Source organism: Battus philenor, unplaced genomic scaffold (genome assembly GCF_028537555.1).
Source record: "Battus philenor isolate CCGP_79_NKW_IND1 unplaced genomic scaffold, ilBatPhil1.0.hap1 SCAF_7, whole genome shotgun sequence".
Lineage (NCBI taxonomy): Eukaryota > Metazoa > Arthropoda > Insecta > Lepidoptera > Papilionidae > Battus > Battus philenor.
The window spans coordinates 4,014,633-4,302,990 of record NW_027181737.1 but is presented as its reverse complement, the minus strand read 5'-3'; the positions used below and the strand labels follow the sequence as shown (position 1 = coordinate 4,302,990).

Here is a 288,358-nt window from a genome sequence, read left to right as displayed (position 1 = left end):
AACATCGTGCGACCATCGGTGCTTAGAGAATAAACGCCGTAAATCTTAGATCATTAGCTAATGTCTACGTTTCGTATTCTGAGATTATTAATAAACAATAAATAAGAAACCTGTTTTTGTCGAAATAATAAAAGTAAATGTCGTTAATTTTTAGTACGTTAACTTAGAACCGTTTTTCTATATTACTTCGTAAACAATTAAAAATGGATAATAAATATATTTAATCTAAGAATATATTAATTACTATCGGATTGTATTTGGATAAATATAAAATATATTTAAGTGCAAATACTGTAAAAAGAAAAAGATAGGGTGACCTACGACGTGTCCTCGCCATAATATGGAGATATTTCTGTATTCGTGCTGAAACCTAGATACTCAGACCTTGTATAAGGCAAAGGATAGAGGCATTCGAGATGTAGTGTTTGCAAACTATCCATAGTTTGCTTAATAAAATCCTCAAATATATCGGTATCTATGCACGGCGGAGCACAGGAAATCTGGAGAGGTTTATTGTTGTGGACAATGTGAAAGTTAAAAGGCCTGGACTGACGCAGTTACAAAAGCGTTCAGAAAACAGAAAAGACTTTAAAATTTAAGAGCGCAAAAATATTAAATCCTAAATATATTAAATCGAATTAATAATTTTATAAATTGATAATATTATTTTCTGGTAATAATTTTAAGTTAAGCTAACCTTATATTCGGCTTAACGTTTACACCATCTTTCTTTTACTATTTAAAAAAAAAACGAAGTAATGACGTAAGTTATTTTTTTTAATTTATTGTTTTTATCACAAAAACACTGCAGTTGTACTGGTAGATTAAATAATCACCTCTGATCTGTTTACTGTGTAAATTTACACGTCAGCGTGGTTATGATGAAATATCTTCGTATCATTGAGTTATATATCGTATCATTATAAATATGATTGAATTGGGTTTATCGCAGATGTATCTCGTAGCGGAATAAATTCTATAACTTTCATTTAAATGTAACGATTTAGTTATCAAATGTTGCTTGTGATAAACATTGTAAGAGACAAAACATATGATAAATTATTACTTATATGATTATAAATGTACAGTCGAATGCGAAAGAAATGATTTTAAGTCGATTATTCGATATCGATTAATCGAACAGTGTACAATTCATATTCTTTGTTTTAATTATATGGGATTGCCATTGCTCACAAACAAGTGTCCAGCTGATGGGAAGCAGCTTTCTCTGCGTATCATAATATCACACTGCGATTGCCAACCCGCCTGCCAACCGTGGCGGTCATAGCCCCGCAGATATGTTTGGGGGAGGTCTATGCCTGGCAGTGAGCATCTATGGGCTGAAACGGCGACGTAGAAATCGATTTTTTGTATTGTATATACAATTATTAATACTCAATTTAAGTATACAACTTTCGGCACTGCGTTTTTGATAATGTATCAAAACAAGATAATTACATATTGATATTTGGAGGAAAGGTTTGTTTTCGTGCTCATTGACGGATATCTCAAATCACATTATATAATTTCTATAATGCAATATAGTAAAATGTTACATCTACTTATTATATTTTAATGTGTAAAAAAGTATATTTATAAAATATCTTCATTACTATAAGTGTAACCCTTAATCAGTAGTGAGTAGAATAAATAAATAAATAAAAATAATTGCTTTTAAGTTCTTTAATTATTACTCGCTGTCATAATATCGTCTTGTCATCTCATAGCTATAACAACGATTTTACTAATTGTATCACTCCGAAGCCAATTGGAGGAGAGCCAAAAAAAATAATATGATTTTTTTTTACATGATCTCTTTTGTAACAAGCCGATATATCATATATCACGGTATATAATAGTTGTGTAAAATAGCGACTAAACAATAATAAATTTCGTCTCAAAGTGGACGTGAGTAATAGATTTTAATGTAAGAATATTTACAACCTCATTAGTAATAAGCTATAGATGCGATTACACGTGGACAAAATATCAGTCTACATCGGTCGTGTTCTATTGTTCTTTTGTTGTTTGTTCCTTAATCTAGGCCTTGCAAGTTATTGAATTGTTTTCTTTTTAATTTTTTTAATTAAGATTATTTTATTTTATTACGTCGTCTTAGTCAATTTAATTGCATCAATTTGGCAGCAGAACATATGGAAACTATAATTCAAATGTTTACTAACTGTCTCTCAACGCTCTTTTAACCTCTTTTGCAGGTACAGTTTAATAAAATTCATTCTTAGCTGATCTTTACTGATCAAATGAAATATTTCTACCAAATTTCATGCCCCTAAGCCTTCAGGCTTCATAGATATCGCGATGAGTTAGCACATAAATATAGATTGTGTTAAGACGTCGGAAACTTTATCAGCTAAATAAGTTATAATTTTTTTTTTTCATCATTTATAAATGTTTTGTTAAAACTATTAAAATATGTGATTTTATTTCTGTTTCTCCTCCACAACCATAATATCTTGCGAAGAAAAGTAGAGTCAAAAATAAAACATTAAAAAATAAGTTGACGATCAGTAAGAGTTCTGTTAAAAGTTGTAATGTTGAATAAATGAATTTTATCTTGAATTAAAAAAATTATATGCAAGAATCCTTATGAATTATTTATACGTCTACACGATTGTACATGAAAGTTATCGTTTGCAAACAAACCGATGACCCTTTAAGGTGAACCATTACGCCCACAGTCACGTTTCATGCGAGATCTTGTATCGTCATCTATGATAGTTTATATACACCCACACATATAAATAATTATGATGCGTAATACATAGTAATGTATGTATGAATAAGCATGTGTGTAATGTATGCATGTGTTGCGTAAAACACTGAACAGTGTTTATTTTATTTACAAACCGTGACCTGCTTCCACCGGGCATGTTGCACTCGCGTCATTGTTCGTCATACGATACTGCTCATAGCTAAACAAACGCGAAGTTCAATATAAACTAGTCATAAAACTAGCTTTGATTTATTATCACGGGGTCAGGCGCAAAGGGACGGCCAATGCCGTACATTTAATAAAACTCACTACATTTAATGTTTCATTTTTATACCTTTAAATTTTATTATCACAGTGATAAAAAAACATAATAATAAAATATTTATGTATTTTTTGCATTAACTCCCTATGAATAAAAATACAGACTATTATTGTCCTTGTATTGTTTCCACGGCCAGGATTTCTTTTCTTATTCCTGTGGATGTCTAAGGACTTATTTAGTAAAATAAATGAACTAAATGTCGCGTCACAATATATTTATAAAAATAACTATTATATTTACAATACTATAGATAATTTCTAAAAACAAACAGCGACTGTTATTCTTTTAATATGACAAGTAAAACTAAGCTTGTAATATAAACTTTAAAAGAGTAACTTATGGTTTCTTTCTTTCTTCTTCTCAATAGGAAAAACATTTTAAAAGTTTATTATAATAAATCTTGCCTTTTCGAAGATGCTTTTCTTATCAGCCGATCGATTCCTAACCGATGATCAAAGATGTCGCTCAGTGATGACGACCGTTCGTAAATTGCTGGCATTCCTCGACTTCCCACGACTTTAACTATGTCATTTGTTCACCCAGAGTGGGTTCTACCCACGCCGCGATTATCGGCTCATGGTCCCTACTAACCTTAGGGCCCTAACAGCCTTCGGTTGCATAGGTAATGTGGCCTACTGCCATTTCAGACGAACAATCCATCAACATTGATTCTTCTATGCAGCTATACCATTCCTTAGTTACAAAGTAATTACTTAATCCGGTAATGATAATATAATGTAACACCTTAACTCTAAGGCCTAACCTAAGCTATAAAAGTATAACGAGGCGTAGGCTATCCGCCTTCAAGCCCGCGGAATCTGTAAAGGCACGAGTGACATTCCTTACAAAAGAAATAAATACATATTTCTTTAGTACTCGAACTAAATTAGAAATATTTGTTTGTATAGAAAATATTTGCTTTAATTCTCACTCGGACAACGTGTATTTGATAAGTATATGTACAAAATAATATAAAAATAGCAATGTATAAGGCTAGCTTGGAACAAAAGCAGGCTTGTTATACCTTTCTCTAGGTTTGATGAAATTTGTGACACATATAGGTAGACGTGTACGGTTTTGTAATAAACTCCATTGTAATGATTCTCATAAAATAAAAAAACAATTTATCAAACAAAAGCTCGTTAAAAAACTATTACAATGTAAAAAATATCTAAGTGGTAATATAGCTTGGGAATGGTAAAAACTAGTCTGTGTTTGTTGGAGGTTATTTTCAAATCAGGACGCGTTTGCAAGCATCGTGGTTTTATTTTAAATGCAAGAATGAATTCCATTAAAACACAATCTGATTTTAAATCACATACAATTATATTATAAAGGACGCAAAATGGAAAATAACATGATTAAATTAATAAAAACTCAATGCAGTTTCCGTGAATCGAGTGATCGTAAATGATTCGGTACTTTCGTATGGCCGATCTCTGTAATTCTTGCTAAAATGTACACAGATTACGTGTTGCATAACATTTGGTATTTCGATGCCATATGCAGCGAATGTAGTAATCTAGGAAATAAACTATAGAACAACTTTTTTGTAAGTTGTCTATGTCAGTTACACCACGCCTCCAATTACAGTCACTAAGTAAAATGGTGCACGTATATACCTTCTTATATTGCGGGTTAGACCAAGTTACTGATATTAAATTCGATAAGAAATATTCCATCTTATATAATAAAATTCCTAATATACTTATAAACCAAATTTAATTTGATCAGACATTTTAATTGCGATTCTGTAATCATTTATCATTAAGATTTTATTTTATTTATCATAATCATTAGATATATAACACCAACTACACCATAGAAGATCATAGAAGTCTTTATCAATGTCATCTTTTGACTTTTTCAGTGGACATACTACGCTTCGCTGGCTGGTCTGCGGTCCCCACTCTCAGAGCCTGGAGATCCTGGCGACTGACTCTTCTACATGCTATGTGGCTTGTCGTTCGTCATCAGATCTCCTCATCTGGATTAGGTTCCGTAGAGAAATCCCGAACATAGCCCTCTCCACATATAAAACAAAAATTAATAATTCGCAAATTATACACAGACAAAAAAAAATTATTATTGCCTTATAATGACGGACTTGACTTTTAAGACAAATATGCAGTTTTATAGGCTATGTTGGCGCTGAAGACATATCAGCTCAGGCCGCCAAGTTCTTAGGTAGTTTAAGAGGACATTTCAAACTTAGGGTTTCATAGCTTAGGTACCGTAGGTTTCTCAGAGGGTGTCAAGGGGTCTAAGAGAAAACCTTTGATTTGGTTCTTTTAGCTAATAGGAAGTTGCCGGAGCGAGTCTTATTATATACAAAATAATAGATATTTAAAGATAACTGACCTTATTCCGTACCACAGACAACACACGACAGTTCATGTTCCTTTCGTATAATAATATTAAAAACCAAAATCGATACGTTTAGTGATTCCTTAGCAACGTTAAAAAAATGTTTATTTTATACATCGTTAATTTTGTCATTAAACCGTTACCGTTATTATATTTTGACATTATTATTATATAAATCCATTCATAAATCTTTTTCGTGCGGGAGTTACAGAACTACAAATATTAAAATATTTAGATAAATATACCTATATACATTAATGCAAGTGTTCGTGTTCACATAGAGCAGGTTGCTCACTTTATTTGTACATCTCTATCTTTTTAAGTGCTACAGGTAAATTGTAAATATAAATTAAAAATTAAAAAACAAAGAGACATCTTCTTACTTAAGAATATTTTGTCGCATCTACAAACATATACATCGTGTCTTAAATGTAATAAACATAACAACGCTCATAACGAAACAAATCTTTAGAGTTTATTTATAACGGAATTCAGAATAAAAGAAGGAGTAATACTTCTACCATTATTTACACATTAGAAAAGGTTATTACGACAATAGTTCAATTCTCTTATTAATAGGGCAACATCACGCTTGACTGGTTATTATTTTTAAAAAGACTGATACGTAACGCGTATATTTATCTATATTATTGTAAAAGTTTTCAATAACTTTTAATTAATAATTGGTAGCCTGTTTTATTTCTCACAAGGTTAGGTTAATTAGACAAACGCTCCATAAAAAAATTAAACGTTGCCTGACAACTCTGAACACAGCACTATTTTAAGCTGTAAGCGCACTTTAAATTGTAAACAACACGCAAGTTGAATTTAAATATGGCTTCGTTTTATTCCTGCCATGATGTCATGGCTGCCAGTAATAAGCAACGCCATTCAGTTAAGCGAAATACAAATGAACCGTGTTTACTCGGCCCAAGGGGTATCGGGTTATATAACTACCGGTCCCGAAACGTGCTGTTATGTTCACGTTTCGAACGCTTAGATCGAATATTAATAAACATCCTAATGTTTAATGGAGATTGATAGCATAATACTTAATATTTAATTTTCAGCATCGAGGATTAGATAACAGAAGAGAGGTCCGGCAAAAAATCAATACATTATGCAAAAAAAAACTGAATAAATTTGACAGTTGTTTTGTTTTAAGCGGGAAAACCGCCATTTTACCATTACAAGGCGTAAGCTTGATCATTATTTTTTTTATTGAAAAGTGCAGTGTTAACTTTGTACCAGCTTGTATTATAATATTTTTTTTAAAAAAAAACTAAAAAGCGCTAAACAATTATTAAGTAATCCTTGAAATCCTTTAATGTTTGGCCTACTAAAATACATTTGACGTTTTCCGTTTCGCAAAGCAAATAGTAACAAAGATAAAAAAGAAATATAAGCCGAGCGACGATGGTGACCTTCAAAGAAGTTCGCAAATGTTATAATGATAACGTTGAATGAAAAACAACGTTATTTAATACATCGGTAACGTTAAAACACGAGGCAAATAAACGAAAACGTGGCCGGAATAATGATAATTTAATTGCTTTCATTATTTATTTCGAATTTATTGTACGATTGAGTATTGAATTTGTCGTAACTCAGTAGTGTTCGGTAGACAATAAAATCATTTATATTAATTTTAGTGTTAGTTTATCACGTTCATAGTTAAGTCACATTGTGAAAGGTTAAGTATAAGAGAAATAGCGGTCGATAGATTAAAGAAATAATAAAAAAAAACTGAAGCAAAGTTATAGTCGCCCAAATATTTTCGATTTCTCTTTGAGATCGAAACAGAGAATCGTAGAAGACTGAATGTAACCGCCATGGTGCAGCTGATAGGCAAGTTGAAGTAGCAGTTCGCAGGCCACATAGCGTGCAGAAGAGATGGCTTCTGGATCTGCTCAACATGGAGGAAAAACAAGCTTGTTAAGGTTTTTATAAGACATTGGATGCTGGTCGTTTCCAACCTGTCCTATTGGAAATCATTGGTCAATCACCTGTTGGAAATATCGGAGTTTTATGCACGGGATATTCTATGGCTGAAACGGTGCTGATAGATGATACAGAATTATCCAGTTGATCCAGTTTTAAGCAAAAAAATTAACCCAAGGAAAAAATCAAGTTGTCTACCGATATATTTATCGCAATATATGATAATATACACGTCATATCTGTAATTTTTATATGTATATTGTTTAATAAAAGCATATGGAGATGTTGATTTAGATAACTATATCACGGCAATTGTTGGGACAAGTATAAGATAACATATATTTATAATACCGATTGATAATAACGTGAAACCAACGTCATCGGTGTAGTGCAAAAGAATTGTTCATATGAAGTGGCAGTAGATGGAGCATATTGCTTGTATAACTGAATAGTATCCATGGGACGACGACATGATTAAGGTTTTGGGTCACTGAATGCGGGGAGCGCTGTACTGGTCATCGTAACGATTTTTAGGGGAGGCTAATGTCTTGCAATGTGCGTCTATTGGCTCTTATGATGACGACATGAAACACATATTTTGTAAGCACCACGCTGTTAAAAAGTAATTATTAAATATGGACGAATATTAGCGTTGGATAGCATAAATATGTTGATATTTATGACGACGACAAGAAAGGATTTGTGGCTTGAACTGCCGAAGGACATCGGAAAACGTTGTTACGCTGTTTTAAAATATAACGATCGAAATAATGACAGTAATATTAGAGTTAGGCTATTTCTATATGACAAATATAATCACTATGTCTAATTAGAAGGTTACGTTAAAAAAAACAATTGGTAATATTAAATTCAGTAAAAAAAATGTGTGTAAACATTATATGTATGTAACGCCCACCATGTACGATGTATTCAATACCTAGACAAAGTATTTAGCGTTAAAGATAATTATTGTACGAGTCATGAACGAAGCTCGCAAGGACGGTCAAAGAAGACACGTCTACCGGTGACTCATGCCCAACAAACTATACAAAAATATTATTGAAGTCATAAACATTTCACAAAATTACCGGCTGAATGTCACTAGTTTATAAAAGTTTTGACTCGTGAAACGCGATCGAAATGAATATCAAAATTATACATGAATAAAATTATCATTTGACGGTGAATAATTTTTTTTAATATACAGGATGATTGGTTATAGATGAAAAAGCTTTGAAAGGGTGAATGTGATGAATGAAAGCTATTAAAATATTTGCTGCCAATTAATGTATGGTATACCTTATATAAATAGCAAAGGTTTCAGAAATAATAAATAACGTTACGATAAAATAGTAAAAAAACCGTTAACAAAATTCAGATAGCTACATAATAAATTTAATTATGTTACTATCTGTTCCTGCACGCTTATTGCTGTTGCATTATAATAAAAATACATATGACAGGTTTCGGAGTGAACACTTTACACAGGGTGGTTGGAAATGGGTTTAAGTAAAAGCTTTACATGTGAGCTGTACATTCAATCCTTTTAAAGCTTTTCACCAATAATTCATCACCACGTAAAGTTTTTAACTAAAACGATAATTCCATCTAAATAAGTATATTTTATCGCTTTCGTAAGCAAATGGGGGTCAGAGGAGATTGGTGGGCGTAAACAATTGTAAATTTATAAATACGTCTACATGAGGTTACTGATGGATTTCTTTTATCATCGTCAATACTCGCCTGATGAAAAATGTTATCTTTATCTGTTTGCTGTTTGTTTTTCCGTGTATTTGCTGTTTTTGTCCGAGAAACGCATCAAGTCACAGATAAAACATGAATCAATGCAAGAATACGGAAATCATTCCAAAACATGCGTGATCGGAGTTAACTGTAACAATGTGTATAACTGCAAACGATCCCTTTGGCACCGTGGAAAAAATCGCGGGCGATAAAGACGACCAAATCTCTGTGATTGCATTACATAAAGTAGGTATGGTGCCCAACACAATTTTTGGTCGGTCTGAAAGCAAAAGAGATGCTCTGGGTTATTTCTTAACTGATAATTTAAAAAAGAACAGAGTGGTAGGTTCAAAAGAACTATTTAATTGGTACGCAAGGGAAGGCCACAGAAAAAAATTGTTTACGGATCAGAAAATTACAACTGAACAATGTTTAAGCAAACAAAATAACTGTATTTATGCTGAAAGTTCTAAAGAAGCATCGCAATTAGTTTACAGAGTACAACGTGGGCATTATCCGAATTCAGTGATGGTTTAATGAGGTGTTAGCTGTGATGGAGTGACTGAACTGTATTTTTGTAAATAAAATGTCAATATTAATGTATTAAATTTATACACTGTAATAGTCATAAATGTTACGTACAATGAAAAGGTTGTTTTTCTTTGAACTAAAATTTAAGGCAAATGTAAGTAAAAGTGTTAGAGTAATAATCTTTTTGTTTAAATTATGATATGTTGTTTAAAGTAAATATAACAAGTATGTTTAAATATAACAACCGCTTTACATACATTGAGAAAACAATAGACAGATGAAATCAAAACAGTCAGTTCAACCACGAAAATAAAAGCAGAGGTTATTGACCAGGGCTTATCATTTTTTGCTATTTATTATTGAAATCAATAATAATGCTTATTGTCATCTTAATACCTACATAATAATTTATTATACCGAACAGGATACATATTTTTGTTATTTACCGGTATTCTTTACATAAGGGGTGTCAAACTGAGATGAATAACAATTAATATCCAATCAATAATATTTTTCCCGAAATCATCAGATCAGAGGAGAGATGTGTTTGTTACCGAATAAAAATATTTATTCGTAGGAACATTGTTTTTTTTCTATCACACTTTAGATAGGTATTGTTTATTTGCTGCAAGTTAGGTTAGGTTAGACTCGGAAGACGATGGTGATGATGATAATTGAACTCTGTTTTACTGCCCTGAAGAGAATAGAAGACATAATAGCATGGAAATAGACCCTCTTTGATTATGTCAAGGAGTTTCAATAAGCACACGACCTTGTTGAAGAAAACTATCAAAAAGAGATCTGTCTCCAATAAACTTATGAGGTTCAACCGTTACTTTATCGTCTCATTTATAAATGTTGATGTTCCACTGCACTACTGTATTATTATTCCAATGTACTACTATTTACAATTTAAAGCTCATTGGAATATGACCGCTTGCTGTAACTCTTAATTATTACTGTCTGTTCTGCAGAATGCGCTGGATTATTGATTCCTGTTTAGTAATATTTTTGTTTTGTTTTATTATTGTTTGCTTTTGATTTCTTAAATGTTCTTAGTGAGATAGTGTTAAGATAACAATTGTAACTAATTTTACATTACTAAGTTTGTAATTTCTTATTGTTTTGTGACTGTTTATCGTCAATAAAGTAAAATAAAAATACTGGAATGTTTCTTTCGGACATTTGGTTTACCTTAAGTTTTAGGGCGTCGTGTGCATTTAGTGGTAACATCTCTTCTATGAAAATTGAAATATACTTAAATAGCAAAAAGTTCATTACTTTTTCTACTTTTTATTTTACAGTAAAAACTAAGAGTACGGATTAATTTCGTTTTAAATAATTTACTCGTTTCCGTAATCGATCTAAATAAACCAATGGTAATTTACCTTGAATTGTAAACGCATTGGTATTTCAACTTACATAAGTAAATTATTCATCGACCTGCGTGGGTGTAGAAGGAATTCTTTCTAGTTCTTAATGCGCGATGATGCGGTTAATTTGTGCCAACAATGTTTTGCTACACAGGACAATTGTTTATAAATGTTAAAGCTTTTAAGGGTTTATATATAGCTCATTTTAGCAAAAGATTTCGAAACTTTTTTTACACCTATTTCTAATCACCCGCTTTAAAGTGGTAACACTAAAATTGCATTTTTTTTCTATTGAAATCCGATGAGCTAATGCTTCTGGCTGTTAAAAGTCTTCAGAGATAGATAATAGACAATCATTAATTTTGATATGTAGTAGTAATACGTCATGTTAAAACGCTTTTTCTTACTATTTCACTAGGTTATTTACAATCTTTTTAATTATTGATTTTTGGATAGGATGTACATTAATTGACAGCAAACGAACTATAGATTCTTCTCTTTAAAACTTGCATTGCTATAACCAGTCACCTTTATATATTCACAAAGGGTTACCATTAATTCTTCTTACAACGAGATAGAAGTACGTTTTTACCTAAACTATTAAAGGAATTACATCTTTATTACCATTGTTGTCATTTTTATAGAGACAGGCGACTTGGTGTCTGGAGATAAAGATATATTCAAGTATCGAACGAGTAAGTTCTGCCGTAAAAGAACAAACAGCCTATCGCTTTATCCCTTTTATTTATTTGTATGTGAAAAGGAAAGAACATCTAGTAATTGGTTACACGACGTGTTTACGTATAGAGGAAATAAGTGATTGTCATCGATCCTATGCTATTTGGAATTAAATTGTTCACATATAAAAACATGTACATGAAACTTAGTATTTTTGTATAAGGAGAGGAGATATGGAGAACATCGGAGCTCATCATGCCCTCTACTAAACATGGTAGCATTGCCTAAGGGAGGCAGTAAGACGTATGTTAAGAACTGGCGATGGTGCGCGAGGAAAGTTTACACTAATTTTATCGTAGGTGACTTAGATCCTATTTTAATATGTTTTTCAACCCCCCTAGGCCCGTCACCCAAAGGCTATTTTTATTTTTCTTACCTCTACCATACGTCAACAATCATTAAGACATAAAGTTAGCAACCTTTACACTAGCCACCGAGTAAATCTAGGTTCGGCTCTTTCTGTTGCTCTTTAGTTGGAATGCTAAACAGGTGACTCTTCCTAGTTCCTCTCGAAGGGTCCCTCGGGCGTAGTCACCCCAGCGTCCGACTACGCAATCTAAGAGCTTGGTGGCCTCCTAATTCGATGAAATAGTATTATAACAGCTCTAGGCGAGACTCCCATGGGAACTTGCGAGTTTCGCTACCTTAAAAGAGGCTTTAGGCTAAGCGCCCTGCCCTCTCGAACTTGCGGAATCTGCAAATGTCGCACATGTAACAATATCAGAGTTATGTAAATTCGCCGATTTTGCTATCCAAGCCACGATTTGATCATTTCACCTCAAAAATAAAAAGAAAATAAATCGAGTTTTGTATTGTTAAAAGATTAATCGGACGACGTATACTATTAATATATTGATATTTTAAAACTGTAAATAACATTTAAATTATAACTGTCGATTAAATGTATCTGATCACACGAATTAAAAAAATAGCGTGCGTTTCAGTAGCCGCTAAATGAAGACAGAGAGGTTTTATCCGGTAGGAGACAGACAATCAGCAACGGAAGATTATTCCATGAACGATTTCCACTTGAAAATAAAAATAAAGGAAATCGCATTAGTGGATACGTATGTACAAAAGATTATTTGCACGAGTGTTAAACAGACGCGGTTACAAGTGGCGAATATCAAAACAGTCTTGTTCCGCATGAGATAAGGTAAACATGATATCGCAACGCCGCGCCGGCTCGCTGTTTGGGAACCGTGGCGTGTGATAACGGAGGGAAACGGGTGACCGTAGCGACAAGTTTACTTTTAATATCGTATACCAGCTTACTTATCGCATAACACATGAACTTATGGTAAACATTCGCGGTGTTAGTGAATTTCTTTGAGATTGATTCCGATAATCAGAGATTTACTGAGAAAGATAAATATTGACATTCTTCAGGCGTTCCAGTAATATGATTTGATTTTTTATGAATAAAGTTAAACTAATATACTGGGAGTTATATTCATAGACTTTATACAACTGGAAGCATTTTATCTGTATTATGTGTATCTATGCGATTAAAAAAAATTAATAGCACAATATTATAATAGGTTCATATGCTAGGCACAGTCAACTAAACTTCTATTTCTAGGTAAATAACTCCGTAAATCCGAGACGGCTTCAATGAATTGATTTATCTAGTACAATTAACAAGACTGTTTTAGGATCTCTTATCTGCGCGTAAGCAAGTATAGTTAGTCGTCTCTCACAAATAGGTATAGTTATTCGATTGAATTTGCATCTTTTTTATAATGTCACCTGTTTTGAGAGGCCTGTCATTCCCCCGGCCTTGTGTGGGGAAGGGACGTTACAAATTCGAGTAAAATGAGTTTTTAATAAAAGAGTTTTTATTCTACATTTTTTTTCTTCCATCGCGAGAGTTGAACTTATTCTAATTCCTTTTAAATTGGGCACTTCTAGGAGAGTAGATTCTTCTCACGGCGTACATAAATGGTCACAGTAAATGATCCTTTAATGAATGATACACCTGATAACTAATGAATAAATGAATTAAAAATTCGTACAATCAGGTCTTCCTCAAAATATTGATATTTATTTTGTTTGGAACACAAATGTCAGTCTCGATGGTACGTCGTTTTAAATAAGGAACAATTGTTAAAATAGAATAAAATGTGTATTCTATATTACGCAGGAATTCAAATTTATTAGTGCATTAATCTATGAAAATTCGTGTACGGATATGTCTAGAATATTCGATAACATTATTATCATTAGACTGGGTATACACTTTTGAACTAGACTACAATTATTGCAGATAATGTTTAATAAATATTTTAAAATTTACGGTGGGCACATATGCGTACTTTAGTTATTAATTGTTATAATAAAAAGTTATATTTAAAAGTAAAATTATTATTCAGAACAATATTTTTTTTAAAATTTATTGAAAAAGAAATCTAAGGGTGATTAGATCTTTATACAACAAAGTGTGAGTAGTAGCAAAGTTATGTGTAAACACTGGTTTATTACAGTTATAAGTAGAAAAATGTCATTTAACATAGCCAATATTACATTGTATAGGTAATGTTAGTAATCTTTTCTTAGCTTATTACAAATAGCGCCGTAATCGTTAAATAGCGTTATTATTTATTTTTAGCTATTAAAAGCTTGTTATAACGCTATGAACACCATTTAACGAACAATTATTACTTGAAATATACAAGTAACAAAGAGTTATTTTCTAGATCTTCGAGTAATAAACACATAATTGTATAACAATATAAATGATAATAAATTAATTTTCATTGTGTCATACATTTATAAATATTTTTAATCATTCACATGTACATGTTATTCCATTTTTAGTCTGTATTATGTGATACATACAACTAAAATATAAAATAAATCAATAAAAGTAATAAACGTTATTAATTTCTTTTACAAAAAAGGCAGGCATTATTAACACATATTTGCTGTAGTGTTTTCTCATACTCGCATGTTTTTAACGACGCCATACAAACCGGTTCAATATCACAAGCACAACAATGTGTATACAACTAAATATTTTTATTAGTTTTGTGTCGTGACCGCAGTCATTGTTTTGCGTTAAAAATAATTCTCAAGATTTGCCTGTTCGTTTTAATAAATTTGGTCTGTTAATCAAACTTATCTTGTTAATGTTTTTGTGTCACCTAGATATTTGCACTGCTATATTCGTAAAAATTTACATCTTTGAAAAACAAAATCTTTATCTAGAATGCTATAAATACTTATTACGGGTGTTCATATTATATCAGATTATATATTGTGATGCCAAAACTGTTAATAGAGAGAGATAAGAAATTTTAATTAGAATGTAATTGATATTTAATGGAATCAGGCGTTACCTCGCGGAAGTCCATCCTAAGTAAGAAAAGTGGTCCTTTTGTGGGCGGTGCATTTCATTGCACGACTACCACTGCATGTGCGGAAGTGGCTAAATATTGGTCTTTTTCTTACTTGTAATTGATCTGTTTATTATATACAATTTCTAAGATGTACAGAAAATAACATTAGTTACAAAATCAACTCCTTACAGATTATATAATGAATATGCTGTTTGAACTATTTGTTACTTGTTTTGACAGTTTATTTAAGACACATTAGTTTAAAGATAGCATACATATGAAATGCGTAGTAGTGCTGACATGCGAGTTCATTTTTAGTGACGCGCATCTTTAAAATTAAAAAAAAATTCAAATATTTGGTTTGACCTGAGTTTGTTTTCAATAATATTACCACCTTTAAAACATTTAGTAATTTAATATGTAGCTATATTAAATTACTAATTTAATATGGCTATCCTAAAAGATCTTTTATCCACGTATTTTTAAGATATTGCCCTTTATATTAAATAAGATAAAAACAAACAAAAGGAAGAATTAGTTAACAGATGAAATTAGTGAGTTTGTTTGGGCTTCAAGTGCAAATAGTATAAACACGAAATAGAAGAGTCAAATTGAGACTAATTTTAGCACCAAAACGGTAAATAAATCTATCTATTATATATCTATCTAATAAGTTTTAAATCTCTCTAATTTTATATGTTTGTCTTGTATATGTTTTTTTTGGTTTTATATATGGTTTTGTTTGTATTATATATGGTTTTTATTTCTAACTAGCTTTGCCCGACCGACGACATCATCCGTGTAGAGTTTAACAAAAAAATATTTAGCATATTTAGTTACTTTTTATTCAAATTTTTTGTTTAAATGAAAGTAGCCTAAGTGCTCTTTATTACATTAGCTAGCATTAGCTACCTACCTACCAGTATAAGTCTCGTCAAAATCGGTCCAGAGATTTCAGACATTAGCACAAAGACAAAAACTAAAAAAAAAAAAATCGTATATGTAGCGTATATATTTTAGCGGTTATTTTAATATTACAAGTGTGTACTCCAATTCATATGTTTTTCATTTTCTATGTTAAGTGTAAATGAAAAAGGTAAAATACAGTAGGTCACTAAATTAAATGAGGTACTAAGCTAGGCGCCATCTCAGCGCTACCGCCTAACCTAAAAATATTTTCAAATGTCACTTAGACACTTAGACAGCAGTGAAAATACAGCCTTAGAAATATTTTTTTTCATAATTATAGTTACCGTATTTGTAAATATATTTTTTTTAGTTTTTACTTATGATTACAACAACACTGCTTTTTGTGTCATACAGACACCACAAATATTATGTTACTATTATTCAAAATGTTGACAGCCCGAGTTTAAAAGGTTCACTATCACCGTTGTTGCCCGTAACACCGACATAACACGACTTTTTACCGTTCCTACGGTATAATAGGTTCGATGAAGTACACAGAATATTTTAATTCTTATTAACTAATTTTTTAAGGACTACAGATAAAATTAACAATTTTACTAATAAATAAAAAGTAATTAAAAAAATACAGGGCTAATTGCAATTTCAACGAATGACTATAACCGTAAACGAAAAGATACTATAACTATAAATGACTCAGATAAAAAATATTTACCGCGAAGTTATTGGCACATATATTGATATATTTATTCACAGTATGGAGGTAATAGTGATATATTAATTATGAAATATTAACGAGCAACGTGGACGTGTAGTAGCTAATGAGTGGAATATTCGAGCGGCGATGCATTTGTGTGTAAAGTGGGTCAAAAGGCCTATCGCCGTGCGCAACAGCTGATGCGCGCGAGGTCAACGGCCCCGTGGTAACGAGGGCAACGACCTCATCCGCACCCCACTCTTACGAATGGAGTATAAGGGTTGTACTTTATTTATTTATGCGTGAATCGCACGTGTACACCGACTTGAATCTCAAGATTTAGGATTAGTATTGATTAACCATTTCAAAAAAATATTTCTTATTTCAATTTTGATATACATTTGATTTTTTATGGTATTACATGATACTAATTATTAATTTTCGTACCTATACATCAGTGATAAGAATCATTGAGAATATTGCACAGGATTTTTTAACGAAGTCGAATCAGACAAGAGGACATCTGTAGCCGTACGAAAGTAACCAAAATAGTCCAGCGGTTTGTTAATAGAAGTGACAATGTATAGCCCCTATAGCGTATAGACCGAATTGTCGCCAGGGCCACAAGATTCTGGAGACCATGGACCGGCAAGAGCAGCTAAGGACGACCTGCTTCAATGTGGACAGACGACCTGTTTAATGTCATGGAAAGGCGCTTGATGCAGGCAGCTTATAACCGGTCTTAACACTCTATGGTGGCCTTTGTTCAGTGTGGACGTAATACTGTTTAAATTATGACGATGACATGTCATTAATCATATACGAATAAGACGTGCCTGGATTATTTCACAGCTACAAGAGTACACAGCTAGTCAGGGTCGCGGTATCAACAAAAGCTTTTATTTGAAGCATTGAACGTCGGCGTTTTTTCTAAAAGCTACTACACGTTATTACCAGAATGATTTACACTTACGACTTCGTATGCGGCTGCGGAACAACGAAAAAACTATAAGTTTTATGGCAATATTTCGCATGTAATGTATCACTCTTCTTAATTAAATATTAGAGAGATGTCGTACAATATCTTGTCAAAGTGAATTCTGACAGAACAGATATGGGGTGTCTAGAATATGCCAATACTGTCAAAAAATTGTCTCTAATTCTCTAATTCGAGCTCAATTGCAGTAGTAAGACAAGGACTAATATGTAGCTACTTCCGCTATGTAGCAGTAGTCGTGCAATGTAGTGTACCGCCCGCTAGCCCGCTGATAATTGCGGTAAACAATGCGAATTACTCAACTACGACCGTCAATTCACTCAACTCGTGTTTCACTCCTCCACGGGGCATCCTCACGAGTAATGTTACACTGATCAGTGCCAAACTCCGAGTGTTTTGAGTCACTCGGTGTTTGGCTGGTGACTTTATTGCACGACTACTGCTACATAGCGGAAGTAGCTATATGTTAGTCCTTTATCTTACTAAGGATGGACTTCCGCAAAGTAACGCCTGAATCTATTAGATATCTGTTGCAGAAGTTGAAGAGTCTAGTCGTCTAAATTCTGTAGATAACGATGCTTTGTCGAACAATACTCACTGGATAACGATCGCTCAAACATGTCATGACAATCAAATCTATAAAACTGCTTCCTAGTATAGTTCATGGACCCTTCCGCTCTGTGAACTTATGACCGATGAAGCTGTAAAAGCCTTAGGGTTAGCAGAATAAACATTTTCGAAACAGCACTAGTAGTACTTCTACTTCCAAAATATTTTAACTGTTACCGAAATACTCATACTTTATACAAAGTCACAATCAGTCCTACCAGTTATGGGTGCAAGCTTTCAAAGTGTATAGCAGATACAAACAGATACTCTACAAATACAAATATCCAGTACACAAAATAATTTTTAATCAACGCCAGAACAAAAACAAACTAGAGTACCAAAAACACGGACACAAAAAGCACAAAACGAAAATGTTTTTATTTGGTTCCAAAAGAGGTTAAATAAACATTTAATAGTTATTAACTGAGCACTGATAGGCCAGCGATAGAGGACTGAGACTTGAGATCATAGGTAGCGAACAGTCTTATATAATTCTCATTGTGTGTTAATCATATACCGTTGCCACTGCTCACAAACAAGTTTCCAGAGGATTGGCAGCAACGTCCTCTGCGTACCACAATGCGATCGCGAGCCCGCCTGCTAAGCGTGGCGATTATGGTATATCTCACATAGATATCTTTGTGGTAGGCCTATAGCTAGTCAGTGGGCGTCTATGTGCTGAAACGATGACGACGAAATATTTACTAAAGAACTTTCTTTTGTTGAAATAGGCTTCTTATAGCTTATATTTTCTTTTTAAATCTGAGGTTCAAAAGTGTCTTGTAAATATTTTAAAGTAATTTTCGCTTTTGTAAAATGTTTATGCGTTTTAAGTTCCAAGTATAATCTATTTTCTTCAAGTTTCCTTTGATTTTGATTAGTTTCATTAACCAAAATTGCAATATACTTAGTTACTGCCGTTAAGCTTAGACCATAACATAGATGATGACGTCTACAGTTCCAATCAACGAATGTTGCGATCACATTTCTTTTCGAAAACCTACATAAGTTTTGTTTCTCAGTTTTTCATTACCACAGCGGTTTCACGGAAAAGCAAACCTACTTGCTAAGTAAATCAATTAATAAATTAAAGTACAAAGTAATAAAAAAAATTGAAAATGATCTATAATAATGTATGAACATTGTAGCTGCGTGTCATTTAGGTAAACCATTGTGGAACAGATTTTCACATATGAACAACAGTAAAGTTGCAAGAGTTACCTTTGTCACCTCTTCCAGAGTTATCGCTTTGTGATGCAGTAGTTAGCTTATACGTGCTGCCGATAATCTGCTGGGAGCCTTGCTTTCAATCTCTCCTTAAAACTATACGAGGTAAGACGTTGATGGTTCTTTTCTCCGATGAAGGATACAAACCCCAAGCTGATTCTCCGGAAACCTTTGTGCTTCATTGCCCAAAGTCTAAAAGCTATAGTGCTCTAGTGTTAATGTACTTAAAGTTCGGGGAAATAGTAAATGGCACGGGGAAAACAACATTTATCCATGATAAAAAAGTGTGTCCGTTATAACAACTGCCAAGCATTAACGTGTTCCTGTTGGCGACGCGATCTATTGTATATTTAGCTGAACTAATAAAACGAATGATATGATTTATTAATTATGTTTAATAAGGTCTTGTATGTCGCAGCACTTACAATCAAGTGCAATGCTCATTTCACTTGCTGGCATAAAAATCTAAAAGGGATCGAGTTCACCTTGACTGATTTAGAAGTACGTTAAAACACCGATGTTCGGTCAAGGTGACCAGAGATATTTGGATCAAGGCAAATATCGTTGAATTTTCAGGGGAACCACTGTTTTGCTAACCAGAACACTGACTATTCGTTCAGAGGTGAACATAAAGTATTAAGATGATTATAAATAAAAAATGTAGTCTATGTTTACCTTATCAAACAGTTTGAACTATTGTAGCGAATGATTTAATATATCTAGTCCTATCCAGTTTCCGATTTAAAAATACGTTTTGTTATAGCCACATACGATCATTTTTAATGACCACTTATATACGCCACGACAAGAATTATAGATGTGCCCATTTACATAGAAAATAGAAACAGATTGAGCTCCCCTATAATTGTCATTTCAGTCCGTAGATATCCACCGCAAGCTCTTTTGCCTTTCTCAAAGATATCTATGGGGGGTTACACAATAATCGCCACGCTTGACAGGCGGGTTGGCGATCGCAGTGTGTTATTATGGTATGCAGAAGACGCTGCTGCTCATCCTCTGAAAACTAGATTGTGAGCAATTATTATACAAAGTGTGAATGAAACCCGTGACCTCAGTCTCAAGTCTCAGACTACGTTCTTGTTGAGGCCGTCGAAGGACGCAGGATGGAAGGCCCTTAAAACCAGTCCTATTGGAAATCTATGGAGGAGGCCCGTGTCTAGCAATGGGCGTTCTACGGCCGAAATTATAGTAATCATTTACGATAAAAAGGTGTTTGATTTTATTTCAAAATATATGTAGCCTACAAAGCGGTAACAGATTGGGTATATACTTACGTCTATAAAAAAATCTAATGAACTCTATAAAAGCATTCTGATGTCACAATCTTGTGGGTTATCCAGCGGAGTTCACTGAATTAAAAATATGTTGTAACAGTAATGAAACATCTGCTGTTTACATCAATGTTTTTGGTAGCACCCTGCTACATATTATTTTTGTAACACAAATGGATCCACGAAACTAAAAAAGTCACGATGTTTTGGAAAAATTACAAAACAGATGAGATTTAAAAATTATATTATTTCGATCAATAAGGTACAATAGAACGCAAGCAAACATATTACGTAAATAATTAGCACCACTACGTTGACTTGATTTCTTTTTATTACATTTTCTTTATATTTTCTTTTTAGTCGTTGCAATCAAGTCTACTAGTCTAAGGTAGTGATTTTTTCTTTAACTCAAAGAAAGCTACATTGATATGACAAAGAAATTACAAGCAAACCACTAAGTATCGGACTTTACGTAGAAAAGATTTTGATATTAACTGGGAATCAAACTGAGGGAAGATAAAAATCAGAATCACTTTTAAATATTCATTGTGATGTTAATAAAATAAATTTAAAACAAAAGAAAGGTTTTAATAAATGTCTACGTGAGCCTCGAACTTTCGAGAAATAAAAGCAATCAAGCTCCACCTAGTTTTGTTATCAGAGAAGACACAAATTACAAAAGCAATTACTTAAGTAGGTTGTATTTAACTAGGGTTCGCCTTCGTTTCATTTTTAGATTTAATTTTTAGCTGTGATTTGTAGGTTTGCATTGTTCTTTAAAGAAGCAAATGATTACAATAGGTTTTGTTATAATATCGAATCGATTGACTAAATTTGAAAATCACGATACTTCGCTTCGAATTACAATCAAACTAATCATTAATTTATTGGCACTCGGGAATACATATTTCAATCAATAAGTCTCCAGTTTGATATAGTATATATTTACAACATTGACTGACCAGAGATGGTCCTCTTTTTTGAGTCATATCCTTCACTACCGGGGATCGTGACACTTTTTATGATATTTGTCGTGCGCTATCTATGGGGTCTTCGGCGGTGTATATTGCTTCAGCTACTGTTCTATCGAGCGTGTTTCGGACCTGATCGGAACAGTAAATGAAACTGCGCCTCGTGGCCGCCGTCAATCTACATTTCACGGGAATACGTCAGAGTAGTATTAACCCATAAAAAGTACATTACAAAGTTTCATAAATGTTCATCTGCCCGTTAGTTTATAAGTTATAGTTATTACAGGGACCACAGTTTTCTAATTTCGAAGACATGGCCCTCTGTTTTAATAAAGGGACCACGAAAGATACAGGAGCATTCAAATGAATTTACACTAGAATTATTGATAGAAATAAAGAAGAATTTCAAAAGGACGTTTCTTTATGGGTATGCTATGTGTTTTATATAGACCTGTTTACATTAAATAAGTAATTTTAATAAGAAATAATTGTATAATAACATTGTTAATAACGAAATTGTAATTTTTCTGTTACTTCCAGATCCTGGCGGTAAACATGGCCACGTTGTCGAGAGCACGTAGGCAAGGGTTGGCCTTGAATGAAGGCGATACGCTAAGGTCTCCGACACAACGACGTTTGGGCGCAACGAGCCGAAATACTTCCGTCCATTGCATTACGCGCTTAATGAGCCTGTGGAATGCTTTTTAAATTATTTATGTGCTTGTTTTTGCTCAATGTACGCTGTTCATTGATTTATCGTCGCGGAAGAAAGGTTGATTGAAGTTTATTATAAAAGGAAATATTTTTTATACAAGGTGCTCATCAGCACGTTGTTTACAGCAAGATCACATTTACACCATCCACATTGGGATATATTTTAGTGTTTTATTATCCAAGCTTTTATTAGCTAGAGAGCCCTTAAAAACGTTAATCCAAGAGCTGTTTGACAGCAGAAATAGTGGCCGTTGTATTTATCTGCCTTGCAAAGGTAAAACCAGTATAAAGAGTACTTATCTAAATGTTAGTAACAGAGGTAAGGATGCGTTTACATTAGAGGAAAACCTTTTGCTACTTTTTTTCACCTTATGTCCTCCTTATGAATACTTCTCTTTAGTATATGCCGCAGTGTAGAATGTTTACTTAGTTTACTGAAATGTAATTGTGTTAATAAAATAGTGACTCGTTATTGTCACTTGTCTAGGCCACTCCCATTAATTTATTAGTTCATAGTAAATTTTAAAGACGTTTTCACATTAATCACTTGAAGTAAGAGTTTCAGAAAATATGGATCACATCTTTAATAAATATTACTATAAAATACCTTCGCCTTCACCTATTGATTGGACATTTCACAGACTGACGCAGCTTGAAACCATTGCCAAAATTGAGGTTGATTATTTACGTTAACAAATTCATTGATTGTTTCTCTATTATGCTTTGGCAAATTTAAAAGTAAACAGTATAGTCCAGCGGATTTGCAAGTTCAAGTGGAAGGGGGCAAGTTCCCATAGCTCGTAAAACTGATTGCCGTTGGGACTTCGAGATCAAGGAGTCCGCCCACAAGGAAGACAGACAACCTTGTGACGGTTTTCGGCTGACTTTGGATTCAGATCTGTAACCGATCCTGTTGGAAATCTATAAGAAGCCTGTGTTCAACAATGGATGAAATATGGCTGAAATGGTGATAATATTCCAAAAATAAAACAATCTATACATATACACCTTATATCAAAACAAAAATTAAATCGGAAAAAAAACTTAAAGCCTATTTCGTGTATAAACACCCTAAACAGCATGATATCACAAGCCCTACAAGGAAAATCTGTAAATGATTTATTTACTGCGTTATTCTGTGGCGTATAGATCATTTAATTGTTTTATTACCGAGCAAATGAAGCATTTAAAAATAGAACATTTGCGTTACTTGAAAAAGTTTCCATTGTGCAATAATTTTTTGTTATTTAACTTACAAATACATTATTAATTGATATTGACCGAAACTACGTGTTATTTATAGATTAATAAACACGGTACAAGAAAAATTAAAAAAAATCAGTATTATAATTTTCGTATTCCTTTATTTATAAGCATTTGAATACTCGTAGTCTGTGGCTATGGTAGTATGACAACCAAGGGTAAACTTTTACTACGTTCAATATTTCAACGACAGTTTTTTGCAGTTCAAAAAACAAATTTAAACATATTTAAACAAACTCAAATGCACAAATTAAAAAATATTCATTGTAAACAAACGTTTAGGATCTCAGATAAAGTTGATCAAACACAATGAAAAAAGTTAACAAGACGGTATTTATTTTGGTACTATGTTGGTATATACAGGTTGTATTGGTTATTGGTGAAACAACTTGAATGGGTGAATGTATAACTTATTTGTCAGCAAAAAGTTTTAATGATTTAACATATGTTCCCAATCAACTTGTTATAAAAATTAATTACTCAATAATTCGTAGCATCACTTTATTGTTTTAATTAGAATGCGATTGCGACATTAACTTCTGGTAGTACAAATTCTGCAGGAACAGATAGTAGACGATAATTAATTTTAATATGTAGTAATACGAAATTTTAAAATGCTTTTTCCTATTATATTATCATTACGTTATTTATTGTTTTTGAAACTATTGATTTTTGGATAGGGTGCCTACTTCTTTTAGCCGGTAGACGTCGACTCTAGGCATAGGTCTCCTCCATCTTACGCTGCTCGTTGGTCAACCTAATAGCGGGCCTAGTCACGCCGCATTAAGCGGTGTACCAAACATAAATTCACAGCAACTATACAATTACCCCTTTAAAAATTTACACCTATAACCAATCACCCTGTATAAAGATCTTAACATCTTTGTTTAAGTATGTCTAAAAGATTTCAAATTAATAACAGAACCTAAACCAACAAAAAAAAATGAGTGCCAAACAAATGTTTGTAAAACGAACTCGGCAGCAAAACTACACATCGCATCGGGCAATAAAGACGTATTAAATCAACTTGTTATGGCAACACAAATATTTCGGGTCGTATCGGGTAACGTGCGTTCATGTGTTAATCGTTAATATAAACAGATATGTTTCCACCGCGATGTGCTAAACAAAATGTTTTTCTGTGCTTCAGTAGCATTCTTTGGTCAAAATAGAGCGTAATGCAAAATTCATAGTACACAATTTTTTTAATACTAATAATATAAATGGAAAGCTTATTTTCAGAGTGATTATAGACACACAACACAAAATTAAAACGTTACTTAGAGCAACTATTACGAACCGATTTAGTTGTATATTTAATACATAATTTACGATTATGATCGAGTATAAACCATAGAACTTTGCGAAAATGGTAGACTAACGATATAGTCAACTTCGCAGGGTGTCGCTAGATGGTGGCAGGGCATGACCGGTCATCGATTTTTGGAGAAGTCCTATGCCTTGCGTAGAGCGTCTATCGACTGATATGATAAAGATAGATTTTATACAATTTTAAAACATCTCTTTATAATATTTAAAATTTAAATATGCATTATTAAAACAAAGACGTATTCAAATTTTATTTAATTATACAAAATTGTTGTTTATTAAACGAATAAAGGTCACAAGAAGACTCGAGGAAAATGTGAAAGTTCATCGACAGATTGTAGTTTAGACCAAGATATACAAAGGTTTGTAAACCCATCGATAATAGATGAATACTTATAGCGATTGTTATTAGAACAAATAATAAAAATTTTCAAAAAAAAATACTAAAGGTCCTTTGAATGCAATAAGAAATGGAAAAGACCACTATGACGCTGCCTTTATGCGAACTTTATAAAATTATAGACACATGAAGATGTAGAAACAAACAGACCGATCGCAAATCCTTACAATTTTAAAAATATTTCTTTATTGTATTAAACGTAACCCGTGCCAAAAAATATTACAAGAAATATCTCTTTTTGTTGACAAAGTGATCGTCACATGAAATATAATATCGACTAATTTTGATGTAAGTACTCATGTCTCGGTAAATTTTTGCATGGTTTTTTGTTTACAACTTAATTTTGTTTAAAAAAATGGTGCCAATAAAGATATGTATTTGGCTTGCCTAAGATACACCCATTATATAAGATACACCCATTACAGTTAAAGTTTTAAAAATGATACCGTTAAATAATAATTAGTCAGTCCGCAAAGTAAAAAATTAAAGGATAAGATCGTTTAAAATAAAATATTACAATGTGGCCATATTATTTTAGTTGTTATTACTATATTGTGCTCAATCTAAATAACCCAAATAACGTCATAACTATTACTTTCTTTTATATTTATGTGATAATTCGCCATTTTATTTCAAATGTAGGATACAGTTGTGCTCACTGTTCTCATTATAAAGGTCGCGTTTACATAGCCACGACATTTTTTTTAAATAACCTAATTTGTTCATTATTACTCGTTTATTATATCAACTTCTTTAAAATTTTTATTCTTCTCATAGATACTAAGATTTTAATTTTTTTGGCTGTTTTTCATACTTTTAAAATAAAATTGACAGAATATATAATTGAATTCAGAAAGCATATTTTATCTGTGTTTATAGATATTAATGTCTATGCCCAGTTTTAGTTTTAACAATTTATTTTAACAGAAATTAAATGTAATTTGCGCAGTTTGAACGCAGCATATAATGACTTTTAATAAAATTAACTGAATTAACTAAATTAGATGTCTTTTTTTCTTACGGATCAAAAAACCGGGTAAATCTGCTCGATGTGGATTTCGTCGCGCTTTGAGTAATAAATTATTCATCGGATCCAGTGACAAGTCGTTTCGTTCCCTCCTAATGTCTTATTAAATATATTTTATTTCACTCCAAATATAAATAACGACAGTTATACCGTTTAATGTCGCGATATTTTTTTAACGAGCATTTACTGTGTTGTTATTTTTAAAACCGGGAAACAAATTTCGGCAACAATTTCAGTAAAAGATAAGAATGATAATTTTTTAAAAAAATTAAAAAGTTTATAAGGAACTAATTTTATTTAAAGTTAATAATAACAATGATGACTATGAATTTCTATTCGAATGCGACGACGAAATCTCAAGGCACTGATAGTAAACAATAATTATTTCTAATTATAAATAATATTACATTACTCAATTATATTTTTTATCTTACTATTTCACCGTTACGTTAATTTTTATTTCTGAGACCTTTGATTTTGAAATCGGGTGTACCTGTACATTTAATCCTACTTTGACAACCATTTCCAATTATTATGTATAATTTTTTTAATATAATGTGAACTAAGCTACTACTATATTTGTTTATCTTTCCTCATACATAATTGATCAATCGATTAAGTATAGCATTATAAACAACACTCAGTTCAAAGGATGCTCTTAGAATTCTTCATACATAAGGTTGTTTCAGAGGAACGTCACATTAAGATTAGATTGTATGATCTCATTATGCCCTGCTACGCCAGGCCGTACATTTTAATTTAATTACGTGATTTTAATGCAAACTTGTCACAGATAGGCTCGGTTAACTGACCGTGGTAATGTGACACAGATTACCATAATTGAAGGCCTTTGCGATGATATACAGGCGGTCCCATAAATCAACGTCAAACTTATAACGAGTGCTGAAGTTAATTAAAAAAAATTATGTTATGTATTTTTAAAATTATTGTCATTGAAAGAAGCAAATAAAATAAAAATGAATTTGAACACTATTTTTACTACAAATCTCTGCTATTAATATTCTTCACTCTCCAACGAGGTTGTCTGCTTTTAATGACTGTCAAACACAAAATAAATGAAGCAGCTTGCTTAAAATTTGACGGTGGTTGACGGCTGCAATGTTGCATGTTAGTTACTGCGAAGAAAATTTACAGAATCATCAAATAGCTATTTTATTATTGTATGAAACCGTTCTGTAAACGACATAGAATGGCTCGATTATTAAAAAAATAAATCACTTTGTCAAATAATATTCTCAAAATTATCACTCAATTTCGCATTGACGTTGATTTGTGGGACATCCTGTATAATTCTTATCAAATCACAAGTCGTTGACTTCTACAAAACGAATCGGAGAAGTTGAAACGGTCTTCTAAATTCGTAATATCGCATTTGTGCAAGTCAGCTTGACAAAGTTCCAAATGCCTTTCACGTCATTTCTTAGACGTTTTAAAATATGACTTCTTTAAATTATACATTTTGAGGACAAACATTTTACGCCAGCTCTGAATTTTTAATGTAGTAAACAAATGCATTGTATATAGCGTGACCAAATACGAAACGACAACAAGCAATCTAATTATAGATGAAGTCACTTATAGAAATAATTATAACCGACTTTCACAGATGTGTTGGCAGCGAGGACCGAAAACAACTTATAAAGCGCGCATAACTCATTCTATAAAATTAATGAGAATTTATAACGTCCAGATACTTTTGCGCCCCACACCGCAGCGCAACGTCAATCGCCTCATATTAGAATTGCTGTTAATAGTAGATTCTCTTATGTATCCAACGAATACACAATACGTCATACGTCCATATCTAATAATATTTTATTATAGGAATTCCTTAATATTTGGTTAGCGGCCATATATCACGTTTCCCAAAGATTTAATATTTATTCTGTAGAGTCCACATAACTACAAACGCATTAACTAATTGTATAAATCTATTTTCGTTTCTGTATTTCGTTTATGATGCTTTCCTGATTATAACAAAGCTTATAACATAACGTGTTATGAGTATTTGCACCGGAAGAAGAAACGATAAGCGACGACGACGTACCACAGGCTACGGCACCACACTGACGCGCTAGGAGTCGCAAAAATTAGTTTTAAGTAGTAGGAAAAAGAGTATTTCGCTCCTCGTACCTACGCCAGGACATTCGCCTCACATCGAGTCCCATAGGGCACCATGCACCAAACATACATTACATATATACTCAAGACACCGGAAGCCGCGTTCGCCTAGCCCGTGTTGAAACGAGGGCGGTCAGAAACCCGTGTCGATCCCGACCGCAGAGTAGTCCTCGCTTCGCAAAACTTACACTACACTTCATTCACTACACTATACAGCTACACAGGTCTTTCTTCATGCGTATGTGACCGCTGTACCTGGGATACAATCGCCCAGCGTAAATTTTTAGTCCGCGAACCTCCCGTTTCCACAGGCTCAATATCGATGAAACTGCACAAAGCCCAAATCGGCTATTTAATGGAATTAGGGGTTACCTCACGGAAGTCCATCCTAAGTAAAAAAAGGACCAATATCACAAAGTCAATCACTGTTCGATTAGTGTCAAACTCTGTGTTTGACACTAATCGGTGTAACATAACTCCTGAAGACGCCCCGTGGAGGGATGAAACACGTGTTGAGTAATTTGCCGGTGGCGGTTGTGTGATTCGCATTGTTTGCCGCATACGCATTTATCAGCGGGCTGGCGGGCGGTGCACTTTATTGCACGACTACCACTGCATCGGCTAGCAGCATAACAACATTCACACCAAATGCAATTGTATGCTCGCGAGCTTCTTTGTAGCTGTAATAGCTTTGCATGGCTACTAGTTAGTTTATTCCTGCTATTATCTATTTAGGATCATTTATAGTGACCGATTGTGTATATCATGCCTTAAGTAATATCTGAAAGACGTTTGTGAGTCCAAAAAATCAGATTGAATTCTGTACGTGCTCTTTTCTAGCAACTCTAGCAGCTTTATTTAAAGTTGATTTCATTACAGGACTTATTTTGTTCTAAGTGTCTATCAGGCTCTTCTGGTATGTTCCTCTTGACATGTACAACCTTAGAATTAGTTTACATAACCGATACGTATGATATTTGTGAAAATAATCTCAAAAGGCGAACAGAGTTCTTTTTTAATTTCCTTCTCAAATCAGGATAAGTTTTTCCCCTCGTAAGTTTATCGTTAATCGATGTTATAATTCCAGCCATAAGATGTCTACTGCTGGAAATAGATCTGGCCCATTGCCTTCTATTAGAGGCTAGCACCCTGTTGTATTAAAAAGGTCGTCTATTTACCTAGTGGGTGGACGTACCCCGCTGTACTTAATGGTGCGTGGTCTCCACTCCAGAACATTATAACACCAATGATCTTCTGTTCTGTTCAATATTATGCCTGTCTCTACTTGCCAATCCGCAGGAAACGTATGTCGGTTAGTGTCTGTGATTAAACTCTTTCGGGATTTTTTTTCACGTTATCAAGCGATCGCTGTAAATGATCCAAGGTGGAAAATATTATGAATAAATGAATACTTTGTTTTTATACCTGAACCATTTAATGCGGGATGTATAAACAGCGTAAATGCAGTACAATCTTTAACCTTGATCGGCACCCGATAGCTTGTTAATCCGATAGATTTTATCTATTTAAATTTCGAAGTGTAAACGTGCAAAAGCTAAATTAAATCACTTTTGCTTATGTTTCTTTCAAGACGAATATTTGTGATGAAACTTTGGCTCAAAACTGCGTATATATAGAAAACCACAAAATGTGTTAAACGTATCAAAACTAGGTCTGATGTAAACAATGCTTGTTACAGCTATGACCTGCATCTGTTTTCATTGTTCGCTATTTCACTAACAAGATGTATATAAACATGTTATTAATGACGTTGGTATAAAGCTGATTATGTTGTATCGGTTATTGGTAACAATACTTTTGGAAGGCAAATACATAAATACAATGCATTTGTAGTGGTGATATTTTCATTTATATACACTTTAAATATATGTAAAGAGTACGAGAAAAAAGCGACCAAATGTAAGTAAATGTTGTTATGTTTTCATTCAAACATTTTAAATTTAAAACTTTTTATAACAATTCAAAATGTTCTTATTATATTTAAATGATAATACCTGGCATCAAAATATCCGCATGGAAAAAAAATAATATGTAGTAATACGAATTTTTAAAACGCATTTTCTTACTATATTATCATTACCTTATTTCTATTATTTCTCAAACCATTGTTTTTTGTACAGACTATATCGTGTATTCACTGAGAATAAGCATATGACTATAACTAAATAATTTCTAAACATATATAAGAAGCATGTTGATCTGTTGGAGTGAAATGGCCACTTAGTGACCAAACGCCATTAAAATAAGAAAGATTTCAACCATAATACAGAAACAAAGACGTGATAGCAAAAAAATAGATATGATATATCGACAAATATTTTTTTTGATACATGATTTTATCAACGCCAGATTATGCTAAATAATCGGGCGGCTTTTGGAACGCATTGCGGACATACGGATCATGATAGCACAAAAAGATTTCTAAAAAACAAAAACTAATTTATATCGCTTTCCACATCTTATCACAGTATAATAAAATAGACAAAAATTGACACTATTCCACCCTTACATACAGCAACTTCACAAGTATTCCGGGTACAGAATAACGCAGCTGAGTAAACCAAGTCCGAATGAAGTCGCGCTATGTAAATTTGACATAATTACAAGCAATGCATTGTTAATACACATTGTATTGAAATAAATGACATTGTCGTGAGTCATATCACGATGTTAGGCCGCTTACTACTGTATAATACTATGTTATGTGTTTGTAGTGCTTCCTGCTTATACAACTTCATACTTGTAAAATTCAACCAAATAAATGAAAACTTCAAAAGATGTTGATTACTGAGTTTAATATCTAAATAAGATATCAAACGCTTTGACTAGACTATTCAAATATAAATTGCTCAATCAGGAATATTTTCTATCCAGTCATAATCATTGTCATTTCAGCCGATACACACATACACCAAGACAGAGGTCTCCCCCAAAGATTAACCGGTCTTGCGCTTCGTATCTAGTGTCTTCCCGCGACCTTTGACTATGTAAGAAAAGGACCAATATTTAGCCACTTCCGCACATGCGTATTTATTAGCGGGCTGGCGGGCGGTGCACTTTGTTGCACGACTACCACTGCATGTGCGGAAGTGGCTAAATATTGGTCCTTTTCTTACTTAGGATGGACTTCCGCAAAATAACGCCTGATTAAATTAAATTCTTTTGACTATATTCTTGCTACAACTTGTGACTCGTGGTCGCCATTCGAATACTTTTAGTACCCAGTATCAACGCACAATACTCGCATTATTAGTACGTCGGTAATTTAAAGTTATCGATTTAAATAGAGTAATATAAAATCAACAGAATAACTCTTCATTCTCGCATTGATACGTTCAGGGCATAGATAATTGAGATCACGTCGGGAATAAACTATAAACTACCATTCACAAACAGAATATAAAACAATTTCCTCTTTACGAATTTTCCTACACACGTCTTTATTTTAAATCATTTTCATTAATAATTAATTTATTTTTTCTATTGAAATGCAACAGGCCAATAACTTCTGACAGTACAAAGTCTGCAGGGACAGACAATAGACAATAATTAATTATTGTGTGTAGTAAACTGAATTTTAAAAAGATTTCTTCTCTCTATATCATAATCACTTTATTTATTATTTCTGAGACCTTTGATTTATGAATATGGTGTACCATATACATTAATTGACAGAAAATTAGCTATATATATGAATCTTTTAAAGCTTTTACATTTTAACCAATCACCCTATATAATACATGGTGATAAATATGTACACAATGTTTACATCATATAACTCAACTTTATGCCGGCTGTTAAGAATAAAATTATGGAAAGAAATGACATCTGCGCCTCTTGTCGAAGAAGCTTTTTATTAAAATTCGTTACGCTTGACAAAAAATGTAAAAAGTAATGCTTTATAACTTTTCATTTTGTATGTTGTTAATTTTTACGATAGTGTTTAAATAAAAACATAAAGCAGTTGCCAAGTTTCCTTTGCCCGATTTGTTACAATAAAGGAATATAATTTGCGACTCTTGCCAAGGCATTTTGTTTAATGTATGTGACAGCTTGTACGCGTAATGTATACATAAGGCAGCAACTAAAATAGGTATGACCGTGTTTAGTACTAAAAGTACTCTTTTTTACAATTTTTTTTGTTTGATGGAGAGATTTTTTAATTTATCTATCGTTCATTTGTCAGTAAAAATCTTTAAAACTTTCACACCTATTTCCAATCAAGCTGTATAAAGTCTGATTTTTTTTTATAATATGCGACAGCCAGAGACAGATAGTAAAAAACAATTACTTTTAATATGTAACAGTTCGAATTTTAAAAGCGCTATGTTATCATTGCGTTATAATTTTTTATACCATTGATTTTTGGATAGGGCGTGTCAAACATTAATTGATCGCAAATGGGCTGTGTATTAACCCTTTTAAAACTTAAAAATATAAATACATGCAATTAAATTTTTATAAGATTATTTTGTGTCAAAATATGCATTATTAAATTTTGGCAAAAATGCATCAAAACTGCGTGTGAGATACACACACATTTAAAAACATTTGTCCTGTTTCTTGTATTAAATTTATTAACCCTAATCGTCGTAAAAATAATTCATAACAATGTTATATACATAATTTATAGCGAATTTAAATAAGTATGTAAGAATATATTACATATTTTTACAAATAAATAGATTGGAAACAAAAGTTGAATGTTGAAAAGTTGAACAGAGAATGAAGCTTTAATAGTACCTTGGGCCCTTATATGGGTGCTTAAATATTAAGGTAAAATTTAAAACTTAAATATGGGACGTTCTAAAATAACAAATGGCGGGAAGAGATAGAAGCAAATGCCGATACACGGTCGAGCGGTGCAATGAACTTTACCTTAAAATACTAATACGTACATAGAACTGCACGGTATTGGAACCGGCATGGAAGCCGCTATCGACCCGTAACACTTGCCAACTAAATATTATTACAGATTACAAATAGGGATTGCGACATACTCTAGCCACGTGTGAGCTATCGGATGGACGGATTTTGAAAGAATAATGTCTCATCTTCACCATCATGTCAGTTGACATCTCCACACAGCATCCAGTGACCTTCACAACGCCTCATCTACCGGCGAATAATTATTAATAGCGTGTCTTTCAAACTATAAAATAAATATTTGGAAGAAGTATTTAGACTTTACTCTCTAATTATAGTGTTTTAATTATTGTTAACATAACTCTACCGGTATTATTACTCGTATCCTATTTTAGGACTGTATATTAATACTCTAATGTTACCTTTAGGACACTTATGTCCAACAGTGGGTGATGTATGAATGATGTAAGGAAAAGACAACTAACGCATCCAAAATTTGAAACAATTTTTCTACTTAAAACGTGCATCAATTAGCCCGATACAAAAACATTTAATAATCAATTAAACATTAGCGTTTCATTGTCTTGTGTGTATATTTTTACAATATTCAGCCAGTTTGTGCTACATTTGCCTGTCCAGCTTCCTAAACTCCTTTTATTGAAAGCCTACGGATTTAAGACCGATTGTAAAATTTACGAAATCAGCACCGAATACCACAGAATAAATTAAAAAAAATGATATCAACAACAAAATATATGTAGGTATAAGATCTTAAAAAAGGTAAACGTTTAGTTAATTTATCATCAATTAATATAAGGTACATCGTTTTCAAAAATCAAAGGCTACGAGAATAATAAAAACATAATAAGAAAGGGCATTTTCAAAATTCGAATTACTACATATTAAAATTAAGTACCGCCAGAATTAAAAGATCCTATATTGGTCATATCTATAACATATAATCTTACTGTATAAACATATAATCTTATATAACATATAATCTTGTATACCAATCTAATGTTTCAGAATACTAGATCAGATTCAACACAGCCCACCTGGTTATGCGAACAATTCGTCACTTTTATTTCACAACGTCTCTCAATTTCCTTTTAGCCTCAGTTTTCTTTTCACGAAACCTGACTCATCAGGACTTTAAAATGCAACTGATGTGAAACTTGAGCTTTCTGATCCCGTGTTACATATGCTCAATATATACTTATTGAGCACATATATGATTTCTTAGATACAAACAGAGTTAGTACTTATTGGTTCACAAATAACACGTAAATTGGCATGGACGTTACAAAGCTAGATTTCCGCGGTCGCCTACACTCTCCGATATGTCACAATATTTTCCGGGAATCACTCCCGTCTTCCTGGTGGATGTCATTATACGCTAATGACGCTTGTCGAAATCATTTGCGTCATTTGGACAGAAATCAAAAAATCTGTATTAAATTGATAACTACGCTAGAAAAAAATAAATGTGATTTTTTATTCGTTACGCATATGAAATACCAATCAAAAAGACCGGCGATAGATCAAAAGTCACCGACGTAGCTCGAAAAATTGCTTGTCTTAAGTGGCAATGGTCTGGGTATATAGCTCATGTAGCCAAAGACTGTTGGGGCCGAATGGTTCTCGTGAGGCGACCATAAACCGGTAAACACAGTGTGAATAGGCCGCCCACTAAGTGGACCGATGACATCCGACCAAAGTTGCAGGAAGTCGCTGAATGTGACAATGCAAGATCAGTCATTGTGACGATCTTTAAAAAAACCCTGTACCTTGCAGTGGGCGTGTATCAGCTGACATGAATTGATGCAAATTAGTTGAGAATAGATTATACAATGGTAAAAGTTGATATTTTAAAATTTAATGAAATTCTTTTGATTTTAAAAATAGGATTTATTATTGTTAAGATTCTCTCAGTAACGTCACTAACTACTTAGTTATCTTCAAATGCAACACGTAATATATCAGCAAATTACAATTTGGTGTAAACAATATTATTATCATATACTCGTATATCAAATCTTAGAATTTAATATTGTGCAAGGAAATTTCCTAGTGTTATAAATATATCCGTAACATTCCACATTTCCAACACGCTTTCATTTTCTCTGTTAAACTCGAAACACTAAAAACGCGTGTGTTTGTTGATTTAATAATATTACAATCTCTCCATACCTTAAAATACAACTAAAAATGAGAGAAATTTATTCAAGAAAATTGTCTAGAAAAGCAACGGTAAAAAAAATTATGACGGATATAGCCAACATATATTTGGTAAATCCATGAGTCGATACTTGTATGTTAAACTCACTCAACACTGTGCATGTGAATATTCATAAATAAAATAAAAATATCAATGTACATAAGGTTAGCACTAGAAATAAACATAAGCATGTTGTTGCTATCTCTAATCTTCGTAAAATTAGTAATTTTGGTGTGCAATTGGCATTACAGTGCTTTGTTATTTTATAACAAATTTAAAATGTTTATTAAACCAAAAGTTTTAAAAAATCATTGTATAGTGCGAAGAGTTTAATTGATAATAAAGATTTAAGAATATTGCGAAAGTGTGAACAGAAAAACCGTCTGAGTTATTGTGGCCTATTCTCAGATTGCATTTGGTACCTTTTACTGGAATGATGCCATTATAGTAAAGCTTATATTGATTCTAGTTTCTACCTTTTTAGCTTTCTTTTTATAACGGTTATATAGGTTAAAAAACAATAAATATATTAATAATTATATTTATATAGGTTAAAAAACAATAAATACTAGTTAGTCACGATGACACTGGAAAGATGGAAGCTTAATGACAATAAATAATTCATCTGGAATATTCGATGTTAAAATTCTCACATAAACGTATAAAGAACAGTAATGTACGAGATGGTAAGGCATGAATCATTTTGGCCGAGTTCCGCACAGCCAGAGCTCAGCAATTAAAAGGTCGTCGACCTTCATTAAAATATTAATGATAGTGTTTTACTATCCCAAGATTAAAGAATTCTTTCACTGTAAATAAAATTTATTTATTTTAAAATGTATGTTCAAGATTTACATTCTGATCCACGCACGCACGTATTAGCCTTGTAATATTTCCAATGCCGAGACTAACCTCTGAGGGTATGATTCGTAATCCACTGAACAAATCCATTGTGGATTGAAGAATATCACATATCTATCAGATGTTTTGGTTTAAAGATATACCAGATTCTATACGTTTCTAAAGTCAGCTGAGTCGATTGTATAAAATATTCATTTAAATGCTAATCTAGGTAAACTCATAGAGGAACGAAGCCATGTACTGTTATCGTATGCTCGTTACTATAATGCCTCCATCGCGATCACTTTGATTTCTCCGATTTAATTACTATAAAATCCATTATATTATATAAATAAACTTAAAGTAGGATTCGGATTCCAGGTTGTTTTAGTTGTAATTCAAACATTATCATTATTTCAGCTGAAGAATGTCCATTGCTCGACATGTTCGACCCCTACAGATTTCCATTAGGATCGGATGGTCCTTTTAAAAGGCTATTTAGTTAATAAGATAAACGCAAAAGAAACACCTATCAAGTCCACGCAATATTAATGCAGCCGTTAAATTTCAGGTTAGACTACATTATAATACACACAATAACTCTACAGAATGAAAATGTAATAAATAGTTTTATACAATCTATTCTAGCATCAAACCGTACTATTTTTTAACCTTTAACAGTTGCTTGCGTTAAGACTGAAACTAGTAACGCCCTCTACCAGTTTATTTTTATTTATTTAAAAATCCACCATCGCTACTAGAAGTAATTTTGTTAATAGTGGACTAAAACTAAATAAGCAAAAAATAAAATATTTTTTGCGAGGTACTGGGCCAAGAAAAATTCTTAATGAAATTACCAGAGTCCCTCACAACGCGCTCCCCAGAAGCCAGAGGTATTTAGAACATCCAGAAGATTTCGCCTCCGAACCAAAAGAATAAACGGTAGGTTAAAAACAAATGTTAATGAATTTTAAACAAAACGGTTTTAATCAAAAAGACTATTTATTATAAATATTTAATACAAAACTAGTTACATTTTCGCCCGGCTAACGAAAATTATATATATTAAAGGCAAGTATAATATATATTTATAAGAACTTGTTACGACTGTAGTAAAATTCGGAAAATTCATTTTTATCACACTTTTATTTTGTATTTGGATATTTTCTTTCCCCTTAAAATAACTACAAAAATAAAGTTTTTTTTTTAATACGTTATTAGTCATTAAATTAAATATGAAGATGTTCGTTGATTACAAACGAGTCTTGCAACGGAACACGTTTAAAATTTTAACTACACCAATTAACCAGTTGAATGTTTATTGCTTATGTTTATGTTGTAAAGGAAACATAATTAATTACATAGGAAGTTTAAACGTTGCGCCGGGTAGAGTTACGGAGTACGAAAAGCACTTCCCTTATAGCAATGTTAATACCAGCTTATCAACATTACACCAGCAATTTAAATTATATATATTACCACATACATATACACGCAAGGAAAACTAAGGTATTGTGGAGTAAATAACATAAAGTAAAAGTTAACGAATCTACTAACTAAACTACTTAAACATTTGTGGTATATTGAACACTGAAATAAATCGATTTCATTCGAGAAATATCAAAAAAGGAACATGACATAAATTAATCGATTCAACGTAATGCAGTCATAGTAATCAAGTGTTTTTTTTTTCTGTTGCGAATTTTACCTGATTTGAAATGGTAGAACATTGTAATACACGGACTTATCCGACACCTCTACACTATTAACCTCAAGGGCTTTCCTAAAAGACCAGGTTGGACCGGTATAGACAATAGATATCGGTTGACAACTGATATTTAGTGCGTGTCACTTCGCATGTGTAAAATTGTTTAGGAAGAACCATAAGGCGTGTCTTTAAGATAAGAGAATCTATATTGGAGCTCTTACGTATCATAAGATTATAAATAATACAATATCAATATTAAATTTACCTTGCATGAATAAAATTGTAGCTTTTTCACACCTGGTCACATATTAACTTAATGATTTCGTTAAAAAAAATAATTTGAAGGCAACTCGAATAATTAAAAATATATATTGACTATTAAAAGTTTTTGTCGCATTTGACAGCTTGTAATCAACTTAGCGTGTTTGACAGTTCGCTTTAAGCTTCATAGTAATTAGTCAAGATAAGTCAGGTTATCGTCCAATGAAAAAAATTAAGATTTATGAGATGATGAGATGAATGAGATGATAATGAGATTAATTTTCTTTTTCTAACAATCATCTGGATATGTCTTAAAAATCAAAAAATTGACGACATTTAAAATAAAAAACGAGTATTGGGATGTAATCAAAAGCATATATTCTTTACTTTCTTACGAATAGCTAGCGTACATAAATTACATAAAATTGACATTTGACAACCGCATGAAAAATTTACCAATGAACGCACAATGCGTTGTCATTATCTATTTAAAAAGAAAAAAAGCGTCACGTAAGTCGATTTGCGTTCGCGCACACTACAGTCGCTTATCAACAGACGTTGCTATTTTTCCCGAGCAACGTAACTGCGCAGTAGACTATTAGAGGTTAATAAATTAATGGCCGCTTGATAAATAATCAACGCCGGACGCTAGGGTACACTGTTTTATTGACATTTTTTATCGCACTACTTCGGCGTATACACTCTTTATTGCGTACGTTAGTTATGCTAATAATGCTTTATAATATTAACATTTTACTTTGTATTAACTGATGCATCTAGTTTGAGAAAATGGAGGGGCAGTGGGCCATATACCGCACACAACTAAAGAGAGCTGGAGCCTTTAAGATTCTGGAAGAGTGGAAAGATTAACAGCATATTGTTATATCAAAAAAGCGAATAATATTCAAAAGAAGTGAGTTATGGTCAAAACTCTCTCCTCCAATGAATACTTGTATTCCAATAGCAAAAACATATCTAAAATACAATTAAAAGACCGAAAATTTATATTTTCATGATTTCAGTTTCACATTCACACTTTTTTTTTAGTTTACGTACTTTATTATCTTATAAACAGGAGATTTAATCGTTAAGTCTATGCTTTTCATTATCAGTGAATTAGCAGTTTATTTACATTTATATATAACAGATCAATTAATAGAGATATGAATCCAATGATAATTGATAAATTGATTTCAAGTAATAAAAAATTGGTTACATAGAAACGAATAGAGTACCTTCAATGATTAATATTACTTGTGACTCCATATTAGCAACATCGTCATTTCGATTTTTTTTATAAATTATTCAAGATTCTTTATTCTTAATTTGAGCCACCGAGTCAAGTCTTACTAGAAATTATATGAAATCTTAAATTTTTAAAACAGTAACCCACTAAAGAATACAATTCAAAGACACAGTTTTCATTTAAAACAAGATATTTATTACGTATACCTCGATAGTGATAGCTTTTAATAGCCAATAAATTATTGGTATCACTTTGTATAAATCGACCAAGAAATTTTATATATTTTTTTTCAATAATAATTATGCGCAGTCCATTCGTGTACATTTCTAATAAATTATCTAAGATCAGTTCTTGGTCTATAGATATTTTGAAAATACAATAACATTTTAATCATGGCCTTTTAATATTTTATATCTAAATATATGTAATGAGTTTCAACATCATTTATTGATTCAGACTAAATTTAGAAGCAAAAATTGGTTGAAGCGGCAGCATTAAATTTAAATTTTAATTAGTTTCCCACACTATCGAAGTTACATAAACATTTTTATTAATTCAATTTATTTATACGCGATAAATTTATACGTAGTGTAAAAATATAAATAAGAAAACAGTTCTAAGCCTTTACAAATGACAAGAAGCTTATGGGCCTATTTATTGACACCCTAATAAAAATATTAATGTTTTTTTTTTATATCTCGGTCACTAACCAGTAGCAACATTGATGTAAAAAAACATGTTTCAGAATACGTGTTGCCAAAATAGTTTCTATGCTTCTAACATTTCGCGAGGAGTATTAATGCGGAAGTTAGTTCTAATTTTACCATGAACACTTGATTTTTTCTGAATTCTCACCATCTATTTTGAACACGATAACATTTCGTTGTATGGTTTATACTAAAAACTGTTAGATTCAAATATGTTGTAAAATATATGACAAATTAAGATAGTTACATACAATGAGAATTTAAAGAATTTGTAAAAATCAAGGTTGTTTAAATTATCATCATCACCATCACGTCAGCCAATAGATGCTCACTGCAAGGCATATTCTTCTCCTAATCATTTCCATGACAGCCAGTCTTGCGCTGCCCTCATTCAGTACTATCGGATCATTGCCATGTCGTTTTGAAATTGATTATATGCTTGCAGGTATTTTAGTTGTTTTCTTAACGGAATTATAATGATCGTCATTGTTTTTACAAAAGAAATAATTATATTTGTATCTATATGTTACTTGCCTTTGTTTTTCTTTGTGCTTATGTTAAAATTTATAAAGAGTACACACGGTATAATTATATTATCTGTTTAGGAAGCTGTATTAGATAGATTAATTTAGTTATTCTGTTATTGTTTTTCATATTAAATGACATTAGATAATCGAAATGTCGGATACATTAGTTTAAAAATAGTTTATATTTAGCCGTTGCCGCGGCGCATGAGCTGCGCAGTTTGCTGATTTGACGGGCAAATAGCTGACATGGCGGCGTGTCATACCGCGTGGCTACTTCACGCTCTTTTATAACATCACGTGTTACACGTATACAACGTTATATAATTTGATTTTAGTTAAGCAAAATACCAATCCTGACATGAATATATTTAGGCGATGATAAAGTTTATCTTTCGCGTCTATATTTTATGAGATATTTTCTATATTTTTTTATACTCGCATGACGTGTTCCTGCGCACCGTTCTAATTTTTCTAGTGATTCGTTCAGAACAAACGTAATATTCTGGAACTTTCTGGCCCCTCCAAAACATAAAATAATGTCTTATCTAAAAAGATGGTTCGGAAGCATTATTTACAAAGTGAAGTCATTTAACTAAAAGCCAAATATTTTATTTCATTTATGTATGATGGGATATTAATATAAATCTAATCTATAATGTATACATAAATATTTTTATCAACAACATACATAATTAATAATGTATGTATTTTTTTTAAATTTAAGCTCTTTTTGCTATGCAGTTGGCAAAAAGTTACTACAGTGTTAAGAATTATGTTTGTTTATCGATGACAAAAAATATAAATCAAACATACACAACATTACTATTATATATTCAATTGATAATATTTTTATAACAAACAACTTTTCAATAACAATGTAGTAATTTTACTTCTAAAATGCAATTGTACATAGAATAACAAAGATTACTACATATTTTCCTTCGAAATCTCTTTAATCTGCTGATAAATAAAAAGGCATAATAAACACAGGGAAAAGCAATACGCAGTAAATAAAAATAAATGAAGGATATCTTGGTGATAAAAATTATGTTATTCGGGTCAGATATGACTGTTTTGTAATTAATGTTAAATCATTTTCTTTATTTTTAGTTTCTACCTTGTAGTAAATAAGTGAATTATTAAATAAAATAGATAAATTATTTTTTAATAATATTACATTCCATCATGTTTATTGAATGATTTAAATTCTTTGGTCACGTTTTTAGGGCGCATTTCAGAGCTGCTCATGTAATTCGACACAGAAGTGTGACATGATGAAGTTAGGCACACGTGACATTTAAAATTAAATAATTTAAGGCATAAAATAATCATGTAAAATTTTGTTGTATTTTTTAAAAAGCACCTTTTGAAAGAGTAATGAAAATTTTTTTAAAAACAGTTTTTATTCAATGGTTCTCAGTCGTATCTTCATTTTTTACTGACGTGTCCGTTTTGAAATACTAACGAAATCAATGACAATCTCTTTCCATACTATCTTATCCTCTGCTTTCTTCGGGAAAGTAGTAATGGAGGGTTAAGTTATTTATTTAACTTGAGAAGACCTGCGGTTAGGTGATCGCTCAAGTAATATTTTAAAGTCTACCTTGTCTACAACCAGTAATTTGTCGAAACTATCAGATTGTAAAAAATAACTTGCGACTCATTAATATCATAATGGTTTGAGGCTGGTTTGAGATATACTTGATGATGATGGAGATATATTTGGATGAACGTTTTGCTGTTCATGGTTCGCGTAAAATTTTTCTGATACCGACAATCAATTATTAAGCTTTGATTTTTATGTTAAAAACAAAAATCGAAAGATTATACATATATTTTTTATAACATAAGAGTATTTGAATTTTTATACTTTCTAATTTTTATCTATCTATTAACAGATAATCTTTTTTTAATATTTAATCTTGATAAAAATAAGTAGTGAAAACTAAATTTAAGCACACAAAAACAAACGTCGTTGTTATCGCAAATGATTTTCAGCAATAACGTTTTGGTAACAAAGTATATTTTCCCATGCAATAACCACTCTATGCAGGAACGAATGAAGTGTATTATAAGGTGACTTTCATGACGAGACGCTATAAACGGATTGTTTACTATTTAATCCTATTATTGTGGTTGCGTGTGTATTAACTATTTATCAATGTAAAGAATATTATACACCAGTATCTAATTACAGTAATGTTGTTCGGGCTTGAAAAATGTTATACAGATTGCATTTTATTACATACCTGTAGTGGTAGCCTATCGTTAGAGGACTTGCGATGAAAGATCGCGGGTTCGATTCCCGGAATACAATCTTACACAATTCACACTTTGTGTATTAATTATAGGATTGCCGCTGCTCACAAACAAGTTTCTAGAAGATTGGCAGCACCATCCTCTGCGTACCTTAATATCACACTACCTACGCCAGCTCACCTGCCAAGACGGGTGATTATGGGTTATTCCCCCAACTATATATATATTAGGGGGAGGGTTATGCCTTTCAGTGGACGTCTATGAGCTGAAACGACATATTCAATACAATTTTTTTAATTTATGCCCCCCTTTTAATCTTACAAGAAAAATCGTTATGGACACATGAATACAAGAACTAAAAATAAACTAGTAATTACTCAATTACGTCATATTTTTATTTTTTTAAACCGTCGTTTAATGTACATTATATTGTCTATATTTAACAAATATTGCATGTTGTTGTCAATTTATGATGTATTTGTACGCATGATGCAAAAGTTAGTCATGTGGTTAACTATTATAACTTAAGATAGGTCGATGTATCTTTTTATGTATGATGTAAGTTAAGAATATTTTAGTAATAAAATCTGAAAAATTACTTAGTAGCAAAACTTTGATTAATACAAAACATTTGCATTTGGTCGATATGACGTGTTTGAAAAAAAGGCAGGAACATTAAAAGCAATCAATTTGAATAATTTAAATTAATTGTCCCCATTTATTACTCTGTTTTTAAAGCACTCACACTATCACTAAAAGTACAATATCTTTCGTATTTTATTTCGACATTGCTTGAATTGAAAGATAAATTATTTAAGGATTTATATTAAAAAAGAAAATTTTAAAAGCATCGATTCATCAGTTACTGTATAAAAAACAGAATGTAAAAACTTTAAGAAATTATCTGTGTGTCGTCATATGTACACATCGATGATTACTTTTCAACCGTTTTAAGAACATTTTATTGGAATCATGCCTGTCTTTAGATCGCTAATACCACTTAGATATGTTCAGGATTTGCGAAATCGTTGACCTAATACCTATAACGTTCATTACATGTGTGCACTTCGTGGCCAAACTCGAGAAACATTTCTATTTTTATTTCGAATTTTTTTAATTTTGTTAACCTTATTCAGTATATCTATATATAAATCTCGTTACTCGTAATTCGGATTAAACATACATAAACGTTTTATTATACAGGATGATTGATTATGGGTATTAAATCAGAGGAAAATGCAAAGCTTAGTAGTCAGTAAAAAGCTTTAAAACTTTTACCACGATTTCCAATAACCCTTCATGAATTATGAATATGTCAGATTAAATAATTTATTCTATGGAAATGCCAATAATCTCAGTATAAAATCTGTAGGAACTTTGGAAACGTATTTTCGTTTTATATTATCATTGCGTTATTAATTATTACTATATATTATTGATTTTTGCATAGAGAGTACCATACATTAATTTACAGCAAATGAGCTAAACATTCACCACTTTAAAGCCTTTATACACCTATAAATGTTTAGGGTGATTGCACCCTGTATGTTCCATCTCATCTCTTCCAGTTTAAAATATATCATTTCTAGCAGAATTTTAATCTTACAATGTTACCTCCTATTCGAAACGTTATCCTCATTGGAAGACTGTGATGCTCTGGGAGTTATACATATACTTTTTCTTAATTACGCTGCGCCACCTGTTCCTATTTTGGTATCGTGGAGCATAGTGTAAGCTTATTAGTCAAGAGTTGGGCGGATTTGTTCCAACCAACTGACAGACTACGACCTCTAAGACATTTGCCCTCGACTTGTCCAGTCGTACGAATTGTTTGTCTTTTAAAGCTGTCTGACCAAAAATCTCCAATAACTAGACTAGACTCATTGGTGTGGAATACAGTTCACGAAATGTTCTGCGACAAAAAATAAATAAATAAACGAATATATCATTTCTTAAACAATTTCAAAACGACCGCGCAATAACCCTCTCATGCTGTCCTAAATATCAAGTTATGAAATGAAAATGTTAATACACTTCCGTCCATTATCTTAATTTATGGTCACCACGAATCGACGCGGCATATTAATCAGATAATTGCGTAACTTCGGCACACGAATAGGTTACAACTTTACGTAGAAATCCGTTCGAGGGATCCTTCCTTTCACTTGAGCCTTTTACCTACATGCGACACAGAGATTTTGTACAATTTTTAATCATAAAATAATCATTCATCATATCAGACGCCGAATGTCCACAGCCTTCCCTTAGATTTATAAAAACACCTGTTGTTTATGACCTGCATCCAGCGTCTTCCGACGACTCTTACGAGGTTGTCTGTTCATCACATTCTACTCTGCGCTTGGTACCATGGTTTCCACTCCAGAGTGTTAAGGCCCCAGTGAGCTTTTGTTCTACACGCTACGTGCCTTGACCACTACCTCTTCAAACCACACGTTACACTAGTACTTTGACAACATACCTCGTAAGTAATTAAGTTAAATACCATGTATGTACTCGTATATACATGATTAGAATAGTTAAGAAAGTTATAATTTTTTTAGTAACATCTTATCTCTATCTATTCTATCACCAAGTTCTACAAGGAACAACAATTAAATAATAGTTTGTATAAAAATAAAAATGATTAAATATGTAATAGAACTATATCCCTGATTAAATACATAAATTATATCATAATTATAATGAATAATGAAAAAATTGAATTTCAATAAACTTATTGTTTCTTTGGCAAAACTAAGCGCCATCTTTTCACAACCTTATGTCATCGTCAATTATACCCAAAACAACGGCAATACAAAGTTTTTGTTAAAAACCGTGTACTAATCTCGACAACTTTTAAAGATTTAGCCCAACTGTTCTTCATAGCGGTGGAAATTGTACGCAGTTAGCTATATATTAGGTGAATTGCACGCTAATTTGTCACTTTTGTCATAAAGGAATATTTTACAGAGCGCAGGATGTAACCAATACAGCTATAAATATATGTTACGTGTTTGGGTGGCCACCGGTGCTGTCTGTGGTCGATATTATGTAAACTTAGAGGGGAAATGCTCCATTTCGATAACGGTACAATGACACTGCTATTAACATAGCTGGTTTGTACCAGCTATTTTAACACTTTTGTGCAAACTATCTCTGCTAGCCTAGAGGTTAAGTAATGTAACTTACGATCGCAACTGAAGTCTTTAGTACTTGCTCCGGCTCATTTTAAAGAGATATGTCCTTACAGTAATAACATTAAGACTCATAATAAACATAATATTTTTTTTTTCATTATATCAGAGTAACAATTAAACATCACAGCCTGTTTCGCAGATTTAATTACCTAAAAATAAAATCTTAGATCGGAAAGTTTCTTTCACCAACATTATGAATTCAGCCGATTTACACTGCTGGCGATGGCCCTCCTCAAGGATTTAATGTGGGGAAGGGCAACGGTTGCCGAACCGGGATCTCCATTCCAGAACCTTAAAGGTTTTGGTGATCTGCACTATGTACTATGTGGTCCTCCTTGCCACTTCAACTTAACAGTTCTAGGCTATGGAAGATAGTTCCGTTTGTCTACGAATCTTCTCAATTCTAGTTCGATCTCATAGAAAATTCCCGAGCATAGCCCTCTGATCGGCTTGTTAAGTAACAGTGAACTTGCGAACATCTCTTTGATATTGATTTTTTTTCTAACTATTATTATGTATCTATTTAATACTATTCGTCGCTGGAATGCCTTTATACTTCTTGATACCTTTGTAGGCATTAGGCATGGACTAAGAAATAACATTTTTTACAATTAACCTTTTTATAGTCTTTTCACGTCTCTGATCATAACTTTGTGCAAGGTGCAATGGGCACCTTTGAAACGTGCCCAACAAAATGGCGGTTAAGACACATGCTTTAAACCGTTGGGGAAGTAAACAACCAATTTTGCAACCCTATAGCTATTAAATTTGACTTTTAGAATGCAAATGTCAATGATATATATCGACGTTTATGACACTACTTTCGATTGATATTACAATTAAACTTGTTTCACCATAAAAATACCATATTTGCGAATCGACAGAATATATTAATATATATGATTATTAATTATGGGTATAAATACTTTAAATAGGTGAATGTATGTGTGCATTTGCTATAATTACTATAGGGAATAAAAGCTATACAAAAATCAAAGGTTTCAGTAAAAATAAATTACGTAATAATAATATAGTAAGAAAAAGCTTTTTCAAAATTTGCATATTAAAATTGTTTATTATTTACAAACTGTCAATGCAGATCTTATATTGTCAAATTATTGTCCCGTCGCATTTCAATAAAAAATCAATCAATGTAACAAATTTAAAAGTTATCAATTTATACAGGTTGATTAGAAATAGGTGTAGAACTTTAAATCTTTATCCGATAAATTGCTGCTCATTCATCCTGTATAATGTAAACAGAGTATATATCTGCATTTGAGAAAAAAATTGTTTGGAAGCCACCGCCAGATTTAAATTTTGTGGACATGAATAAATAAACAGTATTTCGTAGATTCACTAACAGTTTTCTTAAATAACAGTTCGTTTTGAAACCCAAGACCAGTGAAATTACAGATGTAATGTAACGAACGATCTTATAACAAGATGTTAGATAAAAATCGTAAAGATGTATAAATTTTGTGTTTTTAAATCCCGATTAATACGTTATTATTGTATATTACATCACAGGTATTATGAGTAAGGTACTGGTACGTTACTTTTAATACACGTGATATAATAAAACACAAGACTGATTTAGACTTTGAGAGATTATATCGAAAAATATAAAAAAAATTGAAGAGGTACGTGTAGTGGGCGCACATAACGACAGAGACTGGTAACAAGAAAAAAACTATATCCCTCATTTTTATTACATAAAACTAACAAACTCAGTTTGCATCTATGCTTTGACAATATGAAAAAAAAGAGTTTTTAATTTATGGACTCTAATTTATAAACATAGACAAGTAATCTAGACGGCGTGATCGCGTTGTAAAATTGTCGTTGACTTACAAATGTCTTGTTGGTAGTTATAAAATAACACACCGCGACAACAAAGAAAGGAATTGTCGCTTGAACCGCCAGAGCGTACGAATCTCTCACGACATACCTTGTTAGTCGAGTATAAAAAGATACTTCGAACCTGTGGTGTGTTGGAAGTATGTTGTAATAAAAAAAATATGTCAATAATGTCGGCAAAAGGCGGAGCACGTCGCTCCTGCAGCTGATGGTCGTTGGGGCCTCAAAATTCCCGAGTAGCGGCAGATAGACGCTGTATGAGAGGGTCCGCAAATAGGTACACCGAAGACATAGTTAAGGTCACGCGGGTAAAGGTACACAGGTCATTGTGGCGATCTTTGGGAAAGGCATATGCCTTGCAATGGGCGTCTATCGGCAGAATAGAAAAAGAAGATTGTCGGCCTCTGTGTCTCTAAAGAGAGTGATGTCTTAAGAAAACTCTATTGAGACTATTCTTCCAACATACATATATAAATTGTTATCTGTATATACAGCAATTCCACGAGTGTCGTTATTCAATTAAATCATTTTTTAAAATTGAAATAACTTATCTTTGCAATTTCTTTCCATTAATAATATCGTCCGGTTTATCATTGGATATTAAACAATGTTTTAACAATTGTTCAGACGTTTTCTTATTCCCTTAATTCTAATTTAATTCGCTAGGGTGTTTTGCTTAATGTGTTTTTTCCTGTTTACTGAGCGCAAACAGGAGGCAGGGGGATTGTCGCTATTTGATACGCATCATCTTTCTCTCTGATGCGAGTCACGCTTAAACTTTTTATTATATACAATTTTTTATGGGTAAATATAGTTAAAATTGAAATATACAAAAAAAATATTAAAGATTTTTATTAAATTCTACATTAATATCTTCATTATCCTACATTTTTTGAATTCGCATTTGAAATCGCTGCCCAAGCGCTACGGACCGTTAAATGTCTAGAGCAGGGCTTCTTAAACTTTTGTCATTCACTACCCCATTCATGATTGCGAGTTTCTTGACGACCCCATAGAAAATAAATTAATATTTTTTTTAAGTTTTAATTTATTAGGTAACAATATACATATGAAAATATATAGTTTAAAAATTCATTTTGAAACCTACAAAGATCTAAAATTAAAAATTACACAAAAAATTATAAAATTGTATTTATATTAGTTTGAAACCTTCAACAAATGCGCGTGTCTCGACACTGCAAGTCCACTGTATTCCGCCAACTCTAGTGATGTTATAAAATGGTATATATAAATATTTGACATTAAAATTTCTCAACCCCAGAATTTTTTTGCTACTTTTGCTACGCGACCCCATTTGCGGTCGCGTCCCATAGTTTAAGAAGCCCTGGTCTAGAGGATTAAAACAATGTGCCGGGCCAGCTCATCAAGACTCTGCAGTAGTTTCGTCATACTTATGTTTACATCGACTTACCGTAATCGGATCGTAATTTATAACGTAAAATATACAAGAGCATTGGATTTAACCTATAAGCATCTAGGCCAGCGAACTATAATAGTCTCTTCAACTAATATCGGATATAGAATTAAGAGCAGGGTTTTGTTTGACTGGTTATAAAAAAACACACGCACACGGTTCAAAAATATCCGTGAAGCCATGGTTCAATACGGGTTTTAGACGGGATACTTAAACATTGTGACGTGTCAGTGTTCTTGATGTATAGAAATTTTAAATAAATAAAATAAATAAACGTTGTTGACGTACCCAAAGAACTAAACGATTTGACAGCTAGTTTCTGCTGAGAGTCGCCAAGATTTGGAACGACCTACCTGGGTCTATTCTTCCCGATGAGATGAACTCTGCAGCCTTTAAAAGTAGAATGAACAGGTTTCTTTTGGAAACCGATGATTAACTGATGACCGAAGCTAGTTCTGTATATATATTACCTTATATGTGAGTTACATACGATGTATATTATATACTGTGCACTGTATGCTTTCTGGTAGCAGATTTTGACACTTAAATAAAAAATGTAATATTTGACACACACTTTTAATAAAAACATTGAACGATAGAAAAGAAATGCGGTAGCCGACCTGCGGCTCACCAGCCACATGCGGTTCTTTGAAAGATATTTGTGGCTCTCGATAAATGTACTCGAGTTTAGTTTTCATTTTTGTGTTATCATATTTACCCTGAAATGTAAACACCGATCAATAATAAATAACCAGCATCGGAAAGAATTACTGAGAAGTGCCTCCACTTTAGATCAAGAGAAGTAAATTTGTTTTATTTTTAATACGTATAACAATATACACATTTTAAAAGTTTTTTTACATGTCAATGTCATTTCTGTATTATACTTTTGCATATCTTATAAATTCGTATTCAATTATGACTCACGAAATATTACAAATTTTGAAAAATGGCTCGGACCCTGGAGTACGTCATCCACATGACTTCAGCCGAGTTGCACAAACTGTTCAAAATGGAGCCTTGTGTTTTGCATCACACGCGTCAGTTAACTTTCAATTTAGTTCATTTCTCGACAAACATTTTCTTTTATTCACAAGAGCTCGTGAATTATTGTTGTTAAAATCGTGATTTATTTCATTGAGAGTGTCATTGAGATTAATCTTTTAAAAAAATGTATAACTATAATAATTTTATTAATCAAACATATACTCCGCACACACACAACATACCCTCTATACACTTGTATAATACCACTCTATGTTTCGGCTTCTTTTATCTTTTAAGTCTACTTATATAATATGAAATGACAATCCAATATCCAATAAATTTTATATTCCGATATTTGTGAACACACATCATCCGTGAAAGACCTAGGAATAAATTATTATTGAAATTTAAGTAACCGACAATACAAAACATTTAACCCTTGGCCCCTATCTCTCAATAGGCATATGATAGACGGACATTAGGAGCTTTGACCGCACGCTAGCACGCATAGAAATAGCCGCCCCGTGGTACATTGGCACCGGCTACCGCTCCAGGAGACAAACTCCTAAATTCGATTCCTTATTATGTTTGTATTTAACTTCGTAAGCTCGACAAAATGATTTAGTACAAGAAGGTACTCATAAATTACTTCTTCACATCTTTTTTAAACGGAGTATACTTATATCTTGACTTCTTGGTTTTATGTAGTCTAAATCGAATAAATTTAAATTAAGAATAAAAGTCGAATAAATTACAAAGCCGAGATTACTCGAGAACTCTTAATGAAATACAATTATGCAATTAATGATTGATTGTAGTTGTAAAAGCTTCAAATGAAAGGATTAATATCACACTTGCTTTCGATTAATGTATGGTACAACCTAGCGAAAAATTAACGTTTCCAGAAATTATTAATATCGTAATTTTGATACAGTAAGAAAAAGCATTTTCAATATTCGAATTAGAACGTATAAACCTTAATTATTGTTTTCTATCTGTCCTTGCATACTGAACTTATTGTCCCATCACATTCTAAGAGAAAAAAAAAACATATTTTAGTGATCGCTTTATACAGGGTAATTGAAAATAGGTGTAAAAGCTAGTTTTGCAATGATAAGAGAACTATGCATTGCATATATTATACATTGTCTTCTTTCTTTTTTCTTGTCTCTTTCTATACATTTACCTCTTTTAAAGCCTTTGCACCTATAAATACATATAAGATTTCTTGAAAAAGCATCGAACTATCGTGAATTTATGAACAAGAGTTTAATAATTAGTTTATTTATGTACAACTAAACTAAAAAAATACTTAGATACTCGTATCTACGTTTTACATCTTGAATTATCATCTTATTACCGCATGACAATTTGTACACTCGCATACATAAAACTGTTACATAAACAATCTACACTGACGGCTCCCACTTGGAATATATTTTTAATTATTACAAATCCCCTGTTGAAAAAAACCCACAAAAGAGTGTTTTCAAATTGCTTTTAAGTATTCTATCCTAACAGATAAAGTTTCAGTCGGAATCATTAAAATAATTCTAGTGTTTTAAAGAATAGCACAGATTTAGAATTCGACTAGAACATTCCTAGCTAATGTAAGGGGAACCAAGAGGCCACCGCCTGTAATGCGACTAGTGATGTAACGAATCCATTTTGTTGATACAATTTTTTTTTAACATCAAGAATTCGTTGAAAACCTTACCTTCAATTTATTTCGTCAAATAATGTAAAACCTTAAATTATAGCCCTGGATCTTAAATATTAAGGCGCAGAAAAACAGTAAACACTAAATAATTTGCTTTGTTCAAAGTTGTAGGATACAATTCGCGGAATATTCCCTCGTCATAGAGAAGTACGTATATGTCCGTTAAATGGAAAATATACTCAAATTCAGTTCCTCTATATTCAGAGACTTCTTTAGAAAACAATAGTCTTTGTTGATAATTTTTTATTGTTCATCATGCTACATTTACTGAATACACTCATTGCTGTATATAGACCTTTTCGAAAACCTGCTGTATGTGGTCCTTTACACCATTTCACAACATCATCTGCTGCATCAGCTGGACATAGGCCTTCACCATAAATTAGCAAAAACATCGCTTGAAAGCGACCTGCATCTGTCTTCCGATGACTTTATCAAGGTCGTTTATCCATAATAAGGGTGGACGTCTTACGCAGCGCTTGCCGGTTCATGGTCTGTACTCCAGAACCATAACTTTATGGGCTGGATACTTAGCATCCTTAACCTGGATGCTATGTGGGTAGCCCACTGACATTTTAAATTAAATTATTATTATCGATTGATTAACGATAACAATAGTTAACGCTTACTTCGTCCCATCTCTAGCACTAGATACGTTTTTCCTGTTCGAACTGTCGGACTCACAGATTATTTTCAGCCGATGACATACAAATGCAACTAGTATAAGGTAATGCTACGTTACTAGTGCATCGCTTACAATTCCAGGAATAAATTGTAAATATGTTATCTGTTGTAATACACAGACTAAAATTTTATATAGGGTGTTCGGAAATAGGTGTAAAAGTATTAAAGAGGGGAATGTATAGCTTATTTGTTGTCAATTAAAATATGGTACATCCTATCCAAATAATAATTGTTTCTGAAATAATAAAAAAAAGGATTACAGCTTAAAAAATTAATGTGATATTTCAAGAAAAATAAATAGATTCATGTAACATATTCTGAAAACACTTTATACAGGGTAATTAAAATAAATAGTGGTGTAAAAGCTTTCAAGCTTTTTGTTGATAAAGAGGCTTAACGGTGACCCCTTTAACGCTTTTTACAGCTAAATCCAATGACTCTGTACAAACCGATTCGTTTGTTATTAATAAGTCAAGAATTAAACTATAATAAGAGAAAAACTTAAGACGGATTTAAATTCAGTCCATCACTATAAGCGCTTAAATATAAAAGTATAAAGAAATTAGACTACGTATAAATTTTGTCACAATTTTTGGTTAACTTCATAAACATTTTACGGATACAACCAAAAATCTGAAGGAAACACGTATGTGAAAGTCATTTTCCAATAGCACGAATGAGCAAATTAGCAAAGGAATGCAGTTTTACTGACAGGTGATTGGCATCTCATGGCTATAGTTGCAGCGTTCTAAATTGTATCCCTGACAGAATTCCGTCCTAATCCCTCCAATCACACCGGAATAAATAACCGTGACATCTTTGTTCCACGCATTTGTACTGTCCATTATTAATCTTATTTCTATTTTGTATTTGTACTGTGTACTTTTTGGACATATCTATGTTCAACTGTGGGCGTCTTACTCCTGAAATGGTGATGATAAAGATATTTGATTTTTTATTTACTTATAATTGGTTTTACAATTTATACAAAGTTAGTGTGTAAGCCTTATATTCTAGTTAATTGCAACAACTGTAAGTGAGACTTATTTTATAATTCAAAAATAAATTTAAGTTTTTAAACAAAAGAAACAAGTATTAATAATCATACATCTATATTTAATCTGTGACCTTCTTCACAAAAATAAGACGTTTTTATCTTCAAAAAGGAAAGCAAAGAGGTGTAAAAAATTTGGCAGATGAGGCATTAAATTTACCGTTTCAGACATACATGTCTGTGGAAACATTTTGTCTTTATTTTTACGTCGCAACGGGAGTCGAACGGTTTTGACGCAAATCCTAGACGCGATCGGGCAAACTTCCAAACGGATTAAAAATGGACTAACTCTCTCCCCGAGCATATGGTGCTAGTGTAAAATATTATATCCGTTTTATATATATAATATATAATGGATACGCTTCAGATTTATGTTTTTTATTATAAACAGACAATATATATAAAAACAAATTAATCGCGAAATATGTTGTTTACATTGAAACTCGAAAACGAAGACTTGCATGAAAAAGAGTCTCACGGAGGATAAAAAAAAGGAAAAATAAATAGCGTTTTAATTTACTCTGTGGTTAGTACAAAAAAAGTGTAGGTAATTACTTTTTTTGTACTAACCACAGAGTAAATTAAAACATCTGTCCATAGCTGTCAAATATTTGACGTAAAACATTAAATCAACAAATAAAGCAATGACCCTGAAATACGTATTTTTTTTGTTGTTCTGGAGTGCGCTGTTTAAAAAATGAACAAAATTGTTTTGAAACATATAACGATAAGGGAGTATTTGTACAGGATAATTCAATATAAATCATTCAAATCTAATATCTACATTGAAGTGGGTTTTTACACCCACTTTTGAATAATCAATTATTTTTAATAATATAAAAGGATCAATGAGGTGAGTCCATAAGTAAGCGACTACTGGCAGCCAACAAATAATTCCTAACATTTTGGTCAATTAAAAACTCTTGATATCTTTTAAAAATATTTAGCCATAAATGAAACTCTACGCATATAAATAAGAAAAAAATTATCTTTACCTTCATTGATTAAAAAATAAAAGTGCAAACTAGAGCAGAGTGCCATGCCCTCTGTAGTTTGAAGGGGCTGGCACTCTCCCAAACGTAATCAACACGTAAGATATTCTCTGTAGACGTGCGTGAAATAAACGTTCAATTTAATTATTAATCATTTTAATTGTTACTTTAAGATCATGTATTATTGTACAAGGGTAACATAAACAAACTCAGATCAGTGTAAGATACAGGTTGATATTTTATTATTGCTAATTTTCCTGTCATAACAACATTTAACTTCCATTATCATAACCCGTATGTGTTATTAGTAAGATAAGTTAGAGCTATTTTCTTATTTATCACTTAAAAACATTACGTTTATTGGGCTCTCGCTTGCAGCTTTTGCAGTTTTATCAAACATTCGTGTTCAGATCCAAAATCCGCAAGGTGGGTAGTAAACAATATGACCCGACCAGTAATTAATAAAATTGATTTCAAGACAACAAAATATTCGCAAATATTTTTATCTATACGTCATTAATTTTGAAGTTCTAAATATTTTATTTACACACAATTATATAAGTTTCGTGTTCCGCATTCAATTATAAGAAAAAAAAACTCGTATATTCGCTGGACGCTTAGTCTCTCTTTTTTCTCTTTCTACAATTCATTACCTAAAAAACTATTTTATGGAATCCTTTTTTGTGTTTCATTTAATTTTCATTTATAGACGTTTTTAACTTTTCAGAAGCAATTTTGTGAACATTATTCTTTGTTCAAAAATTATTATTTCTTAGAGTTGCTGGTGTTATAATAACTAACCTTATATCTTTTTTTAAATATAATATTAAAGTTATTTTATGTACTGACTCATTACGATATGTCTAGTACCATAAGACTACACTTGAAATTGGATAAGAATAATTCCTTCACCAAGTAGAAGTTAGCTAATTACAGATCACGTGAAATTTCACCCGCAAGGAAATTAAGGGCCAGACAGTTAGCTGTGGGCTCTTCTCACCTCAGACTGCTTATGGAACCCTCGTAACTTTAAGATAGAGGATTCCATTATGGGGGTTGTTGGCGAGCATATGGACTAAATACACGGATAAAATAAATTCAAATGATGGTGATAATTTAAACATAATTTCACAAAACTAGGTAACAATAAATTGACGCGTTGACGGAAACAAAAGCACATAAATGACGCTTAGCGATACAATCTGTCAAATATAAAAAGTATAAAAATGGCCCAGTAAGTCGCTAACAGGGGTGTTCAATCTGATTTTAGTTTCTATCAAACTGGACTTTTGGTCTGTCTGTTTGGACATTTGGTCACTGTAAATGATTCTGTGTTGTGATAATAATTCAAATAAATATGATAATTATGAAGTTATATAATTAATTTTAATATTAATCTATATGTTTCACGCCACGGGAAGCGAGCGGTTACAGCTACTAGTTTTTTCATGTACACGTGGTTAGAAGTTTCTAGAAGAAATATCGCAAATGGCGCGCGCTGATCGATGTATTTCGGGCCACGCACCGGCCGCGTACTATGCGTACATTTGTAAACATTGCAAAAATTGAGATGGAGCAGACTGCGCGCGCTCGTACACGTAGATAAAAATCGAAATAGATTTTGGCTAGGCGCCGTGTGCTCGGAACTGGGTCGCCCGACTGTTTACAGCGGCTGAATGCGGCCGAGCACGCCGCAAACAATGTTAGCTCTAACCTTTACATCTGAAACACAATACTACCGCTTTGTTCAAAACACGGTCATTCATTATTAGAGTTTTCATAAATTTCGCTTGATATTTAACCGTTTGCAAGCATAACCGGCGTAGACGTGCCCCCACTAGGTACCCACAGGCAGGCGCTGAATGCGAGCAACGCAAGATCGGTGATCGCACCGATCTTTGAGGGAGACCTATGCCTTGCAGTGGGCGTTTATTGGCTGATATGATGATGACGAAAGCTTAACATCGTTAATCAAAAATTTGTTTATATAACAGTTAGTTGCATGTTATCACACGTCATTATCATTTCTCCCGTAGAACAACCACCGCTGAATATAGGCCTCCCCCATTGATTTTCCAAGAGGACCGATTGGAAGCAGTATGATCCAGCATATTCCGACGGCTGTATTCGTCGTAGATGGACGAATGACCTACGCAGCGCTCACCGGACCAATGTCTCATTAAAGGTTGAGGTCGATCTGTTTTGTTATTAATAAAAACAATTAAATAATAAAAACGTACAAGTAATGTGTAATAATATGAAGTCAAAATATACGATTTTTTACTAGAACATAAACTTATATCTTAGTGTACAAAATAATACGGTTTGTAGCGCTTGGGCAGTGACTTAAATAAAATAATGTAGCAACTAATATGTAATTGAGTATTCTAAATTGTGTTGTTAATATTTATAAACTTTAGCTGTATTTACCCATAAGAGAAAATTGTGTAAGAAAAATTGTATAAAATTATAAAACGCTGTCGTGCCTCGCAGCTGGGAGAAGAAAGATCCGAATTAAATAGCGGCAACCCTCTCCCAACTGTCTGCGTTTAGTTTAAGCGAAAAATAAATATTGTTAAAAAAACACTAGCTTAACTAAAAAAAGAAGTGTAAAAAATATTGTATTTCTTAATTTAATCAACATTAGCAGCAATACGCAGTTACAGCAGAGCGGTATTAATAAGGAATGTATACTTTTTTTTGGTTAATCTACGTGACACATGACAATACAAAGAATTTATATTATTTATTTAGTAGTGTGACATTTAAAATAATTAATATTAAATGTCGACTCTTTATAGAGCAACGTTTAATTTGTTTTATTTCAATTATTGCCCACAAAATAAAAGAGAAAAATATATTTTTATTTATCGTAATGTAATCTCTGGATAAGGAAGGATCATATTAAATATTTAAATTGACATTTAACCATTTGATATTGAGTAATTAAATAAACCCTAAAGAATATTAAGTTTATGAAATCATATAGTTTTTTAGCAAAAAAAAAAAAGGAAGAAAAGCACATGGTTTAGAGAAAATATATAGTTTTCTTTTTCCGTATAATTGAATGCGGAAAAAGAATCTGTCCTCGACCACGGTTTCCTTATTGCAAAAACTGCGTTCAAAATGTTTACAATAATTTAAGCTGACAGACGTCGCCAATTTATTTCAGAAAAAATGCAAATAGGTTTTGGCGCCACTCTGGTAGTCTTGTGCCATAGACAATACTTATAAATCCAACTAGCGCTTGATGTTATTGTCTTTTAATCACCCTGAATTTTGTTACGGAAATACAAATTAACGATTGGTTAAATATGTTTGTGATTATATTTAAAAAACTATAAACATATATTATAAATCACATCAGAACCTTATACTCGCAATATCACGAAACGAATCTAAGGAACATTCATAAGCCGCCATTATAGGTAATATTGATAATAATAATAGAGAGGATAGGTAATACAGATAATAAAAATTTTTATTCATAGGTTATGTAGGAACTTTGTAACATCAGCTTGACTCACATACAACAAAAGGAAAAAATATGTAAACCTACGTATTTCTGTAAAAAAAGTCTGAGGTATTTCTGACATCCACGGTTCAGCTAATTTTTTTTTCAAAGTAGGCCTATGTCCTATCAGTGAAAACACCAGATTGCCATGTTCATTTACAATATCCTTAATAATTCAAAACTTAAGGTAAACATGGACAATTTTTTTTACAATTATACGAAATAATAACGAACATTTACCAAGAAGCAATTAAATCAATATGTCAATGACCTACTCCATCGGAAGGCGACGAATGCGTTCATTGCCAGTTCTGATTGCATACAATTTATCATTGACTAGTTATTTAAAACATTCTGCTTGCGTTACTACGGTCACGTAGTGCATTACATAATACAGTTTCGATTTCAGTAAATATAGATTAATTTCTGTAATATAGTAATTTTATTTAATTATGCATAATACGGTTGAGAAAATCTATCCTTTCAAGTTTATTCTCAAAACGAGATATTAAAGGTTTATTAGCAAGTAATAATTAATAGCCTATAATATTTTTTTGCTAAAACTTACCAGAGGATGAAAAACAATAACAGTTTTATTTATGTTCAAAAACAAATTCCAAAATATTTATTTATATAATTAAATTTACATAAATTTATTTGATTTACACATATTTTAAATTATATCAATGAATAAAGAAACTCTTATCATTTTTACAAATATAAACTATAAATAATAATAATAAACTTTTTTTTAAAATGTTACAAAAACTTGTGGCATCTTAAAAAAAAATTGTAAATTTTTTAAGGAATCCCTCGTATAAAGAAGAGGCCCGAAAGCGCACGCCGCTATTAAAATTCATGTGTAAACTCTGTTATTTATTTACTTCCTATCTCTTTTTATCTTATTGTTTAAACTACCGCACTAATTTTGAAAAAAAAATCAATAATAATTCCCATCAGAGACTAAACAATCTAAATTTAATCGAGAATATTCTTCAACATAACGCGATATTGCATCAGACGTACCGCGCATACGGTGGAAAACTATACAGTACGTAGTGTCGGAAAAAAATATTTCATGAGTCACACAATTTGATTCACATATTATGAAAACAACACATGACGTGGTGAATGAAAAAACTATTTCATCGGATCTTTACATTTTTCATCAGGCTAGTAGATAATTCGACTAAGGTACGAATTTCACAACACTGCAAGACCATTACATTTTATGAAAGCTGTGAAAACCATGCCCGGATATTTCATCATACAATAGCGTAACTACAAGAAAGCTATTAGGAGCAACGCTTTCGCATCCAGGCTTTTGGGAGCCCTTTAAAAATTGTTATATTTATTAAATAAGTATCGTTAAAATAAATTAAAGCATCAAATATATTAATAATTAAAAAGAAATTATAACCTAAAAACTAGAATTATAAATAATCATCCAAGCGTCCTCGTCTATTGGTTGAACAGAAACGTATTATGTGTTGTTATGATTTATTACGCTTTAAGAATATTTGTAGTCGTTTTCTTTTCAATATATTTTTATGTTGATGATAATATAAGATAAAAGAAAATGTAGTATAGGTCCCGTAATTATATATTAGGTTTTTTTGTTCATAGTTATCGTGTTTGTGAGCAGTGGCAATCCTATTAATGCATAAAGTATAAATTATATAAGATTGTTTCCAGATAATCAAACCCGCGATTGACTATCGCAAGCCTCAGCTCTTTACCGTTTAGCTGCTATACCGTTTCACTGCTATCTAATAATAAATTAATATTAATAGTAAATTAATAACAGTATGAATTTTTGAACTTTTTTTTTTGTCATACCTTCACGAATTTGTTGTTACTGGTATGTTACGTAGAAATTCATTTGTAATGAAATTATAACCCATTAATTTAAAAAAGAGGTGCATATTTTTAAACCGTGCGAGCGTCACGCTTTCCAACTCCTCTATGAAAAGAAAGAAGGAACTGACTGTTTGACCTCCAGTATATATTTGTTCAATCCGTGAGCAAAATCTGCAAATTCTGGTTTGATCGCGCTAAATCGATTTGGCCTTGTCTGCGACCGTTTTCACGGGTGTCCGGCGTTAAATGTGTCACGTGGAATATTTATACGATAGTACGTATATGTAATCGATTTTACTGTTAAAAAAATCACATGACGCAAAGATTAAATATATCAATACATCTAATAATTCGTTAATCGGAAACATTATATTATCTTAATATTTTCATTATTGCGTCTCTAAAATATTATAATTTAATTACATATGTAAATACTGAATTTAGGAACTAGATATTTATAGTAATAAACCTTTTACCAGGAGATGCCTTGTTGTTATTATTTAATAATGTATCATATGTATTCTAATACATCCGTATTCCAATTCACAGAAAAAAAATAACTGTGTACCGCCTGCTTCGCGTGGCGCACCCTGTCTTTTATAGATGTAATTTCATAAAATCACCTCTTTTTATTAACACGTAATAAAATATTTCAGCCTATTTTTATACTTATAAGAGCTGTTATATAATTATTATAGATAATAAAGGTGATTGGAAATAGGTGTAAAAGTTATAAAACATTTTGCTGATAAATTAACTTTCACACCTATTTCCAATCAATGCAATATTAGAGAAAGACACTATTTTCAACCTCTCCAATTTTTATAATAATAAGGTGCTAATGTTGTAGACGTCCGTTTTGGTGTTTTAAAATCCCTCGAAACACGACATAAATATATATAGGGCAGAGATATATATTTCATCATAATATAAATAAAAAATTAATTAACTGTTTGCCTTTGAAAGGTTTAAATAATTTTCCAACCAATTAATACTGGCAATCAAAGTAATCTTCGTAACAACAGTTAGCTTCGTATTTAAAAATAAATTTATTAACCCCGCTTTGACCATATTAATTAGACAAATTTACACAAATATGAGAACGAACTTGCTTTAATTTAATATTCCACAGCTTGCGTGTTTTTATTCTTATACACGTATACGAGTCATAAAGGAATATTCCTAATTAAAAATATAAAAATTTTGAAGCATAACGAATAATAACATGTTTACACGTTTCGAACGATCGAATCACATCGTTTAATATTTCATCTGTTTGGCTGCCTACATAATAATTACTAATTTGAAAAAGGCATCTTTCAACCAATGATGTGATATTTTATAATCATCATCACCCCCCATTTCAGATTACAGATTTCCAATAAAACTGGGTTGAAGTGGCTTAAATTCAACGTCTTCCAGCGACCTTAAAAAGATTGTCTGTACACGTGGGCAGACCTGCAACACTGCACTTATCGATACACGGTTGCCTCTACGGATCCTTAAAGCCCCAGAAACTATCTGCTCTGCGTGCTATGTGGACCTGACCATTAACATTTAATTTTAAATATTATAATAAATAATAATAATATAAAATAATAATAAATACTTAGCAGTCTCCAGTCAATTCTCTTGTTTAGTATAACTTTTAATCGATAATCGGTTACAATAATATTACATTCATTATTTCGATATTTAATTATTTTTCTTTTCAGCCGCCCACTGCAGAGAAAAGGCTACCTCTAATGATCGCACGATAATCTGTCTTGCGCTGCGCGTATCCAGCGTTTTTCCGCAACTTAAACTGTCGTCGGTCCAACTAGTAGGAGCTTCGAGTGCCGGTCTAGCGTAAAAATCAGGGAGGAAACAATAGCCTTCCTAGACGAAAAAACCAAAGAACAGTTCCTCATAATTTGCAAAAAAATAATAAGAAATGCAATAGAGAAAAAAAAAAACAATAAAATGTTAAAAACGAAAATCAAAAATTGCAATCAAATAAGACTGACAAAGAAAAGTAATAAAGTGATATAGAATAATAATACAATATAAGTAAAAAATGTGATATAGAATAATAATAGAACAAAAGTTAAAAATGTGATATAGTATATAAGAAAATGTAAAAGTAATGAGGAAAGAATGAAAGGCGATATAGAGCGAAAGGGAAAGACAGTGGATTTGTGGAAAGAAAGAAATGAACGAAAGATAATATGAAGTATGAAAGAAAAAAAAATGTATGTGAAAAAATTAAAAACATGTAAATAAAAAGTCCCTGTCCCACACCAGATAGGGGTACGAGAGGCTCCCAATAGCGGGGGCCATAAAAAAAACTAGTAGGAGCATAACGACTCGTCTGCCGACTTGTGGTTACCACCCATGAACCTGTCGGTCGCAACCGCCATCGTTTGCACGAGCGATGAGCCTCTCCTACTGTCAGCCAAATTCTTCTAACAACATTCGTGAATTATCTTTTTATACGAATCTCCATATTTTTGATTCTATTTCTGGAAACTCTGGCCTTGAGCTTTCTTATCTATTAGATATCCATAGATTTATAATTAAAGTAAAAGAAATATTTATTCAAATTCGTTATACAACTTTTTTTAGCTTTAACTATTTATTTATCTATAATTAGTAACATGAAATTATTTTAAGAAATAATTAAAATTCGCGGTGTGTAAACTTACCTTTACGTAAAGTCACTTCAATGGGCAGCCTGCGAACAGAGCGAGGCGTGCCGGAAGCTGCCCCACCCGCCTACATTAATTACACCAAACCGGCTCCGCGACGTAATTTATTTCTATGCTTATTTGTTAGAACCCGTTTGTGATTCCATATCTAATTTTTAATAATGTTATACGGAGTATTATTTTAAATTTTTAATCAAAACCACGCTCATATCCACTGTCGATCTCGTTTAACTTTCAAATTTTGAGGTCACTTAATGATCGCACCGTTTAGTTAAAGCAGTTAAAACGCTAACAGCTAAAAAAAACACTGGTTTTATTAGTCACAGTGCTTCTCAATCAGGTGGAATACACTTTTTTATTTCAATTTTAGTTATGAAGATTAAAGATCCTCGATCTAAATGATACCATAGCAAACTCAAATTATTCCGTGCATCATAGTGTCATCGGATATTTTTCTTGTTTTCAGTCGATAGGCGCCTACTGCGAGGCATATGTCTCCCCCAAAGATCACTACGACGACCAGTCTTACTCTGCCCGCATCTAGATCTAGCGACTTCCCCGCAACCGTAACTATGTCATCATATATAAATGAAGTAAAGTAAGTGAGGTAGATTCATAAGACGTTGAATGCAGTTCGATAATATTTACTAAATTTTATACTACTTAAATTATATTTAAATTAAGAATTACACCGAAAAATTTTACCTTAAATAACGATTACATTTACCTAAGATTACTTGTCTAGACCTGGTGTCATTCATTCTCATGTAAACAATCATAAATGAAATAGCTTTAATGTAAATACCATGTCTAGATTGTACAGCAGGTTTTGCCTTAACAATTATCATAATTGTATTATCCTAAGGTGTTTTTTTTTAATTTACCAACCAGTAATAGGTGACATTTAGCATACGTGACAATAGTTTAGAGAAATATAGATCACATGATACCAACGCACCTAGTATTACAGCTTCTATAAATACTATGTGAAACTATAATTCTTCATGCCAATACCTAGAGGTAGTAAAATGCAAAGAACTCTGTCGCGCGGTTAGCGGGTCAAGGAACAAGGCGAATTTAGAACGTAATGCTAATCTACCGAAATATTCTGGCTTCCCTTTCAAACTAGTAGAGTGGGACAATCTAGATAGATGCGCTGCATCTATTACTAACGCACGTGAACATTCCAATTCAAACGTAAATGAACCTTTTATATTTATGAATTCGCAGTTACTTCTATCATTTTCATACATGATTAAGTGATAGATATATGTAGATAGTATATAAATAAACTTGGCAAAGATGTTAAATCTTTAAAAGAAATGAAAGTATAGCTTATTTTCTAATAAATGTTTTTACTTAAACTATGTCATCCTTATCCAAAAATAACAAGAAATAGCAAAAGAAGTGTTTTCAAAATTTTGATCAATGTAACTACCAACTAAAATGAATTATTATTTACTACCTGTCCATGAATATTGTTGGCGACCACGATCGCTATACACGGCCCCGCTCAAGTAAACCTACGACATAAATGATAAAAATATAATGTAAGAACAAAATAAATAAATAAAAAAATAAAATAAATGTACCTAGCCACCTTAGAATAAGATGATGGAAGAAAGGCGAGGAAAGAAAGAAGGTATAAAAGAGCGAAACGAAAGATATTGTGAAGGACAAAAGTAAAGAATGGAAGATATTGTGAGGCGTGAAAGAGAGTGATAAGTAAAGAAAATACTGAAAAAATTATTGAATAATAAAGTCCCTGATCCCAATAAGTTAGAGGTACGAGAGGTCCCCAATAGCGGGGGCCATAAAAAAAATAACCTACGACATAATTAAAATTGCTGGAAGTCACCGGTTGCAGGCGGCGCAAGAACGAGCATCAGAGCGATCTTTCTGTGAAGCCTATACCTTGCAGTGGGCGTCTATTAGCTTATTTATTGATGATGATGGTCCATGCAAACGTTAAATCAGAAGTTATTGACCTGTCGCATTCCAATAGAAAATGAATGTAACATATTTCACAGTGATCACTTTATAGTGTTATTGTATATAGGTGTAAAAGTTTTAAAGCTTTTTGCTAATAAATGAACTACCTAATTACTTATTTAAAGCTTTCGCACCTTTAACTAATCACCTTGAATATTACGCAGTCAATTTAAAAATTAACCTTTAATTTTTTTATCCCTAATTCTAGTGAAGATAATAATTTATATGTTTCTAGAAGCTTTTATTTCTTGTGATAGATTATTAGGTCTAAATACCATATGAAATCTGATTTGACCGTAGTATACCACGTCAAACCAAAGACTATAATAATTTTAAATAACCTCGTTTTTATTTTTAAAATTGAATGAAATTCACACGCACTGTAATAGCAACTAAATTTAAAGCGAAACTGGAACATTAGCGTCACAATTTAACTCCACGTAGATTTAATAACGAGAACATACTTAACAACATAAGTTAATATTTACATTCAAAAACAAAATTATACTACTTGAGTTTTTCAAGTGTATAAAACTATATTTTAAATCCTCAAAGGATAAATTGCCTGAAACTATAAATACGTTATCATTGCGGACTTAGTATCATTATTAGGTTTGGTAAATATTGATTAAAACAAATGAAAAACAGACACTCCGATGACGTAAAAATAATGTATTTTTTCATGTAACCGTATCGGAACGCGAAGGTTATCTAAGCACCGGTGCATCGTACTCTAATCATCAATAACATTTTCAATTAAAGAAAACAAAAGTCATTAAAGAAAACAAAGCAATCCAACAAGTTTCTAGGTGACCAATAATCGTGCCGTAATTTCCACAATGTGGTTAAAAAGTTCGAATCCATCTGATAACAAGCAGTAATTGTAGCTAATATGCACTTTCAAAACCTGTCACCTTTTCGACATTAAATAAATTTTCGTAAACACTGAAGTTTCATATCATTTATGGCATTAAAAATATACACTGGTTCTTCAAGGCAATAGAAAGATTATATAACAGCTTAATGCATGTCCAAAACATCAAATGCTGACCAATATTAGCATTCTATATGTTCATCATCATCATCATCACCATTTCAGCTGTAAAGCGTCCACTGTTGGATATAGGCTACTCCCATAGATTTCCAATAGGGCATGTAGGAATCGGCCTGCATTCAGCATATTTCGACAACCTTTTCAAAGTTATTTCTCCACTATATGGGTGGACCGGTTGCCGGTCCATGATCTCTGTCTCATGATCTTAGGGCTCCAGCCTCTGTCTGTTCCTGTCCTCCATGACCCGTTGAGAGACAATGAGGCCCAAAGATTTACTCCCGTAAGTCTTCACCGGTGATCCACATTCTTTCAACTTTCGACTTAAAATACTGTGAAATTTTGAACCAGAATATGTTTCATAGTTTAAAGAATACTGCCCGCTGAATTGAACTCGACTATAGGTCTCTTTCTCAAAGTTTGATTTTCCTAGATTTACTGTTTGCCCCGGGATATATATACGTATCAGCAACTGCAAGAATCGAGCTTATTATTGACATTCTGCCTACATTATAGTTCTTTTATTATTTAAAATTGTTTGATTTTAACAGTTCCATGAAGATCAGGAGCTTTTACTTACTTTGACATAATCTATTGACATCTATATTTCAATATTTTCTTACGTTGAAAAAAAAATTAAATAATTTTGAAAATATGTATCAAATTTGTGAATGATACACGTACATTTATTTCCCAAGATGAATTTTATGAAAATTATGATTAATTGGATGGTAATTTAAAACCATTTGCAAACATAATCGATCTCATGAAGTGTCTGCGAAAAACGAGATTATGCGTAGGCAACTGAGACAATCTAACGGTGCCAAGGTACCGATAAATGTTAAATGAGGTACAAAGGCTGCGCTTTTAAACTCCTATTAATATTAAACATGTTTTTTATGCCATAAATACAAGAGACTTAGATAATTAACTTACAAATTTAAATTATTATTTGATTTTTCTAGAGTGTAAACTTTAAATCAGTTCCAAAAACTAAATAACAAAATGATTTGCCTTCTAGGTCACGTCGCCACAAGATAATATTACTTACCATTATTATGTTATAAATTGCAATTCCTTTCAATGCAATCATGTCCGAAATTCCGTGGGCTTAGGAATGTTGATTTGATATTGATACATAATCATGTTTTATAATAAATGGCTCTAACAGATATTTTATGACATTCTAGCCTAATATCTTTACATTATATCACATATAATAAAAGGTTTATCTATCTAAATATAAAAATTATGCATTGAAAGATAAAAGAACGACTTTATGAGTTTATTATATGTAAAATAAATTAAAAATGCATGCGGCTTGTCTACTTTGCGGTGTTGATATTAATTATTGCAAGCACCGTCATTGTTTATAGCATCAATCTTAATAATCCATGTTTTTAATATGGCCAATTGTATCTCATCTGTTCACTTGTTGAAATAACTTAAACACTATTTATTTACGCTGCAGAAAAAAGAGTATTCTGTATAAAAAGAACATTTCAAGAGACATTTATTAATATAATGACTTTTTAATTTATTAAGTTTCGAATCTAAAACACGACATCGCCTAGCAAGCCCGCTAGTATAATATATTTAATGTACTTAATAATGATTACGGTTGTCTATTGTATATTAGGTATTACTTACTCCTAAAATTTATTCTTTTCAAATAACCATGAAGTATAGTAATCGATTTTAAAAGCTACGACTTTTTTGGTTATAAACACAAAATCTAAGTTCAAGCTTCAGTTTAAAACGAAAAGTGCCAAAATCTGCAAAGGCGTGCCCTACCTAATATCTATTGTAATAACGTTTTGCAAATATAATACTTTAGCACAGTTTCTTCTCTGTCATAATTCTTTTACAGCATTGAAGGTCTGGCTAGCTTTGGTAAGCCGTAGCATCTTCCTGTAATAGCATATATACATAGTGAAACACCTAGTCCATTTAACCTTATCAGACTACTGGTAATGTAACATAAAGACACAGTCTAGAACATTAATTATACTTACACATATATTTAAGAAAAACAATCAAAGATTTATTTAAGAGTTTTTTATTGATGACGTTATTATCGTTATTATACCAGCTACTTCTAGGCATCCCTCAATTGTCGCCACCATGATCGGTCTCGCGTTGCCCGTCTCGAGCGACTTTACCTTTGCCAATCAAGAACCTTCTGGCCCTAATGGCAATCGGTTGAACGAGCGATAAGCCCCGCCCCCTGTCACTTCAAACGAGCAATTTTCCGAGCGACATCGGTGATTTTGTTCTTCTGCGAAACTCACCATTTCTGATTCGATCTCACAGCGTAAGTCCGAGCACAACTCGCATGTAGCGTAGTAGACATTTAAATGGAAGATTGTTTGTAAATATGAAACGGTTCCATTTTGGTTTTATCACGAATTAAACCTTTACCTATAGCCATAACAAGATAACGAACACACGTTAGCGAAGACTATCCTAGCGGCCTATTCTGACCTATGACGAATTGTGCAAATATCTGACGCAATCTTCTAGATCCTTGCAGCAGTCAATGACTCCGTGCAATTTATATCTAATGCATTGACCGAATGAAGTCGTAATTTTTCTATTAATAAACCTCGTTACTCTCTACAATTGTTTTATTATAAACTAGCAGCCCTGACAGACTTCGTACTGCCAACTTACGTGTCGAAGTACAATAGAAAAAAAAATTATAGTGATCACATTATTTATTAATTTAGTGTCGCAATAACAAACGCCGATTACTTTTAAAATAAATATTCTATTTTGTACACCGCAGAGCTTCAGTAATTGTGTTATTAACCAAAGAAAGGTTCTAAGCTGTCAAAACTTTTTTCAAGTCCAATGTTTGACAGTTAGGCGGAGATGTTTGATTTACTTCTTGTGTGTACATTGAAAAAAAAAGTATTATTTACTACTTATTCTAGCAGCTTAAGCTAGAATATTCCTCATGCCTTAACAAAAGAAAGGAATAAATATGTAATCTGGCCGTTACCTAGTTTTGCGCTTAGAAACATACTTGGCGACTCTATCATAGCCTAATATTCCTTTCATAGAAACATCTGCAGCTTTCTAATAATAGAAACTTTTTATTTTTCGTGTAATAAATATAATGGGATAAAACAATAACATTTTTACGAAAATGAGGCAGACATTATTAGACTCTTTTATTCCGTAGTTTTGTATAAAGAATTTATTTATTTTTATCCTATAATTACGTGATCCTTATATTATTATATTGATTCAAACATCCCGGAGTCCAGATATCGGAGTAGCTTGAGTACTGCACTGCCATATTTTTTAAGGTGTGTCGGTATTGTTTCCAATCCTTTAAGATGATTTAATACTACATTAAAAATATCAGTGTTTAATGTACTAAACTTTTACAAAAGTTTTTTTAACAAATGTCCCGTGTAACGTCTTATTATTAATATAAACATTGAACGTTAAAGGACCGTTGGTTGCATGAAGAAAATTTCCATGTTTACATGCCGCTGCGAGCTCTTTGAATTTCAAACGAAGGGAATAGGTTACTGCCCCAGTTTTAAAGGTCACCGAGTGCTCTAAGAAATGTAGAAACTAATAGCGCTGTAAATATTTGCCTCCTTTTCTATCGTGAAAAATGTCACTTACTAAATAGTTTGATTCAAAACAGAAAGGCAATGGTATTTTTGCCGATTTGAAATACGTCGATGTATCTGTTAACATTGTATTCTACACAAAATCAAGTTTAGGCTCGCGAGATTAAAATAGTGCAAACCTAAAGCGTAGTGTTTTTTAATTAAAACATGAAAATGTTGAGTTATGGAGACATCATTATTTATATACAAAACCCATCACAAGGGAATCGAAAAGAGTGTTAGTAAACAATTTCATAATTATAAATGAAATGCATATTAAAAGTATTTTAGTTTAATGTTATTTGACTTAAGTAAATAATGCAATAAAACACGAGTCTGTGACTTATAAATCGATTGAATTTAAAACGTTAAAACAAGAAAGACGTATTTGTGATATGATAATTGTTATTTACTGTAATACCCTTCTCATACTTTTCAAAAACAAAAGACATTAATATACGTTCCAAATTAGTTGAGAAAAAGGTCTCTAATAAGCAAATCTATTAAATATGAAGTTTACATACGTAATGGTAACTGACGTTACAACGATAGAAGCATGAAGACTTTAAAAAAAAAAACAATAGGTTACGTCTCATCTTCAACATGATCCGTGAAGTGTGTGTGAAGCATACCACGTTTATTGGTTTCGTCACAAAAATTGGCAGTTTTGTTTTACCTTGTTACCATTCCCTGTTCTGTTCTCTGCGATGACATCACAGTATACATATGACCCATGTTAAACCCTTTCTATTTTCCAATATAATCAGTCTTGTCAGAAACGCGATCTCTTACTTCGAGCCACATTGGCAAGGTCACAGCCGCTCAACAGACCATAAAAATGGCTATGCTCGAGATTTTTCTACGAAATCGAATCATATGAGGAATTCCGTAGATGAACGAAAGTGACTGACATAACCCAGCGGATTGGCAAGTTGCACTGACAGTTAGTAGAACACATAGCGGACAAAATAGATTTATAATTAATGTCCAGCTGTGGACGTGCTATGGCCAAAATGATGATGATGTTAATGAACCGAAATCTTGTGTTTTTTTCAACATAATACGCTAATTACCTCATACAACGTACGTGTCGAATTTATTTTAAATCTGACTGCAAATGGAAAAGCAAGGTTTGAATCTTTGAATACCCACTAAATTATAATTTCACTGTATTTGTTAACATTACAGGTTATATTAAGCTAAATGGAATGATTTTCAGTCGCGACGGTAATCCCTAACAAAGATCGCGCTTCCATAATGGCCTCGTCGGAACCGGTTCGAAGCGGTTACATATTGTTACGCCCACAACACAATCTATTTACCAAAATTAACAGGTGCTGAATGTGGTGTGAATTCAGGAATGTTTGCCTTAAAACGTGGCAGTCGTATTTACAGACAGACACACTGTTACATAACTCATATCAAATAATAATCGCTTCATTATTAATAAGTAGGTTATCGTTATCTGTCATTGATATTAAATTGAGATTATTTTATTTAAATACATTTAATATGATACAATGCGAGTCCATAACAGCCACTAACGTAGGTAAATATCCTGCGAGATATTGTTTCGTTGTTTTACAATTAATATTTAAATAAATTCAAGTTTTTTCTTTATTTAAATCGACTATAATTCTTAGCAAACATAATACAATATCTACATTATGTTAATAATAACTAATTTGAGATAACACGAACTGTCGTGTCAAAGTATATTATAGTCAATTCGAGAATATTCTAATCAAATTTAAATAAATTACATCAAGTAACATTTTATACGAAAAAACCGGTAATGCATAGTAATTAAGAAGTGACAAATTATATTTTTAGTATTACCTATCATTTTCAAACGTAGGTTAATTATAACTCGAATGTTCGACATAAACATGTGACGCAATATCACTTTTACATTCTAAGTGTATTTTAATTAACAGCAGTGAAATCATATGTACGTTCAACTGGTGTCTATAAATCTTCCCTAAAGGTGAGATTCTACTGTGGAATAATTTCGAAATCTTTTTAATCTGTACGGATTTACTCACGATGTTACTTACACAATCGATCGTATATCACTCACAATCGCAATTAAAAAAAATAATTAACGCAATTAAAATACGTCGTAAGTGTAACTCGGTGAATGGAAATTTCATATAGGTTATAAATCTACATCGTTGAATTGAATTCTTGCTTCGTAACTCCGCGTAATATATAATCTATATTTTGCCGGACAGGTTTGACTGGCAGAGATAATAAAATAAAAAATAACAGAAAAGATGTAACACCAATTATTCTTTAGAGTAATTATGTAAAGAATTACTATTACTAGAAGATACAGTTACCTATAAAGTTTTGAAATATTATTTCACAATGAATCTTCTGATTTCATATTTGACAAAATTTTTGAAACTATTGGGGATATTATAATACACCAACCTTCAAAGAGTTTGCTCTGTGAAGGTTGGTGTATTATATCAAAATGTTATACCAATCTGATATTTAGTTGAGCTTATACTCGTAATATTGCTGTCAGTTTTAAGTTGTACAATATAATATAAAAAAACAATTTCGTTGGTTTTTTTTTCTTTCGTTAGTTTAGCCATATAATGGTTTAACAAGCGCTATCTTCACCTTTACAATCAATTGTTTGGGCAGGAATGCTGAATTTAAACTCATTCATAGATTCGCTTAAAAACTAAACCAAATCATTGGTTGTATAAAATTACAAAAATCTTGAAGATATTGCAAAGTAATGATTTTATATTTCTACAGTCTAGCTTAAGAGTAATTTATTTATATGTTCAATGTTTAATATATTTAGTTATTAAATTTTGAATTTACAATTTTTATGTCAGCAAATAGTTTTTGAGGGTCTCGTATTCCAGGCTCCCTACTATGAACAAAGATTTTTACAAAAAATAAATATTTGTGTTAGAGTAAGAAAATTATTAAATATTATAATGATCACAAGTGCCATAAAAACAATGCAATTTAAATTAAAAGAATTAAAAAAAACAATTATTTATATTCATGCCCCTCATTCAGATGCCATCATATCTCGAGACGAGAATATATAATTCTTTAGCGTCTTTTTCTTAATTAGAGAAAAAATGTTTACAACATGAAATGGCTTCTATCTGTATGCGAGCACGAAGTTAATCTGGGCTAGTATCGCATAACCCACATCTCGAGATAAAGAGGGTTGAACCTCCCGTGCATTGAGCAATGTGTCATCGACTTACTTTTCCAAAATGTCCTGTGACCATAAACATATTATTTTGTAGGACATTTGGATTGTCCGAAGAAAATCTCATTTAATCTAATTAGTAATGGCAGTCTAAATATTTATGTTTGTAATTTCTAAGAGACAGTTAAAAGTTCTCAGATTGAGTTAACAAACGTTTAAGTTCGCGAATTCCGGATTCGGAGGCCTAAGTTCGAGGAAGCTTATGTTAAATATCAAATATGAATTTAAAAAAAGAATATACCGTCATTGTGCATATGCTAATCGAACTTCATTATTTATTTTCACATAAAATAAACGAACTAACAAAAAAGATATTACCAAGTTTATATTGAATTGTTTAAAATAAAATGGTGTATGTGTGAACAGAAACATATTTTAAAAAATCATAGAGGATCAAAATATTAGGGGTAAGAATACTTTTGTTGTTTTTAAACACAGTCTCATATTACTTTTCATCATATAAAGCATACTTTACGCCTTGAAATAAAATATAGGCAATCCTTTATATGTGATTTCTGATGATTTTTTTTATATTTTTTCTTTAATGGTCTCCTATTATTTTCCTTTATATATAGAATATGAAAAAAAATCAAATTCAAGAAGGTCGGTTCAGTAGACGCAGCCATGTCGAATGAAATGTTCAAAGCAAGAGATCAAAATACGTGTATGTTTAACAAAACATAAAAAACGCCACTGAGCATTCCGAAGTAAAGATATCGGAACAATTTTTTTTCAGAAAATTGTAAATGTGTCGGTAATTAAATTAAGATCGTGTTTATTTCTGTCTATATTTAACATGTAAAATTCATAAAAATATATAAATACACTATATTTCATTCAAATATAAATTAATTATATGAGCGAAGTAATGGTTGTATTTTTCAGTTTAGCTTTAAATTAAAATTTAAAATGGTTTTTATTTATTAACATATGCATACTTTTTAATTAATTTTGACATTTTTTTTATCTGTCATTACATAACAGATAACAAATATCAATGAGAATGTTCATTGATTTTTGACAGAATTTTGAATTGAGAACCTGAAAAAAAACAATACTTTGGAATGTTATATTTTTAAACACGTTAAGTATTGTTAATGAAACAATATTATGAATCACAAAATTTTAAATAGTTTCTTGGTTTACAGAGCAACAGTTTTTACATTTTTATTTGATTTTTAATTATATTTTTAATGTTTTAACACATAAAACAAAGTTAAAATTTAACGAACATTTGTAAAATTAAAAGTAGCGCCCACGAGATACAGCGGTTCACATTCCGCAAAGGTAGGCATACGCGTGTCGCCTCACAAAGAGGGACACAAGTATGTAAGCCACGAAGCAGTTACTTCGCGGAAGGGAAGCCCACTAGAATACATTCAGGCGCTTTAACTCATGTACCTGTTATACTTATTCCTATAAATTTTTTCTAAATTAAATTTTACACACTGTCATTTTATTTTACCTAATGAAAATTGTCAAAAAACTAGACCATGTTATATGGACTTGCAGTAATATGCCGGCACAACGAATATTAAATTTGTCAGTATTGACAGGCATAAATAACGACACACCGACGACACAGAAAGTTGTCGCTTGAACTAGTGTATGGATCTCTCAAGACGCTGTTACGCTGTTAATCAAATGTAGGGAAATTTCGCCGAAACTGAGTTGTACTTTAAGTATGTTATAATCAGCTATCAGCTCATCCTTTTCCCAATATAACTTGCCAGTGAAATAAGAAAAGTTTCTGGTATTAACTATACCCTGCAGTGGTTGTCCATCGGATGAAAAGAAAAAGAATAAATTTCATGTAATGTTCGTGCAATCTATGTTATGACAGCTAAACACTTCTTTAAATTTTGTGAAAATAAAATTATGACAATAAATAGTCAATATATGCACAATGTGATTGGTTATAAATGAACAAGTTTTAAAGAAATTAATGCACACAGAAAGTATAGCATATTTGTCATCAAAAATATTTATAACACCCTGTATAATCACTCTGAAATATGTTACAATAATTTATTTTTTCTATTGGATTGCGAGAAATAACTTCTGGCATTACAGTCTTCAGGGACAGAAGTTGAATAATTATTTTAATATGTAGTAATCTGCAATTTATATCGCTTTTTTGTACTATATTACGTTATTTATTATTGGTCATTGATATATCGATAAACCGCTTGAAACTTTCACACAGATTTACAATTACCCTCTATATAATGACTTTGTAAATGCCCATAAGTATATCAATAAACATAAGAAAGATAGCGATAGTATATCGACAGAAATAAAAACAATCTCCTTATACCTTTCTCTACGCACCATAAAATTGGTAAACCAAAAAAGGTAACTGTGTACGCTTTTACAATACACTCCCGTGAAAACTGCTCTTTTAAGGACATTTGTGAAAGTGATCCAAAAAAAAAACCCAAACTAGTATTTTGGCAATTCGATTTGTTTTTAGTTTCTATTATATTTGGCTCTATTTCATTTATAATCAAGAATATTATATTTATATTTAACACTATATTAGTCGCATGTATTTGTATTTCAATATTTTGCCCAGATCCTCACTCTATCACGTGACATACGTACTAACGTCATACTTGCAATAGATGCTTTATGTAAGACTGGCCAAGTTTGATAATACTACAAATAAAAAAGTAACTCGGAAGTATATCAATTCAAGATAAAAAAGAATATAGACACTATGATGACTAGAATAAACAAAGAGATTCTTAAATAAAATCTATCAAAGAATAAAATTTTATTAGATCATCATGACTATGGTATTTATTTACTTAAGATTATTTCTTTTGGGGCTCAAACCTGCGCCACGCTTCCCAGCTCGTGGTCGTCTTTCGAGATTCCTTTCGGCCACAAAGACCGTCCGTTGCAAGTGCGAGGTGGCCCACCTACTGCCACTTCAACCCCGCACTACGTGGACCGACGATATAGTCAAAGTCGAGGGAACTCGCTGGATGATGGCGCCCAAGATCAATCATCGTGGCGATCTTTGGAGCCTGGAATCTTTAGGCCTTGTAGTGGCTGTTAATCGGCTGACATAATAATGATTCTGTATATTCTGTATCAAATCTAATCCTTAATGAATAAAATTCCTTCCAAATTTATGGCTACATAATACCATTAATCTATAAAATAACACTGTTAACTTGAAATCGTAATCTCAATATTTTAAATGTATATATAACATTACGAAACAAGAAATTTTGTGATATTTACGACTATGTTTATTCGGATAAACGTATATAAAAATGTTAACCAACAAGATTACGGTTCGATTAGTAGATTAAATAAGTGTGTCGGCGTTTTTGATTATATTATTAATTAGAGCAAACACGGCACGGCCAAGAGTGGATCGGTCAACAAGGTTCAGGGCGCGGGCGGCTCACGGCTCGAGCCCACGGAGGCGAAAGGAGGGCACTGCACTCTACTGCCGGTCTCCCTAGCTCCATAGACAACCATACTTTTTCTAAGAATCTATTCGAAATTCAAATGAACCGTTTACATTAAACAACGATACATTTTAATATGTTTCGCTTAGGACACGGTATAAAATGATAATTTGTATTAGTCTTGGTGAAAACATTATTGTTACTAGTGCCTCTGTTCAAAATACATGTATACTATAAAATTATTGTTGTCTTTTTATTTCCTTAGAGACTAACATAAACAACTATGTTGAAATCGCTTACATGTTCAAACCATTATAATTTCCTCACTGTGACATTTAAAGTTTATATTAGGAATTTATTTCTAGCAAACATCCTGCCTATATAATCAATAATAAATTAAAAATATACTTGTAGTACGAAGGTTAAAAAAGTCTTAAGGCAATAAAACACGAAATTCCTGTTTTTATGAAATTAAAATTGCAAGTTTTTAGTATGTGGTTAACATGAACTTCGATACAAGAAAACAAAATGGCGACCATTTTATTTTGGCGGGAGAAAAAAAATAGGTTACGGTTGAGATTTACCTTGCAACACAAAAGTTCCGATACCGGACACCGGACATATTGCATGTTTTAAAGTATTTATTTTACAATGGATACAAAAAGTCAGCGATGGTCAGTTTACCTCTGTTTTAACCGTATAATCCTTCTACGTTTGCATCTTCGACTCGAGAGTACAAGATAATCAACTACGCAGATCTAGTACGGATTGCTAGAAGACACATATCTTTATATGTCAGTTTCAACATAATATTTTCCTTCTCTATTTGTAAGCTAGGGTATTGACTTTAATACACTTATATTTATCGTTTATGTACATCGTGAGAAAATTCGTAAAAAGCCCAATTTTAATCAAATTAAGCTCCACCGTAACGGCAACCGTAGACAAAGGAAAGTAATAGATACAGCCGAGTGGATTTGCATATTAATGTGATAGTGAACAGACCACATAGCGCGAAGAACATATATCCTAAAGTTTTTGGAGTGGAGACGATAGACCGACAAGTGCTGCGTAAAACGACACGCCACAACGTGTACAGATTATCTCGTTAATGTCGGTGGAAGACGCTGGGTGCAGTTGGCTTGCAATTGGTGTTGATTCCTATGAGGGAAGTCAGGATAGTGGTGACGAGTGTCTCCTAGAAATCGACGCTTACTATTGAAGTCCTGGATTAAATATCTATAACTAATATATATATAGATAGTTAGAAACAGTATCATTTCAGGTTAAATTCATAGAAATCAACGACTCACTCGGATACATAGTGGGTGCAAACATTGAAACGTACTTAATATTTAAATATTCCAAAACTTTCCGCATGTGCACCCAGCGTCCGGCGTGTGCGTCTAGCGCAGCTGCAGAAAGCCTACTCAACATTTTAAAAGATTTCAATAACTACACATTCCTCACCTATAGTTCGTTACTCAGGATCAATCGTCACGGGGTTTCGTCATTTCATAACATTATACTAACTTATTAATATTAAAAATTGAGACGTTTACGAATTCGTTTACGAATTCAATGTTAAATTTAACACGTAGCCTTTAAACTATGAAAATGACAAACGAAACTCTTTCATCAACTAATTGAAAGAAAAATCAACTATTAACACAAAAGTTTTACAATAGTTATTTTTAAATCATTTACACACATTTACCAAACAGACGGAGTAAAATAAAGAAGAAAAATTACCGGAAAAAGAATCTATAAAAAAAAACTTTAAAGAGAAATATTGTGAAATTCAAGGAGAATGAACTAGGTACGTCAACGCGAAATTTTGCGGTTCAAGGAAGTGAAACGCGTCTGCCAAAAATTATTTCTGTAGCTGACCTGTTATTGGTTGGTGGTTTCGGCCAGAACTCTCAGAAGAGATTCTAATAGACGAAGATCATCTGACGTAGTATACGGAAAAATATTAACAGAGTGCTTCAGGTGTCTATTTTGATTGATTAATGATTTAGGTAACGCTATATTAATGAACCGAATTGTTACACTTGTAAAATATTACATTGCTTGTATATGCCTCATCTATTATAGACATAAGATTATTATATATTTCTCTGAACTGATATATCTTTCAAATGGACTCGAAATCATTATTATCATGTCAACCGATAGATGCCCATAGCATAAACGTCCTTCAAAGATCGCTAAAATGACCGCACTGTCTTGCACTGTCTTGTCTGTCTGTCCATGCGGCTTCCCACGATCTTAATACATATATCATCGGTACACCAATTGGAGTGCCTGACCACGTCCAGCGGCTTTTTTTTATATTGGTCCCCGCTATTAGGGGCCTCTCGTCCACCCCTAACTGATTTATAGGTTAGAGCATGGTTGAACAGACTTATTAAGACTAGGGGCCACTCGGGCAAATCATGAATTGATGATGGGCCGGCCGCCAGAAATATAGGTAATTAAATTTTATTGGTCTTATTCTGGAATAGATTTCAATATTTTCCGAATGTACGAGAGTATTATTTTTGCTGTCGGCGGGCCACTAGTCCTCGACCGGCGGGCTGCGGTCTGTGCATCCATGGGTTAGGGACATTTATTTTCTTTTCATTACTTTCTTCACAAATTATTTTATTTTTGCGCTCTTCTTCCATGCATCACAAGATCATTCATAAAGAATGAATCCTTTCTTTCTACATTTCGTCTGTCTTACCCTTCCATTACATTTTACCTCTTTTCCAATACCTTTCATCCATCACCTCGTTCCTTCGTTTTATGAACATATTTTTATTTCTTACATATAACGTCCACCGGTTGTTACTCAAGAACCGAAGTCCGTAGACGAAACTACGGACTTCGGTTGCACGAGCGATGTGCCGTCCAGCCTGCTGCCTACTTTGAATGATAAAGAAATAAGTAAAAAACTGTAATTATTTTTTTAAAAAAGATAGCACTAATAATCAAACATAGATTGCCAGATATAATTTAAAATACGCTGCAAATTTAACCTTAAATAACTTAATTATAATAAAAAAACACTTCATTGTAACTTTAATTAATTCCTCATTCTGAATAACAAATTAATATTATATGTGTGATGATAATTAAATATCAAAAACAGTGACCTAGTTTAATTTGCACGATTAGCGATCATACCGTAAACAAAAGTGTATGTGTGTGTTTGTGTGCGTGTCAACCGCAGCTATAAATATAACCAATAGTTATAGTAAGCAATACCACAATAACATAAACAGGTTTAGGGTTACCATTTACAATTATGAAATAATGACTATTTTTTTAAAACAACTTGAAACGTCAGATTTCTTCTTTATATAAGTAATAGTATAATATATTTTCTAATAACGAGATGCAGCAAAACTTAAAACATAGTTTTTTTTTTAATTCAAATAGAATAAACTTAATTTCCTAGCAAATTTTTGCGTAGCCAAAAATCATAGGTTTACTTATTTTTTCAAGCAATTCATCTAATCAAATGATTCTTATCTTCTTATCTTCTTCTTGATATCTGTGATCAAATTTAATCATGGCCACAAATTTGATTAAGTCGCCATTAAGTCGACTTCAATACCGGTCGTTACCGCTCACCATAAGCGCAGCGAATATTTTACAATAAGTAGCTAAGTAAACAGAAGCCGTAAATAGTGTGGCAAATATCCAGGCTGTCTACATTCATTATTATACATTCTAGCGTGTACACGACTATATCAGATACTCTGAATTTTTATGCCTAAAACTAAGACAAAATTTATTTATGAGATTGTTAGTAAATATACATGTACGAATAAGAATAAAGTCTAAACATTCGTTCGCAATACGTGGGTGTTTACCCACGATTCAGAGCTTACACCAATGGACAAGTTAATTACGATTTATAACGCTTTCTTTCCATTTGTTCGTAAATAGAAAACTGGCCATTAAAAACTTCAATGTAAAACAAATGAATCATTAGTGCCGTCATATGTTAAGTTTTAATGGCAAATTCCTAGATCGTCGCCATCAATGCTTGAATTGCTTATTATAATGAAGAGTGTATAAACATTATGCTTTTAAATCTACGTAACTACGATATAACTTGGGTATATTTTGTACGGAAAATATCTTCTCTATTCATAATGACTTCCTAAAATATTTAGTCTCGTGAATTGGATAAGAGAGAATGCTTAATTCTAATATGTTACGTAGTACGCTACTTGACAATAATTTGTATACGTATGTATGTATATACACTGATAATACCAATTGCCGGCATAATTAATAAAGAACATTATAAACTGATAACTTTGTAAAGAATACAATTAATATAATGACAATGTGGCAATAAATGTCATTTCAAAGTGCGCATAATGGTTCTCGAGTTGTTTTCACTTCAAGTGCCTATCAACGCATGGTCACCCTCTCAGAGCTATCCACCGGCAGCCCCGGATCGTCAACCGGCCGTGACCGCGTTGTGAGTCGCCGCCCCGGCCTCCGAGCAGCCTGCACTTATGTAACTAGCCCTGCTTTATTCATCTGTTATTGTATTACAACCTATCGGGTTACCAATTATTAACCGGCGAGCGTTTATGAATTTTAATCTGCTATTAATTACAAAATTGCGGTAATATTTATAAACAGACGTATTTGTTCTGTTTACATATCTTTATTACTTTAGTTGAGTTTGTCTATGATTGACATAAGACATAGGTTAATAAGTGCTTTGACATATATTGACTAATACATAGAACGTAAACTAATAAAGTAGGAATGTAACATGGTGTTAAAATACGAATTTCACTTTAAATTAAATCGATTATAAACATTCGATTAAAAAGAAAAAAATACTATTGTTTATAATTATAGCTCATCATTACGTCTCACACGATGGCCGCTGTAAACAAAATCAGTGTCTATTTTCGGAGACAAACAATTCTTAAATGAATATTAATAAAGTTCATTCATTTAATACGTTATGTCTTAAAGATAACCTGGAATATAACCACATTGCTATGTACAGTATGAGATGATAGTACACAAAAAAGACAAATTTAATTTATTTAAAGTAAGAGTCGCCCATTTTATGACGCTCCTATAACAAATTATCGAAGGTATAAATATCTTTCATGTAACACATAATAAAAGTTTCAACTGATGGTCGTCGGACATCCGACTGCCAAATCAAATGTTACATATCTGCCCAACTTCAGTTCTTCGAGCGAAAACTAAATAACTCTAGGTCAATTATTATATTTCTACGCCTTCCCACCTCGCTAATAATAACTGCCGCTACGCTAGTATCCCAATTAAGAAAATTCTCTCGCACTTTTGGAGAACCGAGACACATTTTGTCAGGGGGGTTGGCAACAGTAACTCAGAACATTATTAATAATCATCACAGTCAGGATAAAAGCTTCATCGTCGGTGAGAACGGTCTACTGTATATAGGCCATACCGCCGAGAACTTAGCAGACTGTCTCTTATACTATCGGTAGCGTTACTAGAATTTTTTCTTCTTCTTCCCCTTACAACAACGCGCAACAAAAGAAGCCCAGCTTATTTACTACACAAAGGTTTAGGCTAAACATCCTCAGTGCTCCCCTGAGGTTCTGAGAACCCTTGCATCTGGTCACTCGATGGAACATCAGCTCAAGCTCCTAAGACCTTGTCGGCAATATCCGCAGCTTTCAAACGACCATCGCACTGAGTTACTATAAAGATTTTTAAACTAAATACTGATCGCCTGTAAGACCAACAGTGTGCTACCGCAATAAATCAAAAAATAAAACTAAAAACGTTGCATCTATCGACAGGGCAACGACCATAACTAAACTCAAATATATTCATTATCCCAACCCACGCATCTGCTACTGCGCACTTAATAAACGAAAACATGGTACGTTGCCATATGTGAGAAGTAATGTTAGCATACGCGTGATTCTAGAGAATACAATATTATAGGAATACATTAACAAATATTTTTATATCGATGTGTAACGTGTGTATAAGTAAAATTGTAACTAGTATTAAGTATTAAGAGCAAGTGTGATAATTAAAAGAACTGTTTTTTCTGTCAATTTACTTCTCAAACGTAAAATCATTCAAACATACAATCATGTAATACTGACTTCAAATCTTAAAATTTGAGGAAAAAAGCTTTTTCGTTTTGCGTTATATAAGCTTGTGTGTTATTAAAATTAGCTATTTAAAGACAAATGAGAAATAAAAAAGTTATTATACAAGTCGGGACGTTATTTGACAATGTAAATGAAAACAACAAGTTTAAAAACATTTTCTGAAGGAATAAAAATTATACTTGGAATAGGGGTCAACGACATTGACCTTATCGGGGAAGAAGACTGAATAAATAAGTCATTATGCAGTAAATAAGTAAACACATTATTCTTGAAGCTAAACGCTATTACAAAATATTGAAATTAATTTTCTATACAGTTTTATACAGACAAATAATACTGTGGACACTATTTAAAAAATATTAAAATTGTTCATTACAACGTAATAAATTCAGAGTTTTTCTTTTTTAGCCATTTGTGGCAAAAATTATGATATAAAATTTAAAAAGGGATCCATTTTGTTAATCAAAATTTAATAATACCATACGTGTTTTTACGTTAAATGCCATCTATTGGTATTATACAAAACTCACTAAGAAAATCTATCAGGTTTTGTTTAAAATGAAAAAAAAATAATTACATCTGATTATAATTATACAGTCCATAGTTATCACTTATTTAATATTATCTCAATAGTTTAATATTATTTATTATTAATTAAATAACATAGCTGGCTTTTAACCTGTTGGCTGTATAGACATTTGAGTTTTACCTTTCTCATTATAAAAACAACACTATTTATGATTCTGTCGTGTTCTGTATTATTTACTAATTTACAAAAACTGACAATATTATCGATATTTCATCAATTTATAATAAATTAGTTTAATCTAAATCTAATTATTTTAGTTTAAGTTATTAAAAATCAAACTGTTATTGAGGTTATATCAAGTACAGCTGTGAAAAGTAACATCTTAGTACACTCACAAACGTTTTAATGAATAATGAAAAGAGAAATTCACGGGGAAGAGGCCGGGGACGAGGTCGAGGAAGAGGTCGCGGCAGAGGTCGTGGCCGTGGCAAGAAAGTACCCAAAGTTATGTCATCTGATGAAGAGGAATGTTCTGTAGAAGAAACCACTCAAGATCAAGAAGAAGCAACACCGGAGGAGCCAAAAGAAACAGAAACTGAACCTTCTGAACCTCCGAAATGTGTGTAAATTTTAACTGCTTAATTGTAAAAAACATAGATATAATTATTACTTAAATATCATCATTGGTTACAATTTCTTTTGAATACTGTGTAAACTGCCCATTTTATTTAATCGTCTACTATTACCAAAGAAATAAAAAAATATTTAATATGAAATACTTAACACTGTTTTTTGGATCAAAATTTGTTTTTTTTATGTCACTTAAAAACAATTAAATGGCTTAAGTTTGATAATGGCATACAATCTGTAAAAATAGCTTTAAAATTGATTAAGACATAGTTTATTTTTGTACTGCTTGTACTAAGTTACAAGAACTTTCTATGATAGTATAAGAAAAGTATGAAATGACACATAGCAGTGATAGTTGATAAATATTTAAATTACTGGCTGTCACACTCCGCCCTCAACATGTAAATAAAAATCTGAACTTTTAAATATGCATAATAAATATTACAGTGGAAGTGCCGTCAGACATTTCTCAACTTGAAGCACCAGTTTTCACAACAATACAGCGTGGGCCACCTGAACCTATGCTTCGTTTGGACTGGAGCCACAGAGCCACCCTTATTGGCGAAAAAGTACTCAACCCCATGATTTACTGCTGTGATATTTGCTCAAAACCAATTCTCATTTATGGAAGAATGGTATGTATAAATTTGAATCACAAAATCATAGCATGCATTGACCTATGCCCTCTAAGTGATATTCAACACCAAAAACATGCTTTACAGCACATTATTTAACACATACTATTTTGCTACAGTCAACTTGAAATGTCAAAACAATAATGCTTATATATATCTTCTTCCAGTCAGAAATATATAGAAATACACACAGATACTACCAGTCTAGCTGACAAAGTATAACCAAAGAGCAAATTGAGCAAAAAACTTACAATTAATATTGTGTCACTGTTTTCTGTGATCACTATCAGTTTTTATTGTGATCACTTTATCAATGATCTATTTATTTATTGATTGAATTATAAATAACTAAATTAATTTAGTAATATATAAATTTTGAAACAATGTAGCGGTTAAATGTCAATCTAAATTTGTAGCATATGAACCTTTATATAAGTGAAGATTTGAACTTGAAAACTTAGCAAAACTTCAAATGCTTGATGTCTTTAGTCACCTATTAGAGGTGCAGTTTCAATACTCATTACATAGTTTAAAAATTTTCAGGTTATTGTAAGTTAATCTAAATCTTTTTTCATACAAATCTACATAGTATTATTAATATTACATAGTATTTGTAAACACAACTGTTACTAATTTTATAACACCATACATTAATTTAATTTTCAGATTCCATGCAAACATGTATTTTGCTTGTCCTGTGCTAGATCAGAGCATACTCACTGTCCTCGGTGCAGAGAGAAGGTAACTAAAAATAATATTATATGGAAGTATTTAAACTAGCCTATGCCCACATTTATCCTTAATTCAACTAATGTCAGCAATTTGGAAGAAAAGAAATGACAATTATTTATTTAGCAATATAATCAACATTAATATATTTTTAACATATTGGGATTTATCTACGTTATATAATATAAATGTTATTTTTGGAAGCATATATTGTTTAGGTTACATCTTCCTACATACCAGTTTTTTTTTATTGGAATTACTATTAAATGTATGCATCATTTACAATGATTAAGTAAAAATCAGAATAGATATATTTCATTTATTTATTTATACACTCATATCAAATACAGGGGTGAACTTAAACCCTAATTTCTTTAAGGTAACAGTACATAAATGTAGAATAATATTTATATATAAGTTTAAAAACTTGATTTGAATGTTGCTAAAATTGTTATAATTAAATTTGATTATGATAATAATTTCACAAACTATATTTATTTGTATTTTTTTATTTTATTTATTATTTTGACAATAATAAAATGCATGTTACACAGGTGTTACGTGTAGAACAGACGGGCCTAGGAACTGTTTTCATGTGTACACATTCTGGGACTAGATATGGAAATACTGGTTGCAGAAGGACCTACCTATCACAGGTAAACATTGTTAAAGCAATAGTTTGGTTTGATATTTGGATTGTCCATTGTAGAAGCAATACCAGAATTAAGTATATACATATATTGTTAGATTTCATTCTATGTTAACATTCAAAATAGACAAAAGTAAATACAAGTGCATATTCTATGACAAATTATAATCAAATTAATTATGTATTACTTTTTTAAATATGGAGCCTAATATTCTGTAATAATAATTATGTAAAATATGTTTAATTTTGGCTAACAAAATGCATGCCTTTCCCAGTTTAAGAAAAAAGCTACAATAAATCTGTACATATATCATAATACACACCATAGATTAAAAATTATACACAAATCCTTCTAACTCTTTTCTGCTATGCAAATGTTTTATGTAATAATGTTGGTAGTTTATTGATTATATTTAATTTACTTTTATTATTCATGTAGAATTAATAATAAGAAAATTTTCTTATTTCAGAGAGACCTCCAGGCTCATATAAATCACAGGCATGTGTCTGCTGGTGCAGGGGAGAGTAAACCAGAACCCGAACCAGCTACAACTGCGGTGGCTATTGTCAAACCTATGACAGTAAGAATAATAAATATTTTAATTGCAGAGTTTACGCCTAGCATATTAAGCATTACTGACTTAGTTTATGAAACTGGAGGCATATAAAATAATAGGAATGATTCACATTTAGTTATAACCTCACTTATTGATGATGTGGTGTGGTGAAGGGTATTTCTGGCATTCTTGTTAAGTTATAGACAGCTGATCACTATAAATCTTTGGCAATGGTACAACAATGCTAACAATTTTTTACTGTCACCTTGAAGAGATCACAGAAAATCAGTGTTGCACTGTAGTTTGCACTTAAGTTACAACATTACGCTGTATTAAGTGTCTGCATTGTATTGGATTAGGACTTTACTTATTTATTTATATTTCAACTGTAACTAATAATATTTTGTGAATACATTAAAACATGTTTGGTACGTGTAGATGCCGCCGACAGCGGGCGATCCCCGCTCCCACCAGCTGGGGCACGCCGCGCACGGAACACACGGCACGCACGCTGCACACGCGCCCCACGTCGCCGGCGAGCGCCGCCCTGCCAGGACAAACCTTATCACTGTGCCCATACAGGACCAGACCGAATCCCACAACTACTACAACTATTATCCAGTGAGATATAAACATTTTAACATTCATTTTAGAGACAGATCTCCTTTGGGAACCTGTTTAACTAGACCAACTTTGTGTAGCTTGATCTATACAAGGCTGGTCTGTTTTTGAATTTCAAATTCATAATATCTGTACTCAAATGGCAAATTTACACACACTTTAAATCAATTATTTTAACATCATACATAATAGGCTATCACTGGCATAGAATGCTTATTTGTTAAGAAGAGCCAGCCACAAACACTACAATTGCTCCTTTTTAGTAATATTTAACAATTTTTGATTTGTACATTATAATATCAACCATATAAATATGTCAACAAACCATGTTCCACACATTTCCAAAGATTAACCGAAAACTCCAGAATGTTATAATAAATTAATAATATACTTTTAATTTTACATTTAAAAGTAAGATGTAGAATGTGTTTGAAACTTTATGACATATGCATACTCTTAGGCCCATAAAGGATTTGTTAATATTTTCAAGACAAAATGTAGGCTTTACGAGTTTACAGTGTTCGGTAATATATTGCACATATATTACCAATAAAATGTGCTGGTAGCTATTATATAGAATTGAATCCAGGACACTTGTAAATTCTTTACTTCACTAAAATATAACTATATAATGCACTAACGATGCAGCCCTCACCTGGAACATCATATAAACTGGTTTCCATTTTGTCCGGATATGGTGCTGGATTTGTTGTAAGACACTTCTTTATTCACATCACAGGATCTAGTGTAATCTACAACCTGCTGCAGTTGGTATTATCTGGCATATACCTCTTGCCGAGCATGCAAGTACCTGAAGAGCAGTAAACTGTCACCAAACCAATCAGCAAGATACCGCTAACGGTCACGCTAACATCTACGTGGAAAATTCGCAAGACTGACGAAAACGACCACTCACTCCGTAGGTCGTTGAACAGTCTATCACACACCATACCAGGCAAACGAGCATATCCGAAGTCTGAAGTCGTCAATTTTAATTAGCCTGTATGAGACACGGTAGGCTGACTACCAGTGACCGTAGTACTCTGATCCAAAAATCGGGACCCTTCGTTCTGCTCTTCCTCCAAGCCAGTAAGAAGAATATACTGTCTAGCACAATGTATATAATATGAAAATTTTAACAGAATGTTTTATTGCAGCAACCGCCACAGAGCGTGGGTGGCGGAGTGCCGGCTGCCACGTCGGTTCAAGTATTGCCGCACAACATGAGCGTACCACCGCCCTACTACGTACCTCCATACTCCGCGCCGCCCACTGCCTACGTACCGCCCGGTAAGAAATTAATTTTTTATATAAATATGTATATATATATATATATCCATATATATCCATAAAATAAAAATTACAAATAAATTCATGCACTGTGCAGACCACTTTGGCATTCTTTATTCAACATAGTTCAAGCTAAGGCTAACAGTTGATTGGGTGATAAACGCCTCAGAACTGATGATAACAAGGAAAAGAAACTCTGTGAGATTTACATTAAATATAGTAATTATATAAATTCACTCACTTAATAAATATTAAAACAGCTTGCAGGTCTTAGTACTTAGCTTAACTTAACTTATGGTTGTTGATTATTTTCATACCCCACAACGATAATTTTGAATTAAATATTTAAATAGGTTCTTAGAAACGTGACTATCACAACGCCTGTTAATACTAGATAGAGTTAGTTCATTATCTTCTCTTACGAAATCTGAAACTTTAGCATCCCTAATGGATTGTGTGCCGGAGGAATCGAAAAAGTATTCATCTGGTGATAGTAAATAAAATAGAAATACAATGTAAAACTCTTGATAGGAGTGCTGCCTAGGCTTTAAAGGCACAACATTGTTTATGCTGTGAGTTGTAAGAACTTCTAAGAGACTTGATTCTACACTCCTTAAGACGGCATTACATAATATGTACATACTACATCATGGCATAAGTAAATAGAAAGCTAGGTAACCACTTGGAAGTGTTTTTTATGGATTATTTACTATCAATTAAATAATAGAATAAAATTTACGAACAGGTGGAAATTTAACCCCTAACGTAGCGGGAGTGTCACCCATGGCGCCAAGCGTAGGCATCGGCAGCGTGCCCAGCGTGGGGCCAGTCGGTGCAGAAGCTCGTTGGCCAGACGGCTACCAACCGCCCACTGTTTCTGTACAACCATGGCCTCAACCCCAGCACCACTATTACCGGTAACAAACATCCTATTGGACTGACTATTAGGTCAGCTTTATGAACTGATGTTTTCAAATGAACTGTATTAAATAGAATGTTATTGATTATAAATTATATATTTGTCTTACAATCATCTTATTCATCTATGTAGTTTGTTGACGCGATAATTTAATAGAGTTAATAAGTCATCTAGAAATAAGAAAAACCATTTCATATACACCACAAAGAACAATAGTTGCATGATTAAATAAGAAGCATAAAATTAAATTCTGAGTGGGAACAAATGTGATCATAATATAATTTTACTGAACTTACCTTCTTCCAATTACAATTTCTTATATCCAGTTGATTCCGGAATATTTACATCCTTCTAACAAATGAATATATTCAGTAGTAAACTTCTTAATATTTATTACACCCTTGTAGCGAAAAACGCAAAATTATTACATCATTCATAATTGCCATTGTGAAATTACGATTTTTTTTATTTTCATAACATCATGATGAAAGTACATTGATCAGCAATCTGATTATATTTATTTATGCTGGGAAGTTATAGAACCTGCTTTAATTGTACTACAAGATAAATTAATGGATCTATTTTTAACTACTTTTAAAGTCTACTTGTGCATAATCAGGTGTGGTTATCTCTCAAAATTAGATTTTTCGACACCATAGTGCTCTGCATAATAGCCCAACATAAACTTTACTTATATATACATTCAAATATCAGATCTCTCACGATAATATTAATTTTTGTGTGTATATGTCACAAACCTGTTATAACACTATAACTTATTAAGTACAAACAACAATTATTTGTGACATCTTGTTTAATTCTCGGCTCTAATTGTTTAAAATGTTACTATAATTTTATTCGTAATATTGAAAGTAAAAATATTATTGTGAAATAATTGCAACATGTATGTTTCAAATCACAAATGAGTACTGCAAAAAGTTATGAAATTATTAAAATAATCCCTATTAAAAAGTGTAATCAATTATATGTGGAGAGTCAAGCAAATGTCCATATTACAATGATTAACTATGACATACATTAATATGAATCGATAGAAAATATGCATAAAAGATCTATGAGTGGTTAATGTTGAATTTGAAACACCTGGCTCCAGTACCAAAATAATTCAACAAATATATTAACATAAATTACTGAAAACTTCTTGAAAACTGATACAGGGAGCATAAATTTTCTTATCTGCCAAGTTTAATTTGAACTTTTTGTTTCAAGTAAATTAAAAAAGAATACTACTAATTTACATTAAATTATTTGAAAATGGACTCTACTTGACTGATGGAATTCTTAAAAAATAGCACAATCAAATTCAGAATGTCTAAATATGAAATTAATATTAAATGAAATGACAAAATATTAAATTGTTACTTATCATATAAATATAAAATTCCGATGAGAGGACATTTATTTTGGTTTTCATTTAACTTAATATTAGACATTATTAAATTAAATGCATATTTAGCAAGAAATAAGAACTTTTGTAGACAGCTGTGTTAATATGAGAAATAATTCACAATCTATGCCTAAACAGGTGTTTATTAGTCGGACTCTCATCTTTAATAGAATTTTTTCTATAACAAAATACCATTATAGACAAAATCTTAACTTTATTAACTACAGATTCGAAATACTGGAATGAAAGTACTATTTGTATAAATCAACACAAAGTTTTGGTATGTTATTGAATCACGAAAGAGAAGAACCATTGACAAACAAAAGTAAGCCATAACTCAGTTGATTGCTTAGTTGAGGTAACAGTGGAAAGACAGCTCACAAAAGTGATGGCCGCTTGAGTGCAGACTACAGACACAGTAGACAGACAACCTTGATAATATTGACGAGAAAATTGTTAAGACGCTGCATGCTGGTCACTCCCCAGAGATTGTTTTAGAAACATACGATGAGGACTATGTGCAGAAGTGGACGTTCTGTCTCAATGATGATATATGCAATGTTTTATCCAATCTCTTCTTATTATTCAACATTATTTTAATATGCTCAAATTAGTTATATAGAATTACTATTAATTATTTATGGCATAGGTTCCTAATTGGGCAGCATCGCCCCCTAGTAGGTACCAGATCTTAAGTCAATTGGGGGAGGGGGGGAGCATTACGAAATAACTCTTTTTTATGAACTTCTATTCATCCGTGTAAAACATTTATCATAAGTAGTAGGGTCGTTGTTTAATTTTGTTAATAATTACATTTGTAATATATTTTTAATAATAAAAATTGTGATTTTTTTTTCTTATAAAGGCAATAGACTACAAAATGTCGGGAACCTATTAATGGATAACATAATTAACAGTAGAGTCCATTATGATAAATAATATAAAAATAAACATTGTAAAAATATAATATTTCAGGTTTTACTTTCTAATGCAATTGTTGTAAATTTTATTTATGATTTAACATCACCTTTTTAAGTATCACCATTTATTTGTTTATATTGTTAAATAAATATGCAGTTACGACAAAGACATACGAAAAAGAGTTATTTTCTTAAAAGTATTAATTATAAAGAAAATGACATCCTTTTTCATCAAATGAAACAATGACATCATCTTTTCATCACACTTGTATTGCATATTTCAATACCGAGTACCTGGTCAAATTATAAGAAATAAAAGTCTCGAATAAATTATTGGGAATTATATATTTAAACACTAAACAATATATTTATATTTACAACATCACAACACGCACGCCATATCCGGACAATATTAATGCGCCCAGCGTCACACATGCTTCTTCACCTAAATTCCAATTACCTTGGATATAATCTAACGGACTTTTTTTTAAAATGAAAAACAAATACTATTCACAGTGCCATTGAGGAAACTTCTACATATAACTTCATAAATGCAATTATTTTAAATTCGAATATTTGACTGTCACATTTTGTTGTTTAATTGTTGAATATATTTACACATTAATATCAGCTTTGACAACATTTTCAATTAGGACATTATTGTGATGTCCATTTGAACCTTAACATAACTACATGGTTATTCATTATAAATGTACAGTTAATATAATAACTGAAAAATTATGACTTGTTCCTTTTAAAAAATTAAAATTGTTTGTAGACATCAAAATACTTTATAATCAATGTGTAGAATAGAAAAAATAAGGATCTAAATAATATTGTTTAGTGTCAATGACATAAAAGGTTTAAGAAATAATATGTTTGGATGAAACTACATACATGTAATTAAAAAATTTATCTAAATATTTTTATAGCGCTGGCGATACACATGTAATTCAAAAATAAAAAAATTCCCCTTTGCGGAAAAACAAAACAGTTTAATTAAAACAATCTTAATTCCACCTATCCGCATACCTTACCAATTAACAAAAACTATTGTATATTATTGAAATTAAACAATAAAAACATTAAATAGTATCATTGAATAATTATATGTAATAATTATTAACATGAACAATAATTGCGCTAGATATTAACATCAGTAAATACTTGCTTCATACAATATTTAACATATTAATAAATTGCAATATTTTTAAGACAAAGTCAAATTGTTTTATTTTCTTGTTCATGTTTTCTTGTCCATATTAAATGTAACTTTTGCCAAATCCAGGCCCTGACACCTCATATTACAGCATTTTAATTTAAAATTAATTTAAATAGAGATATATAAAAAATATCCCTGCAAATATTTGTTGTCACCTTACACAGTTGCTTAAAATTCTCGAGCTTTCCCTGAAGAACATTTCCACATTGGTTCTGTGAAGAAACTCAATATAAAATTTGGCTTGACGATCATGAAGTCTTCGTTGTTGGAGGCGAGGGTTCTGTGCTGATGTCCACCAAAGTGGTCTCTGGCACTGACGGAGGCTTCGACTCTGGCGCCTCAGTTGCTGCGAACTGCGGAATCACTTGAGAGGCTTGTATTTTCCTCACTGCATCCATATTCACTTTTGTTGAAAGATTTTTCTGCCGCGTTTGTTCAGAAGTCTTTGATAATCTTTCGCTCAATGCTTTCAAAGCGATTTGTCTGTAACACATAAGTAGTTATTTTACAAATCATTAGTCAAATGCCAGCTTTTCCTCGCCTTGCCTGAAATCTGATTGGATATCACTACCCCTACTACCACATGTAGTACACTATGACATGGATGTTAAGCAGTTCAAAAAGCATCTTTTTTCAACTTTTTTAAAAATCGTATGGGCTTTTTGATACTACTTTAGGCTCCTATTTTGATCACCATGTGATTAAACAAGTGATATGTTATATTTTTATATTTTGCGTGCTTAAAGATATGTACCATCCATAAGCATAAAGACAAATTTATTTTCAAAATTTTCTGCCTAATGGGCAAAAAAAATAAATTGTATATGGGACAGAGATAAATTAACGCAAGTAGGTAAAATAAATAACGAAAAATCATATGATTGAAAAAAAGGGCTTATGTTAAAAAAAGATAATACATAAATGTAAATTGTATGATAAAAGTTTATTAAAAAGTACATTTACATTATTTCCAATTATTGTGATGATTTCTCAACCTGTCAAGTAGAAGTAAACTAATGACACTTGGTCTTCTAATATAATAGGGGAGAGCAATCCAGAGAAAAATGGTTTGTAATGCATAAGAAGATAAAAGTAAAGTCTGTGAGAGGAACATTTAAGTATAAGATTGCTTAAGTATCAAAGTTTTTAAAATGTATTAGTTATATACTAGAATTGAGAAGGTAAATACAAAAATATAGTGGGATAAGAAAATAAATAAAAAGTATAGGTGTAGTGCATGCAAAAAATGGCACTGCCAGTTAGGCAACCAATTTGGTCAAAACAATAGCTTTACTTAACTATAGAAATCATATGACACAGTATCACCTGACAAATAAACTAACTTGCTTACAATAATACTAAGTTCACAGTGTTGTCAACTTCAAAGGCAATGTTTGTTTGTATACTTAGGTCTGAGGCTACCTTGCAATATTGAAATATAACATTATTTATTGTTGTTTTATTCTTATGTACACTAAATTTAACTATTTTGCATATAAATTAGTGCAGTGGAATTATTAATAGAGCAGTCATGTACCTCCTTCTCTCCATATCATGTGGCTCAACTCCTGGAAGGGAGATGGTAACGCCGCGCGGGCTCAGAGCTAGGGTGACACGACGGGGCGCGGGCGTACACACACCAAGACGCGCGAGGCATCGCGCTGGAGGACCCAGTATACCGCGCACTAGGGGCTGCAGCACCGTCGGAAAGAAACTGAACATAAAAAATATATTTTGGTCAAAAATTCACATCATATTTTAAACCAACAATTATTTTAACATTATAAGTAACACGCTATAACCAACTTGGAATGCTGATCTCAGAAGAACCAGACAAAAACTTAATTATTCTTAAATGAAGTTCAAGGATGTTGGATGTATACTTTATAATATCAATCATGTAAGAGAGTCAACAAATCAAATTATCAACTAAAAATTTCTGTATGGTGTAATATGATTTTATTTTATAATAAACTAAAAATTCAAATTTAAGGAAAAAAAGGTCCAAGAAAGGTAGAATTTTATTATACTGCATTCATTACTACACTTAGGTGCTTAAATAGCTGGTGAATTCATGGTTCATGGAGAATATAACACTTGGCCATTACACATTCTTAAAAAAAGTATATACAACATATTGCTTGGCAACTACAGCTTGCCATATAATGCTTAGAGCCAGATTTCAGTCATTTAAAATAAAGTTTATTAAGTAATCTGGTCATGATATTCAAAAAGTTAAACTCCAAATAAATACTAATAGTTGTAATAGCTTTGAGAATTATGTTTTACTGTTTAACTTTTCAACTAAACTTCTTAATTTTACATAAATGATTTTTTAATATCATCATCGCTATATATATAAAAATTACAAAGTTTCATTTATTTTATGCTTTTTAATTACTATTTAAGCAAAACATATTGGAAAGATAAATACTACATTGGTATGAAACTTGTCAAGTTATTGTAAATTATTCATATATACTAACAGACATTCATTAAATTTGTAATTTATAAAAAATTTCACATAACATTCAAAATTAAACAGAATTACTAATATATGTAGTATTTAGTGATCACACAGCTATTTTTAAAATTTGTCTTAAAACAATAGGTACATACTTGTCAAAGCTGAAGTTATCAGCCATGTCTCCCCTTGAACCGCTACTATGTCTCTGCCAAAATCTCAGATATATCCAAGATAGAATGGTGCCACTACCCCACATGCAAGGATATGTTCCCTCCAAAGCTCCTACAGCCCAAAGTATTATAGCAGCAACCAAAATCAAGAGGGGTAAGGAGCGATTTGTTAACTTTCCTGAAAGAAAATAATCATTTCAAATAAATGAAAGTTAAAAAAATGTTAGCAACCAACATCATTTTAGTTTACATTAAGTTTATAACTTGTAAGATATTATTCAAAAGATTTTAACGAATCAAAACGGCTGTACCGCGCCTTAAAGTTGTATTGGCTTGACGGAAGGTTGTATTGGCTGCTAAGTTCCGCTAGTCTGCAGTCACTGCGCTTGGCAGCAATGCCCGTGTTTTTTATTTCGGCCTCATTGTGCTTTCCTCAGATCTGGTTACGGCAAATTTTTCTTTCTAGATTTTCTTTTATGTATATAAACCCAAATTCATTTCAAATTCATTTGTAGGTTTCATACAATCCTTTAGTATTAATTTGCTTCCACAAGACTTACAATAGAAAATACATAATATCTGCTTATAAACCTAACATGTTAAAAATACAAAACTATTTAGTGATTTTTATTAAAAAAAATTATGTATTATAAAATCTCTCAAAGACAATTCTGAAGTTACACTAACTTTTAATTTAACAAAAAAATTATGTAATAATACTAGGTTAACCTAGCCTTACATTAGATAAAGCTACATAAATCTGGATTCAACCAGAATTCAACCAGAAGAAATTGGAACCAGATTACATTTTTCAAACCAAGATAACTACAGTAGCAGCCATTGATTTGGTATATTAGGCAGAAGAAAAAGACTTCAAATAACTATGGTTTCTTAGGGTTGATCTTTAAGTACAGTCTTTATCATACAGTGCACCAGAATATTGGTAATGACAATAGACCAAAATAATGTTTAAAAAAATTGAATATAGCCAAATAAACTACTTGTTTTCGAAGTGCCTACTATATTCTGGTGTGTATTATTCCAATTCAGGAATAAGTAAATATTCAATTATTCTAATACACAGAACATATGGGCTTGTAACAGTATCTAGGTATACTGTTACAAGCCCATATGTTCTATAGTAATCTTTATTAAAATAATTGCTATTATACCTTCTACACTAACCATGAGAATACTAAGAAAGAAGTCATGTGTACAAAATTATCATTATTAAAATTTTCAATTAAAAAAAATGTTTTATTTATCTAATGACATTTTCCTTTTATTGAAAGAGATAGTATATTATTTATCTATTACACCACAATTGTTGCAAAAAATAATCTGTATACAAAAAATATAGACAGTAAAAATACCTATCAAACATGCAAAAGCAATTTATTCTTATCTATACTATTACACTACAAGTGAGATAATATTTTAAACATTAAAACAACACTCTTCAAATTTTATATTAAAATATATTTTCAGCATCCTGTGAACTATTTGATTTTTATTAATGTAATTTGCATGAGGCTTTGCAGATTTTCATAAATTTACCATGTACTGAGTCTGGTGCTCATGGCTAGGAGTCCCATAGTTGGTTTAAGTAGATCACCTTGCAGTGAATTGGTGTTTAGCTTCACCGACCAGACTCGTCTCTCAACTTAACCAAATTTTAAATAATCCTACCAATGTATAACTGTATAGGTAGAAGCAAGCTTCTACCTGTACCACTTACTAATTCACTATAAATTAATTCCTGGTAGATTCATTGACTATGTCATAGTACTTGTTCAGCCTAGTTATGTGCTCTTTTAATACTTCTGTTTGCCAAGGAACAGTAAGTTCTATTAGTACTACATGTTTTAAATTTTTTCAAAAAAGTTGGATCTAGAAGACTTCCATAAGGATTTTATATTGTTTCCTCTAAACTTCCACCATAAATTTCCTATCAGGAGCTGCTTCAGATATGGAATATGGTTTTTATTTTAGTCTTCTTTTTACTAAGTACTATATGTAGGTTAGTACCACATCAATGCTCATTAATTTGTAAAGATTACTGTATGTGTAAGCGGTGCCATGGCTAATGAACAGAGAAACGTATAATCTTTTCACATCAACATGAATGCTGTTTTTCTATTTAGAATTTATAATATACCTTTATACCTTATTAAAGCTCAAGCTATTATAGTAGATTTTTTTATTAGTGAGGCTGCTAGACATACATCTAATGAAAATATGTGATAAGAGAACATGCAGAGACGTGGGAATTCATTTTCATACATTCTTCTGTTATGCTTGGGTAGTAACAAATGCTATGAAGATATTACTCTGCTTATACCTTTTTTAAAAATAAAATTTTAACTACTCTGATATCACAAAACTATAATTAAATTATAATTAAATACAGTTTTGCATATGCACATAATTATAGTCATTTGAAGAAAAATCATAAAACATTCTCAAAAAAGTACTATCTACATGTTACAGGCTTGAGCATTAGTTTTGTGTAGTAAAATTTTTTGCATAAAAGTTAGTAATGTAATTTATGTCATTAAAACTTAACTAAAACATCCAATACACAACTTTACCACAAACATGCAAAGTATATTCTAAGTGCAACATACCTAATGGTGTTTTTATCAACAAGTGATCAGGCATAATCTGCTTCACTGCCACACTTACAGCCGCGAGATACCCCGCAAGCCCATGTACGTGGATATCGAACAATAAGGATGTATCCTGTGTCCACGCATAAATCACCAAGTAATAAAATGTCGTCAAAAACGCAACACCCACATTCGTCAGAAAAAAGAACTTCATCATCTCCATTTGTCCCCATAGTGGCTCTATTAATTTTCCACACAAACCAACCGTCACAATGTCGATTATCACCTCCCACAAATGTATCTCCAGAAACCAGAACGTGAAAGTAGACCACAATTGAAAAGAAGGTGGCAATAAAAACCCTGGTGTAACACTGAGAACATTCACAACCGATTCCGAATACGACAAAATGTATCCTATAATTACAACTACACAAATAAATTTAACTGACGGTGACGTGTTCCCTAATAACGCTGAAAATTGTTGTCGTAAATACGGTATATTACGGCTAAACACCCTGAGCGCAGCCATTTTTGTGACGGATAAACGATAGTGTCAAGTGTCAATGTCAATACTAATTAAATATTACGTTCCAAATTATAAGCAATTTTAAATTATATTGTGACATTATTAACAACAATAAATTATAGAAAAGGTTGCCAAAACATTAAACCTAAGTTATCCCTAAGTTTTGTTCTCTTAAAAGTATGCTGTAATAATTGGCTGTTTCATAAAATATTTTATTTTTATTAATAACATAGCTCTTTAATTTTTAACTTTAACTTTGCTGTCAGATAGAGCTAAAAATTACAGTACTTACTACACCAAAGCGAAATGTAATTTAATTTACTATTAAGTTAAGTAGAAGATATTGCCTCTTAAAAGCACGTACGAATAAGTTAACTGTCAGATAAAAATCATATAAACAATATTTTTAAGGTAACAGAAAGTAATAATCAAATTGAAATATTATTTTCTGTTGAATATTACGATAGTGTCAATGTTATTCAACAAAGTAATACGAAGTGTTCTATTGGTATGCCTATTTCAGCTTAAATCTCTGTGAAAATTATTTGTATCAGTTAATACATAATTGCTGGTTTTCAGCTACCATTAGTGAATATTTGCCGCAGTTCTGTTCCCTCAAATAAACTATTGAATAATTGCAATATGCATTATTTATCACAAAAGGACGCCGCGGCGCTCGATCAAGATTTATTTAATGATTATAAATTCAGTGTGGATCAACTGATGGAACTCGCTGGTTTAAGTGTTGCAGCAGCAATTGCTAAAACTTTTCCACCATCTACGTAAATTCCTTTCATATAATCAAATATTTCATATATCATAAATATTTATTACTCTCCATAATAATTACAATCGACATTTTACAGTCACAATTCAGCTTTAATCATTTGTGGCCCTGGAAATAATGGAGGCGATGGGTTGGTTGCAGCACGTCATATGACATTGTTTGGTTATAAGGTTACAGTACATTATCCAAAACGTACACCCAAACCATTATATGAAAACCTGCTCCACCAATGTCTGCAATTCGGAGTAAATGTGCTTGATAAGTTACCACCGTCTGATAAAATACAAAATGACTATAAGGTCCTGGTGGATGCACTGTTTGGATTTAGTTTTAAACCACCAGTACGGGATGAGTTAAAACCTGCATTAGATGTTTTAATAGATGGAGGACTGCCTGTTTGCAGGTATACTATCAGCCTTATGCATCATAAAAATAATTAAAAGTTATTTTTAACATAATTTAATCAGATTGAATTAAATATGAATGAAAAGGAAACATCATTTTCAATAGATCATTAAACTTAGTTGTGCTATAGGTATACAAAAAAAGTAATTTCAAGTATACATTTAAACAATTTTTGTATATTTTTTTCCAGTGTTGATATTCCAAGTGGTTGGGATGTTGAAAAGGGGCCTGATTCTAACAAAGCACTGAAACCAGCACTCCTAATATCTTTATCGGCCCCTAAACTGTGTGCAAAACCAGAGTTCATTGGATCAGCTAAACATTTCCTGGGTGGTCGTTTCCTGCCACCTGGTATAGTTTCCAAATATAATTTGACTCTGCCTTCTTATCCAAACCAAGATCAAATTGTAGAAATTTGTTAGATTTATCACAAGAAAACAATTTTTGTACAATGCATTGTATTCTGTTTATGAAATACTCCAAATATACAATCACAGTTGATGTTTTATGTTATATATGAATTGTAAATATCTGAGTAATTATGTTTTTTTTTATTTTGTAATAGTACTTTAGCTGTGTGTATTTTCAATTTTGATAAATAAAATATAAAATTTTTAATCAACATCAGTTATTTCATCATATATTTACCTATTTTTTTTAATTCTATTGTTACAGCCAATTTCAATTTTTATTTATTCATGTTAGATTAAAAGTAAAACATATTTTTTAATTATTTGTAACTTCAAATTAACTATGATTTTCAGCTAAGGAAATGTGAAAATTGTTTATGTATCGAGTTCTGTAAATAATAATATTCCATATTTAATGGAATCAGGCGTTACCTTGCGGAAGTCCATCTTAAGTAAAAAAAGGACCAATATTTAGCCACTTCCGCACATGCAAACAATTAGTACGATTAGTGTCAAAAAGTTAGAGTCACTCTGTGTTTGGTACTAATCGGTGTAACATAACTCTTGAAGATGCCCCGTGGAGGGGTGAAACACGTGTTGAGTGGTTTAACGGTGGCAGTTGTGTAATTCGCATCGTTTGCCGCAAACGCATTTATCAGCGGGCTGGCGGACAGTGCGCTTTGTTGAACCACTACCACTGCATGTGCGGAAGTGGCTAAATATTGGAACTTTTCTTACTAATAATATTCCATTTATCTTGATATTTACACTAAGTATAAATTTTGAAATAAATTGATTTAATATACCTTTTACATAATTGAGATTATTATTATTCCAAGTGTTATACATAAATTATACAAAGTTTAATTTTTCGTTTCATTGGTTAGTATTGTCATTTTCAAATTTATCGAAAGTTACTTGTTAGTAAGAATTGATTCCACATGAATTCATATACACTTGTGAATAGACTTAGAATTTTGAATCCTAAATTATGAATTCGATATGCAGTAAGCAATTGATATTCAGATAACTGTAATGCAGTAGTCTGAAACTTGAGATTGTTTTTTTTTTTGTTGTGCCAATGCTATAAAGTTAGGGGTCTTCAATGTCGCCTAACGCCGTTACATCATTTATTTCGTTTTAGTGAAGTTAATTAAATTATAATCTTGTCGGTGTTACTTTTATAACAAGATAAGAATATACTACTTAATACTTTAAACTTTGAAAACTATTCTATAAAAGAATATGAATGTCTAAAATACGGGATAAAAACGAAATACAAAAACAAAAAACGCATTTCTTCGTAACAAAAAAGGCCATTACTTAGGACTAAAAAATAAATTACTTTAAATATCTGACAGTACTCTATAATTTTTTTTAATGTAGAAATATAAAATCTTAAAGCTTTAAAAAACATAAGTTTTAAAAATTTATCATTTTCTGTTTTTAATAAAAAAATTATTAAAGTTCATCAAATAAAAAATCAATTACTTACGTTTTTATTTTTATGATTAATTTAATTAAACTTGAACACTTTAGCACTTCCCTTCGGTAGCTTGACATAATAAATTTTCGCGCCTTTTTACCGGTATAGTTTGCTCCATTGTGTCAGGTTTAGTAGCGGTCATCGGCATCGTGTTCAACGCAATTTAGCACTCAATTCTCTATAATCAGTAATATTTCAAGTTTATTGTAACAGTAAGTAAAATGAATATACAAAAGATTTTCTTGATTATCTTTATCGTTACTTGATCTTGATATCATGATGTAGACAACGCGTTTAGTTCGTTGTTTCGTTAATAAACCTAATCCTTCTAGGTAAATATGTTCGAGGCACGTTTACTTCGTAGTTCCATCTTAAAGAAGGTTTTAGAAGCAATAAAGGACCTATTAACACAAGCCACATTTGATTGTGATGATAATGGAATTCAATTGCAGGTACTTGTGCAAATATTATCAATTTAATTACTACACTGTCGACTAATGTTTCGTAAACAGTTCAAGTACTTACTGTAATAATTAATATAAAGATGTATAATTATACAACTTTATTATTGATTTAAATATTCAATTTAATAAAGTTACAATTGTTTTAATTTTTTAATTATTTTATATATATATATAAATTTCCAGGCAATGGACAATTCTCATGTATCTCTAGTTTCTCTTACTTTGCGAGCAGACGGCTTTGATAAATACAGATGTGATAGAAATATTTCCCTTGGTATGAATCTAAACAGGTAAGATGTTAGTTACATTTATATAACTAAATATACACTACATATACATAAATACAGTAAAACTTGATTGTTCATATTCTGGTAATTAAAAAACATTGACAATTCTCTTAAATAAATTATTCATTATTGGAGTACATCTGAAATCATATATCAGGACACATCTTGAATCATGTTTTACATTATTAACTTAAAGTTAAATTATGTAGATATGTTTCTCGGTCTTATTGTAAGTCTATGGGGGAGTCTGGCATTGGGCACCTTATATTCGAAAAATTGATGATAAAATTTTATTATTCAAAAATATCATGTTTGCATGAGTAAAGTGCACAACAGATTCTGTTGGTTTTTACTAAAATAGCATCTTGCGATTTTTTTTTCAACAGAAATGTTTTGCATAACAAGGTTTTCCCAAACCTCATGTAAATATGCATGTAAATAATATTTATAAGGAAAAAACATGTTTATTACATTTTAAATGTATTAATTTCATTAAATTTTGTAGCTTTCCCTCATTCCCTTCTCAAAGTTTTTGAATTTAGTAAAATTCATTCTTAGCTGACCTATACTCATAAAAAGAAAATTTCAAGTTGTCTAAGACTTATGGTTCCAGAGGTATTGTGATGAGTCTATCTAGATGAAAATCACTTAGGTTTATAAAGATTATCCATAACCTAGCAATACAGGTTATACAATAAACATTAATATTTCAGTATGTCGAAAATTCTCAAATGCGCTGGTGATAAAGACACAGTGACAATGAAAGCACAGGACAATGCTGATACTGTTACATTTGTTTTTGAAAGCCCAAATCAGGAGAAAGTGTCTGATTATGAAATGAAATTGATGAATTTAGATCTGGAACACTTAGGTAACTTGATTATTTTTATCCTTATTAATTTAATGCATGATGATTTATATATATATATATATATATATAGTAACTGACATTAGGGATATTATCTATAAACATGTCTTTATTTTGCAGGTATTCCAGAAACTGAATACAGTTGTACAATCCGTCTGTCCAGTGCGGAATTTGCCCGAATATGCCGTGATCTGTCTCAATTCGGAGAGTCTATGGTTATTTCATGTACCAAAGAAGGTAACATCAATTTTTTCATCCCTTACATTAGCTTTAAATCTTCTTGCTAAAAACTGACTACCATGCAGAGATATTTTTGTTGCGGATTGTGTATTTTGTGTGTTAAAAATAATTATTGGTGATGCAATTTGGCACAGGTGTAAGATTCTCGGCGTCAGGTGATATCGGTTCAGCAAACATAGCACTGGCGCAAACTGCCTCCATCGACAAAGAGGAAGAAGCTGTTGTCATTGAAATGGAAGAACCAGTTACCCTGACATTTGCCTGCCAGTATCTAAACTATTTCACTAAAGCAACCTCACTTAGCCCACAGGTAATTTAATATAACATTTTTAAACCTATAAATGTATTACATTCCTTTCATAACTAAGACAGTTATAATATGTATAGTTGATTTTTTTAACATGAGAAATAAAACTGTTTTCCTATCAACATTTACTGTAGCAGATTATAGCCTTGTCATATCTATGCACCTTCTAAATCTATGACACTTTTAGTATCCATGCTTCTTTTTGTATTTATGCCTTTTAGCATCTATGCCAATTTCAGTACTATGTACCATGGGATTGTCTTGGGAAATGTTTCAGGGAGTATCTAAGTACAAAGGGAAGTATCTGTGTGTGGATTTGTCCTTCACTAGATTGCCTCTCAATATGCTTTTCACATTGCATTGTCAAAACTTTGGTTGCTAGTAAAAATAGTATACTATATACTAGAATACATGTACATACATAGTATACTATTTTTACTGTCTAGCAGCATTTATTAAAAAAGGTGTGTTATGTTTTTAAATCTGTACTTGACATCTGTACACTATTTTGAATCTTCTTTCAATAAATAAATTTGTTTTTCAGGTGCAACTTTCCATGTCAGCTGATGTACCCTTGGTGGTAGAGTATCGCATTCCAGATATCGGCCACATCCGTTACTACTTGGCACCCAAAATTGAGGAAGAGGATAGCTAGATTATTTGTAATTAAGTTCTTTTCTATTTCTAATTAAAATTATTTCACTCAGTGTATATACTGGGTGTGTTTATAAAAAATACATGATTAATATTTGATAATACAATTACTTTCTAATTAAAATTGTTTTTATGTCCCCTTCAATACACATTTTATCATTTGTGGCAGGGGGTTTTACTACACTTCTCTTCACTTTTGAAAGTTTTCACAAAAGAATTGTTGTTGTCTCAGTGAGCTGGTTTCCGCAATCAAGTGGCACTGCGTAGCCCTGTAGGGTGCTACCCCCATACACCAAAATAGTACATGAGTAGCAGTCTTGTCCTTTTTCAGGCATACCCTGGACATAAGGGAGGAATAAGAACTGTACATAATATCTAATGTAAATAGATGTTTGTTAAAAAGACCATGATAGATCCCTGCCACCAAGCGCAGTCAGGGCAAGAATTAGTGTTTTTTCAAAATGTTTATTCCATTTAATTTATAACTAGAATGTTTGTTATGAAGCTACATGGATACCACAAGTTTTAAATTTTTGGTAATGCTAATGTCAATTTAGAATATTGCAACCATATGGTAAAATTGTCTAATTTTAGTTTTTTGTTAGCTCATATAATAACTTATTGACTATTATTTATTTTAAACTGTACTGAAATGGTCAATAGTTTATATGAAGCATCATATAGCTATTTGAGTTTCACAAAAGGAAAGATGCAATAGCTTTAACTAAATCTCGCTAAATAGCTTGGGCCTCATTGGCAAGCTCACAGTTCAATCCAGAGATTGACCGAAGAAGAGATCCATAGATAAATAAATATAATCAATATATAGCCCAGTGGATTGGCTAGTTGAAATGGCAATGGAGAGACGACAGCCTGCAGAATAGAATAGAACCTTGAGGATCTGGAGTAGACCTCCAAAGAGCAAGTGCAGAGGAGGAAAAATGACATTATTAAGATTGGTGGCCAGTGTTGGTAGTAGGTTCCATCGAACTGGTCCTACTGCAAATATTTACTTAAGCATATGATTCCTATATAAATATAGTGGTTTTACAGGTTCAAATCTGATAATTTTAAACCTTCAGTCTCTCGTAACACTAAAACATTAAATGAGTTAAGGTCTTGAAATGGAGCAAATCTGAAATTTTTAAATTATTTATTTTCTCATACTATGAAGTCATATAGTACAAACCATCTGAAATCATGTTCCATGTTACACATGAGTATTGACAAAATTATATTATCGTATTAAATTAATATTATCCTCTAATCATACATATGCAACACAAATGGAATGTCCAACTTAAAGCTCTCTGTGATAACTACATGTTTACAATAAAACATATCTAGAATAATGGAAATTATTCCGCAAAGTACAATGTTAGCATTTGATTGCTGACATAAAGGCAATACATAAATATTCTTAAAGTTCACCATCTCGCATTATCAACTTTTATGTGACAATATATAGAAGGCCCCACACACATGGTAATAATTAAAAACTTATATATAAACTACATTTTTATATGACTTACAAAATGACCAATGAATTTTTAAACAATATTACTAAAATTTGCTACGTAATATCGGAAACTAAACTCTACTAAATTGTGTTATGTCCATACAGCGGTACTAAAATCTCTGTACCGCGCCTTATAAATTGCGGTGAGGAGAAAACCGAAGAAGAATACGAGATATAACGATTTACAATATTTTGAAGCTTGTACGACCGTCGGGTAAATTCGAAATTATTAAAATTCATACATCAAATTATTAAATATAACCAAAAAATACCTTTTTTAAATAAAACAGTAATAATTAAATGTATAAGTTCGAATTTAATTCTATTTAGTATTATAAATAGAAAATATTTACTCATTTCCATCCACAATATGCTGCCTCGTTTTAAACTTGGTAATTACTGGACATACTGACTTTCAGTATACTTGTTTATTCGTATGACTGATGACTTTTTTTGGTGCAATCAAATAAAAAAAATTAAAAACCTGTATTATTTGTAATTTGTTGGTTTAGTCTAATTTAATTACAATTGGTACTGATTTTCAGTTGTTCGCAATACCCCATTGCTTATGGCAATATTTAAATAGCCTATTCTGGCAATATTTGCATCACTTTTGTATTCAAAACTTTTTCTGTCTTCTTCTCTTTCGTTATAATATTCGACCGCTTCAAAAATGACGGTTTTGACATCACGAGATAACACATGACCTATCTTTATATATTTATCTCATATGGACGAGTGCTGACGGAACAAAGTGGCCGATATTTTCCCCGTCTGGCCGCGTGCGTTCCTAAAGCGCGGTACAGCAGTTTCGGTCTCACTGTAAATAACATTGAAAAGTACTTTCGGTTCTCCACATTTATTTTATATAAATAGGCTTTAAATAAAAAGGTTAAAAATTTTTGTACATCTTCGATTTTTTAACTTAATTCTTACTCTTTGTTTTCAATTAAATTGTGTATGAACTATTTTATACTTAAGCACACTAAAGTCAATATCTTTACTTAAGTTATCTTAGAATTAAGACTACCTTATATTCAAAATGAAGTTTCTTAATATAATGTAGAACGAAGGGATTATATAAAAATAATTCACATTATAATCTTAACTAAGAAATTATTAAAAAACAAACGTCACACTGCGGAGGGTGGGCAAGTGTAAGAAGTGAAATGTTTTTTGAGTGTACCCGCCAAATATGAAAACTGATCTCGGGTTGATAAAAATACATTCTAAACTTTGAAGAGAGATTATGAAACTACACTGCGCAAGTAATGGCAGTATTAGTATGGCAAAAAAGCCGCTATTTTCAACACAGTCACACGACATTGTGATTCTATTTTCACTAAGTGGGTAATCAGAGTGAATGAAAAGATTAAAGTTTTCAACAACCAGAGATCAAAAGTCAAAATATAGGTGTAGCACTACTTCCACTTCTTGGCGGAGAAGAGTACGGCGCGTTGCTTCAGGAAGAGAGAGTAGCTCTGTTTCCGAAGCGCGCTGGCCGCTGCCTCGCCTTTGCCCTTGTCGCCCGACGCATACGCCCCGCGCCGGCCGCGACCTCTACCTGCAACACACACACGCTTCCCATTACAATCCATAGACAAATTGCACCAAAAAACTCAACCTCCTTTTTTGTATTATTATCAGCAAGTTTTGTTAGTGTTATTATGTGTTATAAAATACTAGGGTGCATAATTTTAATAACATATTTATGTAGCATAATTTAAAATCGTATAAAAAATAGCGACAAACATGATAAATACAAGAAATAAAAATAAACTCTTAAAAACAATATTAATCTTCATGGGTAAGTTTCATTGTTTTAATATTTGCACCATTAAATTGATTTTTATTAAAACTGTAGTCACAGTAAGATTATGTTTCGTATATAGTGTACATAACATGTTACTTATTAAAATAGGATAGCGTTGTGACGGACTTACCTGCCCCCCCTCCGCGTCCTCAGGACTCCCGCTTGACCTCCGAGGGTCCCGGCTCGTCGGGTTCTTCGCGCGGCGCCAGCTGGTCGTGCAGCGTGCGCAGATGCCGCAGCAGATTCGACTTCACATTGAAGCCCTTGTTGCACAGTCCGCACACGAATGGTCGCTCCCCTGTACCATATACATACATGACTAAATACTAGGATTATATTCTACTCATCAACATTAAACCATTGGTATAAATTAATTTTTAATAAGTATAGCTAATATGATCTTAATTATTCTAAGAACACATTCACTACATTTTATCTTTATATTTATCGTTCACACATACCCCAGCAGATCGACAAATTGAAATGGGAGTGGGAAAATCACATAGCGCGCAAACAGATTACCACAGGGGCCACAAACTTGCTAGTCAGCATAGGACATTCACCCACAAGGTGGACAACCCCCAAGACATTGGATTTAAGCAGTTTTCAACCGATACTGTGGTAAATCTATGGCGAGACCTTTATTCAGCAGTCGAGCTATTAACGATTATAGTGATTTATTTTTCGCAAAAATAGGTAGCCATTTATTGTACGGCAAAGGAGAAATGTAATATTAAACTGCAGAGGCAATAAATACCGCTATAGCACAACGATACTCACCGGTATGCGTTCGCATGTGTATGAGCATAGAGGCGTGCGAGGGGAATATCTTCTTGCAGTGCGTGCAAGTCTTGTTTTGCGCGCCCTCTGTGAAACGATTGTGACGTTTTGGTGGGGCACTGTTGTTTGATATGGCCAATTCTAGACAACCGACATTGAACGAAATTAAGATAAAAGGATCCAAACATTGCGAGCTGTATAAACATTGCAATGCTTCGTGTGTTACGAAAATCCAGAACCCCAAACTACAGTGAGAAGAATATTCGAGCGGGAAATCCGAAGCAGACAAAGCATTCCAAAATTCAAAAGTTTAAACATAGAACATAACTGAAGTGATTATCATGAGTGTAGCAAGGTTGTGGAGTAAAAAACAAAATAAAAAAACAATATACAGCGTACACACATCCAGGCACAGGAAAAGGCTTTACGGAAACATCGGAATTTTAAGTGTAATAAGATATTTTGGCGCCATTGTCGAGAATCGGCCACATACATAACAATCAGTTTTCAGCTATGTTAGCAAAATGATTATTAGTAACTTCATAACCTGTTAACATTAAAAGAATTGACAAAATTAGCAATTACACGACGTCAACTAAACACAACCATTTTAACAAATACTGAATATATATGATCTAAAAATATATAATATCTATTTTAACTATAATAAAATTTAAATTAGAAAGTTTGTTTCCCAAGTCGTGATTTAAAAAAAAACAATAAAAAGTTTAAATAAGTATTTATAGTTATATATTCAAATTGAGGACAAAAATGTTAAATTAATCACAATAAGAAACAAAATGATTGTGAAAATTATTTTTGGGCTATATTTAAACTATATCGATTTACTATAACATTCAAAATGTATAAATTAACAAAGATATTAACATTGTTTCTAAATATAAAATTAAACTAACCGGTCTCTGTGTGGGTGCTCTGTATATGTCGCACCCATTCTGCGGGGTTGGGAAAGTGCTTCTGACACAAATCGCAGCGTAATAGAGCCATTGTTTCTTCCGTGTCGTCGCTCTGGTGAGAAAAATAACAATAATTATACCTTTAGTCATATAAAAAATATTGTCAGAAGTGTTATTATAGTTTGATTTTTAAAATATTTCACTAGATTAATTTATTATTATTAAATAAAATTAATTGTCGTGCGACATAGATAACGCTCTACGAAGCCGAAATTAGCCGATTGTCTCTTTCCAAAGGTCGATGTGCAATATTTATCGCCGGATACTGTACCATCAGACATAAATTTAATTAAAAATTAAAGCTGTACAAAAACTTAATAGAGAATTAATAGGACAAAAATAGTTACCGCCGAGCGACTCTTTCTCTTTCGCGCGTGGGTGTGATCGGAGCGAGCGTGTCCTTGCACGTGACGCACCCACGCGCCCGGCACAGTGAACACCTCCGCACACAGCTCGCACGCAAGCGGACTGTACATCTGTCAATACATTGCATCTTACTCGACACATACATACACAGGTCATTTTTAATTCGATTCTTGAATTTATCTTTTCAGACATAGAACACCACCGCTGGGCATAGGCCTATAAATTTTGGCATTTAAAAATAAATGCATCCATTGTTTTTAACTATCTTAACACAGTCATCTATCCTTGTGGATGAACATATGCTGTTTGTCATTCCTTGATCTCAACTTCAGAACTTAAATCCCAGTGGCTTGTGGGCTATGTTGTCTGCCTACTGCCTCTACAACTTGCCAATCCTCTGGGCTATATATACAAGGTAAATGTACTGAGGCATACATACTGATGATATTTACTTCATTTTTGTAAAATAAGAGATCTTACCAAGTTATCCTCTTCAATATCCATATCCTCGCCAGGTTCAGACTTAACAGTCATCTCGGCATGGAACATCTCTGCTATAGAGGTTTCCTCCTCCTCAATACTACTTGCATCCCAGTCCGGTTCATCCTTCACTTGCACCTCTGTAGTAACATCCGCAGCACTATGGGGTGATTTCTCTGTTGAAAAATCAAACATGAACAAAGGAAGTTCACAGAAAATTTCTTGTTTGCAAATATATACAGCATTAACACAATTTTTCTGTAGTTTTGACTTTAAACTGCATATTATTAATAGGTTTATTGTAATAATTTAAAGTAAAATTTGATGTTTTATTTCCCATAACATGATAACTTTATTTTCCCATGTAGTTTGATTTAGCAACAACTAGGAAAGACTTAGGTAGGATAAGGGTTGGGCAATAGATTAAGGAACTTTCACACTTTGCATTCATACATAAGAAACCATTAGCAAACATACTTGAAGTCTCCGAACTGTTGTCCTGGTAATCCTCTCCATCTTTTGCATCATCAGTATCTGCATCAGTCTTAAGCCTCTTTGCCTGTCTCTTTTCAGCAGCATGTCTTCTCAATGTTCGTATAGGAATATTCTCATCAGTTGAATCATCAGATACACTTGCAGGTGTTGCATTGGTCGGAGTATGTGTGGAAACAACTGCAGTGGCCATGGAGGTCTCTGGTTGAGGTGCTGGAGCAACCAGAATTGTTTGACCTTTAGGTGCACCTGGACGCAACCCTGCTGTTGCACCAGCTTCACTTGTCTTTATGAACACCAGTTTAGGAGGTCCGATGAACATTGGCCTAGAAATATTAAATAATCAATTAAAAAAAATGTTCATCTAATATTATTAGTATTATAAGTTTTTTAATTATTTTTATAGGATTTTAATATATGTGTGTCAACAAAACTTCTTACTGAAGGAAGTTATGAATATGTGATAGACCTTTACATATAAAACTTGTACTCTTAACTGTCAAGGAAAAAATATTTGAAGTTAAAATTGAATTAATTATCTTGTGTTTTAATTTATTAGTGAACAGTCTTCTCATAAACTTAGCAATAATTATTAATAGTCTTGACAGAATTTTCATACATGTACTTTTTTATCCTAGGTAATCAAAACAGTTGTATCTATTAGTCAATATTTAAACATGAAAAATAGATCACAAATTCATATTAAACATTGCAATGGATATATTAGACAACTCAATATAATAGTCATACTATCATTATCTTTTATGAATACTACATTTTACAATAAGTGAAGATCTACATAGATATCTTAAAAAAAATTAAAATGGTACTCATACCTTGTAACAGTGCCTTGAGGCTGTACAGGATTAAAAGCTTTAATAATTTTGTCATCTTTCTTAAGTGCTATCTTTGTTTGTATTTCCTCAGGTTTTTTGACAACAGTAGGTTGTTTGCAGACAGTAGTTGGAGAAGCTACTGCAGTAGTTTTCTCGGCAGACGCAGTATCCTCATCAGCTTGCCTCCAAAGACCTCTGATCTTCAATATCTCACCAGCCTTTAAAACCGTGTCTAAAACTTCATTTGAAACTGTTGTTTCACCTGTAATATTTATACATTGGAACTATTTAATAAAATAATAAATACATTGTGGTGTGTAAATTGTTAAAAAAATAGTATTTTTATTACGAAATAAGATATATTAATTGTACACACCTTTGTACATATATTCCACAAGAATTTTGAGGGCCTTTGTCGATATTTCCGACGGTAGGACTACGTAAAGCATTCCACCCATTCTGGACACAGAACGTTGGCCTTCCAATAGGCTGCTCAAGTAAACACTGCATGAGCTCAAGATGAACTTGTGCGCAGGTATCTGCGAACCGTCCATTGTGCACAGCACCACGTCCGTAAATCGCTCCGAGCGGAGCAGGGCCGCTACAGAGCCATTTAAATGCGAACTGTGTGAGTGCCATTTCAACTGATAAGTGTCCGACGAAGTCATTTCGATTTCATATTGCTTACTCAAACAATCTAGAACATAAACAGACAAAATGTCATTAATAAACAAAACGGCGCATTAAACACAAACAAATTTAAATCAACTCCAGTGTCACAATAAAACTATTTATAAATGTTATAGTAATACATTGCATTACAAATTTAAAAATACTGTTTCACAATTATTGTGGAAAATTGAAAACATGAGCAAGAACGATCACAATTCAACTGTTAAAACACTGAGCGACGGAAACGATGTACAAATTATGAGAAATTTTTATTAAAAAAATAAATGCCGGATGTATTTTGTTAACAATTACTTTAATTATGTAATATTTCTTTTCTTTTTGTTTTTATTTTTAAGAGATTACCTCAAAAGACAGCTATTAATAAAAATTAAAAGTACGCTATTTGATTACGTTCATAATTTCTTCTAGAAAAATTTCAATACTATGAGGAACGCCAAGTATATAACAAAAATTTACGCGCAACCACCGCGTGCGACCCTCTAGTCCGGTGTGCAGCGGCTGCGGCTGCAAAAATCGATGGAATTCGTATTGATTTAACTCCAAAAGCGGGGTTGCGCGTTTATCTCATCGATCCAAGTCGACGAACGTGGGTCGGCGACGGACGCGCTTGCGCCGTGCGCGAGGGGCGAGTCGAGTCAGGCGTCGTTGCCGGCGCCCGCCCCGCCAGCTTGCCGCAATGCCACCCTGTTCACGCGCAAATTGCCACTTTCCATGAACTCCCCCATTGCACTTTACAGCTATATTGCGTATACGTAATACCAGCACACAAGTCACTAATAGCGCCCTATACCCGTTAAAATATTGCTTGTTTATTTACAATAAAGAAATTTCTGTTTTGTTTTAATCTTTTCCACTATTATATCTCTTTCAGATCGATCGACTCTAGCCCATCTATTAAGACATAAGTTACAGTACATTACATCTATTAAGACATTAGCTACAAAACAATATATTCAGCATTCAAATTTTTACGACTTATTACTACAATCACTAGGCAGTTTTTGCTCACATATTATTAGTATATATTTCCATAATCCATCAGTATTTTGACTCCACGGGGTAAGTTTAGTCGATTGTAATTTTTTCCGATGATACAAAATTGAAGCATATTGACTGAAAAATGACGAGACAGTAAAAGCATTCACCCTATGTTACGCTGTTACGTAAAGTTTTTTTTTAATTTATTTCTGCGCAACACGATATCAGCGCTCAACCATAAAACATTAGAAGGTATATCGTCTCATTAGCACGGTACTTTCGAACAGGTACTACGTTTTTAAACAGGAACAGGGCAATGAATTCAAATTATTTATTTCATGTTTACATAGTTTCTGTTATTTTTTAGCTCCTACATATTTCTTTGTCATTAATTATCATATATTTTTACTGAAAACCAAAAAAAAATCAGAGCTAAAACACACCAGCGCCGCATTGTAAGATTTTTGTGTTATATTTCAACTACTGTAATTTTTTTTGTATGCAGAATAAAATTTTCTTGCGAATGCATTTGTGTTACTGTTGATTGGACAATATACGTGTTGCATTATATATAAGTAAAATATTTACATATTTCGTTATAAACAAATAATAGATTACAAAAAATACTAATTCAAGCAACGTGGTCGTCCGCATGTTTGATTTTCAACTAATCACAGTGTAATTTGTTCTTAACTTGCATAAAGTCGTACACCTACGATCGCTTGTAATATTTACTCTATTTCTAGTTTTTGAAAACGACTAGTGAACCAAATGAAAAAAAAATCACGTTAACCTAATTATCTGCTAAAATGATTATTTTAATCTAGAGGCTTTTGTCATTCAACTATACTTAAACTATCTTTTTGAAAAATTCTTGGAAATTTTAATTATTATTGCCCTGTGCTGAACCTTTTGTAACTCTCAAAAAATACTTGCAGCGGTTTTTGCTGTGCCGCAAAACCTTCAGGATGGTTTGGAAAATGTTTTCGAAGATCTGGCGACACCTTGATGATGTATTTTTCAAATAATAAATCACATTTCTTCTTTTGTTTAATAAAAAACATATCCGTCTCTATTCGTCATTGCACAAAATGTATTTTTTATATTATTTTCGAAATGGAACTTAATTATGATTCACCCTATATTACTGTTACACAAACATTTTGAGCCTTTACTTTTGTTGTGTTGAATTAGGTATTTACGTGATAAACAGTTTTTAGCCAAATTAGGAAGGAATAAAAACCTTTAAAAATTTTATTTCAGCATTATTACGAATTATTTATTATTCATTGCTTTATTATTGTAAAAACACCTATGTAAATATATATAAAGTGTTGTAAACAGTAAATATGTTTTAACCAAATTAGATCATCGGTCACAATTTTAACTAATAAATAGCAAAATTTATTATAAAATTTTATAAATAGAATTTAACAAAGAGTTTTTTATGTATAAAAATTAATGTAGGATATCAACGCAAAAACGTTGAACGTATAACAAGCGTTGAGCTGAGAACGGGCAGCTCGACTTGCGCCAATCGCGTGCGCAGACGATATTGATTTTTTACGTCACCCCACAGTCGACGCATTTCATCCCCCTTTCCACCATAACAATAACTATAACTACGCAATAACTAGATGCATAGTAAAATATAAGCCCAGAAACAATATGTATACTTTTACCTTCAAATTACCATCCTGTTTTTATATCTAATACTTCAATGTTGCCAATTGTTTCAATCGCGGTGAATTGGCGAGAATTACATTTATATTTTTTTTCTATTGTTTTTTGTATTTTCCCCAACCCCGCCTTTAATTACGGAGCAGTAACGATCGGCTATAAAAATTAAAAAAATAAACGACTTGGTGCTTTACTGAAAATCAACGCAATAGTTCGGGTTTAGCTGTACTGCAATACGTAACAGAGTACGCGTTTCTCATTGTCGGTATTCTTATCTGTTTATGTCTTGACTGTAATAATTTTAGATTAAGCTTTCAATTAAAATCATCTATATTTTTTATTTATGGTAACTGACATTAACGAATATCTACACTACTACCTTTATTTTTCCGAAACTATAAACTTTGGTCTGTTGCATAGCTAGTTATAAACGCATCAGACGGCTTATTACAGAATAATGTGCAAGCTAAGCAAGAGATAATATCTACTTCTTTGACTTCCCTTTGACGAATAACCTGGCAGCAAAACGTTGTAAACATCCGTCTATTTAAATATTGTACAATTTAATATTAAGGGATGAAATACAAAAGCGTGTATAAAAGACAAAACGTCCTTCGCAAGTTCGTCGTGATGATGCAAGCATCGGCTGGCTTGGTCCTTTTTCTACAACTAATTAATGAAAACCTAGGCATACTACCTTTAAAAGAAGGGCAAGCACTAATCCAAATTAAATCCGGTATAAATGTTATTAAAAAATAAACTGATTATATTAAAAACTTAGCTGTTAATAAATTGACCCAACTTTTACCAATTTAAGCTACGCTCGGTATAATAAACTCACTGGGTTCCCTTATTTCATATCTTAAGCGCCATGTGTATCTTTTTGTCATACAGTGTCTAGAACACTGTGTATTCAAAAGTATACCCATCTTTCTACTTAGTAAACGCGCCGCGTATCCTTTAGGAACACGTTTTCTGTACATCTATTACACGAGTCGTTTCACAAATAGAATGTTTTGTTACAACTTGGGAAGCTTTTCGTAGTTTTCCGTCGATGATTTTTCCTTGTCGACCGTATATTTTATAACATTCAGAACATCGAGCTATCTTTTATATTCGAGACCAGGTAATGTTTAGCACTGACCGAGCTAGGTGTAGCAGTCACTGATGTGTGATTGGACCTTTCGAGCATACCTGTAACAACTTGTTTGCGAAACTCTGTGATTGTTAGTTTTTTTTTATAGGTATACTGGTTATACGATAAATGGGCGTTCACCAAGCTGGTTCCCCATATAATTTCAAAATCAGTTTCCGACACCATTTGGTGCATCTACGTAAAGCTGACCTTTAAGTAGCCACCTGGTCACACACATCTTTTGATAATTTACCTTGATTATAATCTTCAATACATGCAGATTTTCTTATACCTCTTCTGTTCCTTTTCGCAACAGTTTTTAGACGAGATTGCTTTGTGGAAAATATAAGCACATCTCGCTTGTCACGCCATTGCAAAGCTATGATTTCTTCACTTGATTGCTGAGTTGCTATTTCAAGTATTTGAGGCAAGTATTTTCTGTTACTTCTCAATTTCCCTACTAAGTGTGTCGATTCTTTTACGCATTCGCAGTGGAACACTTGTGTAATAGTTGTCTGTGTACATGGTTTTGTCCTCGTTGAAAAGACCCTCTACCAAATATAGTACTACCTTTTCTGAGACTTCTGTGTTAGGATCCTTCGATTTACCACAATGTACAATTTAAAATTTTGACATATCATCTCTGGTTACTGGAGTCCATACGTGGTTTCTTCCTACTGTGTTGCATATAAGTTGGTTTGTTCTGTGATATATTCTAGAATATTAGGGGTTAGAAACAAATCATACTAGTCTATTGGATTTGCATTAGCTAGTTACCCGACATAAATATCCTTCATACCAGAACTTGGTACAGTATAATCTATGGCAGGAGGATCATCATGACTTGGCATTTCCCATTGTATGTTGGACAGTTTTTCTTCCTCCTCTTCTATCACTCTTGTTCCGAAATTTGAGCATCAGTAGTACCAGAAGTACTCGGCACGTTTGGTGGTTGGAGTTCTAAATCGACAGGAGCTGTCCTTGATGACCTAAGCCGTTCTATTTCAGGCAAAGGAGGTATATTAAACACAGCCGAACAAAAAAAAACTTTGAATTTTTTTAAACGGGGTAATGATGCAGTAAGGTATGATTCCTTAATAAATAATATAAAATAAAACAAAATAATTTACTTAAAATGATAACAACGATCACCAAGTAAAAGTTTTTAAAAACGTTTGAGAATGTCAGTGACATTAGTAAATATAATTGTGCCCAATTAAACAGAGCAAATAACTGTATTATAAAATAATCAAATGATACTTATAATAACCAGCACTCGCAGAAAATTATTAACAATTTATTTATACATAATTTCCAAAAGCTCTGTGTAAAATTAAACGAAGTTGAAACTAGTATAGCGTTTAGTAAACTAAGAATGTTACATTTAGCTATCATAGACAATAAGGAATTAATCTTAATATTAAAAAATATGGTAATATTATAAAATGAGAAAGATGATAAATTAATATTTCCCGATAAACCGGAAAATATATTGAATTTGGAATAAAGTTTTGATTTGAAATCATATGTTTAGGAAAGTCAAATTACGTTCATTATGGAAATGACATTGGCAAACCAGGACATTTACACTTATTACCAGGTTCTACCGCTTCTCATCACCGATATCCTGAATAACACTTAACTAATTGTCGCTAAATTTCTCTAACTTTTGTCGAAGGGGTTGAAAACTTTAACCCTTTATCATCCCTGCAGTGAGATTGACAAGTCTTTATTTTTCTACGAAGAAGATTCTGCATCATCTTTGATTAAAGACATGTGTTACAAACCTTATAACTTTCACGAATTAAACAACGCAATGTCACCCGACTATGGTAAATATAGAAGAAACCAAAATAGTGAAAATACAAACAAATTGCTATATGGTATATACAAAATCAAACCTCATTCTTACCCGTAAATGTAAAGAAGAAATAATATACCAGCATATCAAAGGCACATATATATTAACTATTGACTATGAATTCGAGGTGAATATAAATTGTTTGAAATTGAAAAAAAAACCAAGGTAAATTGTAAGACTTGTCTGTATCGCCACCACCAATCATCGATTTACTTAAAATTTCTTTAGCAAAAATGACACCCACAAAAAGAAAATTAGTCAATTTAAACCGAGATAGAACTCAATAATCTACAGCATATAATTAGTGTTCTAACAAATGTTCAAATTTAGTTAACACAGTTAATATTGGAATAGGGACATCAATTTCATATGTCATTATTATTTTAATTGTAATTTCATATTTAATAAAAAATATATTGTGATTTGAAATTCTCGGATTCCAAAATCATCCGATATTTTTGAATTTAAGGAGGGAAGGGTTATAAACACAGCAGACGGATGTTTACAGAACAATGCGTAAGATGATTAAGCAAGAGACAATATATACTTCTTAGACTTCCCTCTGACGAATAGACTGTCTGCAAGACTATAGTAGTCGATACTGTCTATTAAATTACACCTGAATGTTGATTAAAAAAATCCGCATCTCTGTTCAGTGGATGTCGCTGGTAAATCAATAACCCTAAATACGTAATTAATGCTTTAATTACTTTGATATTATTATTCAATGAATGTAAGAAACTCGTCAAAATCTGTTCCTAGTTTTTAAATGTGCCGAGTTCATTTCAAAGGTCATGACTTGCATCATACCTAGCAGCGTACTGTCTTTTCTAATAAACGTTCATCTTAATACAAAAATCGCTTAATTCAATTTAGACTCAAATTTAGGCTTAATTATTATTACTACACTCCTGGACATTTCAGAATAACTAAAGGCCTTACTTATTTTCTGTTGATATAAGTGCTGTTAGTCCGGAGGCTTTTACAGCTTCATCTGAGTTGAGTTCACGGAGCGAAAGGGTCCCTGAACTTAAAACTAAAGGCCTATTACCTATATACATCGTACATAGCAATTATACCGAAAACATGAAATTTTAAAAAATTGGTATTTTAATGTTTTTAAAATTATTGAATTCTTTAATACGAAGTGTACTGTGGAATTTTGGAGCCTCGATTTTGATGATTGATTTATTTTATTTAATTTCCTTTATCGATTGAAGAAAACTTTATTAGTTAAGTTGGGATAGTAATATGAAATATCAGTTTTGCTCGCATGACTAAAGTTAGAACTTTCATTAAAAAGTGCTACAATTACAATTATTAATTAGACTGAAATATTCCGACCGCACAAGTTTGATTTTTCACACAAAAAAATGATACTAACACATTGGAGAGCATAAAAAATGTAAAGTTTACAAGTGAAGTTGTATGCAGAAAGAAAGCTGGTAGCCGGCATTCTACCAGCGCTTATCGGCGTTGGATCGTTCCGGTAACAGCCACGCAAAGAATGCATGTTGACTCCGGGACTATATTACGAGTTTCTAGCAAAATGTCGTACTCATCGGACGTTGATTTGGTTTTGTTAAAAAATGTGTATTTCAAAAAGCGAAAACGAGCTATGCATCTCATAAATAGAGAAAAGAAACATTTCGGAGAAAGCGATCACTCGAATTGAAATTTGATGATCAACTATTTTAAAGATAAATAAGATTTCCTGAAAAAACATTTTATTTCATTTTGGACGTAGTTAAATAACATTTGATGAAAAATTTGTGTAATTGACATAAACAACAAATCCTACTATAAGAAAGACTTGTGGATACCATTTGGTAAGTATTGAACAATTCTTTTTATGGCTTAATTATTAAAATATTAAGTTATTCGATTTGCAAAAAGATTATAAGTAATAAAATCAAATATTTTATTTTTTAATTAGTCAACTTAAAAAATTTTTGCTTTAGAAGAGTAAAGCTCTCTTAATAAATAATAAATAAAAATGTTTGACATACCTACATGTGGTAATTCGGTGTTTGAGCTGCCTTCATAGTCAAGTGGATCATTGAAATTCCATGAATCTGGATGGGAAGGATCTGAATGGTTTTGATCGAGATTTGAATCATCTTGGAAATCAAAGGAATCATTGGTTTGTTGCACAATTTCCTCTGATATTTTAGATGATGGACGGTTTGATGGACACAAATTTCCCGAAAAATTTCTTGACTTGATCACATCTTTCAGGAACATTAGAGATTTGTAATAAGGCCATTTTGACTCGGACGAAATTGAAGCTTCATCTCCAAAACGAGAACTTGGAATTTTTGTATATTCTACAGAGAATTGGTCCCTTAAATATTTCCATTTCTTCCTGAGTTTGTATTCTGAAAAATAAAATATTATAATACTATTTCAGGTATCTTGCAACTGGAACTTCGTTTGCGCATTTGGAATTTGAATTTAAAATGGGAATTTCTGCTATAAAGGCGATTATTGTCGAAACAGTCAATATATTATGAAATGAATTACAACCAATACATATGCCTGTACCTGCAAAAGAAGTTTTCCGCTTTATAGCAAGGAACTTCAACATTATTCGAGATTTTCCGAATGTTTTAGGGGCCATCGGCGAGAGGAGAGGCATGTACGCATAATCTGTCTAGATAGGTTAGGGTCCATGTTTTTCAATTACAATTTTTATTTATTTATTTGCGAGCAGATGCAGATGCAAATTAGAAATTAATAATAGTTGATGTTAGTGGATTTGCTAAACAAAGCGACGGCGGAACATTCTAGACTTTTGAATTATATCGAAATTTAAATACTGGGAAAATGGATAGAATGTATCGAATGTTATATTGATTCAGCGGTAACAATTGTTAAGTGCATAATAATATGTAATATAATGTGATAAATATATGTGATTATAATTATAAAATAAATACATAAAAAAAGACATCGACTGTAACTTCACTTCTGTCAATACAGTACACATAAGGAGACAGGTTACAAATGAAGCAATGGAAATCAGAAATGTTTACGTTGACTATTATACATTGACTTGAAATACTTAACTCTTAACTAACTGAAACTATAATAGCTATCATACTCTTAGCTGATGCTCGTGGTTTAAAATATTAACCAAGAATTTATTTGTCAAGATAGTTTATACATGTATAGTTTATACCCAAAATAAGAATAGTATTCAGTGAATAATTCATGCAGTGCCATCTAGCCCCAAACTGAGCAAGCTTGAATTGTTTTAAGGGTACTAAACAACAGAGATAATACAATTTTTTTTTTGTTAAATAAAAACTAAGTAAAAAAAAAGTAAAAACAAAAAAAAACACCCAGACTCATGCCAAACACAAATGTTCATCACATAAATATTTGGCTTGTAGCGGAAATCGAACCCATGGCAGGCGGACACAGAGCAGAGTATTTTGCCACTACACCAAACCTAACACTCATTAATTTTTTATTCTTATAAATTCCTAAGACAAACTTATCCAACATAGAATAAATCGTTAATTTAATTAAAAATAATATTGAAATAAGGGACTTCTGAAACTGACTCGATCGAAATGGTCGATCAATAAAAAACAAATAATACTCACCGTCTTGATTCATTGCCTCGCTTATTTCCTTCCAACATTTTTCAATCACGTATCTATTACGATACTTTTCATTGCTTTTGTCCCAAAGAGGTGGTTTACTAAATACTAAGGAAATTAATACGTCAGTATCCATTTTTTATTTTGTTTTATTTGACGAGAATTATGCGTGTTCTACGTAGTTTTATAAATGTACAAATGGCGGTGCCAGCGCTGACCAGCGCGTTTCTGAGCTTGTCGGAACCTGTCGGAGACGTTCGGCACTTACCGGCGCTGGTTTTGTATGTAGAAACTCGGCGCCTATTACCAGCGCACTATATTTCTTTTTGGAAGAGATTTTTTTATGTTTAAAAAGGTTAATTTAATGCATTGCTTCTAATCGATAAAATATGATCGCATATATTTTATTAACAAATGCGTTTTAATGTTAATTGATATTTTTATGAGTTTCTCTAACACTGTCAATGTTTTTTAAACGTTAGTACGTTTTACTGTAAGAGGACAATTGTTAATCAAAATTTTAAACAACCAGATAATTTTAGTAATATTACTGACAAATTACGAAACATGAACTCTTATACACATACTATAAATATTTAAAAATTATATTTTCTGTGCCTTTATCAAATGAACTATAGATTTCTCTTGGCTGATTATATGCATTAACATATTAATTATAATCCACTTATTGTTATATGTAAATTGACGTGTTAATAAACCCTTGTACGCTTTCCTCGATTCACTTTGATGTTATAAATTTTATTTTGTGACTGAAGGTCAATCTTTGTCTTGCTGGCATTTTCAGTTTTGTTTACAGATTTGAAATGGGAGAGCGTTGACCGCTTAATTTAAACCTATCACTTAGTATTAAAGCTTATGGGTTCCCTGGGAACTTTGGCTTTGGCCGTTGTATAGATTACAAATGGTAGAGAAGTCGCCGACCTCCTAGATCATTTGGGTGGCCGCCCAAAGAGAGCAGAGAGTGAGCCTTAACTTAGACTGAAGTACGATATCTCTTTAACTTGCAATTCGAATTCAAGAGGACCGAACCTTGGTTTCTTTGGTTACTATTGTCATAATTACGTTACTACTTATTCTTAAAGCACTAGAGGAATGGCGGTAAAATTTATTGGAGAAAACCTATCCGGAATGTGGGGCGTGATCAGTCGTGCATCTCACAACGGTGCGTCCCAGAAGTAATTGTTTTGTGTATGTGTAACTATAACTAGCCGTTTTGTATATGTTTTACCTAACAGCGTCATCTAATTGTAACATTAATCGCAGACATTTTGTAGCATCTTCTAGTAGAATCGTCTCTTGGTAGAATAAATAAGAGATGGCAGTATAGTAAATTGACACTATCGTTTTGTGCTATATTTAAAAATTAGATGCCGAATTTTGTATAATTAGATAACGCCGAAAGTAAATATCGATCACTGTACGGATCTAAACAGAAAAACGTATATTTTATAACATGTTGAGTAAGCTCCGCATAATTTTAAGTATAGTCTGTATCTTTGCAAATCATTTTATGACGTATGTCATAAGATTGAGTTGTTGTTTATAGGAATTTAGGAATGTTTTGAGTAATTTTAGTATAAAATCTAATACAATGAATCCTCAAAGTAAGTCCACAGCTCTCTCAGCAGACCTTAACAATTTCATATATGGAGTCTCTAGAAGGAATTTTCAAAATGCTCCCGAACTAACCAAGATCGGCATTTCGTTGTTAAAAAACTTTCCAGCTGCTAGAGATGCTGTTTTGGAGTATTTTGCAATGGTTTTTCATGATGCAGTTAATGTATCCATTAACCAAGGAGATTATGAGGCGAGTTTTGAAATTTTTACTTGTGTGAAATATCATTACTTATATTTGCCAACTCTCTCAGATAACTTTAGTTTTGAAGGATATAATATTAATATATAAGAGTAACCTAAAGCAAGGGCGATTTCTCTTTAATATAAATCTAGACAGTATTTGAAATAAATATCGAATTTCGCATTTTTTTAGCATGATGCATGATGCAGTATTAATATTATGAACAGAAATTTGAATAGGATACAGAAATCTTTTATCAGCGAGTATAGAATCTTTTCTTGCCAGTCCTCTGGGCAGAGATGGCTACTTTACATGACGCAGAATGATGGTTGCTTTATACCGGTACTATTGGAAATCTGTGAAAAAGGCTTATCACCAGCAGTGGGTGTTATACAAAATAAATATTTTTATGTCCTTAATATCAAAATAAATATTACAGCCTGATTCTAATGTCAACGGATCTTTAGAGAGTGTAAGCATGATTGGACCGGAACTGTGTAATCTTGGAGAATCTTGGGCACCATTTATTGCACCATGGTGCATTAATTTAATCATGGATATAGCCACAGACAAAGCTAATTTGCCAAGTGAGTATATCTATAGCAATTAATTTAATTAAATAAAGTAAACAATACAATGCTTTAATTGAAACTAATTAATAATAAATGCAATAAATAGTAATAAATTGAATATGTCTATGTAATTTTAAGTAACATTAAAAATTTGTCTTGTGTGTTTGTAACATGCTAGTTCCACAACCAAAGAAGACTGCACAAATTTCATAAAAAAATGGCTTGAATTTAAATAAACTAATGGTTGAAAAGTTGACTCATTATGGAAAAAAATGTATTGATAAAATCCTAGTATACAAATATTGACAAAGGATTATATCTGCTTGTGAGAGTGTAATGACAAACTACATCCGCTTTCTTTATTAACTCTATTGCTTATTAATTAAAGCCACCTCTATTATTATTTAAGCAATAATAAACTAAAGGCAATACACTCAAACCCATTATTTCATTTCCATATATGACATATTGATGACACATTGTTTTAATTTAAATAGTTACAAATACATCAAGTAGTGATAATATCCTTCTTTAAAATGAATGAAGGTAAACTTGTCAAAAGCAATAACTTTAAGTTAGGGTGTCTATTTGCAATCTTGGAATAGTTAAATTTTATATATGATATCAATGTAATTTTTTTTTATTTCAGATAGTACACTACAAACTACAGATCCTGTCAGAGTACTTCTAGATATTACAACCCAAAATTTGACCCTGTTAAATTCCGAGGAAAGAGCAAAATGCATTGATATGATGTTGGGTAATAAAATATTTCTGTACACTTTTGGAGACTTACTTAAGAAGTTCTCATAAAGCTATAAATAATTAAGATTGTTGGATATCTAAGTTACCTAGCTTTTTACATATAGACAAGTGAATGTTTTAGAAAGAACTTTAAATATTTGAAGATATTATTTTCATATTTATAATGTTAATATTCAGTATTTACATACAAATATCAATTACAATACCTATTGGATATTGACATTGGGGTAGCGCGAGACTGATCATCATTGCGATCTTTTAGGAAAGGCCTATGCTTTACAAGGAGTGTGTATTGGCTGATGTGATGATGATAAAATCTAGTTATCAAGTTTTGGAATATGTGCCTTTATTTCTAGGATGCAGAGCATGTTCATGGGCAGTAGGTTGGGTAGGCCGTGCAGAACCTGCACTTGTGGCTCCAAGAGCATTGGCTCTAGGAGCTGACGCTGCACGAGCAGTGTTAGCTCATTTAGCCAATCACCCACCTGCCTTGTTCCATGTTAGGGCTGCCATTGTGGAACTTTTCCAGGTAAGCCTGTAACAATTGCTTACTTGAATTAAAATTATAAGTGATAATGAGATAAATATATAATACCAGAACATACACAACTTACCTAAATGGTTAGTGATAACAAGCCAGGGGTGAAATTAAAAGCATCTGTTGCTTGCATGGTCTCGCTTTTATTATGTTTCTCTTTACTAGACATGTTTTTGGAAAAGATCCTATTAAACCTGTGATTTTATTGTGTTGGTTACTGCTTAGTATGTGATAAGGTTTTGGTCTCAAATAAAATTGGTATGTACATTGGAAAACATAGGATTACAGAGGTTATGGTGTCAATGCTGATATGATTGTATGGTTTAAACCTCTGTAAAAACATCTGCACAGAAACCCATCATAAATTTAATTTAGTTATAATGTCATTATAAAAAGTTCAAGAGGTTTATTAAGCACCATTTAAGAGTTAACACTAGATTGATTAAATTGTGTATTACATAAATGTTTCAAAAACAATTATGTATGTACAAATAATTTATTACAATTTTTTATTGCTAATATTTGTTAATAACAACTGTAAATGCCTTATAAAACCATTAAAAATCAATGGTCAACAATTTTTTAAAATTATTTATTTGTTCGCAATGCAGTTGTTTTGACTGCTTTTCGGAAATATAGGTTCATATTAAGTTTCTATTGGTAATAAAAAGCTTTTGAACACCATAAATATTGACAATTTTGAAATTGCGACAGGAAGCCATAAAAGAGGATAGTCAAGCTGACAAAAAACGTGATGTTATACCGTACTTGCTGAATCTTGCATCGAAATCAGATATTGTTTTAAAAGCTCTTACACAAGACATTGAGCAAACATGTAAGTATTTGATAATTACATTACTCATTGCATTTCTTTGTGAAGGAAGTAAACAAAATAATAATTTAAAATATTAAATATGGACTAACTTACTTTTATCATAGACAACATAGATTGTTAGAATTTGAGAGTTGTATACCATTTAAAAAAGCTAGGAAATTGATGAGATGAGAAGAAACCACAACAAACACAGATATTTTTTTCCGGTCAATTAATTTTGAATAATATTGCTTTAAATATTACGGTCTCTTTTAAATACAGTATAATAATTCGGAATTATTAAAATTATAAACCTGTACTATAAGCAAAAACCTATTTTCATGAATTTACAATCAATTTGCAAAATCCTATTTATACATATATATATAAATAAATAGGATTTTGCAAATTTATTGTAAATATACAGTGGTACCTCGACATACGAGTTTAATTCGTTCCGCAACTTTGCTCGTATCTTGAATTACTCGTATCTCGAAGCAAATTTCCCCATACAAAACAATTGAACTACCATTAATCCGTTCCAACCTCCAAAATGTCACCCCTGTTATTTTTGTTACGTGGTTTTGAATAATAAAAACGTATTTATAAATATCAAATATTTATTGCACAAAAACAAAAAAGAGAATGTAAAGAAATAAATTAGATATCCTCACTGGTCTTTGCCTTTTTCGCTACATTTTTCTCGTTTTCACCTGTAGGCCGTTTAGAAAAAAAAACATGTCCAAGGAGGTTGGTTTCTTCCTCCCTCTCAGAATGTTCCGGAAATGAGTTAGGCAAGTGTCATTAAAAAGGTCAGATGCACGACCTGTTGCAACTTTCTCTGGGTGTTTTTTTTCCACGAACTGTGAAACTCTCTCCCACATTCCTAAGATCTCCTTTATCTCACTTGTAGAAATAACCTCCTCCTCTGACTCCTCAAAACCAATTTCTTGCATAACCTCAGTATGCTGCTGTGACTGTAACTCTTGTATCTCCTCAGTCGTCAGTTCCTGGGTGTGCTCCTCGATGAGCTCGTTCACGTCTCTCTCTTCCACCTCTAGACCCATGTATTTCCCCAGAGATACAATCTCCTCCTCCCGGGTTTCAATTCTTCATAACACAACTACACAACTTATCACCGCCGAAGCAAGCGATCGTGATGGCGCGACTGCGTGTTACTACCGAACTGAACTCTTATCTCGAATTTCGCTCGTAACTCAAAGCAAAAAATCACTTGCTCGTCGGCTCGTATCTCGAAAACTCGTATGTTGGGGCACTCGTATGTCGAGGTACCACTGTATTTTTATGTATGTGTGTGTAATTTTGTAAATGTGTTTTTTTCTGACAAGGGACAACTTTTTTTTCTGTTTGTGTCTGTTCTGTTAATGTCAATATGACAACTTTGTAGATCCTGGACTTAAAAATAAAAAAGTTTTATATTTATATATTAGTTTGCTAAACATGTTTCGAGATTTGAGGTTATGTTTTGTAACTTTTTTTTTATATTTGTATTAGTGTTTAAATATTTGTATGTATTTTTTAAAATCTATCATTATGACAATTGTTTTTGGTTGCAGTGACAGATGATGTGATGGAGCGACTGTGTGCCGTGTGCGCGACTCACAGGAACAGCGGGGCGTGGGAGGGCGTAGGCCCCGACTCGTTGGTGGCGTTGTTGCTGCGTTCTGACGTGCACTGCCTCTTCTTGTTGCTTAAGCATGCACAGAATAATCTTTTTACAAGACAATTACTCGGTACGTAACATAATATAACTTAAATACAAACATAAAATAATCCTAAAAAAAGTATCAAAATAAAGGAATGTAAAATAAAAATTACAAATAAAAATCCATATTTTGATCTATATTTCTTTCGCGGTAAGAATATATTGATTCATCGATTTTACTGTAAATAGACATTGTGTTCGAAAGTTGGCGTTGAACTCCTCACTGTGAACTTCACTTTACAAATGAAGAATTTAAATGATAACGGTGCGTGGCTAAGCGGAGGGACAATGATGGCAGAATGATGCAGTGATGCATTAACTGAATGTCGTTCTCAATACATAATTTAAAAATAGAATGTTTTAAAACAATCACGGTTTAATGTCATTTTATTGTACTACACACTTATTTTTTAATTTGCCTGGCACCCAAAATAAGTTTTCGTTTATGTAGACCCCTCGTAAACTTACGTCTATGTGCAGGAGTTTCTATTGAATTTCTCTAGAAACAATTATTTTTATAATGTTTACATAACTTTGTTGCATATTTTTAACAGAATACCTTCTCCAAAAGCTAGAATATGAGTGTTTGTTTCCTGATAAAAACGTGCCTCTATTGACAAGCGCCGCCGAAGAAATTAGCACAGTTAGAGAGAAATTGCTGACTGGAAATCAATTGGAACAGTATTCTATTGCAAGGATACTTATTTTGGTTTGTGAGTATTGTGTCATCGCATTGTTTATTATTTTTTCTTATCAATACTTTTTTGAGAGGTATTTTATAAAAATAAACGAATAATAAAAAAATACGTACAAAATAACCTAAAACCTTACGTAATAATTAGGAATAGCTTAAACATATAAACTTCATAGATATTAATCCACGAAATTTCTTGAGCGGAACTTGGTCAAAATCGCTTTGGTCCCTTGAAAGGCCTTCGCAGGCCTTACCTTTTTTCAGTCCAGTCCACCATCACAGCTTTCGGTGCCGATACTCATACTGTATAACAGGGGTGGTCAACCCGCGGCTCGCGAGCCACTTGCAACTCTGAACGATTACTCTTGTCTGCAATTGATTGTCGAATTATTTTAATATTAAAATTTATATTACGAATATCAGCTCCTTGGAAATCGAAACATATTACTGGTGTGAGTTATTAGTACCAACTACGATCATATTTAACTAACCGGCATCTTAAGTATTATTACTGTCATATAAGTGTGCCGATATATTTAACTTCAATATATTTTAATATAATTATTGTAAAATTATTATTCGTTTACGTGTTTTAAATGCGTATTAAATTGTGGCTCGCGAAATATTTCAAATTTCGAAAATTGACTCGATCTATCAAGGAGCTTAATCACCTCCCCTGCCATATAACCTTTTTTCTTATATTGGACTCGAGCTTATCATTATCATTTCAGTCGTAGGACATCCCTAGTTGAATAGGCCTCCCTCTATACATTTCCAATAGGACCAGTATATTTATTTGCCTCTATTAGTACATGATTAATATAAGTGCTTGACTGTATAACATCAAATGACTGTGACTTTTAGGTTATAATCTTCCATCGGAGTTTGTTACTACAATAAGCTACCTTCTTCAGTATTCACGAAATGATACAACTCTTGCACTTTTGGTACGAATTATATCTGGTACTATAACCATGCACACGCCTAACGACTCGACAGATATTAGTACGGATACGGAAAGATACCAGAATTTTATTAAGATTGGGGTTGAGTATGCACTAAGGGAGTCCATGATGTCGGATACTCAAATCAAGAGATGTTTCATAGAAGGAAATGTGACGAAAGATCAGAAGACTTATTTGCATCACTTCTGCTTGAACATCATTAAACTTTTAAGGTAAATAATATTCATTTCTTTGTACTATACCTCATTGTTTTTTTTTTAATTGGTCTTAATTTTTGGGGACCACTCGTTTCTCCATGTATGAGGTAGGGACATTACATTTTGGTTAAACTAGTTTTTCCATTGTTTTATTTTGTCCTTCACATATTCTATCTTTGCATTTGTAAATCTTCTTCCGTACATCGCCTTTCTTCCCTCATCTAAATTCCATGATCACAATTTTACGTTACAATTTCATTTGTTTAGGTACTTAACTAAATGTGAAAAACATGCAAATGTGTAATTTGATATACAGGATTTTCGTGTAATAAGGAGTGTACTTATATAGCTCATTTGCAGTCAATCGATGTACGGCAGTGGCGTAGCTAGGGGGTGGCAAGCGGGGCGGCCGCACCAGGCACCACAAGTAGGGGGGGCACCAAAGTTGAAAATATTTTTTTTTTAATTTTTTTTGAATGATGAATATTGAAATGTTAAAAGAAAAATGAAAACCATAAATTAAATAACATAAAAAGAATATCGAATTTTACTATTTTTGTGCTACAAAAGTTGTTAAATAATATGAACATTAAAAAAAATAAACGGTTACAAATTATAATATACACAGTGTTTAATCCTTTCATTTGCAAAACACATAAAGTGTTTTTTAAAAGGGCCCTAAATGTCAAAATAATAAATTATTACATTATTGCAAGATTACTTAATGATAAATAGATTAAATCATCTTGAAGTCGACACTATTGATTTTGAAAATGTGATTAATGACTTTGCAGGCCAAAAAGCGAGGAATGTTCGTTTTTAAATTTTCCCAATAAATTTTATTAAGATCTAATATTATTTTATATATATTTATTATTATTTTGAAGCAAAAAATATAAATATTAACTACATTCTGTTCTGAATTTTGAAATTATCTAGACTCTTTAGGAGAGGGGGGGGGGGGCACCAAGCCCCAATCTGCCCCGGGCCCCAAATACCATAGCTACGCCACTGATGTACGGTATACCCTGTTCAAAAATAAATGATGTCATAACTAAGCTTGAACTGAACTTTTTCAAAGTTCCTTTAACTACATATTAAAAATAATTATTGTTTACTTATTAGTGATATAGCACGATTTATAATTGTTATAAGTGCGGCTTCTTTACTCCGCCTTAATAACGCATTGAAACGTCTCAATACAAAGTAAGTTGGATTTCATTTGTCTCTTTCTAATAATGCTGTAGTTAAATAGAGACAATATGATTGGTTCTACTCAGTCGTACACCTTTGTCTTAGTGGTCGTGGTCACGCCCCGGTTGGTTCTGGTGCCCACACCGCTCACGTTATGCGTTGTCATGTAACTCGGTGTTTGGCGGGGCGAGAGCATTCATTTACTGAGTCTTATTGTTAGTTTTGATGAGATATTTCCATGTTGTTGCGTCTACAAGACCGCTTGCCTTCCACTTTGCCTAGCACCACCAAACGTTCCATTGATTCCTCATCACGGGTGACATGTCCAAAGAGCTGGAGGAAACGTATTTGCACAGTCGATGATAACCTCATTTTTATTTGTCTCTCTTATTTGTTTGGTTATATGTAGCTAGTTCGGTGGGCAGTGCTAATTGATTTCCTTAAAATTTTGAACTATTACTGATCATCTATTAATATATGTTACAAAAGGCAACAGTTTCAAAACTAATAGATAACGTAATGATAATTTAGACATATTAAAACAATTTTTTGTTTATTATCTGTCCCTGCAGAATTTGTGCTGTCAGAAATTTGTTCTGTCACATTCAAATAGAAAAATGATAATTTTAGACAGGTCACTTTATACAGATGATTAGAAATAGGTGTAAAAGCTTTTTGCTGATAAATGAACTATACATTCAAGTATTCAAGGCTTTTATACCTATAAGCAATCACACTGTATATAAACAGTAAGGTCGTTAATTCAGTAATTTTCAAATTCGGACATTCAAACGTCGCGTCGTTATGAGGCCGTGTCGGCTTTCGACTATCTCGATAATACAAAGAACAAGAGATTACAAAGCAATTTATAGACTATAAAAAACAAGCCATTCTCTTTTAAGAATATGGAAGGAAACGAGAATAGATCATTCTAGAAAGAATCTTTTTGTTTCTTCCGTCATTTCTCTCGGTGTTAACGCTTTTCGAAGCTCGAATAGCCTCGCGCCATAGAGTACCAATGCAGAACGTGTATGGAGTCGCCCGGTCACCGGCTTTTCATTAATCATGAAAATATTGCATGTGGTGTTACGACCGTGTCCAGGTTTCTGAGGATTTTCGTGCTAAATTTCATAACAAAGTTTCAGGCGAGGAATAAAGGAAACAAATGACAGAATTTTTTTAATTACGTAATCAACGAATCACAATGTAACTTAGTACTGTATGTGCAGGTGGGAGAATTCAAACCTGGTGTCACATTTACGCACAAGGCCGATAGGGCGCGCGGTTGAAGCTAATCTACAACGCGTGGGCGTGGCCCTACACGAGTATGCGTCCTTGCTGCGTATTCACAAGCCATATACCATGATTTCGCTGCCGGAGATGCCCACTTGTCATGCACTGGCCGAGGTATGTATTATTAGTCATCATCATCATCACCAGTGGTAGCCCAGTGGTTGAGACTTGCGATCGTTAGTCGCGGTTTCGATTCCCGGGATACAATCTTATATAATTCACACTTTGTGCATTAATTATTTAGGATTGCCACAGCACACATTCAAGTTTCCAGACGATGGGCAGCTATGTCCTCTGCGTACCACAATACCGCACAGTAATCGCCAACTCGTCTGCCAAACATGGAAATTATGGTATATCCTCCCATAAATAAATTTAAAGGAGACTTATGTCCGACAGAGAGCGTCTATGGGCTTCAACGAATACTTTGCTAAATATAAATAAAATAAAGACTATATAATAATAAAACAGCGACAGTTTGATTATAATTCGTCATATATAGACGTATACTGGAAGACAATTGCCTCCTCCAAAGATATCAATGGGGGATATAAAATAATCGCCATTCTTGACAGGCGGATTGGGGATCGCAGTTTTGTATTTTAGTAAGCAGAGGACGCTAATACGATGATTTTAATTAGTTACGTTTAAATATTAATGTACTTTTCTTCATAAAGTTATTAATTAAAAAAAGCATAATTATCGACAAAAAATTTATACGAAACAAATTTGCGTGTACAAGCGTAAAATATTATTACGTATTATATTGAAATTGTAATATTTTATCACAGGTTCTTGACAGAGTGGACATGACTGGTACCAAAGCGCCACCGCCCAGTGTTGAAGCAATACTGAAGGTCGTGCAAGCGACCGTTAGGTACTTTTTCAGATGCTTACATATTGAAGGTGAGACTTTACGTCAATAAACAGATAAATAAACTAAAATACAGATTACATATTTGAATAGTGTTCATTTGCGATTAAAAATGAAAAACCGAGATAGCTCATCTCCGGACATACATAAACATAATTAGATACAGAAGTGAGTTAAAAAAAAGCCATCATCGCCAATCTCCGGACATTCATAAACATAATTATATACAGAAGTGAGATAAAAATCCAGCATAGCCCGTTTTTGTGTGCTCTAATGCAGCGACAGAGAGACATGGAGAAAAATGGAGGAAGACTTTAAATCCTATTTTAGTTGTCAAAGTCCAGAATACTTGGACAATAAGTATACTAACCAATCATCATGATCATCATTACAGCCGTAGTAACTCCACTGCTTAAAGATTGATTTTAGATATACAGTTGAAAGTGACTTTCATCCAACTAGCTGATATATTTTTTTCGGTAATCTATATATATATATATGTTTTGCAGTGGGCATATATCGACAGATAAATATTTATATATATGTACATAAATATACATATACACATATACTATTTGTAGATACGATGGAGAAGATCACGGGCGTCCAGAGCGCGTGCCGGCTACTCCGCAAGCTGTGCGTGCACAGCAAACTGGCGCGGGCGTTGGCGCTCCGGGAGCTGCTGGAGACGGGAATGTTTCGCGAAGAGCGCGCCTTCGGCAGCCGCCCGCACACCGCCGCCTCGCAGCCCCATGGACACCTTCTCATGCACCTTAACCACCAACATGTCAGTTCCACTCGCCTTATTAACAAATAATATTTATTTTTATATATGGTGGCCCGTGGCTCGAAAAGTCCATTTTTAACCACAAAAAACAGGTGTTTTCGATTGAACCGCCAAAACGTCTCTGAAAGACATTGTCACGCTGTTAGTTAAATATGAGACTCTCTGAAACTGTTATATCAGGGTGGCTAATATCATTTTTTTAAAAAAACACTTCTTCTTGTGGCGCTACAACCCTTTGTGTTTTGATTTCTCACGATTCTCTACCATCTCTCATTCTAACTCTCTCCGTTTTTTTGCCAAGACTTCTTCTATCTGATACACCTAAAATCTCCCTCTACACATTGCGTGCAACTTCTTCCTGTGTCTTTCTAGTGGTTTTTTTTGGTGTCCACTTGGAGCTGATCTTAATGGCCCTTGTGTCGTTATTATTTCCTAGTGGCCTGCCCATCTGAGCCTTTGTGACTTGCAAAACCTAACAACTAAATTGCGTAAATTAAATCTGTGTTCGTTTCGTGGCAGTCCGAAAATTGTTTTCGAGATTTCCTTCTTAAATATTACCAGTTTTATTTGGTTTTTTTGTGTCATCGCATATTTCATAGCATAAGTCACAACTGTGTAGATTATCATTTTTTAATTGGTTAGATTTGGCAATTAATAGCCTGATGCACAATGTGGTTTTGCACGCCTAGAAACACCTATTTCCGACGGTTACGCAAGCTTTGATCTCTTTCTTCATGATGTTCTCGGAGTTTGATTCGATCCTAGGTAACAAAACACAACGTCAGTTATTTCTTTGAAGTATATAAAATTTTAATTAAGTATTGTACACAGGGGCCAATAACCCAGCTTACGCAAAGCCACACGTCCGTGTTCCACGCGGGAATCATAGGCAAGGGAGTGCGTAAAGGCAACGGACAAGAGGATGGTGGTGCGATACCACCAATCTTGACCACCAACAACGAACTGCTCATGGGCGCCTTGATGTCTTGTATGGTGAGTTAGAATTGTGCATATATTATTATTTTTAGCCTTCAATAATCATCTTTTGATTTATATGTACTGTCAATATCCAATGTCTTTGGCTCTATCTTTATGCGTGTAAAGAATGGGTTACCTACACAGGCGAGAAACAATTATGTTCAACCGGCTCCCTTTATTCGGCGAGATTTCCTACCAAATTAGAGTTCTTTAAGCCTATCAATTCCAGAGATGTGATTAGTTAATAGATAGAAAATCTCATATATTACAATTCAAGTTTTTAAAGGATGGGCAGCAGCGTCTTTTGTACACCATGATACCCCATTGCGATCGTCAACCTACCTTCCAAGCGTGGCGATTGTGGTATATTCCCATGATTCGCTTACCTTTGTCATATGATAGACTTTCGTCTAGTTTATACTGTGTAATTTTAATGGGTAACATATTTAATTTCATTTACAGGACGGTAACAGTGGTATTGTGGAAGGAGCGACATCCGTCTCCTTGCTCCTTGTGGAGCTCGTGTCCCCTGATGTAATGTACAACGGTCTGCCGTGGCCAGATGAGGATTTTACTAAGGTGAGATCCTTGTGAATTTATATTTTATTTTTATTTACTACATCCAACTTCTTTTAAACCGGCAAACACTTTTTATCGAATATAGGCAAAGCATTTGACCCCTGTTTCGTCGGGAGAATTGATTGCATACTCTCCAAAATTCAGTCTGTAGAATACCTATAAACTGGAAACTTTTGACAATCTCAGCACTCATTGAAACATTTTTACCAATGTAATTCTTGGCTCCTCCCTTTAAATAAATTTTCGGAAACGCGTGCAAAAAACCGTTTAATAATGAAAGTGACTTTTTGTAAATTTGGGCACATGTGCCATAACTAAAAAATCGTGTATAATGAAAAAACTGTAAATATTTATGCAAAAAAAACGTGCGTAAGAAATACTAATTAAATCAATATTATACATGTATTTATAAAACGAAAAATTTTCATAAGAAAAAACATGAATATACAAATAAAAATCAATTTTACAACTATTCATCGGTACCTAATAAGAAACGTGCATATTAAAGACTGGACCAAAACCGGCAGTAATGGTATTTTCGCAATTACATTTGGTGATTAAAATTAAAAAAAAATTAGAAAAAATAATTGTTATTTTTGCCCGAACGGAAAATTCGTGTAAAAAGCCGTGTCATTGGTTAACTGCTATATTTAATATATAATAATGCTATATTTGAAATGTAATGATGATATAAACGAACCTTAATATCTAAACAAACATTGAATTGCATATTTTTAATTGTCTTAACAACTAACAGATTCAAGAAGACTTATTAATAGTAATATATATCAAAATTGTTAGTACATTTAATTATTTATTTTAACTTGTAAATTACTAGATGCAAGACAAAGATTTGCGATTAAATTATAGTTAATTATTAATATTTTATATTATGGATATTTGGATGTGGTGTACCATATCAGTAAAGGTTTAATACCTATGGTCAATCATCCTGTATATGTGTCGTGTGCAGCAAGTGAGCATCGAGCGTGAGCTATACATGCGCGGCGCTGTGGAGCGGTGTGCTGTGGGACGGGCAGCGCTGCGACGGGTGGCAAGAGCGCGCCCCGCCCTCTGCCTGGCCTCCGCCCTCCTGCGTGCCTCCGCCGCGACGCTCCTGCACCGCTTACGTGCGCACCTCGGTCACTATACCATTGCGATGACACACACAAATATTTTTTTGAGCTAGTTCAGAATTTAATATAAAAGTTAACAGCACCTAATAACAAAGACTATGGTTCATATAACTAAATGAAGTACCGTTGTGTAGGGGAAAATTTAGCTGTTTGTAGCTGATTATTTTTCTAATTGTGTAGGGGAACATTTTAATTTAATGTTCCTATGTATATAGCAAAATTTGGTTCCACAATAATATGCTCGATACATTATACTATATTCATATATTATTTATGTAAAACTAATTATCATTTGTAAACAATATTATTGGACTGAAAAAAACCTAAAAACCAATTTAATACATGTAGTTTATTAGGAACTTCATTGGGTAAAAATAAAAAATAAATAAGTTAAAAAAATAACAAAAATTATATTGCCCCGAAAGCGATTGCTTAATATAATAATAAATCTGTAGCTACATATAATTGTAAACATATATGATACAATTTAATTGTATATGTTATAAAATACATATATAGTTGCATAATAGTAAAGAAAAAGTAAATGGTCGGTTTGATCACACAAGGCATTTCCTTCCAGATAACTACAGTATTAAAAGTAGCGGATAGTTAACATGTACATGAAAAAACACATATAGATTATAGATTTATTAATATGCTTTTATAATCATATATTAAAATATATAAATACATTTTAATATATAATTATAAATATAACAATAAATAAAAACATCAAATTGTATCGGACATTCCTGAGATAATAAGAAAATCAGAAAAATTTTACTGAATTACAATTGGGTAAATAATCATAGATCTTGTAAATGTCTCTTAGCCATTCTCTTAAAAATAGGTAGTGACTAAGCACGTTTTAGTTACTTATTAATTAAATTAATTTTTTTTTGATTTGCTAAATTTCTTGATTGATATTAATTAAAAAAAATCATTTAATTTCAATTTTAGCAATAATCATATAAAAAGAAATAGATACTGATAAAAATGGTGAATAATATAAATAGTATTTAAACAGATCGGCATGCCCAGTCCGCGGAGACTGCACGTGAGATGGCCGCCCTGACGGAACTGCTGTCGACCATGACCCTGGGACAGCTGCTACCACACCCACTCAGTCACATGCTAGAGCTAGCACCAGAACTTACTGCTAATGAGGTAACAGATAAGTTATTCAAAGTTTCTTTATGTCTACGACTACTGTGTCCAACACTGATTGGAGACTTTGTATTTTATGTATTTCTATTGTAAGTGTGCTATAAACTTAGGAGACTTTTGCTATCTGTCAACTCCTTCCTTTATTTGATGGAAACTGCCATATATATATATATATATAAAGAAACTAGTTGCTTTAATAACTATTTTGTATCGTGCCGCGTTTATTTAATGCCTGTAAAGCAATAGCTTTTATCCTTGACACTTCATAGATGGCGCTATTAACAATGGTATTATGATGGCGTCCATTTCATTCGCTGGTCGGTAAAGCAGTTGGTATTTATGAGAATAAACTTTTAAAAGGAATTGACAATTTAAATAATACAATTTTGGCTTACAATTTCGAAAACCAACCGGCCTCGTCGCAGTCGAAATAGGCTCGTGTATCATAGGGGTCACTAATCGCCGATCATTCTGAATGCTTTGTCGGAATTTCTTCCACCATCTCTTGTTCAAGCGCTAACTCTTTCCGAAGAGATAGTAACATTAGCTAGGTAATAATTACCCAGTTGGGACCTCTCGGGCGTCCTTGAGTTGGAATGCAGAGCGGGTATTATTGACGAGTAACAGCCCAAGTCGGGGTCGACCCTGAAGCCTAATCATTCCATGGAGCATCTACTAAAGCGTAGTATGTAGCGGGCCAAGTTTTTCTAGGAAGCCCTAAGCTTTACTACGTTAAAGAAGGACTAAGCGCCCTCAGGGTTATACCCCATTATACTCGCGGAATCTGCAAATGCCATTTAGGCATCGAAGCAAGCTATATAAAAAAATAGGCGGTGATATTTTCTGAAAATTATGTCCAACACGCAAATCAATATCATTTCATGATTTAGGAATTTTAGTTGTATATTCTCATGTCATATATTATTCCTAAGCGGTGGTATTGGAAGTTTTTGAGTAAATCCTTGTTCCTTACTACTTCTTGTTTGAGAAGTTTTAGATCCTATTTCAATATACATTTATCAAGTTTTTTAATTTTTTTCATATAAACCTAATTTAAAGTCTTAGATATCTTTACAAATGGTAAATAACTCTTCAATAAGGCAACAATTTTAATGTTCTATAAAACATAGCATTTTAAGGTATATTCACGATATAAATACACCCGTCATGTCAGCCTATTAACACTCACTCCAAGGCATAGGTCTCCTCCAAAAATATCTATATAAGGATATACGATAATCGCCACGCTTTGCAGGCGGTTTAACGGTCGCAATATGGTGTAATGGTACACAGAGGTCGCTGCTGGCATCCTCTGGCAATTTATTTGTGAACAGTGGCAATCCTATATTAAAGCAAAAACAGTGAATTTAATAAGATTGTATGCCGCAAAGCGAACCCGCGACCTTCGATCATAACTGCAGTCACCGGACAATTAATAAAAATCATCCATCTTCTTCCAAACTTTAAGCATAACAAATCTTAAATACCAGGTTATTAATATTAATATGTTATATATAATTTATATCTTAAATAAATATTAATGTCTTGATTGTTTTCCAGCTTGTGCAAGTTTTACGAGACTGTTTATGGAACTACACAAGGGATCACGTGCCTTCCCCGGCATTGTTCACATGCGATTCTTCCGGTAAATTGACAAAATTATTTTTTTTCCAAAAAAAAATGGACATTTGTTGCAAATTATTAAAGAAAATTTATTTTGAACAGGTTTACACTGGCGAGATCCTTCGACGTGCAAGCCACCATCTACGTACACCGATACTTTGCGCTTGATCATACAAAAGCGGATATCAAAATTGGGCCATTTGTACCCAATAATGTTTTTGAATCTCGAAAAAGAGAATTAATGTTAAAATGAATGCGTCAAAATATGTACATATTGTAAATAACTAATAAATAATAAAGTGCCTGATTAACTGTAAAAATGTTTTTTTATTATTATTAATTATAATCTTATAACGTAACATTTATTACATAGTGTTATAATAGAAGGTTACGACAAACCACAATAAATTATTGTTTCGATTATCTTTGATGTTCGAATTTATCAGACGCAGATCAAATTAATAAAATGCCATAAGAAGAACGACTACCGCGTTGTCCGGAGAATTCTGCCCAAGTGGCATTTACATATTCCGCGGGTTTGGGGTGCAGGGCACTATGCCTAAAATCTTTTTTTAAGGCCACGGGCTTCGTGGGTTCTCTAGGGAACCCCAACTCTTTGCACTACATGCGAAAGTTTCACCGGCTGTTGAGATCTCATATGGCTTAGGCGGACCTTCCGACCAAGCTCAAGGCCCCAAACGAGAGTACGTTGTCTTGAGCTACCACTCGTCTATAATACCCGTTAAGCACTCCCACACTTGTACGCCCAAGAGAACCGAAATCGACTTGGTCGATAACAATTGCCTAAACTAATATTACAACTGTTTCGGAACATATTAGAGTTGGGAGACGAATAGATATAAAACAGACAACAGAATAAAACTCTACAGAACAGATAAAACTCTAGCAACGCTTCTATTAACGATTAATTATAAGAAAAAATGTTTTATTATGGAATTAACCTATCAGGTGTGTGTCTTCACCTTTTTTGTCTTTCGCGTTGTTAATTTTTTTATACTTGCAACTTTGAGATGTTTGTCTTGTCGACTTGTCAAAATAGAACATTGTCAACAGTCGTATTTTGCGTTTTAAAAAGTTGAATATTTAAATTAAATAAATGTTATTACATCTTATGTTATATTTTATTATATAAATATAATTTACTTTAGTCACCGAATATGGATGAAGAGTCAAGGAAACCTATTTGCCTTATAATTCTAGGTTAGATATTTGTTATGATACAACTTGAATGTAATGCGTAAGAAGTTTGTAATTTTATTGAACTTTATTTAACTAAGTTACTTTATTATGTATTAGGTATGGCTGGGGCGGGAAAAACCTCATTTACGAGACGCTTAGCAGGGAAAATTACAGACGGTTCACGGCCTTACATATTGAACTTAGACCCGGCTTGCAGAGAAGTACCGTATCCGGCTAATATAGGTAAAATTGATTTATTTTTATTAGATGAATAACATTACGGTATTAGGGTTAGTGGTTTCTATAACTGGTTACAATTTTTATATTGTTTATTACTTTTTAGATATAAGAGACACAGTAAATTACAAAGAGGTGATGAAACAGTATGGCCTAGGACCAAATGGAGGTATTGTCACAGCTCTCAACCTATTTTCGACTAAGTTTGGTCAAGTTGTAGAGCTGATAGAGAAAGCTGGAAAGAAGCATAAGTATTGCGTCATTGATACTCCTGGTAAGGCTCTATGAGATATGAAGTTAAAATTATATGTCCATTATAAATAACAATAACTAAATACTAATAATATATTATAAATAATAATAACTAAATACTAATAATTATAAATAATAAATGTGCAAAATTTTGGTAAAAATTACTGGAACAGATAGTTACTATAAATATAGTACAGGATTATTTATCAAAAAATACATTACCTGTTATAATAATAAAAATAAACAATCTGATAATAAATTTGTTTCTAACCACCAAGCATCTTAAAAGAGCCCTTGAGCTTTGCTATAAAAATGTGATACAGGTTAAGCATCATCATCATCCTGTCCACAATAACCTGTGGAAGTCGTAAAGTAACTGTGATCATCCATTAAAAAAATATGATTTAACAATATTCTTTGCCCACAACAATCAGCAGCAGTACTAGCAAATTATGATGAAAAAACTGACTTGCTAAAAGAAGGATGCACATGTTCATAACATGTATTATAACCAACAATATAAAATGTGATATTTGTGAAAATAGTGAACTGTGTGTCCTCAGAAAATGCTGTTTAGCAATAATAAGTAATAATAGGAATAAAGCTAGAAGCATGTATTCAAAAACAACATTGTATATTAACTATTTGAGACCCAAGCAACATGATCCACTGTTTAGTCTTTATATTGGGAAACAGCATAATATTATATAATACCTAACCTAATTAACTCTTAATTCTCACCAGGTTGTAGTTATTTTTAATAAATATGAAAAAGATGTTTTTTTATTATTCATTTAAATATAACAATTTTCTTAAAAAAAATTTTTTCTGAAAAAGTAATACATTTATTTATATGTGTCGTATTTTTGAAACAATCTTCAACATTTCACAATAGTATAGTGTTGTTTTCCTTCCTCCAAGCTACTTACGATTAGAACATACTAAGTAGTTGTTATGTTTTCCTGTACCATCAGGTTGCATGATATTTAGTTTTGCATCCAATCTCCCCTCATTATCTGATGTTGAAGATACTATTAAAATTAATAAATTTAATTTTTTATCAAAAAAAAAAATAATTCAAACGCTAAAAAAATTATTGATATGCTGCATAAGGTAAATGCTTTGTTGGTAATGATAAACTGAAAAGACAGTCATATGCGCATTCAATAGACAGCAAGTTTCATTGTGATCCAACTTGTCACCTCACACATGCCATACAACCGCTGTAGAAAGCTGCCCTTGTCACATCAGAGGTGACTTGCGACTGATAAGAGTTAAATAATTTATTTTTGTTATCTAAATAATTTTTATTGAATAAATTTGAAATATTTATTAACGACAGTGTAAATAGAGTATAACAGTAATAATTTGTGACATTTCTGTTTGTCAAAACATGCTATATGAACTTCTTTTCTAGGTTGCATTTTAAAAAATTGTAAAAATACTTTTTCTTCAAGTGTTTTTTTAATACTGTCTAGGACTCAAATGGTTAAAGTGTTTTTATTCAATCAGGTCAAATAGAAGTGTTCACATGGTCAGCTTCGGGCACTATAGTGACAGAAGCCCTGGCTTCATCCTGTCCGACGGTGGTAGTGTATGTAATGGATACAGTAAGGAGTGTATCACCTGTCACCTTCATGTCCAACATGCTGTATGCATGTTCCATATTGTACAAGACAAGATTGCCTTTCATAGTTGTTATGAATAAGGTTTGTGATCTTATTTATCTTATGATTTAACTATTTTATCTTAAACATAGGAAAAATGAGTTGTACACAATTCTTTTTATTTTATTTTAGTTTTTATAGTACTCATTATTTATTTGTTATAATGTTTTTATAATTAATGCATGCATATAGTACATGTTTCTGAAAGATTAATATTTACGATGTACCAAATAAAATGCTCACTGCCACTTCAGACAACCAATTCTTCGAGTGATGTTAGAGACCTTGGTTCTTCTGCGGATCTCCTTTTTACTTGATCTTGCAGCGCAACTCCGAGCTAAATTCTCTCCATTGACCCGAAGTCTTAATTACCCGTACATCTTATGAACATTAGGGCCAAAATGATCCCCAACCAGTAGACTAAGAGTGGATAAGCCCCCTATTAGATGAACCAACTACATAGTCAAGGCCGCGAGAAGTCGCTAAATGCGGACAGCGCAAGACTAGTGATCATGGCTATCTTTGGGGGAGACCTATGTCTTACATTTGGCATCTATCGGCTTAAAAAAGTTAAATGATATGTTTTACAAATAGTGATAATTTTGTATGTCTCTTACATTAACACTATTTATTACTTATTTATACATTTATAAGAGTATATACATTTGTAACATCAATGTATATGTAGGTATTTTAAAAACCTGTTTATTACATGTTGGTAACAAAAAAGTACTAAATACCTAACGTTTTGCTGTTGCAATAAACACATCTAAATTTATTATGAGCTTTTTTTATTTACGAAAGATATTGCATTCACATTTCACACTTTTATCAATTTTTAGACTGATGTGGTAGATAGTTCATATGCAGTTGAATGGATGCGTGACTTTGAAGCATTCCAAGATGCATTGGATGCTGGCGTCGATGGCGAGGGAGGTTCCTACGCTGGTAACCTCACCAGGTCCATGGCTCTTGCACTTGACAGTTTCTATGCAGATCTAAAATGCTGTGGAGTGAGTGCTCATACGGGAGATGTGAGTATATTTATAAAAATAATCTTACCAATTATTTCAAGGTAACACTCTGAAGAACCTGCATTAAGTTTTTTTTTAACTTGAGAGGAGTAAGCAGTGTGTGATGACGTTTAAATTGCATCAAGCCTGTTTGTTGCTTGAAGACTTTACATAAGATCAAAAATCATTTGCAAAGTTATGTGATAAGAAGACTTCAGATGTTGAGATTCATGTTTAACTTGACATATTTTTTGTTTTGTTTGGAAATTATAAATGGGGTTTAATAGTTCAACCGGAACTGCTCTACCTTGTGTGAGGTAGTTAAGTGTACTTGTATAGTAACTAAAAGAACTGTGACTTCAGAAACTGTTAGGAGCCTATTAGAGTTAAAAAAAAACTATGATATTCAAAGCCATCATATACTTATAGTACATATATTTACAGTTAATATATTTACTTTAATTTGGTTAGATAATTAGTATTCACATGTACATCCAAGCTGTGATAATAAACAGAAAATAATTAATCTATTTTTGGCCAACAGGGATTTGATGAATTTTTCAAGTTAGTGGATGAAGCTGCTGAAGAATATGAGAAGTGAGAGAATTTTCATTTTGTTTTTGATGTATAAACTTTGAAACTCAAAAAATCCTTGAAGTACACAGAAAGACAATTTAAAATCAGTCACATATAATAATATAATTCTATTACGTAATTTTAAATATGAGAAATGGTAGCCCACCTGTAGAGGACTAAGACTTGCGTTCGTAGGTCGCAGTTTTGAATCACGGGATACAATCTTATATATAATTCACACTGTGCGATAAGTATATGTGGATTGCCACTGCTTATAAACAAGTTTCCAGACATAGCAGCGCCCCCTGCCTAACATAAAACAACGCTGCTATTGTCAACCCTAGATATCTTTGGAAAGCTTATGCCTTGCAGTGGGCGTTAATGAGCTGAAACGACGACGACCAATTTTAGTTGGGTGTAGTATCATAAACTATTTATTATACTTTAAAAATTTCAGAGAATACAAAGTTGATTGGATGAAAATGAGGGCTGAAAAATTAGAAAAACAAAAACAAAAGGAAGAAGAATTGAAAAAACCATCTGAAGGTAGGAAATATTTGCATTCTGTTTGCATATGACTATGATCAAATGGGAAAGATATTTTTTATGTATGTCCACTTTTGTGTAAATATTTGTATTAGCTGTGTTATTAGTTGTATACATAAATGGTATACTTCTTGAAACAATGTAGCAATAATTATTGATGTGATTTTCTATCAGTTTAGTCAAGAATTTTATTAGAAATACCATATTTAATTTATTTGAAATTAAATATTATTATGATGTGTTTTCATTGCTCAAATTTAAAAAGTTTATTTTGTGAGATAAAAAATTCCTGCTATTTTCTATAAATCCCATTATCAGTATTATCTGAAGTAATAATAATTTAATATTTTCTACCTTTCAATGTTAAAGAGCATTTTTTTAGATATGGTTAGAAAATTTTTGAAAAAAAAAATGCAAAACATTTAAAACGATAAACAAGTGCAATAGAATGTGATATTGGTTTTACGAAATAATAGCTGACCCCACAAACACTATGCTGTCAATTGGCTAAGAAATAAATAAAATGTACTTCAGTGTTATAAATCCATTTATTTACTAAATTTCTGAATAAAAGACGATTGTCTACAACATTTATTTTCTATTTCGTACACTCTAAGACTATAATAAGAATGGTATTATTTAATGATATGTTCATTATAAAGCTTCGTCAATCTATTACTTCTTGAAAAATATACGGCGTGTGTGGGCCTCCCACTAGGTAGACCGACAACATAGCCAAGATTGCGAGAAGTCACTTGATGTGAGCAGTGCAAGAGCGATCATCATAGTTATCTCTGAGAGTCGTCTATCCCAGGGGTGGCCAAACTTCTTGGTAGTCCTATCCATTTTTTGAATATTTTTAATAATTTACGAGCTCCAAACAAGAATAATAATTGTGCAAAAATTAATTTAGAAAAGATAACACTTATTATATTTATAGTGAACATAAAAGTACAAAATGTTTGTTGTATTTAGATAATAAAAATTAGACACATTTATTTTACTTCCCTTTTAAATTTTTTGGTAAATAATTGGTGACAGTACCATTCAGTAATTCTTTTAAATGCTGTATAATTATTATTGTTAGTGTAATAAAATAAAAAATAAATATCACTATAATAAAACGGAACTGGTATATTTATTAAGAGCTACTAATAATCTTTAAATGCCACAGGTTGGCTTCCCATGTCTTGCAGTGAATGTCTAGCAGCTGATATGATGTGAAATAAGTTTCGTTTTTTATTCTTTTCCTCAAAATGTGTCCATTTTTTTCTCCATTATAACCTTTGTATTAACCTAATTGTTTGAGCTGTTTTCTACTTTAGTTCTACACATTTAGAAAAAAATTGATATTAATAAAGATTGTTACTTTTCAGATACTGCAGATGCAGTGATAACTAAGAATAATCTTATAGAAGAAGTGGTTGTAGGCAGAGAGATAAGTGATGTGTATCTAAAGCATCCAGCTAACGAGAGTTCCAGTGACGATGAAGGCACTGAGGCAGGTGTCCCTGAGGTGCTAGGTGAGTGAATTTATTCAATAAAATATACGTTAGGTGCGTAAATTTATTAATCTATGTAATTTTTGTACAACAGAATTTAAGTAACAAAACTTAGTTCCATCAGTTAAATCAATAAATATATTAAGTCACTATTTTGTACATTTCTTTTACTACAGATGACAAACCAGAAGATGTTGCAGCTTTTCAAGCATTTTTGAGGAAACATGTCAAACCTAACAATAGTCAATCATAACATTGCTATTTAATAAGGAAAAATATTATGAAGAGTGAAAACATAAGTACAACGGAAAAAAAAAATTAAATACATTTTCTGTTAATAACAATAAATGTGATATTCCACAATGTCTTTTACTTCTCGACAACAACGAATTCATTCACATTCTTTAAATTTTATTTATTCAATCGAATATTATCTAAAATCGTAGTCTTAGTATATTATGTACAGCACTTTTGTACTAAATAATTAGTAGAATCAAATGGAAAATTGCGATGTATAGATGTAGACCCTGCAAATTCTTTCTCTTATTAATTTATCTCTTAGTAACTTATCTTAGCCACACCAATAACTTCTTAGCTAGAATTAATTCAAATAAATTTCCATTTGAACATGTATCTGGTGCATGGTTTTTAAGGCTTTGTCCATGGTATTGTGTTAAACTGCCATATCTTCATGTATGTAATAACCATTACAAATACGAAGTAAAGCAGTATATTAGGTAGATTTAAATACTCCATCAGTGATAACACAGACCTATTTAGTCTATGGTTTAATCACTAAAGATGATTTAACAATATTTGTAGGATATATATAATCCTTATTATTAGTAAAAATAAACAACCTCTAGTGTTTGGCGCTTCAGAAAATCTACATGTGTTTTTTATAAATTATAATTTGTGTACTCACAAAACTAAAATCTTACTATCTGAGCTATGAATCTCAGAATTCAACAATCAATTCAGTTTCAAATTTAGATTCCTGTTTTGAAGTTGTGGACACATGTAGTAGTTAAAACGAGAAAATATACCATATCATGTATATATTAAATATTCAATTTAATAAAACTCTGAATTATGTTTAAAATATATAATTGAATCATTTCTAATTGCATTCACAGCATTGAATTAGAAAATAATTAAAATTTGGAATCCTAATTAAATTTATTAAAACAGCATAATAATTTAAATATTAAAACCTATTCGGTATAATTTTATCTAAACAAGCTGCCACAGTGGATTAACATTGAATATTGCTTTTAATGGATTTTTTTCTTATCCCATTTAATATTTTTATGTTCTATGCAAATAAAATCTTATGTCAATAATTATTGATGTCAAATGTCAATTTAAAACATTTCTCACACAGATAAACATAAGCAATTATTTGTGCATTTGTCAGTAACAGAAATGTTAGTTAATAAATATTAAGTACATGTTGTAATGTTGATCTGAACATATATAAGTTAAGTTTCATAATTTATGGACATGTACATGATGAATTGGAAAACAAAGAATTTGATTTAATGACTTGATTTTCAAATGACTATTAAACATATAAAGAGATCTGTTAATAAAGAATTTAATATTGTTATTCACTTGAGATTACTATTTGGCTTTTAATCATTCATTATTATTATTAAATGTAATTTGTTTATCTACACGGAATTTTTAATGCGTTCTATAAATATATATCAAATGGTCGACATATACAAATTTAGATTTTGGCTGAAAGGCTTAGAAGTGACTTTTAAAAACAATGATTTAATTAATGCAACCTTTTTGCAATTGTTAATATTTATTAAACAAGGACAGATTATTGCAGTTAAAACAATTTTAGTGTATATAAATATAAAATTAACCCGCAATTTATCATCAATGTTTTATTTTAGTGATGTGAAAGTAAAAAAAATGGTAGGTTGTATCATTAAAAACGTAACATTATGTGTATTTCAAATGTGACAACATATCGTTTTTAAACGGATTTAGAATCCGCGAACCAAAAATCGTAGAATTTGTCAAAGATCAACAGCACCGGATATCACTAAATATAAAGAATTAAATGATATCAGTTAGGATGTCTGTAAAATTATTGTCAATTGTTTGCAAGGTTAAGTTTTGACATTAGAAAAATGATTTTAGTTTCCGGTTATACCGGCAAATAAAAATACTTAAAAAAAAAACACATTTTAAGTAGCGCACATTGTAAGATCTTTACATTTTTAAGTTGAACCCTGTATTAAAAAAAAAATAATCAGAAACCGATACGAATAATTCGTATTGTTATAACATACTAATTGGTAACCTTTTACCTTATAAATAAGATTATATCACTTTAAATCTATTAAATTATAACCCAAGTTTAAATCACATTTAATTCCACTAAGTTTATTTGTATACTCGCCAGACAGAGATAATACAAGAAAATGTGCGACTAATGACGAGGTAAGAATGCATTTACATTTTATATACTTTTTCACGAAATGAACTCTTCTGCCCTTTTGTAGATAATTCGTTTACTTTAAGTCTGCATGTTTATGGTAGGTAAAATTTATATTTAACCTATGATTTATTTTATTTTTATTTATTTATTCCTGATATTCGATATGAAAATCAGTAACAAAAAAACGTAAAAGTATTTTTTGGTCGACCAAGAAAATAATGAAAAAAAGCACTTAAATTGTTACTTTGCAGGATTTAAAAATAGCTGTGTATAAAAGCAACGTCAACAATTGTAATGGACTTTAACACTACAATCATCTGTCCTTTTCACTTGCTTACAGTACGGTTGAAAGAGCGCTATATTAACTCCATCCGGCGAATAAAGTACAATTATCATCAATGATCATTGTTTAATTCTTCATTTTTGTTGTCGGAGTGTATACTTCTGTGTCCGTAATTTTTGCCGGAATGAATGGTTTCATTCAAGAGAATAGATTTGTTAGTCTGAATGTTATTGCTTGAATGTGTATTTCCGTTGGATTGAGGCTTCCCACGTCCAGCTCTTTCTAAAGATCCATCTGCCAAAATCCAAGCGGGTCGATAGTGCACCTGGCCATCTTTAGTAAACGCCAACGATTCGTTAGGCCATGTATTAGATGTGCTACCGATCGATGTATAACTGGAAAAAAAGTGAAAAAATAGACTATATAAAATACCATAGATAACAACACCTGTCAAAAATTTATCATTAAAATATTTTTAATGTTCGATAATAATTATATAACACTCTTTACAAGTAAAAAAAGAAATACATAGAATTATAAAACTAAAACAAAGTACATTTGGGGCCTTATCACTCAAGGCAATTTCTTACAGACAACCATAGTAATAAATGGTATGAAAATCCTTCATGAGTCCCATACTCATTTAATAAAGTTCCACAAATATCTTAGACCGTTTTTTAGTTTTGAATTAAAAAATTAAAAGTATATTATTAAATTTATTTCATTAAGCATTCAAGTCACTATTCTCAACAGATAAGCGTTTCGAGCTGGTAATAGCTTATTACTTATAATGTTAAAATAATCGAAGAAAAAAAACCTCACATTAATGCCTACTTGAACACGGAAATTTTGTTTTTTTTTTCTTTATTAAAAAGGAAATTTATCATAAGCAATATACGTATTAGGGGTACCAGAAAGTAATGTTACTTTCTTAGGTTAAATTCACGCGACTACATTTTTAACAAGTTTTTATTTCTAATCAACAATGTATTCACCTTCGTTATCAACAATCGTTTGCCATCTAGTATACAAATTTTTAATGCCGGAGCGTTAAAATTTAATCGTTTTTTTTTTGTAAAATATGTCGAAAGAAACGAAATTACTTTCCAGTACCCATATTAACTATAAACTCTTTTAATAATAAATAAAAACAATATTGATTTTTTAAGTATATTGACAATTCCTTTAAAAAATCTTTACATTTATATAGTCTGTGTTATCTTCCTCTTCCTTTCTTTGTTGTGGCTTTTACTTGAATAATATTATAATGATTAATTTTAAAGACGTCAACTTACCCCTTGTCATAAAGGCTGCAATAAGGTACCCTTCGATTCAGAATGTAACTCCATATTTGATGATAACTCCAGTTTAGTAGGGGCGACACTCGTAAGATTTGTGGCCAATCAGTATCTGTTTTCTGTAAAAATACATACATAGTTAAATACAGAAACGTGGTCTCTTCTGGTATAGTTAGTTCACAGTCGCTCAAATTGCCAGACAGAAGTTTATGCTCGGGATTTTATTACGAGTTCGAATGAAGAGTGAGGAGATCTGTAGTCGAACGAACGTAAATAATATAACAAAGCAGATTGGTAGGTTAAAGTGGCTGCGTTTATGTAGCGCGCAGAACAAATGGTCGCAGGGGCCTTAAGTTCTCTCTCGTTTCGAAACCATGAATCAGTAAGAGCAGCGCAGAAGGTCCATTCACAAGGTGGACACATGACCTTGTAATGGTAATTAGATAACGCTGGATACAGGCCGCTTCCAACTGGTGCTGTTGGAAATCTGTTAATATGTAAGGGAAAACCGTAAATATATTAAACCTTTGCCTGTTGAAAGTTACATAAATAATACTTGGTGCTAGTGGAAAATTGCACGAAATATAATGTAATTTATCAAGTTTTTCCATTCATGAAGTTAGATAGGTACTTTTCATTTTTAGTTTTAAGTCCAATCTTGTATTCGACGTCATCGTTTCAGCCCATAATCACCCACTGGAAGTCATAGGTCTCATGTAAGGTTTGCAGGGGAGTTGGTGATCACAGTGTGGTGAATGGTACGTAAAGGATGTAGCTGGCCATCATCTGGAAACTTTTTTGTGAGCAGTTTTAATTCTATATAATTAATGCACGAAGTTTAAATACAAGTCTATCCCGGGAATCGAACCCGCGACCTACTATCAGTCCTCTATCCCTCTCCACTGTTCTTCGATGCCGAGATTAACTAATTCAATATTACCTGCATAAATTTCAAATTTTCACTATACGGATCCGTCCGCCGCGTCCCCATTAAACACGCTTTCAGCTTCTTATCACCTTCCGTAATTCTTCTCAAAGCTTGCTTCATATCACCTTCTTCCACTAACAATTTTATTCTATAATGCTTCTCTATTTCCTCAACAAAATCTTCTATTTCTTTAAACGGACCTTTAGTCCGTATATATACAACCTTCAGATCATTTACTACATTTTGATTTTTGTAAATACTTTTCAATACATTGAGTGTAATATCTAATAACACAGTACAATCTTTGCCGCCATTAAAGGAAAGGAATATTTCTTCAAGTTGAAATTGTTTGAAACATTGTTTTAATATCTGTGAACATATAAAATATTTTTTTTTAAAAAGTTACAAGATTAGTGGGGCATTTATATTCTATATTAGACTCTTCAATCATAAATTAAAAAAAAAATTAAAATCAGAGATAAAATTTTATACTGCAATAAATTATGTTTTTGTCACTGTGCCTATTTTTATAAGATTAATTATTTCGGTAATTCATCTCCGTAGAGATGAATGAAGGGTTTTATAAACTCTCAATAATTTTATTTCTTTGTAGTAAAGAAAAAAAGTACAATATATACATAAAAATAAATGGTATGTTTTTTAACATAATACCAGAACAGTTTGAGCTTGCTTGCTTAGTTTCGGTTGAAGTTGGTGCTGTTAGTCCGGGGGCTTTTACAGATTTATCGAAACTGAGTTCACGGAGCGGAATAGTCCTGAACTTATAAATAAAATAGAAGCTCGACAAGACACATTCCAGTTGCACAATGACGTTCGCACGTAGTAAACCGCTTTACACGAATAGAGCTGTATAGTGTTTTTGTTGTATATATATATGGCTTGGGACGGCAGCGTGGACCACAGGCGAGCCAAGATGGATTCGATATTCAACCTCGGTTCGCCCACGCTGTTCGCGATTAGGGAGCGGGTGGCAGCCCCCTAAAAACGGGTTTTGCGGACAGTTTAAGGCCGTTCATAATATACGTTCACTCTAAAAGGAGTGGAGAAAGTCGTCAAATCGCTTAGTGTGGAACGAGGGAAGAATAAAGAGAGTGGAGGTGAATAGGAAAACATGACGATCACCGTTCAAATACTTCATTGCGAGTATAGAAATATCAGAACATTTAAGAAAATCTTAGGCTTCTGAACAAACTAAGGTTTTTTTTTAATTTCAATAATTTATTGACCTTTGCCTTATTGGCCTCTGGTGATCGGTTAACAACCACCAGCAGTATCTCGCGTTGTGCTATTTTGGGAAGCCCGTATTGAGGAATGCGTTTTTCACGCCTCCACCTCCAAAACCCTCGTGGTGCTATCACGATGGTTCGAAATTATGTCCATCATCCGCCTCAGTCACTAGTGCTAGTGGAAGTTTAGGGCTCCCACACTAAACACCCCCGTGGCTCACTGTAAACCTAACTGTCTAGGCCAACTATACATCTGAAGCTATGAATGCTAACGAACAAATGTTGTTAATCCTTAAAGCTAAATCATCTTTGTAAAAAGGTACATATTGGCATCATAGATTTTTTTGCGCGCAAGATGTGCCCGCGACTTCGTTCGCGTGGATTGCAATAAAAAAATTATTTAGATTACATAGTTTTTTTTCGTATAATAAGTTTTCTAAACGTAGTCAAGTCACTCCTCACTACATTAGCTTCCTGCCAGTATAACTTCTATCAAAATGAGTCCAACTGACAGACAAAAATATAAACAAATTTGGTATATGTACCATATAAATATATATTTATATGCATGCAGTCAGGTTGTGCGGTTATTGTCATGTTACAAACACACTCCAATTTTCTTTATATGTATAGATATTCGGCGCAAAACCGTGCGCCCTATACATTGAAATATATTAATGATCAAAAAAAAGATCATTACACTATCTCTATTATTCTAGCGTTGGATAAAACAAAACATACATGAAGGTTAAATAAATTGTCTGATTACTGTAATAACAGTGATATTTTTATTTATAATGGATTGCTAATATAATTTAAAATCAAATTTAGGATCCTTCATGTGTGATATGGTTTTAAAATTATTTATATATATATATATATATATATATATATATATATATATATATATAAACACACACACACACACATATATATATATATATATATATATATATATATATATATATACATTTAACATTTAAATAAATCACAAAGTTAAATTATAAGTAAATATATAAACACAACAACAAATATATATATGACACCAACTTTAACTAATTATTATGCGAGATTATAGAGAAATTAGATTTTTTACGACATGTGACCTGTCTTCCTCAGCATTAAAGTACTAAAGATCAATAAACTTAACGAGACACTTTTTCTTACAGAGTATTGATTTATACAAAATATTTTTTTATAATGCTTAATGTATCTTAATTCTAACAATAAAAGGTTAAAAATACTAGAGTTTGGCAATGTTATGTGGAAGGTAAGGTACCTGTTCGCTCTCCTGTAAAACTTCGAAGATGTCTGGTAGTTCAACAGTCGAGTTTTCTAATTTCTGCGGCATTGTTAATGACAATTAATCTGAAAATAAAAAAAATAATTATGTTAAAATGAAGACCAAGTAAATGACTAGTAAATACAATGCCACATGAATATAGAATAAATTGTATTTATAGAGCTAATACTGATCTTTTTTATCACAAAGAAAGGAAATAATAATCATTTAATTGTAAATAAACATGTTATTTACAACTAAATGATTGTAGATTTATGTATTTTTAAGCGTAACTGACATTTGTAATTAAACACAACAGATAAATGTTAACTTGAGATACCATTTTATCATAGAATAAATTTAAAATGTTTAAACTGCATAAAACTACACATTTCTAGAATATATTTATTTTATTATTCACAATTATTGTCTTTGTAGTAACATTTAATAAATAAGTCTTAATTTTAATGCATTAAAACTCACTACTGTTATATAAACCTTTAAGTAATAATGAGGTAAAATAATGAAACTGATTTAGATTCGATATTACCACTTTTCACCACTTTCAAATCCAGTCTACACAGATAAAAGATTCAATTAAAATATCAGTTGCTAACATTGTACACTTTACTCTCACACACGGAATATTTATAAACATTGTATAACATTTTAATGTCAGCAAATTGTTGTTGACAAATATTTTCTTTGAAAATAAACATTTATTATTGTTAATGGTTTTTTTTTAAATATATTTGTTTCACTACTTGGATTTTACACCCATTTTCTTAACTTAATACTTTACAATAGAGAAAATTATTGTATAATCCATAAAAAAATCGTGAACACAATATGCATTTTTAAATTTGAATACCTAATACAAAAGATAATGACATGTACAATTCACTTTTACAAACATTAATTTTAGCAAAGTATAATTATATACTTACTCCCTTAAATATCACAATTTTTATATATATTAATGTTCATCATATAATATGCTAATTACATTACATTGATGTTTTTCATGACCAATATCCGATTTTTTATCATAATGGCCAAACATTTTGACTGCTTGACTATTATGATCAACAATTTCCTTACCTAGTTGTTAGCATAAAAGTTTCATTTAACTCTAAAATATATTATATTTATTTATTCATTTATTAATTGCTAAAAGCATTTTCTACCAATCAATCATTTTGCTGGTGCTAATATAATTATAAAGGTAAGTGGTAGGCCTGCAGTAGAAGACAGAGACTTGTGGTCATAGTCATAGACTTTGATTCCTGGTATGCAATCTTTTATAGTTGACACTTTTTGCATTAATTATATTGGATTACTATAGCACACAAACAAGTTTACAGAGGATGGTCATCAGAGACCTCTGCATATCATAATACCACACTACAATCTCTACCAGACTTGCGAAGTGTGACACTTATGGTAAATCCCCTTATCCATATCTTTGGGAAAACTTTTTGCCTTGCCTATGCACTATGATAAAGTGAAATAAGTATACATCATAAAAAAGACCAAAAAAGATGTAATAAAAACTGTTATTAATATACTAATAAAGTTTGCCAACTAATAAATTCCATTATTGTCATGATTTTATAAGGAAGGGAGCAATAGAAGTGGGTAAAATCAGGAATGTAAGAGAGACACGTAAAAAGCAACTATGTGGTTTATGTCGAAGCAGATATATGTGATCATTAAAAATTAATTATGTGCACCTAAAACTCAAATTATACAGAAGAATGTTTTTTTTTTAAATACCACCAGGGAATTTTGCACAACATTAATTGTGTGAAATAAAGCTATGTTTTGAGTATACCTGTGCACAAGTTATTGATTCTAACACATTACAAAATTTTTAATACCTTTCATGGGAAAGCCTATGGAGGCCGCAGATACTCTCTGTAATCTATTATCCCATGTACAAATATAACATTTATTTTTTATCATTTTCATATATTTATGCTTGTCTCCAAGTCCCAATTTTAAAAATTGACGCAAATTTTCCAGGCAGGTCAATATGTGAGTCAATTTGAAATACAAATTATGTATATATATGTTTATTATGTATAAAGTTGTTTTTGACTATATACATAAACTATGGAAGGATGACTGGAACTTGATTTTGCTTGGTCATTATTAAAGTATCAAAATTAATGTCAAGAATAAATAAAATGCTGTTACATATCTTATATGTTTTATTATAGTTTATCTCTTACACTTATTAACATTACAGATTGTATTTAAAAGTACAAAATGCAAAAATTTGAAAAGATTAACATTTAATAATAGATTAAAAAAATACCTATATAACCCTGCACATAAGTACAATCACTGGTAAACTTTTTGTCATGTGCATATTTTTTTTATGGGTGGCTCACATGGTTCTACTGCTTCTTTGAGTCCAAATATTATATTCTTAGTCAGTTTAAATGTAACTCGAATCATTTCCTTTTTTGGAGAAACATTTCTCACATTAAATGTACTAACAAAATCAATTGACATATCAGATCCAATGTTATCCTTTACTAACTGCTCAGCCAGCTTAATTGGATCATCTCCAATAACAAAACAGTAAACATGAACAAAGATATCATAATTAAATTTCTCAACAAGTGATTTATCTGTGATCAATCCTTTAAAATATTTAAGAAAATCTACTGCCATAGCCGGTAGGTTCATAGTAACATGTATTTTTGCACCTTTCTCTAAAATTTGTTTACAATTACATAAATCAGTAATATAGTCCTTAAAGATGCTGCAAATAAAATCTTTCCCATCCAAGTTATATGATTTAAAAAGTGACATATTGACTTTGTTTCGCTTGGCATTATGGTTTAACCATTTATATGATTCTGGGTTTAAATCATTAGCAAAAACTATGCACTTACATTTAGCAGCAGGTATTGAGAATGGACCTACTCCACAAAAAACATCAAACAAAACATCACCCTGCCTCAACATTTTTATTATTCTCTCATGTTCTTTACCAAGACGTGGGTTCCAATACACTTTAGAGAAATCAAACTGAAATCTGCAAGAGTTTTCCTTCACAGTAACAATATAATCTTCAATTCCTGCGATGATTTCCATACTGAAGTTTCTGTATGTGTTATCAATAACATCATTTTTATTAACAACTGTTCTGCAAGTTTTGATTTTATCAATTAATACTTGTCCAATAAGTTGTTTATAGTCTAGGTGATGTTCACGTAGGTTCAAATGAATTATATGTCCTATTTGGGAAAATCCACTGACCGTCTCTTCATTATCGGGTAACACTGCTTTGAAAACCTCATCATACTTGAAATGATCATAAGTAACTTGCATTTCTTTTAGCTGGAATTCTTTTTCTGTTATCCCATTGGTAAAAAGAGATTGCCGATCGACTTCAGTAATGTCTGCCCATTTGTTAATTTTCTCTGGATTTAAATGGATAACCTTGGACGAATTCTCATCATTGGTTTTTATAGTTTGAATAGGTTTAAAATTTTCTAGTTTGAGCAAATAATTTTTGCATATGGGTCTTACTTTTGAAACTTTTTCTTCGGACACTTTTAATATCGGAACCACTATGTTACGCAAGAATTTCTCACGATTAAGTATTTTCATACCACGGACGCCGACTGGTGTTACAGCAACATGAACAACTGAACCCATTTCGTACAAAAAATTATAGTAACTTTGAAACAAAATAGGTCTTAAGAATGTAGTGAAAATTTTTCATACTAACCTATTTGTGACATTTACTTGGTGTAGTTGGTTACAATATTTATATTATTGGGCACTGTTTTTTATTATTCATGGCAGGAAATTTAAAATATAGAACCTGATTGATAAGATTAAAACAGTTGTTTAAAAAATTTAGTTTACTTTCATACGTGAAAGTAGAACACTTGTCAATTTTGTAATTTGACATATTTTAGAGCTGTTTAGTTTCAGGCAAAAAATCTCTGTCAGTCCAAAAATGTGAACATATATTCTTTAACCGGTGATAATGGAAAATTAAAAACTAGTAATATAAATTCCCACAAAATTAATAATTTTGTGGAAATCTATTTTAATAGCATGGTAAAGAAAATTAGCACGTTTTACTAATTAAACATATTATACATACAAATGTGTGATAAAAAAGAAAGCTTTTAAGTTTAGAGTTAAAACCCAAATTTTCGTTTGTCACGCTTGTAAGTAAATAGAAAAAACTTCGTATGTAAAGAATATAACTACGACAAGATTTCCTGAATTGATGTTTGCCTGATAACATTTTTTTTCTCTCGCAAATATAAATATGTACAGTTTTCTTAACAACAATTTCATTACAGCTTTCCTAGAGTTTTCTCGTGCACCAAAGAGTTGAAATATTAAATGCAAATTGAATAATAGCTTAAATGCCTGGTCACTCTTTTCTGGGAGAACCAAGAATGACACCGTCATAATCCGGTGAAACATTTAATATATGTAAGCCGTTACATCAGATGTTACCGATCTGAAGAACCCTTGATAATCATTACATATGAAGATAACGTTAGTATTGTAAGTAGTTCAAAATGACATCACTTTTAATTTGCAAAATCGTAAGTGCCAATAAGGCACAAAATGACCGTTTATCACGAATAAGGAATTGGATTGAAGTGAATATAATTAGATAAAGTATGATCAATTCAATAAATTAATGGAAACATAAGTAATGAGATGATAGCCTTGAGTTTAATGATGAATGTTAGAGTTTTTTATGCAAAATTATTTTAAACGTATTGAAATTTGTATTGTGTTAAAGTTATTTTAAATTTTTGAGTTGATAAGTAATTTCAAATCTTTATTATATTATTTTTGTTGGTTATTATTTCGTTATCAATTTTGTAGAAGACAAGACGTTTTAAATGAAGGTCATGTGGAGGTGATAACTGTCATTGGTAAATTGGGTTACTTACGAGGATGCAATTCAAAATAACATTTACACTTGAACAGAGTGTATTGTTTTTATGTTAAAGAGGTTTTTTTTTTAATCTTTTATCACGTATTAAAAATTATAACTATCGCTCTAATGGTTCAGTGATACGAAAAGAAATTGTTTTGTAAGTATTATGAATGAAAACAATTATTTTATTACTGCATTGTTTTTTGTTATCTAATTTTTGCTTTTATATCTGTTGACAACTAATTAGGTATTGTCAAATTACTTAATCGGTGTTACGGTTACAGTTCTAAATTCAAATTGATTATCTATATTAACAAAAAAATTGTTTAAGAAAATTTAAATTAATTTATAGTTTTTATAATTTTTCATTATATCTTCCAAAGAAGAAAATATATGTTACTTTTATAATTAAGCAAACGGTTTTGTGGTATACAATAAATGTAAATAATGATGATAACTTTACTTTATAAGAAAATTATTATTATATTAAGGCTTCGAAAGTATTCGGGATGTATGACAATATACAATACAAGTATTAGTGTTTAAACAGGTGATTTAATAGTCAAAAGCAACTTTCTCTTATATATATGTATTAAATGTAATTAAAAATAAAAAAATATATAAATAAATAAGCAATAATAGCTGTTTATGTTTTAATTTTTGGACAATATAAAATTTATTGGAATTTAGTATAACTACAGCAAATTCTCTTTTTTTAATTTATTATTATGTAGTAATTCTTTTTGTTCATTGTCATTAATAACTCTCTTGGTATGGGAGGGTGCTCTCTAGTGAAGGCACCTAGCTTAAGCCTCTCTACAATAAGTAATCTTAAGAACTCATCTGGGAGATTTGATTGGTTCTACTAGATATACTAGATATTTTAATGGGTTAGGCAGACTAGAGAGAGGGCAGATTAGACTCTTGGATTATTTGGTGGGAATCCTACTTAGAGTGTCTGGGCGCAAGGCACCTTCAATAGTAACTAGACTTTGATTGTTATTTTACTTTCTTCAACATTCATCACGGTCGTCATAGAGAAGAGAACTGTAACTTCCTTAGGTTTCTTATATCTGATTCTAGTTTTCTTTATCAATAATAAAAGGGGATATGTGTTGCTCTTTAATTTTTATTGTGTTATTGATTTATTTTACATAGTTGGAGTAGATCTTGCGGAAGAAAAATTAGTATTAAAAGATTCTGTAACTTACATTTGTTGATTTCTTCAAAGTGAGATAGACTATTTTTCTTTAGCTTGGCCACTAATTTTGTTCACCTACTTTTAATATCATATCCTACTAAATCAATCGTATATCATTTATCTATTTTTAAGCAAATTTTAGTTGTACCTTTATATTAGGGTTATTTCTGTATGATCAATAAGCAAAATTTCCCTTTGATATTAAATAGTTAACCTCTTGCATGTATATTGTTAGGTAAAAAATTTCAATTACTTAATGTCTTAACTAACTGACACAACAAAAAATTCTTACTAAGGGAGATTTATAACTGATAGATTTATATCTTAGGCAATGCATGAAAGGAAACTATTAGAAATCAAGAAAAATTATTCACTTCCCTTTGAATAAATAAGACTGCAAGGTTAAATAAAGTGGTGGTAACATAATGGTTGGCTTGAATCTACAATTCTAAGTCATGCATTCCTAGGATTTTAATTATTGTTAAATGCTATGGCATTTACAGCCTCTCCAGGTGTGAACCAACAGAGCACTGTGGGAATTCAGCCTAATTTGCTACAATACTAAAAACAAGCAAACCTTTTGAGAGCCCTGGCTTGGGCCATTACAATAACTTTTAAACTGGGTTGATTTTGCCATGCTTTGTGTGAAAAGGGCCCATTTTCGACGGATTTATGCTTTCTGTCTGTCTAAATGACTTGTTTGTGCGAAAATCTTTTGAGTGTGTATGTGTCTTATCCACAATTCTTTGTAAAAAAACCTAAGTAATAAACTTTTATTAGTTTTTTGAAAATTTGTGTCATCTACTAATTAGCACTGAGTCCTCTTGGTAAACAAAGGTCGAATAGTTTTTTTTAAAAAAAAAGAGTTTGTTGTCTCAATACAACAGTAATAGATGGCTAAGAATAAAAGCGCGCAAAATATTAATTGCAATATCACTATGAATATTAATTATTTTACATTTTTCATTTACACAATTATAAAAAGAGTATGATACCACATCTGACACCAATATATTTTGAAACTTGCAGTATCTCAATCCTCTCACTGAAACAAGTTGTAAATGCTATTAAGGTCAGATGTACCTAACATCACTGAAAACTGACGACGAAAGTCAAAGTAATAGCAATAACGTGTATTGTTGTGTAATTAAAAATGGAGACTGAAGTAGGCATGATACTTTAGATTTGATGTTAATATTATCATCAGTTTTTTATGCCAAGACAATTAAAATTAATTCTTGCCGACCTGCACGTAACCTTTTTTTTAAACTCTGATGAAGTATGAAAAAACACTTAAATAACTTTATTAATGTTTGACAGTGCGACAAGTAGATTAGCTTCTTTATTGTGTTCGGAAGACTAGTTCTACGTTCGAATTTACTAGAAAAATAAAGTCGCTGTGCTATTATTGTTAAATACCAACATATCAATGTTAATATCTGTAGTTAATAACCATTGTAAATCAAATTGAATTTCTTTTAGAGCGTTTCAAAGATAACTTTTATAATGAACAAATCAGTTCCTATAGCGGTTCTGAATCATTGTATAATGTTCACCTGTTTATCACGTTTTGCTGCCTTTACAAATTCGAGGGTATGTTAACATTTGAGTAAATATAATAAAGGATAATAGTACCCCGTTAAGAAATCGATTTTACGTATCGGCAAGGGACAGCAGTTCGGATCAGACTACAAGTAAAAGAAGGCGTTGACATTTTTTTAGAGCTAAACAAATGGCTGCTGAAGTCATGATTCTGGAGTGTAGACCACAGACCCGCTGACGCAGTGTAGTACTTCCACCCACAAGGTAGTCTAACGGCCTTGTTATGGTAATTAAAAGGCGTTGCATGCAGGTTGTTCCCAACCAGTTCTCTTACAAATCTATGGCGAGGCTAATGTCCAGCAGTGGACTATGAAGCGATGATGATGAAGTGAAGGGGGCAAGTCTTAAAGACTAGGAACCGGTGTTAAAGATTTTATGTTATTTTACGTATTATGGACGGACCGGAAAGTAATGTCGCTTTCTTAAATTAAATTCACACGAGTACATTTTTAACAAGTTTTGTTTCTAATCAACAATATATTCACCATCGTTATCCACAACCTTTTGCCGTCTAGTGTAAAAATTTTCAATGCCGAGGCGGTAAAAATAATTTTTTTAATGTAAAATATGTCGACAGAAGCGACATAACTTTCCTTTCCCCCTAATATAATAAAAGAGAACGACTCCAGAGTAGCTCTGAACTTATAAAACGTGTTGTTGGTTTTTTACTAATATAATTATTAATTCTGACCTAAGTTGGGTACCGGTGATAATTATGCGAGAATCTTATCATTAGTTAATGATACCTTCATTAAGTTAATGATAAATAATTTAGCATAAATGAGCTATGCCTTAACCAATATCACAATCAGTAGACTGTGCCATAATAGTGTCATTTGAATTTAAACAATCCTACTAATACCGTCGTAAGAGATTATATTTAAAGTAAAGTATGTCGCTTGATAATAAATTTTGCCACTTGGAGTGTAATAATGTACCGGCCTATATTCAAAAAATACTTACGGGGTTAACGTGTTCTTTAGCCCGTTTTCCGATGATAATAGCTCATATATATTAACATAGCTCCGTTAAATATATGTATGTAGTTCGGTTTATTATCGATAACATTATTATTTTACTTTCGAATCATTTTTAAAATTGGTAATACTCGATATTATTTGAAATCAAAGAATACTAATATTGACTAATTCAAGTATAAATAATTAATAAAATGTTGACGCCCTGTTTAAAATTATTATCTATTACCAATACACTTAGTCTGGCCATAAGTACTGCTAGAATTAAAAAAAAAAAATATTAATTTTAAATTTGGAATCTAACATTTTTATATGATTGCTCATGTGTTTTCATATTTATACATCTATTAACAATGGAGCTACCATTAAATATATGTAGTTCGGTTTATTGTTGATAACATTATTATTTTACTTTCAAATCATTTTGAAATTGGTAATACTCGATATTATTTTAAATCAAAGAATATTATAATTCTAATAAATACATTATGGATACTACTAGAAATAGTTACGACAACAATGCGTCTATTTTTAACAAGATTCGTTTTTTATTATTCTAATCTAATTATTAAATTATATCTGTTTCAAGTTACCTCTTCGATTTTAATATGGATACTGTATGGTGTTAATAAATAGCATGTGCTATGGTAGCTCAGCGGCAGAGGATTGAGATTTATGATCACAGGTCGTGGGTTAGATTTTTGGGATACAATCTTATATAAATTGCATTAATTATATAGAATTACGACTGATCACAAATAAGTTTCTAGAGGATGAGCAGCAGCGTCCTCTGCTTACCAAAATACCACAATACGATCGCTAATCTGCCTACTAAACGTGGCCATTATAGCAGATCCTTCATAGATGTTTTTGAGGAGGCCTTTGCATAGCTGAAGGTGTCTATGGACTGAAACGACGACGACGACCTTGTAAAGGTCATCGGAAGAGGTTGGATGCACTTTCTACCGATCCTATTGATAATCTATGCTGATGACTTTATCCAACATTGGACCTAAATGCTGATGATGAATCCAATTTTTTTTTACAAGACATTGAACGGGTTGATAGTCTTATTTTCTTGAAAATCATTGCGAACGTCAAAAGGTCACTACGATAATCTAATCGAACGTTTTATGCGTAATTAAATCAAATACGGAAGTTTGTTCATATGCAATATTTTATTGAATTATATAGTGCATGTCGTTAAAGTGACTTCTATATATGCCGAGTAAGTAATTTCTGCGTATAGTAGAGAATACGAAACCCGGCTTCTACCGTTGGCGATGTACACGGTCTGTTTATTCGAAAATAATAGACAAACAGTCTGAGGAACTACGTCTAACTGGATATATTAGTACAAAGAAACATATTTTATTAAATAATAAAGTCTAATAATTTCAATATATACCCACTTAATAAACACGATTGCAAACGTAAAGTAATAATGGTTTGGCTAAAAAGTAAATCCTATAACTATCTTGAGAACGTATTTCCAGCTAGTATTAGGGGAACCGGAAAGTAATATCGTTTCTGTCGACATATTTTGTAGAAAAATCGATTGATTTTTACCGCTCCGGCCTTGAAAATTTATATACTAGATGGCAAAAGGTGGCAACCAAGGCGAATATATTGTTGATTAGTAATAAAAACTTGTTAAAAATATAGTCGTGTGAATTTAACTCAAGAAAGCGACGTAACTTACCAGTCCTCCTAAATGTACAGAAACTTGTAATTTTCATGCTTACATATCATACAGTGATAGTAAATATGTTTCATGTAATACACAGGAACTCTCTTGTATCTAAGAAAGGCTAGGCTTAGTTTAGATACTAGAGCAAACCCGATGTAATCATATATAATTGCATTTTACAGTTTAACACATTTTAACAGATTAACAGATTTTGCCTAAATAAATAAATAACATACTCGTGTTTGCATCGAATGAAAGTATAAATTAGATAATATGCCTAAAAAATTAAACAGGATAATCTAGGGTAGTAACTACTCTGGTAAAATATTATCAATAGGAATATTAGTCTTAAAGTATTTACGGCGCGTACAAGATGCTTTAGCTTTTAATGAGGTAATTAAGAATTACTTGGTGTTCGTCTAGTATAGAGCTACCGATACCTCTGTACTGCGCCTTAGGAAAACGGGACGTGGTAGGCTCAAGCCTAAAAATAGAGTATGGTCGCCGCTACCGTGACCCTTAACATCAGACTGACAGAACTGACAGAACAGAACGCAGTACTGCAGTTTCGGTAGCACTATATAACGCAGTATCTTCTTTTGCCATTAGTACTAGTATTCATATTAGTGTACATAAGTAACAATATTGCAGTTTTACTATAGAGATATTTCTACTATTTCTACGCGGATAAGTGTTCTTGTTGTTCTAACATATAGTTAGAACAACAAGAACACTTATCTGCGGCGGTGCTCCATTTTTTTGGATAGAGTTTATTTATATATTTTTTTGCGTAGTGGAAATGCTTTTGCCTACCCGGGGCAATGCTAAGCTATCGGACTGGATTCAATGATGATCCACCGTCATGGCTTTGTGGCGGGGCTTCGGAAGTTTCCTTTATACTAATCGCGAAAAGAATTTTTCTCTGATTTATAATATAAGGCGTATAAAGCACGGGAGAGTGCAGTCTCCGGGTCAAACGTAGCCTGCGGTCGGAGACAAAGGGCTGAAAGCGATCCGTGCGGTGTCGCGTGGTGTCAGGTGGCGTCACGGTGGACGCGCGACGCGGCTATAAGTTTGAGCGGCGTTGTGGCGCGACCACTGTGCCGTAAGCGGCCGTCCGCTCCACCACGCGTCGACACACCACGCCCCGCGACGCCGCCCGTCGCTGCCCGCGCACGTACACGCCCACGCAAGCGCACGCGCCGACCATGCTGTCCCGCGAGAAGAGCGACTATGCTCGCAAAGTGCACGAGAAGGCCGTCATTGAAAAGGTTCTACTCGTGAATTGTAATGTTATAAAACCGAAAAAAGAGTTTCCTTAGTTATTTGTACATGGTGATTGGTTATCGGTGTAAAAGCTGTAAACGGATGAATGCATTCTTTTCCTGCATGTATGATATCATTATCATGTTAGCTGATAGACGCTAATTGCAAGGCATTCCCCAAAGGTCGCCAAATTCCTACTGCGGTCCCGCTGCCCGCAACCAGCGACTTCAATCGACGTAGACTATGTTGTTGGTCCACCTTGAGAGGGGCCTGCGCATGCCACAATGTATGGTATACTCTATCTAAAAATCAATGGATTCCCAAAAAAGTAACATGCTAGTAAAATAGTAAGCAAATACGTTTTCAAATGTCGTCGAATTTATTTGTACCTGCAAATTTATAACTATCACAAATTTTTGACCTATTGCATTCCAATAGAAAAATAAATTAATAAGCTAAATTCAGATTTATCACTTTATAGGATGATTAGAAATCGGTGTAAAGTTTTTAAAGATTTTTGCTGACAAATGACATTAGACTATACGTTCATTCCTAATGCTTTTCTGCACCCACAACCAAACACCTGTATACGTTGCCTTGCAGGACAAAGTATTCTAAAAAGTTATTGTAATCAACTTGAAGACATACCGAAAATAATCCTAACACGCATCGTTTATTCCGTGAAATATACGTCATAAAGTCATAAATATATGACAGGCAGGCTAGAACATTCGTCGTGCCTTAATGAAAACATGAAAAAAATCTGAGTCGATCGAGTTACTCTTGTGTTTAAGAAAATTATTTTTGTTTGTATTATGTTAAATAAGTTTTAGGTAACCACGAAACCTCACCATATTTACGTGTATTGTGGCATGTACAATTTCACTAAGAGAAGGAGTAACAGTTCTAGTCCAAGACGACGGAACACTCAAAATTAGTTGCTGTAAATACGTTAAGACAGTGATATAGTAAATGCCAATTGAAAAATAGTATACTTTTGTATTACGACTAATTTGTAAAATGCGATGCTTTAATCCTTTCCCCTAAAAAATTCTAAAATAAAAAGTCAATGAATTAGCACGTGGTAACAAATATTGTTAAGCGAATTAGTAAGTTAAAATGGCAGCAGGTGAGCCACTCGGATCGCAGAAAAGATGGCCGCTGGAGCATTGAAATTTCGGACACCACTGACCGGCAAGCGCAGCGTAAGACGCCATCTTATAAAGTGGGCAGATGAATTCGTTAAAGTCGTAGGAGGATGCTGGATGCAAGCCGCTTGTCCTTGTCGGGGGGTGGAATGGACGTCTTATGGCTGAGATAGTGATAAAGGAGTTAGGGCTGTGTATAGGAATCAGCGCAGTCAGCGGATCCACAGTAACTTCACTTGGGTGAATTTATTTCGTTCGATTCGGATTGTGTTTGAAATCATTAAAGGATGCCTAAGTCCAGCTATAAAAGTCGTACAGATGAAATGATGATTTGAACTAATATTTTTGTAGAGACAAATGGCGGTAGAGAAGCGCGCAAATGAAGCGCGGGAATCCCGGGAGAGCCGAGAATCGCGGGACAGCACGGAAGCTGTGCCTGATGTACGCGTGCTCACCCTCAACCATGGCGAGCATCAGGACGCAACGCTTTACAGGTATAATAGTATAGTACAAGCCAAATTTCAGGTACTCATTATTTGCTTCGCACAGAGGTACAGTCAGAGAGACAATTTATATACAAATTGGGTTCTAATCTTATAATAAATTAGTGAGAAACTAAAATCAAAACTCCCTTATAATGGCATTATTCAACTTATAGATACGAGAATTCCAAACGCCACCCGATTTTAACAGAACGCACAACAAACTCGGACGGGTTTTTTTCTGAGCATTTTTAGTCTTGAAAACTAAAAATATTCGTATGTTTTCTTTTTAAATAAGTGTTTTTTTTTTTCAATCTTTATGCATATAAACCATGAAATTTGCTAATTAAGCACGAATGACGGCCACTTAAATTTTCGATGTAACGAAATTCTATTTTGAATATCGAAATTTCAAATCGATATCAACATTAAAACATTTACACTATCTGGCTTTTTGTGTTCGTGATGATTAAAAGTAGTGTTAGTAGTAGCTTCTTTCGAAATGATGAAGATGATCACTATTTTCGTCTCATCAGTTTCTAGCGTTAAAAAATAATGTGTAATATAATTTATATTTTATTGTTAAGGAAACAAATAGTATAATACACAATTTTTTCATAATGTAATACCAAAAATGTTTCTGTTACATAAATAAAATTTTAATAATAATAAATTTTTGCGTATTTTAGATTCGAGAAAGGCTGTCATTTACACTTTTCACCAGGGCCAAGTCTGCTCGGACGGAAGGTTTTCTTGTACACAAACTACGTCGTCACCGACAGTCGTAAGTATCCAGTTCAATTCATACGCGTTCTTGCTTATGAAGTATTATTGACTTGATTCAAATTAATATTATAATTTAAAAAGTAAAAGTGAGACGAAAGAATGTTTGCATTTTTTTTAGAAAAAGTTAATTGTCTGTTTTTCACAAATTATTGGTGCCTTAAATATAAAACTTTTTTTTTACAAAATAAATAATATTCGTGGTTCCAGTACGACTGCACAAAATGGAACATTAGCTTAATTCAAATCATTTGTGTCTAACTTATTTGATTTTCTTTTAAAGTTCAAAAGAACAAAAACTTTATACTTAACTTCATTTCGAGACACCGTAAATGAGATGTGTCTGTTACGATCAGAAGATGAGAAAAGCGACCAGGCGGAGTTCGTTCGCAACCAGTACTACGAGCTGGAGTGGAGAAGTGGTGGCGATGGAGAGGATGAGGGTCCAGGGAGTGAGGGACAAGTGCACGGGAGCGGCCTCTTGCTGACCGACACGGACGCCTACTGTTCACTGCGACTGTTCCGCGCTGGATGCTTTCACTACTACTTCGTTTACGACAGCGGCGAATCGCGCTTAGGTCCGCAGGTACGTGCAGCCGTATTTTTAGAATATTCTAACGAATAGAATTAAAATATGATAATGTAAAGTTCGAACTAAATTAACATTGTTTATTTTAATTTAAAAAGAGTTACTGTCGAGTTTCTAGCCGACTCTTCTCAGCATACCAAGCCGGTGGTAACTTACTACTAATCATCATCACATTAGGTGATGGACATTCGTTGCAAGGTATGGGCCTTCCCCACACATTACCACGATTATGTGTCTTGTGCTGTCCGTATCCAGCGACTTTTTTTCACTTAGAAACTTGGCTACCCGCGCTGTCAGTGTTAAAATAATTGACAATATTTTGAATTTGAATAGAGAACAGAGTATGTAGTGTATGAAAAAAGATAAAGATAATATAAGTGGATGGATATCCTAACTTCTTAAAAAATGGTTCTTATTCTTAAATGAATAGGATTGTTAATAATTAATATTTAGATTTTATTTATTTATCATGTATTAAAAAATACAGGATATTTATATATATATTATATATATTATTTAATACTAATATGTAGCTGGCGGTTGTACTAGTTATAAACTGTCTTATTAGCGTCTTTTGCCTTAAAAAGCGACATAATTATGTATCTAATAGATTTAGGCGTTACCTTGCGGAAGTCTATCCTAACTAAGAAAGGGCCTAATATATAGCTACTTCCGCTACGTCTTGTGTTCGTTATGTTATGTTATTCCGCTAGCGGAAGTAGCTATTTATTAGTCCCTTTCCCAGTTACATAATTATATGATACATTGAAATGTACTACATAAACAAGAAAAAGTTTAAGTTCAAAAGTACAAAAAAGTTTGTTCTGTGATCACAATTTTTCTACTTTTGGAACTTTTTGTTTACATTTCAATAATGCAGAGTTCGCTAATACACGAGATGGAAAGACATATGAATTCGCGGTGGGAACCCGTTGGAGAAGAGTAAAGCAAGAGACAGATGTCAGTGGAAGGAGTTAAAGTAGACCTGTGCCGTGAGGCATACTGAAATAAGAGATATATTATAATTGTAACATCTATGTTACAACAAAGAAAGGAAACTGTAATTATCTTAATTCAGAATAAATGGCTTTATTATAACCTGTTCTATGAGGAATTTTCCATTCAACATAGAAAATTTTAATTATAACTAATTTTAATATTAATGTGGTTAATACTAATTACTTTCTTAATTAAATTCTTTGTTAACAATATATAATACAATACAATAGCAAGAAATTTTACAACCACTTATCTTCTAAAATCTTGCTTGGTTTCGGTTGAAGTTGATGCCGTTAGCCCGGGGGCTTTTACAGCTTCATTGGAATTTAGTTCACGGAGCGGAAGGGTCCGTAAACTTAAAAATAAAGGTTGGTCAGAAGCATTCCAGTTGTAAAATCTAGTTCACGGACCCTTCCGCTCCGTGAACTTAGTACCGATGAAGCTGTAAAAGCCTTAGAGCTAACAGCATTAACATCTTCAGAAACAATTGATCCAGTTGTACGAAGTCGTTCGCACGAAGAAAACTGGTCTACCTGCGTAAAGCTGTGTAGTGTTGATCTTGTGTATATGTGGGTTGGAACGGCAGTATGGACCACAGGCGAGCCAAGGAGGGATCCGGATCCCACCATGGTTCGCCCACGCGTTTCGCGATTAGCGAACGCGCGGCCGGCCCCTAAAAACGGAGGTTGTAGTGTGATATGTAGCGTTTTGTTCTGTTATGAACAAGATGTCCTGTGCGGAGTGTCGCAGGTGCAGCGGTTGCTGGTGTTGTGTGGTTAGCGCTTGCTGTGCTGTGAGTGTCTGCAATAGTTCTAAACTCTGTGTAGCTGTCCTAGTCGTTTATTTAGCGAATATGTTAGTCGTATCGTCCACATGGACGACGATAAAATTGTTTTTTGTTATTGATTATTTCGAGAATCAATTCAGATTTTAAATTCACATGTTATCTATACTCCATTTAACTATTGTATGTATGTGGCATGATTTAGGGCTCCGGCTGGTTCCACGTAGCGCCGACCCTTCGTGTCGGTAACAGAGTGCTGGCGCCAGATGCCCTCATGTGCCAGACGGTGCTCGCCAAGTGCTTGGGGCCTTTGCCCCGCTGGGAGCGTGCACTGCGCCCTGCGCGAGAATCAGGCTACAATCTATTACACTTCACACCCGTTCAGGTTTATTATCACATTCGTTACTATTTTTACAGTATTCATTATACATTAACAAGCAGAACGCATACATTCATTGAGCACTGAACATTTGGCCGCACATTCTAAATTCAAATCGTTTTTTTTTTAATATTTTGAAGTGGAAAATATGTTAACTCCTGTTTTATTTTAGGAACTGGGTGCTTCAAACTCGAGTTACAGCATCGCGAACCAATTACGCCTGAACCCACGTTTCAGCGGAGACGGCGCTCGGGAAGCCACCTTCGCTGACGTTGAGAACCTCGTCGCCAAGTTACGCAATGACTGGAACGTACGGAAACTTATTCTTTTTCTATACTCAATTTTAAGAGTCGACTATACTAATTTACTAAGATACAGAGTTATTAGATTAAGGTCACTATATTCTCAATGTATTAGGGGGACCAGAAAGTAATGTCGTATCTGTCGACAGAAAAACTGATGGATTTTTACCTCTCCGGCATTGAAGATTTGTATACTAGATGGCAAAAGGTTGTTAATAACGAAGGTGAATGTATTGTTGATTAGAAATAAAAACCTGTTAAAAATGTAGTCGCGTGAATTTAACTTAAGAAAGCGACATTACTTTCCGGTACCCCTAATACTTGCCTTCTTAATAGTATAACACTTTATAGTAGCGCGCGTCTCACCCTTTGAACGATACTCCCAGGGGCATTAACTCCCCCTTTTACATGAAACGTCCCAACTACTACTTTTTCTAAGATTACCCTCATTGTAACGATTGTTCACAATATTGACAAATGCTTTCTGTAAAAGTCGGAGGTACCCACGCCATATGTACCAGTTTCTGAACAATAACGCGTATGCTGCTGTAGCAGTGAAGAAGAGCCGAACAATACTTTCACATCATAAATGAAAGGGACGGCCTATAGTGATATGCCACACGGGGTGTTTAAATATAAAATCTAATTTGAAGAAAAATTATTTTATAAAGAAGTATGCAGCGTCCGTAGCGGCATTGAGATTTTGATTGATATTCTATCTCGGGCTTTTATTACAGCTAAAGTTCTTTAAATAAACCACTTTAATTATCTCACACTCAAGGTAAAAAAGTTTATTATAAATCTTACTTTAAAACAACTTATAATAAAGTCATAAATAACGTTAATTAAAATTACTAGGAACTATAATACAAAACACCCTTCCAAGTTTCCCGGGTTTTGCCAAACTATATATACATATATAATACGTAACAATCTATCCCAGTTCTCGTAAACGCGAGTATTCGAAGGCATTTTTAGGTCGTGAAATCAAAAATTCAAGGAATTATTATTATATTATTAAATAACAAGATGGTTGCGCAAGCCACGGTAATTTTATTTACAAAATATTAAATAAATCTGTACATGGATAATATGATATATGGTAAGAAGTTATTCTTGGTATCATCTAAACATAATTGCTTTTTTCGCTTTGATGACCTTCCAACCAGTAGTTATTATGAACAGATGCTATCGATCTGCGACGTGGTGTTGAACCATACGGCGAACGAGACCACGTGGCTGGCAGAGCATCCGGAGGCGACGTACAACTGCCTCAACTGTCCGCACCTACGCCCCGCAGCCATGCTGGACGCGGTACTGGCGCGGCTCGCCGACGACCTGGCACCGCGCCGGCTCACGCAGCTCGACCACCTGGAGGTACATGTTTGTATATACGTCTTAGCTGACTGGAAGCAGATTCTCTTAAGACGTCCAGGTGTATTTATGTTGTCCACCGCAACGTCTATCTCTATTTACTTTTGAAACATGTGTTATTGCGTATTAGTTTATTATATTTCCATGTTAGATAAAAACTTCATTACAATTAATTTTGTTAAATCTATATGTTTTTATGGCTCTGTTTTTGGGGCTTCTCATACTCATACATGTGTGAGCAAATATCTTTTTTAGAATAGTAATTAATTCTTAATAATAGTTTTGGACAGCACCGAGAGATGGCGCGAGCAGCTTCATGAAACTATATAAAGATCATTGCTCGGTTGGCTTGACCTGGCTGGTTTGACCGACGAAGTTCCAACAATCCCGTAAGGCTAACAGCGTCAATTTAAAACAATAACAACTAACGAAACGACGTATGTAACAATAATGTTTAGAAATATTTTTCAATTAATCTTTTAATTAATTTTTCAATCTTCTGGTGCTTTAGTTATTTATTTATTTAGAAAAGCACACCAGATGCAGATGCAATATAATGGTGCAATTAAGCGTTATAGCAATTAAATATTCTGACGCACCTGACTGTCCCTGTTCCCAATATTTATTATATTCAACAGTATATATAAATAACAAAAGTAGGTTAAGATCTAATAATTATTTACATGCCTATATACATAAACACCGTATATTACAAAGAAACATAAATAAAATTATTATTCAAAGTAATCTAATTATGTCAAAGCCTCTTTTCGAAACTTGAATAGATCTACCAAAGATTTTCATACGTGGAACTATGCCTCTAGTACCAGAAACAATTTAATATATTTTACAAAGATTATTCAAGCCTGATTGGAATCCAATCCACGATATACGTTCATAAATCACCACAAAATTCACCATTATGTATTGTATAGTGTACAAGAATCATATTATCCTTGTTGTCAGGCCGTCATCCAGGTGTTAGAGACGCAACGGCTACCCGAAGCGCGGCTGCACGAGCTGTTCACTTGTAACGTGGACGAGCTCGTCCAGCAGTTCTGCTGTATGGCGAGAAACAAGTGAGTATACTATGATATAAATGTATACATATATATAACCTAGGTATAAAAGCAGTTCGAAGATGCCCGGGGAGTTTGAGCTACCTCTCGGGATATATAGACCTGGATTCGAACGGTACCGGAACCGAAAAAAAAAAACTAGAAATAATGTAACAAATTTAAAATCTTGCTGTGAAAAAAATGTGATAACGATTATAAATAAAAGAAATAAACAGGTGATAATAAAATTGTAAAATCCTGTCTAAAACCAGACAGGAGTGTACAAGAAAATGGCACCGGTGCGTTCTATCTCTCTCTCCCTCTCTCTAGCAGAACATTTGGTTTGGAGGAAACAAAGTACTTACGACACACACTAAAGCGATTTTGAGATTCGCTAAATTGTTTCTCCAGAAGACATGATTTCATGTATTTCGAATTTATTCCCAAAAGTAAATAATTTAATCTTGAAATGTAGCGTCGTCTTAAATGTAATATAAATATTTTGGGGTGGCCAAACTGCGGCTCGCAAGCCACGTGCAGCCTTTTGAACGATTATTTTGGCTCCAATTGATTTTCGAATTTGAATTTATATAATCTATGTCAGCTCCTTTGAAATCGAAACAAATTGGTATAAATGATAATAATTTTATTACACCATGAAATTAGAGAAATTCACACATTAACCGGCATCTTAAGTATTATTAGGAGTACTGTTATATACGTGTGCCATTATATCTATCTTCATTAGAAATATTTTATAGTTTTGTTTAAATGATTTCAATAAATATGATTTTTGTAAAACATTCTTTTCGTGTTTTAATTGCGAATCAAATTGCGGCACGGAAAAAATTTCAAATTTACAAAAATGACTTGTACTATCAAAGAGTTTGGCCACCCCTGCTCTATTGCATACATATTGTCTGATATGGATCACTATAGTTTGTCCTAGTGATTAGTCACACTCTATTTTCATCCTGTTAAATCAAAAACGAACGATAAAACGGTGCTATTACTACCCTGGCTAATTTTTCTTATATTCCACATAAATGTTAATTATTATTTTGTGTTTGGTTGCAGGGTGCCGGCAGTTCGTACGGACGAAGCCAGTGGCGAGTTGCAACTACAAACTGACCCGCAGTACCGTCGCTTGCACGCCACTGTAGATATGGACCTTGCTTTACGACTCTACAACGTATACAGGTGAACAACCCATAATTATTGCTTGTAATTCATAAGCATAATTACCTAAAATGATCATGTAATTGATCGTTCGGGTCAAAAGGTTCTGGAGTAATGATCACAAGCAGGTAGACGCGTGAGTATACGACCACTAGGTAGACTGACAACATAGCTCAAGACATGGTGGTCATAATTGATGGAGACTTATGCAATGGCTGTCTAAAATTATTTTATAAATTAAAATAAATTAAAATTATTTTTATTCGAGTAGCCATTTAAACGCCCATTTAAATCTTCAGTTAATTTAACAATTTAATAATTCAATTAAAAGTTAATCAAATAATCAAGTTTTATTAATCTGTGTGATTAATCAACTACAATTGTTTTTCTTGGAAGGGACGTCGGATTTTTAAATAGTATTGCAGACAGTTTATTCGTCAAAAGAAAATCTAAGAAGTAGATGTAATAAGGCGTCTGTTGATTTTATAACTAAATTTTAATTAAGCATAAAAAATTAAAAATTACTAAACCAAGTGAGTTTGTTGTTCCCGGTAGGTGGCGCTTTACGAACTAACGTAAATTTATTTTTCTCTTATAAATGATTGTAGTGATCTAATATAATAAAACCGTTGTCTTTGATTTGTGTGTTTTAGGGCGGACTGCTATGACGAGGAGGCGCGGCTGAAGCGCTGCTGCGAAGAGTTCGCGCGACGTCTGGAACAGCTCAACGCGGGCGCAGCTGATGAGCTGCGAGCGCACCTTCGCGCTGCACTGGACAACTGCCTCGCAGCCATGAGGTATAATACCAATTCATACTCTACTGTCTAATTACACCGTTCAAATGTATGTAGGTATTCAAACAATTTAATTTACACTGACAAAATTTTGAGAAAATGGAGTTTTTTAAATATTAGCTCGATATGCATATAGAATTACATAAATAAAGCACACTGGGCGGTCTTAGCAAATATTTAAAATATGATGTAGACATTTTAAAAATAAATAGTGTTTATTTAGAAATATAAATTTTGCTTAATTTCATAGTAAAGAAAAGTAACAAGCTGGTTTTAGGAAAAATTACTTATATCTTATTAAACTGCCATCTCTTACCAAAATCGGTAACCATTAAGGCAATTTTAATTTTTGACACATCGGTTTTAAAAAGCGAACGGTGATGTTCTTTTTAAACCACTGACGTAAATTTTTCAGTCAGGATATTCCTGTACGATAAGTTTCAGTAGCTCTTACTTTGAATTTATCATCATATCGTCCACACATTGTATCTTCTTTATTTTATATAACACTTCTGAGTTTTATTTCTTATTTTAGCTCTCCGAAATATTCTTATTATTCTCTTGTATACCCACATTTCGAAGGCTTCAACTATGTAACTTTTATTGTATTTCATAATATATTATAATCCATATAAACATTGATTGTTATATTATTCCTATTTTCAATTTATTTACAGCACACATTAAAAATTATCCTTGATCATTTTATTCATAAACACTAAAAATAGATAATAATTCGTTACATTAAGCTTTTACATTGACATTGTTTTTATTGATTCCATAGATACTACCGGATACAGTCCGACGGGCCAAAGATAGAAGAAGTCAGTGAAAAACATCCGCTAGTACCGAGGTATTATTATTATTTATTATGCAATATATATGAATATTACAATCATCCTGTATCTAGTAATCACTATGAAACACTATTGGAATGCGACAGATGAATAACTTCTTTATATAATATCTAATTTTTAATATGTAGTAATCCGATTGAAATATTTTGATAATTTTTTTTAACTATTTTCTTATTACGTTATTTTTTATTTATGAAACCATTTATTTTTGGATAGTGTGTACTAATACGTTAACTGACAGTAAATGAGCTAGACTTTCACCCGAATAAAGTGTATATATACACTTATAACCAACCATCCTGTATATATTAGGTACAGCGCCGGATATAAAGACAGGAATACGGGGCGACTGCCCGGGGTCTAAATTTTTAAGGACGTCGATATAAAAATACATTTTAATATTAATTTTTAATAAAAATTATTACAAAAAATCGTTTATACGACTGGAATAGTGTAGCTCACTTTACAACAAATACCTTCATTATGCAATGCCATATGTTCTAGTATCACTTTTAACTAAATAACATTATATTATTTTTTAAATAAAAAAATTACACAGTTCTTTATTGTTGTCAATTTGATTATTTTGACATTCTTTACAATATTTTTTGTATGAAAGAGCGCTAAATTTTGTTATGCTCGGAGCGCTCAAAATAATACTACAAGCCTTGATCAGTTACTATAATACACTTATATTTTTTTGCACGTTAGATACATTTTTTAGAAAATCATGTATGATTATATAGTGAATATGAGAATATGTAGAACGCTATAAAAATGTATAAGGTAAAAAAACTAAATATTTTGATAAAAAATCGTACAAAGGAATTAAATCGATGTTGCACTAGGATTTCTTAAAAAATAATCCTTTTTGTTATAATTTAAAAAAAATAATTAAAAATACTAATGCAATAACGATTTTCGTAATTTTTAAATGTTTTTTATAAATTATTATTTTTTGTCACTTGTTTTAATCAGAAAATTCTATGAATTAATGCAAAACATTAAAATATGAATTAAAATTAATATTAAAATCTACATTTCACAGTTATTTCGGCATAGATATTATCGTCAGGAGATAGTTTAGATATGTCTAGCACAACTGTTGGGTCTGAATAATTTCCTTTGTTATATATACATTAGTTGGCTTTTGCTACACAAAACTTAATATTACGTAGAATAAAAAAATATTAGTGATTCGTGCTAGAACAAAAAGTACAAGTATAAGAATTCCTTTGCGTGGCAGATACTTTACGTACCCGTGCCCGGTGGGTTCGCTATCGGAGATGGAAGCGGTGATCTACTCGGAGGCGGGGCGTTTTGTGATGGCCCACAACGGCTGGGTGATGGACGCCGATCCGCTGCAAGACTTCGCCGCCCGTGCCGCTGCCGGCCGCGTCTACCTGCGCCGCGAGCTCATCGCCTGGGGCGACAGCGTCAAGCTTAGGTTAGCTTCATCCCTAATATTATTATATATTAAATAATTTTTCAATTGCTAATACAACGAAGATCAACTACCTTTCTTTTGACGTATTTATCTTTAGTATGTCGTATAAAATACAAATAAAACTTCATAACATTGTGTACTTAATATTCTTTTTTACAGAAAGAATACATATTGTTTATTCGAATAATTTCGGCCTTAAAATGTCAACTGCTGGTCATAAATCTCCCCCAATTTCAACAAGTCATCTGTCTACCTTAGGGCGGATGTCCTACGCTGCATTCGCTGGTCAATGGTATCTTCTCCAGAAACTTAAGGTTCCAGTGGCTCTCTGTACTGAGCGCTACGTGAACTTTCCACTGCCAGTCCAACCGTTTATCGACCTTCTCATTTCGTAGAGAAATCCCGAGCATAGCCCTCTCCATGGCCAGGGCTCAGAGTGAGAGACCACATTTAAGTCATCACTGGCAATACACGTTGGTAGAACTAGAAATGTAAAACGTAGACAAATGAAGACTTTCTTCGTAAGGCACAGAGGAATATTTGACGAGAACATGTTTTGTAGTTTCCAGAACGCTATCCAGCCGACATAGATTCGACTATTGACTACTATTTCGATGTTAAATTTACCTAGTGTGACTGTCTGCCTAATGTACACATACGAGTAAAGACAAGAATTGAGGCTGAACTGATGACTCAAATGACATTTAATTTGTTAATAGGTTATTTAAAGCTATGCCAGTTACTGACTAAATTGTGGTTTGGCGCAGGTACGGCGACAAGCCGGAGGACAGTCCGTTCCTGTGGGCGCACATGCGCGAGTACGTCGAGCTGACGGCCGAGGTGTTCGACGGGCTGCGACTCGACAACTGCCACTCTACACCCCTCCACGTGAGAAAACTATCTCTACATTATAAATAACAAACGGCCAGTGATTATCCCCAGCGAAAATAATTTTAGTATCAATATTAATATGTTTTTATGTTAGTTTGCCCTGCATTCAATAATTCTGAACATGGCTTCAATCTTCTTTTGTTTTACATGGGGAAATGAGTTTGCGTTGACCTCCCTTGGGGGATAAGAACATATTATGTTACACTTGCATAGACTAAAAACTGCTCTTCTTTGCAATATGAACGCTTGCTTGCTTCTGGAAAGTTTGCTATGTCATTCAAAATCAACGACTGCAGGTCGTTACTCATCAAAGAGGTTTAAGATCCAGTGGTCAGATAAAACCTCGTCCTACTTTGGAATTATCTGAATAATTGTGCTTACCATTCTGTAGGCGAAGGGAAAAATTCGTTTTCATATAGTTACAAAATCAGGTTATGTAAAATATGTGTTAACAAACTAATTATGCAAATTTAATGTCAGTGTCTATTGGAAAATTTAAGTAACTTACATTAAACTTTATTAATATAAATTAATTCTTTCAGGTGGCCGAATACATGCTAGACTGTGCGCGTAATGTGAAACCGGATTTATATGTGGTGGCCGAATTGTTTACCAACTCCGATCACGTGGACAACATCTTCGTGAACCGGCTCGGCATCACGTCTCTCATTCGCGGTGAGCTTTGCAATCTAAAATATATTTGTAATTTAAAATATAACACATCGACAGGTACATTTCTAAAATAAGCATTGCTTGCTTCATGTAACTGAATAAAACTAAAATTGAAATTAGCTTATTAGGACCTTTGAAACATTGTTGAATGGTATAAATTTTAGGATCACAGGCTTTTTTTCTTCTTTTACTATTCTACCATTTTTCCTAATCAGAAGATAAGGTCTAATATAGATTATATCTAGTACGGAATACGCAAATTATTACGAGTTTTTTATAATGTTATCTGCCTACATTGATAGATTAAATCAAGCCGACATTTTAGTTCTTGACTATCGAAAGCAAATAAGTTTTTGTGGACCTCGCTTACTGCTTGTACAAATAATTGGCAATCGTTAAGTATTCCGTGGACCTCTAGGGTCTGCTTAACACTTAATTAGCCCAGGAGCTAGACAGATCATTCTGATAAGGTCGTCGGAAAACACGCGCTGCTTTCATTAGATCCTAATTAGAGTTATTGGAAAATTATTGGCAGGCCATCGCCAGTGGTCGTCTTACAGCATAAATGATGACGATGATGACGAAGCTTAGTAGCTCCGTTATAAGATGATTGGTTCAATGGTGGTGTCATGGAGACCGGAAAGTAATGTCGTTTCTGTTGTGAGTGAAGTAATGTATATTTTACAGAAAAACCATTTGTATACTAAGTTAGTGTTACACCGATTAGTGCCAAACACAGAGTCTAAAGACTGCATGTGTGGAAAACATTACACCTGAAGATGCCCCGTGGAGGGGTGAAACACGTGTTGAGTGATTTACCGGTGGTAGTTGTGTAATTCGCATTATTTGTCGCATGCAAATTTATCAGCGGGCTGGCGGGCGGTGCACTTTATTGCACGACTACGACTGCATTTGCGGAAGTAGCTACATATTGGTCCTTTTCTTACTATGTATACTAGGTGACAAAAGTTTGTTTATAACGAAGGTACAATAAGGAAGGAAGGAACAATATATTCATATTGTTGATTAGAAATAAAAACATTTTTAAAATGTAGTCGTGTCAATTAACTTAAGAAAGCGACATTACTTTCTGGTCCTCCTAATATGATGGGTATTAAGTAATATTTGAAATAGCTTCAAGCGTTTTATAATTTTTAAATTGGTATGTTTGTATATAGAGGCGTTAAGTGCGTGGGATGCGCACGAGCAAGGCCGACTTCTGCATCGGTTTGGAGCCCGTGCGGTTGGCTCGTTCGCCCGCGCGCCACGCCGCATCGCTACACCCCGCGTCGCACACGCCATGCTGCTCGACCTCACGCACGACAATCCATCGCCAGTTGACAAACGGTATATATACACCCAAGCACACATGTTCACAAACAACTACATACTTACATGCACACACGCGCACTGTTACGCCTAGCCTATGTCTTCTAGCCTCCCGCTACGGCAACTACTCCACCCACTCAGTCTCCTTCCATTCTCCGCACCAAACGGTCACACTGTTATTTTCCAATTCTTTCATTCAAAATCTTTTCCTACGAATCATAGCCTATAATTTTATCGTTTAAGTTACTAAATCTTATTTAAAAAGGTTTCTTAACGAAAACTCATAAAAGCACGTACACATACGTCCGAATAAATATCAATACACTTACTTAGGAGACAGTGCTGTTAAACAATGCATTTTATCAGATATTTAGAAGTAGGAGGACCTTAGGAATAGAGGGTTCCCTACCTTAGTTAAAATAGAAGATTGCTGTGTGAAGTCATGCCGCAAGACTGTTCCATACGGAACTCCATCACGGTATGCTTGTATTTGTAGAGTTACAGGGCTATTTATAGCTTGGAATATTATCATTGAAAGTTCCCATAGCCGCACGGCGCATAAGTTAATAGTCCTGTGGACCTTCCATCCGCTATGTCAATAAGATCATAGTTGTGTCGTTCGCAACTCGCGATTAAATATGGAGTTCAAGTGGCAGCTACTGATGAATATCAACCTAATACGGCCAACACTATGCGTATACTACTACGTTTCACTGCATGGTTTGAGGAATCTTTGTGTGAGGGGCCGGGGTATCGTATTCCTTGACAATCTGTGCAAACTGGGTAAATATGAAGCAAAATGAAACAATCTGATAACTGTACTTGATACAAGACTGACGATTAAGATAAGGAAATGTCACACCAAAATAGTGTAAATTATTTAGGTTTATAATTACCTATATGTTTTTTCACGCAGTTTACGTAGGCGGTTTTACCTAATGGGTGTAAATTTCTCAAAATCCATTCTTGGTAACTTTTAATAAAATAAAAAAATGCCCCACTCATAAGGTCTCGTCATCTCCGAAGGTTGGAAGGAAGGAACTTTGTAAAATCTGTTCTTAGCTGACCTCTACTTTGCTAAAGAAACACTTCTACCAAAATTTAAAGTCTATAAGTCTTATTGCTTTCGAGATATCATGATGATTTAATACTTTGGTAGAAATCTCTATTTATGTACGTATGTAAAGAATTACACTTCAAAAATTTTTTATTCAAATTTATATTTTTTTTAGGAGTGTATTCGACATGTTGCCTTCAGCGGCGCTGGTATCTATGGCGTGCTGTGCTACGGGCAGTACCCGAGGCTACGATGAGTTGGTGCCACATCACGTGAGTTACATGATATTCTGGTTCGAGGTTATGTTTAAAAAACAAACTATGAACAAAAAAAATTCTACCTAGGAAACCACTAAAACTAAGAAAAATTAAGCGGGAATTTTTTTAACGTTGGAAAGAGTTACTTACTCCTATTTATATTTCCAAAACATTCATAAAGTTCTTAATAAATGGAGACCAATATTTTAATTTATAGAATAGTTAACTTTATTTTATAGAATATATTGATGTGGGTGGTTAGTTATAGATGTAAAAGCTTTAAAAGGCGTGAATTTATAGCTCATTTGATGTTTACACACTTATCAGAAATCAAAAAATTAAATGTTTTTTACTATCTGCATATGATGCAGATTTTGTACTAATAATTGATAAATAGTGTAACTTATTTTGAACACTATATTCAAAATAATTTAAATAGGTGCAATAACTTCAAAGCTTTTTGTTGATAAATGAGATATACATTCATCTCTTTAAAGCTTCTGTTTATAAGCAATCACCAAGTGTATACATATGTTAACTGAACCAGATTCACGTGGTGGATGAGTCGCGCTTGTACTGCGAGTGGGGTGAGAGTGGTGATGGTGGCGAGGGAGGGGAGGATGTGAGGGGCGCGGGGCGGGTCGACTCGCGCTGCGGCATGCTGGCAGCACGGCGCGCTCTCAACGCGCTGCACAACCAGCTCGCCTCTGAGGGCTATGATGAGGTACCTTTGGCTGCTCTATTTAAATTTAAGGTTTACACACTACATAAAGTATTTTTATTACCCCTCTTTTGCTGTCTTCTATGTTACGGGTAAAAAAAGGTAAAAAAAGTAAAGGTAAAAAAAAGTAAAGGTAAAAAATCTAGAAGGAGAAGGAATTGAATTCAGTGTTTTATTAAATGTTGTTAAAATCGGCAATTGTTAAACCAGACAAGGAAAACAAATATATGAAGCTGTAATCCGCACTACAACAGATAATAGATACATAAAACATAACCATAAAATATAGATAAGTGTATTTTTTTTTAAATGTTTACATGAATATATTGTAGCCATATTTATTTGACATGTTATTGCTGTTATAAAATTAAATTCTATTCTTAGGTATACGTTGATCAGATGGATGCAGACGTGATTGCCGTAACCAGACACGAGCCACGCTCTAGAAAGGTGGGATATTGTGAATTCATTACCTATTGTTACGGTTTCATATATATATATATATTCAAATTCTGTACTGCATGTTAGGTTATAGGTATAAAAGCTTTAAAAGTAGCATAGTGAAGGTCATTTGCTTTCAATTAATATATAGAACATCTATATAAATAAAATTGAAAGTTTTATAAATTACTTTAAGTTATCATAGAAAAAAAAACTATTTAAAAATTCACATAATAACATATTAGTCCCACGACCGTAGGAATACCGCCTACGGCCGGGAATTTCAAATTAATTATTGTTTAATATGAGAAGTTATTGTGTGTGTCACATTCCAATAGAATAAATAATATAATACATAATGATTGGAAATATGTATAAAAGCTTTAAATATTTTTATTAATAAATTAGCTATATATTCAGCCCTTTTTTTAATGTGACGCCCGTTTTTGGGCGCCTCTTGTTCTCCATCTGCTTTGTAGGGGGCAGAGACGTTACATTTTCAAGTTAAATAATTTTTTTTCAGTTTGGTATTTATTAATATTTTTCCTTTCCTTCTTCACATTTTGTTTTATTCATCGCATTCTGATCTTTCATACATCACTTTTTTCCCTCATCTATATTAATGGTATCATTTGGTTTTTATTATAGCATCTTTTTATTTCGTTTTAACCATTTTAATTTATAATTTTTGTGCTTTTACCTTAATTTATTTGTTTGATTGCATCGATTATTATTTTGATCTTTCATCTTGCTTTATGTTCTTGTAGTCAAGCTTTACCCGTACCTTTACTTTTATTTCTATCGATGCTATATTCACTCTTTTAAGGCCTTTACACCTACAACCAGTTAATCTATATAATATTTTGTACAACAGTTGAGACATTTTCAATTTCTTTTCAGTCGGTAATCTTAGTGGCGTTCACGGCGTTCAATTCACCCGATCCGTCTTTCGGCGGTCGTTATGTGAAACCTCTGCGATTTGAAGGCCAGTTGGACGAGATCATACTAGAAGCGAACATCCGACACGTTGATCACAGGTTAATATTAACTTTTATGTTTATTTTAGTTTTCGTGTAGTTTCTCATGCTTGAATTTAATAATAGAAACACCAAGATGACAACGTAAATGACTTGTATAACTAGGTAATGGTTTTACAAATAACACAAGACTTACTGTGACGCGTGGCAGTTTAAAATAAAATAATGGGGCCGAGTCGGAGTGGTATAGTATGGACCGCTTGCCAGCAAGACATACACACACATACACACGACATATTCGAGCGACAGTTAAAATGCAATAGGGCGATATCTTTTAACATTTTCTACTAGTAAACTATTAGGGAGGTGCAGAGATAAATTAATAGTAAGTGAAATAAGTATACTTCATAAAAGATACACATATGTAAATGGAAAGAGAAAACAATATGTAGGATAGAGACAAAACCGATTATATATTTATTAACAAACATTACTATAGACAATATAACATTTTAATATATAGAGCATGTCTAAATATCTATATAAACATATAGAATTTATATAAATATAATTAATAGTAAAAGGCATATGTCAAGTAATATCTTTAGAACTGTTACTTTGAATTTTTACTACCTTATTTAAAATCAACTTAACTTGATGCGTCATAACTCATTGTATTGTCACCAACTTAGATTAACTTAGCTGGACTGATCTAGAGACACTAGGATCCCATTCGGCGGAATAGAATGAACAAGAATTCTTGGTCACATATCTAAATAGACTAGATAATTTTATGTCTATGTGTAATTTTTCTTTAAATGGTAACACTGTTACAGGTCGACCGGGCGTCCGTTTCAACCTCCCGGTACCTTCACGAAACACCCCCAGTATATAAATGGATTGACAGAGTATGAAGTGTGCTTGGAGCAGAAGGTGTCGTTATCGCAGTCTGAGGTCTTCGCGTGTGAGAAGCGTGAGGGGTCTTACACTGTGTTGGAGTTTCGTGCGTTGTGTCCCGGCACAGTAGTAGCATTAAGAGTGTCTCCGCGAGCGCCGCATGCAGCTGCGCTTGCAGCACTTCGTCGCCCCGTGGATATAACTCCATCACTTAATGACCTGGACCTCGCAGATTTTAATACTCTGTTATACTGCTGTGATGCGGAGGAGAGAGACCGCGGCGGCGGAGGTGTGTACGACGTGCCCGGACATGGATCTCTCGTCTACGCAGGATTGCAGGGAATTATATCACTACTGGATATCGTGAGTCCAAATGATGACCTGGGACATCCGTTATGTGATAATCTTCGCGCTGGCGATTGGCTTATTGAATACCAATGGAAGCGTATAGAATCGGATACGCGGTTGGCGAGCATGTCGTCGGTTTATCGGGAGGCGTTGAGACCACTGACGGAGTTGCCTCGGTTTTTAGTGCCGGCGTATTTTGAACGCGTTGTACGAGGGTTGTACACTTCGGTTGTACGTGCGGCGTTGTTGAAGATGAGCGCGTGGGCTCGCAGTGGGCGCGTGTCGCGTGAGCTGTGTCTGAGCGGCGTGCAGCTGTGTGGTGCGGTGCGCTCGGCGCCGCTGCCGTGCGTACGTGACCGCGGGTCCTTATCAGCTGGCCTCCCCCACTTCGCCGTTGGCTACATGCGCTGCTGGGGACGTGATACCTTCATAGCACTCCGCGGACTATTCCTACTTACTGGTCGTTATCAGGTAAAAAAATATTCCATATTTGTTATAGTGATCTTTTAATTTAAGGCCTTAAAGTACACAAATGTAGTACTAGAAAGTGTCATGAAATACTTTAACAAAGTTCATCATCATCATTTTTTATCATAGCACGTCCATTACTCGACAAGAAATTTTCCTCACCGATTTACAATAAAACTAGTATCAAAATACACTTAAAAAGTCCAAAATATAATAAAATCAAATAAAGCGCAGGCATGTTTTGCTGTAACCACTGTACTTATTGTACACTGTACTATATATGTGAGAATGATCACAAAAAACACATCCGTCTGATTTTGTTGTGAGCTTTAAAGGCGGTGTAGAAACTTTTGTTGCTTTGATATTATTAATTAGTAGTTGAATTCATTATAGTCGCCATAAAATCGTATTCTCGTCGTTTCAGCCCCAATCCACCCACTACAAGACCTCTCCCAAAGATATCTATAGGGGGAGGATAAACATAATAGCCCCGCTTGACAGATGGGTTGGCGATCGTAGTATTATGGTACGCAGAGGTCTCTGTTCCTCATTCTCTGGAAACTTGTTTATGAGCAAACTTGTAGCAATCCTACGTAATTAATATACAAAGTGAGAATTCCCTAAGATTGTATCCCAGGAATCAAACCTGCGATGGCAAGTCTCAGTCTTGTATCGTGTTCTACTTCACTATAAACTATCCAAAGAGAAAAACAATATGACATAATAATATCAAACAATCTATTCATTTTTAATTTGTGTGGAAATAATTCTTTTTATTCCCAGGACGCGCGTGCCCATATCCTTGCGTTCGGCGCGTGCTTGCGCCACGGACTCATACCCAACCTATTGGACGGCGGGCGAAACGCGCGGTACAACTGTCGCGATGCGGTCTGGTGGTGGCTTCAGAGTATTAAACAGGTGACAGCTGCGCGAACTTCTAATCTTCTACAAAATTAATTTAGAACTTTCTCCCCTGACAAAATACAACCCGACTCCCGTAGTATATTTACTGTCATGTCGACTTATAAAAAATGACCGAAGAATCCAATGCAATCGCTCTTGGCAAAGGACCGTTCTAAGCTTGCGGCATCTGAATGTAACCTTCAAGTAGTTGTGAAGGAATGGATAAAAAAAAACTTTATCGGAATTTCTGAGAAGTTATTAGTAGTTGGAGATTTACTTTTATCCTTAGATATTGCAATGTGTATTGTTTTGTAAAAATTGCCTATTAAAATTACTACAGCAAGTGCGTAAATGCAGAGATTATAAACTGTGACAGAGGGCTTAGTGGAATAATTAAAAATTTCCTAATGGAGTTACCGGACCTTCAAATAGCACAGAGGGCGTCCACCGAGAGGGTATTAGTGGGTTTAAATCAGGGGCAGGGTATCTTAAATATCAAAGTTTCCCCCCAAAAACAAATAAAAGGTGATGTGCCCAATCTCGTGTATGATTTTATTTCAGTACTGCAACGAGGCACCGCAGGGTGCAACGCTATTGACAGAGCCTGTGGCGCGGCTGTACCCGCGCGACGACTGCGAGCCTGCGCCCCCGGGCACAGCCGACCAGCCCCTGCATGACGTCATGCAGGAGGCGCTCGACGTTCACTTCCAGGTCTTTATATTATCACCATGACTGCATGCGAAACTACAAATAAAATAAATAAATAATTGTTACATGCTAGAAAAGGTTCGCTTGATGGCAGTTCGCAAGTCTGAAGGCCGCTCTCCTTGAAAACTTAGTGAAAAACTGGTATACTCGTTAAATTCCATGATAAATTGCTTGGTACAAAGAAATGTGATTTTTAAGCAAATCCACTAGTTCATTTTTCAACTTGTTATAAAAAAAAACTATTGTAAAGTAGCAGTAGTTTTCGGACACTCAACTTAAAGCACTTTCATGTATGTAATTAATGAATTAATTTCAGGGGCTTGTATTCCGCGAGCGCAACGCTGGCCGTTCTATCGACGCGCACATGTCGGACAAAGGCTTCAACGTGCAGATCGGCATCGACCCCGAGACTGGCTTTCCATTCGGGGGCAACGACGCCAACTGCGGCACCTGGATGGACAAAATGGGGTCTTCAGAAGTCGCGGGCACCAGGGGCAAGCCGGCAACTCCTCGAGACGGCAGTGCGGTCGAGCTAGTCGCACTAGCGTATAGCGTTGCGTCCTGGCTTGCTGCACAGCACCGCGCTGCAAGGTTCCCATACCCAGGTGTCGCACGCCGACATCGAGACGGCTCTCTCACCGCCTGGACGTACGCACAGTGGGCCGACCGCATCCGACACAACTTCGAACGATACTTCTGGGTACCAGCCGCGCCCAGCGCCGCCGACTTGCGCCCGGACCTGGTGCACCGCCGTGCCATATACAAGGACACGCACGGTGCCACTCGACCCTGGGCCGATTACCAGTTACGATGCAATTTCCCAGTCGCCATGGCGATTGCACCAGAAATATTCGACCCGAAACACGCGTGGCTCGCGCTCGACAACGTAGAACGCCTTCTGCTGGGTCCGCTTGGAGTGAAGACCTTGGACCCGGCTGACTGGGCATACCGCGGGGACTACGACAACTCCAACAACAGCGACGATCCGAACGTCGCACACGGATTCAACTACCATCAGGGACCGGAGTGGGTGTGGCCGCTCGGATTCTACCTCCGGGCGCGCCTCGCTTTTGCGCAGGAGAATGGGAAGTACGCTAAAACGGTGGCGGCTACTTATGCCGCGCTTGCGCCGTTGGTTGCTGAGTTGCGAGCGTCGGCGTGGCGCGGACTGCCTGAACTGACGAACGCGGGCGGTGCGTACTGCGCGGACTCGTGTCGCTCGCAAGCGTGGAGTGCGGCTACTGTGTTGGAGGCGCTGCGTGAGGCGGAGATGTCGAGGAGTGCACGCACGCTTACAGACTGACGTGGAAGTGCGCGGGTGCGTCGTCTACGCCACGCTGTGCGCGCCGCCTCCCCGCGCCGCGTCTACGCTGTGCCATACGACCAGCCGCCCGCGCGCCCCTCGGCTCTACGCCGCCTGCTACGCCGTGACCACCCACGACGCCTCTCACGCACGCTCTACAACCTCATCAACCGCTCAGGCACCCTCGCCACCGTCGTCTACAGCGACCGATACTTCCGCTACGGCTTACCGTTACACGGCCGCATTCTCGACCCGATAGCTCACATCCGCACTCTACGTCCTCACCACTACATACCACTCTTGCCTACAAGTCTCCGCATTGCTCCAGGCGCCGGGCTGCTGCACGACGCGAGTGCTCGCATTATAACCCCCAGCCCACGGTACGCTCCACTAAAGCGCTGCCGTCGCGACATCCCTCGTGTATTTATAATCTCCATAACACCCCGCTTTGGCGAGACGACACTAAGTGAGTATCGTAGTCGACAGCTTTCCCCGCAGTATCGTCAAACAACGTCCGGTGTCGTGGGATCATTTGCCGGCGGCGCGACACTTCAGTTACGACGCGATTCAAACTCTCGAGCGCGGGCTCCGTCACCAGTGAGATCCACTTCGGAGGCGCCGCGGCCCGAATTCGCGCTGCCCGACGAGGAAGTTGCTCTACGTCGAATCAGCGCAGCAGAATCAATCGACGAGCGTACGTACGGCGCTCTGGCAAAGGACACGGCACCATTAGGCGCGAACGTGGCACGGGAAGGAGGCGATAAAACAGGCGGTAAAGCTCTGCGCCGCAAGGTGCTCAACACGGAGCGCTACGCACCGCGGTATAACAACGGTGCCTCGACCCGCCGCAAGCGAGCTGCGCGGGACAAGCACTCCGCGAGACAGCGCGCCGCCATTCGCGTCCTACTCACCGTTAGCGGCGCCTTCTACGCACTAGCACTCCTAGCCTTCTATTTCCTCAGCCTTGCCTAACTGATCGCGTGCCATATTCCTCATGTCAGCCAATAGAAGCGTCTCTATCTTGCAGATGTCTTTTCTATAGATCGCCGCGATGTCTGGTCTTGCGCTACCAGACCAGCGATTTCAATTTTCAAGTTTATTTTTACATACGGTATATCACAACTAATTACAATTTACAAGCATAAAGTAATTACAAATGAATACACATAAAACCAAAATTAACTCATTCCTATTACGTTATACGTTTTTTTTTGCTATAAAAATTTCCTTCCATGCTAGTCCACGAATAACAATTTCACTTTAAAATTAATATTTACCCGCGATTTTATTACGTCGTCGGTCCACCTAGTGGGGGGGGGGCCTGCTCACGCGTCTTTCGGCTCATGGTCGCGATATGCCCCGCCCACGTGCCATATTATATTAAGAATATTTAATAACAGAATACTCTCTACGCTAGCGTACTGATAGCGAGTTATAGTGATAGATGTTTGTGCCACGTGAACATTAAGATGTTCAACTATATAGGAAAAAAAGTGTTTTAAATCCATGTTTATAATTTTTGTTATTTTTATTAAAAAATATTTTAGTGTTTTTAAAATTCTAATTAAACTGAAAAATGATCCCTCCAATACTATTTCAATGAAGTATATATTTTATTATAAAACTCTAGAATCAATTTTAAGAATACTTATTATATTAGATACATTATTTAACTTATTTGCGCAAATTCTTTCAAGATTAATAATTGTACAATTCATAGGCAAATTGACGCATATAAGAACCGATACAGTTTTAGGTTATAATATTTATATTTTTCTATAAAACTGTAATATTACACTGTATTTTATAAAATATTAAATTTACAATATCATATATTGTTTTAATGCAATAATAAACATTTAACTGTGTGATACTTTGTTAATGCAAATAAAAAATATTAAGGCGGCAGATTTAATGTCGACTCTAAATGTGCTTTCTGTGCAAGAGGTGCGTTTAGATAAGTCCTTTATTTACCTTCCAACGATTGTAAATTTTTTTTTATGCACACATTTGTGACGTATATTATGAGGTATCGTTTGACGCCGCCATTTTAAAACGTCTACCTTCTTAACTGGCCACTTGGTAGAAATAAAAATGAAAAAAGTTTATATTTTTACGTCTTCGTAATACCTATAAGCAACATATATACTGCCACAAATTGTTAACATAAGTATATATATATAATATCAATTAAATGTTATTATTAATAAATAACAAACGTGGTTAAATGTGTGTAGTTTATTGATATTAATCTATGTTATAGTTTAGTAGTTATAGTGGGGTTGTTCATTGAAATACAGAATCTAAAGTAATATGTTTTTTCGTTTTAATTTTACAACCGTTTCAATCCAAACTATCGATAACTGAACGACTAATAGAAAACTAGAAAAATAATTGTCTTCAATAAATAAAATAACACTAAAGCAGAGAAACGTTCATCGTCATCATTATTTCAGCTGTAAGATCTGCACTGCTGGACATGCGTATCCGCTCAAGATTTCCAATTAATCCAGTTGTAAGCGGCCTGCATCCAACGTTATCCAACTGCTTTAACAAGGTCGTCTGTCCACTTTGTGAGTAGACGTGGTACGCTGCAGAGTAGTCCGATCTAGAATTTTATCGACTATCTAAAATTACTATTCTAAAATTTTAAAGCCCCAATGGCATTTACTTTGCACGCTAATATCCTGTCCTCTTCGATTTGTCTATCTGAGCAGAGAACTTCCGAGCATAACCTCGACGGATACAAAAGTCACGGTGATGTAACTGCCACAGAGAAGATATGCTAACGCGGTTGCTAACCACGCAACAGTTAACCCGCGAATCCAAACCAACGTCGCGCTGTAAGTGAAGTCAGGCTGCTTAGCCCAACTTGCATTTTGTTCTGAATAACCGTCACTGGATCTTGTTCAGCATTGCTTGCACTTTGTGGAACGCCTCCACAACGAACGGCGCGCTTTTTGATACTCCGTGCAACCGTCTGAAACCCTGTGATAATATTCCTACAAGTGAAAAATAGCCCTCAAATTTTGGAAATACAGAGTGATTTGTTATAGGTGTATGAGTTTAAAAGATTCTATATCTATTTCCATCTGTCCTGTATAAATACACTCATTGCACTAAATAGTTTAGTCAAATCCTCTGGAGTTAACAGCCATTTATAATCTGACTAGTTTTGTTGTTAAATACCTTGCGGACTCTGGTTCTCTCTCTGGTTCGCTAGCTTAATTCAGATAAAGCTGTAAAAGCTATCAAGTTAATAGCACAAGCATCATCCGAAATAATATTTATTTCGAATAGCCACTTGGATTATTTCACATAGTGTTTTACATCTATAAGCATATGTTAGCTCTTGTAAATACAATTATTTAAAAGTGAGTTCATAGATTCGTTGTCTTAAACCATTTGAATTTCATTATGCCCGAGTTATGTTGCTTATCAAAACTAAAGGCATAACAAGCAAATTTACGAACAAATGTTGTTGATTATTTGATCGGAAATGTTTATGTTATACAGTGCACTTATCTTTTGTGTTATTAAATGTTACATAAGTGGTCTTGTGATAATTAGCAGTACGATTAAAGCAATCCCTCGTTATAGCAGAATAAGTTTGCTAATTGTAAAATTAAAAAATTTTAATTAAACTCAGTGACATTAAAATAAGTTAGACGAATTTTGTGATACAAAAGATGAATGTCGCTGTGACAGGAGCAGCTGGATTTTTGGGTGATCGGTTAATTAATGCTATACTTGCAGAAGATTCGCCGTTGAAGGTGGCAAGTCTTTTGTTAGTCGATACTTGTGTACCTCGTCCTCGTAAGGATTCTAGAGTGCGTACTCTTGCCCTTGACTTGTCGTCTCCTGGGGCAGTGGAGCAGATAGTCACTCCGGAACGACATGTACTGTTCCACCTCGCAGCCGTTGTCAGTGGTCATGCAGAAGCAGACTTCGATCTAGGTCTGGCCGTCAACTTTGATGTAACTCGCGCGTTACTGGAAGCAGCACGAAAGCGTGCCAACAATATGCGTCTTGTATTTGCAAGCACTGTAGGCGTCTTCGGTGGTGACCTTCCGCCTGTTATTGAAGATTGGACCGCTGCGATGCCGCAAAATACGTACGGCGTGGCGAAAGCTTTGAGTGAATTACTTATTAACGAGTATTCTCGGCGAGGTTTCGTGGACGGGCTGGTGGTGCGATTGCCTACAGTGTCTGTTCGCGGAGGCGCTGCGAATCGGGCGGTGACGTCATTTGCAAGCGGCATTGTACGCGAGCCGCTTAGAGGCGAGATTGCAATATGCCCAGTGGATGAAGCGCAGCGCTTATGGCTATGTAGCCCGCGTGCGGCTGTACGCAATATACTACACGCCGGAACTTTAAATGGAGCAGAACTAGGCGCGTGGCGGGTCATCAACCTGCCAGGTATAACCGCAGCCGTGAAGGAGATGATACAAGCGTTGAGAGAAGTAGCAGGAGACGAGGTCGCTGCACGCATTCAGTTTGAGCATGACGAAACAGCGGCGCGTATTGTCGGCAGCTTCCCTTGTCAGTTCGACACCAAGAGAGCACAGCGTCTCGGATTTGTTGCCGACCGTGACTTCGCTGAGATAATTCGTAATTTCATTGAAGAGGAGTCGGAGACCAAGGTCTCGCAAACTGTATAAAAGTATCTCTCTTCTTTTTGTAACTCACTTTTTATGTAAAATTACTAAGCTGTCATTATTATAATGCTACCGAAAATGTCGACAATGCTCGCTGGAAAGGCGCTCATACTTTTTTCTTAAACTCCGCTTTCCTAAGGACCGGTATAGCGGTTTCGGTAGCGTTATCGTACCGCAAAAACCTTAACGAGGGTATTCCAATACGAGCAATTAACATTTAACTTTAGAGGAGACTTGATATCTTTAGGAAGAATATAAACTTTACTTTTTAATAAAATAAATACATTATAATTTTTTTTCATTTGACTTACACTTTTCTAATTTTATTTTTCATCAAAGATCACCACGAAGATCAGTCTTTCAATTCCCGCAGTCAGCGACTCCTCGCGACCTTGACTAAGTGATTGGTCTATCTAGTTATTTATTTTAAAACATTGTATTATAGACTAATGAAAACATTATAATAGTCTTTTTTTCTAATTAGGAAACCAATATTTACATTTTTAAAGCACATCTTACAATGTTTTCATGTCATGTAATAAAATATATCTCATCTTTAATTTCAATTTAAAGAAAAATTATGAGATTATTTAACTACATTTCATAGTAGGTAATGAGCAGGTAATAGGTTACTATTAATAAAGTAACAAAAACAGTTTAAAATAAAAGTATATATATTATAGTTAATAATATTTTTACACCATATAGGTGTATTTAAAAATTAAAAAGTTGTTGCTCAATGGCTTTTTCTGATTCCCAAGCCTCAGCTGAATCAGGATCATATTTGAACTTTTTAGCTAATTTTGGAGACGCAACATCTTTGACAGAATGCTTTCGTTTTCTTTTCTTACGAACTTCAGTAGACCCAGACTCAAACCTTGTTTCATCTTCATTCTCCGACACAGGCTCTTTTTTGTGCTTTTTCTTCTTTTTTCTATTTCCATTAGCATTAGATGTTGATTCAGGCACAACTTCATTCAACCGCTGTGCTATATGTTTCGGTACCTTTATTGCACTTTTGTAATTAGCACCAAACAAAGGATGCCGAGACTTAGTTTCAGGGAGTGGTATAAAATTGCTTAGATTATTTTCCATTACATTATCTTCGAAATAATGAGGCTTCGGAATTCTTTTACGGAAATTAACTGTACCAGATAGTGACACATTTTTTATAATAGGCTTCCCATGGTCTAGAGTCAGAACTGTTATAACATTTGTATTGTTTTCAATAGAACCAACATATGTTTGACTGTCTGCTTTGAGTTTGCACTTGCTGTCTAATACTAAATTTGTACCTTTTAAACTATTAATATCAACTTCACTCGGACACTTCAACACCCACACCTCATCATCTTCTGTGATAACAGAATCACTTTGTACACTTGGAGATATTTGTTTTAAATGTGAGTTCTTTTTCAAAAATCGTTTAATTTGTTTTGAAGTTTCTGTACCATTTAGATGACCATTGTCATGATCCTCATCTCTGCTAAAGTCCAAAACGTCTTCTTCAAATCTTATTCTGTCTGAAATATTTGATACTCTATGTAATTCATTTTTGCTATTCTGTGGTGCAATTACTTTATCTGTGGTCACACTACCTTTTTTTGATTTTCCTGTGTTGCTATTTACTTGATTTGAACTTGTATTGCCAACACTATTATGATGATTATCTACTGAACTATTGTCACTGTCTTCATAAATTTGTTGCTCAGTTTCAGCCCAACTCAGGCTATTGTCTTTTCTTGATGTTTCTACTATAGTACTGTCTGCTTGGTTATTGATTGGTACTCTTTCTTCAACTATAGTTTCTTCTGCACTAAACTTTTCTTCAATGATTGTATTTTCATAAAGTTCTCTCTCTTTCTTTTTCTTCTTCGATTTTTTCTTTTTTGCCTCGACATGATCTTCTTTTTGATGCTCTTCCTTTATATTTTGCTGGTTGTCTTCCTGGCTCAGCTCTGATTCATTTAATACACTATTTTCACATTGAGAATTTTCAATTAAAACTGACTGCGATTCTCTCAAGCTACTACCCACAGCACTTTCTTGAGAATCTCGTCTGTGCTTTTTCTTTTTTTTCTTTTTTACATTCTGTAAATTTTCTTCTGTACTAAATTGCTCTTCTTTGACCTTAAAATTTAAGAACTCTTCTTCTTCTAAAGTACTGTCACAAGATTTAGACTTTTTCTTTTTCTTGCTCACATCGATATCACTCTCTGGTTCTAACTTTATGAGTTTTCGTTCAGGTTCCTCCAAAACACTACCATCAAGTTCACCATGTTTTCTCTTTTTAGATTTCTTCTTTTCACTGGGTTCCTCTTTAACAATTTGTTTATTTTTGAACAATTCTTTTTGAATTTTTTTCTTATAGCTGTGACCAGATTCTGAATCATCACCACCGTTTTCCCTTGTTACTTCCATATTCCTGAAAGTAAAATAAATAATCGCATTTTTTTTTCAAATCATTAGGGCCTTTCTCGAAATTTTACATTCCTTATAATTTAGATTTTAGCTACAGCAATAAGGCCTATCGAACCTATGCAAACAGGATCAAAAACTAGTATAAAGTTAGTAACATGATAAACAATATAAATGTATAATTAAATAAAAATAGGGCACTTACATAGTATCACTATCGCTATCTGTTGAAGCATCTGTCCAAGCAAAGTTTTCGTCAGATGATGCCATTTACATCTTATTTAATTAAAGTTTATTGAAACAATAATAGTTTCATAACCTTACATGCTCAATAGTACAAAAGTCACATGCGATTGTGACATGTGTCATATTATCATGTGCTGATGAATACTTACTTTATCCCTGCGTAAAATTGTTACTAACTAATTAATTATTTTATTTCAGTAATTAAAACTCATTCTTTGTTATTATCATCATTACGTTAAATTTACATTTTCTGCACTTTTGATGAAAAATCTACTCCATGAGTAATTCAATTTACATTAATGATTTTAAAGCTAATTATTTTTTGGATCAAGTTGAAATTATATGCAATCTTTAAGCTTGCTATATTCAATGTATGACCTTCTTCAAATAAATAAGCATTACACTTTATTTCATATTTTGTAACCAAATTTCCATAGCTTACATAAAGACTTGAACTAACAAAAAAATTAAAGTAAATGTACGTAACAAGCTGCCATGCGCCAATTTTTATACAACAAAATTCATATTTTATCAAATCATTTGATGTAATATTTAGTAAAGTAATTATTTAGAAAACTTAGGCAAGTTAAGGTTATTATCGCGCGAATTGTTATGTGAAATATTTTTGTATTTTAGTAAGCGCCGATACGACCAAAGTTTATATATAATATTAAGTGAGATAGCTCTACTCCCAATTTAAAGCGGCGGAAAGCTAATAGCATCAAGCTTCACCGGAATTTGTAGTCGAATAGAACCTTTATATGGTTATTTATGTTGTAAATGAAATTATCTGTTTTGTTGTTCCAAAAATTTTGTTAGGAATAAAATATAATGCTGCAGACATAAAACAATGTAAATCTGGAAGTTGAAAAAAAATGCCAATTATTTTTATTAATCGGAAATTCCAAGAGCAAGAATTTTAACATTTCAGGATTTAATTTCTATGCTGACTAACTCTTTATTTGTTATTATATTATAAATAAAATATTACTTGTTTATGAAACCATATTCATTCAGGAAACATTTCAGTATATTATAATATTTAAAAAAATAACTTTTATTTGTTACAATTTTTTTTTAGTTAAATTTAGTTCATTGAATACTGTCTCTTATTGAACGCATCGGTGGCAGTTGACGTAAAGTTCCTTTGACAGTTCTTATGTCTTTCTTGTGAATATTGTAGTCCAACATGGTGAGTTTGTGTAAATTTTTATGAAATATCGAATTAAATCCGGCGTTTTTACAACATAAAATACATTTTAGAATTGCACAACAATAGTTAATAACAGTTAAAACGTGTAGGATATTATATTTATGGTAAATTGTATGCGAGTCATTTGCAGTTTGCAAATAAACCGAATCTATCAAAGATATGATAAAATCTTTTTGGTTAATTTTTAATCGGCGGTGTTATGTTGAATAGTTTAACAAATATTAGTTAACAATCAGAAATTATCTAATAATAATTTAAACAAATTGTTTTTGTAAGCGACGTAAATTTTTATTTAACTTTATTGTAATATTTTCAGGCTCGTGGTCCAAAAAAACACTTAAAGCGTCTTAACGCGCCGAAAGCATGGATGTTGGATAAACTTGGAGGTGTGTACGCACCGCGACCATCCACTGGTCCTCATAAACTGCGGGAATGTTTGCCGCTAGTGATCTTTCTCCGTAATCGACTTAAGTACGCCCTTACCGGTAATGAGGTGCTGAAGATTGTTAAGCAGCGTCTGATCAAAGTGGACGGCAAAGTGCGAACAGACCCCACATATCCTGCTGGATTCATGGGTAAATATAAAATTTATTATTATTTATGCTAATGTATACAACCTGTTGATTTCGTTGAGTTGATGTTTATACATTTAAAATACCCCATGTTAATTTTAAATTTTTAGTGAATTTAATGTTGTTAGGCATTGAAAATACGATTCATATATATACATCCAAATTTGGTCGAAAATGTGTTTACTCAAGACTTTTCAACTAAATACTTGTAGTTTAAGAATTAGCATTCTAATTAATAGTTTAATTTAAAAGTTTAAGTAGTAGAATTTATGAGAATAAATTCAACCTCTTAGATATAATCATTTTTGATACTTTATAAGTCATCACTTCTGAAGTATCAAAAGTAATTGGAGGGTCCATTTGCATTATATGGTGGTAGTAAATAATTCTGTTTTTATATATTTTAATGGTTATTGCAATTTATTTAAGAATTACCTATTCTCCTAAACTACAGAAAATGTTAATTGCAGATGTTGTGTCCATTGAGAAGACCAATGAGTTGTTCAGATTAATCTACGATGTTAAGGGTCGTTTCACAATCCACCGCATCACTCCTGAGGAGGCCAAGGTTTGTAAAAGATGCTCAAAGTCTACTATGCTTAATATAATTTGCCTTAAAGGTGTTTGTCTAGGTGTACAAATAGCAAAGTATTGAAATTATTTTATCCTAAATCACACTTATTAAAATTTCACTGAAATATGCTATCCTGCGAATATGTCAAAAATATAAAACTTTTATTTCATTGGAAATATTTATTAAATAACTCTAAGTGAAGCCTTGGATTGTTTAATAACTATATTTAAATATTTTGTCTTGTCTCTGGGGGGCTGGTTTATGCAAACTAGCAGCATTGTACTAATTTTGCCTCAAGGTTAGCCTTTTCAAGCAAACCAATGTCTAAATATTTAAATGTCTATACTTAGTTGTGTACTTAGCACACATCTTTAAGGGTTGTTACTTTAGTCTATTTTACACTTCATTTATCTCCCATTGATGTGTTTCATACACAGATTTATGTATGAAAAAGTAAGTGCATTGGTCCATCATAAAGAGTGAGTGCTCTAGATGTTCAGGTTTTCACTCATATCGCTAATTCACTTTATTATATACATGTTGTACACAACATGTACTTAATAAATAAAAATGTAACACCTGATTACACCAAGATAGAGATTGAACAATAATTCTTAATAGAGTAGTATTAAAAAGCCTAACTCGTGTACATAATATTTACTGCATAAGTAAGTATACTTCTTGCTTATATTTAAGTTAAATAGAAATTATCTCTAAAAGTATAATAATAGTTTATCAGACAAATCCGCACTTAGGGCCACTTTTATGTACTAAGGTACAACATGCAATTATAAATAACAAAGGGAATCTGAAGGAAAATAAAAAAGCATGGTCTGAACCCCTTCTGTTTCGTTGAAAGGTAATTGTAGGCAACGTGTTATACATAAGAGTATGTATTTGCATGAGGCAAATAGTAATTGGTAATAGTGTACTGTTTCTATAGCATATATTAAAAACTGTATCTGTTCATATAGTACAAGCTGTGCAAGGTTCGTGCAGTGGGCACTGGCCCCAAGAGCATTCCCTACCTGGTGACACATGATGGCCGTACTGTGCGCTATCCCGACCCCCTTATCAAAGTCAATGACTCCATCCAGCTCGACATTGCCACCTCCAAGATTATGGACTTCATCAAGTTTGAGTCTGGTATGTTTTAATTACTTTAAGCTAAAAATTAAAATTTACAACTGGCTAGACTTAATGTATTTTTCTTAAAGAACACAACAATGTTGCTATGTTAATAAATTAAATTCATCTTGCCCTACACAAGTAGAGGTTGATCTAAATAGATCTACAGGATGCTGAAGAGTATTTATACAAACTATTTAATTTACATACATAGAACAATCCTTGGTCTTAGCTTGCCATACATTCTAAATTTAATAACTTAGATTATTCATGAATCTAGATTAGTTTTTGTTAGTTGTGGTTGCTCTAATCTGGGTAGCAAGATACTTTGGCTATTTTATTGAAGATTCTCATAATCTTCAACATTGTTCTTTTTTAATATCATATATACTTTTTTAGGTCAGAAGTTTCTTGGAATCTATGATTTTCGAGTTATACATGTGTTTGTTGCAAGTTGTCATAATAACATTTATGTTGAATTAATTCATGTTGTTAGATTGTTGGTATTGACGAAAATTTGTCAATTATAAATAGGCCACCAGTATAATTTTTTTATAAAATGTCTTTGCTATATCTGTATAGTCATACAGATTTTACATATATAGATTTTTTGTGGTATTTTATATATAATGATGGTGTATAGTAATAAATTTTGTTATTTTCATTAGGAAACCTGTGCATGATCACGGGAGGTCGTAACTTGGGGCGTGTGGGCACCATCGTGTCCCGTGAACGCCACCCCGGTTCCTTCGACATTGTACACATTAGGGACACAACTGGACACACGTTCGCCACAAGGTAATATACCAATATTTCTTTATTTGTGTCATTTATTTTTAAGAAGCTAAAGATAACGATTATTATATCATACAATATAAAGAATCTGATGACCATTAAAATTTGAGCAAGTTCTGATACTGGTAACTAATATAACTCACCTGAAATTTGACTTTGTTAAACTCCTCTCTTTATCATCAGACCATGTTGCATTTTCTGTGACTTCCCTGGAAGTATTACGTCACAAAATCTTAGAAAAAAAGTAGATCATCATCCTCATATCACCTGATAGATGGCTACTGCAAGGCACTTTAATAATGGATAATCATTTAAAAATTTAAATTGTGTATTAATAATCAAATTTATATAAATAAATATCTAAAATTATACACAAGTAAGTAGTCTTTGTTGTTCGGATGTTGAAGACTTTCTTATATAGGAATACTTATTCTGAGACATGTAATCAGCGCTGAAGTAACAGTGATGATTAGGTTTTTTTAGACATCCCATACCTCTGCGTCACCTCGCTCGAAAAAAAACTGAAAGTAATCACATTTTTTTAAAATGAGGACCTCTATTTTAAATTTGACATCTAATAGTTTCAATAACCTTTAAATACTTTCATGTGTCTTGTTCTCACTGATAATAGAAAGTGTTAATTTGTAAATTTTTCAACATATTCTCTATTGGTTTTTCAGGATGAACAACGTTTTCATCATCGGCAAGGGTACGAAGGCGTACATCTCGCTGCCGCGCGGCAAGGGAGTGCGTCTCACCATCGCGGAGGAGCGCGACAAGCGCATCGCCGCCAAGGTCGCCGCGCAGTGACCTCACTAATTAAACCATAAGATCATATACACCTTGTTTTATTTACCCTCATCAATTCTTATGCCTTTATTAGCTTAAAATAGTAGTACTCAAACTTTCACCGGGACCATAGGTATAGGTACCGCAAAAAGAATGAATAAAAAGGATTTAGTAGTGGAATAAAGAATATTAATAAAAAAACTATAAAAGTGATGTCAATTTTATATATATAATATATGTAAATAAATAATATATAATAAATATAAATAAAAAATAGTCTATAAAATTGATATTTATAAAATATATAATTTTCATGTGCAAAAATAAATTATAAACGAAGATCTACACCGGTGGTCAATGTTAAAAAATTTGAATTAATATTTATATATATTATATTTAAGTATGTTATTCTCTTACAAGGCGAATGCCATGAGAAACTTATCTACTGGGCGAAATATGAGACATACATTTGATATAGTCTGATATTGGTTTATTAAGCTTCTACTATTTTTATACACGCATGAATAAAAGATCGAGAATGGTAATGGTTAACCGTTTTTACTTTACCGTTATCAAAATCGAGCATCAGTGCATTACACTTGCGCTCTAACGTCCGCGATCAAAATGGAATGAAATGTAGATCCTTAAGTAGAAATGAAAACTGAATCACTAAAGACTCAGATAGTTGGTTATTTTTATTGTCTGGCGCCATAATCGCTACGATCTTATGCGCTGCACCAAATATAAAACTTCAAGAATCTAAACTGCGGTAGGATAACGCTGATTGTCAAGTCTATTCTTGCCTGGCGGCTTAATGATCCTGTTACGCAGGGGGTAACATTGAAATAATTAAAAAAAATTACCTGAGATAGAAGTAACATTAGATAACAGGGTTTGTAATGCATCAATAATATGTAGGTGTTCGAGATCGTTGAAAAGAAAAGTAACAAACAGATAGTAAATTTTAAACGTTTAGGTAACATGGTGATGGTTTATAAAGAAATGACAATATTTACAAGTTCATAACATTCGTAGATTTTATTATACGTCCAACAAATTTATACATACTCCGTACAATCTTATTGTCCATTTACACAATTTTAATAATCGGTCGGTATAAATATGAATTACATCGCAAAATTTGACGTAGTTATGAAAATAAGACCCATTTCACTTAAGTCAAAAATCTTATGCACACCAGAGTAACTCAAAAATGGCTCGTTTATTTTTGAGAAATGTGTCTGGAAAATTAAAAAGTCTACGTCATTTGGTTCCAACGGTTTGCAAAGAAAGATATATTATAAAGACAAAATAATAGTTTAATAAATTCTATAGAGTATAGCATTAGTGTTTTATGTCATTCATTAACTTATATATCTCAATATATGCAGATTTTAACAAACTAACGAACCAAACTTCTTGAGTCCTCATTTCAATTTTTTCCTTAAAAATAGATATGTTTTGGCGCATAAACTAAAATGTCGGAATAACTTTTTTTCTCAAATCTGTCAGTGAGGGTTGGATCTTGTTAGCAGAACTTCGTCCACTTATAAAGAACAACAAACTTATCTAATAAGCTTATTTTATGGAATGACTAGGAGGGCGTTGACGGGGAGGAGTTTGGTGTGGGAGGGGAGTGTGCGTGTCGCGCGCGCATGTGTCGCTCGAGGTCGCGGCGCCGTGCCAGGGGTTTACCACAGCGCGGGCAGGCGTGGGCAGTGGAAGCAGCTGTCGAGGTGTCCGGACTTCTCGCAGCGTGAAGTCGCACATGTTTATTGAGGTTCGATGGGTCACCGAACGCTCGCAAACAGTGCCGGCAGCGCAGTGGCTTGTACCCCGTATGTGTGCGGATGTGAATCTTCAGGCCGTACTTGCGGGAGTAAAGTTTACCGCAGTACAAGCACGCGTGGCCACCTCGTGACCGTCCCCACGCAGCTGCGAATGCTTCCACTGCGGCACTGGCCGCGTCGTCAGCTGGCAGCGGCAGCAACGGCCACTGCGGTATCGCAGCACCATACGGCCGGAAGGCGGAGTTTCGTGGCGCTGTGGAGCGCTCGAGGCGGTCGAGGCAAGTCTCCCAGAAGGCAGCGGGCGAGTACTCCCGACAGGATAGGAACAGATGAATTTTTAACGGGTTTGGCTGCTCGTACTCTACGCCGCATTCGTGACAAACGTAATTTTTCTTACCTATACAAAAACAAAAATAGTCTTCTTCAGATAAATATATCAAGTACGTCGCGGTTTAGTTTGGAGGCATTAGAGAGGAGACATATAGAAGAGGAAATATAAAATCACGCGAATAAAGTCTCGTGTTTCGTTATATTCGGGGAGTTATGATTTGATATATATTATAAAAGATAGTTATTGGAGCTCGCTATCACGAAACAATTAAATATTTAATTTGTTAATATTTATATTATTAAGTGTGGTGATAGTTCTATCGATAATGCGGTAATAGCATACTGATCGAGCCGAGATTCGATCTTCTCGGGCGCCCCCGATATGTGTAATATTAGATTCGCTTTAAATGAAATCCTAAGCTAATGTCCCCTTTCGGGCCCAGTTGCGTCCTCTCACTGCATGGAGTGTGAACGATGTTAGAGTTTGGTGGCTTTGCAATCCAGTCAAATAAATAATGTAACTGCTATGCCAAGGTTCTTCAGGACGACCGCGGATATATGATAGTTACAGTAAATAGATTTAAGATGAGCTCCATCTTAAGCTTCACAGGGGAAGTAACTTTCAACGCGCAAACAATTATTGTAGAAAAAAAAGCAAAAAGTTCGAAGTTAAAATCGAATCTATTACAAAGCTATCAAACTATATGCATAAATGGTTTTTACATAATTTACAATTAAATTTGTAGCCTCATTATTTTTGTAACAGTTATTGAAAAGGGAATATTAAGGGAAAGCTTTACGGAAAGTTAGTTCAGACGTAGTATTAACTTAGAAAAATACGGAACCGTTCAAACGTCTTGTCGATTTTTGTACAAACGATACAATAATAGTACAAATATAAAACCTCGTTGAAGTCTTGGTTCGCAAGTCGCAAAGCTGTCGTTATAAAAATCTACAGACCTATAATCGCCTATAATCTTGTGTTATAAAAAAACCATGCTTATTCGGTCGGAGGAGAGAAGTTTGGTTCTCTTTTCTGGTGCGTTCAAAAAGAACCGCTTGAGTTATTTGAGGTCATGTGTGTCAATATCAATTGTTCCGAATCTCTATATAAAATTACTAACATTTAATATACAAGTTTTAGAGACTTGGAAATCTAAATTAATTCCAAATAGTATTATTCCTTTTGCCGTGTAAAGGCCAGCTAAGACCGAATTTCACGAAACTTTACTCGGAAAGGGCAAGAAAAAACATGAGTGACAGAAGAAAATACGTTACTCACCTTGAATATTTTTTAACGACAAAAAAGGCATGTCGATCAACGCCAGGGTTGCATCATCGAACCACAGCTGCAGCTCCTGGAGGGGTTCTGCGTGTGATTGCAGGCGTAATCGGAGAGCACCGGTGGACTCGGATGAGGGTTCGAGGGCAGAACTGAGTTGAGGCGTCGAGCTCGGCGTGGCGCATAGCAACAGCGCTGCGGCTGGTGCGGCGGGAGAGAGACGAGCACACAGCGCTGCGCTCGCAGCACCGCCACGAGCGCATAGCCGCCCGTTCACGTCCAGGTCTACGTACACCTGCGTTAATACAATTATTACTTATGGGACTTGATGATGACCAGTGTCACATAGAGAGCTGCGTAGACGAATATGCTTGGAGCTCGGTCACGACGTAGGTTAAAGAATTATTCGTTTGAAGTGGCAGTTGGCGAGGAACATCGCGCGTGCAACCACCGGCCGTTGGAGCCTAAAGGTCCTCGAGTGGCGACCACTAGGTAGACTGATGATATAGTTAAGTCACTGAATACGGGCAGCATTCAGCGGTATAAAACTAGTCATTGCGGCAATCTTTGGGGAATGCTTATGCCCTGCAGTGTGCGTCTATCTGCTGTTATGATGATGAGACGTAAATTATTATCATTCAAATCCATGCATCGGTGTTCACCTTCACCAACTCGTTTCCTATATATTAGATAGGATGATTAAATTTGAAATGGTTTCATTAAAGATTATTTGGAAGCCCGTTCTAGAATGAGATAATATTCATATTATATATTTAAATGTTATCCAACCTTAATCGTCTAGCAGGCTATACAGAGATATCTCTGTTATAGTTCTTGCTTATTTCCTTTGAATTTTATACATTATTTAGATTGGATAATTTTCACTTTACCACATTTATAGTGGTCACTTGTGTGAAGAAGAGAATGATTTTAGTTCCAAATTTGTAAGAACCTGGTATCAAATTGAGTTTCCGTAAATCGGTATCCCTCAACTTAAACTATAACTAGGAGGTTTTAAACTCGTTCTTTACGGTTTTTATTTTTAGGAATAACCACACATCGCATGCTGCTAAATCCGGAGAATGAGGCGGGTTTATACAGACAGTCATATAATTTGCCAAAAACTCGCGTAGCGTGCACTGTCGTGATAGAGGAGGAAGCCGTTGGCCTATTTTCCGGGTCCCTTTCTCCGTATATCATCTCGCAAACACTATGGAAACTCTCTCTCTCTCGAATTGTCAATCCTCAATGAAAATGTCAATGTTTAATCAAACTATTTTTGCTATTCTTTCCATATTTTTGTCGGTTTTTGAGGTAAAAACACGTCACGACCTTTGCTCACCTTCAACTGATCCATTCCTGCTTTTCAATCATTCGTACTACTTGCAAACAGTCTTCAAAGTCACCACATTATTACCATACACTAATTTTAACATTTCTTGAGCTTGTTTGGCACTTTTTTGCAACTTAGTCTTACATTAAGACAAATACAACGTATATGACTTCACTTTTATAGCAGTGGAAGCTGGTAGAAAAGTCGCAACCTATTCAACTTTGCTACAGACTTTCTCAAAGAATCAGACTATCTAACGTATTCATTCAAATGGACGTAGTTACTGTAGTTCCTGGTAGAAAAAATTATTCACCGTATTTATTGATCACACCTCGTACATGTAATTCGTCAGACATACTTGGTTACATAGAGACAATTATGATCATTCTGGTCAAGAAACTTTATGGATATAGTTTTGCTCTTAAGATGATCATCCTTTGGAGATTTAGAATTATAATCATGTTATTAAAACAAACAAATTAAATTATCATTTATATATGAGAAAACACTGTGCATTAATTATGTGGGATTGCCACTGAGCACAAACAAGTTTCCCAAGGATGGGCAGCAGTGTTCTCTGCGTACCGCCCTGCGATTCCAAACCCGCCCAATCTGCCAAGCGTGGCGATTATAGTTTATTTCTCAATAGATATCTTTGAAGGAGGCCTATGCCTTGCAGTAGGCGTCTATGAACTGAAGCGACGAGGACGAAATGAGAACATAACCATCGTTTAAAAATTAAAGTTCGAATCGAAAATTTTCATTGCTATGTAACTCAAAAACAAGAAAATAAATAAAATAATGAAATAAAATTGTATAAAATTGTCAAACATATTAAACTTTCCTAATTTTTTAAATAAAAATAATATTCCGAAGATTATAAAACAGAAACGTCAAATAAAAATGGCTATGTATGGTTATCCCGTCTAAAGGAAAAGTAAGCACATAATAGAATAAAGAATACTTACATTATGTGGTGTGAGAAGAGCGTGTTGAAGTGCCACGCGAAGTTCTCTAGTTCCAAAGGCTGGTGAGGAAGCCCCCGGGGACAGACCGCGTCGCGCGAGTGTCCGCATATCTAGCTCTCTGGTGGCACAAGGTATCTATCTACTTCTGTAATCGCTGTATACACGTCTAAGCAGAAGTTCAGTGTTCAAGGGACTGCTTCTGCAACAAGTGCTCGGTTGCAGGTGGAATGCAAGTGGCGCGTGCGCCGCATGCACCATGTATTTACGTGCCGAAGGGTGTCCACCCTCCGGCACTCCGCCCTCCGACCTCCCCAAACACTACGACACATATTGTCCACGACCCCGCAATCATAATATCCGTGACAAAAAATATCGCCCTCTAATAACATCATCGAAATTATTTATCCAAGTGTTAAAATCCTTCATTTATAAAACTATTAAACTGTTTTTAACGTTTGGTATACGTAAGTGCGGTTTGGCCAATGAACTGGTTGTTTATATAATTCAGGTAATAATTAATGTCGATAAATATTATATGGCCGTGAAACTTGTGGGTAAATAAATTAGTAATTACTATTCGTGAATCAAAACATCAAAATCATATTTACAGGCGCTAATAAAGCTCGTAAATATTAGTGCACGAATTTAGCTTACCTGTAGTTTGTTTCGAAACATGAATATAATATAAGGAGCTTTATGAAACTGACTCAATTCAGCCAGACCTTGGCGATTCCCCCATAGTTTTTCAATAGAACCAGTTCTACGTGGCTTACAGCGTCTTCTAGTAACCTTCACAAAATCATGTCTACCTGGTAGGTGGGCGTCTCCCGCTGCGTTTGCTGGTCCGTGGTCTCCACTCTAAATTCTAAAGACCCACGAGGACATTTTTTGGCAATTTCATGTCTTATTAATGTTTTATATTACGTACACTACAGAACTTAATAATAACATGACTCTGTTTTTTTGGTTTTACAACTAGGGGCAGGTGTTTTAATTTACTCTATACTATGAATGGATAAAGAAGAGATGTATTTACTATTTTTTTCGTTACTTTTCTTATTTTGCAGTAAATAAGAACCTTTCTCTCAAAGAAAATGGGAACCAAAATTACAATAGTTAAATTGGACAAGCCGTATGTTCTCGAAGCACTTGCATAGAAACTCATTTGGTGATTCATGTATATTTATATGAGATTTACAATCAGCCAATTGATCATTCTAAGTACAACCGCGATCGCAGGTTCTCATTGCTTAAAGTATTTGCTCCGGGTAAGCCTTGGAGGATCCACGACGATCAAGTTGTTGGACATTAGTTCATCACCGTCAGTCCTTCGTAGCTTTAAAACCGCCCCAAACTAAACAACAGGAGAAAAAGGAGAAAGTTCAGCTTTAATAGTATTGCTAACGTTTATATTACAAGCGAAAAGACAACAATACTAGTAATAATAGGTAGACAAATATTTCGCACCTTTTCCTTCGTTCAGAACTCATGTCCAGACAGCTTCATTGACCTGATTTGGATTAGCTGCATTATGTTCTTCATTTGTCAAAACGTGTTAGATTATTTTTTCTTTCTGACACTGCTGATTAAGGGGCTTTTGTAAATTTTGCCGGCGCTGAGGATACATGGTGTACTTAGTGACTGAAACCTCCTTCCTACAAAATCTACTAGCGAAGCAAGCGAGGGTTGCCCTAGGAAGCCTCGAAATGCGTTTGTGCGCGCCCATATCGGATTCGGGAGCTACTAATAAATATCTCAGAAAACTGTAAATAAAAAACAAGCTGTAAAATTTTGAACAAATTTAATAAACATTAATAATTTATAATACTATTGATACATGAAAAGAATAACGATTACCTAATTACGATGAACTCATGTAACAATACAATAACACGATTCGAATTCGAATTAAGACATCGTGTGAGATTTTAAGAAAACATGACTATTCTCTTGCTCTGTCTAAACTACAGTGTCTGTCTCTATAACATTCCTACTATAAATGTACAATTTCCAACATTGTACACAGTTTTCCATAATATTTTTTATCTGTATCAAAACAATTTTATCACAAATTTAACCACTGAAAACTTTAACGTTCTAACATAAGTAATGTATGAATGTAAAACATAATTTAAATTCCAATAACATTTCCTTTTTTATATCTAAAACAACTTGACCTTGATTATAAATAACAAAAATTACGTCGGCTTAAAAATCAGACATAAAAGAAATATAACAATGATTATGTATATCTATGATCGATTAAGCAATAAAAGTAATAAAAGAGGTATAAATATTGTTATTAAATCTATGTAAGGTATACTTGTAAATTCTATGAATTGTATATTTACACATAATTTTATTTTCACAAAAAAAAAGTCGTCGATTTCTCTTCAAAACGCAAAGCTTGGCCTTACGCGCGCCCTCAGTTACTCCTCCATACCTGTAGAGACAAAGTTTATATTAAACGTTACCCTCTAAAATTAGTGAAGAAAATAGGTGAATACTGAATTTAAGTGATTTGACTTGCAGAATAATAATCACGAAGTTTTTGGTACAGCAGTGGTAGCCCAATTTGGTTAAAGACTGTTTTGACTGAGAGGTTGGAGATAGCAGTGTTCTATTGTTTGTAGTATGGTACGCCAAAGAAGCTGCTGCCCAGCTGAGTAATTGCAATCCTATATATATATATATATATATATATATATATATATATATATATATATATACACATATATATACACAAATTTATGAATACTTTATTTATAAAGTAGGTACGAGAGATGCTTGTTAGAACAGAAAATGATAACTATTAAACCAGGACGAGTAAAAAATAATAAGATAACCTGAAAGAATGATCCTAGAACATCAGAATTTGAAAATGTATATAGATGTAAAAACATTTACATTTAACTAAAGAAATATATGTTCTTCACACGTCGGCTTTTTAGTTACATAATCCAAACCACGAATCTTTTTAGAACACGCTCAAACTTCTTTGGTTCTTAGCGGACCAATCGTATACTATATAATAATGTTGTTTTGTGAAACGTGCTCTGGTGAGGTACGACTGCTCTGTTAATTTCTGGATTACAGGGATACTTTGTGTTTCTGAACATCTTGGTTGGTTTAAATTAGTTAATCTTTTTTCTGCCACACGCAAAATACGCGTTTTCACTTTCAGTTACGTATATAACAAACTAAATCTGTTAGGACGGAGGACATACGGTCACAAAGTGGACAAATAAACTAAAAGTTTTCGTAAGACGCCGGACGCTACGAGCTGATCCGATTGGAAACTTATCAGGGACCGTCCACTGCTGAATATGGCCTTTATTCATCACTGGACGTCCAATGGCTTAAACAATGATGATAATGATGAATCTGGTACAAAACAACTTTAAATACGAAATTTAATTTTCGGTCATCATAAATCAATTATTGTTTAATATTTAAATAGACTCATTTATTGTGTAAATAATAAAGAATGTTGTGCATTTAAGTCTGACAAAGCTTCATTTAAATCCATAATACGCAATGACAGCATCGAGTAATGCTCCGCGATGGCGGCGAGTTGGCGTGTTGAGTTCGAGTGTCAAGTCGGTTTACACGTCCATTGAACAGCGATGAATGTCACGTTAGTGTTGCCAGCACTCGCGCACGTGGCGGACTCGCAAGGTGCTGCGCGGGTGGCCACGCGGCAAAATATTGCAAATTTTTTTGGACAATATCATTTTACTATCTATCATCAATGTTTTTGATCATTTGCAGGGTGTAATTTTATTCTGAAACTAGCTCTCAGTCATGACGGATATAATCTCTCTATAGACTCTATCAGAACAGGAAAGAAAGCTCAGCATTTGTGGTAAAAACTAGAAAATTAGCGACATATTTTAAACTTTTTCTGAATAAAAATTACAGATATTTATTAGCCATTTGAAACTGCAAGCACAGCGAGTTCAAATTTGTTGTTCACGGCCGCTATGTCCAATATGATCCGAATGCCACGAAACGCTTTTTTTTTCTGTGACAGCAAAAAAAAAATTAAAACAAGTCCTACTATAAATTAAAACATGGCTACAGCGTACGGGGCACGCGTATGTTTGCACAAGCGATGTAGAGATTTGGCGGCCGAGTTAATCTGTTATTTAAAAAAACGGCGGGACACTGAGCCGGTGCATGAGCTCGCCCTTCGCTACTCTGAACTTGTATTATTTAAACGGTTTATACCATTTTGTTAAATCACTCAATGGGCACTAGAAATTGAGTCGACACATGTGCTAGCGAAATATTTAGTAATATTGTTAAAAGTTATAATTGTTTTTATCTCATTTTGAATTTCCGGGAAATAGCATTGAATGGTTCGTATATATGTATGTATGCCAGAGATGGCAAAAGGTTTTTGATAACGAAGGCGAATATATTGTTGAGTACAAATAAAAACTGGTTAAAAATGTAGTCGTATGAATCCAACTTAAGAAAGCGACATTACTCTCCGGTCCCCCCAATATAAACTAGTATGTATATATATATAAATCTCTAGTAGCTTCTCGGTTTTCTACTTGAATGAGAGTAGAGTCGCTGTTGCCTCTAAAGTAACTTCAAAAAGTCTTTGGAGTATCTGAGTGCATGGGCCTCCGTTATTTATTGATTTACTTCAAGTATATCCAACACGACATACAATGAGGAAATATCTACATCAAATTCCGTCCAACTTTGTTTAAATATTATCTGTGTAAAAGCTTACAGAGATGCTAACCCGTCTGTTGCTTTGGAAGTATACTAGTATTTAAAAATGTCTGCTCAAAAATTATGGTAAAAAAAAGATTTATGATAAAATAGCATCATATAGTTACGATAGTGTACAGACAGCTGGCGACAGGGGCAAAGGCTTTTTGCTAAATGAAATGTATACGTCTTAACATTTTGCTTCAACAAATATTATTATATCATTAATCCAATCTGTATTATAATTCTTATTTAGGTTTTTTAGTAAATTAAATCTATATCTTTCGTTTCTAATTTACTTCATAAACATACAGAAACTAAGCTGTGACAACAAATTATATTTAAATGATAACGGACGAGATCGGATGGTAGGCGGTGCGCGTTTTAATTGAGTGGTTCAAACTGTAACATTTAAGCTCTTTACATCACTACCGCATTGTACCGAGGCGACACTCTCCGTGCAGCTGTACAAACAGGGGACATGGTGTTCCATTATCAATCGACTGCAAAAATTGCATAGAGTTTATTTTGCAATGACAAAGAACCCTGAAGTTCATTTAGATGTGCATTAGGCGGCTTGTAATAACATTGATTTGGTGCTACGCCCGGGAGTCGGAGGTCGGTACGGCCGGCCAAAAGCCTGGGGTCCAATTTCATTTTGTAAATTCTATATCAGTAAACCAAGAATTAAAATTGATTTAATTTAAATTAATTATGTTTACAATAATAACGAGTAAAAATTAGACCCAGCATTTTTTTTTAATAGGTAAAAACTTAGATTGATTAGGTGTAGTTGTAGAAGCTTTCAACGGCATCATACAACTCATCTTTAAAACTTTTACACATTTTTCCAATCATTCTATTAAGTAATAACTCTGAAATATGTCACATTAATTAATTTTCTTAAAGGAATTGCAATAGGTCAATAAGTCCTGACGGTACAGTTTACAGAGACAGATAATAAACAATAATTAATTTTAATTATGTAGTAGACGGAAAAACATCCTGTGAAACTACATCGGAATGCGAATGATTAATATTTTCCGGCACAATAGTCCAGTAATATGAAATGATCCGAATTTATAAAACGCTTTACTTACTTTATATTTACGTTATTTATTATTTATAAAATCATTGATTTTTGGATATGGTATATCATAATTGACAGCAAATGTGCTATGTTCTTAAAAGCTGTTTCAACCAACCTTGTACATATAAATGTATTAGTAACAATTGTTAGTGATTGAAGTTAATTTTTTTTATTTAGGTGCTCAATGTTTAAGTATTGTGTCAAGATTTTGTCATGTTTGGAAACAGTAGCGTTTTATTAAATTATGCGACAATCATTCGGACGGGGGAGCTGCCGGGGCCACGTGCGCCGCGCTGCCGCCTTATCTTAATTTCGATCTGATCGGATCGCATATCGCGCGGCCATCTAAATGTAATTGAAACTTGGAGTTGACGCGGTCTCTCGCTTTTGTCACTCCAGCCTCCAATAGCGATATCAAGCGCAAACAAATTAAACACTATACAAATACGAATAAACCCCGCAGGCCTGATAAACGTATAACCGCTGTGGATTTGTACATTTGCAGCCAAGATTTATTGTTTAATAACAATTTAGATTTTTTTTAACATGTTGTTAAATTTATATAGTGAAATAGCCTAATCTTAATTTTTATCATTTCAGCCGTGGATTTATAAGCCTGGGCATTAATTTAAACCAAGTCCGGTTGGAAGCGGCCCACATCTTCTGTCTTTAAAATACAGTGTTCAGAGTGTCACGACCCTGAGCAATGAGGAGAATAATTAGCAGTGGCAACCTAGTGGACTATCATTCATCATTTCAGCCGTGGACTTTTAAGCCTGGGCACAGATTTCCAAGTCCGGATAAAATCTCTGCTATCCGATTCAAATTAAAATCGTTTGAACATATTGGAATATATATCTATTTACCTTTGTCACGGCATAACTTGAAAGCGCCTATTCCGATTTCATTCATGTGTTGTTGACTATTTTAAAAAACGAAAGTTTTATTTAAACTTTAAACCTTATCATTTCATAGTCGTTTAACAGCGGCTGGTTTTAATAGATCACATCTCGATCGATCAATCGATAGTATTTCGCATTATAACAATTAATAAAGAGATTCTAAAATAGTACGAGTATTTTAATTTATTTTCTGTGTTGTAATGGGACAGGGTAATAACTTTAGTCAATACAAAGTCTATAGGGACAGATAGAAAACAATAAATAAATTTAATATTTAATTATCCTAATTTAGAAATCTTGTGTAACTATATTCTCGTTATATTATTGATTATTCCTGAAGCCAATGATTTTTGGACAGAGTTTAGCAAATGAACTATATATTTACTACTTTTGAGATTTTTCTATAACAAATTAAATATAAAATAATTACATCCACCTTGACTCTAGCTCTTTATTTAGTAATGCACCGTTCGTATTTTTATGTGCATGTAAATAATGAAGAAAAATAATGATTCATTTGTTGATACATAAGCGGTCAATGTGTGTGTAAGTCGTGTCCACACACACGCACACTTACGTCTAAAGTGCAACACAATGCGTTATTAAGTGCGAACGTATCGGCGCGAGGATCGGCGCGGGGAGGCGCGCCGGTGGCTGTTCATTGGTTATGGATATTAAGTGCACTTGTGCGGTTTTGTTATAAAAAATAGCGCTGCTATTCCAACAATATAATACGTCAGGTGAAGGATCGGGCGTAGATTTTTTTTTGTTTATTAGCTCGCGGATTTCGGATCCGCGAGCCCTGAGTCCGATGAAGCTGTAAAAGCCAAAACGGCTAACAGCGCCCATCAACATTCGAATATAGCCTAGCCAGCTTAGCTTATTGTTTAATTATTCGCTGGCAGATTTTTATGACTCTAAAACTTATTTCAGTGACGAAATTATAAGTCGGTACCAACACAACGTACATTTAAAAATTTAAGAGTAATAAGTAATTTTCTGAACTTTTTCTTTAGATTAACTCATTTTGACAGAAATTAAGACAATAAAGTAGTTCATAACGAAATTTCACTAACTCGTTCTTATTTTTAAAGTGTAATTTTTATAATGTTACCAAAACAAGTCAGATACAAATAAAACAACCAATGATATATTATTACAAGTTTACACAAACCTATTTGCAAAAGAATTATTATTCCGAAGATATCAGCAACGTATAAGGTATTGCTTTTATGTTTTAGGAATTGTATTACAAATTGAGCTTATTGAAGAAACAAATGACAACAGGTGCTGTTAATATTTTTAAATAATCTAGCTAAGGACTAAATAAATCCTTGGTATACAATAAATTCCGTATTCCGTTCACTCATTCGATAATTTTTTACTCGATGTCAAAGTGCTCTCAGCGCCCCGTATCGTACGAATGTAACAAAAATATAATTTTAATGGCGTTATTAAGCGCATTGTAGTTCACGAGTGGTGTATTAGCGGGCTTTAGTGTCGCGACAGATTACCGCGCGTCGCACGTGCGGCGTCGTGACGTCACACCGCGTCAGCCCTAATCGCGCGTGACCGCAGCACCGGCCGCAGTGCATACCCTTTTCAACTCCACGTTACACAATTTTCGTCTTTATACTACATAATTTTCTAGGCTACTGCAAAATAACACTTAATTCTTTACACTTAACGATTAAATTTCATTACGTCTAGTTTTTATTATTGTTGCGGTTAAATTTTAATTGGACCTTATTGCGTACAACTTAAGGTTGCTTTTAAAACAGCATCTTAAGTACCGCGAAAAGTAATTTAAAGTTGTAATCGGTGTACTGAGGGTAATATGGCAATGCAAGTGCAGTGCGATGTTGAATAGTCGTCTAATGGGGATGGTATAGTGCTGCGCGGCGTGACGAAGCGCACGTGGCGCGCGCCGAATCGCGCCGAACAGCGCCGGTGTAACAGCCTGTCATGCACCGGTTGTGCCCTGCTACCAGAGCCGGTAATTCCACGTGCTCCTCGCTTGTGGTAGACTCTCCACGAGCAATTAGAGCATTTTACTTTATCGCTGTTACGTATCGTTCGGTAGAGGTAAAAGAGGTAGACCTCTTATACATAAATCCATAAAGTAATCACTTCATTTTCTGTCTTTGTTAATTAATAAGAATAACGCAGGTGCTAATTAATCTTCTTATAAGTCTATAATAGACAAAAATAACCTCAAAAAGATTTGTTTGATACACGTAAACTGTCAAAAGTGTTCTAAATATTTTATAATCATAAGAAAATAGTAAGAATCATTTATTTATTTATTAATTATGCGACGCAATGTTATTTTTTTTTAACTGGACCCTCACTGCTAACTAAATGGCAAATGCAGATTCCACGGTAAGATAGCGGTAATAAGATCTCTTTTCAATTAGCGAAGCTCGTGGAATCCAGGGGAGCCTCGGCTTGGGCCGTAACATATTACTATTTCACCGGCTTTTGTGGCCGCCAACTAGGTCACTCAGACGGACGCTCCAGGGAGTGACTAGGGCCTGTACGAGAAGAACTGGGCTGGTGTTGTTTCTCGTCGATAGTTGCCATTAGACATAATAGTTGACGTAATGATTATATAGAAAGAAAAAGGGTTTTCAACATTCGGATAACTACATTTCAAATTCAATTGCTTCTATTCTGCAGAGTCAGAATCTGTTCGTGCAGATTCGGTATTGCCAGAAGAAATTATCAGCCTGTCGCGTTCGAATATAAAGAATAAATTGATAAAATAAATATTTCAGTGTGATCACTTCGCGTTTAAAAAAAGTGACACAAATTTTTCTATTTTGTTTTAGCTTATGTTAAAAACGCGTCGAATTTATTCTTTTCAAATTGAAAACGTTCAAAATTGGGTATAAAGAAATTTTTGTATGTCATAAAAATTAATTAAATAACAATTATAATATCACTCTCGGATACGGAAGTGCTAAATAAGCATTTAACCGTAGTATATTCGCATTTAGAATCAGGCCCTTAAACAATTAGAACATAATAAAGAAGGCTTTAGTTTCTGTAGTGGAGACCATGGTCCCGTTAGCGCAGTAAGGACGTCTACCTACAAGGTGGATACGACGACAATATATAACTTTAATGTCTTTTAATTGACTTGACAGTGTTAGTATTAAAGGTGTTCCTATATAAAGTTCTTCTGAATCTTCATCCAATGACTCTACCTGGGACAACTCTCTGAATAGAGTCATGTTCTTTTTTCCCATGTAAATAAGTCCATCTTATAATTGTCCGGAAGAAATAGCAGTTTGACGTTCTTTTGACGTACGAGCGTTAAGACCGTTTTTTTTTCTTTTCTTGTCTTGGTATACAGTAAAGCGCTAAATAAATGAATGTGGCCAGAGTAAATATTTACACTAGAATATACTAATAGTATATAGGACTTAGTTTGCTCACCTTCCAGCACGACGCTAGGCGTGGAGGGCAAAGAGGGCAGTTCGGGTGGTGGAGGAACATCCGGCATCTGCGCTCGAGCCTCCACTACCTCTCGCACGATTTCTGCAGGCAACGATTATTTTCATATATATGACAGACACACACGCGCACATACAATATATAGTATATTAGGAATAAATATTTTGGTCTATTTTGTTTAATTAAAGAATTATAATTGTACACAGTTTAGTTTAATTACCTAAACAATACTTTAGTTTGTGTCATTTGTATGTATTGAGTGCAATAAAAATATTATTAATAAATAAGTAGACGTGGTGATAGACTTTTGCGTAATCTTAAAACAAAGTCTTAAAACACGTGTTTTATGTACCACTTTGTTATAGCCTATAGTGAAAGAATGATAAGTGATAGGGTCAACATATATGCTTACTATGAGATTTACAATATGACGTCTTAAGTTTCATGATCTCTGACGCATTTTAAAATCAAACTGTAATATTATACACTATAGCTGTTTGGGTTAAAAAACTCATCTTTGAGACTAAAAATAGCAACGCCCATTTTCCAATTGCATTAACTTTTGGAGGGTTTACTTCAGCTGGTCATTATAAATACTACTTTATAATTTTTTAATGCAAACAAACTAGTGATTAGATATTGATAATACTTAGTCGGTTTTAGAAATCCAAATTACATTGTGGGTACCAAATCGGTCTTACGAGAAAAGATATTACGTTATAAAATTTTCATTATTTATATCATGTGCGTTCTTTAAGTACATAGGTATATAAAATCTCATTTCTAAATATGTTCCAAATTTGAAAAATATAAAAAAACCAAGAGTTACCCGTGATGAGATCGCGGCTTGTGATTATGGATTCAATTTCCAGCGATACCTCTTGCACCAACCACGGCATCACCTCTTCATTTACACCTGTAGAAAGTTACATTTATTTGATTATTTTTTTTACAATAAACATATTAACATACAATTTTCCCGCTCGTTGAGAAAATAGTCAAAGAGGCGCTGTCTAGGAATGGCAACACAGTACACCGCAGTATAACAACTGCGTCAGCTGCGACTGGACCGATGCCTATATGTAGAATTAAGTAAATAGAAAAAGATTAGCTTTATCAACTGTAGATATTAAAAGAGCTAAATAGAAAGAAGTTTGGTTAATCAGTGTGCCAAAAGCCTTCTATTGTAGAAAAGGTGGTACGGTACACACAAACTAAGATAAATATAAATAAGAGTTATTTTTGTACTAGAAATTTAAGAAAAAAATAATTTATGTAATAAGAATAAGAGATATATAGTGTACCACAATGGCACCTATTTGTCGCAAATGAAAGACATGCACTCATTGTACATATCGATAATTCGATTAATTTAAGACAAACAAAATATGAAATAGATTGACATTAAACAATAAGCAATTTAGGAAAATAATAAGGGAGCAATGAGGTATCGGTCATTTAGACGAAAAAAATAAAATAAAAAATTGGCGTTGAGGAAAAATGTATAAAATAGAAATGATAACAAATGTACCAAATATACTACGGGGCACCAGAAAGTAATATGTTTCTTTCGACGTATATTACAGAAAAACCGATGGATTTTTACCGCTCCGGCATTGAAAATTTATATACTTCATTATCAACCTTTTGCCATCTAGCAAAAGGTTGATAATGAAAGTGAATATATTGTTGATTAGAAATAAAAACTTATTAAAAATGTAGTCTCCCCAATAAAAGGTATCTGCCAAAGATCACCAGAGAATTACAGGTGGCTTTACAAAATGAAAAAATTTCAATAAACATAAATACATAAAGTTTACAATTGACGAAAAAATGCATCGTGATAACCACACGACGTAGTACCAAAAATTCAAACTGTTTGTAACATTTATCCAATCCACTACCAATTATTCTTATTTAATCAATGACCAAAATTGATTATTTTAATTTACGTAATTGATTACAGAGAAATAGTGATTACCTAGGAACACCTGGCTTAACTGTATGTCATCTTACCAAATAATAGCATGCTACAATATTCTTTAAGGAATTTTTAACCGTTTGCCTTAGTGTTAGTGAAATTTACAGCTTCCGTGGATAGAAGTAGCAGAAAACTGACGCCCACCCTGAACCTAGATTTTAAGTAACCAAATTCAGGGAATGCCCGTTCGTATAACATATTATAGGACTGTAGCTGTACAAAATTGTTACGCTCGACTATAAGCGATGTTAAAAATTAAAAACAATAGTGCTTTATAGAATACAAGTTGTTATTGGCAAAATATTGCTTCAGACTTTTGATCTGTCTGTTAAGCAAAATAATAATAGGGTATATCAAGATGTAGCAAGTTACCTGTATGCACTCTGTCCAGGAGGTAACCGTGGCTGCGGAGGCCGGCCAGTACACTGGGCAGCAGCTCAGCCACGTAGCCTTGCACCAGCGCGGCGGCCGCAGCCCGGGCGCGTGCTTCTCCAGCCGCCACCTGAGCTGCACGTGCTTCTCCCACGCGTCGCTCCTGCCGACACATCAACACATTTGTAGGCAACTGAATTCACGTCGAAGAAATATTTCTCTCGTCAAAAATTACATGTGTTTGTTGTTTTAACTGTACAACAACTATGTTTCGGTTTGAAGGAAACCAGAGGCTTCTTTACAAGCCATCTCACCAGCTTTTACATTGCTAGCCAGCTCTCATACAACTCATAGTATAATCATCGACTGTATATATATATATTTGGTATGCAGTGTTATCTAATATTTATTGGTATTTATAACCTTCTTTGCCTACAGAAGTATGCTCTGAGCGGGAAGACGTTACCGCTTTGTGTGCTAAGCTATTCAATGTCTATTGCTATAATACCTTCTCAGCCTGCAGGCGTATGTCCTGCGCGAGGAGACGTTGCCGCTCTGCTCGTTCTGCGTCGCGCAGCTCGCGGTAGCGACGCTGCTGTTCGCGCAGCGTGGCCAGCTCCTCTTCCTGCGCCACCTCCGCGAGCGACTGCTCTGCCGTCTTGCCCACCAGCGTCTCCAGTATCGGTTGCACTTCCAAGTCGAAGTCGAACAACTGTAAAGAAATCATGACCAGCATATACAAACCATCATCAACGAGAGTTGGTTATATTACTAAATACTAATCTGTTGTAAAATACTAAAAAAATCGATAAATGATAAAAATATTATAAATAACTCTTCTACGGAAGATCACTTTTAATATAATTTAAAATTATGTTTTATTTTCGTGACCTCTAATACTTCATGCGCGTTACAGTGGCTTTGGTAACAGTATATTTGGTACCAAAGTGTTTCAGTTAAAATTGATGCTTAATTTTTTTTTAATTGGAAATGACTATCGACTATTTGAGTCTATTAAATTATATAATTTTACTTGAAAGGATATTAATTCTAGTAGCACTTTTAGATCTGTAATTTAAGTAATTACAGGTAAAACCGTTTCTAATTCAAATAATAAGTCTTAGAACAGGTTGTGTACAGATAACCTTGTCTTAAGACAACGATATAGTTTTATTGGTTTAGGTGTAAAAGCTTTAAAGATTTTTGGCGACATGTGAGCCATACATTCACTTATTTAAAGCTTCTAAACATATTTTCCATCACTATGTATCACGATTACTCCGAAATATGTTGCATTATTTTTTTCTAACAGAATGCTAAAACTGGCAGTACAGTGTTTGCAGGGTCAAATAACAATAATTAATTTAAATACGTAATTAAAATATCGTGTAATTCAAATTGAGAATACTATTTTTCTTTCTATTATTACTACGTAATTGATTATTTCTTATACTACTGATTTTTGAATATGGTGTACCATACATTGAATTACATAAAATTAACTATACATTCAGTCCTGTTAAGTCTTTACATCTGTATATGATAAAATGAAATAAATATAGAAAAATAATCATCAAATTTCTTACGTCTCCGGGGTATATCTGCGTGTGAGCGTCGACGCCGGTCTTCGCGGGCACGTAGATCGGTGTGGCGGGCCGGTCCACGAACAGGTCGGTCTGCACGCCCACCTCCATCTCCACGCCTTTATCAAACAGCTGAACACGTAAATTCAATATTACAAACCGTTATTGTACTAGTTTTAAATAGAGTAAGAGAAATAATGTTTTCTACATGCATAGGTGGACTTCTATCCAGGGTTTAGTTAATGCGCTTTAGTGTATTCGCCTTAAAAAAAAACTAACTTATGGTTGCCACTCAACGTGGCTGACCCTGTATTATGGTGCTACTGCTTAGTACATTACGCTTGAGAATAAATGAAGTATCAATTGACATAATAAGAATTTATTTTCTGAAATGCTTACATTAACTGGACACTGTGAATACGGCTTTCTAATAGCTAAAATCGGGTCGTTATTGAATGACTATTATAGAAGTTATTGAACACTTGCGGTTCGCGAGCCCCATGCGATTCTTTGAAGGATTATGTGTGGCTCTCCATAGTACCCGAGTCCCTTCCCCCTTTTCATTTTAATATTTTACACTTTTTTACAATATTATCATCCTAAAGTACTCAAAACATTTTTTTGTGTTCCTTATTTCATCTACGATCAGTCCCAGGACTATAAGCGGATTTGTTGAGTGGTTATAGCTTTGGAAGGGACCCCTTCCACTCCTAGTTCACCTTACACTCCTAGCTCACCATCGAGCGTCTAGTCTCTGGATGTACTCAAAACATGAATAACAAAACATAATAGGTAAGTCTATGCCTTGCACTGTCGTATCAGTTAAGAAGAGAACAAATAATTACTCCATTTAATTTTGAATATTTATCAAGAGTTCTATTGAAAAATTTAAATACTTTTTTGGCATAATTTTTAGACAGGTAATTAGATGCTGTTCGCGAAAAATAGCTTGAACCATCAGCGAGCTTAGACGCCCTTGTTATACACTGCTTGTTATACACTATAGTTTAAAGATTTACCAGATAGATAATATTTAATGTATGAACCATGTAATGTTATCTGTTGGGACAAAAGCTAGAGCCACTCCTATAGCGTACGTGAGGGATACGTAGCAGTGTATCGGTAGAAATCACAATTTTTTGATAGTTTGTGATAGAAATATACACCGACATCGTTATAATGAGATCATAATCGTCATTTCAGCCATAGCGCATCCATTGCGTGACGTAGGCACGCCCCATAGAAATCCAAAAGGAATAGATGGAAGCGGACTTCAATAAGGGTCTTCCGACGACCTTTACAAAGTCTTCTGATCACATTATAAGCTTCTCTTCATCTCACGCTGCGCTTGCCAGCTTTTGGTCTCTTGATAGAACCTTAAGGCACCAGGGCGATGATTGACGATATTCTATTTTTCATACATGTGGCCTTTACAATACCGTTTCGTGGCCTTAAATGTCAAAGTTATTTACTGCTAAATTACAAGATTTATACTATATTACGTTTTTCTCCCATGGCAGGCGTGGCTCTACGCATGAACTTATTCTGTACGACCAGGAGTCTGAATGATGCGCGGATTAGTATCAGCTAAGTACGGGCTTGCGTATGAGAGGCCGGGACTAATTACATATTTATAGTGTCATTTTGTGCTATGGCTATAGACCAATTGTGGACTGACGCCGTCTTTTTTCGCATGTCGACGTGCGCACTGGACGACATCTAGATACCGTGGATGGGTCACTCATGGCACCGGACTTTTCGAATCATTGGCGCACTTTTGTAGGGGAGAAAGTTGGCCGCGGCCTGGAGACCTTTGGTGATGTTACCGTGAACAGAATCGGCCCAAGGACCGATCCTTGGAGCACATCCGCCCTGATACTAAAACTTTCGATCGCTCAGAAAGTCTCGGCTTGTATACAAATCCATCATGCATTGCATGCTTTAGGAGAAATTGATTTCGTTCCTCCAATTCCGGATCCATAGTCTTAATACGTCGGCTGCGGTCTGTAAAAGTGTTTGGTGATGGTGCATGTGGCAACACCAGTGTAAATGCAAGTGTCGTGTGCATGCTTTACGTGGTACCTCTTGTAGATAGTGTTCAGTCTGGACAGGCAGGTGGCGGCGGCCGGGCGCGGGAGGCGGAGTACCCGGTCGCAAGCGTGCCAGCGCCGCCCGGCGCGCCAGTGCCCGTCGGCGGGACGCGTTAGCAGCATCGCCCTGGAAAAGATGATTTGAATTTAAAGTATTTGTTTAAAATGTTTATAGAGTGATTAGTGTAAATAATCACTTCATTTCGGCACATAGACACCCACTGCAATGCATAGGACTCCCCCAAAGATATCAATTAGGGGGTTTTACCGTAATCGCACGCTTGGCAGGCGGGTTGGCGATCGCAGTGCGGTATTTATGGCACGCAGAGAACGCTGCTGCCCATCCCTTGAAAATTAGACAGTGAGCAGTCGGAATCGTATATAATAATTGGAGAGTGTGCCTTATGTAAGATTATATCCCGGGAAATGAACCCGCGACCTGCGATCACATGTCTCAGTCCGTCTGTCTTCCTCGTCTCATATGCCGTTACATAAATTTATTTTACTATCGGAATGTGACCTGCCAATAAGTTTTGATAAAACAAAGAATACACGGGCAAACAGTAATTAATATATAATTTTAAAACGCTGTAATTCGCATTTTAAATTGACCATTTTTCTTATTATGTTATCATGGCATTAATATATTGGCACTAATAGACAGCAAATGCAAAGCAAATACGTTCAACCCCTTAAAGCTTTTATACCTATTTCCAACCACCCTGTATTAAGTCAGCATAATCGAGTACAGAAAAAAAGAAAAGGTGGTTATAGATTTATCTAGGCTTTATAAAATTAGTAACTTTCATATGAGCAACTGCGTACGTTTTATTATAACACACTCCCATGCAATCTCTGAATTATTATGCAATAAATTTAAAAAGTTTAAACAAAAACTTGTAAAAAAACATTGCAACATTGTTGTGGACTTTAAGTAGACCGCGTTTGGAACTTTGATCGTTTTAATTTGAAGGATGCCTTATGGGGGAATTCAATCTGGTTGTAGTTTCCAACAATTTGGGCTCTCTAGGCATTCTTCCTATGACATATACAATACTATGAATGATCCAAAGTAGAAAATAGTATGTTATCTATTTACTTTTTATAAATATATTCACTTTTCTTATCACTTCACAATTACGACTAACTCAGCCGTTAAGTATTCAAACAGGCTTGAACTTGTTATTATATTTGACGGCTGAGTTAGTACATACAGTGCCCACGGGGCATATATACGGAGCCCACGTCCTAAAGGGAAAGGGGGGGGTTAACTTGATCGTTTATGCAATTCGAAAGTGGATTCTACACGAGTTTACACTTTCGCTTTAATGTAAAATATATATGTTACATAGGCGGCGTAAGGATTTTAGAAAGGCTAAGAAGGAGTATGCCACATGAAACGTTGAAAAATACTAATATATATGGAACATTGTATGGAAATATCCTTAACTATACAAAGGATAGGCTATAACCCTGTTCCATACGTTTTATTTAGCATCCATAATGACCACCCACCAGATTTCATCTCTTCGCGCCCATCGCCTTCGGCGTTATTCGCAAACTCCTTCATCATTTGGAGAACAAACTATTATTCAAATTCGTCAGTAGTGGTATTCTTAAAAAAAATATGTATTGTTAATTTAAAATAAGAACAACATATGTAGTTGTTATTAATTGCTAATAAAATACTGATTAACAAAATATTTTGAAAGTAAAAACAGGTTCTTAAAGATTTACATGGAACAATAACGAATATTACATTTTTAAAAGTATTGCAAAGTGTGAGACGTACATAGCGTGATAAAAACAATTCAAATTTGCTGAAATATAATCTAAAACTTAAATCGTAATTAACGTTTGAATATTATGAAAGAAATGGATAAGGTGACCTTGTAGCCATGTTCTTCTTATGTATATTCAAGCTTATGTTTCATGGGTTTAAGGTAATAACAAAAATCAACGATTACTTTTAATTACAAGTCATAAATTCTATGTTGGTGTTTAAACCGGTACTCAAAATTCGTGACCTCATATAGACGCCTAGTTTTTGGTAACACCGTTAATAAATTAACCTTAATGTTTTCTACACTCGTTATTACATTTTTTTTATAACATTTAAAAATATATAGCATTAGAATATTTTTGAAGAATACAGACCATAAAATCTTTAATTTGGTTATAATAAATGGAATCAAATTTTTAATTTAAATTCGAAAAAGGCTTATTATTAAAAAAAAAAACAAATACCTAAATGCCTAGAATCCTTCTTGTCAATTCAGGCTACATCATACAGAAGCTGTATTTTCTCCGCGACTATAATACCTCGCCAAAAGTAGGTGTAAAGTAGGGTCAAAAATAAAACAGATTTAAAAAAGACGGTGATGATCAATAAAGGTCCTGTAAGTAAACTTTATCTTTATTTAAATACATACAGACTATAACGCAGAGAAGAATAATAATTCTTTTTAGGTCATGTAACTGTATTCTTATTGACAATTTGGTTTGCACCTATATATCTCAAAAAGCAGTGGATAGGATACGTGTGCATACGGTATGGGGTTTTAGTTCTCAGGCATATTAAATTCATAGTTGCCAGGTCGCCAACGGACGAGGTAAGAGGAACCGATATGGTCGGCGCGGCCAAAGGTTCTACGGCGAGTCGTACTTGCTAAGAAATCCGTCTAGCTTTTGGGACGTAATTTACAGAGGGCGAGGGCCGCAAGTGTTACGCAATGAGAGAAAGAAGAGCAGTGTATATATTATTGCATTTCCTTATAGAGTAATTGACGATTCTGAAGTTGAAGTTAAAAATGTACACTGCGAAGGTATATTGTATCAAAGATAAATATTGTAAAAACACAACTTTTGGAATAATAAATATTAAAAATAAATTCCATTTTAAAGAGCAGTAACAGTTATTTTATTAAATGATATTTAGAAGAAATTATCTTATAAATATATCAACTAAAACTGTTTCCTGATAAACCAGATTTACTTCAAAAATATAATCTCATAAATCCACCAATGTTTGCGTGTACAAATTCGAACACGCACGATTGTGTGCGGGCGAGAAGAATTCTTTGTAAAAGTATTTAGACTGTGTTCTCGTCGCATAAACCTGTTATAATATAAACGCGTGACCAGAAAAATATTTACGATAAATAAAAAGTAAAATATCTTTGAAATTGATTCGTAATATTACGAGACTCTTGAGTCCAGCGGTGTCCGGGGACAACATTTGATACTATTCATACATAATTAATGTGACAGCAAATATGCTATACATTATTATTACTTGAAATCTTTAACATCTATAATCGACCTCCCTCTACATGTAAAGTATCTATATATTATATAAATGTAAAGAGAAATGTGTAATCCGGAGTAGCTTGATAAATTACGCTTTTTTTAATATTTTTTATACGACAGGAGCACGAGAAAAAAATAAAAAATCCTAATGAGAATAATGAAAACTTTTTTGTTTGCCTATATAAATAATTGAGTAAACTAAAATCCCTGTCGATAGCAGTTCTAAAAGATGGTACGTTAGGATACATTCGAACTCAAAATTTATTATAAAAGTATAAACACTATATTTCATTAGTATCGCAGTGTATGAAATAAAATACTCATATTTGTAATATCAATAATTTAATAATAAGAATCAATAAATAAAGTAATTTCAGGAATGCATTTATTTTTTTTACTACGAAATGTCTTAACTTTAATATTGCGAAGGCGAGCCATAGCTACCGAGACTTATTGAAGTTCCTCTCGTCATTTAGAATAGAGATTCATGTGATAACTTAAGTAATAATCAAGCTAATTATTTATCAACAATTTTATTATTTTAATTAGTCATTCCTTGCTTTATTTAATTTAACGTATTTTAAATGTATACGGTAGGTTATTACAGTTACTGATTGTAGTAACGTCACGAAACTTATTTAGTAATAACTTTATGAAGAGATTAAAAATACAAATTAAACGTTATTAATAAAAATTAAATATTTGCAGTTAATATTGTCATATATCTTTTATGATACATTTAGCAAAGTAACGAGTTGGAGTAAGTTTATAAATCATGATTTGGATGTTCTATGTAAAAACCCCGAAATTGTACTAAACGCCTGTGAATCTCTAGTCAAACACCTCATCTCAGGGTTTCTACAACCCAAGCGCAACATCACATTCTCCGCAGTCACACCACTGCAAGCGCAGATCTCATATTAGTAACATTCACTCCTCCAACGACATATCGCATACATACAACAAAATCAGGCACTACATTTTTCAGAATCCGATTCGCCTTAGGAGGCGGCGGTCGTCTCCTCCTGCGCGCACAGCGAGGGCGATCAGAGGTAAGATCCATATTTCACCTTAGATCACCGAGTAGTTCCACAGTAGCACACATACTTGCCATGCCAAGCAGCACTATTTCACAATCACTACACTCTACACTCACGTGTACAGTATGCTACATTCGTGCGATCGTCATCGTGCAACTGAAATGCGATCGGGCCAGTAATCTTTTTTAAGTTCGTGGAGCCTACAATTCCGTGAACTCATCACCGCTGTAGCTGTAAAAGCCCTCCGAATTAGCAACGACGACTTCATCAAAAATAATAGTAATCAGGCACAGATATTATACTAAATAAGAAAAGGACTAATATTTAGCCACTACCGCACATGCAGGGATAGTCGTGCAACAAAGTGCACCGCCCGCCGCGTATGCGTATGCGGCAAACAATGCGAATTACACAACTGCCTCCGTCAAATCACTCAACACGTGTTTCACACCTGCACGGGGCATCTTGAGGAGTTATGTTACACCGATTAGTACCAAACATAGTCTCGAGTGGGTAAATATTGGTACTTTTCTTACTTAGGATGGACTTCCGCAAGTAACGCCTGATTCCATTAAATATTATACTAAACCCATAGAGTAAGCGATGCTCTACCCAAAAATACAATTTGTTCAATCATTAAAATGTTTCTATTGTGCTTCCATATTGAAGCTCATCAATAATATGTGGTACACCCTTTTTAAAAGGCAATTAATTGTAAAACTATAATGATAGTAAAATAAAAAAAGCGCTTAAAATTTTTAATTATGTAATAAAATTAATTGTTGTGTACTATTTGTCCCTGAAGACTTTCTTATGCCAAAAGTTATTCGCCTGTCTTTATTCCAATAGAAAAAATAAATTATCATAACTTATTTGGAAATAGGTTTAAAATTAACTTCACTTTATGTAGTATTTTATATTATTTTTCTGTAACATTTATGCACCTTCCTGCTTTTTGCCCCTGCACCATTCTAGGTAGACTGGTTTAAATAAGTCCGCCATAACAATTGTATAAAAAGAGTAAATAGACAAGCTTTTGGATCGATTTAAAAATATATATAATCTTCCTTGCCTTGTTACAAGCAACGTTATAGATGTATGTAGCCGTAAAATAATAAATTCATACGGCAATTTCCAGTAGCCGTGGGCAAACAAAGGTCTTACCAATGGCTTTCTTAACATCGCCTTCAAATGCACGACGTACAAATTGCATGCGGCTAATGCCCAACCGAATCTAATCAATCAAATATAACCTTTAAATCTATCGCCGCTGAGTTCAAATCGTGACATGACAAGGGCACGTATATGGTAGCAGCAATTTATCCGAACCATACAAGCGGCTTATGGACGGGTCACGTTGATAATTCCTGTGAATATTTCATACCATGTTATTTCGATACTATTACTGTATACAAGTGCTATAGTTTAAAACTATACATTTTTTTAAAAGTGAATGGCTCCAGAACCCCCTTTGCGGATGAATTGTCATAAAATCCGGTCTTAGTTGATTTCTACAAGAAAAAGAAATTACCAAAATTTCAAGTTATTAAAATGTATCGTTTGAGAAAATTTGTAATGAGCAAGTATGTACCCACCTATGCAACAAAATAGGACGGTACATATTTTTATACATCACTAGCTGAACCCGCAAACGTTGTTTTGCAAAAAATAATGTTTTTAATTTACAATTAAAAAATAAGGGTTGATCGTAGAGGGGTAAAAATTTAGGGTTGTAAGTATTTTTGTATGTCGTATCATAAAAAAATAAAAACAAAAAATTTCGTCAAAAAAATAAAAAAAAATTTTTAAGGGTGAACAACCCTTATCACTCAGGGGTATGAAAAATAGATAGTAGCCGATTCTCAGACCTACTGAATACGCATATAAAATTTGGTTAAAATCGGTCAAGCCGTTTCAGAGGAGTTCAAGTTCGAACACCGTGACACGAGAATTTTATATATTAGATGATTGTTATAGGTGTTAAAGCTTTGAAGTTTTTACATCTATTTCCAATCATCCTGTATAACGTGATCACTCTGAAACTCTTTTGGAATATAACAAGATAATAGCGTGAATTATTGGTGTCTTTATTAATTTTAGGTAACATTAAATAATATAAGGATTAAGTTTTAGCACCTTAATGTATACGTGAGTAATAAATACTGTTTATTAATTTCAGCTACTCGTTTTTTCGTATTATATTTGTTTATAATTACCATAAAACTCGTGTAAAATCATGAAGAGAATGAGTATTTGAAATAATACAATATTAGAGTAGCCCGTTTGGGAGGTAAACTTTTTGAAAAACGAAATGGCAACGTGCGATGAAAAATAGAGATTTTATTTTGAAATAATTAAAACAGCTAAAGCTCAATTTTAGCGTTACTTTTAGAGCTAAGAGAACGGAGGTGGTTCTAAAAGTGCTACAATCTTTTTTAAAGCTGCCTCAACGGAGATACCGGCTCGCAAGAGAAGAGAATCGACTTACTTTGATTCTAATTATAATGGGATTATGACGTAAAAAACGTTACATTGTAATAATTATAATCAAAATGAACAACAATACGTGTCAAATGAACAGCTTAGTGTTAACTTAGTGAGCACGGATTACTTAATTGACTCCATGTAAACGAGTAGCGTGTCGCGTGGCTCGACGCCCGGATGCACGAGCTATGGCTTATGTATTTTGCATATATGCCTTCATTAACAGATCAAAACAAAGTCTAAGTTATTTTCAATATCACGCCTCTTTTTATTTTTTTCTAACTTATTGCATGAAAATTCAAGTTTGCTTACTCAGATTATTTTAAAAATCAAGCGGTTTTTACTTGAGTTTCGATTTAATTTCAATGGGACAAATATAGATATTCGAAGTACTCCTACTTTTTAGTAGCAGTATTTATTAATTACGTTAGTGTTTAAAAAAGAGAATTTTAATATAACCATCGTTGTCGTCTTTTTAGCATATAGGCGGCGGTCCACTGCAAGGCATAGGCCTTTTCCAAAAATATCTATGGGTGAATATACCATAATCGCCACGCTTGGCAGGCGAGTTGGCGATGCAGTGTGGTATTATGGTACGCAGAGGACGCTGTTGCTCCTCCTCTGGCAATTTGTTTGTGCATAATGGCCCTAGATTGTACCCCGCGACCTTCTATCGCAAGTGTCAGTACTTTATCACTGGGCTAACACTGCTCAAAACTACTGCCTTAAATTTATGACCGCTTTATGATTATTGTTCAATGATTATACTAGACAAACAAAAGGTTTTTGGATATTAAGATCAGTATCATAAATTTTGTTTATTACACTTTATAAACTTATCCAGCCTTGATGTACTCAAAAACAATTGATAAGTAAAATTAGACATTGGATAAGTAAAATCATATATATATATATATATATATATAAATACTTATATATATAAATATATATATATAAAAATACATATATATATATACATATATAAATATATATATATATATATATATATATAAATATATATTGACTAACTCCTATCAAATCTAAATCGAATCTTATAGATTTGAACTTACATCTATTGCAAAAAGTAATTATTGAGGGAAAATTACTATATGTAAGTTGTGTTGGTGGGTATAAACGACAACTACGATATGTAGAAAGAGTTGTTGCATGAAACGCCGGAGCATTCGGTTCTCTCAAGACCTTGTAATACTAATATGTTTTGTTATGAAACATCTTTATATTATACATTTGTTATAATCACCGAAATAATTTTAGATATATTGCCAAAGTTGACATTTGTCTTGGAAAAATACATTACTGACACTATTTCTTTTATATAGATATTATATAGATATTCGTTTATTTTACTGGCTCTCTTAATATCCTTAAATCGAGAAGCGATGTTAGTCGCTTTTGTAGCCACGTTACGCGTAGCACATGGCGAGCTCTACGATCGCCAATATAGAGGCGGCGTAGTACGACACACGTACTTCTTTTCTTTAACACACTACTGATACTATATCTACGACCTATAGAAGAAGGATGTTATACTTACAGCGGCATGCGCGTGCGCAGCTTGTGGGCCGTATGTGCTCCCGCGAACCACACGCCGATCGTGCATCAAGTTGCGAGGGCCTATCTCCTCACTGCAACGTTATAGAAAATATTTACGTGTGACAAAATCCAAAATATTAATGAATTATTATCATCATTCCAGTCGAAGGACGTCCAATGATGGACATTGACCACGCCTATAGATTATCAATAAGACCGCATGAAAGCGGCCTTCATCCAGCGTCTTCCGATGATCTTAATAAGGCAGTATGTTCACTTGTCGATTGATGTGCTACGTTGCGCTTGCCCTGGTCTTCACTCTAGAACTTAAAGGCCCGGGAGGTTATCGTTTTGCGTGCTATGTGGCCTGGTCAATTAATATGATGACGCAAATATTGGAAATGCTAATATAACTACAACATTTAAGTGATCATGTATTTTTTATTTGTTGTGCCACTAAGTCACGGTTTCTTGCTTTTGGAAAACTTAGAGTAGCCAGAATCTTTTGGAGAAGTCATTATTTTTTTCCCTGCCTTACAAAGCTGTCCAAGTAGCACTTGCAGATTTCCCGGTTAGGAGGTGTAGGCTGCTAAGAGTGCTTAGCCCAAAACCTCTTTTACATTAGCTCAAAGCCTCCCTTGGGTTCGTCGGCTCGGACCACTACATTCTACAATTCCACCGGTTCAGACTACATATTCTTATTCTTCTAAAATAAAGTGAGGATAGACCTCTTAATCTATTAGTGTAATTAAATCATTCCGAAGTGCTGTCAATGTTTATCGTGATTAAATATATAATATATAATATTACAATATATATATATATATATATATATATATATATATTTTAATATTTAGATCTGTTTGTCTATGACACAAATTTAAAAATGATTAGAAGTTATAAACATTTTCGTGTGTCAATTTGATGAAATTTGTTGACGTCATGCAGAAGCAATTATTTATATAGATTTATAATTGATAACAACAGATAAGAGAAAGGAATCGTCAGAGGGTAGTTGACCGTGGGGTTAGGGGTGGACTGCCGGCGCGGGGCCGGAGGGGGAGCAAGTAGGCCATGCAGCGGCCGTCATTACACACGCCTCGACCCCGATACTACCCCCTTGTCTTTCATTCAAATTTACGTATTGTCCTTTTAAATCTAAAGTTTAAGGAACTCTTATCCCATCTAGTGTAAAGGTTCCTTTATTTTATAAATGTCGAATCAATTACACTACATACTCACAACACGTACACATCTGCCATGTGCTAACTTTGTTACAGGTGCACGTGGCTAAATTAAGTGAATAATCCAAAGTTTAATTTAAGCAAGCCACTTGATATTTTTTAAACCAATTCGGTGACAGTGCAGTAGCTTGCCCAAGGAAAACTCGAACTACGATACCTTAAAAGAGGTTTTAGGTTAAGCAACGCCCTACCTCATCGAACTTCCGGAATCTAGAAACGCTATTTGGGCAGCATTATAAGTCAGGTCATTTTTTATATATACAAATTAAAAATTGGTATTTTACGAAAGTGTAGTATGTATAACATTTTAGTTTTACGGACACCGTAGCCGTACGCTAGCAATGGGGTCAGTAAAACCCTTTATGAAAGGTAACATTACAAGTATGGCGAGCACAAACACATATAGATCTTTCTCAGGTGTGATTAGGTTTATGCAAAACTTGGATATTGTCACTTACTATTGAGTGAATGTCACATCTTAATCAAATAAATCAAGGATTATTTAACCTACTAAATCAGACCGGCATTTTGTGGGATCAATTATTTCAGCATTGATAATTGTGTCAAAGATAATCGTGTGTAGTTTTATCTTTGACATAATTACCTGAAAATCAAGGCTTAGGTAATAGATGTTTTTTTAGATTAAGAGAAAAATCGTGTTAATTCCGAATTTCTATAGAAAATGTATTTTCAATCGTGGCGATCTTTGGAGGCATGTCTTGAAGTGGGAGTTTTTTCGCTGACAAGATGATGACGAATGGCAATTGTCTTATTTAATGACAATGTAATAGTTTATCTGGCATATAATTGATTTAAGGTCTCTTATATTAATAAATATTAAAACATAATTTCTGATTTTACTACGAACTACTTCTATAAAAGCTTATAGCGCTGCTAGATTGCAAAATGAGTAACCATATACAAAAAATATATATCGGTTAACGTATAGAGGGTTCAACGTATCGTTTATAAAGATGCGAACGCTATTGTGTTGATTTTAGTCGAGTCACAACCGTTCGAATAATACGTGGTACGAATAAGTCAATGTATAAGTTACAAAGTAAAAAAACGTACACGCGTTCTTGTTCTTCGAGCATGTGTCTCATGCCGGCAACGCTCGCAACCAGAGCTCGGACTCCTCGGAAAGCTGCCCCGGTATTCACCCCTTTGCCAGTGTCTACGTGCGGACCTCCATTAGGTATCCTCTTTTCCTTCTTCTCTTCTAGAGACCGTTTTGTCCGCGTAGCTACAACTTTAGGTTTGCTAGCGTAGGAATAAACAATCTTCTCTCTCTCCGGCGCAGGATACAGTGTATGCAGGCCCAAGAGATAAGCGACTTCAGGTGGCGGCAGAAGAAACTGTCCAGTTTTAACAGTAGTGACGAAGCGTGGTTTGTTGGAATCATTTTGCTTATTTCGACTTTTAACATCAGGCGATGAACTGTCTTCCATTCGGGGAGATATCTTACTTTTCTCCGGAAAAGAATTCAATTGCGGATGAGATCGATTCTTTGATTTTTCTCGCTGTATCCGTTCTTGCTGACTGATATTAGAAACGTTGCATTCCGAAGCGGCCAACGCTCCCAAGCCGAATCGAGGTCTAACGGGTCGACTCAAATTCGCCTTCAATAATTCTTTTTCCTTTAAGCGACGTAGTTTAAAATCCAAAGCGCGGGAGAACTTTGGGTTGAGCGCGGTGCGTAAGTCTACCGGGCGGGCCAGAGGTCGGACGACGTTCACATTGCTGGGGGTGGGTTTCACTGCGGGTTCGGGTGGTGTGGTCTCGTTTTCGGGGACTGCGAAGCCGTCGCCAGACGGCGCGTGTGTTGGCGACATCGCGTGTCACATGCCGGCGTGTGCGGCAGGCCGTGGTAGCTGGCGAGCACTGCCGGCGGGACGGGGCGCCGGCCGACGGTCACTCGCCTGCGGTAGTGAAACGTCGTAACCGCCTGATGTTGGGCGACGCTTACGACGTGTGGGTGGTGGAGGCAGTAGATGCGGCACGTGTTCGCGCAAGCGCCGCACCCGAGGTGGACGCGGGGCAGCCGAGGGAGTCGCAAGACGGCTTCTTGCTCAATTTATATAGGCTATAGGAGCGCTATTGGGGCACAGATTACCAGTTTGAATTTTTAATGTTATGTTTAAGTATAAAAAGGCGATTAGTACGAGATGTACAAGCTTCCAGCGAGTAAATGTATAGCTTATTTGCTGTCAACTACCGAATGGTACAACACTCAATCTATAAATCAATGGTTTCAGAAATAATAAATTACGTTACGACAACATATTAAAGTATAGTTTTTTTCAAAATTCGGATAACTACATATTAAAATTACTAATTGTTTACTATCTCCCTCTGCAGAATTTAATGGAATAATTTTTTGGACTGTCTCATTCCAATAGACACAATAATTATTACAGAGCTCCAAAGTGTTTACACACCCTTACAACCTAAACCTTTTTTACTTTTAAGAAATCATCCTGTACGCTCATACAAAAAGAAATGTTGTTCATGTTTGACGGCCAGTTTCGTAAAGGTTATCTAAAGCAATTTTCACATAATTATTTTGTTATTAATCATCACCGCTTAAGCTCCTGCTAACATAACAGAAACCTAATCTGAGTAGCTGGTTCAAGAAAAAATAACTAATCAATTTGATTACGAGTTGTATTTAACGAATAATTGACCAAATATGTCGATAAGAGGTTTCGATACCTTGATCAAAAATTAACCTTAAAAAAAACTATTTTCTGTTGACCGTTAATTAATCATTGTAAATTCTGATTTAACATCAACGTGCATAAAAATTATAGCAACTCAGTAATGTAAAATAACGATAAACAATACATTAAACAATAGATTATATGCATAGTAAAATTGATCTGAATTTTCATAAACTGGGGATCTACTAAAACTAAAAATTGATTAAACGCGTTCGTTATACGATGAGATGCTAGGTTTATCTGTTTGCATTTCTGTTGCAAGGCACACTGTCTGTGAATTTAAGTTTATTAATGAGTAATATCTTATTTCAAAAGGATTTACCGTTGAATTGTTATAGGCTGGGCTTATAACTCATCAAAAAGTGAACGTCCGCTCGTTTTCCGTAGTGTCGGACAGATGCACGGTTCCCACGTTTTACTTTGGAAAAGGACTAATATTCTATTTTCATCTACGCTTGTCTATTTTCAATACGAACTATGGCGAAAACGATAATTGTCTGATCACTATGCTTTTGATTTAACTAGCTGTCCTGATAGACTTCGCACTTTAAAAAGCAATTAGCCTGCCACAATTCAATAGAAAAATAATTGTTTCTTTTTAGTACTTAATGTAGAAAAAAATAAAGATTTTCTATTTCGTACACTGCAAGACTTCAGTAAAAACGTTTTTTTAAATGTAATGTTATAAGTTAAGCGATTGTTTTTGTTTGATTAACGTCAAACGTTTGATAGAGGTTTAATTTTTTAATAAAGTTCACTAAATTAGTCAATCACAGCTACTCCAAACTATAAAGTATAAATATTCGAATAAACCATGTGTGAGTCTGAACACTACATGCATAAAGAATAAAATTGAGATTAAGTTACACTGGTATTAAAAATAAAGAATGTACTTTCCTTTTTTACATATTTTCAATTTAAAGCGAACCTGTTTTAAAGCGATAGAATTATGAACAATGGTTTATAACCGTAGCCGAAAGCAACGACCAATAATTTAAAAGGGAAAGTTAAATATAAAAAGTTAGTTCAGACATAGCGTATATGAGGTTGAGGTATCAACAGACTGGAGAAATAGTCTTATTCTTATTTCTAATGAAAATAAGTCCACATTTTTTTTTAATGTTAACTGAACAATGAAGAATATGTAATAATATGACCAAGTTGGAAGGTATTTTTTTACCTAAGTGAGGGTAAAAATGTCTATAATTTTCGTATGTAAATAAATCTTTGATTTGTCCTTGAATATACTTTATTATTTTTGTAAAGCCGCACCAGGACGTGCGTCATGCTACGCCAACTCTATAACAGCGACCGTAGTGACCGCTACGTGCTACGCGTAATGAAGCTACGAAAGCGATTAGCATCGCTCCTCGGTTTAAGCATAGTAGAAGAGCAGGTAAAATAAACAAATCTCTATATTATTAATAACGGAGAAATAGCATTCGTAGTGTCTTAAGTGCCGTGATATTCGCTCATGACTAACTATTAGGAGAACCGAAAAGTAATGTTGTTTCTGTCGACATATTTTACAGGAAAACCGATTGATTTTTATCGCTCCAGCATTTGAAAATTTGTAAACTTGTTAATAATGTACTCGTGTGAATTTAACCTAAAAAAGACTATATAGCTTGCCGGTCCCTCTAATAGATCATTCTATATATACATACATATATATATATATATATATATATATATATATATATATATATATTTAAGTATTAGTTTTGGTATGCTTAAAAATACAATAAACGAAACTTTTTTGCTGTGCGTAATTTAAAAAAAAGTGCACATTCGTCCTCAATGAACGCACTTATTGTAAGATTTGCTTTTATGTGTATAATTGTTTTTTCGTTGTGATTACGTTGTTATTTAGCCATAAAAATAAAATAAAATAAAAAATAGTGTTTATTTTAATATTTATTCCCTCATTTTAGTTCCTTTTAGACAAAACACACAAAATATCATTGTCTTTAAATGTTTATGTAAAAAGATAATGTTCCTCAAAGAAATCAATACTGAAAACGAGAAAAAAATATTAAAAAATCTCTTATTCACACTATGTAAGTCTGATGGAATAGTATAATTCATTACTGATCTATTTAGTTTTTGTTCATAAAGACACTGGAAAAGGAAATAAATCATTTAAAATAAGCGAAAGAAGAAGTACAATGGACGGTCTTGTCGCAATACGCAATTTCTTCCAGACAATGGTGATGGTGTTTGTTAGCACGAAAAAATAAAGCTGGCGGTTGATGGTTACAGAATGGGATATAAATTCGATGTACATAAATATTGAAAAACAGGGTAACACAGATATGATTAAAATAATTAAATTTACTCATTTTATCTATAACAAAATCACGAAGCGAAAATTCTACAAAAATTTTTACAGGGAAAACAAACACTGAAGATTACGTTACTGGCTCTTCGCTTAGGCCGCGTGGACTTAGTAACCGCCCGCCAGTTCGTCGACTTATCGCATATCTACAGATCGGCCATTAAACGAGTACTAAATAAATTGTATAGTAATAAATTATTGTACGAGGTATATGTATTTCGTCTTTTTGCGACCACTGACGCAACGTTTTTGACGAATTTCAAATAAATAAAAAAACGTTTTGTATTTTATTTTTTTCATGTCGTGTATGTGTGTAACGGAGTGTTGATGGCACTTTTTTAAGTGGACTTATTAAGACACAAAGTCTCTATAATGACTTAAGGGGTACATAGACATTCTACCTGATTGTTAAAGTAGATAAGGTTTTTCAGGATGATAGGTAAAGACCGCGAGAGGGGATCATCGGTAGGTTTTTATTGTCGATTAAATAGGTTGTAGTTTAATGTTCAAAACCGTGTTATGGGAAGGAATTTTTAGTTGCAAGTGTTTACGTTCCTAGTGCCATATTAGCTTTTATCCGCGAACTGTTCATACTACTAAGACAAACAGTGAACTTTCATGACAAAAATATTGTCGCAATAAACGCACCAACTTAATATTTTATCGATATCTGATTATAGTTCACCGAAGCTTCATAAAAAACTGGAAAGTTTGTGTTATTTTTTGCCGTGAACAAAACTCATCTTCCGTTTGTGGATTTAAATCTCAACAGATTAGCATTTCCCCAAGATGAGATTGCCTTTTATGTATGATCCAATCGTTTAAAGATAACTTGACTCATATATTGTTATTGTAAAGTTGGTTACTTAATGTAACGACAACATTAACTCTTATCGGACGACGATCACGTTTCGTATGCTTAATTCTCACCAGGTTGTAGTTAATTTTAATAAATATGAAAAAAAAATGGTTTTTATTATTTATTTCAATTTAACAATTTTCTTAAAGAAATAATCAAAGTAATACATTTATATTTGTTTTTAATGTGTAGTATTTTTGAAACATTATCTGATGTTGAAGATACTATTAAAATTATTTTTTATCAAAAAAATAATAATAATTCAAACACTAAAAAAATTATTGAGCTGCATAAGGTAAATGCTTTGTTGGTAATGATAAACTGAAAAAGACAGATGTATGCGCATTCAATAGGCAGCAAGTTTCAACATGATCCAACTTGTCACCTCACACTTGCCATACGACCGCTGTAGGGAACTACCGTTGTCACGTCAGAGGTGACTTGCGACCGATAAGGGTTAAATATAAGAGCCTTAATTAATTTAGATTTAGAACCTTTTTCACTGCGGACCTAAATCAACCAAAACACGTTAAACAAGCAAGGTTTATGGAGTGTCAAGCGGATACGGAGACCCACCCCGCTGCCGCCGTCGTTCAAGGTTAAGGGCAATGCTCCTCTCGACCTCTCGAGGTATTTCTAAGCGTCATTTAACCGCTTATCTAAGATCACACGCAAAGTCCAGACCGGCTCGCACGAGAAATTAGAAACACCACACCTGTGAACATTTTCAACACACGCCAACGAAACAAGGCAACGTTCGTATTGTAATTATGGCGCAATAATTATTACTGTATTAACTCTGTAATTTTGCAATTGATGCAATACAAGCCTTTTACCTAAGCTTGATCCTAAAGCCATTAGCTCTATTTGTGTAAAAATATTTTATCTTGCCTACTAAAATGTTAATTTTATTATTAAAGCGTAAATATTTTGTAAAAGGGGCACTGAATTTTTTCTTTTTTTTTAAAGAAAGCTGTAGTTGGTAGGTTAAAGGTGAAAAGGGTAACATATAATATATTAACACACTGCCGGTTCTCTTCCTTTAATAATGTTTATTTACAGGATGATTGAAAATAGGCGTGAAAGCTTTAGTTATGCTGACAAAATTACTCAATAAATCATTCTGAAACATTTTACGTGTATTTTTTTTGTGCAGTACAATGTCAACATTAACAAATAGTAAATAATAATTTGTTTTAACATGTAGCTATTCGAATTATGAAAATGTTTTTCCTAAGAATATTATCATTACATTATTTACAAAACCATTGATTTCTGGATAGAGTATACGGTATATTAATCAATAGCAAACAAGCGATGTATTTACTCTTTTAAAACTTACTCCTGTAACTCACCCTGTATATTGGATTAAGACCTCGGTCATTTCATTATTATATAAAAAATATATATGCATACAAATAATACTCTTTAAAAACTCAAGGTCAGCATATAACTTGCGTTACCTGGAGTGAAGGTATGTAAAAGAAAAATGGCCGCTAATTGACATCGTCCGTCAAGGAAACATGCAATCTTGATAGGGATTAAATTTTCTTTGTGGCCAGCTATAAAATAAAGGCTAGATTCGACAAGACTGTTATAGTAGCTTATCGTTTTACGTGGTCAGTACAACAAAACATTTTTTTTTAAATACAAAACGCTGTTGTCTATTGTGTTAGCAATGGCCAACGAGGAAAGAGAACTGTAATGTATTGTATTGTGTTTAAGTATAATTCGTTGTGCATCTTATTGAGAATTAGTTGGTAAGCCTAGTATTATTGTAAATTGTGACAACTGTAAGCTGACAGAACTTAAAAAAACCTCTCTAATGAGAACTTCTTAGCATTCTCTGGGTTCATAATGGTGCCGGCTCCTTCGCGTTGTAAGAGAGGTCGTCCGGGTACAGTGTGATAGCTGGATTAACACGTCCTTGCAAATACATTTGTGCTCACGAGATTCTTCTCCCTACCTAATCAAATTTAAAATGATCCTCCAATGCTGCTTTAAAGCACGTTCTAGAATGAACTGATGTTCGCCTTTGACAGGCTTAAATGCTTCAACAGTTTTAAGTAATTTCGTTTTTTAGCTATGAATTTATTCCTAGATATTTCATTAAATAGATCGTAATACTTGTCCGTCTTGGTTGTGTAGTCTTTAGATATATTTGCTTTTCAGGAAACAAAGTTCTAATAGTATTACATGATTTGAAGTTCTTGAACACAAGAATAAGTCCCGTTTAATAGACGTCACGGCTGTATCCAAATATTATCCCACATGTCCAGCATCAAGCAAGTGTGCCGGTCACCTCACATTGCTAAATTTACATGATGATAAACAATTTGTTATTCATAATTTCAGCTGCGAGGTGTCCAATGCTGGACATAGGCTTCTCCCAGAGATTTCCAATAGTACCAGTTGGAAACCTGCATCCAATACTCGTATCTTCTGATGACCTAAGTTGTCTTTCCAACCTGTGAGCTACGCTGCGCTCGCCGGTCTGTGGTCTCCACTCCAAAACCTTAAAGCTCCAGCGGCATCTGTTTTGCGCGATGTGGCCTAGCCAACGGAACCCTCAGTAAGAGACCACTTTTTAGCAGCATTTAACCAATTAAATCAGAGATTTTGGTCAAGCATAGGAAATAGACGAGGAAGCATAGGAATTAAAGCGAAAAAACACTCATTCGAATAACAGATATGCATGACTAATGAACCAACGGAGCTTCTGTTACCATAGTTTTAAGTGACAATACAAAACGTACGAGTATTCAAAGAAATGCATATACAATGTAAGCATGAATCATAAAAATTATTACTGTTCATATCGTATCCGTGATTTAGTTTAAGCACTATCTGCGCCCTACTCCCACTTAAACCCACAAGCTAATCTGTAAATAGGGCAACAGTTATCATCCGTCAAAAGAAAAAAACCAAAGCATACAGAGTAAAAATTTAAAAAATTACGTTACGTCAAGTTCTACAAAAAACCTTGTCTAATAAACTTCAATGTCCTAAAATTGTCTATGACCAATGTATATCGTCCAATGATAGATTACAACTTAGAATTCGAATCAGAAATGATATTTCGTATAGTAACGACACCACGGATCGGCAGACCATTTTTTATAGGTCTTTGGACGCTGCATACCAGCAATGAATGTCTTCTCTTCGTCTTCTCGTCATCTTATTTATTTCTGTTTATTAATAAAGTTAAATTTTAACGATGTTCCGTTTAAAGTAATATATTATTTCATACTTAATGTGCGACAGTTGCAATGACAGCTAAGTGTGAATAATTAACTGGATATTAAATGAAAAATAACATCGTAATGTAATTTCAGTGACTCAACATTCAACTGCGTAAAAATCGATGAATAGCTTGAAATACGTGGCTGCGCTTATCTAAGCCATAAAAATAATAGCTGTAGGTTTAAAAAATATAAATTTAAATTGTATATTTGTGTTATTAAACTAGTAATTCGTGGATTATTATATTGGGTTCAAGGACAGTTCTGTCGTATTTTAAATACGCAGGTTATTTTTCTTTGTAAATAAAAACATCGCATACATCATATAACAGTTGGAGATCACCTTAAATCTCTTAGGTTTTTGTTTAAGCGGTGTTTTAGTTCCACATAAATGAAGAACAAGTCTGACCGTGTAAGAATGTGTTCATCACCTCTAATTAGTAACAATGTTGAGCAGATTTTGGAAAAGCTGATTACTGAAGATGACAGTTACATAACAGTTTTCAGCAACAGTTTCAAAATCGAGTATCCACCAATGAAAAATATCGTTTTGTTTATGGTGGGGATAGGAAAGGTCCAGTGTACTACGAGTTGCTGAAACAGGAAAAAACCATAAACGCGGATCTGGACTGTAATCGGCTGGTAAAAATAAATACTGCTATCAAATAAAAAAGGCCAACACTAGCGTCTAGAACAGAATTGTTCTACCATAATAATGTTCGACCGCATACTGCAATGGAGATAACAAAAACCGGAAGCGTTAAGATGGGAATTCCTCAGTCACCCTCCATATTCACCTGACATTGAACCATCTGATTTCCTGTTCAGGTCTCTGCCAAAATTATTTTACGGTAAAAAAAATCTTTTGAAAGTGTTTCTATGGCAGTTGTTGACTATTTCAATTCCAAGAACAAGAACTTCTTCAAAATAGAAAATCACAGGTTTCCTGAAAGATTGCAGTAAATTGTAACAAACAAAGGAGCGTATAAGATTGATTAATATTATAATAAACACATTGTTATAAATAGGCTTACATATTTTCTTTAAAATACGACAGAACTTTCCCTTCAGACCAATAACGAATTCCGCTTGTATATACAATACTTAAGTATCCGAAAAAAGTTTATACTAGCTTTCTGTCCTCTGGATAAATTAACAATAAAAACAATTCAGCGGCAACGAATGTTATGAAATAGTAATTACGTCGTCAGATCGTACAAAATTGTTAAATATAAATAAAAACTTTTATGCAATATAAAAATTTTATTTGCATGTTTTATGGATTAGTTGTAAATAATTTTTTTCCATCTTTTTAAAATTTCTAATATGATATATTAAAATTAGAAATTAGTATTTTAATTTACAACATTCTCGAAGTTAATATATCTGCTATTTTACACATACAGACGAACGGATATAGAGAATAAATAAAAGTCACCCATATATATTCACGTGGCCTATATAATCAAAACAAGTTTCGGTAAAAGTAGCTTTAATGTTTGGTTTTAGAAGTTTAGCTTATGTCTGACATCTGGGTTCTATAATTCCTGCATCAATTAAATTTTATAGAGATAGAAAGGAAACACGACAATGTAGGGTCACATTGGCTGTCATTCGTAGAAGCTGATGGTGCGGGCATATTCCTGCAAACACTAGTTAGTCATGCTAACGATTCCAATGTAATGCAAGAGCCGGCAGGGCACCGATAGCATCGTCTGCGCTGTACGAGCATCGGACACGTGACCACTTCGATTGTTGATAGTAACACGAACCCTATAAATTTAAATAAATAAAGTTATACAAAATTTATGTACATAGTATTTCTAGAGACATATCTCTGTTAATATTTACGAGGTGTAACACTGAAATTTTTTGGAATATAAAAATGAAAATAAGTTTGTGTTGTAACATCCAAACTTGTATGAAAAATAGTGATAGACACGGTGGGGTAAAAATAAGCTGTATACTCCTAGTTGTGGTCTTCAAAAATCAAATAACTTATTTGTGGTACATGGTATACGTATCATATATACGAATAGTAATTTCAGATCTGCCGCTGGAGATTTAAAACGATGTTAATACGTTGGTGATAGTCATTCTGGAAGTTATTTAAGCCCTTTCCTTACCGCAGTCCGTTCCACCGAAGTGACGCTACTGAACTGGGCATGCGCACATTGCAAGGCGGTAAGCTGATCTTGGAATTTTCTCATTTTTTGTTACATATTTAAAGATTTTACTGGTATATCAATAAAAATAGAAGTTGGGATAATTCTTAGTAATTTATTTGGCTGTGATATATCTTAAAACAGGGATCTACACATAAGCTCACATTACAGGGTGGATCCGGCTAACTCCGGCGCTGGTTACCAAAGGGTTAATGCCAGGCATTCTTTATAAAACTATATTTGTAAAGAGCAACTGTTGAATTTCTCGCAGGCTCTTCTTAACAGAACTACTTTTCGAGCCACAATGCTTACATTTTATGTTGATACGAAAGTGCTTGTAACAGCCTATTCGAAAAAAAGAAAATTTATTTATATCTATAAATAAAATATTCCCCATGACGTTTATGTATCACTGTACACTGATAAGTGTTATAAGATGCAAAGGGTTAAAATCTCATCGGGGTACTTGCCATGTGCTTTTTAATCAAAGCCTCTTTCAGCATTTTGAAAACATATTCCACATTTTATACTTACTTTTAAATGTAAATGTAAATTAAAGTCGCATAGTGTAAGGATATAATTAAAAATATTGACACAACAATTCCTCACATACGGTAGTAAACTACTTGTTTCTTCATTTAGGTAGACGGGCTAATATTCTGCAGATTAAAACACTAGCCAATCATATCTTTGTCTTAATTGTTGTTGACAATTCAAAAGTAAACGACCTGTCTTTTGAAAATCGTAAAAAACTAAACAAAGAAAATGTTTACATTTTAAATACATAGTGAGGCAGAGATATAATTTTAGTTGCAGTCAATTTGTAATAGAATTTGGTAATACACATGAAAATAAATAGCACAGTTCTATTTTAAAATCATTCTAATTTATTTTTAAACTGGCCAGTTCCACAAACTTTGTGTCACTAACGTATAATTAGTTTCGTGAAGCAACCTTTCGATTTTCAAATTAATCGATACATGTTCTGAAACAAGAATAGCAATCATCTGTCACCTATAAAACTTTAAGTATACGGAATTGTATTTTAGAATACCGGAATCAAAAGAGCATGTCAATGTAAACAAATATGTTTGGTGTCATATTCCATTTATTCTAATATATTGGTGACCTATTAATTTGACGCGTCTTTTCTAATCTATTCACACTACCAAATTAGGTGTAGTGTCGTCCACATATAAAAAAATCAGTTGATCTACTTTTAAAACTTTCACTTTGATTTATAAACATAAATAGTTAAAATGCGTTGCAAGATAATTTATATCCGTAAAGATTGAAATGAATATTAAATGTTGGTGAGTAGCATAACATGGAAAAAGAGATGAGAGACACACCAGTCTAAATTCCACAAAAAAATATTATGGAAATAAACCAACAAATAGAGATGTACATGAAAAATGGCGACAACATACAAACGAAATACAATTTAATAAAAAATATGACTAAAATACATGTAATTCTACTACAGCACTGCATGAAAAATAACAGTAATGTTGTATATGAACTCGGCTACATTGTAGATGTGATGCCAGGTCTTTATGTCCGTGCTCATGCGACTGACCGCGAGCGTTGGTGGAACAGCTTGCTCGCGGAGTAAATTACTTTTGTCTACATTTAATGCAATAGATAATATCGTCGTCCCATCGAATATACCCGTGTTATGCTATTGCACCTTGTATTAGTATTTATTACACCTTGTGATTCTTTTTGGGATTCTTTCTAACGCAATATAAAGGAAATTTAAATGTTTAAATGTTTTCTACAAAAAAAGCAGTATTAACTTTTTACGAAAATAGTTTAACGAAACTCAAACGGTGAACCACTATTAATTAAGTCGTAAGAATGAATACGATATTATTCGCGGGAAAAAATGTTGGATAAGTTTCCAGTAATGGGTGTTACCGGCTACTTTTGTACTTTTTTTACGAATATATTTACGGTTACGTCTTATTACCATAACCTAATTTAAATAATCGATTACAAATTAAGCCAATGTAATTCGAAAAAAAATCTGTAAAAACTATTGCGGTTAAAGAGTTGGCAGAAATGTACACGTGAATATGTCGCATTGAAACCTTACTAATAACGGTCAATATCAATTTTCGTTCAAGTATATGTATATAAAAATATATTTATGTTTAATTGTTTTAGCTCATAGATCCCCTTGCAACGCTTATGCCTCCCCCAAAGATATCTATGGGGGAAATACCATAATCGCTGCAGTGTGATATTATGGTACGTACTCTGACTCTGCTGCCCACCCTCTGGAAACTTATTGAAGAAAACTCGCAATCCGATATAATTAATGCACAAAGTGTGAATTATATAAGATTGCATGCCGGGAATCGAATACGCGACCTACGATCGCAATTCTCAGACTTCTATCGCTGGGCTACTACAGCTGGCAATATGTTATAATACGTAATTATAAATACAATAATATAAACTTTACATCAGTTCGCACTTGTCTAAGATAATAAAAAATTGACCTATTCTCAAAAAATGCTTCCCAACCATTTTCTTAAAAAATAGTTGGCGATATTTCACATCTTATATTTACCGGTAACGCCTCCATAATTCCGAATTAAGTGATTTTTTTTTAAATTTAGACGGCCATAGGAAATGTGACCTCGTAGGTAGGATGTAGCCTGACAGAGAACGTGGGATATACGAGGACCATGGGAAACATGGCAAGTATGATTTATATTTGGATTAGGGATACTATGATTTTATACCTATTATATCTAAAATACTACAGATACAAAATCTACAGAATTTATATGAAGCCATTTTGCTTTCGTGACCGAAAACAAACTGGCACCGATGTTATAAATCTTGGCCGTGAACACGGTGGAAAAGAACCACCAAGTCCAAAATAACACAATGACAGATGACATGCAATGCTAGATAAACACTCTTTTTATTAAAATCGTTATGCTTAATAAAAACATCGAACTAAACAAGATATTACAAAATTAATTCAATCACGACTGAAAAATATATATATACGACGTAAGTTTACCGTTGTTTTTATTATCAGTATAATTTTGTTATCAGTAATTTTGTTATATCATACTTTATAAAAAGAAAACAATTTCTATAAAAATTCATGAGGGCTGAACCTAAAATAATGAAATAACATTACAAAGATAAAATTTATAATGTATTATTTAAGGTTATGTAAATACCGTTGTACAAGAAGCAGCTATCAAATGATAATAAAACAACTTACCATGACGGATTTTGCTTGAGTTTAGAATTGTTGTACAGCGCCCGTGGTGTGCTGGAGAAAGTGAATCGGCCCTTCTGCTTCTGCTGTGGGCCTTCCACAAGCATCGAACGCATCGACATTGCAACAGGTGGGGCTCCGAACACACAACAAGCCACACACACCGACCACACATATGTCGATAGTGTCTTCTGACATATGTCAGTGGGACCATTTGAATATTGAATTCGAAATATTCATCCTCTTTTCGTGTAATTCACCGATAACTGACATTGCTCTGTTAATGTCCTCGTCCGGTGTCACTGTCCTTTATTGTTGTTATTTTTCTGTCTGTCGTAGCTATGGTGATAGATAAACAATCGTTTCCAGATAGTGCCGAACAATCGTCGAAAAACTAAATTTGTAAAACTGTAACTGCGTTTATATTTTAAAGTATCCTTAATTATTCCTGGGTATGAAGTTAAAATACTATGATAACGTGAAAAGTAACTAAAGATATATTTTAGCATAAATATTTTTATAAGACGTGAGCTGTGCATAAATAAAAAAATTTATGTTATGTCGTAAAACTTCAATGCAAAAATATTTTTTTTATTACAATTGTATGAAGTACTTAAATAATATATAATAATTTTATTTGTGTAACTGCCATCTATCGATTAAATTACACACATGTTCTCATTACATGCCATGTCATGAGCGGTGGAACATGATATGCTTTGTATAGCAGTTACAATAAAACTCAATAGATGTCGCTGTATCAAATTATAAGTTATACTTTGTTTTCTTAATAATTCGAAAACTTTTCTTTTCTTTTCTATTGTTTCTAGCTTATCATCAATTCGTGAGCGGTCTTCGTTTTGAGTACATTTCTTGTTTTTTTTTTGTTATCTACATTGCTTGCCATTTTTTCAAGATTTATTATTTTTACCACACTACGTTGCCAAGGCAGACAAAACATATATACCGTATGAAACAATAAATATACTGCTTGCTGAAGTGGAAGCAAAGCAGACACAAAAAATCTTTGTGAGACAAATATATTTTTTAAGTAAACAATTTAATTTTACGTTAAGTAAATAATTATGGAAAATTAATGGAAAAAATATATTTCTATTTCAAGTTTCGTATATTTGCTACCGGATGAATTGAACATGTTTTATATATCTAACAAGAATAAAAACCTTGATCCTGTATTTCACTGCACGTAATTACTTATTACATTGCTAGTAACTGGTGGTGCGGATAGCGCTTGGCGCCGTATCCATCATACGCCATTACGGCATATACTACCATAATTCTTGAAGTTTGCTACCATCTTAAATATTAAGAGTGCTGCAAGTATATAACTCAGAATTTGCGGACACAGATTCTGTTTTAATGCTAAATGTTCGTTTATGAACCATCTTACAAAGTTAACTCACCATAATTCAGTATGACAGTCCCCAGTTCTATCAAAGTAGAATGTCGCGGGTCTATCGCATTAAACATATAACATATACGAGTCAATTACGTTCTCGTTATCAGTGCATTAATTTCCTTTTTTTTTGTGTACATTTATTACAAATTTTTTAATCTTGTATGTGCGTACCATTTTAATACAAAGATATACACAAAACTTTTATTAGCTTCATTATATGTAAAATATTTTTAGAATAAGTTATTAAATGTTAACTTTGTTGGATTGTGAATAAAACAAATGACAAATTAAAATTTAAATATTTGTAAATGTTGATATAAAAATATCCGGTTATATTTAATGCGCATTTCAGAGCGTATATGTAATAAAATTCCACAAGATATCTTACACCTACATTTTCTTACTTTTAAGTCTAAAATTAGAAGTATATTATAAAAAAAATTACTACATCATTCAAGAGTTTTTAGTTGATCGAAATGTGTGGCACTTGGTTTGTTGACTTATTGATGAGTTTGTTGACTTGTTTGACTTATTTACATGATTGAACTATGTATAAATCAACATTGTTAAATTTATTTTAAAAAGAACAACTGTTGAGATACCGGCTGGTTCTTCTCAGCAGATGACCATTCCGAGCCAGTGATAGTTTACTCACGGAATAGTAAACGATTCAAAATTGCGTGATATATAAATTACAGAAGACAACATTTAACATTACAAAACATTGTTTTTTTTTTAATTTATCTCCTTTTTGAAAGTATAGCCTATGTTAATCTAAATTTTGTATTATGAAAAATAATTTGACTAAAAATCGATTATTATTATATTAAATATGACAAGTGCATAGAAGAAAGATAGACGACAGTGTCGATAGTGTTCGCTGCATATAAATGTATTCCCTAATAGTTCTTAATGGCAGTATAAAAAATATCAACAAACTTACAAATAAAACTACCATCACAACACAAATAATGCTGGCAATAAATCCGTTCTGCCCTTTTTGAAACTGCTCTACTATGACTTGACAAATTTCCCGCGCGCGGCTCCGATGTATCCCCGATGAAGACGTCATAAAATAATGATACTGGATCTTTCCGCCAGATCATTCTCCCACATAATTACCCCCGAAAAACTTTAAAAATCTTAAGCATTTTGTATCTTAAATTCATGGTATGAGAATACAAAATGGTGTGATTGGCTTGTTGCAAGGGCGTTGCAAATACGAAGGACAGAATTGTCAAAGCGTACAGCAATAAATATAGTTGGTCTTTGAGCGGAGCAGCGCGTGGTTTAATGATCTGTGCACGACGTCGCAGCGCCACTTCCGCGCGCTTTTGTCGTAAAAAAGCGTGCGGCCGTCGCGTGGCGCGTTTCCGGCTGCCATTTTTTACGAAAGCAATGAATGGATAGCTCTGTATTTATTGCAATTCTTAATGAATTGGAACGTTCTAATACCTTTCATATATTATTAAAAACGTATGTATAAAATATTTATGCAATTAACGTCTGTAAAACAATAGAAAAAGTGAGCATTATTCTGCAAACTTTTTTCACGGGGTTAATTTTCCAAGGCGTTTTTTTGTGGATATATCATTATAGAAACCAATTTAGTTTCATAATTTGTTCCATAGGATGTTCACTGTTGGACATGGGCCTCGCCTATTAATTTCCAATAGTACAGTGAGGTGGTACGAAGGGGCTAGCATCCAGCGTCTTTCTACGATGGATTTAATAAAGTCGTTCGTTTATTTTGTTGGCGGACGAACAAAACTTCATTTTACGATCCGTGCTCTCTATTCCAGAACCTGAAGGCTTCAGCGACTTGAACTTGCCAATCTGCCGGGCTATGTTAATTAAGTTAAATAACAATAAAAGTTACAGATTTTATTCGTAAGAATCTCCTAGACTTCAAGTTAATAAGAAAAATATTATTTACTTTATTTTTATTTTATTTTCTAAACAAAACTACTTAAGCAGTACGCAAAAGGGAGCAAAAGCTACAAGTATTATACGAAGCTATTGGTTAAGATACTACATTATTAAACCAATTGATTGAAATTAAGAATTTTGAACAAGCATGTTTAGAGATTTGACTTCAAAGCTATGAGCATTTGTTGCCAACTGTCGTACTTCCGCGTTTATATGTGTGATTTTAGTTAACTTTTTAGTTCGTATTGCGTCGCTACGAAATGTTGGCCGCGACCGGCGCACGCGCTACCGTCAGTTTGGCTCCATTGGCGTGAGCTTGACGCTTATTTATTACGGAATAAATACAAATAAATTACAATGTCATTGCTTTTTCGTGGTCACTTATTACATCTATAATACAAGAGTAGAACATTTATTTCCCAGCCTTATTATCACTTAAAAATCGTTCACACTGTAATAGGATATTTTTTACAAGTTTTTGTTTTATAATATAACGGAGAGTATTTTGATTCATTACACAATTGTTCACAAAAGTTACCAATTTTATGAAGTCTGGAGAAAAGCTTAGCGAAGAATGTATAATTAATATATAATTTATGTATTTTTAGTTTGCTAACCGTATGTAAATAGATCAGATTGTCATATTTATATCGATATTTATAAAGGTTAATATGTAATAAAATGTAAGAAACAATTGGTACTTATAATATAGTAATACTTCTTGAATTAAAAAAAAAACTTTGTTTAATTATGATGTATGAACTTAGACTTTCTATCGATTTCAATTGTAAATACCTACATTAATTTACAATGAACTAAATTTTAGACTGCATTTTGATTCTAAATTAAAGTTTCAATCTCACGCAGTCGTTACAAATCGGGTTGTTTAAAAAAAATATTAACAATCTAGCAGCGAACCGATCGCCATGATGGAAGACAGTGTGCGCTTTTTGGGACAATGTGTTCAAATCTAATGACAGTGACAGTGAAACAAGAAAAGTCGCGTTTGATAAGTGTAATGAATTGTCGGACGTCGAGACTCGAAGAGAGGTGCGGCGAGACGACCGGGGGCTTCGACGAAAAACGTGGCTCCGACCAATTTATTAGAGTACATCATACATATGTATCGTGACCCGCCTCTGAAAAACCTAACTCTAATGAAATCAATTGAATTATACATCAGGTTTGTCCATTTCAAGAATCGGACGGCGCGGCGAGCGGCAAAAAGCCGACAGTCCCGCCGCAATCGCCCGGGTTCGATCCCGACGCGCGCGGACACCGCTGGGACAGCCCGTTAACTCTTTTCACCATCCTTTGTACTTGCGTTTTTCAATCTGTTGTGAATCGCAACCCCCCTCGGGGCTTAATCAGAGACTCATTGGCAGAAAGGCATGATTTTATACTACAATAAAAACACAATTTCAGAACGAAGCTTGAGCTAGTTTTTTTTTGAAAAATGTTAAATTTCAAAAGTTAATCTATCTAAAAAAGTAAAAATAAATCGCTAAACGCTTATCAATATAGGCGTAAAAATCGGAAACGGGTCTACCAATTCGATTTTTTTTTTAATTTTTTTATTAATGTGCTTATGTAGATATTTTCATTAATAATTTTAATAAGATATTTTGAATAATAAGGATCTCCACTGCTAAACCTAGGCTTGCCCCAAAGATTGAGAAGAAGACCGGTTGGGAGCAGCTTGTGTTCAGAGTTTTCCGACAACCTTAACAAAGTTATCTGTTCATTTTGGGGGGACGCCCTGTCTCCCTTCTATTCTTTTGTTCTCCATTCTGGTCCGCGGTCTCCATTCTAGAACTTGAAGGTTCCTCTGTTCTGAGCGCTGTGTGGTCAGGCCTCCTTCTCTTGATCTTGTCACTTCGCTGGTCTATGTTACTGTCTTTACTAGGAAATTTGTGAGACAAACATGCATGAATATATCACTTTTAACAAATATAATTAATCAGATGAACAAGTATATAATAAAATTATAAAAATGTTTATGTAAAATTTTATTTACCTAAAATAAATTAAGACTTCAGACATATAGTAGTAGTAACAGATAAGTAAAATATGAAGTCACTTTAATTCCATACCCAATTTTATTTAAAACTGGCTGACTCCACAAACTCGAACAAAATTATTAAATAAAAAGTTATTACACAAACATAATATTTATTCTAGTGCTATATTACATAACATTGCTGTTACTCTTTTCCGGTGGGTTATTAAATGTCAGGAAATGAATTCGAGCAGTGGTAGCCCAGCGGTGGAGGACAGACTTGCGATCGTAGGTAGCGGTATACAATCTTATATAATTCAAACTTTGCGCATTAATTACATAAGATTGCCACTGCTCACAGAAAAGTTTCCAGAGGATGGACTGCGGTATCCTGTACCTACCATAATACCAAACTACGAACACCAACCCGCCTGCTAAGCGTGGCGATTGTGTTATATCCCCTGATGGAAATCTTTGAGGGAGCCTCGTCTATGGGCTGAAATCACGACTACTACGAAACGATGATATAATCGCAACACATAGCAGTTCTTATGTTGGAAAAGCATAACTGGCTGTTAAAAGCCTGGATTTTCAAGATTGATTCTACAAACACCCAATGACTGTTCATGCGATTTACTTATTGCGAGTTGAAGCTGCACTGGAAAATGTAATTTTTTCTACATAAGAACCTTCTACAAAATTTCAGGAATCTTAAAAAAATTACGAATGAAATCGGTGAAGTCGTTCTCAAGACTAACGCGGCCAAGAGATTTATTTGTGTACTAGCTGTGGTTCCTTCGCGTGGAATTTAACAAAAAAAATCGCTTACTAAAGTTTTTTTCGGTAAAGAATTTTTTAAAATAAAATTAGCCTAAGTTACTTCTTCTTGCATCAGCCACCTGCCAGTATATATCTTGTCAAAATCATTTCAGTCATTTAAGAGATAAGCCGGAACAAACAGACGGACAAAAACTTTTAAAAAAATGTTATTTTGGTATATGTGCCGTAAATATATTCATGTGCTTTTTATTTATTTGTTTAGATAGAGTAAATATTTTGTAAAAATTGTTAGTTAGTATGCTTTATAGATAAGGCTATTATTATATATTTATATTTATATTATATCTATTTTACCCTGTATGGCGTGGTAACATATTTCAGTTTATTCAGCTAATACATATATAACCAATCATCCTGTATATTAAAGTTGTGTAGAGGAGATCACGGAGCGGCAAGTGCAGCATTAATGGTTACTTATAAGATGATCCGACGACCTGTTAAAGATTGCCGGCAAATGCTGGATATCCATGGATATAGTTCCTATTGGTAATCTAGGAGAGACTTTTATCCAGAGGTGCACATCCTTTGGCTGAAATTATTATGTAGATGATGGTGCTTCATAGCCTAATTATTTCTTTCTCTTTAGTTGAAGTCCTTCTTTATTTTCTTCCACCCCTCTCTTTCGCTATCTTGGCCAGTCTTTCGCTGCTATGCCGGCAACGTTATAAACTCATCGTTTCTTGGGCCTGCTAACCTTTCTATTTCTAGCTGGTAACTTCCGTTTTGTTGCTTGTATCCAACATGTGTAATAAGTATATAAAGTGATAAGTGTCCGGCTCAAAAACACCTTAGTTTCAAAGCAATTGTAAGTGTATCAGATATTATAGTTTTTATTTAATTTAAGAGCTTTTCTAACTTTGCGTCGCTCCGTACTTTTTGCTGTTGTCCAAATGTTTTATTTGAGAAAGTAATGTTATGGAAAGCCTTCTAAAGTGCATAACCACGTTTCTTAGTCTCATTTATAAGTGCGGTAATGTTTACTGACTACGATATACCGCATAAATGAAGCAATTTAGTTAAACTAACATTACGTAAGTTTATTTTATAATAGTGTATATTATTTGTGAGTTAAATTTAATTATGTTAATTGTAATTGGAGAAGACTTAACAATGATAAAAACATGGCATCGTTTGTTATTAAACTGTACACGAACTCGTGACGGCAGATGTTGGTATCGAGTCACCTGTTATTGCTTCCGATATGTAAAGATAATATGTTTTATGAAGGAGAAGGAAAACCTGTCTATATACGTCATAAAGGAGCATACATGCAGATGCTTTCGTAAGAGAAGTCATGGTAGCCCACAAATATTAAACAAGTGGAAAAAAGATGGAGTCAGGCTGTATGCGTCGCACACTGTTTTATAAAGGCTATTCTTGTGGACGACGCAATAATGTTAATTAAATAATAAATATGGCGGCGGTCGAATTCCAGTGACGCTTTTGGAGTTTGCACTGTTAGGGAATGTCATACAGCATTCATCGCGCCATAATCGGCAGCCGGTCATAACTATACAGGAGCGCTGTTATAGAGGCCCCGTAAATCGTAATAATGAACATTACATTGTTATCGTGACACTGACTAATGAAATGCTGGCCACATTTAATAATGGCGGAAAAAGTTTTTTTTTTTATTTTCGGCAACAATAATTTATGCTTCGATTTCCAGTTCCATTTTAATTGTCATTAATGCACTTATAACGAATTCAAAAAGACACATCAACCGAAAACCAGAGGTAGACCTCTTAAAAACCATTGTTTTCGGCAATATCGATGGTAAGAGACAAAGGGGGCGTAGTCTTATGCGCTACTTTCTCAAATCCACACCACGCTTAACACAAATATTTCTCAGGCGGTACAGGTCGCGAATAACAGGATATTATGGAGGAATATCATAAGAGATTACGTCACTTCATGATTGAGATCACGATACCTGGCATTGAGGAAAGATGCAAAGAGAAAAAAAACTCAACTCCCGATCATACTACATTGAACCGTTGCTAGAGTTTCTTCCGCTATTTCTTCTCCCAGCGCTAAGGTATTTCAAAATGGTAGTTGTGATATTAGCTAGGCAATAGTAACCGGCCAAGCCGAGGTTTGACCATCTCGGACTACCTTATGTTGGATTGCTAAGCGGGTATTATCGATAAGTAACAGCCCAAGCCGGGGTGCCTTCGGGGAGGCCCTGGAGTTTAGTCACACCATGGAGCGTTCACCGCAGCGATCTAACAGTACGGCGACCTCCCAGTCCGGTAAAATAATAGGTTGTAACGGCCTGAGCCAGGCTCCCCTGGGACCAACGAACTTCGTTACTTTTAAAGAGGTCCGAGGCTATCCTCATATCCGCTGAAACGGTACATGCCATTTGGGCAGCAGTGAGTATCCATTAAAAAAAATTGTAAATAAAATGAAAAATATTTGTAACAATTATAAATATGTAAAAACCATAGACAAACAAATTCTTTATTCGAGGGCAACCCGATGTTTTAAATTTGGAATATTCCGGCGAACATCGCTCTCCTGTCAATCAATTCAAATGTGTGCTGATGGGTCACGTGGACCGCCGGCTGCCATTTACGTAACTTGTTATTGTTTACCCTATGCATACTTAAGTTATAATTCGTTAAGGTACGCAACTGAAATGCTAAAGCTAAAAGTTATTGCAGTTTTATAATTAATCTAAGAAACCAATACCAAGAAATCGATGAGTCAGTAATTAAAAAAAAAATATAACTATTTGCACACTTTAAAAACACCTATGTAAACGCATCTTTATATTGGTGTACTATAATCAACTATTCGTTTCTGTTACTTGTTAAAACAAGTGGTCTTTAACATATAAGTTCAAACAACAGTCCAATCAGTTCGCCATTTTTTTTTATTCTCATCACGGCACAAGGAAGGTTATTGTTACGAAGATACATAGGTATTTTTTCCAATATAGACCATATATTAAATTTAAACATCTATTGTTACTGTTAAATATTTGACGTATACTGAAATAAAAAAAGAATTGTTAGGATTTCTTTATTTTTCTTTATTTACAATCCTAACTCATCATGCGTGGACAAGGCCTTTATTTGCATATGCTAGGTCATCATTTTTTTTGTTTTTATTTGCATCCTCTAATTTCTTTCACAATCCTGGCGTGAAGGATTATACTATTTTAATTATATAAGTACAAAAGAGGTATAGTAATCATTCTTTATTATTAGAAAATAAAATGAATAAATAAAGCGATCACTCTATAATACGTTTCATTTTTTATTGGATCGCGATAAGTCGATAAGTTCTTTAATAGATTATTTTAATTATAAATAAAGAGATCTTTTGGGGTACCAAGAATATAATATTATTTGAACATATATTTAGATTTACATTGATGACCATGGCGTACGCGTGAGCTATTATTTTATTGTTTGATAAAATGTATATGTTAATATGAACAGGCCTTAAAAAAAGTGAACATTATTCTTGATTCATTTGAAATATTACTATTTTAAATCGATTCTTAATTTAAAACAATTCTTATTTTAAAACTTGGTCTCTATTTGCAGTTATCAGAGATAAAGGCATATCCATGTTAATGTGACCTTGTTCTGCGTCTTTCGAAAATCGGTGTAACTATTCCGAACACAAGTAATAAGCTCGAACGAAAAACGAGCACGATATAAAAATATTACAGGTCATGAGTGAACAATCGACAATACCCGGCCGAAAAGAGCCGGCGGCCATAAGTTACCGGGACAAATAAAACGCGCTGACAATAGCGGCGAAACAGTAGCATGCATTTGCATATCGAACATCGCAGTCCTCTGCGCAGCGGTCGCGCCATCTCAATCTACCAGATTCTTTATACCATCGGATTAAGGTACATAATCGTATGCAATCCTCGCTAAGATTATACGAACCTTTGTGGCTTCATGTACCGGTATTGTCGATTCGTACGCGTTATTCTAAGGTTTGCTCTTTTAAAGAAATTCGCATATGAGGTGAAAATCTTATCTTGTTGCGGACTTTCGTACCTTTAGGGTATGGGACAATGACCAGTGAATATTGTTGTATATTTCTCATAAACGTACCGGGTGAACGGTTACAGGTGTTGAAGCTTTAAAAGGCTGAATGTATGGCCTATTTGTCAACAAAAAACTCTAAAGTTTTTATACATTTTGCAATAACTCTTTTATAGTTTCTATTAAAATGCAACAGACCAATAATTTCTGGCGGGAACACATTGTAAACCATAGTTCATTTTAACGATACTTCGAATTATTAAAAAAACGCATTTTTCTTACTATGCCATCATTACTTTATTTATTATTTTTTAAACCATTCATTTTTCAAAAAGGTGTACTAAACCTTAAACCTAATGCACTATACGTTCATACTTTTAAAGCTTTTACTTCAATAAAAAATCAACCTGTATTAGATTTGGGTAAATAATCAATTGACTGTATCCAAATCAACTATGGAGGTATGGTTTGGCCATCTCAGGCAACTATGGATTAGAATGTGATCAGCTTGAGTTAAGATGTGATCAGCGGTAGAGGACTGAAACTTGTGTTCTTAGGTTGCAGGTTCGATTCCTGGGATACAGTCTTATATTTACACTTTGTATATCAAGTTCAAAATCAAGTTACTAGAAGATAGGCAGCAGCGTTTTCTTCGTACCATAACACTACACTGCGATCGCCAACTCGCCTGCCATGTGTGGCGATTATTGTATATCTACCCATAGATATGATCAGGTGGCCATGGGACGTCTATTGGCTGAAAAGACGACGTAGAGTTGCAAAGTGCTCTAGCCGAGACTACTTTTCGGTAGTTCTTCCTTCTGCGTGAAATGATTCTTCAAAGTAATCTTGGTGGTCGCCCAATCCGAGGAATAACATAAACTGCTCGAGCTGAGATTCCCAAAGAGGTTTTCAAAATTGGTTGTGAAGTGATGATTTTATATGATCTTTAGTGATAGATGATACTATTAAAAAATAAAATGTACAGGTTGATACTGTCATCTGTAAAACACGCGCGGACGGTACTACGGTTTTTGTTCGGCGCTATTTCATACAAGAATATATAAATAAAAAGTAAATAGGTAAATAAAACTACCACATTAAAGAATAGTGATTTTTTGACGCTTTTTTCCTGACTTTCGAAGCGCGTAGACTCGAAACTGTTTACTGTAATTTTGTAAAAAAGATATAAATGACACAAAATTAAAAATGATGCAACGTATGAAATAGAAGTTCGAGCGTTTTAACCGACGCTGAGAACACTGTAAGATGTTATGTGTGATGATATTCAAAATTAACCAGATTTATTAACTCCTGATGATACCCGGATTAAGTGTCAAATTAATAATGCTAAATTCATAAGATAATTTATGTCCCGGACAAAGCCAGGCACCGGGCGATCGGACGCGGCGGCGTCGCGTGACCGAGCCGGTGTTATCTTAATTGGTGACCTTGTAATTTATAGTTAGTTAGGTATCTCCCGCCCGCCCAGCCGCCTTGCGGAACTACGCGGAGCTGATTACACAAATAAATGTTTTTAAATTCAAAAATTCTTTTCATTAACATTACAATTACATTTCCTATTGATATTCAAGTTGAGTCTACCACCTGTTCGGATGAAATACCCCAGACATAACAAAAGCGGACAAAAGAAACTAAGCGAGGTTATGAATTATTATGTAATATAAAATTACATAATCCGATAAATTTTAAAAAAAGTATGCTTTCTGCTATGACGTCATTTAAAACTTAGTAATCCTTAACACATAGAGGTCCTTAAACAACTTTTTTTTTAAATTTATCTAATGAAGCATTATGGGATCTTATCATGAAAATATATAAATTGCCAAAAAATATTTTCTTATACTATGAAGTTGAGTTTAAAATAATAATAATGTCCAATTGCAATAACACAAAAAAAACAAAATTAAGTGATTCGCTGAATGCGGGTAATAAAACGTTACACAATTTAAAACAGAGCAAGGAGGTTTTTAAACACGCCCAGATCTGAGAAGTGCCTATAAAAAATTAAGTCGCCTTTTTGTGGTCACTTATTTATCGATTAACTGGACATCCGTTACTGGACACAGGCCTTGAAAGACCTGTGTCCAGTAACGGATGTCCTATGGAAATTTTGATGATGGCCGATTCTTATCACTCAAAATAATTAATAAAAAACAGTATATATATGTATCTTAAACTCCATAATAGCCTAAAGTCGTTATAAGTCATTGTATGCTATCCGCTTTCAACCGATCCTTTTGTAAATCTATGGGTGCTCTATGTCCAATGGATGTCTTGCGACTGAAATAATGAAAATGAAACCATTGATCCTAACGGTCGCATCATCCCCGCACAATTCCTCTACCTTAATGTAATCATAGATCGGTGTGAGCAATACGTAAGACAACATTGATTTACCGGATCCGGCTGCCTAATCAAACGCCGACTGCGTCTCCCGACGCACACACGCCCGCGTCTACTCACACACGCGCGACATATCTCGTGCGTGGACTTAGCCGACAGTAGTATATAATGTAATTAGCTTCACAGACAAGCTAACGAGAAATAACATTGCGTGAATTTACTTTAGCAGTTCCACTCGGTAGCGTAAATTTTAGTTCGAACTATCTCGACTCTGTGTTATGATATTAATTAATAAAGAGGATTGTTGCCGTTTTAAGACAAAAGAAGAATTATATAATGTTTAAAAAAGATGTAGTTTACTAATGTTAACTGATAATATAATATATATTATTTAGTCCACTAGATGGACTAGGGAACGGTCGCGGGAAGTAGCTGCTTACGGGCAGCGCAAGACCGGTCATCATGGTGATCTTTCGGGGAGGCCTATGCCCAGCAGTGGGCGCCCACCGGCTGGAAAAGAAGAAAGAACAACATATAACGGAACAACATATTTTTTGTATTATAATTTTCTTTCAAAGAAATTAGAAAATTAGAGACTTATTACTAACCACTATGTAATACACATTCATAATATTTTACTAAAAGAGGAGATTAAAAGTAAATTGTGTTATACAGCAATTATTTCAGGATAATATATTTAAAAAGTAACAATTGAATACAGAATAGGAATTATATCTCTATTTGGTGACCTCAAAAACATAATCTGTATTTATTGTAGGCTATTATCTGATCAGTACGCGTTTGGGACATCCGTAACTTTAAGTTGATCAGTTTGCCCGGCGGTAAGGACTGAGACATGTAAGTCGCGGGTTCGATTCGTGGGACACAATCTTATATAATACGCACTTTGTACATTAATTATATAGAATTTCAACTATTCACATACAAGTTGGATGAATAGCAGAGTCTTTTGTGTAGTATAACACCATACAGCGATCAGCAGCAGGCGTCTACGGGCTTAAAAGGAAAATGTTAATTTACTTGTGTATTGCGTAGTTTCGACAAAACCACTTGGAGACTACATTTTTTTGTCTAAGTACATAAAATACTTGTGTAATAGACGATTCATTAAAATTAAGCGATAGAAATAGATATGCCTTCTTACTAGATGAAAAATAATTGATAATTTATACCGCGATGTGTAATGGATCACCGGATGATTTTTTTTATTCTGTACAAATGTACAGGCATTTGAAACAAAAAAATTGCTCCTTGACTTAATTGACTTTATATGTTATTTAAATATTAAAAAAATAAAATGTCAAACTCGTTACATTAAGGGGTTGTAAATATTTTATTTTGTAATCAAATTATAAGACACAAGACATAGCTTCATTGGCCAATAGTATTACATTCCATTTATAAGTTCAAATTTCGATATTAGAATATATAGTCAGTATAAGTTTTTAGTTCGGCTCGTGATCACTCATTTTAAAACAAAAAAGGTTGGGCTTAAAAACAATTTTGGACAAAATTAAGACTGAACAAAATTCGTCAAAACAAATTTACGCGCAATAGTCATCAAATTGTAATCCGTCATGGCGAAAAATTTATGAACAGTTATTGACTTATTCACCGCTATACTATCTTGCTTTGCTATTTAACTTTGTAACTTAAGTTTCAACGTTGATTATCTTAAAAAAGGTAAAAAAGGTAAAGAAAGGTTTGTTATACGAGTACCTGGCAATATAGGTTGTTAATAATATTATAAGGTTTGCAATTTCAATCTTGTTTATATTTTATTAAGTATCCAAACGAAAAACAGTTAAATGAAGTACAGTATGTTAAAATGATACGAGCGTTGTATTTACCTCATATCCCAAAATTTGCGTCTAACGAAAACAGTTTCGCGGCAAATTTACTAGGATATACGTAACTAAAAATAATTTTGCAAATGACTTTCCTTGTTGTAAACATTTAGCCAGTAAGATAGCTATATATTATATATTCTTTGAATATAAAAAGTTGTTCTTATTTTATTCCAATCAAAAATCTTATAAGCATTTGTAGACCGGGTATTCTTTCTTGGCACACGTGCGGTAAATCACCGCACCGCGCTGTATATCACATGCTATTGTTTGTACTGTCCGCAAGTTCGTGAAAAAACCGCCTCTGTCAGCACTAGTGATGTGCCATCACTTCATAGTCATCGATATTAATACCACTATTATTTATCCAAAACTTATAATAAGTAGTATAGGAAAAATAGCGATGTACATGAGTTTATCACTCGAAATAAATCCTGGCTTATTACTACTTTCTTTAGGCTTTGTAATATTAGTAATCCATTTAAAGGAAACTGCGTACGCTATCGAATAAAATTTCCAAGAAATGTTTCAAAATTATCATCAATTTAAATAGTCTAATAAACAAAATCTGGTAATAAAATTATCAGTTTAAATAGATTATCAGACAAGTAAAAAAACAAGTGCGTTATAATTTGATAGGAATTAAATCAAGTTGAGGTCTGTAGTAATAGTAAGAGGGATTCTGACAAGAGCTTTTTTGCCACATTTTTACATTTAAGTGAACTGTTATAGTGTAATGTACAATGTTTATATTGCTTTGATACAAACCTCCTGAGAAGGTGCGGGTTAAAATCTAGCGCATATCTTCTTCTTTTTTTTCAGCAGTTCAATTTTTACGATATGTCTGTAAGCCGTATGTTGTTGCATTATTATATAATTCACTCTTGTGCATGGCTCAAGGGATCAAATTTGTTATCTCCAATTGTATTTCGTAGTTTTTATTTATTTGGCGTCACTTTTGCTCAATAATGCCACGGAGAGGGCGATATTTGGTGTTTCTTGTTGAGATTTTCTTTAAATACTCGTTCCCCTGCTTTGTTTGGGGCAGAGATGTTACAATGTAGATGTAAAATTATTTTTTTTATTGATCTTTCGCCTTTCTTTCCTTACAAATTCTTTCTCTCTTTTCCTCTCATCCCTCACAAAACCTTTCAGTCTTCACGTTCCGATCTTCGTACTCCGCAGCATATATTTACTTACGATTTTTGTTTACTGGTCCTTTTATTAATATCTTCGTTTTTGTTCCTAGTAACCGTCACTAAGTCTGCTGCACTATTTCTCTATAGAAGCTTTGAAATGTAGAACATTTCTCGCTCATGAGGAATGCGATACTTTCCTCTTCTACTTTCTTGCCCATCTCTCGTTAAGATTGAATCAGAAATGAGAAAATTCATCAAAGTAAGCGACATAGCCCAGCGGATTGGCAAGTTGAATTGGCATTCGGCAAGCCACAGCGTGCAGAACAGATGATCGCCGGACCCTAAGATTCAAAACTGAATACCACGGTCTCGCGGGTGCAGTGTAGAACTTCTCCACCCACAAGATGCACCGGTTGTGCAAAGGTTGTGGGAAGACGCTAGCTGCTTTCTAACCGTCCTATTGGAATTCTATGGGGGAGGTCCCTGTTCAATAGTGGATGTTCTATGGTTGAAATGAGGGCTGCGACTCAAATCTTTACCTTCATTATTGTGGGTTGTGATCCACTGGATTTTAAGTTAACCTTATCTTCATTACGCTGCACCAATTGCTGTCATCAATTGCTGTCTTTTATGTTGTGGAACGTAATATGAAGGTTTGATCTATAGACCTACATGGTATAAGTTTTAAAAAAATCGATATGTGAAGGGTTCTTCCCTTTCTTTTCGCCAGAACATTTGTTTTATTTAGTGTCCGGGATGAGAATGGGTCTGCTTTTTTTCAGGTAGCGAGCGGATCAGGTCACGCGGCGCGGGCCTGCCTCGCGACATCTCTTGAACAAATATTTGGTCTTTTTGTTATTTCCAATGACTCATACTAAATAGATCGCAGAAAAGTAAGTTTTGATGCGAAAGACTACTTGAAGACTGATCGCATTAAAGTATGTTTTGCTTATTTAAGTTTCAAGTCCAACTTTATATAAATGGTCGATCTCTTAACGATCTCTTAACTTCCACTGCTACTTAATGTACTTATTTGGCGTGGTTGTGGGGCATTGTGATTGCACCGCGGTCTGTTACCAACTGCCGCTGAATAAATTACCCGTAATTTGTAGAGACTACATGAATGTGCCGGCGACTGTCCAATAGCGTAGCTGACTGTACAGTATTTAAAGTGGAACATAAACTAGAGCGATGTTTAAATTTGTATGAATTGGGAAATATTTTTCAAATTTATTAATACATTATCATACTTGTAGAATTTGAGGAGAGTAAAGAAAAAAATAAGCTAAATCACGAAATTAAAAAAAATGTTTACAGTATTATTAAAAAGCGCCAGTTGAGAAATGTAATGTTCTTAATTTAAATTTACTAATTTCTAACGATGTCAATATATTGATCATTTATCAGCTATGTTATTTATTATCCCAGGAACTATTGATTTTTGGATAAAGTATACCGTACAATAAATGACTGCAAATGACAGCTCTTAAAGCATTTATACCCATTTCTCATCACTCTGTATAAAGTCATCTATGTAACAGATAGTACCAAACAAAAAAATATTTTTATGTATACATACTTATTCGAATTTTAAAGTGCTTTTTACTTTATAATTACGTTTTTTTTTTCATTCACCCCGTTCAAGCTTTTCCACCTGAGGACCAAACATTCTGTATTATGATGTGATCTGATTTAATATATACGTAATTTAATTTCTTTGCTGTAGTGTGTAGACACCCTTAAAGCGTAATAACGTTGCAAATTCTGTCTATATTACCATAAAGTTGCGATAGATGTTGTTCTAATGATCTTTGTATAATCATTAGTTTGCATTATAGTCTGATTGTTATGATAACAATTACTCACTTCATTATTTATGTTATTGATTTCATATAACTTAAACATTTGAATAATAAAGAACGATGATACCTGTATGTACCTATTATTTTTGAAATGCTAGTGTTAATATTGGTTGAGATTAAATATCCAAAACAAACCTGTAGATTTTTTTTATTATTTTAAGTCAAGAATAACAAGACAATTTTATAAAATTTTTATGTTTTTAGATTTGTTTTCGTCCGGATCGGAATAATGAGTTTCAAATAAAAATATTCACGAAAAAATAACATTAATAACATTAGACATAGCACATGCCTGCCTATTGTCACATATTGAGTATAACATTGAAAAAACTTTTTTTACAAAATGAACACGCGGCACACATAGTCGCTGAAGCCATACAGTTTGGTGTGAAGGCTACAGACCGGTAAGCACAGCATAGGACATCTTAAAGGCGTCTACACATACAGGGATACAGGCTGTTTCCACCCAGTCCTATTGTAAATCTATGGCGGAGGCCCTATGTACATCAGAGGACATCCTATGACTGAAATGATGATAATGGTGATGAAAACGTACGCCTTCATTACTAAAAATGAAAATAGAGTGAGAAGTGAAACAGTACCTATTTAGTAACTTAAGTGACGTAATATCTAATAAATAAATGAATGCTAAAATAATAAAAAATGTTAACAAAAAAAAGGCGAAATCGATAGAAGTTTTTATCTAATTATTTTTTTTAACATCTGTGTTTCAATTGAAATTTAAAAAGATAAGAAAATCGCATAGAATAGTACGTATTCGGCATAATTTTATTGAAATTGTCGCAGTCTTTCTTCCGCATTCCGTTCTATAAAGTTTACCTGTACATAATAAATCTATTTAATAGCATTATTAATATCAAAACGCTATTTTATCGATAGCTCATAGTCAAGCAAAACGTTTAACAATAAAGCTATTTGTTACATGCATTGTGTAGTGTACAAATGAAGAAGCATGCAAAAAAACGGTCGGAAAACGCGTAGAGAACTGTATTCGGCGTATCATCAGATAAGGCACAGGTAGCGAACGGGACCTCTGCCGTTTTTGCTCCTCCCTAAAGGTCCCCTCTTCTCCGAAGTTACGCAGACTCGGTGTTGCTGTGACAGGGCCATTATTTTATTTAATAACTGTTATATGTTATAACAGCATCACGGTAGCGCTACCCGCGAGCTGTGACTCGTATGGACATTATGTTAGACACGAGCAAACAAACTATCATATAATGTCGTCAATCAACTTAAAATTGTAAAAAAAATGAATTTATTTATTTTAATTAGGCATGCCAATAGTAAAACATGATACAGGATGATTGGCTTTAAATGTAAAGCTGTAAAAGGGTGAATATATAGCTCATTCACTGTCAAATAACGTATGGTACAACCTATCCTGTCCATAGTATTTTTTTTCATTTTTAAAGGTTATTCGATCGTCATGAATCGCATCACATATAATAACATGCTACTCTATTATCTGTTTTACTCAGGGAAATAGTAATGGAGATACTAGTAATTGATATGACTTGATCAGAACACGCGCTGCATAAGATTGAAAAAATGCATGTTTTGCCATTTTTAACATAGTGGAACGATAAACTTTAAAAATTTTAGGATTTTTGTATTTTTTTAACTAGGATAAAAATAATAGTAATTAGTTAATTAAGATAGTTAAATAATTATATTTATTTTAAAACCCGGTATTCATATATAGAACAACTCTTGAAAGTCTGCAGGGATAGATACTATAATTTTTATATGCAGTAATCTGAATTATGAGAACGTTTTTTACGGATTATGTTATTAATTATTTCTGAAACCATTAATTTTTGATTTGGGTGTACCAAACATTACTTGAGAGTAAAACAAAACACTGTGTGTATGTGTTTGTTGAATGTATATTATACATCAAACTAATTATTGCTCTAAACCATTTCGTTTTGTTAAACACATCAGGTGTTCGTCGATTTTCAGGTTATGATAAATAATTTATTTTGTATTTGATCTCGTTAGTTTCTGGATACATTATATCTTTGTTATTCTCAGACGTAAACAAAGTTCAATATTATTGTAATCTTTTGGCACGCTTTGAATTTTTCAAATTTGAAATTCACAATAATAACAGCTCCGTTGTCCATAATGTACGCGGTCCGCTTGAATACGATTGCATTTGAAAACAGGCGTGTTGTTTTCGGTGCGTGTTTTTGTATGTAAACGGAATTCTTCATCCGTCGACTTGATCTGAGGTCAATGTCACTCTCGCTGCACGCGCAAACAACTGCTTTATGGATTATAAATATACAACAAATACATGGTGTTCACTTGATGAAGCTATAGCCCTAAAACTGTGCTGGTAACCAAAAAGTTCGGAAATTTTTATTTTAGTCAGTTTTTTTTAAATTAACTCTTAACAGTTATTACATTTACTATTAATAACTTCTGATTTATTATTCTCTTATTATTAAGATTTCGTTTTTAAACGAATACTTTTTCAGGAATATAATAGCTTAAGTTTACAGGGTTTATCAATATTTTACAATTCAATTAATTAACTTCAAGATGAAAGATAAAGATAAAATTAATTTATTCAACAATGGAACTTTTAATAGAACTATTATTGATCGTCATTTTTTTAATCTATTTTATTTTCGACTCCACCCTGCTTCGCAAGGTTTCAAAGTTGCAGAGAAGAAGCAGTAAAAAATTCCACAACAACACACCTTTTAAAAAAGTTCGTCTAAACAGATTTTTATTTATATATTACATATATACACTTTATTAGATATAGCCTAAACGAAATCAAAGTAATCGTGCGACATCATTTTATGCATTACTACGTAAGTGTTAGCATATTGATGTGATTAATATTATATAATAATACAATTAATAGTACATACATTACATGTACATACATCATACATGCCTTACACTGTACGTCTAACGACTGTCATGTTGAAGAGGATGAGATCATCACATGTACTACTATCTTTTTACGTTCCATGCCTTTCAGCGGGTCTCTATCGGCTAAGATGATGATGAATTGTAATAAGGTTCTATATTCTTCTTTCAGTACATGTTTGAATACAATTGTTCTTACAGTATTTATATATACAAACTAAATGACAATAATTCTTTGGACACGTGATTTTTAAATTTAAGACATGCGTTCTTAAGGTTAGTTATTTAATATGCTGCAAAATTTTACATTTATTGCCGTTAAGTGTCAATTAATTTGTCAGTTTTAACTTTTAAGAAGCCGATTAAATATTTTACGTTATGTCTCTTTGAAAAAATACCCTATTATGTTATGTTTATGTTATACCTATAAGTGAGTAGTCGAGCAGGAGTAACTTCTCTGTTACTGGTAATCTTTGTTATTACCAAGGTCTAAATATTTGCTATGTTCGGGATTTCTCTGGGAGGTCAAATCAGAGATAGAGATGAGAAAATCCGTGCACGAAAGGAACTATTCCACAGCTACCGCCTTCCAGATTGGCAAGTTGGTAGCAATGGGTCAATCACTTAGCGTGAAGAAAGAATGGTCACTGGGGCATTAAGGTTCTGGAGTGAAGAACTCAGACTGCAATCGCAACCTGGAAAGTCCACCCACAAGTTGGACTGATGTAAAAAGGCTCTCAGGTCTTATTGGAGATATTTGTGAAAAGCGTATATTCAGCAGTGGATTTTCAATCGTTGAAATTATGTTGATAATGAATGGGACAAAATCCTTTTAGCTCTCGTGAAAGGATACTCTTCTACACTGGGCATAAAGCAACCAGGGCTAATATACAAACAGTAGAAACCGCATGGTTCTTTTTCGACGCCTTTTCTTGAAACTACAGAAAGGTTTTCACTGAAGTCTAAAAGAACGGGTTGACAAAACAATGAAAACATTTAATGATGATGACGAATCTATTCTACTTATCATTCTAGCAAGTAAGAAGCTCAATACAAAGATAGAGGTAGAGGTGTGGAGTGAACTTTTCAAGCGGTTTCAACTTTGGAATTTAATCCAGGTGGGAGCCAGTTGTTTACCAACCTCGGGTCAACTTGACGTCAGCGCCAGCGTATCTGAAACCCAAATTCGGAGATCGAATATTGATGAGTTCTCGAAATCTCCGTGCGATCGGTACGCGCATGTCATCTGCATACATCCGGCACCCCGTGCGTAATGAGATGCGCCTGACCGCTGCCGATGTCGACGTCGCCTGTCACCTCGTCGCTTTACATGATTGCTTGAATTATTCACATGTTTTCGCGCCCACTTTGTTTTACTCTCGAATGTTCTTTTTATAATACATTATCATTGTAAATCATCGTTATTCTTTAGATTTGTAATGCGATAGAGCCTTTTTTGAAGGTTCTGTAGGAGTGAATATAAACTCGGACTCATTCATTGATTTATACGTATCAATATCCACTTTGGATCATTTATACTGAAGATTACATGTGTACGTCATGAGAAGAAAGGCATAAAAGTACAGTTTAATATTTTATTCGTAATTAACATACAATTTAACAGGAGGATACGCGTATAGATACAATTCTTCTAACAAATGCTCGTTAAAAACCTCTGTAATTTCAAGGCGGAGTTTATTGCAAAGAAGGACTCTTAGGACTGGTAAAGAAGAATGAACGTTCCAGTTTTTGACTAGGACAACGTAATAAAAGGTTATTTAACAAATACAGATATCTGTCATGGTTGGAGTCATGTAATTGCAAGCATGGGGGGACGAAGTTAGACGTAAGTAAAAAATAATACGTGAATAGGCAGCATAAGGCGGGAAGCTCAAGACAGATGAAATTTCACTATGGTAGCCTATTGCCCCATTATAAATGACGTAGGATTATAACTCATAGTAAGTCAGATATTGCGACAGTAAAGGCAACTTTTTTATCAATCAAATACCGAGAACATTAAATTTAGTCACGGAGTCTTGACAAGGATTGATAAAGATGCGCTATTTTGTATCAGTTTTTGATAAATTCGAGGATTGTAAAGAAACAAATGTATAACAGATGGACTGTGTGATATATATCATATAAAATGACTGTGAACGGTGCAGAGCACGCAAGTAGTCCATGAATGGCCGACGGCGGGTGTGGAGAATCGCGCAAAGGGTTCCCTGACGTAACAACGTCAATTGATCAATTATTAATCATTTAAATTACTTTTTAATGATTTTTTTAGTATGTTTGTGACAAGCCTATTTTGACAGTATGTAAGTAAGAAAATATTATTAATAAAATACTTTTTTAGGTATAAAATTTCCTCATTTAGAAACTTATATTTTTGCGAAATTTTTTAATGAATAGTTATTTAGTATGATCAAGGTTTATACTACCTTTTTTTTTCGAACCTTATTGACAAGATGTTAGTCGCTCGACAAAGTGTAGAGAGGGCTATGCTTGGAATTTCTTTACGAGATCGAATCAGATGTAGTGGGATCCACAGAGACGAAAGTAACGGATATACTCAAGCGCGTTAGCAAACTGAAGTGGAAGGGGGCAGCTGACATTGCACACTGAATAAATGACTGATTGGTCCTTAAGGTTCTGGAGTTGAGACCACGGATCACCAACACTAGGTGACCTTATTGAGGTCGTCTAAAAACGCTGGATGCCTGCCACTTTTAACCGATCCTATTAGAAATCAATGACTGATGCTGAAATAATAATGATGTTGACTTCAATTTAAATCATCATTATGTTGTAATTATAAAAATAATGTTAGTAATGTAGTCGCTGATATCACGCTTTTTAATAATATTTTTTTGAAATATTAATAAAACGATTATCGTATATGGGACGATTGGTTATAGGTGCTGTAAAGTCGTGAATGTATAGCTCAGTTCTCAATAGAAATTTTAAAGCTTTTACACGTCTCTTTATTAACCTGTTTAAAATGTTTACTTTAAAAATGTTACGTTAGTTTTTTTTCTATTAGATTCTGTCAAGTTAGTAGCTTCTGACTGTAAAAAGTTTTTATATAACTGGCTGTCACTGCTTCTCCATTTGAGATGCCATTTGCATTTGCAGATTCTGCTGGTTTGATACAAATTCTGCAGGTATAGATAGTAAAAAAATAACTAATCGTAATATGTCGTAAGCCTAATTTTAAAAAAGGCCTTTTTCTAATATAATGTCATTACTTTTTAAAACATTTTTTTTGTGTACGTGTACAATGCCTTAAATTACATAAAATGAATTATAAGTTTACCTCGTAAGAGTTTTTACACCTATAATCAATGACCCTAAAGATCTTTTACACAGACAGGAATATCCTGAGTCATGCTGAAAATATGTATACCCGAGTTTGAATTTCAGAGAACAAAGATAAAATCGTAGCTTCTTCGATGTGTATTAACACGTCGCCTCCGCGGCCAGTGCGTTGATTTATTGCGTTCGGTTTCTCACGCCGCGGCCCGCGCTGGTAGACAGCCGTCGTCGGGTTCTCTCGGTAGCTCAAGGTTTCGTCTATATAATTATTTATTCCAGCTACTTATGATATATATTTACCTTTATCATTAAGATTATAATCATTTTATGCCTAATAGGTTTAGTTACAGTTACTTCGCGCAGTGGTAGCCCAGCGATAGAGAGCTGAGACTTGCAATAAAAGGTCACGGGTTCGATTCTCATCTTTTCCGCTTTTGATATTTTTCAGGAATAGCTTAATTCTCTTGATACTTCTTCGGTTTGAATCCATAAGGGATAATTGGCCAGAACTAGAAAATATAAAAGTTAATAAATGACATAAAAATTTGTTTCTAATATTAAGTTGTGTTAAGATAGAATGTCTCATAAAGTTATGAATTAATTTTGTTCTATAAAAATCGCTATGTAAATTTCTTTTTTTGGCCAGGCTTACATTGTTGCCGAAGTGGCATTTACAGATTCCACGGGTGCGAGGGGACAGGGCACTGAGGGCGCTAAGGTAGCGAAACTCCATGGTTCCCTGAGGATCCTCGGTTGGTGCTGCTGAATACTGCAATTAACTGGATCGAGCTGTGTCAATATTTATAAATAATGTCTTTTAATGATGTATTTTCTTAATCTAAAATATATTTTCATATTTACCAGTTAGCGAACTTATTTCATTTTATTTCTTGTCTTATCTAAATTTGTCGCACTATAATTAGCCTGTAAGATTTCCTAAATGTTAATCTACCTAAAAATAATAAATTTCTTGGCATAATTCTGTACATAAGTTGAATCTTATTAATTACATTGTTACTCTACCACAAATTACTCTAGCTGTGTAAACATACTTAATTATTTAACAGATCTATATAATATCCTCCATTGCGAACATACGTTGTTCTTTTGTTTAATGCGACATCATGAGTAAAAAACCAGCACGGATAACAAAGTTGGCGTTGGCTCTCCGCTCCCCCACTTAACGGTTACGGAAAAATTTTAATTTAAAATTCGAATTCCATAAGATATTTGTCTATGGATGCCTAGAAATGAGAGTTGTATTACAGTAAATTTGGTTTATAATAATATGACAAATTTCACGATGCAGTTTTTATTTATTTATTTACACATTTCTTATACCAATAAAATGGACATAGTGATGGAGGTATTCCCAAGTAGCTAATCATTTGAACGGTGCAGAAATGATTAATTCCATCCTTCATTTATGTATTATATGAAATAAGTAAACATATAACATATAGAACTAAAAGAATAAGTGAGATAAAAACACCCGACACTGATATGGTTAGTGTACTGACAACACTTGACTACAATATAAATAATATATGAAAATGTATAAACGTATATTCGTTAAAAAGGTTCTCACTAATTCATATTTTATTTTTAATTGAAATTTGTTAACAAATCTGAAGTAGAAATCTATGATACTATTACATAATTTACATCCATTGACTGCTGCTTGAGAATATGTGATATATTATTGACATATAAAGCATCAAAGGACTTAAAATTACACTAAAATTTGATTATTGTATTATTGGGTAGGATTGAGTTAATATATTTGCGAGATAGTTTAATTTTGCAGCGACACGCCGTGCGCTTGTCTCGGGCGGACAGCTTCTATTAGGGTCGCCCCATGGTTCCGTATCGTTCCGGGCAACTCCCGGTGGATGGCTGGGATTACTCCGGCGCAAATTAAAAACTAAGACGATTTAACGCTTCATTACGCCTGTCTCACACAAACCTTTCATTTGTGATTTTGTTAATTAACGTATTATTGGAGTTGCATAGGCAATTAAAGTCAATTTCTATGAAAATAAATAATAATAATATCATGATATATATATATATATATCATGATATACATACGTATATTATTTTACTATTATATGATGTCAGCTGTACGTCGCTTATTACTGGAAGTCGTCTCCCACAGATTTCCAATAGGACCAATGAGAAGCGGCCTTCATCCATCCATCCATTAAAATTTTTTTATGTCTACTTTGAAGGTGGACGTCATACCCTTCGCTTGCCTGTTCATGGTGTCAACTAGTATTATAGTCTGTAGTATTTTATTTAAGTCATAATAAATCTAAGGAATGAAAGGCTCTAACGTGTTAACGATATTGAAAAACTGATCACAAAAAACTCCGTTAGTTTCTTGTAGACTCTTCTTAGGCCAGGGCGCGTTTGGAACCTTGAAAAACTGATCGCAAAAAAACTTCATCAGAGTTTGCTATGGACTTTTCTTAAAGCAGGGCATTTAGCCTCCTAGCTTTAGGTTGAAGAATCAAAAGGATGTGCTTAATCTGATTCTAGATTCTATCAAATTGGGTTCTTATGGCATTAAACATTGTATTCACGAGTGATTAAATAAGCTTTTTTTATTTCTCCGTATCTAAATATTTTATTGTTGTAATGTCTATAACTGTAAACATTAGAATGTATGTATGTATTTGTATACACGTACAGCCTAGACTGCCCTGTCCTTCATGTCACTCGTTTCTATCCAAAGGTTGTCTGGTAGGGATCGCCTCTCGAGGCGTCTTATCACTCGTGATAAGACCACCTCTTGAACCATATGAATTCTTTTTTTTCCTCTATTTATTGTCTATAGTGTACAAACAGGTGTTAATAAAATTAATAATAATAAATAGAACAATACGTCCACGCTTCGTATTGTTGGCCACTACGGCTACAACACTTTTATGAAAAATAATTCTTGAGCGATAGAATTGAAATTCGAACGTCGATTTGAATTCGGACGCCATTAGTGATGTGGTCGCTGCCGTTGTGTTAGGATTGTAAATATTGTTTGTACATAAGTTAATACACTATTTTAATCAATCTTGGGTATCATTTTCTTTTCTAATGTGCTCAGGCGGTAAGTCACTTCCGCCCGATAATCGCGTATACAGTTATGTAAATGTATCTGTTAAGTTATGGATCCCTGTTGTTTTGAGCAAAGGCATCCTTATTCTTCTTGCATAATTGTCAATTCTTCCATAGAACCACCCAATCATGTGTTACTTTTGATATTACATCATCACCTTATCGTTTCGATAATTTTAAGTCGTTTATTTTTCTGTGTTCTTGTCCAAAGTGCTGTTTTTTTTTTTAATCGTCTTTTAACCTCTATATTGGAACGTACATTAATAATTGCGTAAACTGACCTTTTGTTTTAAAAATACATTTTATATAATAACAAAAAAAAAATAAACTTTATTTATTACATATTCTTTTTGAAGGTTATTAGTAAACCAGTTTCTATTTTTCTTAGCACAGTCATTATCTTGTTTCAGAATACCAACAATTCTATAACTTACACTATAAAATGTATTAAGATTCTGTATAAAAATATGTTTTGAAAGAAATAATTACTGAACCGAATTAATAATTACTTGTCTTACCTTTTAAAACCTTACAATATAATTAAAGCATTTTTGTTATGATTAGTCCACGTGTGTGTAAGAGTGTGTATGTTACACATTTAATTAAAATACTCTTTACAGATGTAGTTATTTTTATTATAAATATCCAGTTCCACTTTAAATTTATTACATACTTTTGCTGAAATAAGATTCATGTTATGTTGTGTTATATTATTTCACTAATAACGCAGTTAAAAGACAGTGAAACGGGGGTTGCGGTTCCCGCGTCGGGCTCCGACACTTCCCACAAACGACAAAGCACCTCATTGTTGTACAACGCACAATTAAAACCATATGATTTTGTGGTTTGTTTTGGGGGCACGGGCTCTCTGTTAGCTGTCGATAGGACCCCTGATGGGTTATTCGGAAACCGCGTTCTTGTTACCTCACAACACACAATACCAGGAATTATTTGCACTTATATTTTTTAAATTAAAATGTGAAGCTTCATCACGTCCACCGATAGACATCCACGATGCAATGAATAGGCCCACCAAATATCGCCACGCTGCCTTTATTATGTCGTTAGTTTACCTAGTACAGGTCATACCTAGCCCGTGTGTGAAGCTTAATAGTAAGAAATTAAATAAGCGCCTTGACAAGTAGCAAAAAAAAAAACAGAATCGATAAGGTTGGAATAAATAAAAGAATTAAGGATACAAAAATGGTATTATAAAAAGTATCGACAATATTAAAAGAAGCCTTTTTAGTATGCTATTGCAATACAGCTTAACCTTATCAACAGTGCACTATGAAGCTGTATCAATATGTATAGTACGCAGCTGTATCAGGAGATTTAATAGGGAATAATGTCGGTGGTGTGTCGATTATAATGTAACTATAATTTAATAAACTTATCAAGTACTTGTATCCTTAAAAGAATAACATGTTAATATAGCAGTCAGAGATTTTAATATCTATTATTTATTCTGATTATTATTATTAAAACTAATAACGAATCAATAACCCTTTGTTGGTACGTCTAAACTTGATTAAAACAAGCCTTCAAATGTATACAAAGGTGTTCGGCGGGAACATTAAAAATCAATTGAAATTCAATGCCAGCGCTTTTGTTGGAAATCGATAAGGGGTTAATCGATTTAACAAAGGCGATATTTGTGCGAATCTCAGCGACAGCTTCCCGGGTTCCCTGCAGAGAACGGCGATGGGATTGCGCGACTGTTTGTTTATTTGTTTGCTTGCGTGTCGCATCATTACGCCGACACGTGGCACCGCGCCCTACGTCGCCTCCTGTTTGTTTATTTACACCATTAGACCTCTAATATTAAAATAATAATCCCCGTAACCGCCTTCAATTATTGTTCAACGAGTAATTAAATAAGATTCAATCGTTGAACAAGTAATTTTACTTCAGTTGAGGGTAACGGTCCTGTTCGAAAATTATTGGAAAGCATTTTGTCCTACTGTGGACGTCACGTGAAGTGATGGTGAATATAAATGGAAGAATTCTTCTTAGACCTTTAGGGCAATCTTAATTTTTGACATCGCAACTCTGGAGGTCAAACTGATGGTCTTTCTATACTATTTGCTTAAGTTTTTCGGCAAGGATAGTTGTTTTCTACGAACAAAGCTTTCTATGCATCCTTCCTTTTACGATAAGTTGCAGGATTAAATACTAAATGGAAGAATAGATTCTCCTAAATAAGCCCAAGCATTTTGTTTACAAAGAGATATATTAAAAATACTTTCGTGGATACTTCACTGTACTTACAATATTAGCAAACATTTATTTAGATTACTGGTTGCTTAGAAAGAGGTAGATTTGGCGTTCTAACAGCTCGATAAATACTTTTTAACTTAAATCGTTTTTAAGAGAAAAAGAAGAAAAAAGATGCCACCAAGAAGTGTTACTAATTTGGGAATTTTGTATATTTTTTGTTACAAATTTAAGTTTATCATTTATATTTTATTGTCTGTATTTGTACTTTAATTAAATATACAAAGATGGTGTTTGTTTACAGATTTAAAAGCATTAAAGAGATGAATGTAAGGCTCATACGTCAGCAAAAGTCATCAAAGTTTTTACACCTATTTCCTATCCCCCTGTATAAAGTGTTAATTTTGAAAATCATTCAATATTATTGTTATTTCTATATTATTATTAATATATATGTAACTCTAGAAAATGTTATATGAATATATTTTTATATTGAAATTCGACAAGCTAATAACTTCTGGCAGTACAAGATCTGTAGGGACAGATAATATACAATAATTATTTTTAAAATGAAATAACGCGAATTTGGAAAATTCTTTTTCTTACTAGGTTATTATTACGTTATTTATTATTTCTGAAAACATTGTTTTTTTCGTAGAGCGTATCGTATGTTCATTGAAATCAAATTAGACATTCACCTCGTTAAAACTTTTACAACTTAAGAAGCTCTTCGTTTATTTATTAAAGAAGAGTTGAGAAACATTTTCCTATTAATTAAAAAATCAATGGTATTATCGTTCTTCTGAACAAGTTTGTGACTTTGTGCAATATATATTGTTCGCGGCCCCGGACGGTTTATTTGTCACCCACTTTATCCGAATGCAATAGCTGTGTATTACAGTCGTAATTTGTCAAAGTACAAATACTCGTCGCGGCGTCGGATGTTTGCGTATGCTAAAGTCGGCAAATAAAAATGAAAGCGAATCGGGTGTTTGCATTTAAATCGTCGCCCTTCGAGACAAAACAAACTTAATATCGACGCGGGGACGCTTGGGGTAACGCCTCAACCTGTAGAGCTATACAGAAGACAATGTAGCAAGACCCTTGTTAACAGTTACTGGAAAAGAGATGAAATCCCTTTTAAATTTTGCAGTGACTAGTCATTATCTTTCATAGATACAAGGTGATTTTGGTGATTGTGGTGATTATAGGTGTGAAAGTTTTAAAGGGGTGGATGAATAGCTCGTCTGCTCAAAAAATCACGGTAAATGTCGTAATGATAATAAAATCTGATAACTGCATATTAACTTTAATTAATGTTTAATCTCTGTCCCTATAGATGACTGCCAGAAGCAATTGTCCTATTATTAAACTGTTGTTTTACAAAAAGATATAAATAAAATTATAAACATATCATATTTAAGAGTGATCTTTTTATACAGGTTAATAGAACAAAGAAATACAAGATTAAACTTCTATCTAACTAAATTTAAAGCTTTTACATCTAATCAGTCAGTACACGTGTAAACTCGGAGAAGAAAGATCCGTATCAAATAGCGGCAACCCTCTCCCAACTGTCTGCGTTTAGTTTAAGCGAAAAATAAATATTGTAAAAAAAAAAACACTACCGATACAAATAAGAATTTATAAAAAAAACTATACAGATTTAATCTGATATCTCCAGGAGCACAAGGCTAAACATCTTGGTAGAAATATTTTTTTCTAGTTAAGGTTAGCTAAGAATAAAAATAATAATTGAATAAATTAATTTTTTTGATATTGCATCAACAAAAGACAGTGTAGTGTAGCCTACGCGAGGCATACGAGGGCAGCTGTTTTATTACAATTTTTTTATGTAATAGAGAAATAGTATTAGTTTTCTTTTCATAGGGTAATTGTCCTAGTTAGTAAACAGGCTTATTTTGTAATCAGGGCACGAGCCTAATATGTCAGCGGATTAGGAGACTACCAAACTCATGAGTTGTTTTGAAGGTTCGTTTCATGTACTACCAGACGCAAGTCTCTCAAAAAGAAGCCCTCGGCTTGGGTTGGTACTTGACTTGTTTGGTTTAAATTTGATGTTATACAATATTTTCTCCATATGGTGCCCGGATCTACCTTGACAAATAACACCACTCCCACTGGAATGTAAAAGATGACTAATACAACAATATCCTCCACAATGAAATCCAGGATGCAAAAAGACAGTAGTTAGTCAGGGAGAGACTAATCCCGGCAGTAAAACAGTTCAGTAATCCGATAATTTCGCTATTTAAAGTCCGAAGCGACTACAAGAAGCCAGAGGAAAAGTATGAGAGTGGAAGGACGCGGAAACTCACTACTTTTTTTCACACAATTTCAAAACTCTTTTAAAATTCTCTCCATGGAATCATTTGTGGACTGGGTCATTGACAATAAGGATTACGGGAGGAGTGGACAATATTTTATTGTGTTGAGGAGTGAAACATCTGCGTTGTTGCTCTGTGTCGCGCCGTGGCGGAGGGCCCTCACGCCGGTCGGTGTTTTGCAATTCTATGCCACTCAGCCGCGCCTAATTGTCGATTCTCCTTCGCGGGAGGCGCCCGCGTGGCGAAGACGCGACGCGATTCCTCTAATTGAGTTAAGTGCATCGCAAACTGCGGCTCAGACATGTCCTCTCATGTTTTATTTGTAATTACTTTTTACACGACGTTAATGAGACTGCTGTGGCTCTTTGATCGTTCGTTTTATTCATTTTTAGAATCATTTATCTTAATGCAGATTTCCAACTAGAGATTCTTTTAGAGTAAAATATTCATGGAAATAATACTATACTGTACATAGTCAATATAAATGGGCATTGCTTATAGATTTAAAAGACTTGTAGCGGTAAATCAAAAATTATATAGAAAATTTGTTTTCTGAAGCTTTTACATCTATTTCTTTTTATCTTCTATAAAAGTATAAATCTAAAATTAGAAAAAGGAATAGGGAGACTATAAACAATAAATTATTTTAATATGAAAAAATCCATCTTTTGAAAACTCACCCTCTCTTCTTCTCTTCAAAATATAATAAAAGGAAAAGAAAAATAACGAAATACCTGAGGCCAGCATTAGATATAAAGATAAGATTGTTATATTTTTCTTCTATCTTCATAAAATAAATCACTCGTCGGTGGCCAACTGTGTAAGGTGTACTATCAAGTAATGTCCTATTACATTGCAAAGGTGCTTTAAGTGATAATAAAGCTATAGAATGAGTTGCTCTATTACTTCATTAAGAACATTTTTGATACTGATTACTGAAAAAACGGGCTGAGTTTGTTCAGGTCTCTTCAGATCGAAACACGTTTTGAACACTCGCAGTTTTATTTAAATTTGAAGGCAGTTAATTTTATTATTATTATTAATTTTATATTTAATTGCATTTTAGTGTCTATAAACATAGGCTTCTCTGGCATCACACACAAGTAATCAAAATAATATTAGTAAAATCACATAAAATCAAAAGGATGAATATTTTGACTTTATCATTATCATTTCAGTTTTAAGACAGCTACTGGTGGACATAGGTCTCACTTATAGATTTCCAAAAGGTCAGTGACAAGAAATTATGTCGGCATTATGAGTGGACGTCTTACACTACGCTTGCCAATCTGTGGTCACTCTAGAAATTTAAGGCCCCAACAGCTACGTATTATGTGCCATATGGCCTGCCCGAGGCCACTGCAACTTGCCAATCCAATTTTATTTACGACAAATCAATGGCTGAAATTTACTCGAGGATGTACTGAAAATATATTTACAAAATTTATTCCAATTTCAAATCTTTTTTAAAACTAATTATAACAATCAATATATTTATTTTATATTATTATGTCAAGAATTATTTTAATTATGGTCAACCGCTCAAATGCCACTTTATAGCATCATAGAACACTGAAATTATTTTTAAAAGCAAATAAACACTTATTTAATTTTATCATCACACTGTGAGTTTTTCACAGATCAGAATGCGTTCGATACACTTTTTTAAATTAAACTATGTTACTATAGGGGAACTCAGTTTTATTCGACTTTATATCTAATTAGGCTATTGGCTTTTTTCATGTACACGATCACTGTAAATAGTCTTGAGTGAAAAATAACATGTATCAATTAAATTAATAGAAGATTATATTACAAGTAATGATTCAGCTAGTGAATGTTGGCATGATTTTGACATTACGATAAAGAAAATAAGTATTGCGAGTTACTATGTTCTTATAATATTGATTATACATATTTTATTATTTATTTAGTGAAGCAATATTTTATTTTTATTTTTTGGTCGGAATAGTGGAGGTCCTCTTTGTCATGTCAGCCAACAGAAGAAATGATGAATGACGCTAAATGACGATGAAATGATGAAGAGAATCGTCTCAGTGATGGGACGCCGTCAATTTACGTAGTGGGTGGTCTACCAACGACATGTCCAGTTCGTGATCGCCACGCATCTTGTTTGCATGTTGTTTGATCTTCTGTAATAAAAAAAATGAATCTTAGTGTGAATAGTAAAAATGTTTTTTTATTAATTTATGTATCATATAACACGCATCCGTGGTTGGAGAAATAAATAAATGAAATTACAAAAATAAATGAATATAATGTACAATGTTTCTTTAATTCGAATGAAAATGATTACGGCTATTGTTAATTATGTTCGTAGACGTATGAATGCGGGATCGTATTTTGTACTTTTCTTTTTGATTATTCTCGTTTCATAACTGCATTAGCGGGTGCGAAGCAGAGATTACGAGGGACGCAGTCGTGTTCAAGAGTCGGGAGGCGCGCGTTTGAGATGCAAAGCGATCTTCGCGCTGCGTCCGGAGCCCGCGCGGAGTGCCCCCTTCATTAGTCACGCTCTCGAGGGTGCTCGGTTTGCGCTCGCTAACACAAATGTTTTACTTTTTACTCTTTGTCTATCTACCTTCTAATGATACGCCTGTACAGTCTATTAACGAAATTTTATTTAACTTTTTTTTGTCTATATACACAATCATTAGTTATAGGTGTAGAAATTTTTAAGGAATGAATGTATATAGCTCATAAGGTGCTATATATGGGTTTTTACAACAAGGGCGTATAAATATGTATAAGAGTCAATTTATAATTTTAACCAATTTTATTTTCAGTGCAATGTCAACAATGATAAAGGCAAATGTTACGTGCATGTCAGTACAGTCAAACAAAAAAAAAAAAAACAACAGTCAATAGTAACCAATTGAAATCATTATTATAATTTACTTATTTAACTATAATGTAAGAAACTTTCTAATATTATAGAATACTTTATTAACAAGATTTATTTAGGTATTTTATTGAAAAGATTTATATTAGGCTCCTTAATTGAACACGATTTATGATTATATGTAATCGGCGCCATACAAAATACACTGTTGTACACTATTGTATTCTCGTGTTAGATTTCCGCAAATCTATGGTGGTCGCGTCAGCTACGAGTACTTATTTCTGATAACTTAGGAAATAAATTTGGATTTGTTTTAAAAAAAGAGACGATTTTGAAAAAAGAGAGATGTAGTTGTTATTATTTTAAACTTTATGAAATATGCCTTGCATGAATTTAAATTAATGCATGGTTTTAAAAACAAGATATCGGTGTATTGGTTATAAATAAGCTATACATTCACTTCTTTAAAGTTTTTACTATCACCTTCTATAACTCTGTTTTATTTACCACTGTCTCAAGAGTCTTCATACAGTCAAAAGTAATTGGTCCTTCGCTATTCAATAGAGAAAGTAAAGAAATAAGAAATGTCAATAATCATTTTAATCATTGATGATTATTTTGGACACTGCAAGACTAGTAATAGTATATTTTGATTGTTATGTTTTATAGTATATGATATTCTTTTGTTTTATCAAGTCTTAACTAATCTCTTTTGATTTTGACTAACATCTAACGACAGCGAGAGGTCATTTAAATCATCCCTTTATGTGAGTTAAGAAGAGTATTGGTTATACTATTTTTCAAACAATGTTTCCATTGTTTTCTCGTTCTGCCAATGTTAATAAAAATACCGAATTGGTCAAGTGGCTTTCGAGTTTTATATTCAGCAATTAAATTTGCTTGCGATTTATTTTTGTTATTAATAGGTCGAAAAAGTATTTTCGCAGATAGTTTGTTTATACTTGTAATATAATCTCTTTGGCTGTGCTATTTGTATATGGTTGGTTTTGATGACATTAAAACCGTTTTATTTTAAACTTATTATGAATTAAGCAACCGGGTTGCTCTGAAAATAAAGTGTTTTCAGCACTTACAAATTACTTTAAAAAATAATTACACTGTTAATCTAAAACACTCACTAACCGACATGAATTAAAGAAACGACGTTTAAAGTTTATTGCTTATCTTGTCAATTCCTTTTAAAAATAAGATAAACAACATTCTCAATTATAGTGAATTCTGCAATTTTTCCGATAACATCTGTTTTACCGGCTGGGTCAGCCGTCTTTATACTCATATATATGTATTCAATGTAGTCAACATTGAATATAAATTCGCTGTTTACAAAGTAAACTGTGTAAAAATTGTTAAAACTAGTTAAAGATATATAGTTCCTTTTTATTTATGTTCACCTGTGACATTTGAAAGTTCTGTATCCGTTCACAATATTTTTATTTACAATTGTTAACCGTTATAATTATCGGTCACAGATGTATTTTTAAACGAAATCTTCAATGCAAAACAAGTCATCTATGTCCAAACCTTTCACACGTTCGCAACCGTAGCTTATTGCATGATCTACTAATTCTGCATAAAATACTAAATCGCTAAACCTTTTAAAGTTTTTTGGGCTGTTTGTTCCATACCATGACACTGCGTTCCATGAAAGTCACGGCGCGGGTTCCGCTGATGGACACATGAGAGGACAGGATGAGAAAGGAGAGTGTAAACATACACTTGTATGTTTACACTCTCCTTTCTCATCCTAAACCACTTTTATATCTCATTTTATCTGTAACAGATTTCTAATTGAGTATTAAAAATTCATAACCTTGTACTTGAAAAAGATTGCGTGCAGGAGGAAACACTGACATTAAGAATACTAAGAGAGATGTGTGCTGTAAATTTCTTTAAAGTGCATACAGCGACGTTATAGCACATATATTTCGTTGTTTACGAGCTGTAATTATCATTTTAGACCATAGGCGTTTTTTTAAATATACGTTGGAATATATTTGTTACAAGTTTATTTAACTTGCTTAGGAAAGGTGTCTTTAAAGTTAATTATAACTAATGTCAGGTCGCTTCTGTAAGGAAAACGTTAAAGGCGTCGAAACCACGTTCAATGAGCGACAAATTTGATACAGCTAATTCTAGTTAAGTTCTTTGAAATTTAGGAAGATGTGAAGTAAGTGTTGTCACGGATTATACAGAAAACATTCTTTACTTGTTCTTATACATGGAGGTGTCTATATCAGTTTGAAGTTCTTATATTTAGGTTCCTAAACGTCACGAATTTTCGCAGCTTTCGTTGTATTTGGTTCTTTTTTAAAGTAATATTTTAAAAAGGTATCTTTTTAAATTTATTATTTTAAAAGTATTTCATTCGATTCAGAAATAATGATATACATAATAATTACAAGAAATAAAAATAAACAAGTAACGTTTAAATTTCGTTTTCAAAAAGTTAACAAAATCTTCAAGGGCTGCCAACTACCAATCTTATAATATTCTAGAGTCTTAGTTTATAGAAATATGTGCAACTTGGTTTGTTGAATCGTTTTGTTGATATTATAATGTATATACTGTTGAGTTTTTGGTCGTCTCTCCTCAGCAAATCGGCATTCCATACCGGTGATAACTTAATATTTATAATGTTTAAAAAATCGACGAAACTTGAATAAAGATATTTCTTTAACTTGAATAAAGATATTTTGAATTTGGCTTTAAATTTGAAAGATTGAAAAGGAATGAAAAATCGCTTGAAATAAAATTTGTATCATTTTTTAAAAACAAATTTGGGTTGTGTTCGTCAAGAGAAGAATGTCAAAAGAGGCCAAATAGATCGAAAATAGAATTAATTCAAACATGTTCATCAACATGAAAATGAATTTGTTCCTCATATCTTGTACATAAATCACTCTTTTATTGCAGTGGTTTTTTAGTATAATTGGTCACCATACAAGTTTAAAACAGAACAGATCCTATAAAAACTTATTTCCATTTTTTTTTCTTTCTTAATTTACTAGTTAACGAAAAAATGCCTTAACTCTTACTCTTATCACAGTTTTTAATAAATCTTACTGTTAATGTTATAATTATTAATCCGTGCCATCTATTAGTCTAATAGATAGAATTTACCATGATGGTATAGCTAATTGTTTCAGCTATCTTTATTTAACTAATTTATTTCTTATTTATTTAAATCTACTATTTTTTTAAATATAATGATTTAGTTGTAGTTAGTTTAGCTTAGTTTAGTAGTAACCATTTCTTCTCTATTTATGCAGTAATATTTCTTACTTTCCTATTTTCTTGCAGTGGTACAGTCAGCTTTCAGCGGTACAGTCAGCTATGTTAAATCACGTTGCGAGCGCGGAGATGCATTATCCCGGCGTCTCGATAAGGAGTTGGCGTGCGGGTCGCCGGGCCGGCGTTACGGTCGCGTCACGACGCCGCGTGTGAACCTGCCCTTATCTGTGGACCACACAGATTGTCGGAAATTCATAATAATATGACTGTTATTAACAATATTTGGATGATACTACAGGGTGATTGGTAATAGGTGTAAAACTTTTTAAAGGGAATATATAGCTCATTAATTGTCAATGAATTTATGACAGGCCAGATCCAAAAATCAATTGTTTCAGAAATAATATAATACGTGAAGGACATTAAAATTAATTATTGTTTACTATTTGCCCCCGTAGAATTTGTATTGCTAGAATTTATTAGCTTTTAACCAAACATACAGTATAACAGTGGAATACAACTTTTTTTATAAGCGCCACAAATACGTGTTATAAGTGCTACCTAAACCGGTGTACCGCGCCGTAGGTTTGCGCGTGGAGGTGGGGGCCGAGGATAAAAGAGCAGGAGCGCCGCCATGATGAATGTTCAACGGCGGACTGACAGAACGAAGTAACCGATAATCCCTCTGTTTCACTGAGCGCACACCGTGTTTTTATGTTTTCTATGGAGAAATATTCTGGAAAAATCCAAGTTTACTTGCTCTCTTGAAGAAGGACAGGATTATATGGTATTTCCACCTTCTGGAAGGTGGTTAACCTCTCTACCATTGGAGGAGTGCCGAGTATCCTAAAGAATTTGCAAGTGCCCCTACTGAGGGCATACCTATAGCAGTTTCAGTAGCACTAACGTCTTGTTAAAAAAAATTAAAAAAAAGAATTAGTTATGTTACCTAAAATTTTAGCGATGTTAATATTTAAAATAAGACACCAGTAGAAAAGTTTATTTATATATTAAAGATTTTTTGTTATGCGTTTCGCAATTAAACGTAACATTCGCAACCGTATATTATTCTAACATCGGAATACGTGTTAGAAGGTAATTAGTTAAGTAATTACAGTCAATAGCTGTGTGGTGCGCTGTATGCAGCTGTTTGCAGCGGTGTGCAGCTGTGTAGCGGCGTAGGAGGCCAGCCCTCCGGGACCTCCTGCCCGTTCCGACCGCCGCCAATGAACGCCGCGGTCGCCCGCTATTGGCTGCGCTGGAAAAAAAACTCAGAGAAAAACAATGGCACTCAACGCTGCGACCACTTCTCCGTTACTTCCCAACTTAACAAGACCTACCGTATCGCACCGTCACCTCCTTTCACGTCATAATTTATACGTTTACAGAAGGGAAGGGAAGCTCTATATATACTGGTCGGTTGTACGTGTGCGTATAGATAACAAAGCAATTGACATTACGATATCGTCCATTGTTATTTGAACTACCTGTCAAACGAAAATCGCACGTATGTCTTAGAGAAATTGTATCCAATGTGTAGCAGAGATGTCTAAGTACTTTTGGTGTTTAAAACACTTAAGCTTGTACAACAAAGCAATTGATATCACCGGGCGTCCATTCCTACTTGAAACGCCGTCGGGTCATATGAGTTGCTTGAAAACTTAGTCTGTTTCAGCCGAAAAGTGTCTTTCTAAACTGGTGGTTATTTCGTGTGTATTGTTATTTTTATTTAGTAGTTAAACTGTTTCTATTCTATTCTCTTTTATTTTAAAGTCCAAAATTTTTTATTTGTTCAAATAATAAATGAAATTATTTTGTAAAATAAATAGAAATGTTACATTTCTTTATAAAATATTTGAAACAAAAATGTGTTATTATTGTCCACTTTTATTTCTTGAGCGCTATCTTGAAGTAAAATAAATATAACCTGTAAACTGTCTGTTTGTTTCTAATCTATATATGAATAGTATGATGTGGTGTAAAAAATTAAAGAAATAATTTGGACAAGTATTCGAAAAGTTAAGATTTTTGTATGTATTTATTGCATTATAAACAACTTTTTATATTAAATAACCTAAAATGAATAATGTACATAGGCCAATGGTGATCGGTTAAATAGACTATCGGTTTAGCTGTTGTGATAACATACACGCTCAGTTTATTTCAGCTGTTTTCAAAGTATTATGTTTTAAGGTCTATTGATTTTTCACAGAGCCGCTGACGTAAAGTCGTTGCTTCACTACAATACACTCACAATATATTTATCTGTCTGTAATATTTGTACATAAAATTCTTGTATATTATCCTAGACAAATAGTGATCTCTATTAATGTAATATAAGGAATAAAAATAATCTGGCTGTACCCGCTATAAGGCTTCATGAAGTGTCTCACTCATCTGTAGGTTAGTGTATATGATTTAATAACAAACTATCAAGCTATGCGGTAAATTTATTTCCTAGTAAATTCAAGAAAATTATTGAGCATATGCTCTACTAAAAGCCATATTACTCTATTTCAGAATAAATTAAGGATAAATATTTTTTGAAACATATTGTTCCAATTTTAAGAAAAAAACTTTTTTTTTTAATATTTACCTCCAGAAATAAAATGAAAAACCCTACTGAGTTTCTTGTTAGTTCTTAGCATTTCAAACTAACGTAAATCTAATTTTAAGCTGCAGATAATAGGTAGATGATTTTAATTATCCTATATAATAAAGCTATTTTGACTTTGACTTTAATTATTCCAGGCATATTAAAAACGATACATAAATTTTTTAAAATAATATTTACTAAAAAAAGGACAAGAAAAGTGATTAAACATGCAGCAGTAACAAATAAATCACTTTTCTTTCTAACATATACAGAATGATTTTATTATTTAAATGTAGTAATTCGTATTTGAAAATGCTTTTAGTTTCTGTATTATCATAATGATACTTATTATTTCTGAAACCATTAATTTTTGGTTAGAGTGTACCATATTTTAATTGACAGTAAGTTAGCTATACATCCACCCATTTAAGGCTTTTACACATAAAACCAACCGTACTGTTTAGTCTAATCAGGGCTTTCCGTAATAAATTCTATTACTATATTGTTATACAATTACAAAAGCCATTAAAACAGAGAGTTTTATTTGATGTATGAGAAAAATTATTACGATTTCATGTAAAAACTATCCTTAGCTAAATGAACATTTTTTAAAAATTCACAAATGTTACACGTTATTATAATACTATTATGGGGCAGCTCAATTGAATTCGCAATTCTGGTATTCGTTTTATATTATACATAAGTGGTCTGTGTAAATGATCCTAAATAGATAACAAGAAGAAAAAATATTTCTATCAATAAATTTGTTTTATTAAGAATGTTATTTTTTAAATAAATAATGATTTTAAGTAGTATACATTAAGTTCAACAAGATATTTTTAATATATCTTCTGCTTCATAGACCTCCCACAAAGATAATGTTAACTTTAAATAGATTGATAATATAATTATAGTAGTTAAGTACATTATTTAATAAAAATCCATA

At 33.4% G+C, this 288,358-nt stretch overlaps 15 protein-coding genes across 24 annotated transcripts; 8 read left to right on the top strand and 7 right to left on the bottom strand.

The window, feature by feature from the left end:
• The first annotated feature begins 83,571 nt into the window (after positions 1 to 83,571).
• Hakai (E3 ubiquitin-protein ligase Hakai) lies at positions 83,572 to 89,466 on the top strand. Its single transcript, XM_068774373.1, has 8 exons — positions 83,572 to 83,963; positions 84,422 to 84,609; positions 85,276 to 85,350; positions 85,893 to 85,994; positions 86,458 to 86,568; positions 86,983 to 87,165; positions 88,323 to 88,455; positions 89,201 to 89,466. Exons 1-8 carry the CDS (start codon positions 83,750 to 83,752, stop codon positions 89,374 to 89,376), a joined length of 1,182 nt encoding a protein of 393 aa, XP_068630474.1. The 5' UTR covers positions 83,572 to 83,749; the 3' UTR covers positions 89,377 to 89,466.
• A 2,562-nt stretch (positions 89,467 to 92,028) lies between these two features.
• On the bottom strand, positions 92,029 to 98,704 carry LOC137931051 (transmembrane protein 115). Its single transcript, XM_068774452.1, has 4 exons — positions 98,189 to 98,704; positions 95,544 to 95,739; positions 94,462 to 94,638; positions 92,029 to 93,407 (listed from the first exon to the last, which is right to left on the bottom strand). Exons 1-4 carry the CDS (start codon positions 98,697 to 98,699, stop codon positions 93,173 to 93,175), a joined length of 1,119 nt encoding a protein of 372 aa, XP_068630553.1. The 5' UTR covers positions 98,700 to 98,704; the 3' UTR covers positions 92,029 to 93,172.
• A 309-nt stretch (positions 98,705 to 99,013) lies between these two features.
• Positions 99,014 to 100,477, top strand: Naxe (NAD(P)HX epimerase). Its single transcript, XM_068774383.1, has 4 exons — positions 99,014 to 99,204; positions 99,276 to 99,478; positions 99,563 to 99,886; positions 100,079 to 100,477. The coding sequence occupies exons 1-4, from the start codon at positions 99,169 to 99,171 to the stop codon at positions 100,308 to 100,310; spliced, it is 795 nt and encodes a 264-aa protein (XP_068630484.1). The 5' UTR covers positions 99,014 to 99,168; the 3' UTR covers positions 100,311 to 100,477.
• Positions 100,478 to 101,871: 1,394 nt separating this feature from the next.
• On the top strand, positions 101,872 to 104,728 carry LOC137930944 (proliferating cell nuclear antigen). Its single transcript, XM_068774314.1, has 7 exons — positions 101,872 to 101,996; positions 102,117 to 102,236; positions 102,432 to 102,538; positions 103,249 to 103,406; positions 103,524 to 103,640; positions 103,778 to 103,953; positions 104,495 to 104,728. Exons 2-7 carry the CDS (start codon positions 102,123 to 102,125, stop codon positions 104,603 to 104,605), a joined length of 783 nt encoding a protein of 260 aa, XP_068630415.1. The 5' UTR covers positions 101,872 to 101,996; positions 102,117 to 102,122; the 3' UTR covers positions 104,606 to 104,728.
• Positions 104,729 to 106,439: 1,711 nt separating this feature from the next.
• On the bottom strand, positions 106,440 to 121,980 carry LOC137931005 (zinc finger and BTB domain-containing protein 42-like). Of its 5 annotated transcripts, none has more exons than XM_068774387.1 (11): positions 121,826 to 121,980; positions 120,224 to 120,592; positions 112,244 to 112,564; positions 111,868 to 112,129; positions 111,017 to 111,357; positions 110,540 to 110,715; positions 110,041 to 110,169; positions 109,634 to 109,745; positions 108,717 to 108,857; positions 108,067 to 108,234; positions 106,440 to 107,687 (listed from the first exon to the last, which is right to left on the bottom strand). In XM_068774387.1, the coding sequence occupies exons 1-10, from the start codon at positions 121,956 to 121,958 to the stop codon at positions 108,086 to 108,088; spliced, it is 2,133 nt and encodes a 710-aa protein (XP_068630488.1). In that variant the 5' UTR covers positions 121,959 to 121,980; the 3' UTR covers positions 106,440 to 107,687; positions 108,067 to 108,085. The 5 variants fall into 5 exon arrangements, with proteins under 5 accessions (XP_068630488.1, XP_068630489.1, XP_068630490.1 ...); XM_068774388.1 differs by having other exon boundaries at positions 108,717 to 108,803; XM_068774389.1 differs by lacking the exon at positions 110,540 to 110,715.
• A 1,395-nt stretch (positions 121,981 to 123,375) lies between these two features.
• omd (integrator complex subunit 5 omd) lies at positions 123,376 to 139,843 on the top strand. Of its 2 annotated transcripts, none has more exons than XM_068774289.1 (17): positions 123,376 to 123,650; positions 124,081 to 124,228; positions 124,863 to 124,973; positions 125,335 to 125,507; positions 126,231 to 126,351; positions 127,908 to 128,084; positions 128,611 to 128,769; positions 129,615 to 129,927; positions 132,336 to 132,513; positions 133,191 to 133,305; positions 133,855 to 134,060; positions 134,892 to 135,053; positions 135,501 to 135,617; positions 136,591 to 136,747; positions 137,781 to 137,920; positions 139,481 to 139,565; positions 139,646 to 139,843. In XM_068774289.1, the coding sequence occupies exons 1-17, from the start codon at positions 123,435 to 123,437 to the stop codon at positions 139,783 to 139,785; spliced, it is 2,718 nt and encodes a 905-aa protein (XP_068630390.1). In that variant the 5' UTR covers positions 123,376 to 123,434; the 3' UTR covers positions 139,786 to 139,843. The 2 variants fall into 2 exon arrangements, with proteins under 2 accessions (XP_068630390.1, XP_068630389.1); XM_068774288.1 differs by having other exon boundaries at positions 136,591 to 136,759.
• A 763-nt stretch (positions 139,844 to 140,606) lies between these two features.
• On the top strand, positions 140,607 to 146,923 carry LOC137931000 (GPN-loop GTPase 1). The gene is made up of 9 exons (XM_068774382.1): positions 140,607 to 140,764; positions 140,861 to 140,986; positions 141,087 to 141,254; positions 142,745 to 142,941; positions 143,742 to 143,933; positions 144,457 to 144,509; positions 144,946 to 145,034; positions 146,411 to 146,557; positions 146,713 to 146,923. The coding sequence occupies exons 1-9, from the start codon at positions 140,722 to 140,724 to the stop codon at positions 146,787 to 146,789; spliced, it is 1,092 nt and encodes a 363-aa protein (XP_068630483.1). The 5' UTR covers positions 140,607 to 140,721; the 3' UTR covers positions 146,790 to 146,923.
• A 2,426-nt stretch (positions 146,924 to 149,349) lies between these two features.
• Positions 149,350 to 157,935, bottom strand: LOC137930883 (uncharacterized). The gene is made up of 5 exons (XM_068774227.1): positions 157,781 to 157,935; positions 154,030 to 154,118; positions 151,516 to 151,872; positions 150,573 to 150,694; positions 149,350 to 149,672 (listed from the first exon to the last, which is right to left on the bottom strand). Exons 2-5 carry the CDS (start codon positions 154,099 to 154,101, stop codon positions 149,390 to 149,392), a joined length of 834 nt encoding a protein of 277 aa, XP_068630328.1. The 5' UTR covers positions 154,102 to 154,118; positions 157,781 to 157,935; the 3' UTR covers positions 149,350 to 149,389.
• LOC137930882 (tRNA (guanine(37)-N1)-methyltransferase) lies at positions 156,239 to 157,783 on the bottom strand. The gene has a single exon (XM_068774226.1). The coding sequence runs from the start codon at positions 157,705 to 157,707 to the stop codon at positions 156,397 to 156,399; it is 1,311 nt and encodes a 436-aa protein (XP_068630327.1). The 5' UTR covers positions 157,708 to 157,783; the 3' UTR covers positions 156,239 to 156,396.
• A 1,060-nt stretch (positions 157,936 to 158,995) lies between the features above and the next one.
• LOC137931335 (glycogen debranching enzyme) lies at positions 158,996 to 188,945 on the top strand. 4 transcript variants are annotated; one of them, XM_068774810.1, is made up of 23 exons: positions 158,996 to 159,122; positions 167,201 to 167,343; positions 168,021 to 168,115; positions 168,471 to 168,700; positions 170,692 to 170,871; positions 171,038 to 171,175; positions 172,353 to 172,544; positions 173,508 to 173,620; positions 174,677 to 174,799; positions 175,432 to 175,575; positions 176,357 to 176,425; positions 177,676 to 177,876; positions 178,644 to 178,764; positions 179,310 to 179,442; positions 180,618 to 180,786; positions 182,001 to 182,097; positions 182,630 to 182,806; positions 183,188 to 183,253; positions 184,145 to 184,281; positions 185,058 to 185,937; positions 186,718 to 186,852; positions 187,399 to 187,548; positions 187,862 to 188,945. In XM_068774810.1, the coding sequence occupies exons 2-23, from the start codon at positions 167,207 to 167,209 to the stop codon at positions 188,846 to 188,848; spliced, it is 4,674 nt and encodes a 1,557-aa protein (XP_068630911.1). In that variant the 5' UTR covers positions 158,996 to 159,122; positions 167,201 to 167,206; the 3' UTR covers positions 188,849 to 188,945. The 4 variants fall into 4 exon arrangements, with proteins under 4 accessions (XP_068630911.1, XP_068630910.1, XP_068630909.1 ...); XM_068774809.1 differs by lacking the exon at positions 158,996 to 159,122 and adding an exon at positions 165,550 to 165,706 and having other exon boundaries at positions 168,474 to 168,700; XM_068774808.1 differs by lacking the exon at positions 158,996 to 159,122 and adding an exon at positions 165,550 to 165,706.
• Positions 188,946 to 192,499: 3,554 nt separating this feature from the next.
• On the top strand, positions 192,500 to 193,754 carry LOC137931046 (D-erythronate dehydrogenase-like). Its single transcript, XM_068774447.1, has one exon. It carries the CDS (start codon positions 192,538 to 192,540, stop codon positions 193,507 to 193,509), a length of 972 nt encoding a protein of 323 aa, XP_068630548.1. The 5' UTR covers positions 192,500 to 192,537; the 3' UTR covers positions 193,510 to 193,754.
• A 378-nt stretch (positions 193,755 to 194,132) lies between these two features.
• On the bottom strand, positions 194,133 to 196,273 carry LOC137930941 (myb-like protein X). The gene is made up of 2 exons (XM_068774310.1): positions 196,130 to 196,273; positions 194,133 to 195,931 (listed from the first exon to the last, which is right to left on the bottom strand). The coding sequence occupies exons 1-2, from the start codon at positions 196,192 to 196,194 to the stop codon at positions 194,221 to 194,223; spliced, it is 1,776 nt and encodes a 591-aa protein (XP_068630411.1). The 5' UTR covers positions 196,195 to 196,273; the 3' UTR covers positions 194,133 to 194,220.
• A 982-nt stretch (positions 196,274 to 197,255) lies between these two features.
• RpS4 (ribosomal protein S4) lies at positions 197,256 to 201,289 on the top strand. Of its 2 annotated transcripts, none has more exons than XM_068774796.1 (6): positions 197,256 to 197,362; positions 197,700 to 197,958; positions 198,426 to 198,523; positions 199,504 to 199,675; positions 200,326 to 200,455; positions 201,133 to 201,289. In XM_068774796.1, the coding sequence occupies exons 1-6, from the start codon at positions 197,360 to 197,362 to the stop codon at positions 201,260 to 201,262; spliced, it is 792 nt and encodes a 263-aa protein (XP_068630897.1). In that variant the 5' UTR covers positions 197,256 to 197,359; the 3' UTR covers positions 201,263 to 201,289. The 2 variants fall into 2 exon arrangements, with proteins under 2 accessions (XP_068630897.1, XP_068630898.1); XM_068774797.1 differs by lacking the exon at positions 197,256 to 197,362 and adding an exon at positions 197,469 to 197,487.
• A 1,546-nt stretch (positions 201,290 to 202,835) lies between these two features.
• LOC137931144 (zinc finger protein 846-like) lies at positions 202,836 to 207,052 on the bottom strand. The gene is made up of 3 exons (XM_068774545.1): positions 206,945 to 207,052; positions 204,644 to 204,938; positions 202,836 to 203,428 (listed from the first exon to the last, which is right to left on the bottom strand). Exons 1-3 carry the CDS (start codon positions 207,050 to 207,052, stop codon positions 202,836 to 202,838), a joined length of 996 nt encoding a protein of 331 aa, XP_068630646.1.
• Positions 207,053 to 209,162: 2,110 nt separating this feature from the next.
• Rsph3 (Radial spoke head protein 3) lies at positions 209,163 to 234,615 on the bottom strand. The gene is made up of 9 exons (XM_068774544.1): positions 233,838 to 234,615; positions 231,538 to 231,617; positions 223,142 to 223,276; positions 221,063 to 221,191; positions 219,985 to 220,188; positions 219,477 to 219,639; positions 217,953 to 218,039; positions 217,106 to 217,207; positions 209,163 to 209,387 (listed from the first exon to the last, which is right to left on the bottom strand). Exons 1-9 carry the CDS (start codon positions 234,613 to 234,615, stop codon positions 209,374 to 209,376), a joined length of 1,692 nt encoding a protein of 563 aa, XP_068630645.1. The 3' UTR covers positions 209,163 to 209,373.
• Between the last annotated feature and the right edge of the window lie 53,743 nt (positions 234,616 to 288,358).

Excerpts from the sequence above, each read along its gene's own strand:
- Hakai (XM_068774373.1), top strand. The coding sequence starts at position 83,750 with ATGAATAATGAAAAGAGAAATTCACGGGGAAGAGGCCGGGGACGAGGT. Across the intron at positions 84,610-85,275 it reads TTCTCATTTATGGAAGAATG|ATTCCATGCAAACATGTATT; the intron begins GTATGTATAAAT and ends TTTAATTTTCAG. Across the intron at positions 85,995-86,457 it reads GAAGGACCTACCTATCACAG|AGAGACCTCCAGGCTCATAT; the intron begins GTAAACATTGTT and ends TTCTTATTTCAG.
- LOC137930883 (XM_068774227.1), bottom strand. The coding sequence starts at position 154,101 with ATGCCGCAGAAATTAGAAAACTCGACTGTTGAACTACCAGACATCTTC. Across the intron at positions 151,873-154,029 it reads TTTTACAGGAGAGCGAACAG|ATATTAAAACAATGTTTCAA; the intron begins GTACCTTACCTT and ends ATATGTTCACAG. Across the intron at positions 150,695-151,515 it reads AAAATTTGAAATTTATGCAG|AAAACAGATACTGATTGGCC; the intron begins GTAATATTGAAT and ends GTATTTTTACAG.
- LOC137931000 (XM_068774382.1), top strand. The coding sequence starts at position 140,722 with ATGGATGAAGAGTCAAGGAAACCTATTTGCCTTATAATTCTAG. Across the intron at positions 144,510-144,945 it reads GCTGCTGAAGAATATGAGAA|AGAATACAAAGTTGATTGGA; the intron begins GTGAGAGAATTT and ends TAAAAATTTCAG. Across the intron at positions 145,035-146,410 it reads ATTGAAAAAACCATCTGAAG|ATACTGCAGATGCAGTGATA; the intron begins GTAGGAAATATT and ends GTTACTTTTCAG.
- Naxe (XM_068774383.1), top strand. The coding sequence starts at position 99,169 with ATGTTATTCAACAAAGTAATACGAAGTGTTCTATTG. Across the intron at positions 99,479-99,562 it reads AAAACTTTTCCACCATCTAC|TCACAATTCAGCTTTAATCA; the intron begins GTAAATTCCTTT and ends GACATTTTACAG. Across the intron at positions 99,887-100,078 it reads GGAGGACTGCCTGTTTGCAG|TGTTGATATTCCAAGTGGTT; the intron begins GTATACTATCAG and ends ATTTTTTTCCAG.
- LOC137930941 (XM_068774310.1), bottom strand. The coding sequence starts at position 196,194 with ATGGCATCATCTGACGAAAACTTTGCTTGGACAGATGCTTCAACAGAT. Across the intron at positions 195,932-196,129 it reads GATAGCGATAGTGATACTAT|GAATATGGAAGTAACAAGGG; the intron begins GTAAGTGCCCTA and ends TTTTACTTTCAG.
- LOC137931046 (XM_068774447.1), top strand. The coding sequence starts at position 192,538 with ATGAATGTCGCTGTGACAGGAGCAGCTGGATTTTTGGGTGATCGGTTA.
- RpS4 (XM_068774796.1), top strand. Across the intron at positions 198,524-199,503 it reads TCACTCCTGAGGAGGCCAAG|TACAAGCTGTGCAAGGTTCG; the intron begins GTTTGTAAAAGA and ends CTGTTCATATAG. Across the intron at positions 200,456-201,132 it reads GGACACACGTTCGCCACAAG|GATGAACAACGTTTTCATCA; the intron begins GTAATATACCAA and ends TTGGTTTTTCAG.
- LOC137930882 (XM_068774226.1), bottom strand. The coding sequence starts at position 157,707 with ATGGGTTCAGTTGTTCATGTTGCTGTAACACCAGTCGGCGTCCGTGGT.
- omd (XM_068774288.1), top strand. The coding sequence starts at position 123,435 with ATGAATCCTCAAAGTAAGTCCACAGCTCTCTCAGCAGACCTTAACAAT. Across the intron at positions 124,229-124,862 it reads AGACAAAGCTAATTTGCCAA|ATAGTACACTACAAACTACA; the intron begins GTGAGTATATCT and ends TTTTTATTTCAG. Across the intron at positions 125,508-126,230 it reads CCATTGTGGAACTTTTCCAG|GAAGCCATAAAAGAGGATAG; the intron begins GTAAGCCTGTAA and ends AAATTGCGACAG.
- LOC137931144 (XM_068774545.1), bottom strand. The coding sequence starts at position 207,052 with ATGCGGACACTCGCGCGACGCGGTCTGTCCCCGGGGGCTTCCTCACCA. Across the intron at positions 204,939-206,944 it reads CTCTTCTCACACCACATAAT|GTGTACGTAGACCTGGACGT; the intron begins GTAAGTATTCTT and ends GTATTAACGCAG. Across the intron at positions 203,429-204,643 it reads GTCGTTAAAAAATATTCAAG|GTAAGAAAAATTACGTTTGT; the intron begins GTGAGTAACGTA and ends GTTTTTGTATAG.
- LOC137930944 (XM_068774314.1), top strand. The coding sequence starts at position 102,123 with ATGTTCGAGGCACGTTTACTTCGTAGTTCCATCTTAAAGAAGGTTTTA. Across the intron at positions 103,407-103,523 it reads TTTAGATCTGGAACACTTAG|GTATTCCAGAAACTGAATAC; the intron begins GTAACTTGATTA and ends TTTATTTTGCAG. Across the intron at positions 103,641-103,777 it reads TATTTCATGTACCAAAGAAG|GTGTAAGATTCTCGGCGTCA; the intron begins GTAACATCAATT and ends AATTTGGCACAG.
- LOC137931005 (XM_068774387.1), bottom strand. The coding sequence starts at position 121,958 with ATGGATACTGACGTATTAATTTCCTTAGTATTTAGTAAACCACCTCTT. Across the intron at positions 112,130-112,243 it reads TGTGGAATATATGTACAAAG|GTGAAACAACAGTTTCAAAT; the intron begins GTGTGTACAATT and ends TAAATATTACAG. Across the intron at positions 108,858-109,633 it reads GAGCACCCACACAGAGACCG|AATTGGCCATATCAAACAAC; the intron begins GTTAGTTTAATT and ends TCGGTTGTCTAG.
- LOC137931335 (XM_068774808.1), top strand. The coding sequence starts at position 165,644 with ATGCTGTCCCGCGAGAAGAGCGACTATGCTCGCAAAGTGCACGAGAAG. Across the intron at positions 168,701-170,691 it reads AATCGCGCTTAGGTCCGCAG|GGCTCCGGCTGGTTCCACGT; the intron begins GTACGTGCAGCC and ends GGCATGATTTAG. Across the intron at positions 187,549-187,861 it reads CGCTCGACGTTCACTTCCAG|GGGCTTGTATTCCGCGAGCG; the intron begins GTCTTTATATTA and ends AATTAATTTCAG.
- Rsph3 (XM_068774544.1), bottom strand. The coding sequence starts at position 234,615 with ATGTCGCCAACACACGCGCCGTCTGGCGACGGCTTCGCAGTCCCCGAA. Across the intron at positions 221,192-223,141 it reads CTGAACACTATCTACAAGAG|CTGTTTGATAAAGGCGTGGA; the intron begins GTACCACGTAAA and ends TTACGTGTTCAG. Across the intron at positions 220,189-221,062 it reads CGCAGATATACCCCGGAGAC|TTGTTCGACTTCGACTTGGA; the intron begins GTAAGAAATTTG and ends ATTTCTTTACAG.
- LOC137931051 (XM_068774452.1), bottom strand. The coding sequence starts at position 98,699 with ATGGCTGCGCTCAGGGTGTTTAGCCGTAATATACCGTATTTACGACAA. Across the intron at positions 95,740-98,188 it reads GTTGATAAAAACACCATTAG|GAAAGTTAACAAATCGCTCC; the intron begins GTATGTTGCACT and ends ATTTTCTTTCAG. Across the intron at positions 94,639-95,543 it reads GATAACTTCAGCTTTGACAA|TTTCTTTCCGACGGTGCTGC; the intron begins GTATGTACCTAT and ends TTTTATGTTCAG.